We start from the raw sequence: 288,358 nt of genomic DNA, 5'->3' as shown, positions 1-288,358 counted from the left end.
ATAAACAAAATGAAAGTGACATTTATAGCTTCATTAAAGTTATTACGTAAAGAGCTTCATCTGCAGTCTGTAATGAGAATCATCTTTGTTAAGCAAACTCGTTTTGTTAAATTTCATAATTATGTACAGTCGTAACATGAAAAATAATTGGATTTTTTTGCTAATTAATCAAATATTTTGAGTGGAATTAAAAAATTTTATTATCAAATTAAGTTTTTAGGGGTGATACTTGATATCAATCAGACAATTTCAATATTTGACTATATATCATTCAAACTCATTCAATTTTAGTTTTATGGATGCAAAAAAATTATGTTCTCAATTTTCATTTCTACACAATTTTCACTACTTTATTAATAGTGCCAATAAAGTTCAATCCCAAACTTTTTAATTGACTTTTATCGATGAAAATTTTTTCAATTGAATTGACGAGTTTCCGTAAATTTATTCTATGTAAATTTCATGGTGAAAAAACCCCTACTTTATCAAGCTGTCTTGTGAAATGAAAAGCTGTTTAAACAAGACAAGCAAACCTCCGTTTGCATTCCAATAATGGATAGTGCATTTTAAATTAAGTAGAGGATAATTAATTTAAATTTATTCAGGGAAATAGATGAAGAAAATGCAAAAACTAGGAGAATAGTTTTAAGATCTTCAGCATAAAAACTGTTTCATTAATAGAAGAAGAGCATTAGGAAATTGGGAAAGTTGAAGCCTATATCAAATAATGACCAATGATCAAGTGTGTATCTCTTCGTTATATCCACTGATACTGCTAAATGCACTGGTGGCGATCATGTTCCCATGTGTCAGGATATGTCCGTTAAATGATAGATTATAAGTCTATCTAAAATACCTCATCTGTAGGTTGGCAGCCCAATAATCAGGTTGGGTAAGACAGATGTAGGTAAGACATAACAGATGGATAAGAAGACTTACAACCTATTACAACCGACCATTTCCGAAATCATCTTGAACAAAGAAAACCACAAAAGGTAAACAGAATTGGATCCCAAAAGACATAAGGCGTATAAAGGCAAAATATACGCGTTTAAGAACCTAACTCTTCATCGAATTCGATAAAATCTGGCTCTATACTAGATTCTCGACAGTCTAGAGACATCCTCGAGTGTACAATTTGTCATAATGTCCAGTCAATAATTAAGTAACCGTTCACTTATTACGTAACGCTCTCAGGCGGTGGTTTTTGTCTTACGGCAATGGGAAGAGGTAATTTTTTTGTGTTACGTAACAAGTAAATAGTCCCTAGATCTACGATCGAATACGAATAATCGCAAAATTTGTTCAATTACATTAAGTGCCTGAGCCTTGGAATGAATTGTTAAAATTATTATCATAAAGCACAACTCATATGACAAATTTTAATTTTTATGGTTTTATTCATCACAATGATTTCAATTTTTCATATTATTTTTCTCCTTTAAATTTCATGCTACAAAAATTAAGTAAAATGTTAATTTTTTCTCTAATAAAAATAGAAAAATAATTTTCTTCGAATACATTCAACGCTTAAGGATTTACACATGAAAAGTTTTGAATATTCAACAAGAAGAAGTTGAATCCAATGTATAGAGAATGCATATAAATACCATAATAATAATCAACAGCATGAAAAGATTTCAATTTCATATGAAAAGTTGTATTTAAATTAAACAGAACTGAATTGAGATGCATGAATATAAAAGATGCATTCGGAATATATTAAAAAATTTGGGTCATAAGAAGCATGAAAAAAACGTAAATATTTACATTTCAATAAAGTTTTCTGTCTACCTCCTTGAATATACTTCTGTAAAATATTCAAAGCATTCGTATTTGTTGTGTACAGAGGATTAATGACGTTCTGGGCTTTGATTTTTATAGTCTATTGAATGATCAATAACTTGTGAAAAATTGCCGTTTGTATTCTATATTTAAATATCTTAAAGTTTGTAATGTAAGCAAATTAAAAGTTTTTAATGCTTTACATCTAAACTATATCATTTAATAGCAATTTAAATGCAAATTAAGTTGATGCATAGCAACCAGAAGTGCATTGTAATAAACTCTACATATGATTTCACATTTGGTTGAACAAATTCATTCAAAATCAATGAAATCTGAAGTTTTTTAAATAAAATTATCCAATATGGTCTTATTTCTCGATCTACTCAACAAGCACAATTCGGTTTTTCGATCCAAAATCCGGCATCAGGCTAATATGACTCTCCCGAGCTGGCAATGAACATACTCGTCTAAATGAGCGCAATCATGATTATACTCAATCAATACTCAATAATTGATCATGTTCTGGTCTGACGCATGTGTTAGGAACAAATTTTCGTCTGTATTAGATCTTGATGGTCTTGACAAAATTTCTAATTGATTAGAAATTGCTAAAAATCTGACTCTTGACTTACTTGACTCTGGCCTGAAATTTGATTAAATTGTATCTGGTTTGGATTCAAAGTCGTGCTGGTCAGGAACAGATTTTCGGCATTTCGTTCGCTATGTGCATTCCGGGCTAGTTGCATCAGCGCTTTTACTTAAGACAGCATTTATTAATTTAGAGCTAGCAAGTCTAATTGCCATGCAAAAGCTTTTAGTATGCAACATTGCTTTCTTAGAATTATCAAGAAGCAATTAAAATATAGGAACTCCTTTTAAACTTTCATAGCAACGAATACATTGGTAAGCCAATATAACGTTAATAAAGCGATTGAACAGGCTTCTGTTCCTAGCTAAAACAGTTTTTTCTGCTAGTTTTTTTATTTTTTGTTGATCTGCCTCCTTCTTTAAGCTAGTGCGTCATGTGATTTTCCTTCAACCACAACTCTCCGTTTCCCTTTTATGTTCTATAACAATGCCTGTCTCGCTATAAGCTAAAATAATAAATCAAATTCCATCCAAATTGTTTTTAAAACCATTTGCACATTCTTCATGTAAATTAATATCTTTAGAGTATTGCCGAATTAATTCCAGTGAGTTTTCAACATATCGATAACATGTCAAACATAAATTAATCATAAGAATTGTATTACATGACAAAATATGTAATTAAAATTAATGAAACGTGCATGCTGCTCCATATGGTGTGAATGTATGTAAATTAATAGCATAATTTGATTAGAATTGATTTTTGCAGTTGTATTTATGTAGCTGTAATGTAGCTGTTTATTCAGATGACATGTGCAAAATATGAAATGTCTTTAATTAATTGTGAGAATCTGATGCTATTTGGCATAATTTTAGAATGCAGATTTTACAATGTAAATGTTCTTAGATTGTATGAACTTAGTAGATTACTCATTTTTTAATTAGATTATCTCATCTTTCATTCCATCTTCATCAACCCTTATCATCAGTTCAACACTACTTAAAAAAAAATTTTCTTTTTCTTTGTGACAAAAAAGTTTAAAAAAAAGTTTTCCATCATCACATTTCTCTTTCACAAAACTTTTTAATATTATCTCTTTTCAGTTCCTTGACATCTCGTCACCCCTTAAAAAACTTTCATGTCATCTCTACAGATGAAGACAAAAAAATTTAAAATTCAGGAAATGAACAACATTTTTTCTTAAAAAAATAAAGTCCATAAAAGTCCACAATTTTCTTCTAGACATGAAGAAATATTTAAGTTTACACAAAGAGCATCTGATGCCTTTTTTGCATATTTCAGCTCATTTTATTAAATTTGAGTATTTTTCTACAAACATTAAGGAAAACAAAAAGTTTGTTAAAATAATTTGGAACTGATTCAATACAAATGCTACTCTATGAAAAGAAAGAACGTGACGCTTGGGTTTATTGATCAATAAACCTTAAAATTCTGGGGAGGAAAATTTCAGAGTTAATTTGCTTATTGAAAAGTTTCCAAAAAGGAAATTTATTTATGGCTTTCTTCAAAATTTGACGCTTATGCTTCGACAAAATCAATATTTTAATTTTTGGATATAAAGTTGAGTGCTAGGATTAAATTTAAATCTGTATTGAAGTATAAGCATAAATGGATATAAAGTTTTTGGTTCAGTTGAAAGTGAAATTTGAATCCCAAAACTGCGGGGGTTATTGAAAGAAAATATTTTCTCATTGAGTATATAGAGCTTACTAATAATCCTAATATAAATATGTGCTCTCGATTTCTTGACTTTTTTTGTCATTTGTTTAATGTTTCAATTACACCGAGTGACATAAATGAGGAAGGCTTCACCACTGAGCTTTCAAAGCTCAGTCAAACTTCTTTATTGACATTAAAATGAAGGCGATCTAATTGAAAGACATACGGATGCTATGTATTTACTGGAACCATGCTCCGTTGAGGAACTAAGGCTACAATGAAATGTTCACTATCTGACTTTATTGCTGGGTCTATCACCTTATTCAATCGAATTCTCTGTCCGGTTATTCAGCTGATATTCTTTCATTGCTGTTTTACGCCATATAGCTTTTTAGGCTCCAGTACGTTAATTCCTTTGCGGATTCCAACAAAGTATTTCTGTCATTTGTTGCTTCCATTTGGTGTAAGTAAAAGAACTTTTGCGGAGCCCTAAAGTTCAAAACTACAAGCCTGCAAACAAAAACTGCAAGTCTACAGCCTTGAACGAACTTGCAGCATTGAACAGTTTCGACAAAACTCTAAATCGAGACGGGAAAGTCTTGTTTTGATCTCGATCGCCTGAACGCTTAAGGCAAGTGCATTTAAAGACGTAATGCAGATCTGTAGTTCTTGACCGAATTCTACTTAAAAAATCTATTGTGGATCGTTTTTCTATGCGCCCCTCGGGGAGCTCAATATAAAATTGAAAATTTCATTTCAATAAATTGCTTGAATAAAAAATCAATTTTGGTAAATCCTCAAAAAAGAGAGCATCATGACAATACAAATTTAATTAAATTCTTTTTTTGTTGCATATTTCATTCGACAACTTTGCCATGATGATGCTGACTCACCTGTCAATAAAAAATAAGTTTGTTGCAATACTTTTTTTACTGCTGAGCATACTGAAAACTTCAAAAATGGATAAAAAGCAAGTTTAAAAATTTAATCCGTTTTATATAACTTGATCTGCATATGTTCATGCAATTCCAACAACAAAAAAACTGTTTCCATGACATAAACTTTTTTGAATTGACTTATGTTAATACAATTTTATGTTGCTCATGATGATGCAGCATCATACTACTCAGTAACGAGAAAATTATCCTAGCATAAAAAAATATATTTGAATTATGTATGAGATATAAAAAGTTATTTCATATCTAAAATGCACATCACAAATATTTCCTTAAAAACCAAATGCTATTTGAGAAATAAACTTTTTTTTCCACGAAGAGATAAATATCAAAAAATATGAAAAAAATCCAATTTGATGCGCATTTTTATGAACTGACACAGAAAGAATTTTCGTTTTTCAACAACCTGTTGCTAACTTGCTACACTTTAAAACGCAAATGAAAATTCTGCGCTGTATCCATGAATTTTTTTTTGTAAGTATATTAAAGATGATGATACATCTGCTTAAGGATTCTTTGATTATTCTCATATTTTAAAACGCAAAAAAATTCATATTGTAAAATCGATTCATACCCGAGCGACAAAAATTGAGAAGGCTTCGTCAAGACACTTCAGTTAGCTCTACAACGGCAAAAGTCTTCATCAATGCTCTTGTACAAACTCCGAAGGGAAGCCACCTCAATGTGATCATCACTCGAGAAACGCAGATGAAACAGGATCCGCCATGAGTCTTTTAAGGCTTCGCCAAAGCTGCTTATTTCTTACTTACTTCGCTGGCAATACAGATCAATTGTAATCCATGGCCTCCCTCAGATGTCCTCTGAAACTGGTCCAATTGGTGGCTGCACTTATACGAAGCGCTGCTCTATCAACAGCTTCCTTCCATGAAAAATAAGCTTTTTTATTAGAAACGAATGGAAACCATCACAGTTTAGCTTCACAAAAAGCTTTAATGGATTCTTTGGAAGCTCCACAAGCTTTCTTCATTTGTGTCTCTCGGAAAAGAAATCTACCGAAGCTTCTGTGTTCAGTTACATACGACGCTTCTGTCTGCATCAAATAATCAAAGAAAATTTTAAATTTCACTCATACGCCTTATCAATTCAAATGACATAGGTACTCGTATTTCATACTTATTACATAAAAGTCATCTACAGATGTATCACAGCAAGACTACTGTTTTACGTTTTCATGTTATTGACATACTCTTATTCTATTATACAGTAATTTACGCAGAGACTTTTGCTGCGTCAATGGATATATGTAATTCATTTGAACCAACACAATATTGGAATAATTATATCAAGCGCATTAGTTAGATTTGGTATCGTTGGTTTTATGTCTGTCTGATTTTTATCCTTGATGAGGTGAAGATTAAGTAATTGAAAAATTTCTCCGAAGGTTCATCAAATTATCTTTTCGTGCTTAATTACTTAGGTATTTCTGTGCAGTTTCTCAAATTTTAAACTTAAGGAGCTTAATCTTTTGTGGATTTTTCATTAATTTCCAATTTGAATGACCAACAAATTAAGGAGATCCATCTATTAGTAGAATTCAAAAGGCACACGTGTCATCAAGTCAGCGTGACTCTGGCGTGAGCCAAATCTTGTCGAATTCTACTCAAAGCCAAAGTCATGCCGGGCTTGGCAAAAAGACACTATTTTTCGACTTTTTCTTGCCATGTGTATTTCAAAGAAGGAATCAAACTAAGAAATTCTTAGTTCATAGTGAATATGTCTTTAAATACCCGAGCAGCACAATACAAGATTATGAAATTACATTTTCAGCTTGAAAGTTAAATATATGTAAATTTGGAATTATTTTAGAGTTGTAACTAGTGATGTTCAATTAACCCGAGCGACACATGGCAGTAAACCAAATTTTTCGTCGTAAAAATGGTTCATAATCAGTCGTCATGGTGCTGTCAGGACAAATTTTTGTATTACTGTTTATACGGCGATATATTGGTGCCCGCGCGAACACATTGTACTGTTCGGTATAATGACCAAGTGATCACCATAAAATCTGATCACAACAGTCACCCAGATAGTTAGGATATGATTTAAAGATGTGATTTGAGATAATAAAAACAATCTACCCCATAAAATACTGATATTATCGGAGATTATGCTTCTCTATAGAAAAATGCACTTCAGCTTATCTTCAAGCATTTTATATCAGATTCACAAGGTGGGCGTTTGAAAATACAAAAAGCTCTTATATCCCCATTCTTTAAAGATAAGTTCATTCTTTTATTCTTTTTAAACCTTTCTCGTTGTCAAAAATATGAAAGGATTATGAAAAAAGGTTAAATATAAAATCTGTTGCGAAGGCGTCAATACTTTTTATCTGAAGACATTGAAGAAGGGAAAATATTCAGCTTTGATTCCTTTCGTTGAATTTTTTTTCTCCATGATATGATGAAGGTGGTGGATATGATCTAGGCTAAATTTACATGAGAAGTATTATATCTTCTTTAAAGATATTTGGTGCTGTCAAAAGAACTTCCATTTTTCTTCAGATATGATAATTGTATGTTTTGGGTCCGTTTTATGTATCTGACTTTACTTTTTATTCCATTTCATGCAAATGTGGCCAAAATTTTAATTGAATTTTTCGCTTCATTTTTCTCAATTCGCATGAAGGCTTTAAACAATACATTATTATTATTTTAGGAAGTGGAGGATATGACTCTTAAAAGCCATACAGTTGATGAATTTTTAATGAGATTCTCAGAAGGAAAATTTTCACGCAGATGGATACAATATTTTGTTTTTCTGACCAGTTAATGTGGTTTGAGGGATATCAAAACAGTTCTTTTTATTTGTGAAGCAGCACCTGATATTCAATGTTTTTCCAATTCTTGCAAGGAAAAATAATGATTACAAACTTTTCAGACCAATTTTTTTAGGAAATCCCGAGCAACACAAATGAGAAGGTTCTGCTGCAGAGTTATTAAGTCATCGCTAAAGAGCAATTTATTGCTTAATTACTTCGATGGCTCATCAGGTCAATTTTGATCCATGACCTTCCTCGCATGGAACCTAAAACTGACTACTACTTGCCTATTACCAATACTAAGTGAAATGATTTCTGGTGTTGCCCCTGGTCAGGTCCTGGAGTTTAAGGCCCTTCAAGTCTCCGCTGGCTACCTTTCTACCCCTGGTGGCCTCGAAATCGCTGCCATATAGCATTATGTGTCACTCAGGAATATGTGAGCGATTGCCATTAAATAAGCATTAAAATGTTTATTACTTTTTGAAAGGTAATCAAAAATATTCTTAAATAAATTAATTTGTAGCTTCACAGCTTGGGACAAATATGAAGCAAATTACACAATTCTTATTCAATGAACATCCTGTAACATCATCATTTATTTTACAACATAAATTTTTAATCATTTGATCAAATATATTTACACAATAATAAAAATTGTAAAAAATCAATAGAGACAGCAACTGTCACAATAATTCAGAAATAAATTTAAGTGCTTTCAAAAAATTGTTATTTATTCATATTTTAGATGTTGCTTGTTGTGTTTAATTTAAATCGTTTTCAAAATGATATGCATGGAGTCTTATTCGAAAGAAGAAGTTGTAAAATATGAGAATGAGAAGATAGATGACAGATGATGAAATTGCATGTACCAGTGGCTTTGTTCTCTCTGTAATCGACTCCATGATTTGGTATCGACAGAAACGAGATCTATTCTAAGATATCCTGCGATTATCGTGATGAGAATCCTTAACCAGGAAGGATTGACACATTCCGTTTTCATATCTTACTTCCTTCCTTCACTGTTCGTACAGTTTTACAGCAATTCAATTTAGACGTCTCTTAAAATTGGCTCTATCACTAGTTTATGTCTGTCAATTACCGATACCAAATTCAATACCATTCAATACTATCTCTATTGACAGACTCTTCCCATGAGTTCTTGCTTCCATTTTCTTATCACCATCTTCAAAACTCTTGCAACACCACTGGGACACACTCATCATAACAAATGCAAAGATAAATTTTTCTTGTCAGACACAAATAAATACTGGAATTGAAAATAATCAGAAATTTCATTTCATTTTCATCGATATGATGAGAAAATTTTTACTTTAAATCTTTAGGAAGCATGTGTTCTTATTTGTTCCAAATGAATGATTTTACAAGAAATTTAATGGAACAAAATGAAGTCAGTCTATGAAAATATATTCTGTTTACATACACTGCAGCGGTTACATTCATAATGATCCATTTTTAAATTATGACTGTTCGAGTATTTGTGGTAAATTTATCACATATGTTGTCTAGTCATAGAACTTTTTTATTGACACAGACAGATCTATAACTGTTTCTGCATGTGTACGCCATTAATGCTGGGTTTGTTCAAACCTACAGACCTGCAGCCTTGAACAAAATATAAGGTATCGCCGAAAATTGAAGGATTGGACATCTAAATCCAGGAAATGCAAGCCTGCGATAATTGGCCGAACTCTAGATTTTTCCAAAGATTTTTCTGAGTTAGAATCGGTTAATCGATCAAAAATCCCGGATTTGATGCTGGCACCAGAATCTGAACCCCACTGTTCTGGTGCCGGATCTGAGATAAGTTACTCGACTTTTACCATTCAGGAAGTTGATGCATTCTTTATAAGTACAAAGCGTCAACCATCTACATGTCCCCTATCCCTTTTAAAATTTAAACTTTAATAAATAACTGCTTCAAAATGAAACTTTTCTTTAATTTTATTACATCAATAAATCTTTGTTCATCTACCACAAGCAAGCACTGAATGTAGTTTAATGTAGCAATTTTAATGAGGAAATTGAAGTCGTATAGAAAATTAATGCCTTTCGGACATTTCCTGCTGATTTTTAAAAATTTCATTAAACAAAGTGCTCTGTAGAGTGATGAAAATTATTTTAACGTCAATAATGACATAAAAAACTTTTGAATATTTGTACTGAGTCATAAAGCACTTTGAATATTGAAAATGTTTGGAGTTATTATGTATTTAAAGACTCACTCATGTAGACTTTTAAGGATTGTTGATTACTGTTGAATTAATTTAGTTATTTTGAAACGTAAATCAAACAATTGACAATTCGAGTTGACAAACAGTCCCAAATTTATGTAACTTAATTATTTGGTTAATCCTTCCAGACTGACATAAATTGTACAAGTTTATCTACAGAACATTTAAGTGTCTGCTACAGAGCTTTTAAAGCTACGTTACAGAGCTTTTAAGATTCTGCCCTGAGCTTGCAAGGCTTCGCTTCAGGAATTTTAAGAATTCGCTTTAAAGTTTCAAGTCTCCAGAGATTGTAAGGCTTCACTTCAGAGCTTTTAAGGCTTCACTTTTGAACTTTTAAGGATCCGTTAAAGCACTTTTATCAACAACAAATGAAAATCTTGTGAAATCCCCCTTAATTGAACAGCTATTTAAATTCCACAAATGTGCCCTATGAGCTCAGTTTCAAAGCCTCTTTCATTTGTGTCCCTCGGGTTTGAAACCCAAAAAGACAACACCTTTTGCCTTCAAAATCTTTTAATATTTAAATCACTTAATTTACTCATTCACCGTTAAAATTCTTCATCTTTAGACCATTTGGGTAATGAGATATAACAATTAATTTTCAAAAGATTCAGGGCATTTCAACAACAGATGGTATTCACTTCTTCCTGATTAAATTGATTTTGAATGCCTAAATGGATTTTAAAAATTCAATGTTTCAGAAATAAAAAGCTTTTTTCATCGGCACAAATTAATTAATTGCAATTAATTTTCATCGAGAAAGACGTGAACCAAAAAAAATTTGCCTGTGGTCGATGCTTGCTTGCTTAACTTTTACTCTCCCTTTTCAAAGATGAAAAATTTCAACCTTCACAATACGAAGAAAAAAGGAATTAAAAATTCAATTCAGGTACTGTGTTAATTTTTGCCTTTCCTTTACATCTTATTATGTTTCATTTATTTTATTTGGTTATCAACACAATGTAATTGGAATCAGTTTGAGTGAAATTTACAATAAAAGGTTTATGAGCTGTTGGAATACATTAAGTTAAATAATTTAATACAGTGTTTTAAACACAATATTATGAAATTAAATTCTGTAAATTTTCAATTTGAAACTTTGTTTGGAATTAGTTTAGAGTGGTTATTACATGCAACTAGTGATATTTAATTAATCCGAGCGACACAATTCAACAGATTTTTTTCAGAGGTTGAGGTCGACTTGTGTACGTGCATGAGTGCGGGTTAAAATTAGATTGAATTTTTTTCTGTTGGCACTTGCTGGCATAAGTTAAAATCTGCTGGTTAATTTCAATAGGTTCTTCGGTTCTTTTCTAACTGTGGTGAACTCAAGATGGTTTCGATCTCCATTACGGTGCCGTCAGTTTAACTTCGCGTCTTACTGCTAATACGGCGATGTAGTGGTGTCCTAGCAAACATGTTGTGATGCTCGGGAAAAGCTTTTAGAATCATTAAAAACTAAATAACGATAATTAGTTCCTTTTGGTCTATTGTGAATCGTAAGGTAATTACAAAGCTGTTGAACAGTTTTTGTTCATGGTTACTTTTATCAGTTTTATTCTTCAAAATCAAAGAGTATAGTCATGAGTAAGTCACTATGCATTACGTTCTCATGATAGTATGCTTAGTTGAACACATCTTTAAGCATTCTCTCGAACGTGCTCAATTTTGTGAGCATTCTTTTTGTCTATTAGGGTGGTTCTTGCTAGGTGGCTTGTATCTGAATCTTACACAACTCGTTATGTTGAGCCATAGATAGTTTTAGTCTGCCATAAAATTTTCTCTGGTAAATGTTTTAAGAGATATAGACAGCAAAGTTTATTTAGTATGCAGGAATTTGCTTAATTTAACACAAGCAATGAACTGTATTACATTGCTAAGCTTAATCACAATCCTTAAATAATCGATGTATTCTTTTCTACATAATTTGCTTACTATTAGTTTTTTTCTAGCCAATTTCTGCCAATACAGACTAAAGCTTATTCAAGCATTAAAAATTGATTTCACACGCCTTAAAGATCTCTAGTAATTTTGGATGAAAAAATAAGTTCTGACACTTCCAACAGTATGCATAAAGCAACAATACACTTACTTCCGCTCGAAAGCTTCTCTGAATTGAAATAAGTGAGAAAAAGTTACAGTTCAAAAAATTCTCAATATTTATACATCCTTTCTCCTCGATTCTCTTTAAATGTAGCTTTCTGCAAAAGAAGGGCGTATAAAAACGTATAAACGTTTGTTTGACTGGCTGGCTAGGTGAAGGGTAAGATCTTGGTAACCAGATCACATAGAAAGGTCTAGTTTGATTCAATTGATTTGTGCCATCGAGTTATTCCGGTACTAATTGGTCATGCTTACTTACTTGCTTAGCTGACCATACACATCAAATGTGTTCCACGGCCTCCCTCAGATGATGCCTAAAGCTCTATTGCTCTATTGCTCTATTGCTTGCCTTTGTCTGCAAATTGGATCCATTGGTCTTAAAGTGCAAAATCAACTGTATGCCAATTACTGATCCCTGTTTTTGTGAGGCTGTCACCCTACAGGCGAGGAATTAGAATATTAATTCATCCTTCAAAGTTTTTATCCTGGCACAGCTTCGGTAACCAGCGGTGTTCTTAGTGAAAACAGGAAGTACCACAAGAAGATGAAAAAATTGACGTTTGGTCAGCCACGGATTCAGATCGACAGGCTCACCAACTCTCAATTACTGATGTCTGGAACAAAAATGCGCTTTAGTCACTCAATAAAGTGGTGTAATTTTGTATTTTCTTTGTTTATCTATTTTCGTGCACAAAAAAAAATCAACTCACAGTTAGTTTAATCCTGTTTTTATTCCTGTTCAAATAAACAAACAGAAAAATGAAGGAAGAAATTTTCATTGTGATGAAAAAGCTATGAGAATTTTTGCAGTCAGAAATGTAATAAAAAGAACTGCAATGTTACGACTGTAAGTATAGTCGTATATCCAATTTAAGGAATTAAAAATGTAGCAGCAGAATAGTTGGGAAAATTTTTGAAAGACGGACGTAATGAACCGAGCGCCTTTACAATTCTGACTATAGAAAAAAAATTCTTTTGTTTGGTTAATGAAATTAATGTTGAGAGATGCTTACTGCTGCATTGTTAAATGGAATTCAAGCTTATATAAATTAAATTCTAGTGCAATTTACGAAAATTAGATCATGATGGATTTGAGTGAACATCTTGTTTGCAATGTTTATTTAGCTATGAGAGTAATTCCTTAAGTTTACAAATATTTACTTGATGTGGTATTTGAGAAAATAGACAGACAGAATAGCTACCTACAGACTTTAAAGTTGCAATGAAATGGTAACAATTGAGATGATTTTTAATGAAATGAAGCAGGGGTGTAGCCAGGAGGGGGTGAGTAGAGCTAGGGGAAAATTTCAGATGGATCACAAAAAGATGTGGACGGGATACTTACTTACTTACTTAATGGATCCATGCTCCGACTTGGAACCTAGGTTATTACAAAAGGTTTTCTATATGACTCTATTGTTGGTCACATCAGAAAGCTTGTACAAATTTGCTATTTTGGCATCTAATTGACATTTTCACATTAATGTTCTACGCCATATTGCTTTAAGGGCGAGGATGACCCCCCTCATACATCCCTGCCTTAAACTTTCATTTCATAAATCGCCAACAAAAATTGCAATGAATGCATCGACGTCGACAATCGCGATAACAATAAACTGTATCCATAACTAACACTTTTATTGTTCAACAGCATCAGCATTGGAGACAAGGAAATCCGATGAGAGAATGATGTGGGAAAGTGAATGACTGCTTGAATTATTCAGCTGATTAAACTTTTATTGACACTCAAACTTGACTTTAACTTTCTTTCTTTTTCAGACATCAACTTATATATTTTCAATATTCTTCTTATTAGTTACGAGACAAATTCACATACAAGCTTTTCTAGTTGGCATTGTCATTTAGTTAGTAGAGCTGTGGAAAATTGCCGTCCATAATTGAAGCATTAAAAAGTTTTTTTATTGCATCATTTAATTATGTTTCATAGCGTGTTGTTGAACATTCCATTTTTTTTCGTTGCTGTTCGGTACACAATTGTGTTTGTAATATACATCCTGTCTATTCACCATATATCACTCTTTATTGCACAATTTAGTGAAAAGTAAAGTCTTTATTCTATTCATTATCCAAAAACTTTCTTGAATTGCTTGTACTGATTGTTTGTTGAGGAATATAAAGTATTTATTTTATTTGAATAGGAAATTTATGGTTGAAAATCAAAGGAATATTAAGCAGATGTTTGAGGTTATGTTACCTATTAGGAGTGAATTGATGATGATTGCAAAATTTTAGTGATGAGAATTCTAATAAGCAACTTGTAGGCAACATAACTTACATTTAGGAACGGTTATTTTGAGTAAATGTCAAATAAAGTCGAGCACGTTGTACAACAATTGTCACATGACAAATTCAGCAATTCCATTTTAGGCAGAATTCTAAAATACGAAGCTTTCCGCTGATTTTTAGAGAATTGTCTAGGAAAAATACAAATCCATTACCATTGTTGCATAAAATGACGAGTTGTTCATGAATCAAATCTAGAAATTTGTTGGCGCCTGAATACAATCACAACAGCATTCATATGCTTTGATTCTTTCACAGAATGTAGACATAACTGCAAAGCTTCATGATGATGAATGGCTCTATCATGGTTCAAAAGCACTCGAGGCAAATAGCATGCACATTATATCAGCATATGAATGTAGGTTTTTGTTCAACGACTTTTCATTGAAGCTGTTTCTATTCAATGTGAATTTATATACTAAATTCTCGCATTTCTCTTATGATGATGCTTAAAGCTGCACATCATATGAAGGACTGACTGAATTTTAGAGCTTAAAGATAATAAAGGAAACAAAAGTTTCAAGTCCTAAACTTTATAGAACCTTTGGGAAGCTAGAAAGTCTACCTTTGCCTTCGTCACACTTGAAGAAAAAGTTTCAGTTCCACATAGTATCATAAACAGTTTAAAATGACATAATCCACATGACAAAACAGCAAATATTTAAGGTTTAAAAATTCTATCCGTGGGAGCCATATTCATCCTGTAACTCAAATATAAATATTTTTAAAATCTACCCGTGTATACAAGAGGCCGCATGATAGTAAATAAAACTTTTTGGTACCCAAAAAGGCATTAATGTTTATGTTTTTGTATACTATGCAAACATAAGTAGCAAAACTCAAACTGTGCAATGTCAAATAAAATGAAACATCAAAGTTGTGTTGGGAATTTAATTTATTTGAAAGGAAAAATAGAAAATAGGTAGGAAGAATGTGTTCATCAATTTCTCAAAAGATGTTAAGCAAGATTTCATTAAAAAAGGAACATCAAACAAACTTTGTGGATCTTAAAATGAAATTTATGATTAAAATTCTTGGAATGTTTAATTTTGAGAATGTTCATTAGTTACAATTAAAATCTCAAAATGCTTTAAACGTTGAAATAAAAATTTTTAATTAAATTAAAATACTCTACATGTGGTCGGTTGTGTGACATCCATAACAAATCCTTAAAGATTTTTGCAATGAAATTTTTTATACTGGCAATAAAAAAGTTTTTCATTAAGCTCAAAAAATGACTTTAAGTGTCGATTCAGGGAACACATTAGGGAAGCAGTTTTATGTGTGCATGTACACTATGCTGACTTTTAATTTTTCTTTCGTACTTGCATCAAATGTCTGTTAGCTTTATTTGTAATATAATGGATTTGTTTTGCTGTGTCATGATAGTAAATTACGTTCGGTGATATTTTTTTTGGGGATATCTAAAAATAAACTTTTAGACTTCATTCTTTGGGATAGTTCCAGATATTGTGTGCTAATAAATGAAGGCATATTAGTTTTGGAACATTTATGTGTATTGAATTACTAATTGTTTGTGAATTATTTTTGTGCTCAGCATTTTTGCTAGGAAGTTTAGGTGTGCGACTGTACGGTTATAACATATTGATAAAAAATTGGATTTTGGGCGCGTTCGAAAATTGCGTATCGCACAAAAATAGGTTTTTAGACAACTTCCTCCAGAAAACCCAGCCTGAACTGGGTTTGCCAGTTAAGACACATCTAGACATGCCTACACAGTCCTCTACATTTGTTTCAGTCCCAAACCGGTTTACGGAGGTCACCACAAGAAAGTCGAAGATAGGCACTTAGGTTCGAGAGGCTATTACAGCTGGTTACATGTATTGCGCATCATTTCCTGTATCCTTATCCCATTTGTAATAAAGTCATGAACCAAAATTTAGATTCCGGTACGCAATTGTGAACACCACTCGAAACAATTGGGAACGAATTTTCGAAGAATATGTGGGGTGAAAATCCATCCGTTGTCGTGCAATTAAGAGCAATATCTCGCCTATTTTCCTCACAAATTCCTTCTAAAATTCTCTTCTTTACACTTCTTTACAATTTCCTTTAAAATCGAGACCCCCTCCATTTCCTTCGACGTTATGTAATTTCCGAATGTTCCATAAAATGGAGCCAAAATTTACTTCGGAACATGCAATCAAATTAAAAAGTCATGCTGCATATTTCAAATTGCTATTTCGATTCAAAAAATAAAACTATTGAAAATTTAATTTAAAAAAACATTCTAAATCTGTTTCCTACATGCCATACCATAGCACTTGTAACTTGTATTATTTTATATTCTTTTTGTGATTTTGTCACCACACGTTCAACAGAAATGTCAATAACATGTAATTCCAATCCTAAAATAACTCGTCGTAATTTAGTTTTCGGAAGAAAATTGGAAGTAATGAAGGAAAAGTTCAACAGTATACGTAAAGCCATGAGCTGTAAATAAAGTAAAATTAACCACATTCGATCAACATTTTCTTCTGTATCGTATATCCCAAAAAATTGTTTCTCTATCGGAAATCTCCCATCACATCCATAAGATATATTCAGCATTAGATGAAATAGAAATTAAGCAAGTTTGTGTGACAAACATTTTGATTAAATTTTCTTACAATGTAAAACGAAACAGATAAGTTTGTGAAGCACAAATAAAACTTGATAAATCCAGTTTAACTTACTACTGACAGACATTTCCCCATTTACTCTTAATCCGTTTAATGATGATTTACGGTGTAAATCCTTTTAGTTGAGATGGGTAAAGTTTTAAAAAAGTAAATTAAAATTTCATTAATGTTGTGATGATTATGCTGTATAAAAAAACGAAAAAAATGTTCAACTTTTGCACGAACAGTTAAAGAAAGGCAAATGTAAAGTTCTTCATGTTAAACTTTGCATGAGTTGTCAATGTTTCAAAAAGAGATTAAAATTCATTGAGCTGATTTTTTTTTAAAAGAACTACTGGAGTAGAAGTTCTTCAATTTTTTATGGATTTCTTTCGTGTCTTCAGTCGCATGTAGTCTAACTTTTAACCGTGTTGGGCATAGAGCATGGTCTAAAGAGTAGAGTAAGCTTTGAGTACATTTGGAATCATGCTTGACAAGTACATTTAAATAGAGCAAGCTCTTGAAAGCATGTTCTTTGCCTGTTATGGATATCTTTTCCATGCAAAATTCGAATCTAGATATTGAGAACGTTCGGAAATTAGGTTATACTTAGAAGATGGAGGGGTTGATATACAACTTTGTTAAGTCTTGCTTCTTACTCCCTTGACTATGGCGCACGTAAACCCATTGTTGTGTGGAGGGGGCGTCTAAGCCGACTCTATCCTTCTCAACTTTGTTACGGAATTTGGGCTTATGCTTTTGTTAGAAAGAGTCACAATCGGGGAAGTGATGTCTTACTTACTTTACTTCCTTGGCGAAGGGGCCCATTGCCGCATTTACAATTCGTCGAAAGCTGGATCTGTCTTTAGATAACTTCTGCCAGTTTCTAAATCCCAGCACTTTTGCATCGTTGCTCACACAGCAATCCCATGAGCTTTTTGACCGTCTAAAGGAAGTGATGTCTAAAAACCCTTTTTTTAGCGTTACTTAATTTTTAAACGCTCCCTTCATTGAAAGACACATCATGATGCATTATGATGTTATAAATGCATTTATCAAGATGTCATAATGCTTTTTCCATAACATGATGGTCATCTGACATCGTCAATGCGTCATGATGAATGCATTTACATCATCATCGTCATGATGTATCATTCTGGTTCATTTTCTACTATTAACCTCTAGTTCAATTAAACTTAACATCAACTATGCTGCTTTGAACCGCATCATTTTGCGCATCAGTCTCTTTTGGGGTTTTCTTCCACAAGTGACTTTCCTTTTTATTAAAATATCACTTTTTATCACCTTTTCTCCTCCACAATCTTAGTGAATGCATCTCCAATGTAGCAATGCTTTCTCCAAAAGCTCCAAATGCTTAAAGCATTTCAATATTCAAAAGCTGAAAATCTGCCAAAATTTTTTTAAAACTGAAAGGGATTCAATGTTATACGATTGAACTGAACTGATAAATATTTAAAATATTCATGAACTTTTTATCGAAAAAAGAATCAACAGCAAATCTACAGTTTAACCTTTTTAACAAAAATTCTTTGAAATGCACTGGAAATCATCTTATTAAGTTTAGGTTATGTAACACAACGGGGAGTCTGAGTTTGGTATGACATTTATTAAATTTACTTCATGCTAAATTTCCTGATTTTCTGAGCCGATTTGGTCACAGAGAAGTTTGTATGGAGATCGAGTGTGGTCTGTTATGTCCCATGACGATTATAGCGTTACATAACAACCGAATGACCCCTTATAAAAGCAAATGTATCCATAACCTTCACGGTGAATGAAAATTGTACCAAAAAGTGAGAATATAAAATATCAACTTCTTCTTGACGGCCATCGTCATGGGAACTCTTTTCAACTTAAACAAATGTCATAGAATTGAAAAGTTTTGTTTTTGTTCTTCTTCGTGTTTACATATCCGACATTTTATGGCTAATTTTATTCTTCTTTGTTTCTCTTCCTTTCTACGAACAACAAATAAATTCTAGCATCAAAACTTGACAAATTATTCAAAAAGCATTGAAGCTAAAGAATTATTTTAACTTTGAGGTAAGAAAAATATTTGCTTCAAAACGTTTATACTGAGTCAATTTTAAAGGTTTTTCTTTTCTTCATGGAAGTAAAATCAAAACAAAACTTGTTTATGGCATTTCCTTTTGTCATTTAACAGAGTCTACCCGAATAGCACAAGTTGGTATATCGAACCAAATTTCGGCAACAGGCTTTTGTGACTTAGGGTGGGCAGTTTTAAACCGAATTCGGCACTAAGTCATAGTCTTGCCAGGAGTCACGTCAGTCGAATTTTATGCTGAATTTCTTGACATTCCAACTTTCTGACACCATTCGGTATTAACCGATTTGATCGAAAACTTGGCACCAGGCTGATATGAATCCTGACATGACTATGACTTATTGCCGGATCCGGTTAAAATCTTAAGTTAAGTTTTAAGTCACGCCAATCTGAGATTGAATTTCAGATCAATTAACGGATTTGTGCTATTCAGACCAGTCTTCTTAAATTCAGAAACAGTTTTAATTTGCCTAATTTAAAAGTTTTGTTGAAAGTCAAGTCAAAGTTCCAACTCACGTAACCTAAAAGTTTACTTTCACAATTTACAAAATTGACACAAGTCATATTATAAATTGAACTACCTATTTATATCTAATTTTAATCAATTTAATTTAATGTGAGAAAGCATCAAGTCATGAAGTCTGCTGAAGTCATTCAATACATCTCAGATATCAATTTATATCGACAGTTGCTACGTGAAATGCAATGCTGATTTACTCTATACTAAGAATTTATTTCCTTCCTCACTTTTCTATGCTTTTAGTTCATCATCATCAAGCTTGTCTATTTTTATTTCATGTTTAGCAACAGCTCAATAATTGCAATTTATAAGACACGATAAATAAACTCCTTGATGCTGGAATAAGATGCAGCTGTAGAATAAATTAATGAGCATATAATTAATGCAAATAAATGTGTATTTTTCTCATTCAATTCCAATTGGATTGAATTAATTCAAGTGAAAATTATAATTGATCAAAAACTTAATTGAGGCACCTTTTGGATGAATGGAAATAGAGAAAATTAATATTTACGAAGTAAAACAAGCTTTTGCTATTCAGATCATTTACATAAGAACTACTGCACTAAGATAATATTCGTCTAGTAATCGGGTGAGCCAGATTTCTTTTCTCACAGTTTATAGCAGAGATTGAAGTCGACTTGAGAGCTTGTAGATTCGGCTCGACTCGACTTGACACCAGTCGAGTCTACTCAAATCATCTACAAGTGTGTCCACTTCGAGCTCTAATTTATGGTGAGATTTGAATCACTCCATTTTTGACATTACTGCATATAGTCTACATTGGAAGGTTGAGAGCCGTGGTTTCACTCAATATGATTCGAAAAAGGACCACTGTCCGCTCTAGAGCACATGCCCATAGGGTCGGCATTGCAATAATTATGTGTCGAAGTCCTATTTCTCCTCTACTTTGAATAAAAATAGAACTGAAGATAATTATTGCGATTTAAACTTAAGTAAGACTAGTTTTTGTTCAAAAGCTATCATACCTCAAAAGCCTTAAAACTTTTCACACAAATTACTTCTTGTAATTAAAAACTATATCATGTATTCCAGAAATAGAAGACAGCAATTAGACATGAAAGAGGCTTGCTATACACAAAAAACATGGAAATGAGTTGAGAATACATGAAGACACATAATCTTTTCAAGATAATTATTTTGCTATTGATATGTAGCACAATCAAGGTGGTTTTTGATGTTCTGAATATTTTCCTTCATCACAAATCCGCTTATGATTGAGTGAATGATGCTTACATTTATATTATTATTTTCAAAAAAAAAAAATCTTTACTTCCTCATTCATTTATTATGGCTCATGTGTGGAAATTCACGTCTTTGATAAGACGTACATAGAAAAAAGAGTGGATGAATAGAAACGGAAAAAATTTCTCATTTGTGCGAGAATTTTTTCATCAACTCATGCATTGTGCGTGTTGTGACTGATACATAAGATAACTGAAATTTGCGACGTGACTTGGGCAGTGAAATGAATGATTTCAATTCATTTATTTATGTGGGCAGCAAAATGATTCGCATATGAGTTCTCTTAGCCTTGGCTTTTTATTCTTGAGTGTGAGATGATGATGACTTGAAAATTTTCCATTTATTTTCGTGATTTGGTCCATTTATTACTTTAATCATAAGTAGGGTAAATATGAATTCTTCATTTCTGTCGCTCGGGATAGACAGTTTGTTTTAGAATCAAATGTCATTTATGCCGATTTGAAAAGTTAAGACTTTTTGGTTTAAAGATACGAATTTCCCGATCTGGATGTTTTCGCCAAGTGGCTGCCACTTGATTCTTAGTATACTGCCATTCATCGCTGTAGTGACAACATTTTAAGATGTGCCGATCGGATTTGATCTAATTATTCATTTTACTCTTCAATATATATATGCAGACAGACTTTGACTATTAAAGCTTATTTACGAGATTTATTCCAAGAAAGATTATCAGATTAAAATCTCATGTTCATGCTTCTTGTCTAGATTATCATGAATAATTAGTATACTTTTTACAATTTTGAACTTCAAAACTTAACAAAAATTCTTAAACAGCTCTTTGTTCTTTAAGTTAAATAAAAGAATCCGACTACATGAACAATTTCTCAAGAAAATAGCAACTTCGCCTTCCAACATTAATTAACACTTTTCGTACTTTCTTGAACATCCTTATTTATGTTTTTTATGTTTTTTCTGTTTTTCTTTGAATTAAAATAAAAATATTTTTCTCGCTTTTTAGCCTGAAACAGAATAAAGTTGAGACAATCATCTTTTTTGGTCTACTCATTTTAGTCTATCTTAAAGTAAAGAGCAAACATCCTCCTTTGAGTTTTAAAAATAACAAGAAAAAATTCTTTTGGCTTTGCATATGAAAATTTTCCCCACATACCATAATGAATTCCACGCGTTTTGTCTCTAAATCATCTTAAAAGGATTATTCATAGCCTAAGTGCTTTTGAAAATTTTCTATAAATATTTAAATGAAAAATATATATAAACCTCATAAAAAAGTCATCCAAATATTTTGGAAATTTTCTTTGAAGTGGTAAAGCTACTGTGGTAAGACATTAATAAGAAGGAAAATGACGCAAGGAGTATGATTAAGTTACAGAATTTTTTAATTAATTGTTGTTTATATTCAGTTAAGTCTCTGAGGCAGAGTTGGCAATTTACCGACAAAAGTTGCCGAATATCATCTACTATCGGCAGTCAACGGCGACCATTGACACCTTTCATCGGTCGCAAACAGTGGCTGATAACACTTTCCCGATAGCTGGTCGGAGACAGTTGACCCGGACAAGCGACCGTCATCGATGACAGTTGACCCGGACAACCGACCGTCATCGATGACAGTTGACCCGGACAACCGACCGTCACCGACGACAGTTGACTCGGACAACCGACATCGATGGCAGTTGATACGGACAACCAACAGTTATCGGTGGCAGTTTACGGACAGCTGGCCGTCACGAGTGGCCGTTGATAACTTCAATAAGTCTTACCGGTGACCGATGGCGGCTTGCCTTTGACTGCCGATTGCAGAAAACAAAAAATGGACGAAGATAGTCGATTGCCAAATCTGCTTTGAAGTCATTGGCCATAACATTTCTGACTACGCAAATATTCCTCTGCATTGGTATTAATTTCAAATCAAATTGTTTTATGGATGTGACGTCAGAAAATGATTGGACAACAAAATCAATCACCATTTACCATTTACAGTAGGTTTTCATGTTCCACACATTTTTATAATTATTTCTCAAGAAAAACAGGAATAGGAATATTGTGAAATGCTTTTTAAGCTGCCTACATGTCCATTTTAGTTATAAATGTCATTTACACTTAATGATTTTTCATCTCTTAGAAACCATCAACAGCGGTGATTTATTTATCTGATTCGCGTGAAAAAAAAGTCTTTCAAAAAGGTCAAAACAGAAAATGTAAAGATCAAAAAGCTAAAATACCAAAAGTATTTTTTATGTGCTGTCAATTTTGAAAACATTTTTATTTTGCTCATTTTCAGTGCTTTTGGATTGAATGAAATGCCATTAGATTGATCAGACTTTTAGAAATTTTTCAGCTGTAAAAAGGCTGGAAATGTCAAGAAATTTTCTTTTTATTAAGAAAATTCTTAATTTTTTCTTGCAAAAAGTCAAGCTGTTTGTTACTAATGTTTTGTGGTTCACCGCATTGTGCCGCTCTGTTAATCATTTTTAAGATTTGGTAGTTTTGGGAAGTTAGTTCTTATTAGATCTTTTTTGACCCGACAACCGGTTATACCGTTTTCAGAATACATCCCTGGACGTTGTTGTTTGCTGGGCGTACACATCATCTGTGATCCATTGTCATTCTGAGTTGGCGTATAAAGCTGGTTCAATCGCTGGCTACCCTTTACCAATTGACAATACCAAATGCTTCACTGTCTCTATCAACAACATCACTCCAAGAGATCTTTAGCCGTCCTGTTGATAAGGAGGATCTAACGCTCAAATATGCCAAACGCGTTCTCATCCTCCATAAGAAGAATCCTCCTCTAAGAGTGAGGAACGTTGAGAAATGTTGAATTTTTGAATAAAATGCCAAAAGTTATTGGATAGGGTGATGGAGTTGGAATTTTTGTCTTGAAAATCCCTAAAAAATTGAAGAGTTTTGTCCAAAAAGGGGACGTAAGGTATTAAATACGCCCCTGTCCGTCACATTAAGGATCGATATAAGAGTTTCAGTGGCATAGACTAAAAGGATCCACGACAGAATTGAACTTACTATAATTTGATTGTGCATCTTTTTCTCACAACATTAGCATTTTAAGATCTCAACATCCAAGCTCTCATAAAATGAGCATCAAGTCCATTTCCATTATGCATACTCAATTTTCTTAATTAACTTTCTTATATTGTGTATGACTTTGAGATGAAAATGCAAGAGAATTTATCTCATGGGCATGCAAATACTCTTAACAAGAAGTAAGCATAATAAGCGATAGTAGATAAGAATGGAAAGATCAAAAAGAAAACAACATCCACTTTGCATGTAATAACTTTTCTCTTAAGTAATGAAATCATAAATTAAGAATAAAATCATAAAGTATATCCGAAAGCGGAACGAAAGCTTCATTCAACCTCAGAGCTTCCTGAGAACTGACCTACGTTACAATTTAATTTTTATATTTTTTCCATTCTCATTCACATGGAAATGAAAATAAAAATCAGGGGAAGTAAAAATCACATTTTAGGGGAAAGTTCTTTCCGCATTGGAAGTCTTGGAAAATTTTCCAAATCGGGAAACATTTTTTTTTTGCATTTGTTTGTTCTTCACATGTGCTTTAACATTTTTTTCCGTTATGTAAATAAGTCAAAAGAGAAATTGTCAGTATATGAGCAACAGGTTATGAATAAATTTTATGGCAAGGACAATAAAAAGATAATGTATAAAAATTTTATCAAAAAGTAATGGAAATCATAAAAAAGTCCATGGATTTTTTTTGACAAAAATGTAAAGCAGGAACGATTGTTTGGATAAAATACAGAGTTTTCTTATGTGCTGTATGAGCTGAGAATCATTTGACATCCTTGGAATGCTAAGCTTCTTAAATTGATGCACTAAATTTTATAAAGATTGACGTAAACAACCCGATCTGCTTCTAGAAGAAGTTTCTACATGATAAATTATTGTCACAAAACCCAGATTCTGAAAAAGTATCTCTACATATCAAGTTTGTATTCTCTTCCTTTGCAAATCCAAAGAATATATAAATTGCAAAATAAATTTGAATAAATTTTTTAAAAATTCGCTTCCCGTGTCTTTTGAAGTTCTTCTTATGCAAACATATCTTCAAACCATTTCTTGAAATATCATCGTTTTCAGTAAAGACAGTGAGTTTTCAAGTTGTGGTATTTGAGCACTGTGGAATCAGGGATACACATATATGTACGAATCTGCCAGTGTGGAATCAGAGGAACACATATAAAGACGAATCTGTCGGTGCGAGAGTAAGGCTTCTGAGGAAGAGAGGTTAGGCAAGAGACAGGATATTTACATCAGTCTTTTGGGGTGTGTTGCATAGATTCGATTCCCATCAGAGATCAATCTATCAGTCATTGTATAGAGTATTGAAGATATTAGAAGGATTTGCAGAGTGCTCACAACATTCCAGAATCAAGGACATATCAAGGTAATAAATGAACAGACCCTCCCAACCTACATTCCCTCCATTTTTTGATTTTATTGACAGGATAGGGAAACAGAAATGACAGCATTTCAGTCACTGTCAGATTGATAATATTTCCTTAACCTTATAATAATACATCGCCTGAGGACTAAAGTACGAGAATGGAACAAGATTCTTATTGGCATGAAAAAGTTTGATTTTAAACAAGAACGATTACCATAAACTTCCCACAACTCCCATTAAATTCGACATATATTGAGAAGTAAGAGAATAAAAACAAACAAAAAATGCTTTTCTGTATGACTGCATTTTTCCTATCCATTCCAACCAATGTTGGTTTTTCACATACTTAAACTTTTTTCACTCTACCATGAATGCATTTTGTGGATGTTACAGGATAGCATATAGCAGATGCAGATTGATTCACTTTTTTATATAAATCAAATTAAATAAAAAATTGATCTACTTCTGTTCCTGCAAATGCATCAGGCCATCAATCACTATTGATTAATAGTCTCTCTTTTGGAACTATTCAGAACAAAATTTTGTTCTCATTTCTTTCAAATAAATTGCATCATAAAAATTCATCATCATAAATGCACAAGCATGAAGGTAGATGTTCTTCATAGTGTAAAAAAATGAATGCATTTCAAATTCTTTATGACTTGCTCAACAAGGAACATTTTCAATTCCACTCTACATTTTTTACATCACTCAATGTAATCATATGCATACTTTTTCTAGGACATCCAAGGATTCTGAAGCTTTAAATAAATTTTAGAAAGAGTCAATAAAATATTTGTGCTAGTTCTACTTTGTAGATTCATAAATAAACTCTCGTTTTAGGGATATTGGATTAACACAGTGGTGGGCAACCTTTTGTTTTTGCGGAACATCTTGGTGGTAGGTCCCGATCAAAGCTGGACACGGCATACGGTTCATTGCATTTCGGCAGCATACTCATGTTCCACTGCACATAGGTTGCACACCACTTGACTAAAAACTTAATTTTACTAAATATCTACATTCTCGAGTAGCACAAACAAGCAATCATCGTTTTTCGCTGTCGAAATCAGCCTCCGATGACAACTTCGTCTCTTTCTGTTAATACAGCAACGAACTGTTGCCCTAGTTAACACGATGTGCTGTACAGCAATCCTGATCATATTCTCTTAATTAAATTCTCTTGTCATAACTTTATCATCATAAAATCATAAGAACAACCTGATCAACACTCGACTTTCAAGTCAATTCAGCTTTACACCTCTTCAGCATCAGTTAGTAAAAGCTTGAGTTTCATTAATGAAGCTTTCTTCGCTTCTTTTTTTAAAAATACTTGAAATTTTTTTATCATCTCGTTCTTCATAAATTTATTCACTTTACATCTTTTTTTTTTTGCAACGAAAATGAAGCTTCAAGTTAAGAAGTGAAGGAAATTTTTTTTATGCTTAATGATGAAAAAAAGTGGCACGTATAAAGGGAGGAGATTAATGCTTGTTTATGGCAACATGTGCAAGTTACGAGAACAAACGATGAAAATGTCTTTCTCATTCACTACATATTCATGCTGTTTTAACTATGCATTTTTATTTACTCCATAATTTCACTCACTTTATTTTTCCTTCATTCAAAACATAAGGATATTGGGATATTGGGAATTAAAGAGGATAGAACGCATTTTTTAAAGGTTTCATTAGTGCTTCTGGTAATTTAGAATTGATTCTTTAAATTCAAGTTTCAGACTAAAAGTCAAGATTCATTTGGGCCATAAACGATGTCCATCAAATAATGAAGTTTGATACACAAGAAATCATTAATAATTAAGGTTTGACCAAAATTTCAGGTCTGCGGACAATGAACGAATTTCTGCAACATTGGACGAACTATGTCCAGGGACGTACAGGCTTGAACTGCAGATCTGCGCATCGAAAATATAGAAAATATAGGTCGAACTCTACTTAAAATTACCTGATCAGATCTGGAAAATACATAGCTGTCAATCCGTGCAAGGACTCTTCGTTACGACACTACTCTTTAATTTGGGCGATTTTACTGCCAAAGGTCAGGCACTACAAAAGTCGAGTACTATGCTTATTGTACTTGAGTACAGTTCTGTACATGTTCTGCTGTCTAGAAAGTGTAATTAGTACTTGAGTACAGCTCTGTACTCGTTCAACTGTCTAGAAAGTACAATAAGTATATCACCCACTGCTTTTGTATCAAAGGTACAGTAAGTACATTATAAAACTTTGAAGTATCAGATCCCTGGATTAATGTCGGACGCCTACATACAAAGTTTGTTATTACAATATATGATACTAAGTCCCGAGTAACAAAACCACTACGTCAACGACCCACGTCAACTCAGATATTACAAAGGATTGGCACAAAAAGTGCATAAAATGAGAAAATAGATTAATGTTTGTTTATGTTAATGTGCTCAACTTACAAGTTTTACAAACACAATGGTGTAAAAGTCTTTCCTTGACTTCATATTCATTTTTCAGCTCAAGACATGACATTGCTTCGAGGTAAAATTTACTGCATGTGACATAATCTTGATAAGGAGAAGAATATGATGCAATGATACCGAATGTTGTACAGGGAGTGAGACACCTGAGACGTCATGAATATTGGATGATTTTTTTCGCTTTCTCAGCAGTTTTGTGATGCATCGGAAAATTAAAGGGAAAGAAGTATTCGTAAATAATGAAGATATTTTCTCATTATTTCATCTTATCTGACTCAATTCCGTTTGAAAAGTATTGAAAGTTTTCCAATTGAAATTTTATAGAATTGAAAATTCTTTTAAGTTCTTTCCGATTAAAGCTTCAAACTATTTTTTATTGCTTATTTTTCAGAAATTCAATAAAAAAAATTTCCTTCTTTTTCTTTCACTAATCAGCAATTCCTTATTTCAATATTTCTATCAATCTTGACAATGCGAATATTTGCTATTCATCGCATGTCTTTGTCATATTGTATCTATCTTGTTTTGTGTATATAGTGCTACTTAATAATGCAATATCATCAGTTTAGCATAAATCAATCAATCAGTTTATGGATTTTTTATTAAAGCTGGTTGTGAGACATTTGGGAATGCAATAATGAATATTCTGGTATGATTATAGTTGGTATAAAAATTTTACGTCCAACATCCATCAAGCTGAATTTCTCTCTGGGAATGAATCTGAGTCGTAAAGGAGAGTTGGAACTAATTTAAGGTTATGTCTAATTCATTTTCACCGTTCTAGTTCCGAAACTCGGTTCGTGTGTTGCATGAAGTTTTGAGGTTATGTGTCTCCACTGATAGATATACAAGGATAGTATCTGGATGATCTTTTTTTTTGGAAACCTGAGCACATAAAATTGTAACTGGGTTCATTCCAAGGTACATCAGGATTTATGACGCACTCATTTCCTCGAAGCTTGCAAGTGATCCGAATATAAATTGTACAACAAAGATCACAACATGTACACTAGGGCACTGCTACGTCGTCTTATCAGCGGAAAGATGCAATGCTGCAGTAACGGCACCGTGACGACAGATTTAGATCCATTTTTACAGCATAAAATGCAGTTTTCCACATTATGTCGCTCGGGAACTTCAATGACCTGTAATAATTATCAGTCAGGTTCCAATAACAGCTGTTATGTCAAAATGAGTGGCGATCAACATGACAGTCAAGCAAATTCAGTTTAATTCCTCATAATAAATTCCTTTTAAAACCAAATCCTTAAAAACACGTAATCGCTAGCTTCAAATAATAATTCAGAGAAAAATTGATTAGTCAGTAAGCTACCTCCGAATACAAATAAACTCTGGATTACAAATTCAAACATTGAGTCAAATTAGAAATCAGGATGTCATCTAACAATCCGAAATTTATATTCATTTAGACATTTAGAGCTGTGCCAATCAGTCTCTTTGAATACATTTGTCAGGCCATGATATTTAATTTTTCATGAACACCCACAATAAGTAAAGATAAAAAATCAATGATTGAATGAACTTGACACGAAGTGTCAGCAATGACAATGAATATTCATACTGGCACGAATAGGAAAATTTTTTTTAGTCATTAGATTAACGAAAAGCTCAGCTAAGGAAAGCAGTCAATTCAGTATAAAATATATAAAATTCTAGATCTCAGGAAATTTCGAACGTGACTTGAATTTCCATTAAGTAAAAATTTTAGACGACGAAGAAGACAAAATTATGGAAATTCGAGATAGAGACGGATAGGAAGGAAGAAACTGACAAAATAAAGCAACAATAAATTGACTCAAATTGAAATAACTCAACCTCTTTTGGCCAGAGGCTTATAAAGGCACGCATCAATGCTAATACTTCCTTGTGAATGAAAATCCAATCAAGAATGACTCAGAAATTACCCAACGCATGAGTGATCGAGTGAAAAATCCTAAAAAGTGTTGTTGACTTCGAAGATTTTTGTCCCCGTAAGCCAGCTCAACTTCACATTGATCTCTATGTCCCTTATCTCACATGTCTGTCACTTTTCATTCTCGAATAAATTTTTCCACCTTACAAATTCAATTTTCAACTTCATTTGTTGTAAGTGCTGTAAGGAAATATCGCATGGATATCAACGAAAAGAGATGGGGAAGGTTGAATGAGGTTTGATGGTATGTTGAAAATTTCATGCAGATGTTACATTTCTCTTCTCCTCTTTTTTGGAAACAGAGGTTTTATGTATCACTTAAAATAGAATTTTATAAAACAAGAACTAGCAAGGAATTTTTATATTTTGTGGATGAAATATTTAAGCCGCATCCATGCCATAAAGTACACTGAATTCTTTCAAAACAAAATTTTTGACAGACCACTGAATTATTTGTAGCTTGAAATGCGGTAACAAGCATGACTATGACACATTTCTTACTGTCATTCTTTCCCGAGCGACACATGTTAATAAGGCTCTTTTAAATCTCTTTTATCAGCATACATTAGATGTTCAGCCGGAAGGTCGATTACTGCGCGTTTATGTTTTTCATGGCTATTGACAGTTAAACGAGTGAGAATTCGCCAGATCTCACACTCAAACCAAGACCTACAGTTTATTGTGGGATCCGAACCACTCCTTTGGTGACATTACTGTCTGGAGCCATTTGGATCAATTTTACAATAATTATGAGTGAAATATTTAGGGTTGGGCAGAATCGTATTCGAATATATTCGAATACAAATATTCGAATATTTTATGCGAATATATTCGAATGCATATTCGAATATGCATTATTCAAAATAATTCCGTTGCATTTGGTTTCTTCAAAGAGTAATTTCTAATCACATTTGTGAAGTATGTAATTTCATACAAAAGTTGATCAAAAATCCTTTTTTTGCATATTTCAGGCAAAAAATTAGAAATTCTCAATAAAATTGCATTAATGCATCATCATTCTTTCATTAGAACATTATTCCGAGTCATAGATACATGTTTTAACACAAATTAACTAAGATTTTATCATTTTTTGCCAAAAATAAGCAAAAAAAGGATTATTGATCAACTTTTGTATGAAATTACATACTTCACAAAAACGATAAGAAATGACTCTTTGAATAAATCAAATACAACGGAATTTTTTGAATAATGCATATTCGAATATGTATTCGGATATATTCGAATATTTTTTTGTTCATATGCGAATATATTCGAATATATTCGAATATTTGCCCAACCCTAGAATCTTAAAAGTATCCTGAAATTGAAATCTTTTAATCATCCTTGGCCGTGAAATCATCAATTGAAGGTCATCAATTAAATAAAAGAACTGTTCAATAGGCTTTAATTTATTTTCTTCTTCCTGATTTCCTTTCATGAATGTTTTTATAGAAGAACGATGAGTCTGTTGCAAATGACGTCTGTTAAAATATGGATTTCTTAAGAAATTGACTGTCATTCCAATGAAAATTAATATCTTCTATTAAATTGTAGAATCAGTCTTAGTTTATAGGTGAAATGACATCAGTGTGCTCAATATTATAGTGTCAACCTTAAGCACTTCTAGTTACGAAGCTCGTTTTGCGTGCTAATTGCAGTTTTGAGGTCTTAGGCTCATAATTTGTGTCCTTTGTTAGGTACATCCTCAAAAATGGACTAATATCCGGATAATTTTCTTAGCGGGTTCATTCACACACTTCCTGAAACTAGGCACACTGAGGTGAACAATAGGTCTGATGCATTCGTTTCCTTGCAATTTACAAAGCTTGTAAGTAGGGTTTCTGAAAAACCGCGTTTTTTGAAAACCGCGGTTTTGCGGTTTTCCAATATTGCAAAAACCGCGGTTTTGCGGTTTTTTTGCGGTTTTCAATTTTCATACAAATGTATGAAATTTTTTACAACAATTTATATTTGGAGTTTTATGCATAAAAGTATCAAATTATTCTATTTTGATTGTTCTTACCAGATTTTAGTCCATTTTTTAAGTTAATAGAAAATTTAAATTTATTTTTGAAAAATTTTCTTCAAAAATTATATTTTGTGGATTTATGAGAATTTTTCCATACAAAGTTCTGAAACTGCGGTTTTTCTTTCAAAACCGCGGTTTTTAAAACCGCATTTTAGGGTCAAAAAGTGCGGTTATGCGGTTTTCGGAAAACCGCTTGCAGAAACCCTACTTGTAAGGTTTGTAAGTGATTAGGATAACACTAAAAGCTGCAGGTTAGCTCTAGGTCTAAAATGTGTGATATAATATGTAGATAATAAATCATAGTTTATATCCTCACCTCATAAGGATGAATTCTTCAAAACTTATTTGAAAGAGTTAAGCTAAAAAAGTTCATGCCAAAGTCCTCAACTTTATAAATCATGTCGTTCATTTATTCGAAATCTTTGCTTTAAAATAGAATAATCTTCTAATATTCATTCTATGGCACATCAAAATACATCTTTTCGACTTTTAAAAATGTTAATTATTTCCGCTGTCATCGAATCTCAATGAAAAGAATATACAGTTATGTTAATTTAAGACATCAATTGTTCCTATCATTTCCATTATTTTTTTATCTTTAACATAAATTGGAATTAAAATTGAAATAAAACTGAAAACTGAATGGAAATTAAATTTAATGATGATTATGTTGTTCTTTGATATTTCAGTGAATAATTGCTATACATGGATTTTGTAGCTTGAAATAAATCACTGACTATTTCAAAGAATAGAAATTTTACTTCCTTTCCTTAGTCTGTAAAGTCATTCAGTATTTGTCAAGAATAGAGATAAATAGATTAAAATGGAACAGTCCATGACATAAGGTAAGCATGCTATAAAATGGTTAGGATCATATGCTGTCACACGTAAAGTGTTTGAGCATTTATTGAATTCCCAGTTGAAGTGTATCAGACTTCCTATTATAGAGCTATTTAGTTTGCAGACTCAGCATTAAACGACACATATGATCTGTATAGTGAGTGATAATGGAGAAAATATTTAATAACAAATCCCGGACATGTTATCCTGTCTTCATCAAGTACTCTCGATTCCCTGATGTACATTTTACCCCATTCTGTGAATTAGTTTGTGAAGTGTCAGCTATAAGCACAATAGTACCAGTCAGCACTTATTTCATTGTCTTTTTTCTCTCTCTGCCTTTTCATATATTAATTAATATCCAAGCTCAGACTACGATGTTGTCGCTATCAATACTGCTTAATTGAGAAATAAACTTTTTATTGTGTGACTTCTTCTCGATTTTCTGTCCTATTGTGTCTATCACATTTATCGTCAAGTCCGTTCAACTTGACTTTTTCTTATTACAAACTTGGATGGAGTCTCTTGAGCAACTTTCTATTTATATTCAATAAAAAAGCATTTACTTATTAGTTTATCGCCAATTTTTATGAAATTCTTGTTCAGTCAGATGAAGAAAATTTTTTTCTTTTTGATTACAGATTCCAATATTCTTCATACCGCTCATGACTTCTTTTCGTACATTTTTAAATAAATCAAAATTGATTTCATTGATTTTTCCATCAAAATGTCAATTAATGCTTTAATCTCACTTCAAATGACTTTTTCTCAGCCAAATACTTGAATTTTTTCTTTTTTATTGCCGCATGTTGAAGATAAATTTGTTTCTTCATCTTATTTGGTATCTAATTAACTTCTTTCAAGTATGAAATTATTCCAATATTAATGCTTCTTCTAGTCACTGAATAATGTAATAATAGAGATGAATTTTTGATTGGTTCAGGGGTGTTTTTATAGGATTATTTTGGGGCTGTTTCTTAACATTTGGCATTTGAAGGTGAATTATTTCGTCATATATCAAATTTGGATTTCAGATCTGCCAAATAACACTCCAAATCAGGTAATCGTTCAAAAATAAGGTTTGATCCAAGCTCAGACACCATGTCAGTGTTATATTAAACCAGGAACCTGATTTCTGAGTAAATAACTGACTTGTGCTATTCAGGCAGTTGCGTAACCAAAGAGGCCGTCCTATTTTGAATTAGAATTTTCGAGTTTCCTCCTGAATTCTTGCTATTTACCTGTATTCTCACTACTTGCCTAGGATGCCCTATAGCCTCACGTCTTGTAATTAATGTGATGATTTAGTGGCACTCTTGCAATTACAATCCTGAACCAATAATTAGCTACAAGGAGCATACTCAATTATATTGATTGAGTACACTCACGAGTACTATTATTTAGTTGAGTATGCTTATTGCCTGTTAGAGCTTGCATTGCTCAAGTGTGTCCTTCAATAACAAAAGCTAATACACCTGAGCTGTAGAATGAAGCAAAGTGCAAACAAATCTTTACGATGCCTTCAGGGCAACTTCGCGTCTTTCTGTTAATACTACGACGTAGTGGCGCCCTAGTGGTAAAAATTTTTTATATCAACTCTGTTCCAATTCAAATAAAATTAATTTTTATGAAAATTATCTTTATCATCACCACAAATTTTTCTTTCCTTTACCCCTAAATTTTCATTTCATCATGAAAAAGGGAAAAAGCATCATCAAATAGGCTGCAAATTTTTATCGATCTTTGAAAGATTTCCATAAATAAGGGAGCGTAGCGTAATATGTAATAAAATCAAAAAAACTCAGTGAAGTAATAAAAATAAATTTTAAACTTTGATCTTAAGTCGTTCACAGGCAGGCGGCGCAATAAATTGGAAACTGGAAACAAAATTGATTTTTCATCAAACAATAATAATAAAGGCACAAAAAAAATATTTCTGTTTTATGAGCATATGTGTGCGTTTGGCATATTACAGCTGAAGATACTCAATCAAATTCCAATTCTTTAAAAGGTGCTGTTTTGCTTCTTCCATTGATGTTAACTTTTCCCATCACACACATGTGTGCATGACATTTAGGAGCTTTTATTCTGAAATTTAATAAGCTTACATGCTGAAAGTCTTTGATACATGTTGTTGAATAAACAAAGGCAAGAAGAAAAGTTGTTTTCAGAATAATCAACTTTTTTTTTTCAGGAAATCCATTTGCTCTTTAAAAAATCCAGAAGCATTAAATTTATGTACCGATATTTTTTTCATTATTTTAACAGCCTAAAAGCTATTAGATATCAAAATTCTCTTGCTTATATGAATTACGTGTTATGAGTAATCCTGACACAGCACAAAATTAAATGAAGGATGTTGAATAAATTCAACACATACTGAGGATACATCTTACCCGTGATTAGGGATTTCAATACCGGACCAAAATCTCAATCCCGGGATTACGGTATTGGGAAATTCTCAATCCCGGGATCCCGGGATCCCGGGATCAATACTGATATCATAATTTACTCAAAACCCGGTATCAAATTATGCTCAAAACGGTTCAAAACAACTGAAACTAACTAAATTTGAATTAAATTGAGGTTGAATTGCCATTTAAAAATGAATCTAATTCAAAAACTGACTTCTTTAGCTCTACTTTAAATAAGTTTCAATTTTGTATTGATTCATATGTAAAGACAGATTCCAGGCTTCAATATTCGGGGTTAATCCCGACTAGGATTTTCAATACCGATATTAAAATCTTTCATCCGTATTGAATATCATTGAACATCCGTATTGAATATCATTATTTCATACAAATCAGTTCCACTATTCAAAACCCTAATCCCGACAAATATTAACGTTTCTAATGATATGAACTGAAAAATTGATGGTAATCAGTTGAGAAATAAAAAATCTAATGAAAACGACGATGATTTGTTTTTGGATCAATATCCGTCTTTTACCAGTCTTGAATAAGTGGAACAAGATATTGTAAAATAAAGATTTTTAATCGTTTTTCAGTCAAAATGTTCAATTTTTAATCAAAAGCTAGAGCTAATGAACAGTTTAAGTTCAGGATAAACTTTTTCTTTGCAAAAAATTCAATTTTAAATTTGAATATTGAATAAAAAACATTGAAAATCCTAAGAATTTCTCAATACCGTAATACCGGAATACCGAAATTTCAATCCCGGGATTTCGGTATTGGAAAATCGAGCCGAATCCCGGGATCCCGGTATTCGGGATCCCGGATTGAAAACCCTACCCGTGATAATTGAGTAGGCAGATGATTAGCAATACATAACACATGCCTAAGGATGGTATTGATCTTGAATAATTAGAAGTTGGAAATATTTATTCAAGTCATCGGTTGTTGGTTTGTTGTTGCTATCTTTAAATAATAATTCAAAGATTCTTGATAGCAGGTAGATTAATGATTATTGTACATGCCTATTATGGATTCAATAAACAAATAGAAGATTATTGGAATAAATTATCTTAATTCTATTAATGCTTCAGATTAGTTTGCGTTTTTCATCTTTGTGAAGCTTAGACACATATTAGACACGAGTAGCTTAAAATAGAGAAATTTTAATTTAAACTTGAGAGCCATGCTGTGACTAATTTCATATATTGCCATCAAAAAATGTCAAGATAATGCTAAGGCACCACTACGTCATTATGATGTTTGGACGTCAATACGGCGACATAGCGATGGCATCATGCCTTCTTTCCGTCTCATTGATATTGTTCCTTTCGAGGAAACTGCAGGGTTTCTAAAAGGATTCTTGATAAAGTTTCGGTTCCGCTTGAGTACACCACTGGTTTCTCATAACACAATTCAAAATTAAGCTTTGATTTCTTTCCAAGAAACATTGTTAAACAACTCACATATGGAAAGCTATGGCATATCCCAATAAATTAGTTCAATTATACATGAAAACACACACTTGACCTTTTCTTTAAATCTTGTAAATTTATTCGAACATTCATTTCAATTCAATTTTCCTATTAAGTTACAGAACGATGTGGAGATTATTCAATTGGAAAATATATGAATATATTGTGGCAGCATAGGAAAGAGTTGTTGGAATTTTTACATTATTCATTGTAGTTTCAATTGAATTTACTTTACGACACTGAGTGAAGACAGCTTCGTTACGGAGCTTTTAAGGCTCCGCTAAATCTCTTACTAACACCAAGTGAAGCCTCTTGTTTTGGCAGTCATATGGACATTCGGGGATTGATATTGGTTCGTTTGTAAAAGGCATATTAATGCAGATCTTATAAAATATTCAGATTTTCAAATACCGAACCAATTCTACTTACTTCAAACCCTAGTTTGAACAAAGATTAAGCTTAAACGCTTAAACAAAATTGTGGAAGTAAATGAAATGTTTCTCAAACTTCAACTGTCAAAATAAATTGGAAAAGATGATGAAGAAAAATATTTATGAAGAAATCCAAGAAAGTTATAAAAGATAATAAAATTCTCAGGTTAATAAATGAAATAAACAACGAACGCAATTTGAAGCTATGGAAATCAAAGTATTTTAAAGTTTCTCATCTTTCAAATGTTGATTAAACAATTTTCCTTGAACGTGCTTTTCTGAATTTTGGCTACAATGTTTATTGAAAGAAGATCCTTTTAAACATTCAAGGACTGAGTTTGAATTGAAGAAAAAAAAAGTTACAAAATGTTCTTGTTATTCGACTTAAGGTAAGAAAAAGGTATTTTCAGCTCACGAACGAAATTGCTACTCAAGCTACTGGACCATGAAATTGGAAGTGAGTTTTTAAGGTTCTATCTGCTAATATTAAATATTACTATTAATATAATAATCATGAGCATTAGTTGAATTCTGTCCATCATTCTGAAAATCTTTAGTTCCTTAACTTCTTATCTTTAGTTTGGAGCAACTTTGCGGGATGCATAGATTTCTAGTCATTCTTTATGGGATTGTAACCTAATAATTAAAAAAATCGCCATAGAAACCCCACGTTGTCATGATTAACGGATATTTAACCCTAGTTTAAAGCATAAACAATAAGCAATTATGTATCCGTAAAATCTTGATTTCAAATAATTCGACAAGTACCTAGCTATAAGGGTTATTGAAAAACAAATTATATTCAACCTTTCAAAACTTAATTTTGAAATGATCGGTTGTAACCCTTGCCATCATAAGCTTGATTGTGGGGCTGCCACCCTTCTGACGAGATGTTTTGGATAATCTTAGACAAGCAAAGAGCATGCTTCATGATACTACGGTACCTAAAACCGGTCTCTTTGCTGGACAAGAATCAGCTTTCCCAATTCCCCAAACATTAAAGATTTATGCTATTCGGCCATCATGAGTGCAATTCCAATACTCAGAAGTTTACTGTAGACAAAGCTTGAAATGTAAAAATTACGATTTAAATCAGCAAGAGCGATGACTTTGCCAGAAAAATTAATTCCACAAATTTTTATTACCATAATTTGATGGAAATTTTGCGTGTTTTTGCATTATACTTCTTATAGCTTGTGCCATTAATTCCATGTCAAATATTTCAACAGAACAGTTTTCACGGATGATTAATCTGTCTAATTAATAGAGATTCCTACCTGAGGTCACATCTGGTAGTATTTACCTAGTCATCAATTCTATTGTTTTTTGTGCATCACTTGCTAAATGTTTATATTTTTATTGTTGTAATTTCCTTCATTTGTAATGGTCTAAGTTTCATTATGATTGGCATTATTTTACCACAAAGATGTCATCATCGCAGCACATGCCAACCATAGTGCAATATTGTATTCCTTCTACGAAGGGATGCACGATTAAACATCTGCGATTTGAGGATATTACAATATCTACGCAATTTACAATTTGCGTGCTATCTGTAGACTTATTTCAATACTTATAGGCTTAAGATTCTAATCTATAATACAATAGGCCTGACATGAATTTTCTGTGGTTTTTGGGGTTTAATATGTGTGAATTGTCACAAAAATAACATTCTTCTATAACTACTAAATGCATGCGGTTACAATACAAAGTAAAACCTTTTGTAGGTCAACAATTTACATGCCAAATCTAAAAAAGATGTTAACACTTTGGTTTTAGTTGTCATGCATTGTAATAAGGAAAATTGCATTGCTTGTACATTTAGAGTTTTATCTGTTATAACTCTTGGTATGCTTGTGTAAAATAATTGCTTTTTTGTATGTACATTACTTAATTGATTTTGTGTAAAGGATCAAAACCTATTTTCATTTTATTAAAGGAAGTCTAAATAATTATGAAAAAGTTGTTGAGATCAGGATAAGGAAGTGGATTCCGTTCATTTATTTTGCCTTAAAATACAATGAGCACACTCATCTATATGCTCATGAGTATACTCTTACTTCGCTAGTTGTGCATATTAATTCATGACCTCCAATAGATGTCGCCTGAAGCAAGCTCTATCGATCGCCTCCACTAGCAATTTCGAATACCAAATGCAACACTATATCTATCAACAGGTCTTCTTATTACATGTCTATATAATTGAGCATTCAAATGAGCATATTCCTTACCTGTTCGGGATAAATAAACCGCATATGTTTGGCCACAACAGTGGTGTGGTTCATGCCAAACTAGTTAGCCGCAGTACACAAATTGCCCACCACTGCCTTAGCATATTAAAATTAATTTTCTTGCTAGTAAAGTAGTTAGCTTCTATATCCCTTACTTAAACAAGGCTGCTTAAAACAATTATGCACAGATTATATGCATTCAAATCTTCCAACTCTTATCTATTTCCTAGGATAACAATTTTCATTTAAGTATAACAAAATAAAAAAAAAATAATTAAATTCCTTTTGTCACATGAAGAAGTGTTCAGTATGTAAGCAGATTATGAGATGATAAGTTTACAAGAAGCTTATGGAGAAACTTTCTTCATGCCTGTACCAAAATAACGGATTTAAAACTTTGTCTGCCTTAGTTGTACTGTTGGGAGTTTCTTATTCCATTTTACAGCATTTTTTCAAGCACATGTCTTTTATTTCATTTTCAAGGGTAAATTGGTGACAATGGTTAGCATGCATACGAGTAGCTTTAAAGTTGTTTCAAATGCATTACCAACTTGGGTTTTAAGTTCATCTTTTGTGTCTGTAGATGAAGTGCAGATATATACGTCAATAAGTTTGCAGACTTGGCAAGCATTTTGAATCCTTTTTTAATAAAATTTGTATATTTTGAGACGAGAATATTCATATCTTTAAAGTCACAAATGGACTGAACAGTATGTTTGAACTCATTACTGATCTTGTTGGCAAGATAAAAGTTTCATCTGTTTCCGATTTAAATTAGATGGAATTATAGACAATTTTGCTTATAATAAAACTAAGTAAAATTTATATAAACAATGGAAGGAAGCATGTTGATATTCTGAGTTATTTTATAGCTTCCGGCTTCCTACCGAAATAGCTTATGGGGTATTTTTAATGATTCTTGCTTCTGTTTTTGTTTATTTTTTATTAAATCTAGTAAAAAGTCGTAAATTTATTACATTTTCCATAAAACACTACGTATTACTGATAGTACTTCCGAATTATGAGAATAATTGGTTTAGAAATTCCAAAAACAAGCTTACGAACTTGTCTATCCAAAGCCCTAATTATCATGCCATACATCAAAATAATGTCATAAATTATTCTCTTGTTTTTTCATTGTCATTGTTCTATGTGACAGTGTGTTTTGTGATTAATATGTACATGTTGATATCAATAATCACATTACTGTTTGTTTTACTTGTGGATATTTTCTGATAACAAACAAAGGCTTGATTTGGAAGGAAAACAATTTAGCGTAAACAATTTCATCATTTTTTGACATGTTTTGGCAGATTTTTGCACACTTTTTTGTTTGGTCATCAAATTTGAGATTGAATGGGTGGTCAACGGATCTTAAACGGTAGAATTGAGGGTCCCGAGCAGCACAAATGATAGAGGCTCTGGGACGGAACTTTGAAAGTTTCGCTGAAACTTTTTTGATCGACACCAAAAGGAAGCGGCCCATTTTTGACAGTCATATAGATGCAAAGACTCCTTCATTTGTTGCTCGGGAATGTGTGTGAATATATGTGCAACTGTAACCTTCTCATATTTGATATTTGAATTTAATTGTCTTTAAGCAATCAGAAAGCTTCATCTGTCTATAATTGTTCTTTTCTTAAGTCAACAGCTAACATTTTATATCCACAGAACAAACAAATTGAAATTTCATTGTCATCAAGAGGAATTCAATTAAAACAATTTCGTAAAGCTGACATGTGACAGTAGAGAAAGCTTAGCTTTTATGTAAAGACGTTATTTTTTTTGTGCAGGACAAATTAATTGCTTTATGTCTCATGCACACAGTTTCATTTCTAATTCAATTTTCTGCTAAGATAAATAAGTGTAAGAGAGAAAGCAAGAAAAATTGAGAACATTTTGTACACGTGGCTTTCTTCATTATTTGGCAGATTTATTTGTTGATCCTCAAATTTATCTTACTTGCATGACGTTGTTTTTGCGGATGTAAATTCCTAATTTAAGTGAATATAAAGTGAGGATTAAATTTAATGTGTAATAAAGTGATGCAAATGTGACTTTTCTAATGTAATTTAAACATTTGGTAATACATAGGGAGCCGAACAGGATACTGTGATTTCTAGGGCACCACTTCATCATCGTACAGCATACAGATAGAGTGCACTCAAGAGAGAAAACAGCGTAATAGAGCTTAATATTAACGTTAAGATGCGAAGTTGTCCTGAGGTATCGTGACAGCACAGGTCGATCCATTTTACAATCAAAATGCAGTCTACCGCATTGTGAAGCTCTAGGGACAGACCTAGACATTTTAAATCTTAGTTCCAAAAAAGCTGAACAATCATTTTCAATCCTATTCAATGAACTGAATAATTAAATCCCAATTGCATATATCCAATAGTAAGCTTCACAGAATTTCTAATAAGCCACAGCTCCAGATGATTCTCGAACTTTCATTCTTCTTACAAAATCCAATTCAATTTCTATTGTCTCTGTCAGGCATAAATGGCAACATGTTAGTTCAGCAGTAAACAGTAACTGACCTACAACTATAATAGCAACAACTATGTTGTACTGATTGGAAGCTTTTCCTCAAATACTGGAAATGGAAATGATAAAAACTATTCTATGGCGCATGGCAAAGTCTTCTTTTGATTTAAATATTCCAACAAATAATTTAGTCATTTTATGAGATTTTTTTACTGCATGTGTCGTGCTTAAAATTCTTTATAGAGGAAATTTGTTTCCATCCCTTCTGCTTATTCAACGTTCCTTCCTTCTTCTTTAAACAAACAGACTCGTTATTTGTGCTTTTGGCTATGACTGTAAACATTCTTGGTACTCTGGTTGATGATTGTTATGATACTGTGTACCAAAAATTTGTGGCTTCTTTCTTCCGATTATATTTTTCCTTCTTATGTGTTTTTAAAGCTATTTGATGCTTTATCGATTTTCTGTTCGCTGTTGTTATGATATGCGACATAAAGCCTTATATTTATGTGGAAATACACATTGTTACTGCATCTTATAAGGACATAAAAAAGAAGATCTAGAAGTGTCTGTTTTCAAATCACTTCCCATTGATTTTATTTCCATCACTTTTGAATTGGCTTTTTATTGATTTCATCTTAATTAAGGACGATGGATTGAATTTCCGTTGAAATTTTGACAATTTCTTCATTATTGCTGAATAAGAATCTTGTAAATTGAGCTCAATTGAGTTGGATATTATGTATCATTTGGGAGCAACAAAAAGATTATTATGGTAATTTTCTTATTGACTGGTACATCATTATACCTTCTTTAAGAATGGAAGTGACACATTAAAATTTTTAATTCCATTAGTTATTAGTCAAACTTGTGTCATAAACATTAGATCCATATATAATATTAAAATGTAAAGTTTTTATGAGATTTATTTATTATTTCAACAAATATTAAAAAAGTTTCTGTTTTATGAGCATCAGAGAGTGTGGGATGAGATGTTTAATATTCAGGTTTTGTGTCATGATTTGACATTTACAAGTTTCTGGAATGCATTAAAAGATTTAATAAATTTATGTTACAAGCTTTTTTAAAGTAAATTCCATTTTTAGAATGACATAAATTTCCTGGCTCAAACTAAGCTTCACGATGTTTCAGTCCGTAAAGTGTATGTGCATGTTATATGAAGGTTGAGAGGACAAGAATACGTTATTAACAGAGCTCGAAGTCGACTCGAATTTTAAATCGAAAAATCGACAAAATCCAAGCCGGAAAAGGTTTAAATCTCGTTAATGACTAGTTCTAACGATTTCATGTCACTAATTCATCAAGATGACCAAATAAATTCTGATTTGGATTAATAAATGCAAATATACTAAATTTATAAAAGATAGACAGGATACAACCTATTTTTAGAAATTTCATAATCATAAGTCCCGCGTGAGAATGAACGTTTCAACCCCAAAAAAAAATAAATTAGCAATAATCTAATCTAAAGCACAAAATTTCTGATAAAGTCGACTAAAATAGCAAGTAAAATTAAATTTTATCCATCATTTCATTTCCGTCCCCAATTCCTTTTTATCCTTCAATTTCCATTAACTCATCCATTCACTTCACCTGAATAAATTTGAATTAAATAAGCTATATTCCATTTGACATTGCATGACATACATACATTACGTAGATATTAACATTTTTTACACTTTGGAATTCCACTTTTTTGTGTGATAATATCAACAAGTTGAAGGTTGAAAAAAATGTTCTTGGAATGCAGCAGCTGTTCATTGTTGATAGCATATCTCGGGAGCTATGAAAATCATCATCAAAATATCATCAAGTTAAAGTTTAATAAAATAATCATAATGAGCATAGTTTATGGAAAATTAAAAAACAAGAGTAGAATGAAAATCACGTCAACACATGAAAATGACATAAAAGTATAAACGACCTCGGAACTGCATGATTAACACACTTTATTAAGCACAAAAAAGGTAAATTGAATACACGGTAATAACAAGAGGTTAATTTGACTGTTAATGAAGGTTAATGCATGCTTAAACATTTCTCTGGAAATAGAGTTTATGTTTAGGGATTACAATGTATTCTATAAATACATCAAGCTGAAATAATATTATCTAGATCATATTTTTGAAGGATTTAGGTTAAAATGTTGAGATAAGGTCGAGTTCTAAAGCAGCTCATCATTCAAAAATAATTTTGTTTTCTTCTTTGCGATGTACACGTGTCAGTAAAGCTTAGAATCGGATAGTTCGAATGATTGAATTCCAAGGAACTTCAAAGCACAATTTATCAAAGTTTATGTAAACAAATCTATCATAAATTTTCATTTAGAACAAATTTTCTGTTCTACATCGATTTTTGTACAATATCATGATGAATGGCATGACTGGCAAACGATTATGTTCACAATAATTACATAATAATGGGAAAAATGTGAAAATGTTATGAGTGATGCTTGAAAGCTTTGAATTGAGTGTTCAGCTTAGAAGTTTTTATAAATAAATTCTTAATTATCTCTTTATTAGTGAAAGTCAAAGGCAGGAACTCTCCTCCTCCTTCCTTTCTTCAAACAATTTCTGGGTTTGCCTTTTGCAAGACTGATCGGCACAAATTATTCATGGCAGTCAATTGGTTGCCATATAGCGTATTTTCATGTTAACTGCCATAAACATTGTCACTGGGATGTCATTTGGCAATTAATTGGCTCCCGTGTGGACAAAAATACGTTGAAACTAGACCTCAACTGGACATTCACTTGCCATCAACTAGTTATAACCTTTTTTTTTCATTCAGCGCTGTCAAGAAGGTGACAAGAGTTTTACGACGTCAATCATACATTTATGCGCTTCCATGAATGTTTGTAAACAGAATCGACGCCAAATATGGAAAACTACCAACTTGAGACAGAATCAGAAGGAATGGACTAAAATTTTTGTTCCTTATTAAACATTATTTGGAAATCAGCCATTAAGGTTTATCAAAAAAGACTTCATTGCTTATCGAAAATCATTAATTTACTTTCATTCTTCTCTATACCTCCTTGTACTGTCCTTCAGTACACAGGCCATTTTAGATAATATCGGTAGAGAAACTTATTGATTTAAATTGAATGATGATGTTTTGTGATGAGATAGAAAATTGATGGAATTAGATTGACTTACTTTGTCTCTAAAGATTTTTTTGTGGACATCATTATTTTATCCATTACTTTATGGATGTCTAAAGCTTCCCTCCCTGCAAATCCGTAAAAAAAGAGATTTATTAGTGATAAGACTTAAAGCCATGACTCTCTGTCAACACTATAATTCTGTTTAACGTGCTATGCTGATTTCCGTGGAATCTTGTCGAATGGCTGCCAATGTTTACCGTGCTTTTTGGGTCAGAAATTTTATAGGATTTTCAGATCATTAATCTTAATTTAATTTTGTTTAGTCTACAAGATTTTATCATGATTCAGCAGTTCTCTTTCTAGAATTTCAATAGAATCAACAGTCTGTCTATACACAAAACTAGATGAAAATGTGATAAGGAACTTCAGTGCTTCCATCCTTGAGCAAACTTGAGTGCAAGTTCAAAAGTAAACTTGGTATAATCGGGTATAATCTAAAAAGAATTGATGTAAATTTTCCTTCTTTTATTCGAAAGTGTTTTTACAGGATTTAAGGAGCACAAAAAAATTCAATTTTCTATAAATCTGTCTTTTAAATCCAATTAACTTTTACTTTATGATACAAATGCTACAATGGAGCGTTAAACAAACTTAAAAGTTGCAGTAAAAGAAAAACTGCAAGCAAGCTCGCCTTATTGCACCTTTGATCATGAAACGATATTTTTGTGTCAACAATGCATTATTTGGAAGTTTTAATGGAATGTTCCGTAATGAAAACAAAAAGCATTTTAAATTAATTGAAATTCTATGATAACAAAAGAATGGAATTGGAGACTGCATAATAAAATTTCATTTACTTTGGCATTAAACTTGAGACTCCAATATACGAGATTAAAATGTTTGAAATTTAAATACGTATAACAAAAAAGCTCAGAACAACAAGTCTATTGACAAGTATTTTTAGAAATGCTCAAAATGTAATTACATTAATTAAATGGCAGTTTTTGGGATTTAAGCATACATAATAATAATAGGTTTAAAATTGGTTTTTTGTACTAATAATGATTTGATATTGATTACGTGAAGGATATGGTTATTTAATTTGGTTTACATTTAACAGATATACATATATATACATATATGATGATTGTGGTGAAATTTGTTTATCTCAATGCCAAACCTATCCGTTGCAATTAATGTATGATTATCATTAATTTAACATCATGCATACTAGGAATTATCTAATAAAGTTTATCTTGATCTGCATAATCAATTTCCTATCGGCAAATAATGAGATATTGTCACCATGGCAACCAAGCGGCTGTATACTTAGAACCAAGTGGCGGTTACATGGCGAAAATAGCCAAATTTGCCAATTGGCCGCCATTTGGTTCTACATAATTTGCCGTCTCGTTGCCGTGGTGTCATAATTTGAATATTATACCCTAACAGGCAATGAGCATGATCAGATGCGATATTTGTGATGATGAAACGGAGTTGTGATCATGATGAATTTTCATCATCACTCCATACATTATTTGATGACGGTACGGTACCGACGCGATCGCGCTTTTGTGATTATGATCACTGATCATGATCATTATTGCGTCTGATTATGATCATAACTTGTATGCAAGTGCAAACTTGCATGCAATTTTTTCACTTTCGTGGTCACTGATCGTAATCAGACGCAATAATGATCATGATCAGTGATTGCGATCACTGAGCGTGATCAGTGATCATGATCACTTCGGGTTAGTGATCATGAAAAAACAAAAAAATTAATTAAGTTAACCAATTTTTTTTTTGGTGTTAGCTGAATTTTTTTAAGTATTTTTTTGTATGTGTGTTAGTAGAAATTATTAATTTTTTTTCTGAAAATTTTAAACTTAGAATTTTTTTTTTGGTCACCCATCTTATTGCTGCGTTGCTTAACTTTCGAGATCTCACGTTTTTCCTTGAAGCCACCATCTGTAAATATATAATAATAAAAATATGGCAAAAGACATATTTAAATTATTATATTTTTTGATGATGCAAATTCAAGAAGTAATAATTCTTTTTCACTTCGGATACCATTCGGGTTTTAATAGTTAACTTAATTAACTTTTTTGCTTTTCATACTCACTGATCATGATCAGTGAGCATAATCATGTGATTATGAAAAAAAAATGTTCGACCAATATGCACATATGCATGTGCATACATATGCATACAAATTAAAATTGGTGATTCGTTATAAATCATTATTCAATCTGATGAACATAAATTGAAGATGAAAATTAAATTTTCCCGAGTTTTTCATTATAATTTGAGAAAAATTATTCAAAACCTTACATTTTATAAGGTTTTCAATTTAACTTTTAAAAATTAAGGCGAAAAATCACTTTTTGAAGGGTTTTTATCCAAACAGTAAAATCGATATCAAAAATAAAATTTCCATCGTTTTTCATCCTAATGAAAATCTTTGCAAAAAATCACATTTTTTTAAGTTTTTTTTTTTATGATAATTCCTTGAAAATGACTTAAATCTTTCTGGATCTTGCTTTAATGTCTTTCTGGATCTTGCATGACCTTACTGGATCATGTTATTTGATTGAGAAAGTAACTTTGACCTTATTGGATCTTGTACTGTCTGGATTGTTTTTTAGTCACTTAAAAGAACTAAAAACAAGATCCAGTCACGTCAAAGTCATTTCTACAAACAAAACTCCAGATCCAGTAAGATCAAAGTCATTTCCACGAACTAAAATCAAGATCCTGTAAGGTCAAAATCACTTTAACGATTAATTACCAAGATCCAGTAAGGTCAAAGTCACTTCCACGAACTAAAACCAAGATTTAGTAAGATCAAAGTCACTACCACGAACTAAAATCAAGATCCAGTAAGGTAAAAGTTACTTTCCCGATTAAATAACAAGATCCAGTAAGGTCAAAATCACTTCCACGAACTAAAACCAAGATCCAGTAAGGTCAAAGTCACTTCCACGAACTAAATTCAAGATCCAGTAAGGTAAAAGTTACTTTCCCGATTAAATAGCAAGATCCAGTAAGGTCAAAATTACTTCCACGAACTAAAACCAAGATCCAGTAAGGTCAAAGTCACTTCCACGAATTAAAATCATCGTATACGTTTCACGCCAAGTAATCTTCTCCCTGATTGAAGTGATCATGCTCAGAACACATTTGATTATGTTTATTGATTACAATCAGCGAACATGGTCATATGACTTTGAAAAATTTCGAAAAGTTTTGGAAGTGATTATGCTCTGATTACGCTCACTAATTACAATCAGTGAACATGATCAAATATCACGCTCATTGATTACAATCAGTGATTATGATAATTTGAAAATAATAATTTCCAGTAGTGATTATGATAAGGTCACATCTGATTGCGCTCATTGATCACGATCAGTGAACATGCTCAGATATTTTTGGAGTGATCGTACTCAGATGACATCTGATTACGCTCAGTGACTATGTTCAGTGATTATGATACGGTGATGATAAAATTTTTTCAGAGCGATCACGATCAGATACGATAATGATTGCGATCACAAGCTGTGATCATGAAAAAACACTTTGTGATTGTAATGTGATTGCAATCACAAACCAGTGATCACGATCATTGTCTGTTAGGGTTAGCGATTGACCAATTGGTCAAAACTTTCAGGATCATCACAAATAGCACATAAAACTTACCAGAGCTCGAAGTCGACACGAATTTCGCATGAAATCAAGTCGATCCGATTCGACATTTTCATCCAACATTCATGATGACTTCGAGCTCAGGTATTCCTTAGTGCACTCGTTCTAATAAAAACGGCACTCAAGACTGCTGCTCCATTTTAACGACACAATTTGAAATTTGCAGCATCATCCCGTTCAAAAAGATTCCAAGTAATTCGATAACAGACGAATAATCTACAAAAACATTTCTTTGTCCTTAATCAACTTACCAAACAGATTTTAAAATATTTCGGGTATATCTTAAGTCTTTTATTTACAAAAAAATGAAAGGCATGAATGAAATCATTCAATAAATTCCTTGAAGGCTAAGCTATCATGGAAATTCAATACACTTGAATCACATTGATGTTCAAACAATATTAAATTACGCAAAGAGCTTTACTTCCCTATCCTGATCGTTTAATCATAAAAAAATAAACTTCTTCATTTTTCTCGAGAAATCAATGGAATTTTTACGAGGCGTAAGAAAAAAGTTTTTAAAATTATGTCAATCCAATGAAGCTCAAATAAATCTTTTTTCGTTTTCTTCCCGTTCAATGATATTAAATTTTACAGCAAGTCGGTCCTTTCTCGCTTACATGAATCTATTGATGATTCAGATTTCATTTTGGGGATGTCCGAAAATTACGTAGCGTTTATGGACCTAATTCCTACAACAGTAATGCTTTATAACTTACTAGCTTACATCGCTAGACCGGTAAGTCAGCTGTGACTCATGGGTTTACTCTATTGACGCCTAAAATTGACTCTGTCGCTGGCTGCCCTTTTCCAAATACCAATACCAAGTGCTACACTGTCGACTACGATGCTTTGCAACAAAATTGTGAAACCTCAACCTCCCATCTCCTAGATAAGCGTTCCTTAATTTCCGAATGTTCCCCAATCGACAAAAATATTTTTCCGAATCGAGGTATTAAATTATTTTACGACAGCATCAATGAAAAATACAATAAATTTTTATAATCCTTCTTTCGCATGCAAAATATTCGTCATCATTCTCATTATCAATACGAGAATATTAAAATTAAGGCGATTTGTAACTTTATCCATTTATATTAAAATTTTAATATTTTATCATGCACATCCAAACTTTTAATCTGTTTTATGAGATAACAATCCAATGATGATGTTGTAGATTTTTTATCGCTCCCGAATGTAAATAAATTTTTTACATGCAACATAAATTATGCAAGTTTTGGGGATTGTAATTTCAACATGATGAATTTAATTATGTTGATGTGCTGGATAGTTGCTTTATTATTAATTAAGTCGTAACTGATCTGTAATTTTCCCCGAGTGACACAAATCCAGTCAGGAGACAATTCCATATACATGCCAATCTTAGACGACTTCTGTGACGGACTTCATTTGTGTCGCTCGCGGATGAGAAGTTCAAATCGACTCCGAACCCCATTAGACACACAAATGGAGTCTTGTGTCGCAGGAAGATCAAAATTCTCAATTTTTCCTATAATTAAAGCTCATTTTCTGCTGCTCCTTTTGTTTTTCAAGACTTGAAACTGGAAAATTTCAGCAAAACATTCGAACTTAGCATGATTCCTTTTCAAGTCATACTCAATTCTAATAGAGGCATCGGAGCCTTTTAATTAATAATTACTAGAGCAGAAACATGAAAAAGAACAAAAATTCCATTAAAAGATTTCAGACATTTCTCATGAAACCTTTTTCATTTCAACTGTCCACTTGTCTTATAAGTTATAAGCTCTTTTACGCATTGTGATCTTAATCACTTGAAAAATTGAAATTTCACCATCGTAATGTTAATAGATTTATCTCACAAAATTCGTGAGAAAATTTTGTGTTGAGGGGGACGTTTGGAAATTACGTAACGGTTACAATCCGAACAGACATAGAAAACGCTCATGCTGAATATGCTCAATTATCATTAAGGTGTCTGGTAGGACAATAGCATCTATAGACTCACCCAATCGTACAGCTTTGCAATTGAATCATGAGCTGCAATTTGTGTTCAGTAAGAATATTATAAGCCCCTCCGTCCCTAAGAATCACGTAATTTCCTAACATTCCCATAATAAGAAGGTCAAGTCTAAGAAGAAACAGTTGAAAGAGAAGTTCAATGCTGTCAATTTTGAGAAGATTTTTATCTGTTACTATTCACTTCCAGTATTTTGCACCGAGTTAATAGCAATATGTCATGATCTGACTGAATTTTTCTCCAATACATCAGATATTTTTCCATACATACGAATTCCGTCACAGTTGATAGAATTCTTCTTTGCTTCCGTAAAAATATTTTTCTTTTCCAACTTTGTACAGCACAAATAAAAACATAATAAAAGAAGCTTCAGAATATCTTCGATTCGAATTGTGGATGTTCATTGATTTTGAAAAGAATTGAAAGCGTTGATACATAAAAATAGGCTATGAGAAATGAAAAGTTTTTAAGGTCAAATGATTGATTTTGAAATCTGATTAGAGTTGGAAGAACTGATGGGAAGAAAGCAATGAAATATTAGAACTTTGATTGAAATTCTAGGAATTTTTAGCAGATTCAAATGTTTTGTTCTTTTTTGGTTCCATATTTAATTTTTAGAAGAATTTCTGCCTAAATCAGTATGGGGCAACTTCTTGCTTTTCGCGGTGCACACGGCATATGGTTCATGTCATTTCCAAAAACTTTTGTCGGCACATGAGTCGCCCACCACTGGCCAAGATTATTAACATTAGTATGATACGTAATATTAGTTAATTGGAAACCTTTTAATATTAATCATAAATGGTCAATATACCTTCATATCCTCCAGAATGTAGGACGTCATTAATGAGCAACTCAAATAATTTTCCTAATAATTTCAGTATTTTAATCATCTGAAGATTGAAAAGTAACCCACAAGAAAATTAATGAATAAGTTTCCATCCCATTCAATTTCTTATTGCATCCAATTATTATTGGATATTGCAAAATAAATAATCGAATGCTTTTAGAGCTCATAATCCACTCGAGTTTTGTATGGAGTAAAGTATACTCGATTCAACAGAAATGGACTTTCCCATACAAAATTCGAGTTTACTTAAAATTCTGAATTATTCATTGAAATTTTTCTTTTAATCTTTGTATTGAAATTGAGATTTGTTCATGAATAATGTAGAGCAATGAATAAAATTTTTGGGTTTATCTGAGATCGTTCCTGACACAAATAAAGGAGGCTCCGCTAAAACTGTTTTATTAACACCAAATATAAGCCACAACCTGTTGGTATCTATATGGCTGCCAATTAAATGGGACATGGTTTCATTTAGTGTTAATATAGGAGACTAAAGCCTTAAAAGCTCTGCCTGAATCTCGTTCATGTGTGTCACTCTGGTCAGTACATTTTAATCCCGGGATTGAAAACCCCTAGTAAGGATGATGTAAAAGAAAACGAGCTTTTATTTAATGCTCTATAAACTTTTGTAAATATTCTTTGAAAAATTCGTAATCATCCTACAATTCCATAGCTTATTTTTATTTCCAACCCTCTCTAATTAATTTGAACTTTTCATTTTAAATAAAGATTCTCTTAATTGAATCTATTCCTTGAATCCATTGAACTGGTTTTACTTCAACTGTACCAATTAGGAACTTATTTCCGCAATTATTACTTATTATTCTGTATGTTTAATGAGTAACATAGGAGCATGCTGTTGTTCATCACCACTTCACGCTGCGTGTACATAAAATAATCTAGGAGAAACAAGAAAAAAACGTATAAAGCAACAAAAAATTATAGATAATTAAATTAAAAAGTTTATCATAAGCTTGCGAATAAGCAACGATATAAAAAAAGTCCTCAGCATTAAGTTGCGAAAAAGAATGTTTGTAACAACCACCGAACAACTTCTTGTGTTCGTCTTCTTGTAATTAAATTAATGATCAGATTCTCTAGCGCACACTTCCGCAACAAAAACATTTTTTCATAAAATCTGGTAGATGGAAATAAATTAATTACGATTTTTTTTTTTATTTTATTTGCAAGCTTTGTCTTCGGATGTTTTTCCTTCTTATTTATACTGTTTTCTCTTCAGATAAATCAAATCAATTATGTGTCATTCACTGAATACATTTCTAGTACATACATGTCATGTTGTTTTGTCTCTACATATCAATGAATTTCAAATTAGAATCAAGGGAGAACAATGTCTTCTGTTTCCAATAAAATCGAAAATTGTTGGAAAGTTTACATTTAATTAAAGTCTCTTGAGATTCTAATGTGTCCCTATCAATTTACTATTTTGTTGTGACTTCATTTTGGGTGGCAGCCCTACAAACAAGCTTGTTATAGAAGGATTACAAGTCTATCGCACCTAAAATGTACTAGACAGTACATAGAGCTTCATCCTTGATGCTTGGACACTTCAACATCCTCCATGATAATTTTAATGTAAGAATAAGTTCAAGTCTGAAATTATTTCTAAGAATTTTATAAGTCGAAAGAAGGAAAAAGAGTACATCTTCCGTTTTGGCAACATTGTTTGAATCTTGAAGATAACAAGCTTAAAAATTAAATTATGACGAATTGAAATCTCTTAAAAAATTCACACAAAACCAATAAACTTAATTCATTTCCATTAATCATATTTATGAGCTTCCTCTTGAATTTTAACTATGAAATTTAAATGAAGCTTGTACAGAAATAAAATTTATTGATTCTGAAATGCAAATCATGAAAAATTTAATTTTTAGGGGAACATTCGGAACATTACGTAACGCTTAGGGCAGTGGTGGGCAATCTGTTTGTCGCGCCGCAGTACACTAGTATGATGCCTAAAATTATTAAAAATGCCATGAATCGCATGCCGTGGTAGAGGCATACCATCAACATGTGCCGCAAAAAATAAAAGTTGCCAACCACTGGCTTAAGGGGAGGAGGGATTAACAATTTCGTTACAAAGTACAAATCTAGGTTCATGGTTATGTTACAAAGCATTACTTACTTACTTACTTCGTTGGTCGTACAGATAAACTGTGATCCATGGTCTCTCTTCCGCCTGCCAAAGCATTACGGCGGGGCAAAAGAGTTCTAAAACTTCATTTTAGGCTTACTTAACTTCCGAACTTTTCCTTATATTTAGTATAGATTGCTAAAATCTGAACAAAATATTTTATGCTTATTTAAAGTTCATCTGCATCTCCATAAATTAAATGAACTGCAATCATTGATTTTACTGCCCAAGTCACGTCGGAAATTTCAGTTATCTCATATATTAGTCACAACACGCACAATGTATGACTTGATGAAAAAAATTCTCGCACAAATGAGAAATTTCTTTCATTTCTATTCATCCACAGAATTTTATGTCTTATCAAAGAAATGAATTTCCACTCATGAGCCATAACAAATGATATAGGAAGTGGAAAAAAATGTTTCGTTAGCGATAATGGAAGTGTAAGCATCATTCACTCAATCATAAGCGGATTTGTGATGAAGGAAAATATTCAGAACATCAAAAACCACCTTTTAACATATTTTATATCAATAGCGCAATAATAATTATGAAAAGATTACATCCTTTAAAGTATGCTCAACTCATTTCCTCGTTTTCTGTATATAGTAAGCCTCTTTCATGTCTAATTGCCACCATTTATATCTAATTGCCACCTTATATATTCTGAAATACGTGAAATAAAGCTTCTTCATTTTCAAAAGGGATTGAAGCTGATTTTTAAGCCTAAACAGACAATGAGCACGCTCAAACTAATGAGCGTACTCATAATGAGACCGTAATGAGCGCACTAATGCGATATGAGCGTACTTACTGTAATGAGCGTACTCATCGTAATGAGCGTCCCGTCACCGTATACAATCAATTTAATTGACCATGCTCAATTTTGTAATCATACTCTTGAGCATGCTCATTGTCTTTTCGGGATTATAGTGACATAGAATTGAAGAGCTTGTCACTAGAAGAAACAAACTTTGAAATCAGAAATACACTTCATTCATACAGTAATGATGTTTTACTATCATTTTAATTCATCCACAAAGTTCTGTAAATAAGTTGCAATTAATTTATAAAAAAAAAGTTTTCTTTACTTCAATAAATTTCCCTTAATTGGAATTAAATGAAGAGAAAGAGCTTTTATTTGCGCTAATTATTTACTCATTAGTTTCTTCGACGTCGTCTTCTTGTTAAAACTAGTTCTTCATAGTGTCTTACAAATTGCAATTATCGACTTGCTCCTAGAAATAGAATGAGAAAAAATAGTTGAAACTTGATGTTGTTAAACTTAAGTGTAAAAGGAAGAAGAAAATTAATTATTTGTACAGAGTAAATCAGCATTGCTGCTCACGTAACTGTTGTCGATTTAAATTAATGTCCATGATGAATCAATAGCTTGACAGTTTCAAATAACTTCTGACTTGAAAAGTTCACATATTGAATTTACTTGATTAAATTGAGTATTAAATGCCACAATTATGGGATGACTTTTATCCATTTCATGAATTGATAAATTCTCAAATGGCTTGTTACTGCCTTCGTTTTCGCATTTGATGATGATAAAGAGGTTTCATAGATTTTCCATTTTGTGACTCAACCTTTTTTACCTTTTCATATTTTGATGTTAAAGTTTTACGGCTTTAATCTTGTTTTTTTTTTACCTTTTTCATGGTCGGTTCTATGCTTCTTTCTAGTTCAAAGATTATGAAATTTGTTTAATGCTAATTGAGATGTTTCATGAAGAAAACTTTAGCAATTTGGTTTTAATAAAGATTTTTAAATATCATGCGGTTTTCAGCGATTAGGGAGTTGGGGAAGGCTGTCGATCTGACTCGATGGCTGACCAAGTGTTTCTCCTTTCCGTGGCACTTTATGTTTTCACGTAGAACACTGTTGGACCGGAATAATTGCTTTAAAGTGTCAGTATGACTATGTACTTTAAAGAATGAATTAAAAACATATTCAAACTCCTTGACTGTAGGGTGACAGCCCTATAAAGCAGCCTTTATTCGAAACCAAACTTTACAAAGAAGATGATGCGGTATTCACAAGAATTATGAATTATCACAGATTTTCTGTCAAATCAATAGCAAAGCCATATATTATAAAGTCTCAAAAGCACTCAGAACGACCAGAAGGTATCAAATATTTCCAAAGAACAATATTTCATGATGTCAAAGAATTAAATTTATTTTATCCCCAATTCACAAGCATGCACAAATGGAAAGCATACACCTGGCATCAGCACCTTCACATCTGATTCCAATTCTTTTTCTGCATGATTTATAGCATGACTGATCTTAGTCAAAATGCAATCAACAAGTTAAGATAGAAGAATGTGGGTGTTATTGAGTCAAAAAATTCAAGCAATGTGATGGATGAAAGGAGAAGAATCAATCCATAAATAACATCCATCAACAACTCAATGTCATTGTTATATTTTTGTTATGCGAATATTGAAGCTCAACAAATTACCGAAATACATACATAACATTCTTGTATGAAAGGATTCTTATTGTACATTGAGAATTTCATTGTCTGTTTTGAGTTCAGACGCGTCAAAATAATTTCAATAGAAAGCATCAAATGCGCGTAGAATACTTAACGTCTTATGAAATTATGATCATTTGAATTGACTCGAGTACGTTGATGATAATGATAGCTTATGATATGTATAGGAACGTATGTTTTATTCAACTGAATAGAATAATTTACTCTACTGATTTTCATGAGTATGTAAAAGAAGAAGCAAAATTCGAAAGAGAACTGCGCCCTATCAGAAATGGATACATTGCTTTTAGATTGAATGTGAAGATGGATTTTTTTTTTACATTTCATGCTTATTACTTCTTCTTTTGATCTTAGGAATAAAAAGTTCGGTTAGAATTAGACTGTAGAATTTTTGTGCTGATTTTTGATCGGATTTTATAAGACATTGATCCAGGTTCCAAAAGTTTCTATCATTTGGGGAACGTTTGGAACATAATCGAGAAAATCTTTAAGGATTACATAATTTACAGGGTTAGGTCAAGATCGGTAAGCCTGAACTTTTTGCATTTTAGATTCTTAGGCTTGCAGTTTTTGACAGCCTTTTCGTAATCTGCAGACCTGTATTTTTATATGCATTCCTTAATGTAGTAGGGTACTTAAGACATGGTGTCTGAAATTTTAGGTCTAGCATTTGCTTCTGATATTCAAACAATTCCTAAACTAATATGAAATTCTTCCGAAATTGGCAGAAGTTATCGAAAGACAGTGCTGTCTCCAGACGTTCTTTAAACGGCAATGGGCCCTCGTGCGCCTTAGCCAAGGAAGTAAGTAAGGAATATAAAATTCTTCCAAGTTCAGCTATAGTGTCAACTCCTATCAAAAGCATTCCTTCGTTTTGATGAATAAAATAAATTCCTGATGTCAAATATTTTCTTCAATTTTTTTCGTCTCCTTTAATCCACGAATATTACTTTTTGGAATGAATTTTAAATCGAATAAATTCTTTTCCATTTACATTTTTTCGTGTAAATTTTTTATTCAAACATGTTTTACTTTTTCATTTCACGAAAGGATACGTACAGCATGAAAATGTTGTAAATGTAAAATAATTTCACAGCAATAAGATTGAGTCAGAAAGATTCTTGCGCGAAAATTGCATTTGACTTGAAACTTCAGCTTGTGTACGCTTGGATGATAAAAAATTTAATTAATTTTTACATCACTCATTAAAATTTAATTCTAGTTTAGTAAAATAATGAACTTTTAGCAAAACATGAAATTAAATTGCATGCAATAGAGTTTCCATGCCGAGCAGCATATCTTGTTCGTTGGAGCACCGCTGCGTCGCTGTTGTGGTTCACGACAGAAGTTCGGCCAATGAACCACGCTCCTGTCGCTGTATTAATAGTGAGACGCACATAATGGCTGATTTTGACCCATTTTTACGGCGAAAAATCCAGTTGTCAGCATTGTGCAGCTCGGGTATTATTGAAATTCGCGTGTTGAGAATAAGGAAGTAAACTTTTTCTGCATTTAATATTATAATTTTAATGTTTAATATTGGTTTAATATTAGCATAAATTAAACTGTAGTTGTTTGAGGAAGCAAGAGCTAAAGCGGATTTATAATGAAGCTGAATATTCAAAAGTATTTGGAAGTATCAACAATTCATGGACTAGTTTACACTTCTAAGCGTTATCATGCAGTTGAGAGGTTATATTCCAAATAGCTCGAATCGGTTAATCGATCAAAAATCTGGGTCACCAGACCGGCGTGATTTTGACTTGGTGCCGGAATTAGTTTAAATCCGACTTCATGCCAGATCCACATAAGTTTGATGCCAAATTTAGGGGGTTGATGCACACTTTAATGTTTTAAAGTTACTGAACTCAAAATCGAATCTAATTATACATTCAGTCAAGCTGAAATTCCTTTGTTAAATCCGAGTCATTTTGAGTCCTGCCAAAACTATTAAAATGTTCTTGGAAAGCTTCTGGCTCTAAGTCCTGTGACAAACTCCAACATCCTAAGAAAAGCCAAACTTTTTCGTTTATTTTCAGAGCTTTCTGGGCAGTAACTTTGATTACATCGATTACTTGCACTTTAGTGCTCATAGTTCAGCTTGCAATAAAAATGAAAAGTTTCCCGATTGTTACTTACTTGTCAGACACATCAGTTCCAGTATCAGAAGTTAGTAGCATTTAATTTCAAACTTTATCCACACTAGAATGAATTTATAAAATTTTATATAATTTAGATTTATTTCCCAGCTGTTACGATATGTCCTGACTTTTTACCATACCTGCCAAGAAAAAATAACGGCTATTTCATGCGAAGAGCTCAATATCATCGTTTTGAAAAGCATACTGGAAAGCCTTACTATTATGAACATGCTGAGTATTTAAATGAGACTGTTGACGAAAGAAGAACTCCAATGAATTACTTAGGTGTTTTGAATTGGATCAAAAAGGGGATAATTAAGCCTGAGAAATTGGGATTGAAGATGTAAGGATCTTACTTTAAATCAGTGTTGTCCAATTCTTTTGTGGCACAGAACACTTTGGTTGTCAAAAAGATTTTTCAAAAAGCGGCACACAGTTTGGACAGCACTCCTTTAACTTTTTACTCTTTAGCTTTTCAAAAACTACACAATTTCTTATTTCCAATTTCATTTCAAGCCTTAAACGTTTACAAGTCCTTGACATGATAACAAATCAAGATATATTCAGCAGCCTTAATTTTTCAATTCCAACTGATGACTTTTTAGACGTTCTCAATGAGTTTGATAAGGAATTCTTAATTTCATTTGAAACATTAAGATTTGCCTTTATTTCTGATAGTGCACAATACGTATCAGAGATAATGACACCTCATGGACTTTGCCTGTCATTCAATATGGCTTATTCTTATGACATGTTTGATTATAATTCTACATCAAGTGATTTTCATTATGAAATACTTCCAAGTGGTGGTTTTTATGGATTATTACCGAAATTTCCACAGTTACCACGTAAAGATTCGCCTTATCCTTGGGGATTGCAAGCAAGTTTTCTTTTGACTGACAATAAGAAAATAAATGGTATAAAAAGAGATTACGAAGGATATGACTTTATTTTGCATGATCCGTTTGAATTACCATCAAGTTCTTCAAATAAATATTTACTTAAATCAGATCGCGAATTTGAAATTCGGATTGTTGCACAAATAAACAAAATCGATGATTCTATAGCTCATTACCATCCACATGAGTAAGATTTTAAGTCATTAAATGAAATTTAAATTTCTCAGAATTTATTTTACAGCCGCAACTGCTATCTCGACTCTGAAAAAACACTGAAATTCTTCAAAATATACACAAAGTCGAATTGTATTCAAGAATGCTTAACTGTTTTCATGGCTAGTCGATGCGGATGCGTTGAATTTTTTATGGTCAGAAACTCAACAACCCGCATTTGTTCTGCGAGTGAAAAAAATTGTTTCGTTACTGCAAGAGAAGAATTTGAGGATCAAAAGCATTTCTGTGAATGCCTGCAACCATGCAATTATGTGAAATATGAGTTTGAGGTTGTGGAAAAAAGCTTTTATATGTGAGTGAGCTATATTTAGAATGACTTTACATTTTGGTGAAAAAATGGAACCTTTTTAATTTCGGATATTTTTAAGCAAATTGTATTTTATTGTGGAATTCCGCAATTTGTATTAAAAAGTAAGCTCGAGTTGACTTGGAGTTTAGCTCTCAAATTTCATATCAACTATCACAATTCATTTTATTTAGTCCAATTCCAGGAGTTACACTATTTAATGCGGTTATAGAATTTGGAGAAGTGAAGTACAATCCACTTGTCAAAAAGCAGCAGTTTAATGAAATAGATTTTTTCTCATATTTTGGAGGATTATTGGGTCTTTTTGCTGGAATATCTGTTCTATCTATTGTTGAAACAGTTTATTGGTTCACGATTCAACTGATTGAGAGTAAATTCATGCAATCATCCATAAAGGTTGTTCCGCTTACAAAATTAATAGTTGAAAAAGGCAACAGACTCATTAATATTAAGGGCTTCGTTATAAAGTTTTTCAATGAGTCTTCAATACATGGATTAAGCTACATCGTTGGGTCTAATTCCATTCAGAGGTAAGTGACTTCTTAAATTTAATAGTCAAGAATTGCCAGATAACTTAATTCCCTTATAGCTTTGGACATCATTTAACTGCCTTTGTTTCAGATTTGTATGGATGACCATAACTTTATTCTCAATGACTGCATGCTTTTATATGATTTCACAAACTGGAGAAATAATTCCTGACAGTCGTGTAGTTGCATATGATGATCATTATAAATACATTGAAAATGTACTTAAACACTCGAATGACACACATTAAAATTTTGCAACCAAGCAACTAAATTGAAGCCAATTGGTTGCAATACTGCCATCCTCGTGGTGGCAAGATTTCATTGTGTGCTGGGCATTTTATCTTAAAATTGGCAGTTTCAATTGCTTTATTTTAGATAAAATTTCCTGCTATTACAATAGTTCCTGGATTCTCATACAAAACAAGTCTTGGAAAGAAGCTGTCTATTTTTGCAAGAAACGCTACGTTGCAGGCAAGAAAAGGAAAAAAGCTTGTTCCCACACAGGAAATCATAAGGTTTGAAAAACTTGATAAAACTACTAAATAATCTTTAAATACTTCCCATTAATCAACAGAGATTCTGCAACGGTCAACTTTTGTTCAAACAATCTGGAAGTGACTTTTGGTAAAACAAGCTACAATTTACAAGGTCTAACAATTGGTTTAATCAAGAATAATTCAAAGATCAAGTGGTTTCAAGATCAAACATTTACATTAAATCGGAAAATATCATCCAGTTTTTGCAGAAATTCCTACAGAACGTGGAATGGGATTTACGTTTAATATGTTGGATGACAATGAATTGCTGAATTTTGATTCGTAAGATTTATGATGTTTAAGAGGTTGGTTGGGGTTACATTAGGAGCTTTACTTTTGGACTTTTGAATGTCCATGATCTCTCATGAATGCAGCCTAAAGCTAGTTCTATCGCTGGCTACAACTTGACAATTCTTGACTCCAAATGCAATTCTATCCCTTCTTTCCATGTGATTTCTTGCGTCTCCAGAGTCAGACATGATTACTTAAAGAAACTATACTTCAACTTAGTCATACTAAAAGAAGTACATTAAATAGCCTTTAATATTTTCTTTGCAGAAAAATGAATGAATATCGATACTTTAAAAATGTTACTACAAATATGGCTGAAAATTCATCAGATATAGTCCATAATGTCCTTTTAAACAAAAATAACAGAGGCGTCTTTAGCATGAGTATGAAAAAGGAGCAATTGAAAAACGAGTTTATGTGCTGGACTGTAGGTATTTTAATACACAGTAATGATGAATTGCCACGATTTGTAAAGCGCAAAAAATATTCACTATTTCAATATGGAATGGATATAAATATTGAGTTGACACCTGAAATTATTAAAACTGACAATGATTTAAGAAGTTTAAGTCCAAAGGATCGTGAGTGCTACTTTGAAGGTGAAAAGAATTTGAAATTCTTTAAGAAATACACAAAAACCAACTGTGTCATAGAATGTAAAGCAACGTATGCTATGAAATATTGTGGAGGCTGTTCAGACGATCTTTGGCTACCTGTTGAAGATGAAAATTATTGTTTCACTAGACGTGAAAGTTATCGTTGTCATGCTGAGTTTTTTATGGATTTTCTAAAGTTCGATGCACCATCATCAGAAAACTGTTCATGCTTGCCAACTTGTGATTCTCAAATTTTTCATATGAAATACTATTATAGCTATGCAAACAATAGTGATGAGATGACTATCAATATTCGAGTCAATCCTGAGGATGCAATCTTGTTCAGACGTTATCAGCAGTTTACATTCTCTGATGTTGTTTCGTACGTGGGAGGTCTTTTGGGACTTTTTGCTGGAATTTCAGTTCTTTCAATTATTGAAATTATTTATTTCTTTACAGTCCGGGTTTTTGTCAATATTTTTAGAATTCTAAGGAAGTGATTATTAATTTAAATTTTAATTAAATGTGGACATGTGCAAGAGGGCTGTTTAGGACTTGGTCCAGACCCCACTAGCAGAGCTGTATTCAAACTGGTACCAAAAAACAAACATAATTACTGAATTACCCTACCATAAGTCTAGTATGAAATAAATGCGATAAATAAATTAAGTACACTGCTAAATCATGGCTGGTAGAAACGTTTTACTACTTATTTATTTCTATTCAGCACGAAACATCAACAAGTCCTTTTCAGATAATGCCAGGTTGTATATTTTGACATAATTTAATTACAGAATCAGAAGCAGAATTTCTTTAAATGCAGCACGAATTTAAAGAATAAGTCTAGAAAAACTTAATTAAAATATCTAGTAGAAAACTTAATTACTGGGGTTCGGCCAAGAAACGAAGACCTGTATTTCCTGCATTTTAGATTTACAGGACTGTAGTTTTCGATAGTAACTTATAGTTCGGTGAAGATTACAGTACCGCAATTTTGAACGAGTACCAATGAATACCTAACATTTTAATTGAACTTAAATTTTTTAGTCTTCATTAAGTTTGTCACAATGAATGCAATTCATATTAATTCAAACCAAATCATTAATTGAATTTTTGTTAGCTTTTTTCCTTGCCATTATGCCTTTAAGTATTCCACAGTTAATCATTAGTGAAAAGATTAAACGAGAAGAAGACATTGTCTGCAAAGAAGAATTTCGATAGAATCACAAACTTTCCTTCTATATTCAAATAATATTTGTTTTCTACTTGCTATGGATATGTGAATGTTTGCCTCGCAAACTTTCTTAATTATTTCATAAGCGGTGATTATGAAAGTAACTTCTTCAATAAATGTAAGGCTAATAATTTTGGTGACAAGTAAATGATGAAAATATTAATTTAATGAGACATTTACCATTTTTTGCAGCAATTTGGAAAGAATTTTGAAGGAACTTTTGAGAAAAAGAGGCCATTATAGTGAAGTTAAGGATTAATTCCCGCTTTTTTTTCCTCACAAGTTTGTAACATTCATTCTAAATTACTAATGCTACTTCCCTAAAGTCAAAACAAAACAGCATAAAGCCGGGACATAATTATTTAATAGACCTTATGTTGGAGTTTAATGATTGGGAAAGTCGAAGTCTGATTCCGAAGTTGCTCCGAGACTGACCAAATGTCATTCAAAAAGGGAATTTGAGGTCAATTTCCCTCCTTTTTTAAAGAAATTTGCTAGTGTTTTAAAATAAACGGAAATATAATTTGAAATTCTTATTTTTTCTGACATTATCGTAACGTATTTTAATTTTTTGAAAAATTTCTGGGAGAAAAATTTTCATCATCGACGATGGATTGAAATATGTAGGATAAGTGCTCTTGTTCATATCATTATACGATATTTAAATTTCAAAAAGTTGACAGAGAAGTTGACACATTTTATTGCTTATAATTTTTACATTTATTGCTGTTTTAATTGTAGTTTTGGTCCATAAATCATGTTTTAAGAACTCTTTAATTTTTTAAATTAATAGTTAAGCCGTTGTGGGTATGTAAGAAATTTAAATTTAAATTTAAAAGTTCTTGAATTAAAGACAATTTCATATTGTTGATTATTGACGTAAAATCAAAACTTGTTAATTTTTAAATTGGCAATTCCTATTAAATTCTTTATAATTAAAACTTAAAATTTAATAAAAAGAAACTGTTGGTGAAAACAAAACAATAAATATTAAAATTCACTATCCGACTCGCAGCCAACTTCACTCAGTCCATAATTCAACAAGTTTGAAAGAATTGCATTCATTTTATATTTTCCATACTTCAAAGAAGTTAAAAACGCGTAAAATAAATTTGTTGTGAAATAAATTACAATTTTAAATCATAATGAACATAATTTAAGAATTTTAAAGTATATTCAACGTTTGTGGAGAGTGAAATCCATTAAGGTGCATAAAAATTCTATCCAAAAAGTCACGTGAAACTATGAAATTGAAAATTTTCTAAAACTTTTTCAGCCTTTTTGTTTTTATGCAAAAAAAAAAAATTTTGTTTGAAAATATTTATGAAAAAAAAAGAAAAAAAAAGTCATATAATTTCTTCTTCTTTGTATTTGTATTTTGTACCCCACCAGATTGATATATTTTTGTAACTGTCAACAACATGGATATCCTTCTCGATACGACTTGCACTCCAGCAAGATTATCGCACATATCTGAGAAACATCCGAAAATTACATTAGCAGAATTAAATGTTCTTCGTAGGCATCGGGAACTCTGCGATGTTGTTTTAAATGTTGGAAGTAGAAAAATTTTCGCTCATCGAGTGATTTTATCAGCATGTTCTGTCTACTTTAAAGCAATGTTTACTGGTGAACTGGAAGAAAGTCGACAAACAGAAGTGACAATCAGAGATATAGATGAAAATGCAATGGAATTGCTTATTGACTTTTGCTATACATCTCATATAGTTGTAGAGGAATCAAATGTTCAATCATTACTTCCAGCTGCGTGTTTATTGCAGTTATCGGAAATTCAGGATATTTGCTGCGAGTTCCTTAAGCGTCAGCTTGATCCAACAAATTGTCTTGGAATTCGAGCATTTGCTGATACTCATTCGTAAGTTCTGTTAAATTTATGTCTGTAGTGATAATGGTGAAGACCTTGAAATTTCCGGTTTTTATTTATCACTGCCAACACAACCATCTTAGTTCTCAACATAAAACAGTCTAATTTCCATTTTAATCTTCTTTTTAGATGTCGCGAACTTTTAAGAATAGCTGACAAATTTACCCAGCACAACTTCCAAGAAGTCATGGAATCTGAAGAATTTTTATTGCTTCCCGTTGGTCAATTAGTAGATATAATCTGTAGTGACGAACTTAATGTGAGAAATGAGGAGCAAGTTTACAATGCTGTCATGTTATGGCTTAAATATAATGTTGCTGAACGTCGTCAGCACTTGTCACAAATTTTACAACATGTTCGAATGCCTTTGTTGAGTCCTAAATTTTTGGTTGGTACTGTCGGTAGTGATCTCCTTGTTAGAAGCGATGAAGCTTGTCGTGATTTAGTTGATGAAGCTAAAAACTATTTGCTTTTACCACAAGAACGTCCATTAATGCAGGGTAAGCATTCATGCTTTGTATTGTCTTATGGATGTAATAATTTTGATGTCTTTAGGTCCACGAACACGGCCTCGAAGGCCAACGAGACGAGGAGAAGTTCTTTACAGTGTTGGAGGATGGTGCTCTGGTGATGCTATTGCATCTGTTGAAAGATTTGATCCAAATACATTAGAATGGAAAATGGTTGCGCCAATGAGTAAACGAAGGTGAATATTCAATTATTTTGTGCATCTTATTCATGCATATCAGCATAGATTGATGCTCTATAAATGTATCAGTCATACTATGTGCACTATGTAAATATTTCCAATAATCCAACCTTGAACTAATGACCCTTTTTGTTATTTAGATGCGGAGTTGGCGTAGCTGTTTGTAATGATCTCCTTTATGCCTGTGGAGGACATGATGGGTAAGAAGTTCAATTCACATCATTGTATAAAACTTATACAATTCCATTTTTTTCATTTTAGACAATCATATCTGAATTCAATTGAAAGATATGACCCACAAACGAATCAATGGAGTTGTGATGTAAGTCCTACAACAAGTTGCAGAACGTCTGTAGGCGTTGCAGTTTTAGGTAAACTTTTGTGTTTAAAAAAATTGTTTTACATGTTTACTCAAGTTTAATTTTTGTTTCAAATAATTACAGATGGTTATCTATATGCTATTGGTGGACAGGATGGTGTACAATGTTTGAATCATGTTGAAAGATATTGTCCCAAAGAAAATAAAGTAAGTAACAGCATTAGTTAATTAATGGACGAGAATGTTAATTATTGTTTTATATTTTAGTGGACAAAAGTGGCTCCTATGGTTAGTCGCAGATTGGGGGTTGCGGTTGCAGTTTTGGGAGGATTCTTGGTAATTTTTTGGCTATTTCTTGTGGCTTGATTTTTTACTGATTTATTCTGTGTTATGTCATATTGTAGTATGCTATTGGAGGAAGTGATGGACAAACTCCTCTGAACACTGTTGAGCGATATGATCCAAGACAGGTAAGCTTACTTAGCATAAAAGTAATTTGGACAGTTCCTGATAATATTTTGAATTTTAAAGAACAAATGGACGATGGTAGCTCCAATGTCAACAAGAAGAAAACATCTTGGCTGTGCAGTTTTTAACAATTTCATCTATGCCGGTTAGTTGCTACATGTGCATTAAAAATCAACAATTTATTAATACAAAATTTGATAATCTTTCAGTTGGAGGTAGAGATGACTGTATGGAATTAAGTTCTGCGGAACGTTACAACCCTCATAATAACACTTGGTCTCCAATTGTTGCAATGACTTCCAGAAGATCAGGGGTATGTTGAACTGTCTAAAGACTTATCATGATTAATAACTAAACATTTCATTTAAGGTTGGTCTTGCTGTGGTTAATGGTGCTCTCTATGCGGTTGGTGGTTTCGATGGAACAGCTTATTTAAAGACTATTGAAGTTTATGATCCAGATGCAAATCAATGGCGCTTATGTGGTTGCATGAACTACAGAAGACTTGGAGGTGGCGTTGGTGTGATGAAAGCAAATAGAAGTGAAACTGAAAATAGTTATATGTGGTAAGTTTGGCATTGACTAAGATGAGGAGGACAAATTGGTTTTTTGATCAAATATCCGGTATCTGGTTAGAGTGACATTGACTTGGTACAGGATTCGATTTAAATCCAATACCATGCCAGAGTCTTGCTCATCTGGTAACGAATTTTGGATCGATTAATCGACTTGTGCTGCTTCGGTCAATCCATTATAGACATTTGACTAATTCTTCTTTAATTTTCAGGATAAGAAAAGATTCTGTAGTTTAAGTCAAAAGTTTTGATCGGTTTGATTTGAGAGATTTTAACATAGACAAAAGAAGAATAGATGTTCAACTCATGTGACCTTCCTTTTAATCAACTAAAGGGTGTAAACAAATTAAGCCAATCTGATCTTTTTGTATTATTTTTTCATACAACAAAAAACTAATTCACATTAGGTGTAAAAAGGAATTTAATATTTATAGGCATTTTATTATCAAGGTTTAAAATGCTCTGACTCTACAATTTATTCTAGACATGATCATCTACCTAATCAAAAATTATCAATCAATAATGAACAAACTTCACTTTTAGATGATTATGTCTTAAATTTTGTAGAGTTCAGCATTTGAGTGACAAAAATTTTATTTGACAATTTTGGCTATGCGACGAATTTTCACTAATATTCTAAAGTGAAATTGAGAAATGGACAAATAAATGAGCTTAATGCCTGGGAGGTGCATAGTGTAGAAATAGTGGAAAATTCAGCATGACTCTGACTTTAGTCCAGATTTGATGAAATACAGTGCTCGGATTTATGGCCATTTCTACTCCGTGTACTCACCGGGCTAATGATTCACTTAACTTAAACTGCCCATACAAGACGAATTAAAAATAACCAAGATTATATAAGCTGAATTGATTTATGCTTATTCTAGATCTGCTAAACAAATTTGTGATATTTTTAACCACTTTGACAAATTGTCTAAATTGCAAAAAATTCAAATCTTTAGAGAATATTCTTAAAATCTACAAAAAAAATAATGCCAAATAAGTACGACTTAACAATCCCGCCTTTTAAAAAAATGGAAATTTTGTCACTCCAAAGTAAATCCTTGAACAGTTCATATTTTACAATGCACATACAAATTTTTTCTTGAATAATTGTGAATGCTTTTTTTTCTGTTTTATTATTATAATGATAATTATTATTACTATATTTACATTATTTCATTTTTTTAGAATACAATAAAATGTTTAGTGGAATAACTTTATTGTTTTTGATGAGAAATTTTTTTAGCAATACTGAACACACTAGCAGAGAGTTAAAAAACAGTATGACTGTAATTATCTACTGAATCAATAAATAGATTTTTTTTTAATTTGAATGAAAATATTGAAAATTTTAAAATTTTGTTTGATTTTTTGAATCACCTTTTTTCAGAATCCTATCCTTGTTAGGTAATTCTGAAGACCATCAATGTATGGTAATTCTGTAGAAATTGAAAATTGGATTTAAAAGACATTGGAAATTTTAAAAAATTCTCAAATGCTAAATTGAATTTTTTGACCCTCATTCACCCCTTACCTAAGCGTTACGTAATTTCTGAACGTTACCCTATACCAGTGGTGCTCAACCTTTTAGTTTTAATGGCACAACTTGGTGGTTTTCTTAGACAAAATCAAATATAGCATAAGATTTATTGCATTTCCAACAAATTTTGGAAATATATAAAAAAAAATCCACTAGTATGCCGCGGCACATTGGTTACCCACCACTGCCCTATAGGCGCAATCAGCCTATTCTGCCATCTCTTGGTCCAACTTTGTCATATCATTCTTGAGTGAGATTAAGGATTAAAAATCTCATCATAATTGTCTTATTCTAAGGATCATAAATCGTCCATTCAATCTAGTTCCAAAATTTAAGAATCAATTCAATCTCAAATCACCACCGAGATCGTCAGAATTAATAAATTTTTTCAATATTTCGCGACTTTAAATTCAAATAATCCAATATCAAAATATATATTTCAGTTGCATTAATTGCACCAAGCATTATTTACATTTACAAATAGCATTTCCATTTCCATTTCCTCACTGCAGTTCACATGGTTTTACACAAATTTCCGTATATTTCAACCCCATTCTACTCACACACTCCATGTGCATTTCCGAAAACTTTTGTTTACAAAATTTTCCACGTGATTTTTCATTCAAGAGAGTCGTGAGAGTAAGTCGCTGAGCTTTTGAGAGACCAAAAGCCCCACCAAACCAAAAAAAAAAAGCTCGCATCACTGGGATGCTGTAGAAAAATTTTCCTTCATTCTCAAGTCGGATTTTCTCGTAAACGGACACCAAAAAAGTTTTTTCACGTTCGGTGGATGGATTGTGAATGAAAAAAAAAAGAGGTTGAGATAAAAACTTTTTATCTGTGCTGCTTAAAAAAACTATTACAACTCATTACTTGAATAAATTGTAGTAAAAAAAGGAAAGGAAAGAAAACTTGTTTACAGCATTTTTTTGAGAGAAAAGTTTGTCATAAAATTGCTGTGTTTTTTGTTATGCTGTACGAGCGTTAGTTAAGACAAATTTATACTGTGTTGTGCAGAATGAAAGGAATTTGGTGTGTGTTGGATATAAAAAATTATTATTAAAAAAAATTGAATACTCATTAAAAAAGAAGTGAATATAAACTTAGTGTAAAGGAATTTAGCGCTTATTTAAGGATAAAAAGTAAGAAAAAAAGGAGCAAAAAAAATTAAATTACATAACAGTGCCTGCTTTTATTGTTATTACATCCAACAAAGAAATAAAAAGGATAAGAATGATTGAAACATTTTATATGTGCTTTGTGTGGTGCCTGAGAATAAAATAAAAAAAAGAAGCGAATTTATTGAGTGTAGAGGATAAAGAAAAATAGCACTAAGGGAGCAAAGATGAAACGGAATAATTTTTTTGGCGTTGCGAAAGTCTCTTGTGGAAATTATTTGAATGTAAATATATAGAAGAAGAAAAAAAAGGGTGGGTTACGGCTCAACACTAGCTTCATACGAATTGAGAATCAAAATGGAAATAAGAGATGGAAAAATGTTTTTTGGGATATACTTGTAGTGAATTCAAATTTTCTCTTTTTCCATCCAATGATTTTCATAGAAGGAAAATTAATAAAAACAGAAGAAGAAGCAAGCTTTATTAAATTTAAAGCATTTCGTTATCTATACTTGGATATAATACTGGTATACTGATGAATTTCACATTTTGGATACATGATGATGGTGAAATTCTGTTTTGGATTTTTGTGTTTTCTAACTGGATATACAACAAAATTTTATCTCAACTTCATTATCAGCATCAAAATATTTTAAACATGGCTTTATACTTTTTAGAAGATTAATCATTTTTCCACATCTACAGCATATTTTATATCGGTGTAAATGATTAATGTTCTATTTATCTTGATGGCTTCATTATGGGTAGTCCTTTGAGAAATTAAGGTATTCAAGGGTAAAAATAAATACGCAATTTTTTTTTAGAGGAAAATTTTATGAACAACACATAAACGCCTTAAGATGAGATCCTTCATATGCAGGAAGTATAAGCTCAGTGTTAAAAATTCTTTGAAATGCTTTACAACAAAATGGATTTTATGCTCATTCAGAAGCTATAACACAGTTGAAAGAAGCTTGATAGCTTAGTTTATAAGGTGCGGATCATGAAAGTTGGTGTGGATTTGGACTTCTGGGTTCAACTTCCACAATTTGTTTAGTGATTTTTCTCAAAATTAGCTTCTAAGGTACTCTAACAGACAATAAGCATAATCAGCTACATACATGATTCTCTATTTTGAAAGCATAATCATTAAAATCATTCATGTCTGTTCGGGGGTTAAGATGTAAAAAAAATAATAATTCTGCAACGTGACATGTTGAAATGAGTCATGAATGATGTAATTAACAAACGAGAAAGATACAAGAGCCTTAAAGTTCACAACGTAAGGATTCCTTCTGGATACGTTTTAACTGACTGAATAATTAAAACGAGAACTAATGTGGACTCATGTGCAAGTATCTGGAGTTTTTGAGTTGCTGCTAGATGTATGATAATTGCTGCTGAGCATTGTGCTCTACATACCTGAGCTTACACATTATAATATGGTATTAAGTTAAAATTGTAGCACTAGCAGGTTCCAGAACATTGTCGCACAATTAAAACTGTGTAATAAAATAAAGAAAATTCAGGAATCTTAACAAGGAACTCCATTGAGATCAAATTTTTATTATTTTTGGAATGGTCGATGAACTTATTTGATGATATTTTGAAGTTCTGTTCTTGAATTCTTAGGACATTGAAGAATTGACGAGAATTTCTCTTTAATAGTGCTCTAAATCGACTATTGGTCTAGTCCTTCCATCAATTCTATCTATTTGAATTCCTGCATTCATTCGTATCTACAGAACGATAAAGAACCATCCAAAAACCTTAAAAAGCAGCTTGAAATTATAATTTTCAAAGAACAAAATCGTATAATTTATTTTAATTGAAAAAAATTTGCTATCTTACAAGACGCAGCATTATGTTACGGAATTTTATCATAAAATTTAATTTTCCGGACAATGTAGTAGGCGATATCGTCAAGCAGTATCTGTTTCCATTAGAATACATTTTCATGGAAAATCCCTTTAAGATGACTTTCATAATATTACTTGCAATTTGTCGTTGGGTCAAATTTATTCTAGGCTTTATGCCAAGCGATGACAATTGAATATTCATGAAATGCAAAAACATTTCAACTTCCTTCCTTTTTCATCATTCTCATTGCTTAGAAATAAATTTGATTTTCTAAGCCTGCTAATTAGGGGAGAGGGGGTATAAATGGAAACAACAAGAATCCTCATGATCGATTACTTTGTGCGTGCTGAAAGAAAGCTTATTCTTCTCATAGCCCAATAGAATTTTCATAAAACTTTTCCTCTCGTACCGAAAAATCTTTTTTTTAATCCATTACGCGTAAACTTTTCTCTTTTCATTCTTTCTTTCCTTCCTTTTTATTCATGCATGTACGAGCTTTAAATTCATTTTTATTCCCTTAAGCATGAGACGATTATCATGAGCGATAGGCAGCTTTGATCCTTTTGAAAATTTTGGATCAAAATGTTTATGAAATTCAGAAGCTTGTATGGAATATTTTGAAAATGCTATTCGAGTGAGTGAATAGCTTACGGGAAGTTTTTTGAATGGATTGAGAATTTATTAAACGGTTTTTGGGACAAAACCTGAAATTCAAGTTCAAAATAAAGGACAACCTTCCGAGAAATCAAGCAGATTTTCAGTATAATTGAATGAGATATAACAAATAATTGATAAAGTTCGAACTATACCAGGAGCATAGCCTGAAGGTTTTCAAGGAAATGATGGAAAATTCTAACATTTTTGTGGATTTGTGTTAAATTTGAACAGGGAAGAAGCACCTCACAGAAAAAATTACCGCTTTGAGATACCAAAGTGTTCTGTACCATGAAAGCATGCTCTTTGCCTGTTATGGAGCATGCTCAGGATCAGAGCTCGAAGTTAACTCGAATTCTGTATGAAAAGTCAACTGGACTCTATATAAAATACGATCGACTTCGAGTTCTGTTATTGATTGAGTGTACTCATGAGTATGCTCATTTCCAATTGATTGTTACTTGCCTGTTAGGGACAAGCTATTATTTCCTTAAGGAAGCACATCAATTTTACACTCAACCCTTTCTTAAACTGAGCAGATCAATTGTTAATTTGAAAATGAAACTCTCCAAATGTCATTAAAATCCCTTAAAGGTCTGTCAATTCTGAATCAGTGCCAAAAAATTTAACCAAAAATTTTATAAAGGAATCGAATAAAAAGAATTGAAAGAAGAAGCAAAGGAAGAGAAAAATTTTCTGAGGCAGTGAATAATTTGATAAATCATATTTTATATATCTATTTATACATTCTTCCTCTGTGCTTCTCATAGAAAAATATAAATGAAAACGGAAGAGGAAAGAACAAGAAAAAAAAAAGTATAAATGATAACAATAACATGGACCGAAAATGAGTGAACGGAAGGCAGAGGAGAAAGAAAAATCGATAATGCCTGTCTTTTTTTTGTGTGTGGTATAAGACTCCATGCTTACATCTTTTTATCCTTACTCGTTGTGTGTTATGTGTTTATGTTTTGAGCCATGAACCAAATCTGCTAACGGAAAAAGAGAGAAAAGGAAGGAAAGGGCATACATTGAAAAAGTCTCAAAGATAATAATTTACTAGCTTGAGCTCTCGTTAAGCACAGCAATGGAAATATCGTTGAATATTATGATAATTTAATTAATTGAAAGAAAATTGTGCTTATTAAAGTGAAATCAAGTGGACTTAATTAAAATAAAGTTTAAAGTTGAAGCTACAATCCAATTAATTGAAGAATCCCAAAAATACGTATCGAAAATAAATTACTTTAACAATTGAAATCACTCCAATTATTTGTTTCTCTTTTAATTGGTTTAAAACTTGTAAAGCAGATCATGAACTGAAATGTATATTCTCCCTCCAGCGTTGTTTTATCTTATTCAACTTCAAAATATATCTACACTCTAATTGAAAATCGTTGTAATTTGTTGATTTCATAACACCTGAGGGTACACATTAATCTCTCAATTATCTCACAATAAATCTGTAAAGATTGAAAGCAATTAATATATTTAGACAACAAACAATCGAAGAAAAAACTTTCAGAACGTTTAAAGTTCATCAATTCTGTCCGATCGGTACATATTGATGTGCTACCACGAAGGCGACGAAGCGGAATCAATTAGAACCAACTTGAGTAACACAATCCAGATAATTGAAATTTTCGCTGTAAAACTGAGTCGAAATAAGCCTTCATGGGTTCATTAGGGCAATTTTGAGTCTTATCGTAAATACGGCAACGTGGCGGTGTCCTAGCGAACGAATTTGACGGTTCGAGCAAATGACAGCTGCTTGGCGAAAACTACTTAACTGTCATTTGACTATCACTTGCCTATCAGGCAAAGAGCTTGATTTCATGATGCAGAACCTTCACTATGGTACCTAAAAGCTGTGTATTTGCCTATTAGAATCAAATCTAAGTGAACATCCTCCTTGTCGTAGTATCAATTTCATTATGTACCGTTCGGGCTGCTTCAGTTTCCAAAATAGTATCCAAAAAATCAATAACTTCCCAATGTGTTGTCGCAGCACAAAAGAAACATCGTACTTGATATAAAATAACAAAAATTCATTCCAAGAATAAAGATATACAAACTATACTTAAGAGATTGCTTCATTCTACTTATATCACACTATAATCACACTTTGAATGAGATTTTTTGTCCATCATAGCTTTTTTTTGAAGCCAAAAAACTTCTCGTTAGTTTTTTCTTTCATTTATTCTGTGCATCTTAGAGATTGAAAGATAAAGGAAAGTTTTTATGATAACACAAGACAGAACTCTGCTTAAATCCTTTGGCATGAAAATGAATACTAGAACTTGACTTTGAAAATGTCAGACGGAATATTTAGATTTCAAAATAAGTCAAGAATGTGCTTCATAAATTCATGCTTTTGTTTCTGTCGAGTATAGGAAGAACGTGATACTTTTAAGTCCATTCTATCAATCAACCGATAATTACGAAATCTATTAGCACTTGTCTCTGTGTCCCTCGCTAACTTTCAATTTTCTGGAATGTTCTTCAATCCAATATTGCCCGGAAATCGACTTTAGGCCTGAATGTGGAGTATTGAAGGAACATGTAAAATCCAAATTGATTGATTTGCGGTATCTAAACCAATATGGGTCATCTAATTTCGTTGACAACTATCCATTAAAGTCTGCATTACATAAATATCTTATATCCACATATTACCCACGTACCTTTAAATATGACACTTTGTTCAAGGCACAATCCAAGTGTGATTTGTTTTTGTCTTCTTATGGCATTTTTTTATTTGTCACATAGGAGCAATATTTTGGTTTATTGTTGATAAACATTCATGTTTTTTTGGTATAAAGGAATTATTGAATGCGGATGTTTGTCCACAAATATTGTTTTTGAGATGGGAAAATTCTGATTTTATTAAAGTTTCTTAAAGTGATGATAACATGTGTTAGTGGGACATTTGCTTAGTTAGCAAATTAATACTTATGAATAATGAATGCTGGTAAAGCACAAATTAATTTATCGATCAAAAATCCAGTCCTATGTTAACGTGACTCTGATGTGGTGCTTACTTATGTACTTGCTGTTAACTGACATTATTCATCACTATTCAGCTTCAAGTAGAAGCTCATGGGAGCCGTTTTTTTTTTCGGATTTCAACCAAGGCTAGTGTTGCGAACTTGTAACTCTTTCCAACCAATGACATTCGGTTTAAATTTGAAGCCATGCCAGATTGACGTCAGTCTGATGCCGAATTTCATCTCGATTAGCTGATTTGCACTATTTGCGATTTAGTACCAATATATAGTAATCCCACAAAAGTTTTCATTTTGTATTTATTAATAATTTAATAAATATATTTTACAAAGGGTCGCCAAGAAAATTTCTAATAATCCTAGATAATCCCTTCCATCAAACATTGTAAAAACTCAAAAGCCAGTCGTAAAAATGCAAAAACTTAGAAATTGTTTGACCTCATTTTAAACGGCATATATTCATATGTGATGTAAGATTCCAGAATTTACAAGATATCATGTATATGTTTAAAGCATATAAGCATGAACGGATGCGCTAACATCACATATATTTTCAATCTACTTTTACAGTTTTATTGCCTCATCAATATTGTTTTCCATCCGTTATAGGATTTCATTTTTTGTCTACGTAGAATGTTTTTTAGTTCAAGGCTAGACAGCAAAATGATATTAGAAAAGATTAAATAAAACCCATAAGATAAGGAAAGCTTTATTTATTTTTTTTTTTTTGGTTCCCAGCAGTCATCGAAATAAAATAAATGGTTAATGAGTGGCTGTTATGGGAAGATTTTTCAAGACGAAATAAAAAGGAAGAAAATACAATAAAAATAGAAATCATGATTTGGGGCTTTTAGAAGATTATGTTACATCCCTTTTCAAGTAGGGCTATATATCTTTCTCTTTTACTTTGTCTTCCGAAAAAAGTACTTTATTCATTTTCTCATTTATGTGAAATAGCATGAAAATCCAAAAAAGAAAATGTAAGGAAGAAGGAAAATTTATCTTCTATAGAAGCTTACACTTTCTCTTGGGTGTAAACTGTTTTTCATATTATTAATGTGCTTATTATTTACACGTTTAATGTTATTTATATCAGTTATTTTAAAGTTTGTTGAGGAAAATATTGAGATTAATTTAGAAAATCAGGAAGAATTGAATTAAGCTGTTTGTGCACTGTCATGCCAGTATGCCGTCCATATGTATGCCAAACGTAGGCGGCTTCCATTTGGTATTAATAAAAGAGTTTAAAGTCTCTGTCACTCGGGTACATTAGATCACTGATGAGTAACCTGTGAGCTGTGATACATCATTGTGCTTTACTTGTCTAGCAAAATTATCCAAAAATGCTAGAAAAAGTTTGAGACAGAACTTAAAGTCGATTTTGTATTAAAAAATCGACTTGAATCGACTTGACTTCAAATTAAAATCTAGTCGACTTTGAGCTCTGGTTTGAGATGTGTCGTTACACAAAATGTTGCCCATCACTGCATTTGACTTAAATCGATTAGAAGATAATAGGCTATTAGACCTGGAATTTAAATTTTCGTAAATTACGAGGCTCAAATCTGAAGTTGTTCATTTGACCCCGAACAGCACATCGTGTTCGTTAGGACATAGCTACGTCGATGTATTAATGGTCAACTGTGTTCGCTAGGGCATCGCTATTTCCATTTTGATGTTAAAAAACTCAGCTTGCCGTATTATGCCGCCCAAACATCATTGAATGCAAATGGAAACCAAAGCCTTTACTAAGATTTTAATCTCTACATCCTATTAAACTCAAATAGTAATTAACTCAGACATCCTCTAAATCAAGTGATTTTCTTCCAATTAAAGTTATTTAACTTGCAAAAATTAATTTCCATAATTTTTACATAAACATCATTTGTTTGTGTAATTTAATGCCCATTACGGCCCACACTCGCTCATTATATTATAACATTTAAGGCAATAATAATAATTAGAAGGAAGTTTTGATGGCATAGCAAGAATCAAAAATGGCGCCATTTAATTATTATGTAAACTGATACTTTGAAAGCTTTTTATCTTCTTTTTCACACACATTAATGACCTTCCGGTGATTTTTCCACATTTAGGGCTTGTAATTTTATTTTATGTGAATACAAAACAGCAGAATTGAATTTAAAAATGAAGAAAATAGGATGTTCGTAGGATGAAAAATAAATTAAAGAAGAACGACATGCTTAATCACAATTTAATTTCATTCAATGACAGCAAAAGCTCTTACTGTAAAAAGAATCAAGTGCGCATTATTGCTTTAGTTACTTACAAAAAAAGAAAAGAAAAAGTTGCGAATGAAATGAAGAATCATTTTCGGATATGAAGCGGAAGGAATTGACTTTTAAAGAGAAAAGTTTCGCTTTTTATTCTCATTTCTTTGGAACACACTGAGATTAAAGCTTTTTGTAGCTAATGATGGCATAAAGGAACAATAAGCTTACATTTTGTTAGAAATTCAATGGATTTTTTTTATTGTGCCTAAATGCGTATTTTTCTTGAGCTTCACATGAAATGGATTCAAAATAATGCTTTATATTATAGTATGACATTAGTATGATTCAAACCAGATAGATAGTTCTGTTTTAATATTCATAGTTATCAACACCATTACTCAATAAACAGATCAATTTTTCAATAGAATATCCTCAAAACTGACCGTAAAATCATTCGTTCAATTTATTTTCTCATTTAAATTAATGAATTTTCTTTCAATCTGTTTTCCTTTTAATCATTTTGAGGCTATCCCAAAGAAATATTTGAGGCATAAACACCAATTTATTTGACTAGATGAATGAAGAGTTAGAATAATAAATCTGAGATAAATAGAAGAAAAGTGAAAACTTTACTGATTCACAGAGAACTTTGAATGGCAGATTTAAAGAGTTTTCTTAGACGCTAAGTGGGAGGAATTAGCAGCGAGAATATAACAATTTCTATTGTATTTTAAGGTTTCTTCTTGTTAATTGAGCAAAAAGTTTACTGATAGGAAAGTTAGAAACGGAACAGATTATTTTTCATGAAATGAATCATTTTAAAACCTCAAGACTAGGCATGTTGAGACTAAAGTTAACTTACTTACTTCGTTGGTTGTACCCCGAAGTGGGTAAAACACGTAAAACTAGTTGATGACAGGTTAATGTCCAGTTAAGTTTTGTCGCTCTGTCGCTGGCTACTACTAGCCCATTCTCGATTCCAAATGAGTTTACTCATTAAAGTTTTCCTGAACATTCTTCAGTCAAACTTAAAGCTGTAATATGTAAAATAATCAGAACTTCAAAGTTTGAAGAACAATACTCACTTTTAATGGTAGTAAAATGACATTGCATTTTCATCAAATTTTCATTTTAAGTGAGGTATAAGTGTCGTAAATGATGTCAAGAACTGTAAACAGGAAAACATTATTCAAAGTTATTTCTAGACCAGAGAAAATCATGACTTGAATTCTTGATTTTTGAACGTTTGGAAATTCCGTAACGCTAAAAAAGCAATTTTAGATGCCACTCCTCCTTCCTCATCGTAAAGGATTGTAACATAATCATGAATTCTAATTGCAAGCTTATCTCCCTTTCTAAGTGCTACGTAATTTCCAAATGCTCATTTGGTAAGGAAGGAAACATTCATCATCATTGTTCATCATCCAATTTGTGAATAGCCTTTGATTTAATATGGAGTTACTTTCTCATTGCATAAACTTTCATAATTGAATTTTTTGCATCAATCGAGATTATCATTCAAAAAATGGAAGCTTTGATCCTTCTGTCAAAAATTTAAATGCAAATAATTTTGGGAAGGATTGCCAGACATTTCAATCAACTCAATTGACATATGGAATCAACCAATGATTGATATCTATGTAAAACTTAAATACATATGAATTGCTGGTATATAGAATCAAATCCATCCATAAAACAGAATGACATATTACATAACCATTTTAGTTCAAAATCCTGTAATCAATTTCCAACTTAAAAGTTCTGGAAAATAGAAAATAGTTGAGCATTTTCTCGTAAGTAGTAGGTAACATTCAGAAAGTGATGAATTAAATGGGAAATGGAATGGATTTGAATGGATGAAATACCTTTAAAACTAAAAGAAAAGGTTCCCATTTCTTCTATCAATCTTCGTTTGGTTGCATTCAATTTAGACGAAAAAAGGTAGTAAAATTGTTTTATTGCTGACATTTTTCTGTTCCTTTTATGGATTGACATTTGAAGTCTTTCCAAAAGTTCATTGCTTTATTCATATTTATAAATGTAAAGCAATTTAAAATTGACTTGTTAAATTAACGTCAATAAAAAGTTGAAACCCGTATCAAAAACTTCAGGCAGTTGCATTCCCAAAAGCAAGCCAGCAACTTTAATCAATCTTCTCGTAATTAAATCTCCTTCAAAGAATTGGTATGCTTCAATTAACAGGATTGAAAAGGGTTTCTTCAAGGCCATAAAAAAGTTTTTGAATCTTTTATGTCTTTTTAATTATTTATGTAGGAAAACAAGAATCATTTTAAAGAAGTTGTTAACTTTTTACAAGGACTTAAGATTGAATATTTGAAAGTTTAAGATTCAATTGAGTAAAGGGAGTTGCGGAGAGAGTTCTTGGGATATGATTAAAAAGGGCTTTATTGGTATATTCTCTAGTGACACAAAATGGGGGAATGCCTTGTCATAGTTCTTCTATCTAGACGAAATGGAAGCTGCTTCTTTTTGACAGTCCATGTGGTTGTTACACGACATTAGTCAGTAATCATTGAGTAATCCAATCCTTAGTAACAAAAACATTAGTTTTTGTCTGTTTAATATAAACAGAAATCGCATATAGGCGGAAATAATCGGATAAAGCTTGTCGAATCATGGCTTCCACTTCCGCAGGTTGACACCTTCCGATGGCCCGTTCCGGGAACCATCAGCAGGAACCTACAACATGTCGAAGCGGCCATCGGTGGAAGGTGGTAACCTGTAGAAGAGCCCTTTCGCAGGTTTCAGGTTTTCGGAGATTACTGCCGGAAAGGGCCATCAGTGGAAGGTTGCAATCTGTGAAAGATAGACTGATAGACAGCAATACCCGACTTTTGAAAACACCTAATATAAATCATCAGCGTAAACAAAATAAGTAAAAGCTTATTTTACAGAATCAGTCAAAACATCCAAGACGCCATCAGCATAAAAATTCTTAGAAATCTATTTAAAAATGAGCACATTATGCTATTTACTGTCAAACAAAAACTTTCTTTTTAAAGTTTCATTTTTCTGTATTTTCTTGTGGATTATTTTGTCAATAATATAGTATTGGCCTCCTTCCTGTCGCCTGCAAGCTGTTTTATTTTCGAACTTTGGATATACAAAGAAAAACTTTCCGACATCGTGCTGTGTATTTTCAGCATAAATTTATCGCAATTGTCCTAATACGAAAATTAATATCCAGAATTGTGTTTCTATTTTACTGATGGAAATAAATTGATATTAAAGATAATAAATTGATAATTAATAAATTGTCATGTGGCAGGTCATGTGGTTTACTTACTGTAGATTGTTTGCTTTAGTTTGGCACAATGAAATTGTTAAATAAATTTAGGGATTAGTGAAAATATATTTTGGTAATAAACATTCATTGTGCAAATAATATTAAAATGTTTGAGGATTTTAAGGTAGTCTTGTTTACTCTAGAGCTAGAAGTTTATCGATTTTCTATGTCCTGTGATGAATATTTGCTTAGAGAGAAATAAGACAGTATCTTAAGGTCATACAACATCAAACTTTGTATCATAATTTTCCGAATGATTAAGAAAGGAATATCCTGAATATTAATTTTGTAGGAAGGAGAATGGTTGTCAATTTTGTTAGGAAGTACAAGTCTTGGTTCAAAATTTTGATTACAAACCTTTTGAATAGGGGGAGATGGATCTGAAAATCATAGCTCGATGTCGACTGAATTTAAGTCGACTTGAATCAACTTAAATTGAGTCATCTTGATTCTTTTAAAGATGGCGGCTTTCCAAACAGGTCGGCTCAAGTCGACTTCACTCTTCTTCGAGCTCTTAACGTTCTCTTGCCTAACTACACCCCTGCTTGTTATTATTATAAACATTTTCAATGAATTATTAAAGGCTTTTGCTTTCTAACATTTCTTTCTTCATGTTCAATGCTAAATAATACTTGAATAGGAAGAAATATTTTCCAGTTGATTAAATTTTCAAGTAAGTAAGACATCAATGATTTTTCATGTCTATTGATCGCTTCAAAAACTCACTCAAATAGAAAATAAGTATAAAAATTCATTCCAATCAATCGATATGTATTAGTTATTAAAGAATTGTAGTAGGATGGAGTACTGATTTGACCGTTACGTGAGAGGAAATCTTTATCGACAGGTCATTTATAATGGTGTCATTTCCTGTATTTTTAAAGAGACACTGCTATCTCTGCTTTTTCTCGATCTGTTGTATCTCTGGAAATCTTAAAAAATTTTCGAATCTTTGAGAATATTTTGACAATCAACTCAAGCATCCACACCATTTCAAGTCAAAAAAAGAAACAGGAAATCCAATTAATAAATAGCTATATCACCGAATTTCGAGCAATTATCAATCATAGATCTGTTTGGACCAGGCTTCTCAAATTGTCAAATTGAATATACATTCCTTTTCTTTCGTAAAACTCATTCATCTTGACCTAAATGTGCTACTCTTGATATTCCTTTTATAACAAAAGAAAATGGAACAGAGGAGACAGGAAGACATTGCCAATCAGATTGTCGCCTTTTCTGAATAGCATAGCATCCAATATCATTCCACTGTTTACGTTGGCAAAAGCAATTACGTAAATTTTGTGTAATTTTATTTTTCCATTTGAAAGAATAAGAAAGAATTGGGAAAGAATGAAATAAGGAAATAAAATAAAATGATAACCTTTTTTTTCCCCAGAAGTAGAAAAAAGGATTAAATTATCATTCACCAAAGAGGTCGCTATTGGGTATAGTTTACAAATGATGTCTAGCCAACGAAATTATGGCAATTTATGAAGAATAAGTCATTGTAGTTTCATGCAATTCCATTTCAAAATTATACACCAAATGGGTCGAAAGTTTCATATCTTATAGACGTCACATTAAGACTATCCCTTATGTACACATTTGAAAAAGAGAAAGTTTAGTAAATATTCACAGTCCCGTCTAGAAAAAAAAGTTTAAAACAATCAAAGGTATAGGGCAAGAAGGGGTAAATGAGATTGTACTTCTTGTCAGAAATGAATTTTTTACTAATCTCATATTATAACCCTCATCTATATACAGCAAACTTTGCTGAATCCAATAAATACAACATTCATCAAAATGTCACACGGAGGATAATTTTTATGCTTTTTGGACTCAATCGGTCGACTTGTTCTTGTATGTAAATAATATTGAAAAAAAAGGGATACAGTAAGATAGGAAAAAATCAATAAAGGAACAAAAGGAAAAGCTCTATTATTAACTTCATTTGAAGATGTGCTGTCATCATTATAAATGAAACTTAAGGCTACATCTGTCATTTAGGAAATTTTGTGATAAATTGCTCGGCATTGTGATGAATTGTGAGGTTCTCTGGAATAATGAAATTTATGCCTTTTGGTTCCTTTCAGATTTAAGTGTTGAATTAATTACTAGAGATAAATGCAAGGTATCACCTTAGTTAAGACATTAATGTTAAAAAGAGGACAATAATCTTAACCAATTGCCATTTACTACCGCACAGTATTGTGAACAAGTCATTAAACTTTATGCTTATTAGCTTCACATGCAGATAATAAAAAATAATGAACAATGATACCGAAATCCTTTACGATCAAGAAGTTCTTAAAGCTACCGATTCAACTGACGTAAAGCTCAATATCCATCTTATTCTTTCAAACGTGCATACGCAATAAAAAATTTCCAATAAGTTTGTTTCCTTTTTATACGCAAGACTTACTTGATATTTTGTTCATTACCCCAGCCAACCCTTTTCATAACCTGAAACATTTGGCGTACAACATCAGGAACTGATATCTAACAAACCAAAAAAAGGTACAGCATTCTTACTCTCCATGGGATCAGCTTTCTTTCCATTTATTTTTAAATTTTTTATTATTTTCGCCAATCTGTTAAGAAATGGAGTAAAGTATTGATTTTATTAGATTTTTAAAGTCTGTGTTTCGATGGCAATTTTAGTGCTTTAAAATTTTGTTACACCTGTAAGCTTAAAAATTCTCTCTTATATGAGACATTCCTGAAAGAATTCACAAGAACCACATACATATATAATTTAAGTTGTCCCCAAACTGCCAATCAAATTCATTTCAGCTTAATGTAATCCCTCTGCTCATCCCAAATAATCTTTGAAAAATAATGATAACTTGGAATGTTGTGTACCTTTTCTGTTAAATAAGAAGTAAACTGTTCAGCGGAAGCAAATTTTATTTCGTATAAAATTGTTTGCTGATTTTTATGATTTCCCCCATTCCCATTGAAAATAATCTCAGAACATGACAGCTACGACAAATATGAATATAATTTTGAAAATGTACCAAATGAGAAATCACCTCCACGCTGCTAACATTTGGCCATTGAGCTTTTAACGGAGTTTTCAAAGCTCCACAATGAAGCATTCTTTAATTGTGTCGCTCGGGATAATATTGAGAAAGGCGGCAAAATGTATGCTGTGGTATAAGAAATCTTCTTAGAATCAAAAAAATCTTGTTTCCTACTGTAGATAATTTATGAAATTCGAAGGCAAATCAGCTAATGTAATCAAAAATATTTACATTATTATAATAACATAATATAACAGTTTCCATTATGTATCTAGAATGATGTTGAAAAATTGCTAACCCGAATAGTACAAGTCGGTTAAGCGTGACTCTGGTGTGGTGGCATATAGTGCTTAAATTGAACTGAATTGGGCGCCAAGTCAGTGTCAAGCTACCCTGTTGTCGGATTTAATGATCGATTCATTGAATATGTTGCCTTCTTGAAGACGATGGTTTTTGTCGTGATGACGGTTGTGTCCCATGGACGTTTTGCTTTTCTTAACTCTGCACTCTGCATGACAGAGAATATATTAATGCAGCATACCTAGCCACAATTTATTCAACCAATCACACAAAAAAAGTTGAAGTAACATCAAAAAAGCACTCGAATTCAGCCAGACTTTCCATGAGATTGAATCCGGAACCTTTGAGTCGACTGCGTGACTTTCTAATGAAACAGGCCAGAATTAGATTGTGCTGTGTATTTCAAAAATATTCGTGCATTGATCTAAAGCAGCTAAACCTTTAAAATTTATATAAAATTTAGAAAAAGAAGACTTGTGTAACTTGAAAAGTTTTCCACGAGGAATTAAATTGTAGCAAAACAATTTTCTACTTCACCAATATGGCACGTTAACAAACATTCAGTTACAAAAACATGCCAGAAGAGACGAAAAACCGAATATATTATGAAAATATGATTATGCCATGAGCATACACATAAATAAATCATTTAACGTTAAGCAACTGAAAAAAAATAACAAAACAATTTTCGAAAAAAGGATGAGACAGGCAAAGTTGAAAAGCTTTTGAAATTTAAGTATAATGGCATTTGAGTGAGACATGAAGTTTATATGTGAATAAAGGATTTATTTTTGTTTAATATGACATTTAAATTTGATTCTGAATAAATGAGAAGAAAGTTATGTGAGATTCGACTTTTGAATAATACATATGTGACATACTGTCGAGATGATTTAAACAAAATTGATGGCTTTAAAAAGAAAGAGATTTTTCTAAATCGGAAAATTGAGGCAATTTTAAATTTAACCCGTTAATTACGGAGTTTTTTAGGACTTTGGAGTGTATTTAATTGATAAATTATAGTTAATAAATAAGGTTTACGAAGAAATTGGAGCGATTAAGTGTACCAATTTCGTATAATTAACAAAAATTTAGTGTAACATATATGTTACGCTAGTATTTGACCGACACTTTTTTTTCCTCCATAGAAAATTTTAATTCACCAATTTTGTCCTTTCCCTAGCATTTAAAGTCAAAAATGCATATATACTGTTATCTTTATGTCATTTACTGCTGTATTAGTTAAACTTTAATGTTTCATTACGCATAGAAATATAAAATCCTGAAAAAAATTCACTGTCACATTGCACGTCATATTTCTTGAACTATGCATTGACGTGCTTTCAAACTTTAATTAATAAGTGTTTTTTACTTTAGTTCATCACATGAAACATTATGAGAAGTCAACAATTATTTTAAAATAGCTTAAATCAACTTCCAAATTTTCTCCTCATATTTTTACACCAAAAATTTTCATTTATTAAAAATTCCACAAAAAACTGATAATACACTGTGATTATATTTTTAAAACTTCTATTTCATAATAGTTAGCTATCCACAAAAAAACTACAGCTCAAATCATAGCTGAATCGCTTTAAATTATTAATTAAATATTTTCAAAATTTTTCACTCAAGAGTCTTCAAAATACTAGCGTAACATATATGTAACAGGCAAATTGTCGTCAAAATCCTGGCGTAACATTTATGTTACATTTTTTATCAGACAAAAATTAATGTATTTAATTAAAGTTTCTATATGTTAATTTGTTAAATTTGATAACATTTAATGATGAACTTTATATATCTTTCGGTTTCATGTTTAAAATATGACTTGAAACCCAAAAATTTTGAGTTTAAAAATCACTCATTTTACGACTCAAAACTAAAATTTAATTAACTTCACTAATTTACATAATTGCAAATTGTAAGTTAGTAAATAAGCAAGTTTAGTCATTAATGGATGATAACATTTGATAAAATAGCCAATTAAATTGATATTTAAAGAGAATTCAGAGAAAATATTAGCGTTACATATAAGTTACGCTAGTAAAGAACGGGTTAATGATCCGATTCTGATTTTAATTCAATATAGATACTTAAACTGCGTAAGGCAAACTGTATTTACACAGTTTTGTAATTTGAAATTTTATGAAGCATTCATGTGAAATTGTTGACTGATAAAAAACACGGATTCTGGCCTCGTAATTATGTACATCTGGCCTGAATACTAACTCGTTGATATACGGTTTCATTCCGGCTTCCTGAACATACAAGAAGCATGCTCATGATCATGGTCACAAAATTGAGCATGTTTGATTATATTGCTTATTTTCTGTTATGGTTTGAGGCTGGATTCATTGATGTGCCTTCCGAATTAGCTGACAGTCAAAAATTACATGGATAATTTGTGTGCAATTAGAATTGTTTTCGTAATTATTGAATTTTGATAGTCAAACAGAATTAATGGATGTTTGTTTATTTTAACAATCCATCAATGCTATGTAATGACATTTGTATGAATATTTAATTAAAATCTGATTTAATTATTGGATGCCAATATCAAACAAAATAATTTATAGGCATTACAAATGAAATATGATACTACATATTTCATGCTTAATAACTAAGAACACAGCAACATCAGCATGAAAACCAAAACCAGACCTTGACTTTTAATTAAATTTTTTTCAAAGCCAATTATTGTCGCAATCATAAAGCTTATGAATGTAAAGTTCAGGTTATGGAAGAAAAATTCGCAACATTTCCACACTATTAATTTCCATCATGAATTACTGCAGAGAAATGTATGTTGTCTGCTAATAAAATATTAATAATACTGTCATAAAATTATCAAATATTTTGGTATAGTATAAATGAGGAAGTATTATAAATATGAAGAAGCAACGCATTTGTATGAAGAATTTAATCAAGAATATAGCGCAGATGTTAAAACTTGTAAATTGGTATGAATTTAAATACAACAATTAAATCCTCGGAATACCTTAAGAACTTCGATATGAATATGTATATGCCCGAGCGACACAAATGAAGAAGGCTTCGTACCAGAGTTTTCAAGGCTCCACTGAAGCTTTTTTATTAACTTAATAGAAATAGCCTCTTTGTGACAGTCAAATGAGATCGGCTTCCATTTAGTGTTAATGTTTAAGTTTGAAAGAGTATGAAACAGCTTTGGCAGAGCCATCAAGAGCCCCAAGACTAAGCTTTCTTCACATGTGTCGCACGGGATATAATACATAACAAATTAAATCTTTTTTATAATCCTTAAGCCTCTTAAGACAAATTGCGTACATTCAATTTTGAAGAAAATGCTCAAATCTTCATAGCGAAAAAATCTGCGATTATCGTCGACACAATTTCCGTTTATAGAATGACTTTCTGCTTTAGTATATGTGTGCAACGATAAAATTGTACAAATTTATGAGCTATGAGGAATTGCGAGAGTGAAATTGTTGTAAGGCAATGTATTAAAGCTATCGGCTTATATATTTTGACAGGGTTGATTTTATAGCCAATTTATTAGTATATTCAATGTTAGCTTGTCCTTAACAGGCAAAAAGCATGCTTACAAAAGCTTCATCTACTTGATACTAGTTCATTCTTGAATGCTCACGAGCGTTCACGAGCATGCTTTTGCTTGCTTGAAGGTATTTTTAATTTAATTCAAACATAATCTCATGCCCGAGAAGCACATCATATTCACTAGGGAACTCGGAAGTTGTCATGTTAACGGAAACACAAAATGTGCTTTTTTGAATGATTAATAATCCTAGTTAAGTAGGATACATATAGTCTGGATAAAACTCCAAACTACATCCCGTTCCACAGTTAAGTTTAATACAATCGGCGCCAAAAAAATCATCGCTGATTTATACAGGAAACCTTTTCATGACCCAAAAAAAAATAAATTCCTATTTATATCCAACATCAGAATACTATTGTATATACCATAGAAATTTTCCACAAAATAAACACTTTTCCAAACAGTAATCAGACATAATCCATGATGTCAACAGAAAGCCAAGAAATCAAATTCCGTAACTCACCAACTCTGTAATCTAGTATGTCGAAAAGTATTATAGGCAATAACACATTTTCACATACTCATAAAAAAAATATTCTCTTCTTTTTGTTCAGTCGTATTTCTCGTTCGTTTCATTAATTCTCAGCGCACAATCGACACAAAGCAATCGACAAATGGAAAAGAATGTGATTCTTTTATATTATTCTGTCAGATTTTTTTTTTATTCCTTTCTCTTTTCAAGTGAATGAAAATAATTTTTTTTTCTCTTCTTCTTTTCATTTTAGTCAATAATTTTGGACGTGATCATCAAATGGGAATCATATTCAATTTGAATGTATATGGGAAGATTGAAAACGAGCGAAAGAAGGAGAAAGAAAAATAATCCTTTTTATGATTGTAAATGAAATACGAGAATCTTGTTATGCTTTATTTTTCTTCTTCCTCTTTTGTCATCATTAAAAATTAATTTCCATCTGTAATCAATATTGAAAGCACGGCATTAAGGGATTCACAGAAACAAATTAAATTGATATAAATTAAATCGTATTCAGCCGTTACGTCCATTAATGTGCAACATAATACAATCGTTGATTCATTGTTAATGAAGGATCATCCACAAATATTCATGAGGGAAAGCTTTCTTCTTTTATCACTCAAAAAAGCATTTTTATTCACATTTATGGAACAATGATTTTATATAAATTGAATCATTACGGCAACAAATGAATCTGTGCTAACAACAAGAGCGCATCAATCTGAGGACGATAATGTTGAATGTAGAATGAGGCACGGCATAGACAGTGGTTACGGTAATGAGTCATTGTCGGCATAATTGTTGGAATAATTGTAAATTGATATAGCCCAGAAAAAAAAGCATAAATTCATTAATTAAATCAACATCCATTAACAGTCATTTAGCGCATTTCCAAAAATATATTTGGTGTATATAAATATAAATTTAAAAAAACGATGGATATCGATTGACTGTAAATAGACAGGAAGTGGAAGAAAATATTGAAAATTAATATTTTATGTCACTTCTTTACGACATTCAGCGTCAGTAGGAAGTCATAGACGATAAAATGACTCAAAATAATCCGTTGTTGCCGTTCCTACTAATCTCTTTAATATCAACATCATCAATAATCTATGCCAATGGAGAATCAAAGAATAATAATAATGAGCCAAAAATTGAAGCCCTGACACATGCTAAAATTCCAATTACATCATCCTCATCATCCTCATTGACAAATGATAACTATCCAATATTTCCCGAACGCACAGATGCTGTCTATTTTGTTGTAGCTGTAAGTGGTGGCATTAAAAATTGGGGACGTGTCCTTGCCAGAACACTTTTGGATATGGGAGATGTTTTTAGCAGTCCAACAGGACCTCCACTAAGACCAATTTATGTTGATCTCCCGGCAAATGGAAGGTAAGTTCATGATTTTGGATTTTATAGTGCGATATAAATCAGCACAGATCGATAAAAATTTAAATTACTTTCCAAACTTCAGGCACAAAATGATGTATCCAAAATATACATAACATTGAGCTTTAGGGATGAATTTAAAGCTATATACATCCCAAACGTTACCTTTACTTTACATATAAAATGACTTAATATAGAAATAGCCACGCCCTTACCCCATGATTTAGGAATACAAAAGAACCTTGAAAACTTAAAACGTCTGCTGTATTTCAATTCCTTTTTCCTATATCAACATTTGGTGTTAAAGTAAATATTTACGTCCATAAATTTTCCATCCCTTTTTTATTTTTGCCATACATGTTACAATATACTTTGAGTATCCTTGGGAGGATTTTGTTAGATTTCTGTTACATCCCGAGTATACATAGGTAGTTGATGTATTGTATTAGGCATTATATAATTAGCCATTTAACATGTCAATGGAACTTGAGGTTACCTACTTATTACTTATACTTCCAATGGAACTGGGGCGCACGAGGGCCCAATGCCTGTTCGGAATATTAAGGACTCTAGCGTCCTTTTCAACACATCCAATCCAGAAGTTCTTTGGTCTTCCTCGCTCTTTAGTTACCTTAAGGACCTGAGAAAAAGTTAATTAGACTTTAACTAGTTATATGGAATGTTCCAAGAATGTCATTAGGTTAAGTTTCAAAAGCTAGTTCATTGGCATGGTAATTAGTAACTATCGGACAAGTAAATAGCTAGTCTTTAATTAGTTACATGTCCTCTCGGGTACAATGGAATTAGATAGAAAGATAAACAAATTATTTAACAAATTCTTATCTACTTATAAATCTAACATTGTACGATGCTGCACGACTTCCTTATATTCTTAATGGAAGTAATTTCTTTTTTATGGAAGTAAGATAGATGCTCCCTTTGGCTTAATGTCATGACTCATAACCTAACTTTCATCAATTCAATATGATCTTCTGAGAAGCTTCTAAATGAATCATTCTAAGGACATTTCTATTTACAATAAAAATATCAAGTAGAAAAAATTCGAAGAATGAAGCCTTAACAGAAATAAAAAGAAATTCTATAAGAATTGTTTTTTGGATGAAAAGTAACTTCCCAAAGTCATCCACTCAGTGATTTATGAATTAATTCTCATAAATAATTCAGTAGCCTAGAACAGCATTCATTTATTGTTCTACGACTAGAAACATATAAGAACTTTTTCTCATATATATGTAGATGTATGATACAAAAAAAAAATTATTATTGAGTTTCTGGATATGTATCCTTACTCTCATGAGTTGAGAAAGAAAATGGGTGGGGAATCGAAATGAGAAATTAAATTGTGAAATATTAGAAAAGTTGGATGAGTTGAGGCTGCTTGCTGAGAGGGAGGACCTCACATATAATGAGAAAAGGAAGAAAAAAATTAGATAAAAAATGGAAATGTTAAGGCATAGGAAGTGAAAGTGATAAATGACTAGTGGCTTGTGTCTGAAATTAAATTGTTTTTGTCCGACTTTAATCGAATTTAATTTAATTTGAATGTTGCATGTCCGACTTTAATGTTTTCATCTATTCATTTAATTGGATTCCAACATACTGAAACCTAAATTAACAAATCACTTCGCTCCCAATTGACTAGGGGTGTCACGAATTTAATTTGAAAACTCAAATTGGACCCAAGTACTTGTACAAATCTTTATTCAATAGCATTTCTCCTTATTATTATATTTTTTCATATTATTATTTTTTAGTTCTTCCTCGTACTCATCATTTTTTGCCGGCCCGTAAATGTTTTTCATTATATCTATTCAAATTTTATTTTTCCAATTTACTTAACATCTATGCTTGCTGACTTCCAACAATTACTGAAACCTAAATAAACAAGATTTGCAATAGAGCAGTACATGTATTGGCCTATACGCCTATTTACATTGTAACAAAATCACTTCGCTCCCAATTGACACAGATTGGTAAGCTAACAACATTAAAGTTATACAGAAAATAATAAGAAGGCGACAATGGTTGTGGAGAGGAAATTTAGTTACAACAATGTACTTTAATTCAGCTTTCTCCTACTTCTATCAATTTCGTGCATGTACTGAATTTACATTTACCACAGGGGATCAAAAGAAGTAGAAGAAGTAAAAATGAAAATAAAGCAGATGAGGAGTAGATTGTTTGCTTATGTGGAATAAAAGGCAAATATGAAAACCTTCTTTGTTGTGGTTGGAGTTTTTGACTAATACTTTTTTATTTAGGATAGGGACAGACTGACCAAAAGTTTTGTTTGAATTTTATACAATGGAGTCATTGGTAAACTCACTCTAAATTCATTTGTTATAATTTGTTTCGACTTCATCCTTTCCAAAGCACTTCTGATGTTATCAAAAAAGCTCCCTGGAGCATTCTGATCTTACACAATGGGAAGGATGAAAAGTTTATTCTCAATAGATTTGAAATCGAAATAGAGTAGAAAATTGAGTAAAAAAGGGATGATATTGGCACTTATACAATCAGCGATGAGAACAGTTTGAAAGTCCAAGCAGATGCTCGTGAACTGGTGTGATTATCAATTCTCACCCAACACTTAACGGGTATCTATTAATCTGGAATAGTTAAATAACATTGTTTTGTCCTTAAGAGAAATTCGTTTGATAGCAAATTGGTTTCGGACTTTAATGCATAAAGTACATTTACTGATTGAACAGCTCCTCTTATTTTTCTATTTGAAAGCTTTTGAACAATTCCAATAAAGGAGAAATAAGTTTTAAAATTTTTGTGGAGCAAAGCTCAGCTTGAACATTAAAGTACCCTAAAGTACAAATAAGATTATGAACAAACTATGAATTTCATTTAATTTCCCATGACATTCAAGCATATCCCGAAATCTTAAAATTCAATCAGAATGTTCAACTTGTTTTTGCTTTCCCGAGCGACACAAATGAAAAAGACTTCGCCTTGAAGTTTAAAAGGTTTTGTTAAAGCTCTTTTAATAATATCAAGCAACTTCCATGCAGCATCTGTATGAATGCCTACAAATTTTAGGCAATTTCATACTTAGTTACTTACTCCCTTGGCTGGGACGTTTATTCACCTATTGCCTTGTTCTATCTTTAGAGAACGTCTGAAACCGGAATTACTATACTTACTTCCTTGGAGAACTTCTGCCGCATTTAGTTCGGAATGTTCGGAATGATAGGCAACTTCTATTTGCTGTTAATAACCGAAACAAACGAAGCCGTCTTCATTTGTGTCCTATGAAATGGGGAAGTCAATTGACCTGACGGCTTCAATTTGGTGTCAATAAATATATCCATGCTCTTGGAGACCTTTCTTTTTTTGTTCCTCCGTGTATCTTATGTAAACTCATCTATTGACATTATTATATTCTCATCATCAAATCAGCAATCCTTAGATAATTAGGATATAAAATCGGTCAGTTTATTTCGAACTTTTAATCCCAAAACGAATGATATTCATTACACGATCCAAGGTAAAATGACAGAGTTAATGATGCCATTAAAATAGAAGAGGTTAATTATTCTGTAGTCTTATAAGTAAAGTTTCCACTCAGAAAAAAAAATAAGGTTTCATATTAATTTTCATTAGAAAAGGTGTGCATACAAAAGTTAAGAGCAAATAAATTTGTTCTATCTTAACATAATCTCTAGAGAAACTTTGAAATTAAGTTTTATTTTACTAGGATTAATTACTGAAATAATGCATAATTTAAATCTCAACAAGGAAGATTCATTTAATTCAAGCATCCGAAGATGGAATCTGTTTTAGCATTGAAAGTTTATAAGGATTATTATCTATTAATGATGTCCAATATTGTATTGCACTTAGAATAGCTTTCACGAGCGGCAATAATGTAGAAGGCTTGACCCAGAGGCTTTATAGGCTCCGCTAAAGCTCCTTATCAACACTAATGAAGCCTGCTTTAAGTCCAAATGAGTCCTTTGTGATGAAATCCGGTTCCAAGACGACGTGACTAAGGCATGGTTCAGAATTTCAATCAAATCTGGCATCAAGTCAGAGTCACGCCGCCGTTGGACCGGATTTTTCAACGGTCAACCGATTTGTGCTACTCGAGTAAGTCTAACTTAGACATCATTTATGAACAATCCCATAAAGAATTTGCGAACAAAACGAGAAGTTCATGGAAAATACTCAATTTCATTCTTGAATTGTTTTTAAAAAATCTACAGCATAAGCTGTTCCTGATTCCATTCTTATCCTCTCCCTCGATTTCGAAATTTTCATTCAAACCCCAATACAAAATCCTTAAGACTGAAATTTATGATTAATAAAAGTTTTGTAAGTTTGAAACGATCGTGTAGCTGAAAATGACTCAAACAAAAAAAAAAACTTATTTCCGTAAACCGCAATTTCCTTCCATAAAATATTCAACATTATCACGTCAATAGTTGAAAATCTTGTAAAATGGAATCGTTATCGTTACTGTATAATCCCTTGTAATGTTTGTTGGATATGTCTTCTGTTTTCAATGGAAATAGTGGTGTTGGTTTTATGGAAACTTTTGTGGCTTTTAAAAAAGAACATCCAAAAGGTTTTGAAGGTTGAATACAGTTTCACATTTATTATTAAATGGATCTAATCCCGAGTCACACAAATGTAATTAACACCAAATAGAAGCCGCATAAATTTGGCAGCCTAATGGATGCCAAATGGATAAAATAATTTCAAAGCCAATTATAGGCTCAGTTAGAGTCTTAAAAGCTCCATGGAGGAGCCTTCCTCATTTATGGCACTCGGGAATGATTACTATTCCACGTGCAATGTTTCCATAACAATCCTATAATTATAAATTAATCTCATTTTGAAACTTTATCCATAAAATTCATAAAACCACTCAAAATTTTCCACAAGGATAATCCTCTTATCTTTCATATAACTTCCGCTTTTGCTTTAACCGCTCAAAACTTTTTTTCTCTCCCTTTTGTACATCAAGGATTCTCTGGGATACTCAAACAAAAATTTATTTCAAACACTTTAAAAATAGGTGCAAAAGCTTCAATTTACATACTTTTTTTTTCCTCACTCGACCTTGGTCTTATAGCATCGATGTAATAATTTTTATTGCCATTTCACATGTTTTAGTGTTTGTCGTATTCATCAGATGTGAATAAAAAAGGTTTTATCTCTCTTCTCCCTTTTAATAGCTCTATTTTGTGTAAAATTCATTCCCCTTTTCATTTTACGATAGAGGAAAAAAAAAAAGCTTTAGGAACTCAAAATGTCGTTATTTGCAGAGGGATTTTGTTCAAAGCTCTTTTCAATCGCATGAAAAGAAGAAAATTTCTTTGAAGGGAGATGATGATGGCGATAATGATGATGAAGAGGAAGAAAAACTGCTGTATTATGAAACAAAAGGATTTGTTTGACATTAAATGCATTTTAGGTATTTAAATCAGCTGCCATTAATTTTATTAAAGTCATATTTTGCAAAGTTAATGCTTGATGTCAGTCGAAGTGGCCTGGTGGCCTGATGGTTTCGTAATTCGGTACCTAATTAATGTGTTATCGACCAATCGACCTGTCTTTTTTTTCGAATCATATGCAGGGGAAACACGACTCACTGCATCATCTAGTCTCGCGCAGCTTCACTAGTTAAACAATCATCAGCCTCGAAACGCATTAGCGCAGCTCTCGATCTCAATGATCTGAATAACTAAAGGTTTCATTTAATGCTCAATTACCCCAAGATATCCTTAACAGGGAATAGTCACTTACTTACTTACTTCGCTGGTCGTACAAATCAGTTGTGATCCTTGACCTCCTACCAAAATCCACCACGAATAGTCACACTCACCAAAAATGAGCGTGCTCATGAGTATTCTAAATCAGCATAACTAAGAATGCTCAATTTTGTAAGAATACTCATGAGCATGCTCCTTGTCTGTTCGGGTAAAGTGTGGATATCTAAGAAGCTTTTGGCAATTTTTTTGTAAATGCTACAATAATGCCGATTTGATAGAGCGATGTTAACAAGGTGGACTGTAAGGCCAAATGACATTGACCATTAGAAAATGTAAACATAGTTAACCTTGTTAACAGCACTGCTCGAACAAATCTGACTCGCTTCGAACTGTCGAACTGAGACTAATTGGACAAACTTGTAAATTCCCAAAAATGCTCTCTGCATCGATAAGAATACAATTCTGTTTATGTCTGTCTAATGAGTCAAAAAGTTTTAGTCAATTTTTGATGTAAGAAATAATTATTTCCACAAGCATAGACATAATGGCATACTGCACTTCATTATAGCCTCAAATAAGAAGTTTGATTAAATTAGCACACAAAGTTGCAAATGGAAAAGGGAAATAAATTTAATTAGTCTAATGCTTCGTGCTTTGCTATATCGCACTATATTAACCCATATTAGTCTTAAAATAAAAATAGATATTACCTAAAATATGCATATCCTTTCCTTTTTTCAATTTAGATTCTCTGCAAAAGTCCTAACAGCATTATGTGATCAAATAGATGGAATACCAATCAGTGGAATTGTTGTTGTTGGTGATGGACAGGCGGCGAGGTCAATTGCATTGTCTGGAAATGCTATGAAAGTGCCTGTATTATGGGCAAAAGGAGGAACAGCACAGTTGCAGGAAAACAGTGAGGTAAATTTTGATAATTTCTTGTCAATCATAATCATGTCATGTATGGATTGTGAATTTTGATTGAGAGACATATGTAGGAAATTGATTTGCTGTATAGGATGACAAATGACTTTTTATGAGGTTATGTAGTTGGCATTCGAATGCTGTGTACGAAGTATGAATCTTTATTAGTCAATTCAGTGATTCAAGCAACTTTAAGTGTTATGAAACAGCCACAGAAGGAAATTTTCCACATTCAATAAGCTTCTTAAAGCACGAAAACAAGAAGAATATTTTCTCGCATTTTCTTATTCCTACTCGTCTTAAGGTTATCCACAACTTGATCTATATTGAAAATTGCGTAGAATGAGGTGGAATTTGATGAATGTTTAAAGACGATGGGATGGATTAAGTTCTATACTAGTGTTGCACAACCTTTATTCTTCGCAAAACCATAAACTGCATACGGTTTAGAGCATTTACAAGAATTTTTGGCGACACATTAGTGTTGCGGCACACAGGTTGCCCACCACTGTTCCAAACAATGTTGTGTGGAACAACAAATATTCTCGTGCAACTACATCACCCAATAAGAGCTAAGACCTTATATAAAGCATTTTTCATGTACATTACATATAATTTCTTGTATAATCGTGCTTCTTGATGCCTTACGACATCTAACATTTATCATCCTACCTACAAAGAGGAAATAAGCAAAAGAGAGAAATGAGAAAAAAAGGAATGATGAAGGTTGCAAAATGAAATTTATTCCACTTGAAAGTGATTATGAAATGTTCAACATGACAATGTACAAATTTTAATTCTTTTTTGAGTGCCATCTCTTTTGGAAAATTACTTATTATGCTATATGCTTACCTTTAAACTATATAAGAAATTATAATGGTGAAATTGCTTGTATTTTATATAAAAGCTTATTAAAGCTACAGGTATATACTTTGGTTTGTTAAGGGAATCACTTAGTTCTGTTTTGAATTCAGGTTGTGTGCTTTGTGGTTTCAATGCTTCGTATTTAATTAAAGTTGTCAGTTGAAATTCAAAATTGTCTAACTCCTTCTGTGACTGAAAAATCTCGGTAAACCAAGATATTATTTTAATCTAAGAAAGATATGAGAAGTTAACGACTCAAATCTGTTTAACATCTATAAACTTTGACTGTATGACAAATCCGACCATCGCATTCATATCGAAATGTTACAATCATGGCGATGAGAAGAGCCAACTGTCAGTCACTTGGCGTAATCTTGAGCTCAAAATCGACATGAATTTTACTAAAGTCGACTTTTTCATATAAAACCTGAGTCAACTTCGAACTCTGCTTTATTCAAAATTGACATAATACTGAATTTAAGTAAATAAAGTTTCCAAATTGTTAACATAACTGAGCAATGAATAAGATGACCTTAAATGTTGACCTCAGCTTAAATTACTGATAGTAGAATTCGTCATTAGTCATAAAATTCTAAATACTTTATAATACTTTACTTCTGACGAAATCATACACAAGAAAATTTTAAATAATTCGAATCTGCTGACTTAATGAATTTTGATTTTGATTGAATTCTAAACATAGCATTTCTATATTACTTTTAAGTTCACATGAGACATAAATCAAATTGATTTACATAATCGATCGAAGAAAATATGTACAAAAATGGCAACAACATCAAATGTATCAAATATTGTTTGTCATTTGCTTTCATTGTTTGTTGGTTTTACTTTTGAATTTTCAGCATTTTTCAAACCCCAAGAAGATTTACTTTTGGTGAATCAATGAACCCGACTTGAAAAAATGAATTTTTTAGTTACTGGTGTTGAAAAAATTTCTTTTTTTCGATACCACTGCGTAGAAAAAAATACCACTTAAAGTGAAAAATTATGTCGATTTCGATACCACTGCGTAACCCGACTTAGGTAATTTGAACTCTTAAAGCTATAGTTGATTAGTTGATATTAAAGAGGCACAACAAATTGATACGACTTTGAAGGTAGCATAGATATCCAAGATATAGATAAGCCGTCAATGCCAGTAGCTAATTTAGTTGCGGCTTTAGTCACTTAAAGCCATCTTTAGTCGACTTAAAGCCATCTTCAATCGACTAATGTCGGCTTCCACCTCTGCCCTCCTCTGTTCCAAAGTTTAACCAGTTTTCCAAATAACTGACATTTCAGCATTCATTTCCTGATAAAATGTCACAATAAATGGTTTGCTTTCCTTCTTTGTTCATCTATGAATCTTTCCAAATGACATGATTTTCTTAGCTTCTTTGTACATCCTCATTCTGCTATAAAATGAATGTGTTTTTCAAGGAAGTCCCATGAGCTTAAAAAGGTTACTAAAATAAACTTGACAACGTTCATAAGAAAATGAAAAAGGCTGAATACAAGATGCAAATGTATTTCTTTGGAATTTTTGAAAGGATTTTAAATTACAGCAAAAGATTTGATCCCGTGCGACACAAATGACGATTACTCTGCCATGGAGCTTAAAAAGCTTCGCTAAAGTTCTTTTGATGAACACCCAATTAAAAGCTTCGCTAAGTCGTACTCGTGTGGCATCCACATGACTGCCACATTCAGGTGGTTGTCATTTAGTGTAAAGTAAAAGAGCTTTGTCGGAATCATAAAAAGCTCAGTTGAGGAGCTTTCATCGCTCGGGGATATACAATTTAGTATCATTTATATCTTGAAGCTTACATTCATTAACTTCAGTCTATCTTATTCAACATAGTCTACAATGAGCGTCAAGCTAGAAAAACATTTAGAACTTTATAGTCTGTTCCAATCATTTCCTTTAATGACATCCTTTTTCCATTCATTTATTTCTTGTTTCATTTCTCAATGAAATCTTTCAGTGACTGTTTGTATGTATGTTGTGCTTGCTTTCATTTACTGAATCTACTCAATAGCTTAATGCATCATTCATTTCCTTCATTCGTTTTCATTCTCAAGTCTATGTTATCTTTTCTCTGTATGGCATATGATGCGACATTAAGTTGTTTAATCTCATTGAAAAGACAGCAAAAATCGATAAAAAGTAAATTAATCATGATGGCCATTTTTGGAGGGCAAATGACTTTGCTTTTATTGCTTCACATTTAGGATCAATCTTTTTTGCTTGATTCTTTTATGTTCGTTCATAGCAATGAATAGAGTCGTAAGAAAATAGAAGAAAAGTAATGAAAATATTTTGTATTTTGAAGGTCAGTTGCTAAGGACAGGAAGTTGAGCATCTGAGCTTTTAGAAAATGGTTGAATATTCAGTAGTCAAGCTCAAGTTTGTTTTGATATCAATCGTTATTCCTTCTCTTGACTTTTTGCATTTGAATCTATTTTCAATTGAGTATTGCTTTAATATCCTGAGCAGCACAATCCGGCGAACGGTAACCTGAGTGTGAAATAGGTTAAAATCAGCTATTAAGGGAGTTTCACATCTTACTGTTTGTAATGTGACGTAACGGTACTTTAGTGAATGCATTGTGCAGTCAATATATCTTCAAAATTAAGTCACATAAATCCAATCAACCCTTTGTCAACCTTACTACACCTATTATGTTCAATCATCAGTTATTTTGAATGAATTCTTTGATTTTTAATTTACTTAAAAATATTCCATCAAGTGAATATTGAGACTGATTGAAGCAAAGGCATAGTATTCCCTATCTCCTGTCAGCAGTGCTCATAATAATGATTAAAAATTCTTGCAAAAATAACTCATTTATTTTCGTCATATACGGCATGAATCAAGTGCACGTAAAATTATATTATTCATCACAATATGAGAAGAAAATATTGATTGAATGAGATTGAATTTCCAATATGCATTGAACAGTCAATGGCATAATGTATGTCAGCACATTCATAATACATAATTCAGGAACTTGATGATTATAAAAAAGTTTAAGCATTGAAAAATTGGAGCAATTTGTTTTCTTTCCTCGGGGTTGAGTTTTTTATTTCTTTACAGTTAAGTTGTGTTACAAATAAACCACTTCAAGGACTCCACCTACATACAAGAAAGCATGAATGCTTATAATAAGCTCCTTTTTATCATTCTCGTAAACAGGAATATAATTTTTCTACCACAAAAAAACTTTAGTCATTCATTCACTTGAATATTTGTTCTCTGTGTACATGAATGTGAGAAGTGATTCAGTGTATGTACTTCCTTTAAAATTCACAGTGAATAGCTTATTTTTGATGTATAGCCAACGTCATGGCACACACGTGTGTGTTGTATTTTCATAATTTGAAGTTATGCAACGAATGCTTTTTCCAAGCTTTTTCCTCTTTGCATCACTTGAAATTTTTAATTTAAAGAACATATTTTAGTTCTAGTTTCGGTGCCTCATATTTAGTTCATAATCACGCTGTATAGTTTTTGAAAATACGGCATTGAAATGGCATGTACTTGTTGGTTGACGAAAAATGTATGATCGCAGAACGTTTGAAATCTACGCAACGATAAGGTCAGTAGGAGGCAACCATTTGGTTTTCATGGCACACCTCGGTGGTAAGCCTCGAACGGAACAGCACATGATACCACACAGGTTGCCCACTTATGGCTTAAATGCAAGGGATTTGCAATTTAATACAGATTTCAAATTTTGATTCATTTGGTTTTGTTACCTAACATTACAATAAGAGGAAAGGGTCTTAAACATCTATTTTTAGCGTTACGTAACTTCCAAACAATCCCTAACATGAACATATCCAAACCAGGTCAAAATTATTCTAACCTACATTTTCAGTTGAATAAATTTTCAACTAAAAAATTAAAATCTTTTCATGACTTTTTATCAAGTTCAAAGTCACGTCTTTGCCGTGAGCAGAACAAATAAGTTTTTCTTTTTTGTGTGGATGCAAAGCCAACTTTTTTGTACACATCTTTTTTTTATATAAATTATTCATAACTAAAAGCTTTTCATTCATCTCCTTCTCTCCCTTTCTGTTTGAATATTTTAACATAAAATAGACACAAAATTACCTACAAGCGACTTTACAGCCATCAGCAAAGGAAATTTTGGAAGCAATTAGAGCGATTTTTCTACAGGTATGTATTTCATTTGTGATAACATCTGTAATGATAATGAGGATGTGTTGCTCATGTTTTACGAACGATTTTACTTTCTTTTAATTGCCTTTATTATCATCCTTAGAAGTTAAGGTTTAAATGAAATTATAATGAGTGGTTGGAAATGCAAAATTAAATCCACGAGATGTAAGACTCATTTTAAATGTTTGCGGATAATTTTAATTTGGTTTAAGTGGGAACAGCTATTTGATTACTATGAAGTCAACTGCGATGAATATTAATAAGTTTTCTATTTATATGGGGTTTACTGGTCGACAAGTCAGCAACATCGAGTAGCACAAATTGGTTAATCGATCAGAAATTCGGAACCAGGCCGGATCATCTCTGACTTGGTGTCGGGTTCGGTTTAATTTCCATACGAAATCAAGTCTTGGCATTAACTTGGCATCAAGTCTTGCCACTTATACTTCGTCATAGTCACCCCGATATGGTAAGGATTTCGGACTGATTAACCAACCTGTGCTATTCGCAAACATGTTCAGAAAAATCAATCTCATTTGATGCCTTTTAATTTGTATTATTTCCCATTCCAGACACATTGGCACTCGTTTTTCGTGTTATCAGATATTGGATCAACAATGGTGCTAGGCGGTAATCTGGGACAAATTTTAAAAAAATCACCCTTAGCTCCAACAATCCTACCATTATCTAACAACAAGGATAATAAAGATGAAGTTTTTAGGTCAGTATAATTATAATAATGAGTTTCCTCAGATGTTGTTAATCCTTCAGAGGATCAAAAAGTTTTATCAAGGATATCAAAAAAGTTAATCCCAAACCGTCAATGTACTGTAATTATCATTAGGTATTTTTATAATTTCATCCATAGGCAACTTGCCAAAATATCCCGTTCAACACGTGGTATTGTTCTACTGTTATGTGATCTGAATGTAGCACGACGTATAATGTCGGAAGCGACACGATTAAAAATGACAGGAGGGCATTTCATATGGATATGGGCGGATACAAGTTCAACAGCAGAATTTTTTCAAGCTTTTGAGATGACGAATGATGATAGGGAGCAGCAAACGAGCAGTAAAGGAAATTATGATGATTTTATGAATCGTAAGCAAAAACAAAATTCGAATTCACGCCAATATCACCAACAGCAGTCGTCAAATAATAATAATCGTCGTAATAATCAGACAAAATATAAATCAATTAATTCCAACCGTTTTCATCACATCATCGGTCTACGGAAGCCTAGTGATGAATCTTTTATAGATGAGCGTGAGGCACTAAAATTTGTTAACGATGATCCACGAAGTAATAGAAATAACTTACATGAGAGTACAGTAGCAGACATTATACCATTAAAAGATAAACGAAAGGATCAAAAGAAAGTTACGACGACTGATAAAAATAATAATACTAATAAGAAAGTGTCTCAGGATGGTTTGCAAAGCAGCAAGACATTTGCTGATGATCTCGTCAGTAGCATCGAAAATGAGAAAACTGCCAACAATTTGAACATAAAAAATATCAATAGTAATGAATTTAATGCTTTTTATTACGATCCATATGAGCAACAACGACCAAATCAAAACCGTATGGATGTTGATGATGATAACTTTCCTGAAAATATTTTCGGTGGTGGTGATTTTGATGAGTCGACGGATGAAGAGGCAGTTTATTATGATTACGATAAAATCAATCCCTTTCAACCTAATTCAAATCCTGCAACATCAGCAACATCTACAGTACCATCAACTTCGACCCGTCGTTTGGACACCACGACATCAAAATCTACTGACAAATTGAAAGTTAGTAGCAGTAAGGCACCAAATCGTCAAGTTGACAACACCAGATCTACAAGTACTAGTACAAGTACACAAAAACCGGGAACTGTAACACAGCAGTCACCAAAACTTAATGGTGATGATTTAGATTTAGAAAATTATTCTGATACCTCAAATGACTCAAAAGCTAAACGTGCTGATAATTTTCATCCTCAATTTAACATCTCATCGCACGTCTTTTTTCATCATTTTAAAGACTTTCCAGTGGGTTTATTAGCATTGAGGCACATTAAAATGAACGTTGATCGTGTTTTTGTACGTTCAGCTATAAGACTCTTTGCGTCCACGTGGGCGCGTGTAGAGAGAAATGAAGAGATAAAATTTGGAAACAGTAATAATGAATATAATGGAAAGAGTCATGGGAGTGGAAGAAGTTATTATAATGATTATGGTGAAAATATTAGTAATAGAAACAATAACAATAAAATGAAAAGTAAAGCTCATGTTAACAATCGTAATAATCCAATTAGAAAAAAGTTCAAGCGTGATGCACAAATGAATGAGAATTTGGAATCGACAACAGAAGATACAGCAACAACAGAAATTCACCTAAATGATAGTTCAATTTCAACTTTGGTTAACAGTAGTCTTAATAATACTAATCTAATTAAAAATATTAATGGTAAAACTACAGAACACGTAAGTGGCCTAAAAACACAACAATTGCACTCCAGCGACGTTGAAATGAAAAGCAATATCGATAATTTTAGTCATAAAAATAATTCATATAATATAACAATTTCAAGAAACGTCCAACAACTTGAGAAGACATCGTACGTGCCATCAAATGGCGACGATGAAAAAGAAATTAAATTAAAAAAGCGACCAGACACTTGGTGGTCGCCAAACATATTACGTGGCGGAAGTATAACAAGTAGCCCTAGTAGCGGTAATATCCGTAATAATCAGGATAAGATTAAAGTTACTGGCATTCCTCAATATAAAGGCGGATGCTTTGGTTCACCAAATCGAAACGACTTGAAGCGCTCGGAGGTTTTCGCGAGGTTAGTAAAACTTTCCAATTTTTCTTAATTTTTGGCAAGCTCTATAGGGGCCATGAGAAGAAGACATTGCAATTTAAACTTTATCTTTTTACCAGAAAATTAGAGAAAATTTATTATTTTGGAAGTAGAGTGGATGATTTCTTAATTTACTACACTTAAATCCAGTCAATCATATAAAGCAGTTCCTTTAATTTAATGTAATTCTTAATTTTCCCATCAGGTATTTACGTGAAGCTGTAACTTTAGCTTTATCGGGTAAAACCCTCCCCAGCGGTAACATGGAGAAAGCTTTAATATCAAATTTTGAAATTTTAAATCTTGTTCCGACCAACAATAAAGTCGAAGGACACAGTGGTAGAGATAACACAATGAAATCATCGACAATAACACAAACAAATCCCGAGAGCACAAAATGGAGGCGAGTTGGTCTTGTGCTTGGCAGGAAAGTTCATTTAGATACGATTGTATGGTAAGTGCGATAACCCATAAATGTGGCTGTAGTGATTTTTATTATGTGACTGCTTTTTTATCACAATTTTATCTAGGCCTGGCGGTGACATTGTCGTTTCCGGTTTGTCAGCTCGTGCTCGAAGTGTATTTCGCGTTGTTACGTCCTTATCGCCACCATTTGTTATGGAATCGAATCTCGATGAGGATGGATTATGCTTGCGTGGTCTTCCATGTCATCGTTTACCGACATCTGGTTCGTTTAAATTTTTGGCATATTAAATTATTTTAATTAGTTTTCAAACTTATTGTATCCTAACTTATAATTCTGAATATCATATTTATGTCCTTACAGACAAACATAATCTAACCATCATGTTTAATTCCATTGAGACGAATGAACGTTTTGTTGAAGATGCTGTAGAACATGGCAATCAAATCCCTATGAACGAGGATCATAAATCAAACGACAAACTTTCCTACAAGTAAGAATAAGAATAATATGAATAGGAAAAGTCATGAAGACATGAAATTCGTGACGCAATGGAAATATAAAACTTTTTTGCTCCATTATTTCGACTTGTTTTTTGGTTAGCGATGAAAAGTTTTGCTAAGTTTTGTACGAAGATGGTTACGTTCTTGTTCTTGATCTTGTCTTTTGTGGGATTTGAAATAGGGGTTAATGTTATTTTTAGTTTACTGTTGAATTCACATACTCCGTATTAAAATGGGAAAATTCATATTTTGTCTCCTTCAGAAACAGAATAACAAGGGGAAGGAACTAACCTAGAGATAAAATAAGATTAAATAATCGAATGCCTTCCAATTTTCAATTTTTTGATAACAAATTTTTGATATAAAACGAAAAAGCATAACAAGATTCCATTAAAATCGTTCTATTTCTGAGCCCCGAAGCTTAAACAATCATTTCTCATTTCCACATCCGAAATTCGATCAATTTAAATTTTATTGAATGATTACACTCATTAATAGAGTCAAGGACGAATCGAAAATTCTAAATCAATTTTGTGTTTTGTTTCATCAAATAAGCCTAGAAGCGAAAATTTCTTATTTATCGCTCTTCCGTCCCAAATCATTCGCCTCAAAATTGATTATATTTCCCGAGAGATTCAAAGTAGGCAAACGCTTGACAAAGGCAGTCATAGGAATCTCATTCGAAAAATGAATTGTATCTTTCAAATGACTGCTTCATCTCTTGTCTTTTGTGATTTTCATGCCATTCTTTCAAATACTAAGAATTCTAAATAATCAAAGCGTAATCTATATTATAAACACCCAATTCCTTTGCTGATACAAGAACGGAAGCCAAGTGAAGCCCTTTTGTGAAGCCATGTGAAACCAAAAATTGAAGGGTAAAAGGGGGAATGGGGGTCTAATGTGAAGCCGTGTGAAGCTATGTGAAGCCAAATATTGAGGGTTATCAGGAGGAACGTGTGTGTAATATGATGCCACATGAAGCTATGTGAAGCTGAAAATTCTGAAGATGGGGCGCCTCGGGCGCTCCCGATACTCTAGTAGTCAATAATATATTGAGTCCATAATAGTCAATGAGTATAACAGAGCTAGAAATTGAGTCGAATCGACTAGACTTGAGTTAATTTGGATCGACTCAAGTCTGCTCAATTCGGCTAGATTTGAGTCTCGTATAGTTGACTCAAGTCGATTAGGTTTGAAATGGGACTTCAAATGTGTCGGCTTCGAGCTCTAGAGTATACTCACCTAGATGAACCTGATAATGATGCTCAATCATGTTAAATTTTGGAAGTATACTCATGTAAATCCTCCTTATCTGTTCGGGTATCAACAGTAATTTGAATATATTCTTGCTGTTTTATTCTGCTTCCTTGAGTTACCAAAGATATTATTTCAAAAACATTGAAAGAGACTTCACAATATTCATCATTTTGTGTGAAAACATCCACTCATTAGAGATTACTTGCCTTAAATAAAATTGACATTAAAGATAAATGAATAGAAAAGCAAACGAAAACAAAATTTAAGCCCATTGAAGGTTTTCATTCATTCATAGCGATTGAATAACTTTTTATTGTCTGCATAAAGAAACACAGAATATAAGTTTTACGATGTTCGATACGCTTGCTTGTTCCTTGAAAGAATTTTTGTTCACATGGGCAATTTATTTTGATACTTGATTTGGCTGACTGTTAACTTAAGATTTATGGATGTTGAATACGGAAAAAAGGAGTTGGAATAGAAATATCGAGACCTTGAATATGACATAATACATTTAATCTTTACAGATGTCATAACAAAGACTCTAGGTCAAAATATGTCTGGCGTCACGAGAAATGTTTGTGTTTAGGCAGGTCTAAACATTCTACAGACTTTGAAAAAGTTTCTGAATTTATGTGAACAATATTTTTAATGCTTTATGATAGCTTCGAGTGTTTTTACTGTCTGCTTCATGATTTTTCAAGATTTAAGGATGTCAGACAATGCATAGGACACTTACGTCATTAAATTTTGCATAGGGAAAGAGAATCTCGTATCTGAATCTTTATTGTCGCAGTGTCAGCAAAAAAATCATTCATTTTACAGACCCTTAAAAGTTTATGCTCATTATTTATACATTTTCCATCTCCTTCTATTCATCCTCACAGAACTCGTTGTTGTTATGGCTTATCAATGGATTTATTGGATAATATTGCGTCTGAACTTGGATTCGGTTATATCCTTTATATCGTTGGCGATGAACTTTTTGGATCAAAACAAATCATCAGCAGAAAGTCAGGCATTCAAACATCATCACACGAATTCAATCGCACTCATGGTTCCATTCAAGAGCAATTGAGAGAAAGAGATAAAGTTGATCGTGAAAGAAGTAATAGAAGATTCAATAAAAAGCAACACGAGCAATCTCAATGGAATGGAATAATCGGTGATTTGGTAGCTGGCTCGGCTGATATGTCATTTGCACCATTGAGTGTTTCAAAGTAAATTTGACTTTTATGTTATTAATAGAAATTGAATCATTTACCTTTGTAAAGTATTTGAAGTGGTTCGTTTTGTGGGAAATGAGGCATTTAAGAAGGTGATTTTTGTGGCTTTATAGAAGAGATTGTGTAAATTTATAAAAGAATAAGGGCAACAGAAGTGACCCAAAATTTGCATGCTTAAATACCTCATTTCCAACTCATATATAATTCATAATATTTTAATAAATTTTCTCCTTACTTTCTCACAAAAAAAATCACCATGTCACGTCATCTACACGTAATCAATAACGTTAACGCCATCAATCGTCATCCTACAAAACTTCTTGATCACAACAATACACGCAATATATTGAATTAAAACAATTCTCACGCAATACATTAGAACACGTGCGGAAGTGATTGACTTTAGTGCGCCATATTTTCATAGCGGTGTATCTTTGCTTGCAGCTCCAAAGGTTAAGACGGATATTCCGTTGTTGGCCTTCCTCATGCCATTTTCACCCGAATTGTGGATAGCTGTTTTTATTTGGCTAAATCTGACTGCTATTGCAGTTGCGATTTATGAATGGCTTTCCCCATTTGGGCTTAATCCTTGGGGCAGACAGCGAAGTAAAAACTTTAGTCTCTCATCGGGTGAGTTTATATCAAATTTTGGGTAAATGTTATGAAGATTTCTGCAATATCTGTGAATGTTAAGATGATGTTTCCTTCTTCATTTCAGTAACTATCTATCTTTCTATCTCTATGACTTTAACTGTCTCTTTTATTTCGGTGTTTTGGTTCTTGTGAACATTTTTGTCAGAATCACTTCATCTTATTCCAAATTTGAGCCAAATATTGCCTCCCGAGCAGCACAATGTGTCGTCATGATGCAATCCGAGTAACTTTGCATCTTACCGTTGGTACGGCGATGCAATGGTGCCCTAGCAAACACATTGTGCTGTTCGGGATAATAAGTTCATAAAACATTACTAGATGAACGGAATCTGACAAAAATTTTCTAAGGAACACCCTCGATGTCACGTCAAATCTTAAACTAAATAATTTTTTAAATTTTTCATCCCTTACAGCGCTTTGGGTGATGTGGGGTTTGCTGTTTGGTCACTTAGTGGCATTTAAAGCACCAAAATCGTGGCCGAATAAATTTCTCATTAATGTGTGGGGTGGCTTCTCTGTAATATTTATTGCCAGTTATACAGCCAATATTGGTAAGTTAAAAAAATTTATTAATTTACATAAATATTGGCATGAAGTGGAAGTGGAATAATTAATGGATTTACAATTGATAAATCTGTTACGAGATGTAAATGAATTTGGGGTAAAATCAATGGTTATATAATTTATAATATATATCGACAGAATTTGTGTGGATGATTAATTATTCTGCTCTGTTTGATGATTGATTCCTAAAGTACTAATTGAAATGATACAACTTGAGCAGCCAATTAAATTTCCTGACTTAATTGTACATCCAATTAAAAATTAAAATTTTACATTACAACATTCTTCAATTAAGTAATTGATGTCATGAAAAGTTAACAACTTTTACATATTTTAAACTTTTTAAGCTGACTTGCTTGCTTCCAAAAGCAACTGCAGCAAAAGTGCCAACATTTAAATGAAAATGAAAAGTTTTTCACACCACACACACGTGCAACCATAAATAATTCAAGTAACATTTTTCATAATACATTCACAGCCGCCCTTATTGCTGGACTATTTTTCCACAATGCTGCCAGTATCCAAGACACATCGGTGAGACATTTTTCTATATCATATGATGAATATTTTCATTTTTTTTATTTGTCATAACTGGATAACATAAATAAAAAATGAATATTATTTATAGCTCATGACACAACGTGTTGGCATTCCACGAGCCTCAGCTGCTGAATCGTATGTTCAGCGTAATGATAAGCATCTTTGGGAGCGCATGAAAAAGTACACCTTTAATAGCATTGATGAAGGAATTCAGGGATTAAAGTAATAATCTTTATATCCTTAAAAATCTGATTAATTGTGATCCTTACTGTGCATTATGACAGCTATTACTACTTTTATGACAAAAAAATACATTTCTTTTATATAGGAATGGAACTATCGATTTACTGATGGCTGACACACCAATACTAGATTATTATCGTGGTTGCGATCATGGATGTAATTTACGTCGTATCGGAGAGAATTTCATTGAAGATACATATGCTATTGGCATGAGCAAAGGCTTTCCACTCAAAGAATCAATTTCTGCATTGATTGCAAAATATTCAAGTAATGGCTACTTGGATATACTTGTTGAGAAATGGTATGGTGGTTTACCATGTTATCGAGATGAGAATGAAATTGAAATAGTTCAACCACGACCTCTTGGCGTCGCAGCTGTTGCTGGTGTTTTCCTTCTTCTTGGTTTAGGAATGATATTGGGTGTATTTATATTGATTTTTGAACATTTGTTCTTCAAATATTATCTGCCAATTTTAAGACATACACCGAAGGGATCTGTATGGAGGAGTCGAAATTTGATGTTCTTCAGTCAGGTGAGGATGTATTAATTCTATTGATTTTATGCATCAGACATAACTGTTAATAAATTCATGAAAATCATGATTTATTAATAAAACTCAGGAATAGAATCTTCAGCTCTATTAAAAGAACTACTTGAAAATATTTTGCAACCAAAGCACATTTTTCCGATGCTATAAAATATGCACAGACTATGCCACACTCAATATCTCTTTAAAAAAATTCTATTACGCTTTTCATCTACAGAAACTCTATCGCTTTATAAACTGTGTGGAATTGGTGTCGCCACATCATGCTGCAAGAGAATTAGTGCACACTCTAAGAAAAGGACATATCACAAGTCTACTCCCTAAATGTCATGATTATAATCATTCAATATTGTAGAGAATGTACATTTTTGTTATCTTCCAGAAGAGTGTCAAGAGGGTGAGTTCATGCTGTTAAATTATCTCATTATATCGAACATAATTATTGAGAATTATTTCTTTTAAAATTTGCTCCAGAAGGAAGATGAACAGCGGCGACGTCGAAAGAGTAAAGCACAGTTCTTTGAAATGATACAGGAGATACGAAGGTAAATTTTCAGGAGATTTAATTATTTTTTCATTATCTTCTACATTTTCTAATAGAGTTCAACAAGAAGAGAAGGAACAGCCACAAATTCCAAAATTAGAAGTAGTTGAAGAAGTTGATTCACCAGCAACACCAAATATGCCGTCAAGTCCAAACCCAGATATTCAATCAATAGCTTCATCTGCACCATCCGTAAAACCAAAAGCGAGTCCAAAATTAAGACTCTTTAGTATAAAGCGAGATGGTCACTCAAGATCCAATTCATCATCACTTAATGTTAGACGATTTAGTACAGATAGCATCTTGGGTGAACGTCTTGATACGATTGGCAGACGATTAAGTCGTGATATCGCCAGCGACCTTGCCAATTCACCTCCAGACTTAGGTCATCGATTTGAAACATTTGGCAAAACAACCGGATCAAATAAATTTGACACGTTCTCAGGTAAAACTGGCATAACGAAATCAGCTGATGGTCTAGACAAAGAAGTAGCACGTGAAAAGAGTAAATTTGATACATTTAGTGGATCAATTGATTCAACAAGTGAAGAGAAACCTGAACTGCCAGTAAAAAGAAATCAAAAAGCCAAACAGAAACGAAGACCATTAAGTGTTGATACATACAGTACAGTATCTGAGAACAAAAGTCAAGTAACATTTGAAAATCAATCAACACTTCCACTGAGAGATCCCCTCAGAGAGCCCGTTAAGAGGGAATCCTTCAGAGAATCACTACATCCGGCAATATTTCAAATTGATCGAAGCAAGGCCGTTTTACGCGATAAATTGCACGAGGAATTAAAGGAAAAGTATGGTGTAGATAAGACTCTTTTAAAAGCTAAACCACCGAAAGTACCGAGCATTAGTAATCGACTACCATTGAGGAGTCAAAATCCCAATGATAGCTTTTTGAAAGTACAAAGCAATGACTCGTTAAATATTCGACCTGTTCCATCGCCACGATCATCAAAACCTCGTAAACATTCACATGATGACGAAGATGATGATGAAGGACTAGATCCAACATATGCAACAATACAACCTCGCAACAAGAGCCCTCGTTTATCATCATCATCATCGCAGCAGCAGCAAAATAGTCATAGCATTAATAGTAATACTATTGGTGGTAATGGAAGTAACATTCCACTAGGTCGATTATCCAAAGAAGATTTACTTCATTTGAGTCATAGAACAGAATCTGAAATTCATGAGTTCCTTAATGGTGGAAGAAAAACAGCAAGTAAAGCTGATCCACCTTGATATTAAATTAACATTCATTTTTTCGACTATAAAGAAAATTCTTTTTATATCTGCTTAATGAATGTCATGAAAGGAAACGAAGAATTAAAGATTAAGAAGCAGTGAATAAAGATTATGTAAAGATTTCTAATTTTATTATACACAAAAGGAATGATTATGCAAGCAAAAATGTAAGCAAAAAATTATCAATGATGAGACAACGATAATGGATTTTTTTTGTAGTAAGCATGAAAATATGTATTTTTGATAAGGACGAGTTGTAAATGCTAGTGGCTTTTTGTTGTCTATGAGATGATTGTTTAGATGAATTGGCAATTGAAGACATTTTAAATCGTACCAAAGATTTTAATGACCAAATTTTTTTGAATTATCTCTTTAGGCAGTGGTGAGCAAGCTATGTGCCCCGGAATATTAACATGTGTACCGTCAATTTTTTATGAAATGTCCACCACTGCCTTGAAGGAGCCTTCGGGAATTACGTTGCGGTTGGAATAATACTTGTAGGCACTGTTCCTACAGCAATGGTTTTTAATGAACCAAATTCTGCAAAAGCGTTACGTAATTTCCGAACATTCCCTATGGAGCCGTTCACTTATTACGCAATGATCTTGGGGATATAGGGAAGGAGAAAAGTGAGTTTTATCATAAATATATTGTTATGAATGCGGATAGGAGGTAAAATAGTTGATTTTTGATTGATTGAGTTTCGTAATAAGTGAACAACCTCTAAGAACACTAGCATTTACAACTCTAGCAAGTCAAACAGACAAACAATTGAAAAGAAATGAAGAAAGTGATAGTGAATGAAATGAAAATTCGTTATTGATTAACATATTGGCACTTAGCATGCCAAACTATTAACTTGAGATTAAGATGTTAATCTTTCATGAAACAGAAAGACAAACTGTACGAATAATAAAATTGTGTTCATATAAAAAAATTTCTAAAAAAATCTAAAAAGAAGAAACAAAAATGTCAACCTTATTCTTTAATTTCTTTCTGCCTCCACAAAGACACATCTCAGAAAAATAAGGAAATTCAATTCCGCTATGTTGCTTCTCATCGCTACGGTAATAAATTTTATGTTGTCCGTTGATTGTACAATTATTTTTCTTCTGTTCTTGAAATTATTTCCATGCCACAGGCAATGGTAGTGAATTAATGGAATGAGATACAATGTGAATTTTACTGCTATGCTTTTCTTTTGAAATGACTTCTTTTAAGCCAAATTGTGAGATTTTCTCTAAAACCCAAAATTCAGATTATTTTAATAAATTTTTTGAAAATCTTTTATGCAGACTAAAACCTTGTTAATCGCAGGAGAAGAAAAAAAAGCATTAAAAAATGATTGCTGCTGGCAGTACTGACGAGAATTAAAATAAATTGGATTTATTAAGCTGAAGGGAATTCTCGATATTGAATCTGTTAAGTATAAGCTTTGAATTTGTGAATTAAGTTCAAAATGAACATCCTTGACATCGGTTTTGGAAATTAGAATTTTTAATCAGATTTGTGTAGGAAGCTTCCGCGTAGGAAACTCTTAAAATTAAAAGTTTTTTGAGGAATGTTGATTCTCATTGTAATGTCTTAATGAGTCCGTAATTTAAAATTAATCTATTGGTCCTTCTCTTTTACTAGCACTAAATGGAAGCCGGCTCTATTTGACAGCCATATGGGTGCTAAACCGTGACTCCGTTTCGGAGTTTTCTACATTTGTGCCGCTCGGGTTTGCTTCATACAGTTTGGAGTCAACTCAAATTCTATTAAAAGTCGAGTCGACTTTTTCATACAAAACCCGAGTCGACTTCATCCTCTGGCATCATGTGATGATTCCAACCATAAAGATTCCAGTGAACTTAAAATGATACAACAATGATGTTATTTTATAGCAAAAAAATTACATTATATATTTTGTCAGTACATGAAACTTCCATTACATTAGTTTTCCTTTAAGTTGTTGCTAGTTTACTACACACATGTGCTGCTCTTCTTCTTGTTATGCTTTTATAAGTCTTTTCAATGGATTATCTTCTTGTGGTGTTATCGAAATATTTGAGCTTTATTTCACGACGCCCTTGAACTTTCTCCTTTTATCAATGATTTAAAATTCAAAGCACATCATCACGTATTTGTTCTTTGGAATGAAATTTGTTATCATGCGGTTGTGTTGAGGATGAAAAATTTTTGAATGAAAAGTTATTGCATACTTTTTTGATCGATATTCTTGGAAAAATCGTAAATTCTAAATTTTCAAGATAGAATTTTCTAAGATTGAAAAATTGAAAGTGTGAATGAATTTGGTAGGTGTACAAATCAACCTAGATGAAGCATAAAAGCAGAAAATTTCTAAGCCTTGATTAGATTTTTTTCGATATCTCTAATTCAATTGGCTCATTTACAATTTCCACACGAGCAATCAAAAACAGGAAAGCAAATTATGTTTGCCTAATAAAATTTCCTGAATAATAAGAGTGTTTATGACTGTACAAAAAATTTCAAGCGACGTATCTGTATTGTAATACTTGACTAGTTGATGTCATTGCTCTGACAAAGCTATGAATTTACGGAAAATAATGAAATTACAATTTTTTGATAAGTATGAACTTTGACAATTTATTACATTCAATAGCTCATGAACGAACTCATGCAAATTTTAATCAAGTACAAATGTATGTGCTGATTGATAATCAAATTTACAATAGTTTGCTTTTTTAATAATTCAAATTTACATAACTTATTGAAATTACCAAATTGAGTAAATTAAACTTAAATTGCATTATAATTTGTCATTGTCATTCATTTGATTAATGTAATGACTTTATGTATCATTTTGTCAATAAGTCATTAGTATGTATTTCTAAAGACTCTAGTGTTTATTTTGTATATTCAATATAAATTATCAGAATGATTTTAATATACATCAATCTCCTTCAATAATAAAATTCCCGAGCAGCACAATAAAGTTGCCAAGACGCAGTTATGTCGACACGTTGATGGCAAGAAGTGAGGATGCCATGTCGGCTATTTGACGGCTAATTTCGGCCCATTTTTAAGAAATTAGACTCTTCCTCTTCGTGCTGTTTGAGAATATTTAAAGAATATTATCATAATTTACATGATTTGCGTTCCAAAACGTTCCAAAATTCACTACCAATTAAGAATAATAATGTTCGACAAATCTTACTCATAATTTACAGTAATTTATACATGTACACTTTTTACCGTTTGAAGACAGTAAAAATCCAATTAACATTATCTAAATTATTTATAGCATCAAAAATCAAATTCTTGGAATAAAATTCAAAAGATGAAATATGTGAACATGAAAGAAATTCTTATGGATCAAAATACAGTAGCCTAAAAAAAACTTGTAGAAATATATGAAATGAAATTATGTTAGAAGAAAAACATTAGCAAAAATATGAAGGATATGCATTTTGGGTGTAATTTACGGAATATCTTCCAATTTGAGGATTAATTTTTTTTTTAAGAAAATCAAACAAATTTCTGCCAAAATAATTTTAGGTACTTGAAATGCATATTCATTCACAAACATCTAGTAAAGAATTTTTAAACGAATTAACAAAATGAAACTAGCGAAGTTATGGAAAAAAATAAAGTAAATGAATATAATGTCATATTTTTCGGAAGGGATGGTAACTATTTTGATGAAAACTAATAAAAGGTTTTTTCCAGATATTTTGGATTGGAGATAAACGCAGAGAGAAGTTGATTGGACTTTTAGCTCTTACCCTGAATAGCACAAATCGGTTAATCGATCTAAAATCCGATCTCAGCTTCAAAGAACTTTGAAATGAATTTTGAAAGAATTTTTGAATAAAAACAAGCCGGAAATTGCCCTTAACTGCACAACAATAGCCTGATTTTGTAAATTATCCCGCTAATTGAACGAAAATGGAAGATATGGACAATTTTTCGGGATTTTTACTCAGTTAAAGACCTTTTTCTCACAAAAGATGCCTATATCTGACTAGATGGCGGATATAGCCTAATTTGGAGTCATGCCGTTCTCATGCCGGATTTTGGATTGATTAATCGATTTATTCTGTTCAGGGATTGAAACGAAAATTTGACGAAAAAAATTAGAATCTTGTAGATATTCAAAATTTATTAGAATATGTAAAAGCTTTAAAAAAATACATTTTTGAACAAGAAGACCCCAAAAGTTACCATCCCTTCTACAATTAATTTTAATTTTTTAAAAGAAAAACAAAATAAAAAGAAGAAAATTAAATTGGACAAAAATTTTAATTGAGATGTCATCACACTGGCTCCTTCCTTTCACAGCGAACGAGTGAATAAACTTAATCGAATAATCAAAGCTATAAAATTTTATTCACCATGCAAAATTTTCTCTGGTTCATATTATTTCTTATTAAATATCCTTTCTCAAATACAAGTGAAAAATATGTGAGCAGTGCTGCAAATGCTTTCACAAAAAAAGGGAAGGAAAAGAAGAAAAGTTTTTTGTGCGAAAAAAGGAAGAAATGGAAGCGAAAAATGTTCAATAAATGTATACGATATCAAATTCAATTCGATATAAAATAAAAATCTCTTCTATTTATATAGCATGAAGGTTGAGAAAGGACACAGAAGGTATTTTCCGTTACCTTAATTTATAGATGAGAAAATTTCAGAGGAAGGATGTTTCGTAAAGATATTTAAATGTTGCTCTGAGATATGAGATGAAAAGTTATACACATGTGTAGGATGAAATTATGAATAACTTTTTTATGAGAAGGATGTAGCATTTTGAAGTATTGTGAAACGATTAAAGCTCTTCTTAAAATTTATTCAACATTTAAAGCATCACCCAAAAAAGAAACATAAACATTGAAACTCAAGCTACAGGCTGTAGCAGTTTGTTAATTATATGGTGAAATCAGTCAGTATTAGAGAATGATGAAGTCAAGAAAACGTTCAAAGGTCAAGCAATTCTGAACTCTTTCTTCATGGCACATCCATCCCTTTTAGCAATTTGGAACGAATTCTGAAGGAATTTATGCGATTTTATACGAATTCTGAGGAAAACAGATCACAAATTGACCTTAACTGCAAGACAATAAAGAGATTTTAAAGATCTTGTTTCAAGTTTCCCAAAATTTTTCTAAACAAAATTTGTAGGACTATCTTCAAAATCCCGCGTTGTAATGCAGTTTATGGTAATTTCGAGCTGATTTTCAAAAATTCTTTTATAATTCGTTCTAAATTGCTGCAAAGGTTCGAGTTGGATTCTTGTCTTCGGTTCTACTTTGGATAAAAGGAACATAAAGTAACTCTTAAAATATCTTTAATCAATGCTCAAAATAGCACCCAGATGACTGTCACACGGCATCCAATTGGCAATGTTTTGTGATACTAAGCAAAAAAATTGTCACTTAGATGCCATATTGTCGTGAATTTTTCAGCAGATCAGGCTTAATATTTTATATTCAATAACTTCTAATCCCACGAATACTGACATACTAAGTCCTCATAAAGAAATGAAATAAAATCCGTAAACAAATTTTCTACATATGCTGTTTACACGTGAGCTTAAATTACTTTTCAAAATGTGTGCCTCACATAAATTCCATATGAACTTTGCTTAGTACAATTCTCAGAAATCTCAAAAATAAACAACCTAAAAGAGTCCTTAAACACGCATACCCTGAATTTCTTTCCTGCAAAATGAGAAGCAAGCAAAATTACTTTTCCCATTTAAATTGCCATTTCAATGCAAATCAATACCCATTTGCTATTCATAGGAAGCAGGAAAAAAGGTACACAGAAAATTTCATTTTTTTTTGTCAATAGATAAAAGAACATTATTGCGATAATAATTTTTCCTACTTCCGTATTGAGTATATTGAGTATATTATGGAAGGAAGCTGAGGGAGTGTGTATACATTTTCAAAAAATAAGAAGTAAAAAAGATTAAATTAAAATATTTGAATCGGAAAAATCGATAAAAAAAATTGTTAAAAACTTTAATCTGTGATTTTTCACGTTTAAATGAAAAGGAAACTATGGATGGAAAATGGATATGGAAAATATTTGAACATGTAACATTTGGTAATTTAGTTAATGGAAAGATGTTGCTGGAAATAATTGAAAAATTTTAATTGATTCATATTTACTGAATCAAATTATTCAAATTTTGATGAAAAATTTAAATTAATCTTCATAATCAGTGTGAAAATTTGCGTACCAAAAAACAATATCAATATTTTTCCAAATCCGTTTTCTGCCTACATTTTCCCTAAGGTTTGAATATATCTTTGTGATTCTTGGTAATAATTTAAATTGAATACTTACAGTGAGCATAATTTGTGACATCAACACATGCTACATGCATTTTAGTGCTACCTGCTAGGGATGTTACTTTGATAGTGCTCATTAAACCATGTCACACGACACTTTAGTCGATTTTAATGGAGTTACTTATTACGTAATGCAAAAAATGGACCTTTTTGATCCTTCCTGTAACAAGATTTGTTCATAAAATAAAGAAAATTTAATATAAAGCGTAAAAATGTTTAGATCCTATTTGCGTTTCGTAATAACCCTAATAGGCAAAGAGCTTGCTTTTATAATATTGAAATACCATTCCGGTACCTAAAAGCGGTCTCTTTGGTTGTTAGGTTAAGCGAGCAGTTCCTCTGTTATTTGGCAAATAATCTTCAAAAACACCAAAAATTGCAAATTTTTTGACTTTTCTTCCAAAAACCTTGGGAAACAAAAATTGTCAGCATTTATCAATTTCTAAGATCACAATATACGACACCATTGATTATGACTCTGAATCACAAAAGATACATCCAAAACCTTATTGTATTCACTTTTAAAAAGTATTAAGATGAACAAAATTATTTGCAAATGAAGCTTTAGGTTTTTAATAAAAACAACAAAACTAGTAAATATTACTTAATTCTAACTCATTTTTCTAGTCGAAACAATTTCTGAAGTTGAAAACTTTTATGTTAAGGAAGGAAAGAAAAATTTTATAAACAAATAAAAGATTTGTAAATTATTCATTGTAAATATTAGAAATGAAAATTAAAGAAAAAAAACTTTAAAAAAATTGAAATTAAAGGCCACTCGAGAAAAAAATAAAAATTATATTTTACCGTTGACCATGACATAAAAATTAAAAGGAACGAGTCTTATTTCTATTTTGTGAATTTTCAGGAATAATCATTTTTGGTGTATGCTCAAACTCTCAAGGGTCTTGACATTAAAAAAGAATCGAAATCGAGACATTTCCTAAACAACTTGATACTGTCTCGAGAGTCTGAGTTGCTAAGTGTTCTCAATGTATCGTCATCGACTAATTTTAGCCTGATTTTCGTGATCTCATTCTAACCTCGACAATTCTTACTCCCGATGTATTAACTTAAAAAAAGCTACATGACGCAGAACAGTGATGAATGAATGTCAACTAAACGTGTGGACAGAGAATTTATACAAGTTCTATATATGTGACATGTTTACAGTAAGTAAAAATGTATTAACTTTCACCCATTTGGGGTTTAGGTCAGAAATGACGTTTTTGGTACGGTATATAGCACTCATTTTCATAAATTTCAAATGATGTCAAATTATTAATAATGTTGATTTTTGTGGATATTGAGTTTTTGCATTATGCATCATTTTTGGGACCATTATCTCAAAAACTTGACTTAAAGGTTTGAAAACGGCAAAAAAGGTTTTTAGCTATGTGCACCTGGTTTTCAACTTGAAGTCCATTCGGGTTTTACATGATGTCGAGTCGACTTGATTCTGAATAAATTACAGTTGCAAGTCTAACTTGTTCCTTTAAAATTATTATATGTATTTTTTTACAGTGTAGGCGTCTAAGTTCATGCCATTCAATGTAAATCGCGTTTTATATTTCAATACTTAAATCGTTAAAATGTTCAAAGAACAAAAAAGCTTTGAGTTTTTTATGTCTTAACTCAAACGTGACATTTTTCATGTTCTAAACACTCATCAAGCTACACAATAAAACTTTCCATATTGCATAATCTGAAAAGGATTTAAATTTTAAAGGTATATGGTATAAATGTGAGAAAGCAACAAAATAAAAAGCACAGTCATAAGGATCATAACTTTATGATGAAAAGAACATGCATTTTCTTCATAATTGAATTTCCTTTCGGGTGAAAGCAGTACTGAAATATATACAAAATGTTGGAAGTAAGGCAACGAAAAGTTTATTAATAAAAAAGGGCAAGAAAACTTTGAACAGCAGTTCGTTATAAGAAATTATTTTTTTCTCTCCTGATTTCTGTGACGTTGAGATGTTCAATGTGAATTCATAGTTTGGTCTGTACAAATCCGTGTTCAGTCGCATTTGTTTTCTTCTTATGTCACTCGATTATATACGGATGTATTACAGTTAGGCTATGTATAGTTGATTTATATGTAGATCATCAAGTGTAATACAATAAATGTATTATTTCAATAAGCACATTTCATGCTTTATAGTCAATGCGTTCTTAATACAGGCAATGATGTAATAATTCTTACTTTTTCTTGATTAAAAGTTGACAGAGAAAACTGAAAACTTTAAATTGAATTTGATGAAAAACTTAATAATGAAATATGAATTCCTGGATCGATGTCATCTTCCAAGATTTGTATGAAAGTAATTGTTGTTAGGCTGGCCAGTTTCTGGGATTTTCAAAGTCTTATAATTTGGTTTGTGGTAATAGAGTTCCCGGTTCACTTTGAGACTCCCGTCCGTAGCGAATTCTCTATGGAAAACTCATTGTTAGACATGCTCCTCCCTTCCTTCCCCTCTAAATTTCCATTTCCTAAATCCTAAAATTCTTAATTTAAAAATTTTCTCTGAAAAGTAAAACTTCCTACATCCAAAGTTTCAGCCATCCTTCAAGTTCATAACCCTTCATGCAGAACTTTGCTGAAGTATTCTTGAATCTTACAATTGAAACTGAATTGTGACAGTTTGCGCTTGTCTTGTGAACTGGAAATATTATATTCAATAGTTGATATTCAACATAATGAAAAATCACTTAAAAATTTCTTTTCATAAAAAAAGACTTCATCGTGTCAGTAAAATTAATTGCTGATTCATGAATTTCATGCAAGATGAATGAATGTATTTTTAAAGTAATACAAAATAGAGAATGAAATCATTTAAATTTGAACACTTATCTGTTTTTGCACAAAAATAATGATGAATACAGTTCTGAAATAATATATAAAATTCTTTATTGGAGAATTCCGGAAGGCACACAATGTATAATAGAAAAGATGAAAAATGCGATTTCAGGCCGACGTGACTGAGGGAACTTGACAGAAACTTTTTGAGGGTGCAAAATCTTAGGTAGGATATATGGGTTTTTGGGGAAAAAGGAGATGAGGAGAATCCTGATCATTTGGCTGAACAAATGGATAAATACATGGAAATTATGAAATTAATGGAATCCATATATTCTATGGAATCCATAGTTTGTATGAAGGTGACCCCCAAAATCCCTTCCTGAATACATCTCTGAGTTGACTCTGGAATAAATCAGATGCAGTAAAATTTGGCAACATGCCATAGTCATGCCGATTCGGCTACCAAATATATTATTATTGCATCAAAAAATATTAATCTACAGCAAGACTGATAATGTCAATTGCATGAAAATATTATTTAAAAGAATAACAACATATTGCATATGCTGTCATTATCATCAATGAAATATTCTGTAATTCGTAGATTCTGGTTTTAAAACATGTAAAATATTTTATATTTTTCAATATGTAGAGATCAAGGCTATTTAATATATATTTAGAACGCGTGTTAAGCTTCCACGTGAAATCATAACCATGCCGATTTTGAAATTTAAATCATAAATAAGTTCTAAAAATAAGCATATACAAGCATATTTCTCATGTTATCAATTTATTCACAAGACAATTTGTTGAATAAATTTAATCATGTGATGAGCAAGTTCCTTTTATTTAAGTGTATGTATTCTCACAATCAATAATACTCTGAAAAAAAAAACAGGTTAAAAGTTCAAAAAATAAGCACAATAAATGAAACAAAAATAAATCTTTATTTTCCTAACCGATTTTAATTCAAAATTCAACAAATAAAAAAATACGAGAAAAAGAAGAAATTTTTTATACCCGATAAGCATTTTGTACGATTCTCGTGCGATGTGAATTGATGATGTTATTACTTACTATCATTATTCATTTAATGTAATATAAATTTGTTGTTCTCAATTTTCTCTCATTCGACATTTCTCTCTCAATAATGCTTTCACAGACGATCTTTTTTATAACCATCGTCATCTCCATCATTATCATCATCTTATTGTATATATACAAATTGACTTTAAATTCTCTTTTATGTAAATTATTCTATATATACACAAAAATACACTTCTCTTATGAGAAGGTCAAAAAAATTATCAAATCACTTTTTTTTCTTCACTCAATGCAAAGTGAGATGTAGTAAATTTAATATATAAACTAAACTTAGAAGAGTAGATTCTTAGTTGCTAGATGTTTGTCCTTATTATAGATCTCCTTAATTCAACTCCTTACTTTCTAATTCCGATAATTGTTTATCATGCTCTAGTACATCAATTGATGTCTGTCAGAATTTTTGTTGTACCATTGTATACTTAATGTCTGTATTATTCTAAAATTTTCCATTCATCGGTTTTACTCTCACTTGTTGAGGTGATGAAAGAAGTCGAGGAAGTGATGTTGAAGCTTCAGATAGATTCTCACTTGCCATGTGTTGATGATATTTGAAAAATTCTTCAGAATATAATAAACCTAAAGTAATTGTTTAATGAGTATTGATTCATAAAGGATTGAAATTAATTTTAAATGGAAGTAAATAGCAAATAGTATCCGAAATGTGATAATGGTGTAGATTTATATAGATCTTTAGATATGCTTTGAGGAATTTTACCTTAGAATCTCAAAGGGATCGTTTACTTATTGCTAGATCCCTAACAAAATCTTGACATCACCATCCGTGGCGCACAGCTTGTCCACCACTGACCTAGCCTATTGACTCTACTTTACTCTACTCGACTCTACATATTTGAAATGGAAATATATATCAGCGAATAGAGTAGAAGCTATAAATTTCAATGTAAGATCCAAGCAGGTAAATAGCAAGCTCTCAAGAACAGAGTAAGCTGAGAGCAACGAACACGAAAATGTTCATCAAGTACAATAAGTTAAACAAGCTCTTGAGAGGATGTTCTTTGCCTGTTACGGGGGGTTCCCATTTTTTTAGCCGGATTTCCGAATTTTCTTCCCCAAAATTCCTAACCTAATACATCAACTTGACCCCAAAACACCATTCCCTGACTACGCATCTAATACCAATTATCAAATTTGCTATTTCAAGCGTACTTTCCTTCCATTTACTTACTAGTTTTTTGTGTTACATGATTCTGTTTAATAAAAATTTAATAAAATTACTGATATAAAAAAGTAAAAAAGAAGTAAAAATCACAAACGTAAAAGATTTACATGGCTTTAGGTAAAAACAGCAGAATTACAATTTTGTAGAATTTAGCATAAAGCTTTTGGAATAAAAGTATTAAGTTAGGCTTATTTGCTTAAAATGTTCATTTTCAGGCTTAACATGTGAATCTTTTACATTTATTGTAATTGTCCCGAGCGACATAAATTGGAAAGACTATGTAAAAGAGCCATTCCAGTGTGTCGCTCAGGTGTTAAGCATGCCATATAAAGAATTGCATGCTAATTGTGTTACACATTAAGAATTACAATTAAAATAGCTTTTCATATACAAGACTTAAGTTTCGTTGACATAATCTATCAAAAACTCATTGTCTCAAATCTCATAGCAATTTTTTAAAACCTATTAGCTGATATTTTTAGAACACTTAAGTCATGATTACATTTTAATTCAGTCTCGATGATAACAGTTTTATTAAAATTATTATTCATGTTTTCCTTGAGTAAATATTTTGACTAAGTTCAAAATGCCAAATGTTGCTACGCAAAAAATGAATTAAAATCATATTTAGACAAGGAAATCAGGAATGCACATAAATTTGCAATTTATAATAACATTTACGAATAAAACGGAACTCAAATGATGTAGTCAAAACTCATCAAAATTGACTAGCTTCACTTACATCAACAGTAAGCTTGCAGTTAGCTTGCAGTAAGCTTTAAATCATCAATTATTGAATTCCATATTTATTCGCTAAATTTTTACAATTTAAATATTTCTTATCGCTATTATTTATTACATTTATTAAACCATATTAGTATGTAATGTGATAATGATTTAGTTTATAGGAACTAATAGCAAAAAATTATTGCAATAAAATTGTATTACGATTTAAAATTGGGTTTATTTAGGAATAAAGACGTATGGAAAATTCCGGATTTAAAAATTTATGACAAGCTCTATGCTGCCATGGGGTAGTCACTTATTACGTAACGCTCTTAGGATGAGGGGGTTGAGATTTTGTTAAGCCTCAAGTAATGAGGTGATTTTAGAGATTTGGTTACGGAGAAGGGAAGCGTTACGTAATAAATGAACATCCCATATCCAACAAATGTATTATATCAAGACTCGATGTATTAGGTTTATAAAATTTGTAAGACAAAATTTCTTCTAAATAATATTAAATTAAGTTCCAATGACCTTATTAATCATGGTGAAATTGTATTCATTTTTTGATAAGCAGCATGTGATGATGATGAATTTTATGGTGAAATTTAATATTACGTTAGTAACTAAACATATCCTTAAAATATAGATTCAGGTCTAGATTTCTCATAGAACTGTTTCATTTACGGTAATACTTACTGAAAATCTGTTCTGGCAAATTCCATACTTATCAATGTCAAAAGTATCATGGATGAATTCATTTGTATGTGTGATTATTGCAAGATTTTTTTTCGTTTGTCGATTCTTATTTTTTGTGTCTTTCTACTTCACCCTAGTAGACAAAATACCGTTATAAATAGACATTTGCAAGTAGATTGATTAGCAAATGTCTGGATATATCGGGTTCCTGTTCTCTAAGGATATCGAATTGTAGCTTGAAATTTGGAACCCGAGAAAAACACACAACCGAAATTAATCGGTTGATTCATAAAGGATCAATAAATGCTTAAACCTAAATCTCCCAAATATTCCAGAAACTCTAAAGTTTACAATAAATAGCTTAAAAATGAATTGGGTAGGTCAATAATTACTAAAGAGTTTCATGAATTTTCTATAGAGTCATTCATGTATTGGACGTCATAAATTCTGGGAAATCTTCTTATTCTGGTCTCTAATGAAACTGCAAGGTGCTTTTAAGAAGCATCTCTCGATGAAAGCATGCTCTATGCCTGTCAGAGCATTATGTATGTATATCCATTTCAAGACAGACGTGGACGTCATTGATGGAGGACCCTATTCCTACACTAAAAGCCCTGACTTAAAGTTTCTTGCAAGAACCCGGAGAATTTGTCCAGAAAATCAGATTAATTTTCATGCAAATTCCCATATTACGTCGATGAAATTAGTTCATATACTGTTAATTTTGTCTAGACGCACATAAGAGAAGATCACTTTAAACTTCTCTACAGCACTTATAAATCATTTCTAACAATTTTGTTCCACTTCACTAAGAATTTGTTCAAAGGTTTTTGTAACACATTAGGAAGCTTGGCTTCACAACATTCGAGAATGATAAGTAATACAATACATACCTTTTGTCAATGCACCTTCAACAAATGACCAGTTTTGATGAGCTAGCAGCACAAATGCATAAACGAATTGAATTTTATTTTGACAGTCATTAAGACAGTATTTTTCGTATAGGCTTTGAACCATATAGAAAGTATTAAGCATCTCTGGTGGAATTCGTGAGAAGATTGGTTCGATATCTGGAATGTCTGGCTTTTCTGTTAGATCAATTGTTAATTCACCATCGTCCTTATCTGATGAGTTTGAACATTCTTCTATTATTGTTGGGAATGAAATCATTTCCACATCAGCCTCTGGACTGGTATTTGGACTTGTAGAGTATCCGGAATCATTTTCTTCTGAATACTTTGCAGCATAATCTGATAGTGCCAAACTTTCCATTCTTTCTAGATTCTTTGGATTCATTCGATAATCCTTAATCTGCTTTGCCATGATCTTCCTTCTTTCCTTTGTAATTTGGCACTTTTCGCAGCTGCAGTTGTTATATTTACATGAATTCTTATGTCCTCTGATGAGCTGATTTTCACCATGATTTCTGCATCGTGCGCACATTTGATTTCTTCTCACTTCACACAAATATTTATTTGATGATATATCTATGTCATTTGTTAATTTTGGTGCTGCTGCCTCTGTTGAGTTACTTCTCTCATCAAAAAACCTACTTTTTGAATTTTTCCTGTGAAATGCAATTTCACGGGCGATAAACTTTTGCCGTATCTTTGTTTCCCTACACTTTACACAATCACAATCTAAGAAGGCGCAAAACTTTTTGTGTCCTTTTAATGCTGAAGCCATGCCATGGTTTCTGCATCGTGCACAAACTTGTTCACGTCGAATTCTTGCACTTGCCATCATTTCCGTATTTTTTTAAAATTTTTACTTTTTATTCTACACACTTGTTGACAATTTGATTGTCGAGAGCAAAATGACACACAAGATTTGATGAATGAAATAATAAGTAATATAATTTTTTTATTTTTCTCAGTCACTTATTCTGTTATCATCATTCTAACAGACTTTTTTTGTATTCATTCCAGTGAGTTTTGTATTAGTAATTCTCTCATGTACGGATTGGTTGGCTGACTGGCTCTTTCTCTTTAGACATTTCAGGTTCTTCTAGATTATGTGAAATATTAATTATAGTTTTATATGAAAAAATTGTATTAATGTAAGATTTATGAATATACTGTATACATCAAGTGCTCTCAATAAGGGCATAAAGTGGGGAATGTAGGAGAAATTAGGCAAAAAAAAATTCCCCAAATTTAAATTTACCCCTGCTCAACTCAAAGTCGTATTATTCTTTCTGGTGCTACAAAAATATAAAATGTCACACATACTTTCTTCGCTCATATTTTTTCTTCTTCTTAAATATATGAATTGTTCTGGACTTAAGAACAAGGTTGACATTTGATGGTATTTGAAAAAAATGCCATTTAAGGAATTTTAGGTATTTATTCCTAATGTATTCTTACCCTGATTCTCACACAGTTTAACTTTATTTAAATTTAAATTTAAAAGTGTTTTGAACACAAAGCAGACTTCGTGTGATTCCCAAATGGCTATCAAGTAGATTCCATCCATTGTTAACAAATGCTTTAGCACTAAACCTTAACTGGGCCTCAATCGAGTATGTATAATGCTTTTTCCACTTGTGTCACACGGGATTGCTACCTCAAATAACTCCAAAAAGCTCAAATCAGTTGATTGTTCAAAAATCCATCCAGCCACATGTCGGCGTAACTCTAATTTGATGCCGAATTTTGGATCATTCAGCCGATTTTTGCAATTCGGAAACAATTTAATATAAAATCGTATGAATCATTGACTTTCATCTGAATTGATCAATTTTTATTTTCTGATAAATGTGTCGAATTGCTTCTACATTGTAGAATGTAAAGTGAAATAGCCATAGGTCAGAAAACTTTAAATAAGTATAAAATCTCTTTGTTAACTTTTATAATACAATTGCAGAATAAATAAATCGCATGTGATCTCATTTATTTAATAAGTCTTCCTGCAAAATTCAAGAAAATTTCAGAATTGGGTGAGTTTTAAGAGAATATAAGGAAAATACAGAGAATGCTGAATTCAGTTGAAATACTGAGTAATAAGTTCAGTGTTGCAATCTGCCAGTTTTTCTGCAGAAGACAATTTCTTTATAAAGATTTTATCTGCGGAAGAAAGTTGTCTTCTTGCAGATAAATAAAATTGTCTTTCGGAAGATTGTGTCTTCCGGTAGATTTAATCTTCCGCAGAAAACTGTCTACCAGTAGACAAAAAAATGTCTACAGGAAGACAGAATCTGCATGTAGATTTATTCTGCCGCAGAAAAATCTACCAAAAATTTTATTTTTTGCAAAATCCCTAATTTAACAATATATTACCTATTAATTATGTGCTATTTATGTTCGAAAACATCAATATTAATGTTTCAAAGCTTTTAATATCAACTTACATGGAATTTTCATGCAAAATTGTGCGAAAACAAATGTAAACAAAGAATAACGGCATTTTGAAAATCAAAAGTTGTTTTTCTCGATTTACATGTGTTTTAAATGATCTACAATATTTTAAAAGCATTGAAACATTAATATTTATGTTTTCGAACATAAATATTACATAATTAATAGGTAATATATTGCTAAATAAGGGATTTTGCAAAAAAATGAAATTTTTGGTAGATTTTTTCTGCGGCAGAATAAATCTACATGCAGATTCTGTCTTCTGTAGACACTTTTTTGTCTACTGGAAGACAGTTGTCTGCGGAAGATTAAATCTACCGGAAGACACAATCTTCAAAAAGACAATTTTATTTATCTGCAAGAAGACAACTTTCTTCCGCAGATAAAATCTTTTGAAAGACAAATTCTGTGGAAGAATCTGCTGTCTTTGTCTTCGGCAGACATCTTCCATTGCAACACTGATAATTTATCAGTTTTTAAATTTCAAGTGTCCAATTTTCGCTCAATTTAATTGGCTTGTATGAGATAATCAGAAACCCTAACAGGCTTTGTGACCGCTTTTAGGTACCGTAGTGGTATTTTTTAACCATGAAAGTATGCTCGTTGTCTGTTAGGAAAAGCCTCATGACGTTAAATAATGGAAAATCTGGCTTCAAGCCAGCGTATCTCTGAACTTAGTCCAGATAATATGAGTTCAAGACGCCGAGCAGAATCAAGTCAACCTCCTGGATTTTTGACCATATTTAAGCCGTGTGATTTCCGGGTAAGGATGAATAATCAAACATTTTTGATGAAAGCCTGTATAAAATTTTAATTAGATTATGAATCGACGAATTTTAATGAGATTTTTATTAGGTACTTTAAATTAATCAGAACTTATAAAAAAGTAAACTGACATCATTCCATATAAAGCCAGATCATTTCATATAAGTTGAACTCTTTAATATCCTCAAAATAATATTACATTTACATTTCCGATGTAAATAACTTAATTAAACCACAACTAAGTTGAACGTATAAAAGTAATATGTATTGATATATTTATTGTGTGGGAAGAATAATATGTAGTTAATATATGCGACTAAAGTACATATAAATGAGAGCATTTATATTTCTGTTCAATGAGAAAAAGTAACAAGAAGAAATTCAAATAAATTGTACTACATTTAGTTCATTAAATCTAGTAGCTCAGCATTCTATATCCACATAAATAAAATAAACAAACGATGAGAACAATAATATAAATGCAAAGCATTTGAATTGAGCAACTTTATACTCTCTCTCGTATTATTAAGGGCAAAAAATTGAGAGGTCTGAGGAATTTAAGTTTAAATTGATAATTGAGACTTGTTTATTAAATATAATACTTTCAAAGTTCTTTCGTATTTATTGCGCGCTGAACATGTTTTCTCTTCTCTTTTGATGATATTTGCGATGCCTTGTTATTTCATATGAATGGAATCTTCTGGGAATAGCTCAGAAATTGAAACATTTTCCTGATTCTGCAAATCAAATTAGAATTAAAAATAATTTTCGACTTTTTTGGACTTTAAGACTACCTAGTTGACTTTATTGCGATTTATTTATTTAATCACTATTAATTTGTATTCCATAATTTATTTAACTTTATATAAATAACCGTGACATATGAACGTCTTCCATTTGGTGCCTATAAAATAGCTAGCGCGGAGTCTTTAGAAGCTCCGTTGCAGCCTTCTGCACCTGTCTCGCTCGGGTATTTTAAGTGTTTTTTTATTTCTAGAAATATTCTAGTGAATGACTAAGACATTTGTTCAAAATTGACAGTAACAACTTGCAAATTTAACTTTTTTGGAATCTACAGTGCTGATTATCACGTACAAATTCTTTTAACTGATAATGTTGTTATTGTACATTCAACATAATATGTGTGATGCATTCATTTGGAAGTTAATGAACTTGCAATTGTTCCTTTTATAAATAAAATGTTTTTATACTTTCATTTCGTCAGTGACAATGATCCTTTGAGGATTCTTCTCAGAGTTTCATGAGAAGTTGCTTGATTTTAAATTCAATTTTTTTTAAAAATATCTAATACGTAAAAAAATAATCTAATTTTTGATTACGCAAATGGAAATGACAACTCAAAAATTGTGATTACAGCTATTTTTGGTTTTTCTAAAAATAGTCGACATAAGCCTTCGGAATTACTTAAAAAAGCTTACAACATGTCTAATACAATAAAGGAAATCATATTGAAATTAAATATTTAGACGACCCTCAAAGGTGTCTTATTTACATGATCCTTAACGTCTGTCAATAAAATTTATTTCCACTCGTGCTCAGAGCTGTTTGTTTTTCAAAACTAATTGTATGTACTGTTGCCAGAAGTATATTTATACTTACCCTTGAAAACATAAAATTTTGGACACAATATCAGAAGCATATATTATTTAATTAAATACATTAACATGATAACGTTTCGTAAAAAACAAGCACTTTTGTATAATGATAATGAAAATAACTTTATTTACTATAAACAAAGTACCTGAAACTGAAAACATTCCTGAATAAATATTATGATAACACCTTGACTTGCCACATTAAATCTTTATTGTCTCTTTCATGATATCAATATTAAATAAACAGTTTTCGAGGACTACATTTGGAAATTGCGTAATGCTTAGGGAAAGGAGGGTAGAGCAACGATGGAAGGGAGGGTGGTGGGTTCATGAAAGGTACGGTGCTGAATTCATGGGTACTAATTGTTGCGTTTCGTAATTTTCCAACGTTGCCCTTAACACTTTATTGGTATTAATTTTAAAAGACTTAAAGATATAAACTTTCATCATCATCAAGGTTAATAAACAAAAATTTCATTTAGAAAAAGGAAATCAATTCACACTTCCATTGAGATATTCCCTCTGAGAATCTGTTAAGTGGAAAACCTTCAGAGAAAAACTCAAGAAGTTAGAAGTCAGCACACTTATGAGATGTATGAACTTTTCCAGGAAGGTAATAAAGTTAAGACACTATATAAATTGGCTGTTATGAGGTAAACTTGGAAATCTAGACATCTAGAAAATTCTTGACTATTAAAGTTAATAGCGGTAGGAAAAGTCGAGGTAGACCGAAGAAGAACTGAGTCAACAACGATGTATAGGCGATGGATGTTTAATGTTGCAGAAATTTTGTTGAACTCTGAATATGCTTATGAGATTTCTTTTTCCTTCATTAAGGAAGTAGCCTGGAAGGAACAACATATAGAAATTAACTCAGTCTGACTAGATTCTGGTCTGAGGCTAGATTTCATCGAATTTGTCTTTGAGTCAGAGTCAGGATGACCTGCCCTAACAGGCAAAGAGATCTCTTTTAGGTAGCGTAGTGGTCCTTCTACACTATTAAAGCATGCTCTTTGTCTGTTAGAGCTGATTTTGGACTTTCTGAAATTTTTATGCCGTGTGCTTTCCGATAAGAAAAATCAAGTTATTGAGAGAAAACCTGTAAAAATAATCTGCTTACCTAAGTGCTGCAAAAAAAGGAACTAAAAAACAGTTAAATTTGAGTTTTATATTTTTATTTCGCAAATAAAAAGAGCAGAGAATGAAAAGATATTAAATGATAAGTAAAATGTACATCTGAATATGATTATTGTCCTTTAATTACATTGATAATCAATAATTAATCGACACCGTCCACCAATAAATTCGTATAGTTCTTCATTGTTTCTCTTACTTTCTTTCACTCTCATTGTCTCTTTTCTTAGTTTTTCAATTTTATTTCCATTTTTTTTTAAATTAAAAATCAAACAATATTTAACAATTTTTTGTATATAATTATTATTTTTATATAACTTTCATCTTCTTCATCATTTTCTCGTTCTTTGTTAATTTAACTTAGTTTTGATGATTTTGATAAAAAATATTCAAAAATCAAATTTGTTAAAAAATAATTTTTTAAGAAGAGAAGAAAGATATATTCTTAAATTTATATGACTTTGCGTCATCTATATGAAATCTGTAAGGAGATGACATTCGTGGTTTTCATAGGAATTGCCAGAAAATTAGCTGGAAATACTCAAAAAATCATTAAATTCTTATAGGTTTATAGAGTTCGACCAAGAATTGCAGGAATGTATTTTGTGTCTGCAAACCTGAAGTTTTCGGTCGATACCTTAAAGATCGTTCAATTCTGCAAACCTGCGTTTTTGTCAGCATGCCTACAATTTCAAACGAACCTCAAAATTCCATCTCTTTACAAATTTCATTAAATTATTCAATGTGAATTTGAGCAAAATTATTGAGTCTCAGTTTTTGGTTAATTTTTTGAACAAGCCGAAATTTCTCATAAGGATTTAAATTTTTGACCTGATCTAACATAATCTGAAGAAGTTTGAGACCACAAAATTCAATTCTCGAGAGGCACAAATGAGGAAGGATCTGCTGAACTTATTTAATTAACACTTGTTTGATTCCGAACCAGTTTAGCGTCCAAATGGCTGCCAAATGGGAACGGTATCCAATTTGTGTTGACAAATGAGGTTCAACGAATCCTTCTTCATTTATGCCGCTCAAGATCTCAAACTCACACCGACATTAAGTAACAGTTTTGAATTGAGAAATTGTTGAATAAAATAAATCTTTTTTTTTCTTAAACATACGACTAAAAGTGTTTCATGTAGCGCATAATTCCTTTTCTTGAATAAAAATTGTGACTAAATTGTTAATCATTTTTTTATGATGATTTCATTTTCCTTAAAGTTTAACTAAAATTATTATTTTAATTAAGTGAAGAAAAAAGAGAAATTTTAATAATAAAATCTTTGCAAAAACGAAAAAAAATTAAATTTTTTTTAAATGTTTATGGTTTTGATAAAATAAAAATAGCATTTTTTTCTTTCATTCAGCTAATTAATATGAAATTGCGGATGCAAGTTGCACAATTTAAAGGCATTGATGTCAATCGAATCTCGAATTTTTCTTTTTTACACGTGCGAATTTATGATTTTTTTTCTTTGATGTGCCTTTAATGTGATTTATATGTTGCAGTATTGGACTTCTTAACGAGCATGGTTTTTACAGAATGGTCGGCCACCCTTTGCGAAGAAGCTCTGTCCCTCAAGGTTCTTTTTGCAGTACTAAATTTGAATACAGAGAAAATACAAATGTCAGCAATCAATTTAACTTTGTGTTGTTTTGGGTCAAGAGTTTGAAGAGAAGCAATCAAAAATTTCCATTAGGTAGAGCAAACAGCTATAATGTAACGGTAAATGTTCAATACTTCTTTGGGGCAGTTCACTTATTATGTAACGCTTAATACGTAAAATCGACATTTTGACTCATCCCCCCCGCTCATCCCTCAGTAAAAATGTCCTATACCTATCATTGGTAGCGTAATGACTCCCCTCCCCTACCCGCGTTACGTAACAAGCAATCAACCCCTTAACAAACCCAAAAAATAAGTTTTTCACTTGACTCGACCCTTTCAAATCCGATATAAAAGGAAGTCTTCCTTCCGAGAAACTTACAGTGCAATTGAAACATTGTGAATGGTAATTATTATTCAAAGCTTCAACCCATCTATCGCCAGCTTCAACAGGGAAGCCGCAGGCAAAGCATTTTGTTGTAAACAACTCATTCCAATCAGCTTCACAGTATGGTTCACCCTCTTCCAAGAAGAATGGATTATTTCCAAACAATTTTGCGCAATATGTGCACTTGAAGCACTCTGGATGGAACTTCCTGCCAATGGCATTTAAGCAATCTCCCTGAAAGTATTAAAAAAGTTGTCATGAAGTTTCTGGCACACGAATTGTCAAACTGATTAAACTTTGTCAAACTTTGAAGCTTAATTGTCCTTACCTTGATTTTTCCATTGCATTTACTGCATGGTGGTGCCAAGAATTGTTCAAAACAGTATTCGCAATATAAATCTCCTTTCTCTTCAACAAATCCAATGTCCATCAATTCGCGTCTGCAATTTTGGTTCACACACAAAAAGTGAGCTGGACACCAAGTTCTTCCAAGTGCTGTCACAAATGGTCCTCTGTTCCATAAACATAAATTTTTATGTAGGCAAAGAAATGAAAGTAAAATGAAAAAAAGAGTGTTAATTCATATCCATTAAAGGCACAAACGTGTTACGCAAGTTACACACGTTTCATGCATCACAAGCAAACAGGCATAGACAAGCGGTTGCGAAAAAAAAATTTAATTTCTTGTTTAGAGGGGATGAAAGAAATTGTAGATCGTGTTTATTGGACTATCCGTACTCACCTTGTTATCTTACATTTACATTTATCACAAACCGGATGTTGACCATTGGCAATGCCATTAGCTATTGTGTCTAATGTGTCTTTATCTACTGAATTATTAAAGGATATTTCGTTGACATTATGATGATGTCCATTTATATTGTTATTATTCTTTTCAATATATGAACGACGATCTCGTGCATGTGTGGATAATTCAGGCTTACTAATTCCATGAAAAGATGATGTCGAGGACGATGGTGATGAGTCTGGTGATTGATTATTTGAGTGATGATGCTTTTTATGACGATAAGTGACTTTTTCCGTATTATTGTTGTTGTTATTTCCACAGCTCTTTTTTTGTGGAAAGTCATTCTCATCACTCGATAATGGAGGCGTCAATATTGAAGATGGAATTTTGCATGGCGACGGTGGTGGTGGAAGTGGCAAATCGTGATCATGAATATTAGGATTTGGTGGTTTTGTCGATGGAAGTGGTGGAGGTGGCGGTAGAAATTCAGGATCCTCAAATTTACTTCCTTGGTTATTTTGTTGCTTCTTAATCATCCTAGCTTCTAGCATTGCAGCTAGAACGCTTGATGCATTTTTACGGAAATCAGAGTTCTGTGAGTTTATATTTAAACGATCTACGGATTCCTTTAGCAAGTCTGTGGCTATCATGCTGTCCTTATTGTTAGTAATTGGAATGGCTGGCACGCAAACAAACAAAAAACAACAAAAATAGTTAAGTATTAAAATTGCTAAGGATTAGTTATTGCTAGAAATCGTAGCTGGATTTTAAAGTCATTGAAGTAAGCATTAATCGTTAATTATTATAGAACACTCGGCAGATAATACAAACTTTTAAGTATATAGCAGTTGAATTTACAACATTTGTGATGTTCGGTATTTAAGCGCCTTAATATCAGCACGTATAACTTTATACGAAATATGAATCCCCACAAATCTTGCAAACTAACCAACTTTTCATCTTTAATTCCTTAATTCGCATTCAACAGCAAGAAGAAATCTCACAGTAGAAAAACTTTTTCAGTAAATAACAAAAGTTAGTTCCTTACTATACATGTTATGTTTAACCTTAATATCATAAATCATGCAACGACACACAAAAGGAACAAAAAATCCAAAAATTCACACAAACACGCACAACAACAACAAAAGAACGTTTGTCGAACCTGATTTGGCTAGCACATGAGCCACAAATTGGGATGCGACCGGATGCTGGTTGAGTCAAAATACCCTGACCGCGATTTGGTCCGCTTGTTGTGAATGTACGACCGTGTTTAGCTAAAGCGCCTGGTGTACCTACAGAACCTGTTTGGTTAACACGAACATTGTCAACATTTGAATAATTTGGATATGTTGTGGACGTAATATTTTTTTTATCATTATTATTATTATTATTATTATTATCGACGATGATGGGATAGTCATGATTATTAAAATTATTAAGATTATTATTATTAATATTATTCTGAAAGCTGGCTGAAGCGATAGCATTAGAATTGAGATTATGATGGTGCATATGATTGTTATTTACATTGAAATGATCATTATGATGAATATTTTTACTATAATGAGATGATGATGATGATGATGATGATTGTACAGTCACGGTGATATTATGTCCTATCTCGTCTTGTCTTACTTTCATTCCATTATTATACTCGCTTAATGGGAATGATGAACGTTTTGGAAACATTAAGTTTGAGGCATCACCAGATAAACGACGAATTTGGCTTGCTACAATGCCTTTCGGCGGTAACTCACTTTGTGTTTTGATTTCTGGTGCTTCATTTTTCACTCCTGGTAATGTTGCTTTATAGCTTGTTTTTGGCATTGGAGGTGGTGTGGGTGGTGGCTTCATGTCACTGTCATGTGTTGCTTGCCTCTTATGCTTAATACTTTCTTTTATGGCTTCAAGGTCAGGTTTTGGTGGTGGGTGTGCTGCTGATGGGGGATTTGAATGAATTCGTCTCTGAACAGGTGGTGGCATTTTCTTATTTCCTTTTTCATACCAAACTGGTGACAAAAGACGTTCACCACAAAGGTAAATTCCAGAGTCATCAACAACTGGATCTCTTTCTTTGTTGATAAAGGCTCTCATTGGATTTGGTGGTGGTCCAAATGCTGGTGACCTTGAACGATTTTGAACTGGAGCTGGTGAAATTGAACGTGGATCAAAGATTCCACAATGATCAGGGGCAGTTTCATAGAAAGCTAAGTGTTGTTGATAGTATGGAATTGATGGATATGGCTTCTCTTCTGTTGGTGGTGAATAGCATGTGCTTGGAGGACGAATAGCCGCCATGAATCTCTTTTGTTCCTCATCTAATGGCTCGAAATGAAATTTGGGAGCATTAAGTTCGGTGTCGCTGTCTGTTTTAATAATTGGAATTGGCATTGGAGTTTGACTTTGAGTTTGAGTCGGTGCTGGGGTGGATGAAACTGATGGTGGCCATACCATTTGTTGCTGATAAGTTGTAGATTGATATGCTTTTGCTTTTTTTGCAATTTCTTCATTTCTCTTCCTTTCTTCCTCAATGTTGAACAATTCCATTTCCTCTCGTTGCTTGCGATCAGCTTCCTGTTTTTGTCTGAGTTTCAATTCAGTTTGCAATTGTTTCTTTTGCTCTGCTTGTAAGCGGATAGCTTCTTGCTCTAAACGCTTGGCCTCCTTTTCTGCATCCTCGCGTTCCTTTCTTTCTTTTTGTAGCTTTATTTCTGCTTCCTTTTCCTCACGTTGTCTTTGTTCACGCTTTTCGCGAATTTCACGCTCTAACTGTTTCAACTCCTGTTCTCGTTTTTCACGCAATTCAGCTTCAAGTCTTGCCAATTCACGGTCTCTTTCCTCCTTTCGTCGGATTTCAAAAAGTCTACGTGCTTCACGCCTTTCAGCATCTCGTCTTTCTTGTTCTTGCTGTTTCAAAATTTCTTTTTCAATTTCTTCTTGTTGTCGCTTCATTTCACGATCCCGTTCCTCTTGTTGAATCCTTAAAGCTTCTTCTTGCTCTTCTCGATGCTTTTGATATTCAGCCTCTCGTTGTGCCTGTATTTGAATGTCACGTTCACGCTTCTCTTGGAATCGAATTTCTTGCAATCTTTTCTCTTCAATTTGACGTTGATATTCAAGCTCTCGTGCTTGTTGTTCCTTTAGTTCCTTTTCCTTTTGTCTTTGTTGCTTTTCAAGCTCCAGTTGACGTTTATATTCTTGTTCTTGCTCATATGCGGAAAGCGTATGGTTTTGTTGAATTTCTTCAACAATAGTATTTTGTACTTGCTTCTCGTAATTCTTTTGCATGTTTTGAAGCTCAACTTGTTGACGAACTCGATGCTTTTGTTGCATCCTTTGTTGCTGCATTTCGAGTTCCTGCTTTAAAGTTTTTTGTTTTGCAAACTGTTTGTCTTGACGTTCTTGAATATCAAAAATAGAATTTCTACGGATGCCTTTCAATGGGAAAGCATTTTCAGCACTTGGTGCCGGTGATGTTGGGAATCTGATTTGTCCAAAATGATCTTTATCTTCATTTTTCTCTTCCTCAATAGAAATACTTCTAGTGGGGAAAGCATTCTCATTTCTTAGACTTGATTTCGTTGGGAATTTAACTTCTTCCTGTTCAGCTGCTTTTGTCTGTTCCATCCATTGGATTTTTTCGCTGACTGATCCGCGTCTTGAATTTGTTGGTGTATCATGAGGAATTGGTGGCTTTTCAGCAAATGTCACTCTTATTTCCTTTCGCTGTACAGATTCAGATTGACTTGCAATGACTTGTTTAGTCTCGTACCATTCTTTAAACGCGACTGGCACATTCTCACGCAATTCTTCAGGCTCTGGTGTTCGTGGAGGATTTTGTGTAGGTAAATTGAACCACTTTCTTTGATATTGTGGGATTTCATCGGGCTTATGAAGTGCTGATGTCATCTTATTAGTAACTTTCACTTGCATGCCTTCAAATGGTGATGGTCCCTCATGTCTACGTGGATATGGAGCATTTGGACATGGTTTGTCGGGGTCAAATTCTTCTTCTGGTTCATCGAATTTCAAGAGATCTCGGATATTTTTTTTGACACAGCATGGCTCATTAACTGCTTCACTGCAGCGACGGCTGTCACTTACTCCATATTCGTTTGCAGCTCTGCTGGTTCTGCGACTTTCACTTTCATTTACAGCTCTACTGGTGCGTCGACTTTCATTGACTGCGCCTTCATTTGCTGCTTTGCTGCAACGACGGCTGTCACTAACATTGCATTCAGTTGATGCTTTGCTGCTTGAAAAAGAATCTCTGTAAGAACCTTCAGCGATTTGTTCACTTGGTGTTGACCATGGTTGAATTTTGTGAATGTATGCTTGCTGATAGGGATCTTGATTCGTAACAGGGAACGATTCGACATGCTGATAAGATGACACAGACTTCTCTTCGTTACCGGTAGCCTCAACTGTAATACGTTCATAAACTTTTGCTGTATATTCAATTGGATTATTTTCAATATATTCATATTCTAATGATGATGGATCAAATGACTCCTCAGGAGCTGTATGTAATGCGTCTGAAAATGTTGATTTTGGTGCATTGCATTGTGGTGGTTCCAATGATAATTGTGACTTGATCTCACGACCAAATGGCGTAAATGGACGATCAGATACAATTGTTAGAGCACTTACAAATGGTGATTTTGTGCGATATGGTTTAAGTGATGGATATGGCTCATTTGGCACCATTGAGATTGGCGGTGGAAAATATGCATCCAACTCATCTGGTAATGAAACTTCCTCAATGATATTTGACTTGATGAATTCCATTTGTCTTGGCGATGCTGTTCGCATCATGGATGATAATAATGTGTTACCTTGTCTGACTTCTTGTTCATTATGTGGAAAGTCGCGATGATCTTTTGTTGTTTTGACTTCAAATTTAGGAATTTCCTTTTTTTTTGGAGGTTCTTCTTTTGGCTCCGTAGCTGCTTCGCGAACAGCTCTTTCATAAAGATCAAGACATGGAAATTTAGGTTCTGGTGTTGGTGGCATGTTACGGATAGAATATGGCTTGTCGGATGAATAGACAAGTGCCTTTTGTAAATTACTTTGATATCCTTTTGGCACAGGTTGTGGAATATTTGATGGAGCAAGTTGGTAATAAGTTCCATCGTATGGACCAGTTTGTCGACCATCTGGAATTGGTTCTTGATTTTCAGTAACTTCTTGTTTCTTTTCATTTATTTCCTCTACTTCTGTATCCAATTGTTGGGTACATTCTTGCTGGGTGCATTCTTGCTGGGCGCATTCTTGTTGGGTACATTCTTGTTGGGTACATTCTTGCTGGGTATATTTATGGAACTCTTGTGTGTCTACTTGCTGAACATCCTCAAACTCAGCTTCTGAGTTGTCTGGATTATCATCCGTTTGTTCAACAGCTAAGTATTGTTCAGAATATTCCTCAACTCTTGAAGTAACCACATTTTGAGTCAATTTCTGCCATGTCTCTTTTTTCTTTGAGAAAACATTCAGGAAGGTCTCGGGTTGATATCCAGGCTCAGGCTCTACAAATTCAACAGTTTTAATATCTTTTGGCAATTCAATTTGTGGAGGTGTTTTACGTAAATCTATCTCAATTTGTTTTTTATTAATTTCTTCAACCTCATCATCGTGTTGCTGTTCTTGTTGTTGCTGTTGTTCATGTTGTTCAAACATGTTTACATAATGATTATTTTGTGTTTGATACATTTTATATTCAGATTCTGATGATGCATTTGACGTTGTTGATGTTGTGGCTGTTATGTTAGATTCGACATGTAAACACTCAATATCGGATGTGGTCTCAACGGTACGTAAACTTTGAGTCGTTAATCGCGGTGCTGGACGACCAAGTGGTCGAACAGTTGTACATGGCTTGGCTGTTACGTGAAGTGTTTCCGGCACAGGAACATAAATTGGTGCTGCAATTGGAACTTTTTTTTCTTCAATGGGTGGCGGCCATATAAAATTTGAGGGCGGTGGTTTTGCTATTTTAACTAATTCTTGGGGATCAAATTCGTCCTCAGAATCACATGGAACATAAACATCTTCCTCCTTTTTCTTCTTTGTCTTTTCTTCTTCACGTGGCTTTCCATTACATTTTTCAATATCAATAAATTCTTTAAAGTTATCGTCATATTTTTTCAATGACAAGTTCAAGTCAATGTCAGAAAAATGCAAAAAAATGTGGAATGTATGATATCGATTGTTAGCAAAGTCAAACACACAAAATACAGACATAAAAACATTCAGTACAGATTACAAACATTTAAAGCAAAAAAAAAAAATAAGAAATAAAGAAAGAATAAAAAGCGTTAGTTGAATCTCGTGCAGTTTTCAAGCGCTTATCAATTTCAAAATTGCATCACATCCAAATGAGAAAAAAAAAATGGAAATGCAAATGTGTTCTCGTGCATCTCGATTTCGAGTGTAATTTTATTCAGTTTTGTTCTGTTGTTCATGCGATCATGATTGTGTGTGGATGGTACAAAGAGAGTGAAAAATATTTTTGGTAACACAAAAATTCTGGAACTTGACTCTGGAACTTTCATTCGTTTGATTATGTTTTGTCATTTGAACATATGTAAAATTGTAGCTTGAAATGTAAAAATTGTGAATGTGGGGAGAGTTTTAAACTTTATTTAAAGCTCTTTTATAAGCTTCGCTGGAGTTCTGCAATTATTTGCTCAAACAGCACAACTTATTCGCTAGAGCACAGTTAAGTTTCAGTGCTAACGACAAGATACGAAGTTTTCCTTACAGGACCGTACAAGACTGACTTCGAACCATTTGTATGAATCATGATGCCGTTCAGATGAGTAAAGTTACAATTAATTAAATTAGGTCACATGAATACAGTGTGACAATAAAAGATTGAATGCCAAGTTGCCCTGATGGCTCCGTGACTTCAGTCCATTTTTAAGGCGAAAAATGAATTTTATCCTATCATGCTATTTGGAATTTGAAGACTCTTAACTCGATTATCATGAAACTTTTATCTTATCAACAGCAAAATGGACTAATGGATCGCATATAGTAGCATGCTATATGAATAAGCTCCCTAAATGCTGAATTATTAATAAGAAACTACAACTTTGGACAGATCTTATCTAATCCGGTTGCAAAAAAAGCATTAATTCAATTCGAGACTCAATGACTGTAACTATTATAGAACCCCTCTCAAACCCAGAAGACTATCACAAAACAACAATACCCTAAATAAAATACATTCTATCCCGATGTAACTAAGCATGTCAAATTTTTCATTCATTACAAAAAGCAGCATCAATGGAAGCAGTTTTATTGTTAGAAAACAAGCTCGAATCCAAAAATGAGGAAATCACAAAATTGAAAAGAGAAAATTTTTACTCACTTTTGAAAGCTCTTCCGCATTTCATAATCTTTTTCTCTCTCCTTAACGTCAATATGAAGTAAAAGGGGCACTGTCTTTATTATTCGTGAAATCGAATTAGAATTGGAGAATAAAGAGAATGAAAAAAAGTTCAAAGGAAAACGGAAGCTTTCCAATTTTTCCTTGTTTTCTTTTTTTAATTTCTTCGACGATCTCAACGAGAGAAAAAGAGATGGATTATGGAAATGGAATAAATCTCCAAAGTGCCATTAAATTGAAAAATAGTCAAAATTGATTACGGAAATGGAATAAGAATAAGAAGATTTGGTTGAAGAAGAAATGGAATAACTTACAACGTGCTGAAATTTTAACCGAGCTGAACATGATTAGGAGTTCGTTAGTGAACCAGAAATAATCATGAAAAATGATCTGGATTGTTTGAAATTAAGAGATTTACAGTGATTTATTGATTCTGGGATAGTTAAGTTGTCTATCAGATCTCAATTGACAAGGGAAAGTTGCATTTTGTTCTAAAATTCTTAACGGTTTACAATGCCATTCATGTCATCACCCGAATAGCTCAAGTCGAGTAATTGCTCTAAAATTCGGCACATTCGTCTAACGTGGCTGTGGCATAGAATGGAATTTAAACCAAATATGGCTTCAAGTCAGAGTCACATCGTCCTGGGACAGGAATTTAATTTGATTAACCGAATTGTGCTATTTAGGCTAAAGATCTAGGACGACACGAGGGAGGACTGCATTTAAAAATGCTCCATAAGATGAACATCCCTATTAAACTCCTCAATGAACAAATATAACAAGCATGTTCTACAAAAACTTTAAAAACTTAATTTCAACTCAAACTCTTAAAAGCACAGTATGTAGTTCTACTAAATATAGTCTAATCATGAGCAGCTCGGTTCCAAAATTTCAAAAGCAAATCAATTTGAATAAAAACTTTTTTATTTGGCATTTCTTATTTTATTATTTTTCCTTTTAGGTAAATTGTGGCTATAAATCAGTGAATTTGAATTTTAAAGAAAATAACATGTATTAAGTCTAGAAACAAGAAGGAATATTTAAGCTGAACAACATTAACTAATGCAATCATAATCGTAATGAGCATTAAGAGCTTTCATTTCATGAGAAAATTTTCATCTTTAATTCATTCCGCATAATATTAAACAATAAAAGAGCAAACAGAATCAGGAAAAGTGTAAACAACAAGTTGATGTAATTATTCATTCCAATTAAATGCTGCACAAAAAAAACTTTTTCATATTGCAACAGAATTTTAATTTTCTAGCTCAATCATAAAGCACACATGAATGCTTTGTGTGGATCTTTGTATGCATATTAATGCAATTAAATGTATTTTCCTTTTTCCATGTGCCATTTTCATTCGTTTGTGTGGATATAGAGTGGAAAATTGAAATTTATTAACACATGTGTGCAATCCTGGATTAAAATGTGGGAAAATATGGTAGATTCATTAGCAAATGTGGAACCTAATTGGATGATGTAACACATTTCATGGTGAAACATCAAAAAGGAACTGAATTTTGATGTTATGCAGCAGTTCTAATGAGGTCTTGTACAGAACTAGTTTTCGTTGGAATTAACATTAATTAAAAGTAAATTTTGGTCATTCAATATTCCAATCTACATGCGACTTTCGTGCATTCATATCAAAAAAGGGTTCTATCTAATCCAGAACTTAATCAACCTCAGTGTTAATAGCTCCACTAGAACAAAATCATCCTCTTACAAAATACTAACAAATTATATGGATGTGTGTAAGTGTGTATATGATTTTATTATGTAAATGTATGTGTGAAAGCACTCAATTTTGTTGGATTTGCATTGCAAGCTTTTGTGTTTTTCATTTATTTGCAACCCAGAACATAGACATAAAAGAGTGTATGAAGTCATATTTAATTCACGGACTGGGGGTTTTACGAAACAGAATAAATTTGTATTTTTGTATGTACCTTTTGGCTTAAATCCAAGCTTCTTGTTTAAACCTCCTTTTGAGCGTTTGTGTGTATATGTAAAATTAACAGACATGTTATGGAGTCATTTAGCAATTGCATCACCCAAAGTACAATTTGCAGTTGTGTAAATGTGTGTGTGTGTGTTTGTGTATATTTGTGAATGGCATTTTGTACAATGATATGAATACATAATTATTTAATTAAAACAATAAAATTTATCCATTTTTTTAACAACATAATTTCATTATAATTTCCACTAAAAAGTTTTGAAACAGACAACAAAAAATGCAAATTGCGTACGAATTCTATTCTAATTAACAACATCAATTATCTAACTAATTCAACTGTTAAACATTAAAAATAAACTTTTAATTGATATCAAGTGTAAATGAACATCAAACTATTGAAAATTTTTGTGAAAATGATAGAGGAAGAGAGATAGAAACTGAACTGAAAATTTGCTACATCAAAATGAGAAACTTTAACTATATTTAGTTTGCGATGCACGTAATGAAGGCTAAATGGATGGGAAACTTTTATACAATTTAAAAAATTTCTAATTTACGACTATAACGAGAGTTATAAGTGATGCAATAAGAAGGATAGAGCTGTGTATTAAAGCATTTGAAATTGGGGAAGCTGCAATGTTTAAAGTGAACTCAAAGTTTATGTTTGGCTCATACGATTACTGTAGTCTCTGAACAGAGTGGAATCTAAGATGCCGAGCTATATATAAGCAAATCTGTCATTACGACATAAAAGCCTCTGTGGCCGAGTGATTAGACAAACAGGTAGGAAATCTGTATCACTCTTATTTAAGTACGTGGGCTCGATTGCCACCAGAGACCGATATATCAATCCTCATATAGAGTACTGTCTATCGATATGATAAGGATTTGCAAAATGCTCAAGATATTACAGTCAAAGTTATTAGAGACAGTACAGTGAAATTGACGTCTTTTATAGAAGACTCAAGCTGCATAAATGATGAAGGCACCGCAATGTAGCTTTTAAAGTTCGGCAAAAGCTATTTTGTTAGTTCCAAATGAAACCCGCTTTAACTTGCCAGCCATATGAATGTCACACAAATTTGCCTAATTTTAGCAATCATATGGATGACATTCGAAGTCACCATCAATTTAGTCTTAACAACAGAGCTTCAGTGGAGCTTTAAAAGCTCTGTTGGAGAGTCTTCTTCATTTGTGTCGTTCAAAAGAGCATAATATATCATAAATGGAGCATCTGACTCTTAAAAACCTTTAATATAATTAATTTTTTGATTTTATTCGAAACCTTAAAAGCTCCTTTTATATCTATTGCTGTACATTTTTCTCCTAAATGAAATAAAATTCAGCAAATAAAATTCAATGAACTTTCTCATACAAATTTAACTATCCATAAAAGGAGAAAACTGAGATTAAATTAACTGAATGAACTGTTTAACCGCAGTTTGACATCAAATTTCTTTTAACAGTCTCCAAAGGTCTTCAAACTTATTATGAGCACAAACGTTTATTGGAAGTTATGACTGAGAAACTTTACTTTACCCTACAAATTGCCTATACTTAAAATAAATGAGCCTTATTTTATGGATTATTGAAAAATTCCCAATTTCAAATATTTTTATTGCCTTTTATTCTCTTTCCTCGTGGAAGTGAAGCTTCCCATCCATTTGTAAAAAATTATTTTATTTTATCCATCAGCGTATTCTATTTACATTCAATATTGAATGCTGAAGACTGCTGCTTCATATTATCAATCGTACATATTACAGTACACATATGTAGACATAAATGTAGCATGTATAATCTTAAACTTTTCATCAAATATTTATCTTTATATTTATGTGTATTATCTGCATATATGTTATGTGTATGATCGGAGGGATGAAGAATATTTTCTGTTGTAAAAATATATCAATTTATGCTTAATTCTGAGGTGTTCGTCCAAAATAAATATTTACAAAATTTAAAGTGGATATTTTTTTGGTTTCAAATGAGGCAAAAAAAGTGAAAATAATAAAATTAATAAACACCTTGTACTGGTCCGGCTGGTTTTGGTGCAACTGGAGCAGCGGCTTGTGGAGTCCATGCTTGTTGAGATGATGGTGGTGGATATGATGATGGGCTCTTTGGTGCAGCCATTGATTGATTAACAGCAACATTAGTTACTTGAATTGGTGCCTGTGTATATGAGAATGGCTTTGGTCCTGAAATGTTTGATGGAACCTAAATGTGACGTAGAAAAAAAAAATATGAATAAAAATCAATATTGCCATTACCCTTTTAGCTTATGCAACTCGAAATACAACAAAAAACGTAAAAAGCTATCATGACAGACGTAAATACAACCCACATAGAAATTACTTACCTTATAATTGACTTTTATGCCCTTGCCTGGTGGAATTACACTTTTGATAACTCTTCCATTTATTGTACGATAATGAAAACCATCTGTTTCATTTCCATTAGTTATGTCTGACTTGTTTATGTTATTACCATGAGATGATGATGGTCGTGAGTCGTTTTCCTTATCGGAGCCTGATATGCTACCAAAATCCGTCTCCGATATGTAACGATTATCACAAACTATGTTGTTATTGTTATCATCATTAACTTTAGTTCCTTTACTCACTAAAGTTGCTGTTGGGCTTATTTGACTCTCGTTAATGTTATGCTAAATTTATTTTTTTTTTTTTTGGGTTTAATCACAAACATGGCAGATTTTTGAGGAAGGGAAAAAAATGTTACACAAAATAATAAATAATAATTAAAGAATAGGATCATGGATAGAAGTGATGATAAAATGGATTAAAAGCAGTTATAACCACAAGGATGAAAAATGGAAAAAAACTTAAAAGCTCATAAAACATTTGCGTCTCTCTATTTTGATCAGCAACACAAAAGCTGTGGAATTTTTCAGCTTTATCTGTATAATAGGTCAAGCAATCCTATTTATTACACGCTTTTAGTAGGGATGAACAGGTTTTTAAATATTCATGAAAAGCTTTTATAAAAGTTTTAAAAATTTTCATTGTTTAAAAATCACAACCCGCTGCCCGAACAGCAAAATGTCTACGCTAGGGCACCTCAACCTCCCCTTATTAACGGTATGACGCGAAGTTGTCTCAACTGCCCCGAGATTTTGCAGAATTGTGCTGTTCGGGATGAATTATAACTTTCCTGGAAGGTACACGGGGTAGAATTGGCTACAAATCTAGCCCCAGACCGACTTGACTCTGGCTTGAGGCCGGATATCATTGAATCTGTTCAAGGGCTCTCAAGTCACACTGGCCTGAGCCATGTTCGCTGCATTGTGCCGTTCGGGATGATTTAATTTTAACCCTTTTTGTGTATCATCAACACAGTAAAAGACAAACTTCCGAGATAATTAAACGTAATTAAAAATCAACGAAAGCAACTTTCCATAGCAACTTTATGCTTCTCTCTCAATGGAGATTAACAGCTTGAGGTAGCATTAAGCTAAATGAAATTTGAAACTTCTTCTGTGGTATGATAGATGTATTTATGAAGTTGAGCGATACCATTTGGATTGCTTATTTTGTGATAAAGTAAGTGCATCACTTAGTATTTATTGATATATATGGAACGGACTGTAATTAAAATTTTGGTTTGTCATATGTTGAGGTCAGTTGGATGTGGGATATGACAACCATTTTTATTGCATTAGAAAAGTATGGAAACATGTCATGAAAACCGTAAAATAATTCAGAACATGAGAATTTGCACATGATTGCCTGCAAATTGATTTTTCATGATGGAGACACATGACACAGTTGTAATGTGATGAAAATATGAATACCAGATGTATTTTTCATTTATTGAAACTTTTTTTGGAAAATTATCACAAAATTTTTATGAAACAATTCAAACTTCCTATTTTAAAAACATTTGATTACTTTTAAGCATATTTTCACCAGAATAGTCATAAAACTTTTCATGAATCACAAAAGGGAAATTATATTTTTTTAGGATTATTCCATTTTTTATGATTTTATGAATGAATAAAAAATATAATGTTTCATTTTTAAGTTGTCTCTAAAGTTATTTTATAGGATAATATTGTAGAATGCGGAATATTTTAAATTCTGTTTGAGAAAAGTTCCATCAAATGATGTCCATTTGTGGATAACCAAATGAAAAAAAAAAAAAGTTGAACACTTTATCAACTATGAGTGTTAAAATATTCTTTTGTTAAAGTCAGAGCTGACAATTGTTTTTTTTGAAGCTTGACTAATATCTAGCATGAAATCCAAATCATCATGCTTTGTTCCCAAGCAATATAAATAAAGAGACACCGCAACGAAGCTTTTAAGGCTCAATTAAAGCTATTTTATGAAAGCACGTCTATCAGGCTATCTTTGGAATTAAAAGCGTCCAATTAAAGCCTTAAAAATGTCGGAACCTTTACCAATTGACAATTGCTCTAATTTCGAACCGAGACATTCTACCCAGTGGTTAAGAGTCAAAAGAGCTAACTTTTGAAATGACTGACTTCTGGAAACCTCTTAATTTGCCGCAATACTTTAATAAAATGTCAATTCTTTTCATGAATGCAAATATGCGAAGACTAAATGTGGCAAATACTTGAAATTATATACCATTAGTCGAAAGTCGACTAAAGTTTGTTTAGTCGACTAAAGCCGACTTTTCAAATCGACTTAGTCGAAAAACCGGCTAAAGCTTTAACAGACCCTTGAAATTATTTTTTGAATATTTTTTCAACATAACTCTTAATCTCAGAAAAGTCTATCTTGAAAAATTGTTTTCTTATTAAAACGTGAAGCCAAGACATCGATATCCTTCAAATTTAATAACTACCCTTTTCTGTTACCCCAAATGGTTAAGAGTCAAACAAAGCTGCTAAAAGCTAACTTTTGAAATTTACTGACAATCTAAAAATCTTTTTCATTCATTTGTCTTTATTTTCAACAATACTTCCATAAAATGTCAATAAAAATTAAAAGCTTTTCATGAATAGCAAATATGTGAAGACAAAATGAATGCAAATACTTGAAATTATATACACATATTTATATTTCTAAAAGGACATTAAATTGTATAAATGAATGGGATGAGATATGGATTTTAGAATCAACTCTACATAGAGAGACACACAGAGCAATAAAAGCAATCTAAACACATTTAGTCATCTAGATAATAAAAAATAACAGATTTAGCTTAAATATACTCACATTTCCATTCAAATTACCAGCATGGGCATTCAATGCAGATGAAATTGTGCTGACACCCAAATTTTTTCTGCAATTCCATTGTCATTGTTATAGGTAGATGAGCAATTTTTTGTATTTGAGGACAGGACAAAAAGAGAAAAAAAAATAAAAATTTTAATTAAAATTGGAACGGCAGAAAAATGTTTTCCATGTCAAGAATGAGAAATTTTGCGAACAAATTTGAAATGATGAGAAAAAGTTTACCTTTTGTTGTGTGGTACATTGAATAAGGAGAGTTGTAAACCACAAGAGCATCTCAATAGTAAGGAAATTTTGTCAGATTTTACATTAATTTTGAGGCATTTCCTAGCAAATCCTAATATTTCTACATACAAATCTAACATTTATCCTTAAAAATCTGACAAAATTCCCTTAAATTTCGTACATAAAGACTATGATAAATTCAATGCAATAAAACAAACCGTAAAGCTCCTTTCATTATGTTTTGTGAGCACGAAATTTTCATCAAATAAATTAGCTCCAAAAAAAGTAGAATAAGGACATGAAAATACTTACGGTGGTACGGCTACGGGCACTAAACCGTTGCTATTTGGTGGTGGGCTATTCATTGCAGCCAAACGTGCATGAACATCGCAATACAATTTATTGTGCAAATTGTAATAGCCTTGATTCTTCAATGATGTACCGCATGTAGCGCACTTGAAACATTCAACATGAAGATTCTTATCCTTTATACGTACAAATACACCACTATATGTGTGTGTTTTTGAATGAGTTATGAACATCACATCATCATCATCATCATTGTTATATATGAATGAGGAAGTGAAGTAAATGAAAAAAATTCACCGCAAATACACAAAAATTGGATTTTTTTTTCATTTAAATAGATGAAATAAAGGAAGAAAAAAAAGAGAATATTTGAAGTTAACAAGACAAAAAAAAATCAATGAGGATGAGCTTTTGTTATTTTTCGAACAATTGAAGAACATACATTCACTGAACCAAGTGATGTATTCTTTCATCATTTCATATAAGTGTCCTTTTCTAATGTAGTTGATAAATGCATCCAGTTTTTCCATTAACGTAGAAGGATATAATGAAAAAGCATTGTAAGCGGTAGATTGGAGTGATTAAGTACCAAATAGATTTATGAATATATTTATATACTAATGGATGAATATATCGTTATTTTCAAAATTTACTGACTTTTTAATTAATTGATAAATTGGTTGCATAATGATAGTAAGTCGACTGTAGGGAAATGTGAAGACATAACAGAAGACAGTGCAACATAAAGTTGGGGCGTCTGGTTTTCAACCAGATACATCCAAAACATCTTCATAGAATTAAAGAATCCTATTTTACTAACATGACAGACTCGAATAGCTCAGCAATGTTGCTAGAGTACTTCTACCTTGAACAAACAAAAAACATGTTCATGAGTATGCTCTCAAAATTGAACTTGATCATAAGTTTACTCGCAAAAGTGTCATGAGAAATCTCATAAAATTGGGCATGGTCTACACATTGAGTACACGCATGAACTTGCCCATTTAAGTGAGTAAGCTCAGTGTCTGTCATGGTACGTCACCGTTTTGACGTCTGAATATTTAAGCTCTCTGAAAGCATCGTGACGGCTGTTCTTGCCCCATTTCGATACCAAATAACGAAAATCGCAACAGCTTGCAAATCTGTGATTTGCTTGATTTATTCAAAAAAATTCCTATCCAACCAAAAAAACATGAATCATTCTAATTTCTAGATAAATAAATTAAAGCTTGTTCCTACCTAACCTATCGCAATAAAAACCAATCATGTCATTTTCTATTCAATCTTATCTATAATTTCTATTATCTACAATCCTTCCACTATGATTATTATTAAACAATTCAATATCTACCTCAGAATTGTCCCTCAATAAACTTTCTGATGTAACCAAATTGTAGCTTTTTAGAATTTCCTTAAAACTCGGGCGAATATAGATTTTTAACGCACTCATGAATAAATGGAACACTCACATACATATCCACAAATATACACACATGAACTATAACATGCATAGAATCATTATGCTATATATGTATAGCTTTTCGGAGCATAAACATATTCTTTTTTTCTGCGAATTGCGAAAAGAATGAACAGAGAAAAAAGGATGGAAAAATTATAGGAAAAAAAGTTTTCTAATTTGTGATATGAAAATATACCGCATGATGATATGAAGCTTTTTTCCTCTCCATTTTCACTCTTCTATTTTTCATACACGCTTTTATGTGTGTAAAAAATTGAGAACATACTGGGGTGGAAACCCGTTGGGAAGAATCGTGGCGCATGTTGCTAATGGATTAAAAGTGAAGTGCAAATGATTTGTTGATGTTATTTTTCATACTGCAAGTACATTCCATGACAGTACAAAAGGAAATTTATGAAGCACTTAAAGACTTTTGTTGAGCATTGCTTGAAAACTTAATAACGTAAATTTGTTGATTTTTCACTTGCATCCCGAACAGCACTAGTCGGTTAGTTAAATCAAAATCCAGTGCCTGATTAGCATGACTCTGGTATTATGCTGGACATTAGCTGAATCGTTAACCGATCTGAGCTGTTCGGGGGCATTCCTTACTGGGTTCTTGAACCCCCAAAATATGTTCCAACATTCTATTCTATAATAGATTTATCACTGTTTATGACTTCCTATTTATGTATATTTGTTCCCCATAACTTTATCCATATGTAGCTTCAAGTCTTCTAAATTAAATTGTAATGTTAATTTCTTTTTCCCTCACACATTTTCTCAATTTCCACCCTTCCTATGTCACATACCATTATCATCATAAATACGTATATCCTTATGAAAGAAGAGGAAAAAAAGTGTCTCAATATCATAAAAAGCAGCTTGTATGTTTATGTATAAATGTGTGACTTGATGTCAATTTTAGCTATACTTTTATGTGTCAAAGTGTATTGTAGTTTTAACAACATTCAAAACAAAGTATCATTCTGAAACTCCTGCTTGAGTTTTTAGTGACATTTTGGCAATAAAAAAGTTTTTCACAAAAAAAAAAGTCAAAAAAGCCAACACGAAAAAAATTGAAATACCAAAAAAGTTTCGAAATGATGAGCATAAAATATGTTTTTTTTTTTTCATTCAACGACAGCTTACTCGATAGAGATTTGAGGAGGTGCAGCGACTGGTAAAGATGCCAATATATTGTGAGTTTCAGGCTGCTTTGGTTGTGGTGCAGCTGGCTTTGGAACAGGTTGTACAGCATGAACCGGTAATGATGGTCGATGTGTTGCTGGTGGTGCCAACGCATTTTGTTGTAAAGATGTTCCCATTCTTGAGTCGGGAAGAGTTTGGTAGCTTGGTGTAAGGGGTCTTGGCGATTCATATGTAAGTGCACTACCACCAATTGCGTGCGATTGGCGTGAATAGAATGTATTTCCAGCTAAACAAGTCAATATTCAAGGAATTTAAACATTTACTGATAAAAATGGCTTTGTTTTTAGGACGGAGCAAAAAGAAGCCGACGATTGACGGAACAAATTTTTCAGATAAAAAAGTATACGCAAAATATTTTCGTCGATGACTATTTTTTTTTGAAATAAATCGATTCTTTCGTAGCATACAGGCATTTTTTGCAATTTAGTCATCAAGACAAACGTTTAGTATGTAACATTATTTATCATCTTGAATGCTCAAGTGTATTTTTGTGTCTATGTGTGTATATACGAATGTGCGATTTTGATGAATGACGGCATTATGTATACAATGTGTGTGTGTGTGTGTGTCTGAATGTTGTTAAAGATTTGGAAATCAGCAGTGATAATGGTAATGACAGAATAAATGGAATGTTTTTTTTTCTCGTCTACGTCATGCATTTCATTTAACAATCATACAACATAATTTCACATTCATCATTCTTTGGTTTTGGTTCCGAATTGTTTGATCTGTATATTTTTCATTCAAACTTAATTCTGTATTGATTGATTCATGTTTTCGATTGGGTGGAAGTGTTTTGGAAGTGATAGATGTATTTTTCATGGAAAATTTTCTGGATTCATTTTTTATTTTGGAAATTGATTTATTCAAAAAAGTAGACAGCTTAAATCATAAATTGCTAATTCTATGTCCCTTCAAACTGTCCTTAGCAGTAGCATTTACATGACATCATCGACATTTTCAATTAATTAGATTAATTTAGTGAATAAATTTCTGTTTTGGTAATGTCAGCACACGCCATATGGCAACCTTTCTAATATAAGTCATTCTGATAAGATATACGATAGGCCTTGCCCTTTTCTGATCATTTAATCCATAAAAAGTGACAATGTAATTTTTCCCCGAATGAAAATTATTCTTGTTAGGTCACTTGAAACTTTATCATCATTCCTACTATTAAGTTACCGAAAATTTAATGAAAATGAAAGTAATTAAATCTTTTTCAAATAAAGTTTAATTTCCCTTATAAATTTAATTTTATTTAAAACATTGTTCCACAAATTTAATTTCAAGTGGGAAAGGGAATTGAATAATTGCATTACATGAAGGATACTTTATGAGCATCTTTATGGATTTGTAGACATTTTATGATTATTAGTCTGAAACCGGAAAGCACACAGCGTAAAAATGTACGAATATCCAGCTTCAGACCGACTTGACTCTGGCTTGGGGCTGGATTTCATCAAATCTGGCCTGAATCTAGATTCACGCTTGTGTGGGTTCAGAAGAATAGCATGAATCGATTATTCGACCAAGAATCCGACCTTAGGCATGAGTAACGCAGCTCTGTAGCCGGATATTGGATTAAACAGTCAACTTGTGCTTTTGGCTGGACATCAAATGTCATAGACAGTGACTAAGGTAGTATTTGAATCCCCTTATATTATTTACTCTAAGCCATCAATCCAAATCATACTACTAAGGACATAGATTGCCATAAAACAATGTTATATAAATCAATTTCCAATTTACTCATTTCACTCGAATGAACAATAAAATAAAATCTCACTCATAAAATAGTATAACAGATTCAGACATAACTGTTGACATCTTGACACTATGTTGTTCGAAAAATATCAAAGTGAGCTCATTGGCAGATACGTAAGAGATAGAATAAATAATAAAGTATCGTAATTCAATCACTTACACAATGAGACGCTCACAATCGGCGCAAATGTTTTGTCCTGGTGGCAAAGGATTACTGCTTGGTGGTTTATCAATTGGTGCTGTAACATGTTTTGTAACTATCTGTTGTGGTGGTTGTGGAGGCTGATGATATGGTGCAACTGATGACAATTCAGCTAAATTAGTTTCTTTTGTGGATTTTTTGTGTAAATTTTTTTTTTTATTGGAATCAAATTTGGTTCATGTCGAAAAAATTGTTGTTAATCGAATTTTGTGAAAAGCATGGAATTTTTTTTGTGTTAATTGGAATTATTTTTTTGTACGTGTTCAAGTGGAGGAATGAAAGAATGTTAGTGAATGAATGAGAAAGAAAATTAGTCATGAAATTAAATTAATGATGATTCTAGAGATATTATAGAAATAAATGAGCCACATTCTCGTTCTCTTTATGTTATTATTGTGATAAATTGAATAATATCTCAATATATGTGTTATTCATTGTGTAGATCAGGCTGTATAATCTCTGTGACAATAAATAAATTTATCGATCTTTTTGCATGATTTTCATTGTTTAAAAAAAATCTCTCATTTTTTAGGTCTTTGTATGAATTTTTTTGTACATATCTTCGTCTTCTTATTTCTTCTTCTTGTTCTTCATATTTTTACCAACCCGAGTGACACAGGCGTATATATAATTAATATAGAAGTAAGCTATACGCTAATAATAAGCTTCATTTTGAGACTTAGAAATTAAAATGGTTTCTAGGCTCAGGCTTGTTGTGAGGACGTAAAGTCCATGATAGTTTAATTTATCAACGACTAGAATACAGTCTCGTCCAAGTCTCGTCAAGTTTGACGCATTGAAATTCAAATGCCCCATAAAGTAGGATGAGTGGTCCATTCGGATTAAAAGGTACGGTGCTCAAGAAGCTTCAACTTTACTTAAATTAGGAGGAATGACAATTGCTATTGACAAATGTTCAAGTCTTGCTTAAAGTTTGCTTAAGACTAATCATCATAATCTTGCAGTATTCGCTAGATACCCTTAAAAAACTAGTGCTCCTCGGACACTTGTATCTAAACGCAAAAACTAACAATGTTAAAGATTTTCGATATAAAAATCTTATTGTTTAAAGCCAATAAACATAAAAAAAATCATTTCTGAGATTTTTCATTCTTTTATATCTTCAATAGACGAATGAACGTCTATTATTGTGGATCTAAGACAATGTGAAAAATAAAGAAATAATCCAGAAACATTATAAGCATGATAAATGATTGCATGTGAAGCTTTTCATTTCTTTAACATTTAATCTAAAACTTATTTAATTCAGTTGCGAAATGAGATAAAAATACTTTTAAAAATACGATGTTGATGCTTGCAAGATGTGGAAATCGTTGTAATTAATTGGATTTTTCTAGATAATAAATTACTAAAAATCACATGTAAGATTCACAGAGATTCCGAAATTCAATTAAAATTTGATTCTTAAAGAGCACTTAAATTGCAATAAATCTGGGAAATGAAGTCTCTAGTCTAAGCTATAATGAAATTTCTACTTGACACCAGAAAATATTTTTCTCAATTTCCTGCATAAATAAGATTTCATCCTGCTTTAATTGCCTTAATTCTCATAAGACAAAAGACATTTATGCTCAATAGAACCTTTAAATTTCCTATGACATCAAGCATATTGTGCCAAAATTCATGTATATTTGAGAGACGTACGAAAATTGAATTGAAAATACAAAAAAAAGTTTTTAATTAAAAAATTAAAGGAACAAAGGCACGAGGAAAAAATGAGTTGTGATAATGCTTGTTACAACATATTGTAAAATTTGTGCTGTTCTCATCAAGTTCATTCCACCTTAACAATTCATTTTACAATGAACAAGCGAATAAGTGAGCAGAAAGCTGATGGGGATGGTTGAAATCCCGAGGAGCATAAGACTTAACTGTGATAAGTTGATGATGTATTAAAATTTTGAAGCTTAAGAGATTGACCTTGGATTGACTCCTGAACAATATTTTAACTGAATTTCATAATTATAATGGGTCAAATTGGCTAAAACCGGACTGATTTCATCGCTTGATCTTAAAAACATTTTGACTCGGGTTTTGTATGAAGCTTCATTTTGTGCAATCGTACAAACATTTCTCCAGGCAGCATTCCTTTTTTTAAATGATTTACGATTCTCTTTGCATGTCCTTGGAATTTTCATGTATTTTCCATTATGTGCTATCATTTAATGAAGATATATTAAATGTATAAAATATTATCAGCATTAGTTATTATTGAGTGTCTATCTTACTATGCATACTTATTCTCTTTTATGAATTCGGCAATATTAATATGCCCAGAAAGCACATGGTGCAGAAATGACCGAACATCCAGTCTCAGGCCCACTTGACTCTGGCCTAAGACTGGATCTCATAGAATCTGTTCTGACGTTTGATTTACCATTTCTTTCCAGAGGCTAGAGTTACATTTCCCTGAGACCAGAGTTACCCTGTCCTGAGACCAGAGTTATCACGTCTTGAGGCTGGATTGTTAACCTTTCGATGTAACCATATTCCTTCCAGGATATTTCTAGAATTTACCATGTACTATTAAGAAAACAACTTACTCAGCAAACATTTTAATAGTGTATACATTGGAACTTATAAATCATCGCATAAAGGCGCCAAATATTAAGAAAATTTCCTTTTTTATTGTGACATAATTTTTAATTTTCCATTCTTTTTATTCAAATATTAAAATTTATGAGAGCCTTTATAGACATCACAAGCATTTTGATACGAAATTATTGTTAAGGGTTGCGACTGAAAACATTCTTGTATGTGTCGTAAAGAGTGTGAAAAGAAAAGCTATTGTATTAAAATTTATTTTCTATCTCAAAGTTTTCTTAAACCCTTTTGAACTTTGTTGTATGGAGGATGGGATCATATTGTGGGAAAATATAATGCGAAAACAATCATGAAATCATTTGCATATCAAGACAAAATTTCTTTATGTTTTTGGGGTATTGCAGAAAAAGTTGAAAGAATTTTAAGCAAACAAAATCATTTTTTTGGGGATTATTCACAAATTATGTCAATAAATTGCAGAAAGAATGGACAAAAACTGACTTTAACTAGTTAAAAGCAGGTTAATGTCTAGTTATTGACTGGTTTTTTGGGATAAATTTACAGAGAAAGTATTGTACTTGGTTTTGGAAATTGACAGACGGAAGTCAGCGATAGAGCCAGCTTTTCCAGCTTTAGGCATTATCAAAGGGAGTTCATGGATCTCAGTTGATCCAGCGATGTAAGTAAGTGAATTTCGCAGGAGAGGGGCATAACAATCTGACAAACTTAATTTTATTGAAGTTATTGAGTACCAAGTAACCCTCCTCCTTCCATGAACAATCTGAATAATCAGAGTTCTATAAATATTTCACACTTAATCATCATCCTTATCAAAATGTCCCATAAAAACTTTTTCTGTATCAAATTTAAGAAAAAAGAAATTTCCTATGAAATTCTCATTAAATCTCTTCCTAGTTCCGCCTCAATAACATCCTATTCCTAAACAAAAGACATACAAACCCACAGAAGCAAAAAGATTGTAAGTCAAATATTTTGCCAACAGTGTGTAAAGCTTTCTAAACAACAAGAAAATAAGAAAAAAAAATTCTATTAAAAAGCTATAGCACAAGAAGATTCCTCATTTTTCTCTTTTTCACACCGTTGAAGCTCTTCTTCATTTAAGAGAGTGCGAGATGATGTACGATGAAAAAAAAGGAGCAAAAGGATGAAAAGATCCAAAAAAAGTACTTGAAAGTTTTCTGCTTATACAATTGTTTTGAGATTAACTTTTTCCATTTATCTTAAAGACAGAAAATTTTTCTCGCTTTTCTTGTTTGAATTTTCAAGTTACAGAGTCTTCTTGCTGCTACATTTTCACAAAATTTGTCTTCCCTGAAGACTCACATGAGCGTAAAATTTTCATTCTTTTTAGATAAAATAAAAATGAGCAAAAAAAAGTGAATGACACAGAATGAGATAGAAAATTTGTCAATGTTATTTAAACGTGAAGAACTCTGAAGTTTAAATTAAATAAAAATGATTATTATAGTCTTTATAAAGGTTCCTTCTTTCTACTAAGAAAAGTTGCTCATTGTAATTTTAAGGTTTTCAACATTTTAACCTCTTTTTTTACAATTCTAACGAGATTTTCATTCAAATTGAATGGATTGCAACTGTTGCATTACTCAACGTCAACAACCGTACACTGTATTTTGTAAATTGAATTTTCAGAAAAATATAGTTCAATCCAGAACTTAAAATCATAACAAAACTTAAGTTTGAAAGAAAAAATTCTTAAGATTTCAAACTTTACTGAAAGGTACATGCAATTGTAAGCACAAAGAAGTAACTTTTGTGTTATTACTCGGAATTCCTTTGAGCATGAAAATGTAAACTGCAGTTTACAGAAGTTGCTGAATAGCTAACTACCGAGAAATAATAATAGTTTCAATATTTCTCATTTTTTATCCGGAAAATTGATTCAAGTAAGCGGTCAACTTTTGTTCATGATTTGGTCTTTGAATTTTAGTTCCGAAAGAACAAGTCGGTTAATCGATTTAAAAGTCCAGAAACCCGTCAACATGACTCTAGCATGGTATCGGATTTACACCTAATCCGGCAGAGTTATGTCAACCTGGGGTCGGATTTCTGATCAATTGACCGATTTGTGTTTTTCAGGATGGAAAATTTAGAAGTTCACTAGGATTATGTATGGAAAAGACGATTGTATGTAAGCTTGAAATGAGATATTAGCGAAGTCTGATTTTATGCTAGAATATCTGGAATTCATAGTGTTTTAAGTGACATCGTCGTAAGTATATGAAAAAAGCAAATAGAAGGAGCAGGTAGCTCTGCATCTCATTCAATGCCTGACTATCATATTATCAAGTCAGTACTTTGATATGAATTATCTATTCCACATCATTGAACAAAACTTATAAACTCTTTCGACGCTTAACTGATTTTCCAATAATTTCAGTACCTTAATCACCAGATACGTCGTCTACATCCATCTTTATTACAATATCTATCATGAAACTCAATTACTTTACAACCGCACTTCCCAGCAAGCTTTACCATAAAAAATTCTACAAATATTAATATTGAATAATCATTCATAAATTGAACATCAAATAAAAATATGAAGGAAGAAGAAGAGTCTGGAGTCTTTACGAGTAAGTCAATTTTTATGAAAATTATATCAGCATCAAACTGACTTTCATTTTCACTTCCGTCTTCTTTCATCAACATTTTTTACCGTCTTTTTCGACATTATAAATGATGTAAGCGTGATGATGAGCTTTTATGTGTCACAGAGTAGATAGAAATAATAAAGTATACATATATAATCAGCAAGAGAGAGAGAGAGAAGAAGAAATATAGGAGGATTTTGATGAAGAACAAGTCAACATGACTGTAACGTACGTTGAAATGCGTAATATTGGAGGAAAGTATAAAAAATTATTGTTATTAATAAATGAGAGTCACAATGAGCAGCAATAAAAAAATTTCTTTAAAATTAATTTATCATTCAGGTTTTTTTTTAAAGAAAAGAATATGTTCCATCACCATAGCTGTTAAGAAGATTTACATACACTGTGAGAAAATAAATACTTTACAGCAAGACTTTGTGTACTTCAAATTCAGAATGGCATTTAAGGCCTGCCAAGAAAAATATTCATCTTCTCAGTGTATTTAGCTTCTTTTAAATCGCATGACATGCCAATGCCACAAATAATGATAATGTGACTACATAATTCTCACATTGTCATTTCCATCATTTCGTCAAATTATCATTTTCAAATCATTATTTATGGCATTTTCGATTCCGTTTGCCTTAATCCCTAAAAAATCATTATTTTTCATTATCATAATCATTACCTGGCTCTGGTTCCGAGTCATTTTCCTGCAATGCTTTGAGCACTTCCGACTTTTCAGGATTGTAAACTTTTTCATTTTTCTTAAAGTTGACACTAAATATGGATGTAAGGATGTGATGTATATGGGATGAAAAATGCAGAAAGAAAAATTTTTCTCATGTTAATCACAAAACTATTTAACAAAAGTGATAAAATTATTTTAATGAAAGGAGTTTACAGCACATTTCTGTGATGCTTTCTAAAAATATATATCCAGAAATGCACTATAACAAGTTATGAACAATGCAAAATCATAAATGAGAGTCGATTATAAATTTAATTACCCCAAACATCCGCCGGCAAGAACCTCAGCTTGGCTTGTTAATGTTTCAGCAATTGTCTCTTCACTGTACATTGCGACAGGTGAATTGTATTGCTTATTAACAATGCTACGAACAGGAGATGGTGGAACCTAAATGTGGAATAAAAGGTTGAAAATTAGATAATTTTACACAACTAAAATGTTCTGTTGCCATTTACAAATGGCCTTGCAGCAGTGTTGTGTCCGGTACCAATCGCGCTTACTGGTTGTTTGTTGGCAGCCAATGATGTTTTTGTGACGGGTGTGAAATTGCCGGGAATTGGTGAAGCTGCTGCGGAGCTAATTGGTGTTACTGTTGGCTTCCATGTTGCACCACCACTATTAGAAAAATTCAATTAAAATCTGATTGAGCATTTACATCTTATGTCTGTTCTCACCGTTGTACAACTAATTCGAATGATGGACCTGCTTGAACAATGGCATCTTGTGCATCTTTATGTCTTAAGTTGAATAAATCTGATTGATTTATACGGACGACTGCATCGCCGGCTTGAAGTCCAGCTTTATCGGCAATACTTCCTGTATGAACCTGTCAAATGAATTTAATAAGAAATAAATTTTAATTATATTGACTCAACATCTTGTACACATATATACGTGAGTATATGTCACACGATACAAAAATGGAATTTTTGCTTCATCATGCCGTGCCCAATTGTGCGCGCAATACTTAAAAGCGGAAAATATAATAAGAGACATTCCAATATCAAAAAATTCTCTTTCTAAACTGCATTTTGACTGCAAAATCGACGTAATTTATTGCTAGAATTAACATTTTTTTCTTCAAGTTTCTGTTTTGACTTTGACACCTTCATTGATTTGATTCCTGGCAATTTAATATTGTAATTATTTGTCTTTTTTCTCGCTTAACTTTATTGCAGCATAAAGTAACTAACAAATGAGTAATGTGTCATGTTGAGCACATGCTTCAGTAAAACCGAAAGGAAAAAATCTCGTAGGAAATTGATAGAAGGATTATGACTTGTAGCGCATTGAACAAAAAGCTGTGATAATTAGTTATTGTTTTTAATTTGTTAGTTTAAGTGAAACTGATACTGCATGTGACATTGCATCAATACTACAATGTATGGATGTAATTCATTCATAAATGACGCTCACTATCAAATGACTTTTTTAGACACTCAACCCATAGGCAATGCAATTTGAACGCTCCCAAGCATCTGGAGTCTTAAATCCGTCCTTAAAAATAGGACGTCACTTGCTAATAAAGTCCAATAATCAGTAAATTTCCATTTAAAATCCACAATGAATCAAACTGACAAGCATATGTGCATTTACTTAAAGACATAGCGACAAATGACGTGAGATTATTGGGAAGTCAAAAGAGGAGAGAGAAGGAGAATAATCGATAGAAAGACATTACATGAGCGGAGAGATGTAGAGACAAAGATGGAAAGATAAAGTATTATAAATTGTACTATAATAAATAATAATGTATTCATTCATTCTACTGAATTCATTTACGGTGACTATTAAGTGATGAAATAAATTAATGATACGTGTAATGGTCTGTGACTTTAAAGTCTTGCTACAGTAGTTAACATCGGATATAAAATGGACACATTTATAAATTTACTGACTTGTAATTGACCTTAAAAATTATGAAAAGATAATTATATTGAAGAATAATAAAGTTTTGACATTATTAAAGTTGATTTTATCTTACTTTGATCTAAATTGAGTTTCCGAGATTTTCTAAGCATGACTTTCAGTCATTAAAATTGCTCCATAAATTAATAAAAACTAATTGGTATTTTCATCCAAGACCGAGAATCTGTCGGTCTTAAAAAATTCTGCCAAGGTGACTAAAATGATTTAAATGGCTGCATTTATAAGCATTACAAACTGCATTATGCAGTCAACTGACCAGCAAATAAATCATATTGAATCAACCCCAAATCAATCATTTAATAATAATTTTTATTGCATGCATAAATTTGTAGGCTTTGAATTTTTTATGCATGAGCATGCAGCAAAACAACGAAAATTGGATAGAACGAGAGATTAAAATCTGTATGCATATCATTATCAGCAGCAGCCACAAAAGCTCACTGACTTAAGGCATGTTTTTATTCTTAAATGTCTGTGAGACTCAATATTATTGATTTGACATCATAATGATTTCTCATGGTCATACAGTATTATTATGAAGCAGTGCTAGACATTTAAGATGATTCTTTGATTTCAAATTGATCAGAATTGACAAAATGCTTTCTACTTCTGAACATTCACAGCTGTCATTCATTAACTACTGATTCGCTTAAAACTGCCATAATTGTCCACAAGGGAACAAAATAATTGAAAACTGAACAAAGTTGCAAGCAATATCACGTTGCACATGCATTATAATACACTTAATGCCGCTTACTGTTGTCATAGTAATTTCATTTACTTACTTCAAGAACATTATTAAAACTCATGAAAAAATATCTGAGAATGAGGAAGAATGAAGCGAATGGAAGAAGAAGAAGAGATGAAGAATGCTGCTTATGGGAACTTCATGATGAAAATGGCAAAAAATAGAAATTTTTTTGATGTGAAAATGGCAAACGTGATTAATTAGAATTGCAATAGCATCATCAGCAATACTTTTGAAGTATTAAGTTGATATTTGTAGGAATCATGGAGAATTGAGAGCGAATTCTGCGTCTGTCTTGATTTTAGGTTGGACTAGTTTTGAGTTTCAGTAAAGATTGGAAACTCTACGTTTTAAAGACCAGTCTGGACCTAATTTTTGGGCAATGAATCCATTTTTGGGGATCCAGAAAACCAAAGTTCAAGAAGTGTGCTGATTCCAATTTCAAGGATCAAATTGGGATAGTCACAGCTTTACATCATCAAATTCCCAAAATCTTCAACTTTCTCCACAAAAATCCCCAAAAGCACTCTTAACTTGTATTGTAATCCCATTTATTAAGATTATCAAGGAAGCAAAACTTGTGTGCATCACGTCACAAGATGGAATTGCGACTCATTAATTTTGTAATCGATACCCCATTACCATTCATTCCGACTGAAACCACAATAGCGGAATGAATTGAAGACACGAGAGAATGAATTGAGTATGAAACTGAAAGGAAACCAAAGTACATGAACTTGTTAAAATCGTATCAATTTTCCTTTTTATTAATGAATCAATATGGTCTCTATTGCGGTAACTCAGTCCGATTTAATAGCTACCGCATATAGAACCTTTTTCTTTTCCAATTGTTCCAAGTGCGCGTGAGAAAATTAATTTATTAATGTCAATTAGGCAATAAATCACTTTTAAATTGTCCATTCGTACATGTATGTTGATATGCACACTTGTACACACCTACTTTTTTTGCTGTATGCTGCATATTTATGCATGTTGAAATGAATTGCCTTGCTTTATCATAACATTTCAATCAGTTATTTTGCTGAATTGTTAACGAGTGTGAGGAGAGAGAAACAAAATCTGTCACTGTTCTGTATTGCTCTATATGAGCTTTATTCGGTTGCTGATCCACGTTTTTGATTTTTAAAAGCGTTTAGCTCAATTAGCAAGAAGTTTTACTATACCCGATACTTCTATACATTTGAATTTATCTTCCAATTCATTAGATTCTCAATCCTTCTGACATGCCAAATTTATTTAAAACAAGAAAAAATGTCAAACATGTGATAATTTGCTAAATTGGATGTTTGTTTTCTTCTTTTATTTTCATATCGATTTAAATTAATTTTAAAGACGTCAAGTGACGTCGCTTATTTATGGACATGTCCAATCCATAACTCATACTGCATTTATTGTTATTTAATTTATTGGACTCAACAATGTGCATTGAAAAGTTCATTTAATTTTTTCTTTCTTTTTCGCTGAGTAATTGTTTTTGAAATGTTGAGAGATATTGACCTTGTGGAAGTTATTGGATGATGTGCTTGTAATTGGATACAATGTATGTGAAGCTGATGGATTGTTTTGGTGGTTTTAGAGTTTTATTGGATGTTACATGAATCTAGTGATTTTGAAGCATTATTCAAGAATATTTTGGACTAGGTCAGATAAAGTCTTGATAGAGTTTCGATAGATTTGGGCTAGAATAAAGTCTCGATTCATGGATTGCAGTTCAACACTCCAGCAAAGTCGTTATTCAGTAGAATCGGAAAATTGCTCAATTTTCCTCTTCTAATTCGAGTTAATCATCAAATGACGAAAAGGTCACAAATCACTTATTCCACCCTTCAATAAATTAAGAAAGCAGCATGTCTGGTCATGAGAGTACTCAGAATTTTTCATCAAATTAGTTTACATTGTGTTAACAATCCAAACTCCTTTGACACTTTAATTTATTGAATGGCTGTACATTTTCTGTTACTATTATAAATTTTGTGGAAGGCATGGAAGGCATTGTCAAGAGCAACAAAAAATGGCGATCCTTCTTGGAATTTATTTCATTCAGTGGAACTTTTTGATGATTTTTAGGGGAGTCGTTAGCTTTTGACGTTCATCAAAAATGAATGCCTGACTTCCTTTCTTCCTTCTCATCTTTTACTAACTTTTTTAACTGAATAGCTTCAATTCTTAATGCAAGACATCATTTACGAATTGTCCCCTTAATAAAGGCATTTTTGATATTTTACTTAATTTCTGACATAAAAAGGTATCTTATTTTTGAATGGAATGCCTTTTGTCTGTAGCTTTAATGAGAATTCAGCATTCTTTCAGCATATTCATAAAGATTCTTAGACATATGGAATAGCCGTTTAAATAATGAATCAGCATGAACTCCTTCATATATTGAAATCGCACAGCAATCTTCCGATGACATACCATCGAGTAAATCCGCGTCATTCCCGTATTTCGTTGGAATCAAGCGATTATTTCTTTTGAAAATTTTCACATTTTATTACACAAAATGACGCACGCCTGAATATGTAAAATGTAAATTCAATAAGCAAGCAGTTAAAGTCCACATTTATATAATAATGATTCATCGATCTTGTGTATGAAAGAGTTTATCATAATTTACAGTCTGCAAGGTCTCCAAAATAATATTTTTCATTCGTAATTTCAGCCAACGAACTTAAATAATCTTGTTTATAGCAAGAATGAATGAAAAGAGTAGAATAGAAAATATTTGGTATGTGTGTAGGTGAATTCCGCATACGCTAAAATTGATTCTTGTTCTGCAAAGAATAAACAGCGTGTCAGCACTTTACAATCGTGTGCTAATTAAATTCAAATATTTTAAAGATTTTTTTTTTGTTATTGCTGTTCTGCTTTGGAATAGAATTACTGAAGATTAGCATAAATTTTAAAGCGGTGCTTCTGATGACATATTTTCTATCTATAGAAAAAGGAAGTGAAAATTGAGCAATTTCTGATGTCGTAAAAATGAGAATTTTTTTCTAAGCTATTAACATCAATTGACTACTTGATAATCTGTAGACGATTATCGATGATTTTGTATGTAAATTTTTGTCATTTACTTTATGCCGTCTATTCTTCCAGTCAAGAATTTATTTCCTAGATTATGTTTGTTCAATGTTTTACGTCATGTGTCTGGAAATCTGAGGATTTCGGAAGCGCTGTAATTTTTGTATGGAAATTTAAATTTTAATGAGATTTTTCGGATAGACTGCTTATCAGAATTTATTAAATCAATAAATTTTGATGTGATTTTGTTAAGGCTTAAATAAGATTTTAGGTGAATTTATTTAGGCATGAGGTTATTTAAGGAATTAGCTACATCTCGTGAGACATAAATGAAGAAGGCTTCGTCATTGAACCTTTAAAACTCCGTGATGGAGCCTTATTTTTTTGTATCACTCGGATATGTCGCTTACAAATGACTTAAAATGTAAATGACTTTGTAGAGCTCAAAATTGGCTCGGATTTTGCATGGAAAGCGACTAGACTCGATGATTCTCTAGAAACTAAAAATTAAATGATTAATGACAAATTAAAATTCCAATTTCAGCAATTTCCCACGCTGAAGTCTTAAAATTTAATGAACAAACTCAACATAACTAATTACATGCTTCTATAAAATATCCAGCACAGACAATTTAAAGGTAGAATATCCAACTAAGTTGCTGAAATGACAACTTAATGCTCTGAATTTTTTCAAAACTATTAATAACATAAAGGAAAACATACAGCAACATTGTAAGAGTATCACAATTCATAATCATATCATGAGATTTGCACGCAAAGCTTTTTTTCATTTTTCAACTCAAATAATGTCAATTGATATGAGCAGTGCATGCAGCCAGGATAGAAAGAAAAGAAAAAATTTCACGTAGATTTATGTCTTTTTATTATTATTGTAATTTATTTTAACAAACAAATACCCAATAGGAAGAGAAAAATAAAACGGCGAGAATGAATTAACGAGCACATAAAATGTGTTATTAATTGCAATTCTCAATTAATGGTTTCAGTTTTGAACAGAAATAAAAATCTATTTAATAGTATAAATGTTAGAGAAAGGAGACATAAAAGAATTGAGAACTTGATTTCATTTCCCCATAAGACACCCAAGCAAGACTGCGCTTGAATGCTGAATGAGGCTGATTGTATAATTTTCTAAGATTGTTTGCATTTCATGAAGTATAGCTTGAGACAAGCTTGAGATTTTTCATTTTGATGAATTGAATCTCTCATATTCTTGGAATGGGGATGTTGACGGAGGCTGGATAGAGACAGGATTGCACTTGGCATTTGAAATTGGTAGACTGAAATCAATAATAGAGTAAGCTTCATGCGTCATCTGAGAGAGACCATGGATCTCAAACCCCTTGTAGGATACAGCAAATTATGTAAATTAGTATCTTTCATGGAGACCATCATAGACCATCCCTCTTCATTCCCTTCGTCCCTAAACGAACTTAATAAGAGATCGACCCATTAATGACCAAATATCTATCAACTGAATCCAGTATCATAAACTAAAAAAAGAGCTCCAGCTCTAGAAATTATCAACAAAGTTTCTAATATCCAATAAATAACGAGATCAATATCTAGTGCCACACGAGTAAAAAAATGTCATAAATGGAATAACAATAAAAATTCCACACACAAAATAATTAGATTAGAGAATCGTTTTGCGAGCGTAAACTGAAAATTTAATTGAGCTGGAATTAATGCAATAAAAAGAAAGAGCAAAAAAATGAAATTAAAACAATAACAATTGCCAAAGTATTATGAGGAAACTTGGAAGTGAAGGGATGGAAAACTTTGTTACAATTTTAATATCGCTATTTAAATCACATGAAATGTTTCGCAAGGATTGTGTAAACGGGAGGGAATTAACACAACCAATATGACACGAAAGTCACGATTTGCTAATAGAATTCATTCTAGAAACTGAATTTGTAAATAATTTTACGAGCATTTTTGCTGGATTTTTTTATCGCAACAATCGACTTTCGTGTGTTCTCATATTAAGCTTCTGATCTACATCAAGCAATAAATTCTATAATCAATTTTTATTGAGATTTTCGCTCCCTTCTGTCCATGGCAGTCGTAAAATGTTACAAGAAAGCTTTGCCTCGCATTTATATCTAATTTACAATATTTTTATCCTCTCTTGTTCATCGTTCTCTTCTTTATCTATGAATCGCCTTTAAATCTCTTCTCTCATCATACATACAATTTTACACTTTATGATGTCATTCATTCAACTTAACTCGTTTAAAATCAATAAAGTTGATTTTGAAAAATGTTCTTTTCATCCATTTGCAGATGATGCCGGTTATAATAAAGAAGATTACTTCAATAATTTGGTGGGAACTCTTGAATCCACTTTTATGACACTTTTCAAGATTTTTCCATCACTCATCTAATATTGATGGCCGTAATTTTGCTACAACCCTGTACATTGACCGAGGAAATTAGATTCAATCTACGATAAGATGAATGAGACATGCTTTTTCTTCTTGACTGACTTATCATTATCGATGATGATAGATTTTTTATAGCAAAAACAAATGCACATTGAAGATAAATTGCTTTATGTCAATCGCAAATAGAGTGGCTATTTTGCAATATTAAAGAGATTTTTTGATAATTTTCCAAACAGGCATTAAAGCTTAGTTTTAAGGAGAATTTAAAATTGGCACACTTGAAGACGAATTAACTCTATTCGACTTCAAGCTCGATTATATTCGACTTTAAGCTCGATTCTGTTCAACGTCGAGCTCTGGTTATAAGCATTTTAGAAATGCCTGATTCTTATCATGTAAGATACACATGCTACATAAAATTAGCATTTATTTATTGCTAATTATATTCCTGAACATAAAACCCATTCAAGTCCATCAAGATTAAAGACATTTGCACACATAAAAACAATATGACCCAACATTTCATCACATCAGCACATCATATAGTTCTAACATCAAGCTCGTTCATTAAATGATTTTAAAATGCTCTTAAAATTAAACTAGTGACTATAAAAAAATAAACAAAAAGGCACTAAATTGTATTCATTTACAATAAAAACGGCTCTTAATGGTGTCATTTGCCTTAGGGATGAACATCGTTGAAATGACTTTATAGATAGACAAACTCGTACGATAAAAATATCCCATGAAACAGTTAAGTCTCTTATATTGTGTGCCATACTCAAGTCAATAAGTGCATAAGCAGTTAAACAACTTCGATGATTTCAATTCGATTTCCTCTCGTTTCTTGTCTTCCTCCCGGCCATTTCTTGCTGTACATTTCGTATCTATTTTGTAGTTTTTCGCACTAAACAGCACATGAAATGTGATTTATGTAAACTTAAACGAAGCAAAATTCTAAGCTGCTCTAAATTCGACGGCTAAAATATGGAGACTCGAAAGAGCAAAAAGGCTGAATTGAAGGTTAAAAGAAGAAACTCTGAAGGTGAAGTTTATGCACAAAATTGCTAGCAGACACTAACAATGGATGGCAAAAAATAAGGATTGTACCATAACATTCAGTGCTCTATTTTTTCGGTAAATAAATTATCCATGTTAAGTGAGCAATAAACTGTGTGCATGCAAAAAAGCTATTCAGATGCATAAGTTTGTGTACATAAAATGTAAGATCAGAATTTTTCCATCTAAATTGCGGTTGAGTTTGAAAAATGAACACGACATGAGCATTTCTGAATTTTAAAATAGGGATATTTTGCTGAATTTTTTCAATCAGGACTTGAATCTGATTTGTAGTTAGAAACAGCAGACATCTGATTGAAGGAGCTTATTAGCATCAACATTTTGTGACTTCAGATGTAAATCATTGTAAATCCATTGACAATTCCAAGAACTTCTTCATTCATTCATGGCAACAAAATCTTCAATCTTTTTGTTCCACAAAATTTATTGACTTCAAATCTTCTTCATAACTTTATCGATCGTTATTTACTTTTTACTACTTTCATAAAATATATGCTCAAAATCCTTTGAGAATGAGATTTATTCTCGTTTCTTGTATCATCATTTTAAAGTGTTCAAGTATGGAAACATTTCGTATATTTCCAATAAATGTGCTTATTCATCTCAACATCCTCAATATTCAATATTATATATCAATGACTTTTGGGAGAGTCTTCAAATTGTGCTGAAGGGAATTTAGTTATTAAATGGGTGACGAAGGCATTTTTGAGCCCTAAGGACAGATTGGAATTAGATTTGATTTTGTTCTGGCTACCTTATATTCTGGCCACTATAGAGTTAGTTGGGATTGCTGGAAGATATAGTAAGCCCATGGCTCTGGTAAAAGTAAGTCCATTTTGAGTACAAAATCGACCATAATAAGATGAAACAAGCCACATAGTCGTGTTAAGCTATCTTAACTAGACTACTGATTTCTAGTAGCACATCTTGAAGTTCAAAGCAACAAAATTATTCAGCAACATCGAAATACAATGTCGTCTCTAGAATCACCCAATAAATCACTTCCTTAAAGATGATAGCATCGTTTTCAGCACAAAAAGTGCTTATACTAAAAGCTTTCCGTTATTCACTTGAATGATATAAGAAATTTCAAAGGAAAACGAGAACCGAGAACGAGAAGCACGAGGAAAAAAAAGAAGACATGACATAAATGCAAATTTCTAAATTTTAATTTTAAGCATTCTGGCAATTTTTCAATCCATTCACATCCCATTTTAGCAACATAATGTAACATGAGACAAGCTATTGATTGTCTGGATGTCGTGACAATTTCAATTTGCAACTTAATGGAAAATTCTTGTCCACGTCTGAGTATGAAAATTGTAAAAGCCATTTCAGTTCTTTTTCTTTAAATTGACTCTAATATTTCAACCCATATGAGAATGGTAATTAATTGTCATTGGTGACTTCAATTTACCACCTCAAGAATGTAAAATGAAATAAAAACGCTGGTGGCATTGATACTATGTACATTTTTTTGTGTCTCTGTCTTTCAACATTCTCCACATCTTACTCATCATTTATCCATTTTACGAATGAAGCTGCAATAAAAGTCTTGTGTAAATTGACTTTGCTGATAGCATGAAATGAGCAGCATAAAAAGGATGTAAATTGCAAAAGGAAATTGTTTGCCTTTTTGTGTTTTTAGCGATGCGAGGATGCATGAAATTGCTGGGAATTAAATGGTGTCGCTTATTTAGAGGTTGACTGATTTTACTTCTCTTTTTATGACATTAGTGTGGAATGTCGCACAGCTTAAGACTTCTTTTTCTGTAAGTTTTACAAGTTAACGACATTGATGCTGAATGTAACAAACTATGGAGATTAAAAGAAGCAATTAATATGATGTCTATGACCACAGCAATTATCAAGACAGTTGCAAAAATTTGATAATCCTCAGTTAAGTAACTCTCGATAATCTCATCTTTGCAAAATTATATAAACATGTATAAACATCCGCAATTCTCAAATATTTACCAATCTCCATTTAATAGCAATATCAATTAACTGAATAAACTTAAAATCTGATGAAAAATGAAGCTTATTGCTCAATAAAAAATAATTTTACTATATATTTAATTGCCAGCCTGTACAGAAGAAAGAAAATACTATTAATTCATTAAACTTTTACCTCTATGGATAAACACATTCTTTAAACTTCACAACATCTCACACTCGGTCATTGTGTAAATATAAACTTTTAACAGTTCCAAACAGGGTTGTTCTCTTTGAGATTAGTTTAAAATCTAGCGTTTGGCTAAGAACAACAAGTCTGAATTTCCCGTATTTGAGGTGCACTGACCTGTAGGTTTCGGGTGTACCTTATAGTTCGTCCTAGACTGCAGGAATGCAGTTCTGGACGACACATTTCTATGATTCAATCTATGACCTGTCATCTGCAGTAAGTTCACAATCCACCGACACAATAGTTCACAACTGCCCAATTTGCAACTCTGACTCCAGCAATATGCAATAATACTAATAACAACAGCAGTAACAGAAAAGGAGAAAACAAATAAAAGCAAAACATTCACGGAGAAATAATGGAAAAGCGAAAGCAAAATACGACAATAAATGCCATTTCATTGCGCATTAATAAATTAATTGTTATCCGATACAATTTCAAGGATCGCTTACTTCCTTGTTCTTCAACTCTTTCAATAATTTTTGTGACTCTCACATGATTGTCACTTACAAAATATTACGGTCAATGATTGCTAAAAGTGCGAGGAATTACGTAAATTTCTTGTATCACAGTCATTGTGCTGATTGGGAAAAAATTGGGTTTTTCTGCTGTTTCAACTTCAAAAAAACATTGAGACGTTCAACCGAAATCCTCTACGTAAATCCTGATTCTTATTCTTTTGGCATATTTCCTAACTTTTTTTCTATCATGAGAATTTATTTGTCTGCTTTGTTGGAATTTTGGGGCTAAGAATGTAAAACATTTCTTGACTTTTTTTTGTTGTTACCAATTGTTACATAATTCTTTTCGATAACAAGATAGTTGTAGCTGAATATTGTTCAATGAAGAGGAGAATTGAATCAGTTATGCATAATAAAACTTTGAGATACTGACTGTGTCTTGGGGTCTAATTTTTGAGGCTTTCTAAAGGGATTTCTTTTGTATGAATGTGTTCATGGAGCGTAGATGGAATTCTTAAGATGGCAAACACTTCTACAGGATTTATGTATAATTAGGGGGGATGCTAATTCTTTTGATCCTCAGCATGCTGTTTGGGCATAGGAATGTTGCACCAATTGAATCCTTCTTTGAAGTATGGATTCAATATGATTCAAATTGCAAATATCTAAGATACCCGGACGACACAGCCATTATCGGAGCCTGTAAAACTCCGTTACAGAACTCTCTTCATTTATGTCGCTCGGTATTCACACCAAAATCTACTTAAAATCATCAGAATTTCCGGAATATCTTAAAAAGATGAATAATATCATTCATTTCAGATCTACAAAAGAAGTCGACTTATTGTTCTTTTCTCTTTCTCGACATGGAAATGAATTAGCATGAAAAAATTCCACGAGAATAAATTCATAACGTGAGGAATGCGCTGACAATTACAACTTTTGTCGTTGCTAACAAAAATTAGTTTACACACGTTCCACAAGTGCCATGACAGAACTGAGAATAATTTTTTTCATTTGGTAAATCTTGTTTTAAAAGAAGAAGAAGAAGAAGTTGCATAAAATTAAAATAACAAATTCAACATTGTCTGTGGACAGAAAGACGTTAACATTCGTTTATGACAAAATAAAAAGTACAACTAAATTATATTCTGGAACTACTTTTCTGTAAATTAATTATTTTACTGTATCTCGTAAAGATTTTTGAAGTGGTAAAGTTTAAAATTTTTTTGGAACCGTAAAATAACAGAAGATTGATATGAAATTATGGTGAAAATATATGTAAGGTCATCGAGAAATTCAAGCATTGTCAACAAATCTTGACTCCAATTCGGTCAAAGATTCGAAAACATTTCCATTTTAATACTGGTCTGCCATAATATTATGCATCTTCTGAGCGTGGGCGATGCTTAAAAAACCATTTATTTTCTCCGCTCAAAAACAAAAAAAGATTTTTACGTAAACAGAAATTTTTTTATGTAGACAAACATAATCAAAAGTCCATTGATTGCTTTTTATTTCCTTCGGCGATGAAAATGAATTTTTTAACGTGAGATAATAAAAGCTGCATAAATCCGACAGATATTTCGGCGAAGAGAGTGAGAGTCTCCGTCTGGTTGAGGAACAAAAGAACCAGCATCAATAAAAAGAAGTCAGTCAATCAAAATGAGGATACTTTTTTTTGTGCATTTTCGCTTATTTGTGTGAAGATTATGATGGTCTTATTTCGTGCTTAATGTCCCTTGAGTAATGACTTGGATGGTAAATTTGTGGATATTTTGTTAAAAACTAATGATGAACAAAATTAAGTCTAATTCATTTAGAGTCTCAGACGCTTGAGTTTACTGAACATGAAAATGTAATTAACGATTATTAAGAGCGAGAGTTTTGCGTTGGATATACATTATAATAGGGTTGTTTGGGTGTAATATCATTAAATAGCTTTGAATCTTATTAGTTGTGGTTTCTAAGGTTCATTAGCACTCAATTTTGGTTCTTTTTCCTATCAAATTGAAATTCAATTTAAAATTTGATACATGTTCAAGCACTCATCGCTAACAGGCTTACAATTAAGCTAGTAAATATCTAACAAAGTTCACAAAAAATTCAGCTCATAAATCATTCTTCCTGACACAAACTTTCCCAACAACCTACATACATATTTTGTAACAACAAAAAAAAAATCAAATCAAGTGCACAAATTGTTATAAGCTTACATGACAAAACTGTTAGAACCGAATGAAAAACTCGTGTATCTAGTAGCCTCAATAGAGGCAAAGCATCCGAGAAAAGAACCATTAACATCAAGTGTTTGCATGACTTTTAGTTAAATTACCGTATGACAGTAATTCCTACACACTCGTGAGAGAGAGCACTTGCGGGGATGTCACACAAAAAAAAAAGAAATTCTTTCATTTCTCCTTCGATCATCGTTAAAGTCAGAAAAGTTGTGTACACTGTGGATAACGAGCGTTCATTGAACTTCATTTGGTGTACTTTTTGCATGCAATAAGAACATAATTTTGTGGAATGAATGCGAGTGCGTATTGTGTCTGGTAAATTGACTACTATGAAGCAATTTGTAAAAGTCTATATGCAGGCGAAAACTTTTAAAGTCGACTGATGAGCATCCATCAAAAATTTCATTAAATACATCAAAACTGACTCTTCAAGCCTTCTTAAAGTATCAAATAAGTCTTCTTGAGTGCCATGAAGAAGATTGCACTTTTCTCGATGCCTTTGTTCGAATTTTTTTTTATTACAGAAGGAAGAATACTTTTGATGGGAGCAATAAAAATGAGTTTTCGCATAAAAGCTTTGATACTTTTCACACAAAAACAAGAATTATGAGCATCCATGAGAATAATAAGTTCTATGTCTTGCGGTAAAAGAAACTGATTCTCTTGAATTTATAGATGGAATAATTGGGTTAAATAAGAGGAAAATTTTTACTATCGTAAGGATTATAAATTTTAACACTTCCTACAGATCTTCATATAAAATGAATCATTTGTGCCAAGAGATCTTGGTGTGGGGTAGCCGAAAGGCATATGGCGTATAAATGGCCTAAAATTCGACACAGACCAACTTGACTCTGGCCTGAGATTTCTGCGCCGTGTGTTTTGAAGAATATCCAGGCAGATGGGTACAAACCCGAAATATCTGGAACCAGCTCAGCGTGACTCTGTTCTCAGGCCAGATTCGTTCAAATTCGGCTTCTAGTCAGAATCAGTTTGAAGCTAAATAATCGAACTATTCTATACAAATGTGGCTTCCAGGTGAATGGCAGCAAGAGGAAGCTCTGTGTCACTTAGGATAATGTCATATAATCCTCAAAATGCATAGTAATCCCCTATTGAATCTTGAAATGTCCAAAAAATCAAAAATCCTTCAAATCATTGATGACATTCCTATACTACAATGCACAACAGAGAATGAGAGTAAGATACGATAACAATCTCAATGACGACAAACTTCAACATAGATGTGAAAAGAATCTGCAAACTTCTCATTCTCTGCCTTCAACCAAGACCCCATCAAACTGTTCAAAAACTCATTAAGTCATATCATGTCAGCTTTTTTTTTCTTTCCAATTCTCAGATATCCCTTTAAATGTAAAAGAAAATGTTGGGTGGTTAAAAGAGGCGATAGGAAGTGAGATAGAGATATAATTAAATGTTTATTGTGGCGAAAGCGGAAGAGCAAATAAAATTGTTGCAGCAATTTTTCATGTCCAACAGAAGAATGAAAGCGAAGAATACAAAGCGTTTTGTACAGAAGAAAATTTAGCACATTTTTCATATTTTTAGCATGTTTTCTGTGTCGGATGGGATGTAATATGATAATATTGTCTTGGGTTGAATCAAAACACTTAAAGTGATTAGATTTACACAGAAATTGAAGAATGTTTGAATAATGTGGACTATAATAAGAATTTTTAATGTCTAGAGCAGCGGTGGGTAACTTTTTATTTTTCGTGGCACACATTGATAGTAAACATCAATCGAAAATGCACACGGCACAGGGTTCCAAATATTCTTGACACTAGTGTGCCACGTCAAAGAGATTGACCATCATTGGCCCAGTGAATGATCAGAAATCAGTCACCAAGGAGCCGTCAAGGAAACTTCACATCTAACCGATAAAAGGTAACGTAGCAATGCCCTAGTGACCACGCTATGCTGTTCGAATATCCAATTCAACATAGCCAACATCAATCAAAGTATAACAAAGCATTCCTTACTTATTACATTCGTATCGAAGCCCAAAGATGCAATGACTATGGACACTACGTGGAATGAATTGAAAGAATTTATCGCCTTCTTCCGGAATGAACATTTAAAGGTGCAAAAAGTAAATGGTGGGTGGAATTGATTGAAGTTTTTTGTTCATGATTTATAGCACAACATAAAAGAAGGAGAATTGTGTAATTTTTATAGGACATGAAATTTGATACAATTTGCTGTAAAAATCTCATTTACAGTAGCTTTAGCAGTTGCTGCTTTCCAAATTTATTAGAAATGTTTTGTGAATACTTGCAAAATTGCTTATTCATTAAGTAAACCATTAAAATAATGACTTTGTTAAAATAGAACTTCTTACTAATTGCTGACAATTCAATTATTGTTCTCCATTTCGACAGATTGTATGTGTCCACATTAAGAGAAACATGAAAAGAAGCTTAGCAATTGTTCTATATCCATTAAAAGTTTCTTTGATCTTTGTTTATTCAAAAACCCGACAATTATGGATTAAACATTTTGACCGCATGATGTAATCATAATCCTTGCAAGAGTTTCAGTCGATTCCATGGAAATATTCAGAAACATTTGGATCCAAAATATCCGCAAGGGTCAAAAACAATTTTACTTTTGGAAACAAAACCTCTGTAAGTAACTTTAACTCCAGTCTTATCACAATCCATTCCATTTAGAGATTTTACGTATTTTGTCTATCATTTTGTCATTGTTTCTCTTTCTCTTCTGGTTATGCAGTAATGATGGAAACTTATGGACATTAAAACGACGTGATTATAGCCTTTACGGTTTAATGTTTGTTAGTTCAATTTCTTGCATGCCTTTTTTAAATGAGATTGCTTCTTTCCCATACCCGTTCTTCTTTTTCTCGATGTTTTGTGTAAATTGTGATGGAAAAATGACCCAGAGAGATCAATGTGCTGAAATGGAATTGATTGGTCTGAGGGATTAATGTCCATGACGTGGTTTATTAATCATGAGACCCTAACGGACAATGAGCATACGCACCGTAATGAGCTTGTTTTTGAGTAAGCTTTATGAGTATGCTCAATTCTGTGAGGATACTCTTGAGCATGCTTCTTGCCTGTTCAGGAAATTAAGAAGAATTTTTGGAAAAATTCGAATTATCCAACTTTGACCGAATTGTGTCACAAATGACATTTCCCGGTCATATTTAATCCTTTGCACATCCACCAGCATCATTCTAACATCTAATCTCATTTCTCACAACATCATTTGCATCATTTAGCATTAATTTCCAATTAGCTGGGTTAATAAGCAGTAATTGAATGTGTAAAAATATTGCTTAAACTGCATGTTAATTATATATTTATTATGAAAGCATTTAACTTTATAACACAAGACGAGAGGAGCAGCCACAGCAGCAGCAACCTCTTAAGGCTAAATGAACAAGCCACAAAGTCAATCTTAAACACAACTATCGCTTTCAATTTTCTTCGAGATAATCGCATTATGAGCACTAAACAGTCTCGACGCGTCTCGGAAATTCCACTTTATATGACTTTTTTTTCTCTTTTCTTCTTTCTCGACTATTTCAACTTTAAATAAAAAATTAAGAAGAAGAAAACATGAGGAGAATCATCACTTAAGAGATATACTCGATTTTGCATATGATTGCGACTTAGGCTAGACAACGAACAGCATTGTTGTTTTTACGTTCACATCTGACTATGATTCATGTTGTTTTCTGCTGATCACATCACATTCTATGTGTGACATGATTTTTCACATAGTTATTTAATATTGTATAATTTTCATCGTGTGTCATGTTGTCTGGATTCCTAACCTTCTTAATGTATGAATAGCCGTTCCTAGAATTTATCTTCCATGATGGAATCTTGAAGAATTCATTAAAAATCACCACACCTAACGTGCACCCATCACTAGTATCGTGTACAAACTCAATCGTGTGTGGCACAGTGGATATGCAATGAAAAATCATCGTCATCAATTAAAAGGTGTTGCTTTGTTAATGAATCAGCATATAATTGCTAATGATGTGCGATATAACGAAAGTCAATGGCACAGATATATGTTTAATTAATGTTCCACGCATATGTGTCAATTTTTAAAATCAAATTAATTAAATTTCACTTTTTTATCTTAAATATTTCAACAATAGCTGCATAATTATGTCTCATAAGTTTCTTATTAACGGTAATGGCGAAAAGTAGGGATTTCTACTTACAGGCTCTAATGAAGTAAAAGTAATTAAAATGAGATTTATATCTTCATCGTAATTTTTCTTGATTTATTGGTGAGATTCATTAAGGAAGTTTCCTCGTAATGAAAAAATAAAAATCTTTTAGTAAATCTCTCTCTTAATATGTATAGGGAATGTCGGCTTTTATGGTGAAAATTGTTGTTTTGGTAAATGCTAATTTATTATCAGAAGATTACAACATTTTTAACGGAATTTAAATGATTTAAGTCCGTATTCCAACAACAAACGGAATTAAATCCTGAAGATTGAATAATTGTGTCTATTATGGACATTTTTATTGTTTTTGAGGATTTTCAAGTGGAATTTCTAGTCAAATCCTGATCCATCCATCCTAAGTATGCCTTAGGATTATCTGGACGAAACATAGCAACCAGCAACACTACACGAGCTTATTAAATTTTTATTTCAATCCTTAAATAAGTTAATGAGCTTAAGGCTGCACGAGCACACAAAAAACGATATGCACATAGAGTGTCTGACCTCACATACCAAAAGAATTTTAAGCCACAACTCACAAGCAGACCGAGAAAAGGTTGAACAAGAAGCAGGTTGCAAATAAAATTCAAAATTTTTTGAAATCAACTGTTATGGAACTGATAATCCCACAGTGAAATATGGCACTATGATAATCCAGTTTGAGGCTACATGAATATATTCTCGATAGTTCTGCCATTGAACGAACATTGTGGGAAAAGTGAAATAATTTTACATTTGTTTGCAAAAGTTTTTAAGCTCTTTTATTGTTGTTTATTGTCACATTCAGTTATATTTGTGGGATAACAATCATTAAAAATTGGAGATATGGTGAAGTGGATACAGTTGGCAATCAAGCGGAATCATTGGGAAATAATTGATACAGCTGGATTGATATCAGAGATTGAAGTTCTGAATTTGATAAAACTTTAATGAAATTCTCTTATTTTGTTTATTTTAGAGTTTATTGTTTGATTGGAAATAGTGCCAATAATTCTAAAATCAGCATACTGGTTAGGGGGTCCATTCACATATTACGTAACACTATTAGAATGAGGGAAAGGATTGAGCTCCAAACTCCCAAAGAATTCGTTACAGAAGGGCCGAGTGAGGAAGTGATAAAAAAAATCGATTTCTCACGTTACGGAACAAGAGAACGGCCCCCCAAATATTTCAGCACATTTATTGTCAAACCAATAAACTCGACAGTAGATATTATTTCATGGCATGTCATTTGCTCTACTAAATTATTGATCAAATACAGAGTTATAAAATATATAGAATGCAAGAACAAAAGAATATCAGCATATCGACAAAACCAGAACCAAATTGAATTTATTGACCATAATAATAAAAAATTAAATTCTGAAAATCATTCAAATGTCAACCAATGGAAAATATTTGCATAAAATTGTGTGTAAATAAATCAAAAATGATTTCAGAAGTAATTTAATCGAATTATAACATGTCAACCTGCATTACATACATGCTGAGCTTTGATTATACATCTGACCCTAATTGACACATATTTAAACGCAACATTGGTTTGGTGCAGCAAATGGATCGAGATGTATAATATCCATATTTCCATATTTGCACAGATTTAATAATTTAGACTGGAAAAATTAAATATCAAATGTTAGAATGGTGAGATTTATTAATGGAAACAAAGATTGCAATTCTACGGCTTATTTGAATCAAGAAGCACTGGGTCGGTTTCCGTTAGAAGAGATTCTTAAGCTGGATTTTAACAGATTCCAACATCAATTCAGGGCCAGAGTGACTGGACTGGTTTTTTAATCAATTAACTAAGTTATGCTCTTCAGAAAGAAGGAACGTATGAGTACAAAGCACCAGAAAACCAGCAGTATTCATATAAAATGTCTGTAATTGCAGCATTAATCGCCATTCCTTTGATATTCAATTAATTCAGAGTAATATGGCATTTCAAAGACATTATTATTCACATCAAATATCAAAGTGCATTGGCAGTGACTCAAAATTATAATCGATAACAAATGTTCACATGATACAATCATGTAATCACTTTTATGGTATTCAAATTACTCCTATAAAATTCTATTCTAAGGTACATTCAAATTTCATTTGCAAAATGAGAAATGTTGAACCAAAAAAAAGCGAGGAACACGAAAGAAAATCTACAAATTGCAATTTATGGGCATTAAATTGCATTTAAATGTTCACATTTTTTGCTCATTTCGATGCACATTCAGTGTCAAATGAATGGAAAAAAGAAAACAGAGACATAAAAACAATTTGTGTGTATATTTTGTGATAACATAATGCACCGCAAATGAATTATTCATGTTCTGTTCATGTGATTTAATTTCACTTGAAAATTATTCTACAAAAAAAAGCAAGAATAAAGCAGAGACAAAAAATTGTTTCTTGCATGTTGAGGATGACCATTGACATCAGGTCAGAAATTTAATTTTATTTGCAATTTAAACAAACTGAAATAATTTCATTTTCTTTAGCTAAATCTCATTGGAATTCCAAATGAAGGCATGAATGTAGAGTAATGCAAGATCTGTCTTCCTGATTTGATGAATAATGTTAAGTTGCTTGTTATCATTTTTAGATTTCAGTAAGAATTTGGATGGTGATGGCAAGTTTATCTTAGTTTTTGTAGTCATAGTCATTTATGAATGCAGCAGAAATAGCAGGAATAGCCGCGAATAGCACAAATCGGTTAGTCGATCAGAAATTCAACCTTAGGCCAGCGTGACTCTGACTTTGTGCCAAATTTGCTTTAAATCCAGCACTATGCCAGAATTATTTCCACTTTGTACCGGATTTCGGATGGTTTAAGCCACTCCGAGCTGCACGATGCGATGAACTGCATTACTCACTATAAAAATGAATCGAAATCAATTGTCATGATGCTGTCAGGGCAAATTCTCGCCTTAACATCAATACAGAAACGTCTTAACTGCTATTCACAGTTAGGGGACTTGTGCCATACAGAAGCGTCTTAGCTTTTTAGCTTCCAAAACTTACAGAGATCCTTACAATCTTGATCAAGAAATTTAAATTTAATTCCATCATTTCAACAAAAATATTTGATTAAATAAAGCTATATTTGATTATAAAATTTACACAAAATGTGCATAAATACTGAATCTGCATCTAAAGTTTTTCGGAATTGAATGGATGAAACGAGAACAAGTTATCTCTATTGTCTTAGCGGCAAATTCTTTCGAGTACAAAATGCAATAAGATTTGCAGATTTAAATTTAATCAACATGACATTTTGGGAGAAGAAATTTGAATTTTGAAAATGGATTTAAGTGTCTGGATGTGACTTACTAGAGAAGCTTAAGATTTACTGAAATTCAATTTTAATTAAATTGCTGTTAAGGTCATTGTGTCTACCTGAACATTCATTCCTTAATAAACTCTTTAAACTTCACGGATCTCCAGTGGTAAATAAATCGACATCATTACCGGCAATTAATGTCAATTTCAATCCCGTCATTAGTGTCTTAATTGACGTTCATTAACATGTAAATAAACGAAAGCAGCAATTTAAGGTGATCTCACTTATTAGATTATAATTTTAATTCTTTGCACGGATTATAAAGTCATTAATTAAATCTAATAATGGATGTAGAAAGGCATTAGAATTATATTGATTGAGTACGCTCATTTAAGTGACTTTACTCATTGTCTGTCAGGGAATCGCTGCCAAAAACTGCATTTTATTTGAATTAATTGAAAAACTGATGGACTCAATAAAAAATCATTAAACTAATATCAGCACTTCTCATGTTTACACTTGTTAAAAAAATTCATACATCAGAAATTAAATTTACTCATTTTTTCATGCACGAATCACCTCGCTGCAAAAAAATTCTTCTTTGCTCTTGCTGATGCATGTTAAACATTTCATTTACTCAAATAAATAAAAAATGAAATTACTAGTGCTGAGTTGCGCCAAGTTTTATTCGAGTTTTTTATAATTTCGATGTCAGATTAGTTAAAAATTAATTTGTCAACTTTTAAGAGGAAGAAAAGTGAGGAGGTTGAATCAAAAATTGAGGTACAGCCAAAAATTCAAGGTTTGCATTTCATTCATTTTACATATGATTCACAGTTTTAAAGTCTTTGGTTAAATCTTAAAGTTCTCCGAGTGGACAATGCAAGAACTAGTCAATAACTGAATATAAACTTGCCATTAAGTAACTAATAAAATCAGTATCAATTCCAAACCATGCTATGCATCACAATATCAATCTTGTGAGAGACTAAGAGAACAATTCAATATTTTATTTCATAAAAAACGTTTTGAGATGAAGTTCCTTCGAGCAGCATCCGGTGTCTCGACTTCAAAAAGTTCTCCAAATCAAGACAATTCTGTAATATTTCAATTTGACCAGAATAGCACAAATCAGCTAATTGATCTACAATTCGGGCCAAGAGCGGTGTGACTCTTATTTGTTGCCAGATTCTGATTAAATTCGGAACCATGCCAAAGTCACGCTGAGTTTTACAAGAATTATCAGAATTGTCTTGATTTGGAGAACTCGTCGAAGTCAAGGAAAATTTACTAAGAATTTTAGAACGAGATTGAAATTACTCCAAATTGTCTCAATCTTGACAAAGAATAGAGTCAGACACCTCTTTTGTGAACACCTCCCAGAAAAATACAAAAGCATAAATTTTTAAAGAAACAAGCCAAGAAAATTCTATGTACGTATAAATAAAAATAATATACACATGAAATAAAAGTAAATTTAATTTCCCATTCTTTACCGTCACACAACAGTTGAGATAGATAACAACAAGCAGTGCAAAATGAATTAAAGAATTGTAGAAACATCACGTACAAATTGGAGCGAATAAGCAAAAAAAAAAAGAACAAAAAAGGAAGCATGAAAAAGTGAGATTTTTTATGCATGTCCAAAATCCCTGTGATTTAATTTTCGTGCTTGAAATGTAAACAGAACGAATAGAGAATGAATGAGAGTAGCAAAAGCTGAAGAAAAAATAAAATGTTTGTTTTAAAGAGTGAGAAATGTGAGGCCTGCCAAGGTAAACAAGTGAGGCAGTTCATTCATAAATTTAATGATCTATATCTTTCACATTGCATGCATCGGTAAACTTTCGGCTCTCTTATTTCATATTCAAATGTGCAATTTTAGTTAAGGGCACATGCAATGTCTGTGTGGATGTATACTATTTTTAAAATGAAAACCTCTTTGACATGCTGTGACTAACTGTGAGGAAATTCCAAGGTTCATTATATTGACGACTATCTAAATGGACATCTGAGAGTGTCCATTAATACTTATTCATACATTAATATTTGTCTCATTTGTTATGGTCATATAGGAAATGAATATTGCAAAGAGAGATTCTGTGGAACAGGAAGACAGATAGCGTGACACTTCTTCCATCTATAAATACATTTAATGGAATTTTCAATGACCGAAATAAAATTTTTATACGAAAGACTCACAAGCAGAATTGTTCATTCTTATTTTTATGTCTTCTTATCTGCCTGTTCTGTCTCACATCCAACGGAAAAGCAGTCAAAATCAAGAAGAAATTTGTGAATGAATTTGGCAAGTAAGAGAATAATTTTAGACAGGTCTATTCTAATGCTGATGTAGAAAACATCAAGGGAGTTTAAAATGTCTGAATTCATCATGCCTGAAATCCTATAAAGTCTGGTCACTAGAAGAAATGATGGATGATAAGTCATAGACTTCCTACTGAACTTGTTCGGCTTACATTTTATATTCTACCTGCTAGAATAAATCTCTTCAATTATTTCTGTGGGAACTGACAGGTAGACAAATCATCTCATGCATTAATTAACTAGAAAATGTTCTAATTTTTCAAGAAATTAACAAAAGAAGACATAAAACAATGGAAATGAAATTTTTGCACGCAAACTACATCAGACATCAGTCAATGAATGGAAAGAGCACTCACAGCTGGACGGAACGTGTAAGAAGAATACGAAAAAAAATATCCGAAGAATAAAGAAGGAAGTGCGATGATTGATGAATTTGTCAATTCTTTTAGATTCATTTTTATTTACTGCATGCGCTGCTGTTGTTATTATTCAAGGTCTTTTGTCTTTTTTTTCTCTCAACAGAAATACTTTTTTAATCGAAAAGTCTTATTTCTTGTTCTTGAGACAGCAAAAAATAAGTTAAAGTTATTTATGCGGATCGCAATTTATCATCATTTGCAGTCTTAATGAAATAAAACAGTTTATTTTTTTTTGCTGTGTCTCATTCTTGTTCCTTTTAAATCAGTTCTCATTCTTCTTTGATTTTCTCTCTGTGTTTTTTTATGTGAAAAATTAATGTTGATGTACCACACACAAATCGAATGTCGAATGTGTCTAGCCATAAAAAAAGCTACAACAAAAAATGTGCATTAAAATGCTCCAAATTCTTTTTTTCGGTCTGTTTATCTCCCCGAAATGAATTCACAGATTTTATACTTTATTTATTTATTTTTAAGATCTTTATGTTGTGCATAGACAGAATTTCTTGTTGTTGCTGAGGATACCCGAAAGAGATTTTGGCGCCATACGTTGTTTGAGCTAAAATTTGTGCCACTGTCCTTATTTTTTAAATTGAAAAATGATTGAACTTTTTTTTCTTATTGCTTCAATCTTTTTAATGTTCTGATTTGATGAATTACTTTTCGTTGTACTAAGATTAATTTTGTCTTCAGAAATTGAGGGAGATTACAAAGAGGAAATGATTGAGTAAAGGAGCTTACATGATGAGGAGATAACAAGAGGAATTGATAAAAGAGAAACATTTGCTGAATAACTAAATTATTTCTTTTTCTTTAATTAATTGAATTTTTGGTTCAAATAAAATCAGCTGTGAAGTATGTATGCAGAATATATTGTAGTCATTAAAAAATAACGTCCATTGAAATATGCCATGCAACATGCCTAATATTATTCATAATTTTGAAGGGCATTGATATTTAGTCTAGTTCAGGGTCTAGACTTTTCCAAAGTTTCAGTATTAAGATCGAACTCTAAAAGGTCTCGGTCTTGATAAATCTGGAAACTGACTGTGAAGTCTTGGTCTTAGCCTCGGGAATCCTTATGACAATCATATGAAATTAAATACTGTACTTAATTTGGGAATTGCTATTAAAGATCGTTGAACTCAAATTTAGCTTGATGAGTTTTCTTAGGAAAATTATTCATGAAATGAGTAATCAGTCTCTCTTAGTTTAGGTTTATGATTTTGATTTGTAATGTTTCTATAGAAACATATTTAAAGTTTTGTAACTTTTAATTAAAATTTTCAAAAATTCCTTAATTACTCTAAAATTATCATTACTTTGCAAGAGTCAAAAGATCACGAGAACGACCAATGAACTCATCAAAAGGAAGTTGTGGGTGGAGACAGTATGGAATTTGATACTGAAAGTTGGTAAACGGTAGCAAGAGATTCTGGTAAAATCTATGGGAGGCCATAAATCGCAATTCATCTGCATGGCCTGGGAAGTGTGTAAGTCAGCACGAATAGACAGGTTTTTAATTGACTAACTAGTTGTATGTCTAGTTCAACAAAGAAGAACAACAAACTACATACAGATAATATTAGCTACCATTAGAACTAAATATGCTTGCAACCAGTCAAGTTAAACGCTGTCCACCCAGGAGTTCCGTCAAAAATATCAATAACACCCAAATCTGTCATCAAAATTAATTACCCATCATCATAATCTTTCAGTAAAATCAATTCACAATCAATATAAATGATTTAAATTAATTCTCAAAAAAAAAAAAAAAATCATCAGAATATCCAACAAGTCAACTTTAATCTTCTTTAATGTTCAATTAATTCTCATATTTCATTCAATGACAAAAGAGGGACTGTCGCAGTCATCGATAATTGCAATCTGAGAATGCATATAAAAAATATTTATTGCAGTATGTTCAATGAACTTTTGATCGTTCACAAGATGCAATAACTTTATGAGGAACAAAATAAGAAGCGACAAAAAAAAAACTTTTCCTTTCTTTTTTATATTCTTGATTGCTGATGGTAGTCATTGGTGACCAGACGAATCAATATTCAGTTCTCAATGGATTCATAAATGTTTATTCACGCGGAAAAAGGAAAAAGAATAAGAAAAATATCTGTCGGTTCTTTATGCATATTACAAATTTGCGGATGAGAGAATGGCAATTACAGCAACAACAACATTGTGTACTTTTATAAATTTATTGATTGTAAATAGTTTAAGTAAGAATAAAGAAAAACTTTCTGCCATTTATCAGGCAAAGTATGTATGTTGGAAGAGATTTTGCCGGTTGGAAATGTTAAGCTGCAAAGCGCATTTCTTGTAAATTTAAGACTCAGGTAAGAGTTTTGTGAGATTTGGAATTGCCTGAATAGGATAAGGCATAAATATATGTCAAGTGAGCAGCTTGACTAGAGCGCTGTGATTAAAGATTCTGAAATTTTTGGGTGGCCTCATGAGGTTCTTCCTTTTAAAGGTTCTTATGTGTCGATTCATACCCATGTCAAGGAATTTTAAGAATAATCTAAAAAACAGGATTTTAAAGTTCCTCTATGTAGATTGTAGAGGCAAATTTATCGATCTACCCATAAGTTAGCTTTCTTTATGCTTATCATTAAACTTTTTTACGATATGTCACATAGATTGCATATCTAATCAAATTAATAAATTTGCTCACTGAATTACTTTCGGTTCTTTCAAGAATGCTTTTCATATGTAAATATCTAGTAAATTTAGAATTGTAGTAAAAATCTATTGATGCTTTTAAATTTTCTGATTTTACGGCATTTTTATTGCAAATTCAAATATTCATGGACGGTCAAAAATAAAGTGCCAAGCTCTTTTACCTATAAAATCTGTCACAAAAAAGGAAAGAAAGTCTATGACAATAATTTAAACAATAAATTATTTGTAAACAAACCGTAATTATTGCTTTGTTACCTCCATTCTATCTGTTTCCCTTTTTTGTAGCGAGTGATATTTTTGCAGGCAACAAAAACCATAAAGTCTTTTTTTATTATTGTAACCTTTTTTTCTTTTTCTTTTTCTTCCTCTTGTCGTCTCACCAAAATGAGAAAAAATATTTTAACATGTGTCATAGTCATATAAGGGCATACAGTATCAATAACCCGAAAATGAATACAATATTATGATATACCTTAGAATGAACGAATTATGGAATGAAATAAGACGGTATTAAGTGCATTTTTCAGCATTTGATCATTCCTTACATTCCATAACATATGAGTCATCATAATCATCATCATATTACATTGCATTTAGAAGAAGATGAAGTAAAAGAGCAACAACAAAAAAAAAGGTAAAAATATGGAGTGATGTAGGGATTAAAGAGATTCTTTATTGCTATGTTCCTTTGTTGTGGTTTCTTCACTTCAACAAAGACTAAAAAAGAGCATAACAAAGTGTTAATATGAAATCATCAGTGTTAAAATTGTTGTTGTTAATGCCGTCGTCTGGTCTTCCAACCTTTTTTTATGACATACATCTCTTTCTGTCTCAAACCACACCACCGTTGAGGTTATGCTTGTGGATAGTAGAGGGGTAAAAAATTCCTTTATTAGATAAGAAAATTAATGGCTCTAATAAAGGAACTTAGCTTTAAATGGGGCATAAAGTATATGGATTAATTAATAATTCTTAGTGATATCCAAGGCTCTGAGACTCTGTAGAGACTGTACATTTTTTCAATTTTTAGATGAATGCCTGTGCCTTGATGCTTTCCTTTTGCCTTGAGATACAAATAATTTCTTAAAAGAAAAAGTAAATTGGACGAGCTGCAACAATGTATTCAGTTGTGTACAAAGCAATTATTAAGGCTTAATCGGCTTGTGGTTTAAAAAATTGCTCATATATTAAGATTGTTATATCGCATTCGGTATTGGAAATTGGTAAGCGGTTGCCAGTCTAGGGCAACATATAAGGGAGACTAGATATATCTACGGCCAGCGAACAATGGGCAGCTCCATATTTAACTATAGCAGCTCCATGCTTCGATTTTGAATTAAGGATTCAATATCACTGCCAAAAATAATTTAAAATGACTCAAATACAAGTTCACATCTGTCATATTAACAGATTCACTATAATGATCAAGGCAATTCCCAAAGAACCTTCACTATCATCTACAATGTGCAAGGAATCTCAATGCTGATGACACAATAGCTTACTAAAATATTCAAATTGACATTCACGCTATCAACAACTTTTTCTATCTCAAAACTTTTTGAGTTGCATATTAAAATAATTCATTTTTAAAGTCAAGCTCCATTCCAATAAAATGAGTCACAAGCTCACAAATTTTTTCAACCCATTTTTATGATAACGGAACCATTAGCAGTGAAGTAGAATCTATTTTAAAAACATTATTAAAACTTTCTCAACGGCAGTGCATTTTAAAAAAAAAAAGAAGTTCTGAAGAACTTAAAACTTTGTTTATACATCATTATAGTCATTATAGCAACAACTATGCACATTTGCAGTCCAGACAGTAAAAAATGATGCAAAAATAGAAAGACTTTAAATGTTCGGGGTTGTAAAATGAATTTCATGTTGTAAATGTAAATTTAATCACAGAATGAAGACTAAGGAATGCAATATTAGATTACAGTACTCAAGATTATCAACTCTGTATGAAAACTAGAGGATGAATTTTTCCTTTCATTGTTTCACAAATATTTATACAAGAAAGAGAAAATTCCTTCATCGTCTCAACAATAAAACTATGAATGTTATCTCACAAACAGAAGAATTCTGGTTGAGGTCATTCACACATGACGTCTATTGAGTAATAAAGGGTTCGGACATAAAGTGCTGATTTGCATTTTCTGCATTTAATGGTTGTTTCGAGTGGACAAAACTATGTGAATGGCGCAGTAATGGCCGAAATCTCGGTCAAGCTGAGTTTAGCCTGAAGCAGCATGTCGTCATTCTGGCCTGGGGACTGAGTTACATTGGCCTGAGAATCGAGTCACGTTGGCCTAAAAATCTAGTCACATTTACATGGAGATCGAGTCAAATTGGCCTGTATATCGAGTTGCATTGGCTTGAGGATCAAGTCACACATTGGCCTGGGAACCGAGTCACAATGATCTAGGAACTGATTTTCAGCATTTTCTTCATCTCCCAGAATAATTGCTAGTTGATGGCATGCTGATATCCAGAAGATATCTTGTTATAACAAAATTTCCCATTCAGGTATAGCAAGTATTGCATGAGGTGCACATAACCTCATACATCCTTAAACCTTAGACGTCATTCGACAATGACCCCATCCTCTCGTTAATTCACTTTAATTTTCTGCAACTTTCTTTCATTACTTCATTACATTACGAAATCTCTTTCATATTCACACAAAATTGTGTGAATATATTGTTTTTTGTTTTACAGAAATCTACTTTTTTCGATTTACTGCCTCAGCCTTGCCGAATTATAAAAAAAGTTCGGTCATTCAAAGTTTGTGCTTCGTATTACCTATCAAATGGTAAAAACTCCTTCATGATTGGTGCTTCCAGTGCCGAGAAATCGCAAAAAATCACGTTCTGTCCTTTAGCAAGTTAGTTAGTTTCCGCGAAAACTCAATTTTAACACAAAGTTAAGACTTCCGGTTTTTTCTATCGATAGATATTGGTTATCACACGAGCTGTATAGTTTTTGGGGTCATGAGATGCATCCACTGAGGCACAAAATGCAAAAAACTGAAATTTTTTCCCTAAATATTAGCCGCTTATTCCAAAACACGTGTTTCAATAAACGATTATTTCAAAACATATTTTAATTTGGTGAAAAAAAAATTTAGTGAACTGGATCTCACTGGATCTCATTTTGAAGGTCTGGAAGTAGACTGGATCCTACTGGATCTTGTTTTTATGTATCTAGAAGTAAAATGGATCCTACTGGATCTTGTTTTAAAGGTCTGGAAGTGAACTGGATCCGACTGGATCTTGTTCCTCCCCTTGGTGCATATAAAAATTTTTTTTTCTGCATAGGGAATCTTCTATATCCTATGAAAAACCATCCAAAAAGTTTAAAGTCATAATCACAATTAATAAAGTCATAATCACAAATAAAAATTTAGTCCACTGGATCTTACTGGATCTCATTTTGAAGGTCTGGAAGTAGACTGGATCCTACTGGATCTTGTTTTTATGTATCTAGAAGTAAAATGAATCCTACTGGATCTTGTTTTAAAGGTCTGGAAGTGAACTGGATCCGACTGGATCTTGTTCCTCCCCTTGGTGCACATAAAATTTTTTTTTTTCTGCATAGGGAATCTCCTATATCCTATGAAAAACCATCCAAAAAGTTTAAAGTCATAATCACAATTAATAAAGTCATAATCACAAATAAAAATTTAGTCCACTGGATCTTACTGGATCTCATTTTGAAGGTCTGGAAGTAGACTGGATCCTACTGGATCTTGTTTTTATGTATCTAGAAGTAAAATGAATCCTACTGGATCTTGTTTTAAAGGTCTGGAAGTGAACTGGATCCGACTGGATCTTGTTCCTCCCCTTGGTGCACATAAAAATTTTTTTTCTGCATAGGGAATCTCCTATATCCTATGAAAAACCATCCCCAAAAGTTTAAAATCATAATCTCTTCATCTCTCTTTAATCATATTCACACAAAATTGTGTGAATATATTGTTTTTTGTTTTACAGAAATCTACTTTTTTCGATTTACTGCCTCAGCCTTGCCGAATTATAAAAAAAGTTCGGTCATTCAAAGTTTGTGCTTCGTATTACCTATCAAATGGTAAAAACTCCTTCATGATTGGTGCTTCCAGTGCCGAGAAATCGCAAAAAATCACGTTCTGTCCTTTAGCAAGTTAGTTAGTTTCCGCGAAAACTCAATTTTAACACAAAGTTAAGACTTCCGGTTTTTTCTATCGATAGATATTGGTTATCACACGAGCTGTATAGTTTTTGGGGTCATGAGATGCATCCACTGAGGCACAAAATGCAAAAAACTGAAATTTTTTCCCTAAATATTAGCCGCTTATTCCAAAACACGTGTTTTAAAAAAATTGCGGCCTTTCGCTCGGCCGCAGACAATTAAATGTATTTCTTCTATATTTTTCATGATCTAAAATTCATTAATTTATATACATGTTTTATCCAAATTATTAATAATAATTTTTATTGAGATTTGGCTGATTGCATTTGGTTACAAGTAATTGAAATCTTCAGGTCGTTAGATCGAATCCTATGAAATTCTGAAATTTTTTTTTCCATTTTTTTTTTGAGTTTTTTTTTTGAATACTTGAAGTATACAAAAAAAAAATGTAAATATTAAATGTAGATATTAGAAATATCTATCCATTAATGTGCTTAATTTTTAGAAAACAAAAGCGAAGTTAACAAGGTTAAATCAAAATACTTCTTAAGAATCAATACATTTAGCCTAGTTCGTATATACACAATACGAATATAAGTACTCAGCCGAGCTCGTATAGTGATCTATATAAGCACTGTAATCTACCCAAGTCGGGCGAGCGAAGCTCAGCCCGGCTCGTATAGTGATCTATATAAGTACTGTAATCTACCCAAGTCGGGCGAGCGAAGCTCAGCCCGGCTCGTATAGTGATCTATATAAGTACTGTAATCTACCCAAGTCGGGCGAGCGAAGCTCAGCCCGGCTCGTATAGTGATCTATATAAGTACTGTAATCTACCCAAGTCGGGCGAGCGAAGCTCAGCCCGGCTCATATAGTGATCTATATAAGTACTGTAATCTACCCAAGTCGGGCGAGCGAAGCTCAGCCCGGCTCGTATAGTGATCTATATAAGTACTGTAATCTACCCAAGTCGGGCGAGCGAAGCTCAGCCCGGCTCGTATAGTGATCTATATAAGTACTGTAATCTACCCAGTCGGGCGAGCGAAGCTCAGCCCGGCTCGTATAGTGATCTATATAAATACTGTATTTTCTCAAACATTAGAAACTGCATATCTATGAAAATATGTTGCCGTTAGTAGAGAAATAGTTCGAGCGAAGCTCGAACATTAATAGTTCGAACGCAGTTCGGACTTGGTTGAGCGAAGCTCACAAATTTTTGCGACCTGAACGGAGCGAAGCGAGTGAAGGCGTGAAAATTTTCTCAAACATTAAAAACTGCATATCTATGAAAATAAGTCGCCGTGAGAAAAAAAACAGTTCGAGCGAAGCTCGAACATTAATAGTTCGAACGCAGTTCGGACTTGGTTGAGCGAAGCTCACAAATTTTTGCGACCTGAACGGAGCGAAGCGAGTGAAGGCGTGAAAATTTTCTCAAACATTAGAAACTGCATATCTATGAAAATATGTTGCCGTGAGAAGAAAAACAGTTCGAGCGAAGCTCGAACATTAATAGTTCGAACGCAGTTCGGACTTGGTTGAGCGAAGCTCACAAATTTTTGCGACCTGAACGGAGCGAAGCGAGTGAAGGCGTGAAAATTTTCTCAAACATTAGAAACTGCATATCTATGAAAATATGTTGCCGTGAGAGGAAAAACAGTTCGAGCGAAGCTCGAACATTAATAGTTCGAACGCAGTTCGGACTTGGTTGAGCGAAGCTCACAAATTTTGCGACCTGACGGAGCGAAGCGAGTGAAGGCGTGAAAATTTTCTCAAACATTAAAAACTGCATATCTATGAAAATAAGTCGCCGTGAGAAGAAAAACAGTTCGAGCGAAGCTCGAACATTAATAGTTCGAACGCAGTTCGGACTTGGTTGAGCGAAGCTCACAAATTTTTGCGACCTGAACGGAGCGAAGCGAGTGAAGGCGTGAAAATTTTCTCAAATATTAAAAACTGCATATCTATGAAAATAAGTCGCCGTGAGAAGAAAAACAGTTCGAGCGAAGCTCGAACATTAATAGTTCGAACGCAGTTCGGACTTGGTTGAGCGAAGCTCACAAATTTTTGCGACCTGAACGGAGCGAAGCGAGTGAAGGCGTGAAAATTTTCTCAAACATTAGAAACTGCATATCTATGAAAATATGTTGCCGTGAGAAGAAAAAACAGTTCGAGCGAAGCTCGAACTTTAAAAGTTCGAAAGTAGTAACTGTACATGTTATTCTCCATGTAAATAATTTTAGTTAATTACTTGCACATTATCATTTTTTATTTCATAAATCTCTTATTTTGTTCAAGTTGTTTTATTTTTATTTTTTACTTTTCTGTACAGTTTCTGATCTTCGTATTGTGTGAATATTCTCATGAAGCGTGATCCGCTTCATTACTAGTTTCTTGGCAAAATTTCAAACGATAAACACAGAAAGTAGATATTCATATTCAGAGATGAAAATTAATTTTGTTGCCAGAAAACATCTCAAAGTATAAAATTTATTATTCAATTGCTGTGTTCATACAAAAATAGACTATTAAGATTCGCAATTATATAAAAAAAAAACTGGCATTTAATAAATATTGACCCTGAATTTGTTAACCAGAATGTTAATGATGATATGCGGCTTGCTAACCATAAATCTTAAAACTTGAGTGGCTTTAATTTGTTTGATCAATTCTCTCACATATACGCATGAGTGACACGGATTTATTGACCACAAAAGAAGTAACTGAGCTCAATGTTGTGTGTACACAAAACAAACCGCATTTACATCTCATAAGTGGTTTAATTCTATTTATCTAACTGGTCATTATGGAGATTATGGATGGAGATCATGTTGGGTATATGACAGAGGTAGACAACATCTGTGCCTCCAAATGTTTTTCGGAAGATGACGTAGTCGGTTTGATGGTAGACAACATCTGTGCCTCCAAATGTTTTTCGGAAGATGAGTCTCATGACGTATGCGGTTTAGGTCGTGGCTTACCAACAAGATGTGCAGTTCCATAAAAAAGGTTGCCCACCACTGATTCATGCTGTTTTTGAAAAGTACAACGTAAATTGATTCCTTAATCATTACTTTTACATATCCCAAAGATCATTCAATTAATTTTTTCATGTCCATGTCCAATGAACTTCAAAAATGTGCATAAAAATTTAAGCAATAAAACTTGAAAGATCGCAAATGATCTCCGATGAACTTCCCATTTTCACATAAAAATTAATAATACTTAAAATTAACTACAGTCTTCAAGAAATCATAAAAAATTAATTTTTATCATTTTAAGCATCAAAAATTCATTATGACCCCAATTTATGCATCGCCAAAGCAAACTGCCATGCACTTTAACATGCTTTCTATCTCATCCGTTCACTGCCATATTTTTTGTGCATATATTTTCTTTAGTCGAATAAATTTTAATATTCATTGAAACTTCAGCTGTCATGAAGAAGAAATAAAAAGTTGCACCAAATTTATTGCATTGTGTACCCCGAAAAAAAAAATTATTGCAGTTCAAAATTGAAAATAAAAATGTTCAAGGCGTAATTTATTGATAAAAGAAACTTTCACAAAATGCGCATGAAAAGGAAATATTTTCAATTAAGCTGAAAGTTTTTCATCCTCATCTATCACTCATGTGAGTTTTGTGCATATATATATCCAGACTCAGGTCAACGATAATCATAAAGAAATCTCAGTGATTTTTAATGACAACATAAAATGTGAAGCATAAAGAATAAAAAGTTCTTCGTCCACATAAATATGGACTAACTTAATCCATGCATGAATCACTTTTTCGTTGTTTCACACTTCATTGTGTGCTTATGTATCCAAGTGGCAACTAAAGTCTTAATATGCTATATAAAATAATTAGTAGTTGACACTTTATTCACGAATTATGTACATATTATGCTGCAATGGTCTCTTTGTGCATTATTTGCATTAAAATTTGAATTCTATTAAGCTGTAAGCTCCATATGAGGCAATAAAGAGAATTCAAACAGATTATTTAATAGGCTAGACAGACTTTAAGAGCCAGATGTTAAAACATGATATCAGTTAAATTTAGAGTTGTTCAGTTTTTGGGCATCAATTAAAATCCCTAATGGACCTTTGTCCCTCGTGATGGACAATGCTTTTCTAGGAAACATACCCGATCAGTACAAATTGCTCGTGACAATCAAGTGGTTGTTAAATGGCATCCAAGTGACAATTTTCATTTTAATTGCCATAAAAATTGTCACTTGTATGTCATGTGGCTGTCATCTAGATACCATGAGGCTGCCTTCTGGATGCTATGTGGCCGCCAATTGAATTACATGTAGCCAACATCGATGATGCTATTTGGCCACAATCTAGATGTGATGTTGCCACAATCTGAATGCCATGTGGACGACTTCTGGATTCTAAAAACTTGTACCGATCGGTCAAAACTGACGAAAATCTCTTAAACAAATTGGAATAGCTTTATGACTTTGTCATTTGAATTTATTATGTAATAAATTTTGTCACTTGACTTATTCTCCGCTCATAAGCTTCACAATGTTAAGTTCATTGAATTTTCATCAGCAACGTAAACAACAATTTTCGCTTCCATTATTATCTTTAAATTGAACTAATTTATCACACAAATATCCACCATCCACACTCAATATACGTTTATAATTTTTTATGATCAAAAGAAATAAAGCAGAAAAATAACAAATTCAAACTGTGCTGTTTGTTGTAAAGAAAAATGCAGACACATAAATTTTTTAATGGATATAAAAGAAAAAAAGGTTTTTTTTTTTCTTTCTTTCTTCACCCACGAATCAACACTAAAGATAAAGATTTGCTACTGACTATGGATGTCGAGAAAGAAAGAGCGTCAACGATAAAACATAAATATTTTTTTTTTGTACTTAAATGCTTTCATTTTTCATCTCAAAAAGTCATAATATCTCACATATCAATACCAGTCGAGTTTCCTTTATGTGCAAGTCTCTTTTTTTGCTTAAAATGACTGAAAATGGTCAGTATAATATATGCAGGCACAACAGGCGGGCTATAGTCTGATAAAAGTATTGTAATAAACTTATCTAATTTATTGACGTTACCCTTTGGTGGATTTTGTGCGGAATTTTTTGGACTGGATTTCTTTAATTGATTCTTTTAAGTTTTAGACTTGGTTTTGAGCAGCGCAAATGTAGGTGGATGAAGCACGGAGCTGTAAAGACTCTGTTATTAGCATTAAATGGAAACCGTCTCCATGTGGCATTCATAAGGCTGTCAAATTTTGGTGGCTTCCATTTGGTGGTAATACAAGAGTCTTTAATGTCCATGACAAAACCTTCTTCATTTATGTTTCTCAGGAGTCGATATACCGATCGACACAAATTATTCGTGGCAACTAGTGGTCGACCTCATGGGATCCAAGTGTTAAAACGAAAACTGCCACTTGGATGCCATAAACAGCCTCTTGGCTGTCATGAATAATTTGTGGTGATCGTCAAATCCACAAAAGATTCCAGCATAATTTCATACCAAGGGTTTGTCATTTTGTGATAGTCTCTTACCTTTTGGATTACAAGCGGTGTTCCAAAGTCCTTTCCACCTTGTAAACGGAAGCCCCAAGGCTGGGAGTCAATTCTTGCTAGACGAGCTGTTATGATTTGCGCCATTTCTTATCTAAAAGTAGAAAAAATATAAAGATAGACATGAGATAAATAAAGAAATCATAATTTAAGTCATTTGATTTTCATGCATCATTTAAAGTTATTTATGGACGTGCTTATCGTTGCATTTTAGTATTATTTTCAATTTATATCTGTTTTTGCATTCATGTCTTGCGTTACATGAATAAGTAAACAAAGCCCGTACTATGTATTATTTTGCCTCTAACAATTGAAAATGTTTATTTCTGTTTAAAAACCGCAATTTAAAGGAAAAATAAACTTGAATTTCAGAGAGACTTTAGTTAATCATTAGAAATGCATTTTACAGTATAAGCTCATTTGAATAATTGAGTATTTTGCATAAAATTAGCAATTTAATTGGATGTATGTGTAAAATTTCAATTCCCAGTCTGGTGATTTTCAGCTGTTGAAATATTTTTAGGGATTTATTACAATTTGTTTTGTATTTTCCTTGAGAAATTGGAGTCAATTGAGTCAAATAGGCTTACCCGAGCGACACAAATGAAGAATGCTGCCTATTTTTAACAGTCAAATGGAGGCAGTTTCCATTTGATGTTAAAAAGGAGGTTCAAGCTCCATGATGAATCCTTCTTCATTTGTGTCGCTCGGGTAGACTTAGTTACTGCTGACAGTATTTGTTTAAGGTGTAAATTCTCAACTTCCTTGAATTTACATCGCATCTATAAAAAAAATTAAAATACTCGTATTGCACAAGCTTTAGGAATATAGCTATTAATGCATTCAGAGAATCGGGCTACGTTTTGTCTATGATCAATTTTATATGATTTTAGCATAAATTGCAAACAATGCAATTAATTGCATAAATTGACATAAATTAGCAACTTCAAAATCACTGATTCGGTCTATCTAAATCGTTTGTCAAATGAGGTTTTCAGCTTATTTTCTAATTGTATAATAAATGAAATATAATTAAGTTGCACACTCAGCTATGACAGTAAATAAACAGTTTGTTCATTCAATTTAATATCCAAGCATTTATATTCCTCATACGATAATGAGAGCTGCTTCAAGTTTTATTGCTTTTAAAATTATCAGTTGCACTTTCTCACAAGATATGGAATTTTTACAACTCATGAAATTTCATTACTAAGTTTCACCCTTAAAATTGGATTTTTACAAGCTACAAAAATAGTTGCAAGTTAAGTAAATATTTTCGAGAAACATGAGTGGATTTCAATTTCAATTAAGTCAGCAAATGCACAATAATGAGCGCCCTGCTTCTTCATAAAGTATCGATCTCAATTAGCAGCACCAATGTGCAACGTGAATACTTCATGTACATTTAATGATCAAGTAAAGAAAGAAATTATTTTACTCTTCCATTTAATGACACGTTCTTTCTCCTACAGTGGCAGATTTATAACGTGATTATCAAATAACTGACACAACATGAGTTCATCAACAACACTCGTCTTGATTTTTATTCCTTATTGTGGATTAAATTTAAGTTTTTGTGTTGAAACAAAAGCGAGTTTATTGACTTGTTCTGTCTGGATAGGAATTAAAATGGATTACAAGCTGACATGTAAAGTTTTTATCAGTCACTGTCTAAGTAAATAGTTTTATGATATGAAGGAATTCAAGAAACTTTAAATTTCAAATAAAACATAGAGTCACGTATCATAAAAGTGCACAAGACCTTTCCAACAATTTATACAGAATGTAGGATGAAGACACACATTTGTGCTAGTCTGCTCCAAGATGAGACTTGATTCCAAGATCCAAGAACTCTAGCTACACAGAATCTAACCCGAATAGCACAATATGCATGCTAGAATACCGCTACATCGATGACTGAATTTTATTCATTTTTTACAGCTCGGGTGAGTCCTCGTTAGCACATAAAGCGCTTCAAAAACCCTGAAAAATAATTCAAGAGCTCAATTTTCACTGCCTTTAACTTCCTTCCACATTTTTTTCCATCATAATACTAAAATTTATTTTCTCACTCTCCTTTTTACTGCTTATATCCATCAACAACAGCATGCGTTTGTCGATGATATCATAATTCATGAAAATATGTGTATAAGTGAGCATGTATGTCTGCAAATGAGATGTTGTGAGTTAAATTGACGTTTTTACAGCTAATACAGCATAGAAATTTTCTTTAATCTTTCTGAACACTTTTTCTTTATATTCCAACATGTGCAGATTTATGAGCAATCTCATCTCTTATTTGCGCTATGAATGATCTCACTTAAATGATAATAAAGCAAATGTTGTTGCTACATAGGACCGGAATAAAATGGTTTAAACGACCATTCATTAGTATCATGGATCGAAATTATTCTACACGCATCTCACGAGTTACAAAAAAAATAGGCAGAAAGTGAAAATGTTTGCTGAATGAAAAGATTGGCGAGATAAAAAAAATGGCAGTAGCGGCCTGAATTGAGTATGGAAGATATTGATGTGGTTGGATGTGGCGCATCTTTTCACGACTGCAGACCCATCCCTAATAGACAGAGAACATGCTTTTATGGCATAGAAATGCTCTTTTTGTCTGCCAGGTTTCTGCAACTCTGGTACGTCTACTCAAAAGACAGAGATCACAATGTACATTGCCAAAACTCACGAGATTTCATTACCATGATTGCTAACAATTCGTGTATGTCTTTTTGTACACGATATCATATCACAATCAAGTGTATGATTTATACATTGTACGAGCTTTTCTGTTTCATCGAAAAATGTGCTTAAATTTTTAATTTTTTATTACTCCCCTTTAAACATCGCTTATGGATGAAAGAGATTTAAAGTTAAGAAATTCGAATGTCATGAACACTTAAGTTCAAGTGTGTGAGTGTCTTGTTCTCTCCGGCATAAAAGATAAAGTCAGAGAGAATGAGACAAGAAAACTTATATATATTTTTTTTGCATTACTTAAATCGCAATAAAGATGAAGATAATAATATCAGCAATAATAATAATATTAATAATATTCATCTTTTATGATGAGGAACAATTGCTGTATTTAAAAAAAGAAAGAAACAAAAAAAAACGAAGAGAAAAGAATTCATAAATGGACTTTTATTGTTATATGACTGTTGTGCTTAGTGTATGTGCTAAGATAGAATTGAATAAAATATTATTATGAATAAAACATTGCTGGAATGTTTAGCAGAACTTAGAAATTCTAAATAATGTTGAAGCAAATTCTAAGGAATTTGATTGGAGAATTGACTGAGTTTAATGAGACGGTGTGTCCGGAAATGCCAATCTAGAAGGCACACGGTGTAGAATTTGTTGTAAATCTGTGTCCAGGCCAGACTCGGAGAAATCCGGTCAAAGGCTAGCGTGACTGGTTCTAGACAAGATTCGATGTAATCCGGTATTAGGACAGAATCAAGTGGGTTTGGTTGTGGATTTTTGATCCGTGTGCCTTCGAGACAATATGATCAAAACTGTGACTGATTAGTTCTGTAACATTGGACATCAGATTAAGATATGATTTTGGATTGTTTCCAGGAAAGTACAGCAACATCCCGGGATTGAAAACCATAATTGAGATAAAACCAAATCTTATGATGAAAATTCATTGATTTCAATCCAAAATTCTTAGAAAATCAGACAAATATTCGTTAACTAAAACATTCCAACAGACTTCACATTTGTATCCAAACTTCCTGTATCTCTTACTTGAAGTTGTAAAAACATTATCTTCCTCTTTCTCTCAAAAAAAATTCGTTTAAATTCTATAAAGAGCACAAAATAAAACTTTTATGATCTCTTTTGCCATTTCCTTCTCTACTTGCAAGACGAAAAAAAAAATTCAAATGCTAATTTTTCTTTTCTCGCTTTTAAGAGGAAATAAAATATGAAAAATATTATTTCTTATTCACTTCTTTTAAAAATGTATTTAAATGCAAAAGACACTAAAATTGAATTTTGTTTAACTACCTAAGTTTTGCAAAAAGTCTGAAAAATTGTTTATTATGCGTTATAAGTTGAATTCCTAGAGAAGAGCAGCATTATAGCCAGAACTTGTTTAAAGTTCGAAGATAATTTGAGAGGACACAAACTTATAGATAAACCAAATAATGTAGACACATTATGTAGATTGAAAAGTGAACTATTTGCATGTAAGGCTCCCTAACAGGCATGGCAAATGTTCACGAGAGCTTGCTTACTTTAAATATGCTAGATGAGCGTGCTCCTGAGCATTGCTCTAAACTAACTCAAATTTTGAGGGCAAACTCTTTCTCTATTAGGTGTCAACGCTCTACCATTTAAAACAGTGATGCAATTTCACCGGACATTGATAGTATAAACAAGCATACAAAATAATGATAGGATATTTGAATATTCAAAGCCTCTATTAGGCATATACAATGTGTTTTTCTACAATATTCTCTCTTGAAACTCTCTTGAGAAGCATATCAACATTACTCAATATATACATCAACTTCCCGAGAAAATTCACACAAGTTAATAATAAATTAACAAATATTTAACGTTTCATCTTGTTTGCTCATCAAAAGTGAGCATTTGTGTATCATCTTTATTGAAATGAGATCATTTTATGGAACACTTGTTGTTTCGATCATTCTTTATTGCAGCAATTCCAGACTTGTATTGATCATCATGTCTGTGATGAGTTTATAGAGGTGATGTGGATGACATCAGCATATAATATGTTGCTAAATCAAGTTGTTTGGTTTTATTGATGCATTAATAAATAAATTTAATAAATTTTTTTTGCTTGCTTTTTTAATGACTTTTTCTGTTCGCTTGAATTAATTCTGTTGAGTCTTGCTAAATTCTTCGTCAATCTTCGACAAAAGATGAAGATGTATAATCTTTAAAAATTCCTATCAGTCAATAAACTTGACATAAAACTAAATCTTTCAAAAAATATCGACTTGCTAAATTAGTTTTTGCAACTTTATATAGATGCTTTGTTATAGCTGTAGTATAAAACTTTAGAAACGTTAATGACAGAGTCTGTTCCTGAAGTATTCATTGTAAAATAATTTATTCGAGATTAAATGACTCATTTTGTGCTGATGAAATTGTAACTTTGTAGTACATAGAATGTTGATAATTTACATCATCACAAGATTCGCAAGAAATTGTTTCCTGAGTATGCAATTTCAAAGGATAATATAGCATTGGATATTTTGAGTTCAAGCATAATTGATAGCAGTCAAGCTTCCCATATTGAATAAAATTTTAAAATTACTTGATGAATTATTCATGAAAATTTATTGTTGAAGCCGTATTTTGGCACTGTAAAATCATTAAAAATATGGAAAAAATGCTCAACAAACCTGAATTTAAAGTAATCCTTTAAAACTTTCAAAATACTATCAAAAATATCACAGCATAAATCATTTTTGACAACTTTCTTTTCACGTTATGTCATGAGATCAATTTCATAATTTTCACTTTATTCAGTCACTTTTTATGCTTTCGCTTGATTCAGGGCTTAATTGCATTTATTTGATCTGCGCCTATACGCCCCATCTCTTCCTTCAGATAGGACAACACATGAATTTCAGATTGAAATCATCTCTTTTTTGTCAAAGTAAAGTAAGCAACCTTAATGTGCCAATTTATTCCTCATTCATGTAATATAATGCAGGATTATCTTCAATCCATTTAAAAATATCAATTTTTATAACTTTAATATTGGATTTAAAATAAAATGCTTTTATTTTATCAAAATTTTATCAATTCAATTGCTTTTTTTGTTGTTAATAAAAATTATACATTCAATTATTTTACACCAAATAACGGTCCATAAAAAATATTTCATTTTATTTTAGCATTAAGAACACAACAGCTTAAATAATGTAGAATACAAAAATTTGATAAAACTGAGTGTTCTCGAGTGGACCGTGACTTTAAAGAATTCCCTTGAAGTCTCGGTATCAGACTCGACTCCAGACTCGGTCTCTGTCTCGGTCTCTGTCTCTGTCTCGATTCCGATCCTGAATTCATTTTTGGTCCTGATCTCAGTCCCGATCTCGGTCCTAGTCTCGAAAATTCATCGAAACCCAAAAATCAGGAAATCCCCATTTCATTTGATCACATTTCATTATTTCCTATATTAAAGCTGAACTCATTAAATAGTTTTTATTGGATATTAAGCGGAATTGAAACATTCATGAATTTTACACTGTACATCGTAATTATCTGCTTTTGAACACAATTTCTGGGACGTTATTTTATATAAATTGATTAATAAAGTGCTCGAATGTATTTATTATTTCATTCAATTATTTAAATTGTTTATAATTTTCATATGAAAAATAATAAATTTTAATTAAATTTGAATAACAAGAATGGATGGCTGTGAATTGTATACCATTTCCTTGGATAGATTTTATCTGATTTGTTGGTTAAATTTTGAACTTTTGCACAATTTTGATTAGGTCCCGGAAATAACATGGCGTATAAATTATCAAAAATCGGGCACAGGTCAACTTGATGCTGCCTTGAGGCTGATTCTCAGCAATTTTACGCTGTGTGTCTTATACACAATATTTCACCTAGAATCGAGAATTAGCGAGAGGTATCAAGCAAAAGAGCTAGTTTTTGGAGATATTTAAGTGAGGTTATGGATTATAATTGATCTGTTTCGATGTATATGTAAGTAAGTAAGAAAGTAAGTACAGATTCTAACAAAACCTTCCTAATTTCCTATAAAATTCTACAAACATGCAATTCTGAAACCTTAAAAAAACATTTACAAATGGATATAACAATATAAAACGACTCATATAAGGAAAAGATGAGAATTAATGACGCAAATCTCCGGATTACTACTAAGACTCGTTTCATGTCTAGTGTCTAGTCCTTTTGTTGCAAAACAAGATATTTGTGTTATTTCCTTATATGTAATAGACATTTTATGGATGGGACATTGACTTTATTTATTCAATTAATGTCTATATAATTTAATGATTTCTAGTCCTTGGGCATAACTATACTTTATTGCACTTCTGAATGTAAAGTATCAACTCAATCCTTACTATCGAAATTAAATTTCTCTCAATTAAATTCAATCATGCACGTGCTCATCCCATTTCACGTTTTCAATCATCACGAAATTCATCCAGATTTTTTATGTCATTACATCTGCAGTTCCGTTAATAAAAAAATAAAAATCTCATCATTAAAGAAACATAAATGATACTTATGTCCAATTATTTTTTTATAATTTAGACAACAAAGGAACTCAATAAATCACTTGAACAGAAATCTGGAGAAAAAATATTAATTGAATGCAAACTTTTTTTTTTCATTCATATCCATTCCATTTAATTCATTTTCTGTGTACAAACAGCGGAATGAGCAAAAAAAAAATCACGATTTTTCACTGGAAATTTGTTCATTTTGAGACGACGAGTGAAAGAGCTCTCATGAGAATCATCAAAGTTTAATTGACCAAGGAATTATAAAAAAAAATATTAAGCAAGCCTCCGTTGCCATTATTGTTATGATGAAGAAGCTCATGGAATCTTCTGCTCAACAGAATTAAATTGCAACACTCATTTAAAATGAATTTTTATTTCTTCATCTTTATGTTCATTATGAAGTAGCAGAGAAAATTAAAGAATTTTTTTTAAGAGCAGACATTTGAATTGAAAGAAATGAAGCCATTGCGGAAATTTTCGTTCGAATTTTGTCTGAAGGAAGTGACTGAAAGCAAATTTTTGTAGGGTTTCTTGATTTTAATGAGGGAGATGCAAAAGTACTTGATGCATTGATGAATTTCTGAAGTATTAAATGTAGAGATGCTGAATGTCATCGTAGCTCTTTCATCGAGTGACATTGTCGACTCGTCACATTTCATACAAACACTATCACAAGGAACTAGAATAATAAAGCACATTACAATGTTGTTTTAATGAAGAATTGCAAAAAAATCATTTTCATCTGAAGATGAAGAGACAAAAATTGCTATTTTCAGCAATGCATGACAACGCAAATTGATTTTGTTAGTATGTGTGTCCCTTGCTCAACCTGTGCTTCTCGTAAATTCTCATGTTTTTATCTTTAAAATCACCGTTCAGTAATTGTTTTTGTGCTGAGATGATAAACAAGAATAAGAAGAAGATGTTGGGTATTAACGTTGAAAAGAATGCCGATCGGCACAAATTGTAGTGTTGGCATGACGGCGACAAAGCGAAAATATTCAAATTCTCCATTTGGCTGTCAATTGGATCTAAGGATGCTCTCGTTCTGTTCCATGGTGGAATCATTTCAATATGTGGCGATAGTAAATTCCCAAAAAGCAGTTAATAGATGCAAAAGCCGACTTCAGGCTAGACTTGGTGCCGGAATCGGTTTGAATCTTGTACAGAATGATTGATTGTTTAAATGATTTGTGCTGTTTGGGAACTAAAAAATCAACTTTGTTCTCGAAATGGTAGGCTTTCATTTGACTTGTTGTAGGTCTAAACAACCAGCATTGCTATCTACATGTATCCCGCACAAGAAATGACTATTAAATCATAACATTTTACTCACTGCCAAATAAACTTCACATTATTAAATTCTAATAAAAATCTGTTAAGAATCACCAGAAACATTTACGGTACTTAATCCAAAAATTGTGAGAAAATGTTTGCAGGCAAGACAAAGAATAACAAATTATTAAATGTTTACCTCACTGAACATCCGAATTCTCCTCAACTTTTGAATATTATTTAATAACGTGATGGTAGACGAGAAAATACCTGAAGCCATCATCTATTCTTATACCAAAAAAAATAAGCACAAAAAAGATGCAAAAATACTTTGCGCTCCATTTCTTTAACCTTATTGGTTCGAGCATTATAAGAAGAAAATTGTGAACATTTTTCCAAAGATAGGAAAAATAAAGCCACATGAATAAGACATTGAATTGACAGTGAACATCAAAAAGACATCAGACTTGCAAAAATTAAGAATTGTTTTTGTTTGATGTTCTCGCTTTTATTTTTGTCAGCATGTTGTACACAAAAGGCGTCTGTTGTGTATTTATAATTATAAGAGGACTTTTTCATAAATTATGTTAGACATTGAAGGACGATATAGTCTGAAGCTGATTTATAGAGCCTCCTGAAGGATATTTCGAATAGACATCATGAGCAAGCTCACAAAATTGAGCTTATTCATGTATATTGACTGAATATACTCATGAACGCGCTCTTTAAGTAAGTATGCTTATTGGCTGTTATGGTTAGGACAACAATGCCTTGATTAATCCAGAAATAAACAATTGAAAGAAGCTAGGACATCACTTATGAAACGTATTCTACATGCAGAAGAACTGTGCTTTTTAAGAACTTTAAAAGCTTCTTATCTCTCACCAACACATCAAACTTCTCTTTCATAAAATTTTCATGGATGTAGACTTTTTGGGACGTAATTAATTGCTTTTAGCAGTGGGTTGATGTCTTATTTGATGTCAACACAAGGAGTACATAAAGGTTAAGGTTGTATGCTTTTGACTTGATATTTTGTTCTAAGTGGTCTGAATGATTTATGTATCATAAAGCATTAGATCCTAATCCAAAATATTGACATTGGTTAATGTTCCGAGAGGCAGAATGCGGTCAATTACAGTTTTTATCAGCTGTTACCCTAACGAAGACCATGAGCTGTTCGGGTATTATTAAAAAATCTCTAATGATCTTGATGATATCCACAATTTTAACCCTTGGAAATGTTCCAAAATTTCCCAAATTAAAGGGTCTTTTTTCTGATATTAAAAATACATGAATATCAAATTTCTTGTAATGAGCCTCATTATCCTGAATCTAATGTCTTTAAACATTAAAGTTTGAAAGATCAAAAAAACATTTTTAGAAGCCCATTTTCAGCCATCATTAAAAGTTTCCTTTATGCTCTTAATTAAATTCTTTTCACCTTCACATCCATTTTTGGTACAAAAGAAAGCTTTTAGCTTCAGCAGGAAGTGAAAAAAGAAGAAAATATTTCTTACATTTCAAGATCGGACAGAATTAAAACAGAATAATAATTTATAGTTACACAGTAGAAAAAAAGGCAACCTTAAGAATTCTTTTTACAGTAAACAGAAAAGACACAAAAACATCCATTATGGCAGTGAAAGTTGAAATTTGTTTTCATTTTCAGTCATGTTACATCCGCGTACCTTTATGTACAATTAGCAAAATGAAGCATATTTCGAATGAATGTAATTACAGGACAATGACTAATTTATTATAGTTAAGCAGCATATTGCGAGGTCAAATTAAGAAAAAGTGTGACTTTCTTGTTTAACTCGTCTTACTCTTCCATTATGTTCCTTAATAATAATAATAATATTTTTTTTGTGCCTTATACATAAAGTAGGTAGACGGTAAACGGAAAGCGAGAGTATATTGGTTAAATATTGATTTTCTCTGAAGGTAGAAACTCATAAAATAATTTTTTTTTTCATCTTCTTTTCGTTCTTCAAGACAATTTGGCATTCAATGAACGATGATAAGAATAATAAGAAGTAAAGCTGACATTCGGCTGTGCTGATGCTATTTTTTTTTAAAGCAACAGAAAAAAATTATATAAACATGTTTACGAAAAAGAAGTACATTATATATTATACATAAAATTTCCGCATTTTAAGACGCTGTACGCACGCAATCTCAATTTTATCTTCCTCGACAGTGAACAGTGGATGATGGTGATTCTAAACTATTTTTGAACGCATTTTCCGTTGGTCTTGACACTGGTGATTGGGTAAGAATCATTTGATATATGAGGGTAACATCGTTAATTAGTAACCCGAAAAATAGAGTTATCAGAAATGACCAAGAATCCGGTCCAAGAACGACATACCTCTTGCCCAAGGTTGAATCTTATTAAATCTGACCTAAGTTTACACTAACGCTAGCTAAGGACAGAATTTTCGACCACGGCTACGTCATGTGCCATCCAAGTAATCCACAAATCAATTATTTGATCAAAAATCCATCTCGAGGTCGGTGTGACTCTGACTTAAGTTTACCCCGTAAAGCATATGACGTAGAAATTGTCAAAAAGCCGACCTCAGGCAAGCGCAAACCTCTGCTCAGACCAAATTCGATTAAATTCTGCCTCAGACCAGAGACAAGTCGTTCTCGGGTCGGATTTTCAACCATTTTTAAGTCACGTGCTCCTCGGGCCAGAGTGACGTAAATCCAATACCATTCCAGAGTCACGTCGGCCAGGCTTCGTATTTTGGATTGATTAACCGACTTATGCAACTTGGGTAACAATATTAACAAATCATAAAGTCTGCACATTGCAAAAGAAATCGAATTTAAGAAACAAAATTAATAAGCAACTCCTATCAATATGCTTACGCAATCCTCACATTACAGTATGTTGACCCCTTAAAGACCTCATAAAAGAAAAAGACAAAGTGATACACTTAATCCAATTTAATTTCGACATTAAAAAAATCCACTATAAAGTTAAAAAGAGGATCTCGAAATTCCTGAATTTTTTTTTTCGTTCGTTCATACAAAATGTATATCTGTATGGTCGTTGATTTTCGTCGCAACTCAACTTTTTTTTTGCGAAAAGTAAAAGATTTTTTTTTAATGTTTGTTCCAAAAATAAAGCTCCAAAGTGTATCGTGAAGGGCTTTGACCTTTTTCTCTTTTACTCTTGCAAAATATTCAATGCTGTATTTTTTTATTCGATTTTATTTTCAACAGCATGAAATCGGAAGTATTTATGGATTTCGTGAATTTATGATGGAAAATTTTTCGAGAGTTAACGGATCTTGATTTTTTGAGATCATAAAATTGGTTAGGTGTTGAATTTTTTGTGAATTGTATCTTGCTGGGGTAGGATTCATGAGTGTCCTTAACACTGGTCTGGCCAAGAAGCGAAAATCATAGATTCTAGTGCTTAAATCACTGAACTTTTGGGCATTGAGTAAAAATTACATTTTTTTACAAAAGGGATCGAGACTAAGAATGTCATCGGGACCAGAATCGTGAAAGTGAAAGATATTGGGACATAAACCGAAACCAAGATCGAGACTAGGACCAACACCGAGACTACAACAAAATTCTTTAGTCTCGGCTTCAAGTTTCGGTCTCAACAAAGAATTTGCTAAACAAATCCCAAGGCAAAGATTGTCAACTCTTGGTCTCGACTTCAAGAACCCTTAATCTCCACAGATGCATAACCATTAACGAGCAAGAACCAGAGATGAATTTTAAATGAGGATGACAAAAAATTTAAATAATTCAGATCAGCGGCAATCGAAATACAATGTTGTGCACAGAAAAAAGTACTTGAAGACAGAAAAATTCAAGTGGATGTGGAGATTCTCTTTCAATGTCAATGCTCTCATTTGAGATAATGATTATATTATTCGTATTTGTCTTAGAGGAAGAGAGTAAGAGGCTTTTAATGGTGTAAATAAATGTATATTATGAAATTGCATTTTAAGGTGAAATAATTAATAATGTATATGAGTATAATTAACGTAAGTGGGCAGCTCTTGTAGGCTTAAGATGATACTCAGATTGTGGATGCTAAGAAGAGTATGTTTTTTGCAAAAATACTTGGTCACGCATCGTGTTACGGTGAATTTATTTTACGGTAATACATTAATCAGTTATCATTTTTATTATTTAAGTAAGCAATATTTTATATTCTGCCATAAAATTCTGTTCCTGCAGATGTATATTTTGCTGATTTAAAACTTAATTTTTATGTCTCATTTGCAAAAATATATAACTCTAAATTCTTATCTTCCGGATCATCAAAATCTTAAATCTTGATATTCCACATTTCATAGCATTTATCTAGGCAGTGGTGGGCAACCTGTGTGCTGCGACACACTGGTGTGCTTTCAACAATTCTTATAAATTCTATGAATCCTGTGCCTTGTGTTGTATCAGTCCAGGCTTGTCACCAAGCTGTGCAACAAGGTTGCACACCACTGATTTAAAGTTTATTAATTTCAAGATTAGCGCTTGTAATTTGATACTATTTGAATATCGATTTAAAAACTACACTTGTCTATCCACATTCCATTTGAGTGATATTTAATTAAAAGACATTATAGCTTAATGTTAACTCATCAATTTTATGACATTTATAATTAAAAACATGTAAACGACTTCATTAGGAGATAGCCAAAAATAATCTTAATCCACTTATAGAAACTTGAAATCTTTAAAAAAATTGACACAATAAGTTCATCGTTCCAGATCTAATATAATAGATATACAGCACAAAAACAGCTCTGATTCCCTTTTAAAATCCAAGATTAAAAACTTCTCTAAAGAACAAATAAGACAAGAAAAATAATTTAGAAACAAGAAGCAATCAAGAAGAGTTTGCTAAAGAAATAGAGAAAGAAATTAGGTCAGCAATTTAAAAATCTGCAAAAAAAATCTCTTTTGTTTTTCAATTCATTTCGCATTATATTTTTTATGTGGGGATTCATGCTTCGTAAATTCCGTAATCGTGATTTAAATCCAATACTGCTCTATTTAGATGATCCATTTTTATGAATAATGGGTAGTTAGGTTGTGGTGCAGCCTTAATATTTGTGACACTTCTAGGAATGGAATCATATTTATTTTGAATTATTTTGGGTAAATCCTATTTTTTTAGTCATCCTTTGTATATAGATCTAGAAGATTGGCTTGGAGAATAAGAATGAATTGTCGATGAACCCTGGAATGGATCTCTATTGAGGTTTGTTATAAACATTTTGCTCTAAACATGTCAATTTTGTAGAACATTTCCTTGATTCAAAATGAGTTGAAATTGCCAAATAGACACAAGTCGATTAATTGATCCCAATTCCGGCATCAGGTCGATTTGACACTGGCATGGCGGCACCAGGAAAGCGTAACTCTGGCATGGCGTTGCATATTAGTCCAATTCAAATCCAAGACAGAATCAAGTCTACCTAAAGTCGGATTTTAGATCAATTGACTGTATTGTGCTATTCGGGATTAAATTATGCAAGCATAATTTCCATTGCGTTGATGATTCAAAATTTAATGCTCCATATAAAATTATGCTCGAATTTAATAAAATTCTGAATTATTCAGTTCAGTTTTAACTCTCTTTTGATGCCCCAAACCAAATAAAATTCATTCATTTTTTTGAATCCATATCATTAAATTAATTTGCAAAAATTATTCAGCATCAACTCAGACATCAACTCCAAAAAACTAAAGCAAACTAAGTGAAAAAGAGTAATTGTGAGTTTTAAAGCACTCAAGATAAAAAGTAATTTGGCAAATGCTGGTCATTAAAGAGTCTCTCCATGTTTTCACAAAATTGTCTTGAACTTTAAGTAAATTCCTTGTTTTCAGCACATTAATCAACATTAATCTTTGCTCTTGCTACTGCATGTCCAGTGCTATTTTATATCTCATGATATAAAAATATAAAACTCATGCTGCTGAGAAGAAAAGCTGCGATGAAAAATTTTATCTTATATTTGAATTGATGGCCATGATGGATGTTATTATTCCTTCGGGAATGTATTTCTGCTAGTTTTTATGGAAATTTTTCTTTAAACTTCACAATGATAAAGAAGTGCTGTTCTGAGTAATTCTAATAAATTTACGAAAACGACGTCGATTAGTGTATTTTTTGAGATTATAAAGAAGTTCTGGGAAGTCTTCCCGAAAATTAGAGATGTTAAATTGGACGACGCCTTTGTTAACAGCATCTGAAATTTCTCCTATCTATTTTCTACGCTATTTATACTTCCATTAGAGTTTATTTTTAATTTCTCAAGATTTATTTGTCTCCCACTTTCCAATTTACGCGTAAAAACCATAGCTAATCTTACCATCAATCATCAAATTATCGCAATGTAAATTTAATTTTGACAAAAAAATTTGCATATTTCTTGTCAGTTCCCAAATTAACTTTCATTCAGAAACAGTGATTTCTATCGGATTAACTGAAGATTTGGGGCAAGATGACACTGTTCGGAGCCTTACTACAGATCATGTTCAAGAGAAAAGTGGACGTACTCATAGCATAGCTCGAAGTGAAACTCGAACCTACGCTCTCTTGGTTGCATGTCAAGTGCTCTTACATAATGAGCTTCCGGGAATCGCTGGAGATGTCTTACTTAAACCCTTTTTTACTATACCAGGCTCATTATCCAGCTCTTATCCACTAGTAGGTCAAGAGCTTGCTTTCCCTAAATATACCAGTTAAGAATTCTCACGAGTTTAGACCACACTCTGCTCTTTGCCTGCTAGAAAACGTTGATTTAGACCAACTTACTAAAATTCAATTCAACGCTTCATTGAAAATATTCATCAAAAATAAAGAAATATTTTCCCAACTAGACATAAAATTATCCCAAACAGTCATCTAGTGAACATTTTTCTACACAACCCACAGACAGTTGAGTGATTTCATAATGTAATTTTTCGCAAGAGAAAAAAAAAGATTTTCTGAATGGGGAAAAAAAAGGCTGAAGAATTAACGAGTGGCGAGAGGAAAAAAAAAAGAATTTTCTATTTTTAACAATTTTCGCGCGGTTACAGCAAGTGTTTGTGTTCGTAAAATTCTTTACTTTTTTTCTCATCGCATTTCTACGATTTTTTATACAAACAAAACATTGTGAGTAAAGACATCACGAGATTACTTTGATGAGGCTAACGCGGTTTATATGATTGTGAAATTTATCTCATCCTACATTCGTCTGACAGGAAGTAACACCTGTTTGATTAGATTTTAATCATCATTGATACAAAGTTTATGTATAGCCTAGGTCGTGAAATTTGACACCTTGACTAGAAAAATACCACAGTTCCTTGTCATGCTTCTATTTTGAGGAAAAATGCGCTCAGAAAAACTAAGAATTTTCGCAAAATTTTCTTCTTTTTCTTCAACTTCACAATCCGAATCTTGCTAATAGCCGTTTGAAATTTTCTGTTATGAAACGTCGTCGAATTGTTACAAAATAGCTGTATGTGTGTCGTACAAGCAGGGAGTAAGATCTACTCACAAAATTCTCATTTCATTTAGTTGTTGTTGCTGAATGAAAATAAAAACAACAACAACAGTATTCAGTTGTTCATGGGAATGTTGTCATCTATTAATACATTACTGTTATTATTATTCTTATTATTTTCTATTCCATTGTTCAATGTCAATGTGAATGCGCATCATTTTACGTTGTTTGTCGTTATAAAATGAGAAAGGTGTTAAAGTTCACATAAACACATGTATAGTTGAATAAAAAAAACTTTTCCGTCTTCTTCTCTCGTGTATGCATGTCAATCGATCATTTTCCTTAACCTTTCTCAAACTTTCTATAATTGTGCAACAATAAATTGATGTCACATGGACTTTTATATTAGTTCTCAGAATGTTTAATTTATGTCACATTAATTGCAATCAATGGGTCTCCAATAATGTTTGATGTATGTTTTATGTCTCATTTAAGCTAGATAGGAAAATTTATTAGCCACTTTTTGCCTCAGCCTGCTTTTGAGAATGCTTTGTGACTGACCTGGGTAGCCATTATGATAATATTGCCGAGGTACCCTCTTAAGTCTTAGTTACCCCAAGAATAGACTTAACTTTTGAAAAGAAACCACTGTTCCTGATCCAATAACTCAATGTGATCTATCCAACTGAGTTAAATGCGCTCTAATCACACATTAATATCTAACATCAGCAGCTTTTAGCCATTTTTCTCTCATTTTGCCTTCTTCTAATGAGTAAATTGCGCACTAATGATTAAGCTTATATTTACAATATTGACTATAGCTTTAATCGAGGCGTCTATACGACTTGATATACATCCAACCGTGTAGCTTTCTATCTCCCTCCCTAGTTTACTCCATAGAGCAATTAATCAACTTGATATCTCCTTCATCCATTCCCACAATAATTTTTACTCTCCTTTATGGTCTCTCATTGCCATTTTTTTTCCCTATCGGCAAATGAGGTTTCGATTTCATGGAGAAAAAAAAGTGCAATGTCGGCAGATATACATTAAAAAAAAGTTTTATGCTTGAAGAATTTGTTTTCCATAAAGACGCTATTTTATCTCATCAATTAGTGGCTAAACTGTACAATTAAAAACAGCACAAAGACAATTTTTCTAACTTTACAGTACAATTTTGTGAATTTGCAACAATGTGAAAATGAGTGAGTTTGTCAATTCAAAATGTCGATCAATTTGAAATTTGTTCTGCTTTTTTTCTGCGTTGCGTTTAATTAAGTTTTTGGTAATTAAGATCACGTATTAGTGATTGATTAAAAATACTTTTTAATTTACAGCTCATTAAATCGCAGTTTAATTAAAATTTTAATTAACCAACTGGATGTGCTCCTGAAAGTGACTTATTTCATTATCAATAATAAGTCATTCTTTTGTTTATTTATTTAATAACAGCGTACACATCAAAAAAATAAAGTAAATCCAAAGCAATGCGAAAAAAATTGTCGTTATCAGTACATCCACATTCACAGTCATAATTTATCATAATAAGTAGCATGTCATAAAAAATAAATAAAACCCGATCCAAATAAAACAGCTATATGATATCATATCGTAAACAACATCAGCAAGATATGAACTGAATCATCGTCTAATGAACAAAAAAACATCCGTAACGATATGTGTGACAATTTTTCTTTTAAAAATGTTGCAGTCGTCAGATGATTTGAGCTGAATCATGCATTAAATCGTGAATGTTCGAGACAAGTCAATCTATTTTAATTAGATACGATGAGTATCTTGTGATTTAATTTAATGTCCTAAATTTTTTTCTATTTTTGAACTCATTTTTTGTCACATTGGCATATATTAAAGATTGTTTAATGTTTGTCATCGCCTTTCAATATGTAAGTCATTAATTTTTTCATATTAATAATAATTTCTTGTCAAACATTTCTGTTGATGCAGCAGCAGCTGAGGTGCATCCATAATAAATAATCTACGATGATGATAATGATGATTACCTAACATATTGCCACTGACTATGATGTTGCCACTACATAATTTAATATCATAGCGCCAGAGAGGGCATGCATTATTCATGAGGTGAAACTCAAGTCAACGTTTTTTCCCTGCTTTAAAAAAACAGAGAAGTGCATTATGTGATGAAGAAAAAAAAAACGTACGGAGCCATGAGAGTGATTTTGAAGATTTCATAATATTTTGTTCGTGCCTCATAAAAAAGAAATGCAAAACCGGTGAAAGAGAAGTTATTGATTAAATCTAGATGATGATTAAATTAAACGCATTTAAGCTTCTTTACCTTGCTTATCGTAAATCCCTAAATCAAGAGAAATATTCAGACTTTAACATATTTTAGTTGATTGCATCATATTCCCTTCTAAATTACATTTCTGTCGGACGTGATTATTTTTTTGTGTGTATGTGGCGTCGGCAGATTTATTTTGAATAAGAAGAAGACGACGAAAGAAAAACAGTTTAAATACAATCGACGACTACTGTAGGTAGTAAAAGTGAAGACAGCAAAAAGGAAAATAAATGAATGTGCAATACACAGTGTGGACTTTATGGCTGACTAGTGACTACATTGTTGCACATTTTACTAGGTCATTGACGACGTTAAAAATGCATTTGAAATTCTTATCGCAAATAATTCTACTTTAAAGTTGAAAATTACGTTTTCTTTTGCAATTCCGTATGTTAATAATGCAAATTGCAAGTTATTGTAAATCATAAAATTTAATTTTATGTTTGTAATGACAATAAATGCGCTTCACTGATAAAGAAAATTGACTTTTTTAATACCAACAGTTTTTTTGCGCAATATTTTAAGTGCTGATTTTTTATGGACTTGAATATTACGTCATTATAGCCTTGGATGGCTAGACTGTTTAATTCATTATTTATGGATGCATTTATTCTTGTTTATTTAAGCAATACCAAAATTAGATATTCTTCTGGATGTCACACGACGTAGAAATGGGAAAATATTTAGTCCTGGGACAGTGGGACTCTAGTCCCATGTCAAATACAGTCTTGGACCAAAGTCAAATCAACCTGATCAAAAGTATATTCCCATCCAAGGCCTTTATGGTAAGAGCTCGTGGATGACCAAAAAACTCTTGGAAATAAGCTGTCGATAGAGATAGTGTTGAACTTGGTATTTGAAATTTGCAAGTTGAAACCAGCTTCAGGGTTTTTTGTGAGAGTATGGAACAAAGTATGTCAGTAAAACCCAAGTCTCAGGTTAAATCCGAGCCAGAGTCAATATGACCTAATGCTAAATCCATGTGCTTTCCGGTTAAATCAACAATAATCCAATTTCCAAAGAAATCCGACCTATTTTTTAACTCAAAATAAATCTTTAATTCCAAAAACAAAATCCATACTCTAGAAACCGTTAAAGTCGTAAGACCAAAAAGACACCTCAAAGATACTTAACATAGGAAATGAAATCAGCAATTTAAAGACTAAAGGTAAATAACACAAAAGACTTTTCCATCCTCTTGTTAATCCTCTTCATTTTAAAATATTCTCAATAATACTATTGATTCTATTCATTGGCTTGTTTACTCGTTGACAATTGAAAAAAATAGTATAGCATTTAAAAGTGAGGAGCAGCAAAGTGATTTGCTTTTTTGTTAGTCAGGCAAAAATTTTATTCATTTTATGTTCTATTGTTTGCTTTTGATTTCTTTTGAGACCGCATTTCCATTGACTTTTTCAATTTTCCTTCTCCTATTTTGGATTTTCCATTTGTTTTCCTATTCAAATGAGCTGAATATTTTATTCTGTTTGTGATTTCGCTTGGGGACATAATAGGAGAATTGAAGGGAAAATTGTTTAATTTAACATGTGGGAGGAACAAAAAATTGATTTTATAGTTTTTGGAATGTTTGTGGAGATTTTTTGAGAATTGAGGGAAGAAACATGAGCATTTAAAAAATAGAGTTGCAACTGAGACAGAAGGCTGTTGCCTTAGAATTTATTAGGTCAGAAATTGGACTCTACTACCCGACCAGGTCAAGAACCAGGACTGAGTGCCATTGATTTGGTAATCGAATTCGAATTTAAACAATGACTGAGCCATACCAGAATTAAACCAGCTTTAGGCCAGATTTTGGATCGATTAAGTTATGCTATGGGACATCAGTAAGCTAAGCTAAGTGGTAAATTCATTCTTTTTAATCTATTGTCTACTACTTGACAGTTTGGCCAATTGGCTCGGAGTCTCATTTGAATGTGTATCGATCGGGCTATGGAAAAGTTGAATACTTTATTAAAGTCAGAAAAGAAATTCTTGTCATTTAAGGGAATAAAATATTTGCAAACACCCAACCCACATACCAATTATCACAACTCAATTCTCACCCATGATAAAACTTAATTACACACAATTTAATATTTATGTATTTTTAATAAACTTCACACTATAAATGAAGAACAGCAAAGTTATTGAATATTTGCTGCTTTTTTGTAATAATAAAACTTTTTAGAATCAAATTCAAACTTTCTCATATTAAACATTATTGAACAAAAGGAGTAAGAAGAACTTTTTCATTGTGAAAACCAGCATGAATGGAAATTAGTTCAAAGTTTTTATTTCAGGGGACATTCATGCTTGTGCACTGAGTTGGGGACGTATGGCAGAAATTTGTTATGGTTGAGTCATTTGTTGACAAATTTATTTTCTAAATTCTGAATAGAATGCTCTATTTAATGATATAAAAAGAAGCTATGAATCCCTGGAGTCATGGTCGTTACCAGAAAATTTGTCAAGGAAATTCTTGCAAATTGCTTGAAAGTTTACGTCAGGCTACATAAAAATCTAGAGTAAAATTAGAATTTTAACTAAAGGTAAATTCAATTTAAAGCAACCAATCAGCATAGCCCTTAGAGACTCTGCTGTATTAAAGTTAAGGGGCAATATCGCCCTGACGGCCCAATGACGGTTGAATTTTACTTTTTTACGTCATAAAAGACTCGTCAACTATGCCGTTCAAAAAATGACTAATCTATACCGTCTAAGCATTGACATCTTAATATTTATTATTCCAATCTGTCTAATGAGTCATAAAAATGAGTGCTTAATCAACTGAATCCTGTTCAGTGCCTTTTAATTAAATTAAAAGCTTTGTTGAGAAAGTTTTTAGAATTTTTAATAATTGTTGTTTTAAACTTTTTTTCCAGCTTTGTTTGAAATTTTTGTTATCGAGTTTAGGGAAATGCAGAAAAAAAGTTTAATCATAAAAATACTAATGCATAAAATTTTATAGAGTAAAAGCATTGTCAAATACTAAACAATTAAAACTTTCATAAACTTTGCAATGAGATTAAATTGTTTTTCGATATATTTTTTTAAATGTCAATATCCCGAGCAGCAGAATGTGTTTGCTAGAGCACGACTAAGTCTCCGTTCAAATAGTGCGACACAAAGTTGCCTGGATAGCATCGTGATGAGCAATTCCTATCCATTTATTGCAAAAAAGTGGAAGGAAACGATCGATCATGACAGTATTGAACTTAAAATCGGATATTGGCTAGCGGTAATCAGCAATATAGCAAGTTTTAGGCGATATCTATTTGAAGTCATGGATTACACCCTAACAGCCAAATAACATGCTTTCATGATCCAGAAATACCCCTACGGTACCTATAAAAGGTCTTTTGCTTGTTAAGACAATTGATATGTACGACCAGCGAGGTGAAGTAAGTATATAGCGCAAAAATGCAGTTCACTACATTGTGCCGCTCGGGATATGATCAAAAATTACAAAACAATAGACAATACCTTTTATGATTTCCTTTTATGAGCTCAGAATTTTATCAAATACACTCAAGTAAACCTGTAAGTACATAAAAATACAGAAATCTCATTAATATTAGTTTAATATTGCAAAACAGATTCATTTATGCATTAAAATCTTTTATTTATATTTATGCAAAATAAATTTCATGCAAAATAACAATTTTGCTTAATGTTCCTGAAAATTCTCTTCTCAAAAAAAGTTAGCACCTCATAAAACAACAAACAAGACGCGTGTTGGATATGATATCTTGTTAATGCTAGATCTTGATATCTACTTTAACTTAAAATGCAGATTTTTTTGTTAAATGACTATCTAATACCCCATCTGATATTAAAGAAATTTGAATACGAGACAATGATTTGGATATTTTTTGGAAGAGGTCATCAATTCCATTAAAATGTGAATCTAAGATGTGTGGTCGTGATAATTTTAATGAGATCCGTTAGGATGAAATAAATTTAATATTCATTTTAAATTGTTGTACCTTTTAACCTTCTTAACTTTAAGGCAATTCAAAATTATTGTCCGTAACACTGTCCGATGTATTTCAAGGAAATGTAGCTATACAAGTATGCAAAATAATTTTTAAAATTCCCAACTGAAAACAAAAAATCTCTTAAATTTATGAAAATTTTATTCTTAAAGCTCAAAGACGTTGTCCCAATGGAAGTTAATCTGATTAATTAAAATAATTTCTTTACTTAACAACCTTTCATAATTGAAGGTTGTTAGTCCCTTTTTTTATCCCTCAAATATTCAGAACAAAGTTTTTAGCGTTTATAATTACTTATCTTATGGTGGAACATTTTAGAAGATTGATTAGATTTTGAGCTCGTTTTTATCTTATTCGCTGTTAAGAGATTAGTTTGTGTCATAAAAAATTCAAAGGCACTAAAATGAACAGCGCTGGCGTTACATCAATATAAAGTCGAATTCGGTTTTTATTTGAATTGTCAATCAAGGATTTTAGGAGATCTGTTAAAGCTCCATTAAATAAGGTCTTTAAGTCAAATTTTGTGGATGGCAAAAAAGTACAAGGACGACCCAAGAACTCATAAAGTGAAGCTGTTGATAGATAAATCATGGCAATTGGTATCAATTGGCAGACGGAAGCTAGTCATAAAACCAGTTTTAGGAGACGTCTAAGGGAGTTCATGAAACCCAATTGATCTGTATGACCATCAAAGTAAGTAAATAGGATCAAGTATAGGGGAAAGGTGTACTGAAATTTAGGGGGTTTTGGGATTTTTGCCTCGAGAAACTCTAGCAAAATGAAGTATCTAAGATAGGTACCCCATGAATACGCCTCAGACCAACAACTAATCTTTTGTCATTTTGATGTCATGCGCCATCCGAGATAAACAAGATTAAATTGAATTGTCAACAAGAAATGTGAATCACACCTCGAAAAATGCGCTTTAATTTTCTCCTTTTACAAAATTTATGTCTAAACTTCCATAATTACTCATAATTAAAATTGAAATTGACTCACGAGTCTACGCAATTCTAGCATAGAAAATAAACTGGGTGGGATGAAAATTTCCACGACAAAAAAGAAGTTACATCAATAGAACCGACACTTTTTGATGTTCATTCAACTAAAATCTTGACTCTTCCTATTAATAAATTTCCATATTTTTAATAAATTTCCATTTCTTATTTCTTATTTTTTTCTATGATAGCTCTATGACTACTTTCCTAGACATGAATGAATTAAATTGAATTAAATGCGGAACAGATTATAGAAACGAGTTTCATTCCTTAGAAAAAAGTGTGTGTATATGAATAAAAATAAAATGAAAAGGGAAACGAGGCAGATAATTCTCGATAATAAATAGCTTTTTAACGATAAGAAGTTTACAACTTTCGCGTAATTTTTTCTCTCCCTTTTCATGCCTACTAATAGCATTAGTGAGCTCCTTTGTGGCAAAATTGTACATAATTTGTTTTAATGATTTTTATAATTTATTTAGGGAATTCCTGAAAACTTCATAAAACTCTACGATAATTAAATTAGAATATCAAGCCGACTATAAGTCAACCCGAGCAGCACAATGCGGGGAATTACACTTTTCGCCGTAAAATTAGTCTAAATCCTCGTCACAATACCGTCAGGGCTACTTCGTGTCTTTCTTGTAATATGGCAAGACAGCGGTGCCTTAGTAAATAAGGCATGCAGTTCGGGCAAATGCCTACACAAATTCCCGCAAGGATTCTCTTTTGTAAAAGCAGCGCTTATATATAAAAACCATGCAAATTATTTATTGTTAAGAGATTGAGCCATGTAATTTATTAATTCGACTTTAAACTGGAAGTTAATGGTAGTCTTGAGAGAATAGATTGCTGTTGCTGCTGCTTTTGTTCATTGTGTATTTGTTGAGATAGAAATAGAAAAAATTATAAATAGAAATGGAGCAATTAAAGTTTTTTCTTCCTTGCCTTTTTGCTCTCGCTTAAAATTATTTTTTGTTTAAAAGTTTGAGAGAAATTTTTCAACATTAAGAATCTCTTACTGGTTTGGGATTCATTATAAACTTGAAGTGAGTCCATTAAAATTTATTTTTGCGAAAATAAATTTTTAAATATGTTTCTTGTTGGAGTACTTTTGGAAGGCAATAACTCATGTCACTTGCTTATTCACTTCGTGAATGTTGGCTTCCTTGACAGACAATGAGCATATTCAGCAAATGAGCGTACTCATGAGTATACTCAATCACTATAAGTGAACAAGCTTAGTTTTGTGACCATGATCCTTGTCTATTTGGGTTTATCTTCAAAAAATATGAATAATCCCCAAAACTAGCCGTCAAGTAAGCAGGTGACCTAACTGATGGGTTTTTCAGGATGTCTATGGGTCTTATCGTCAATACGATGATTTACCGATGCCTGGCCAAATAATTGTGCTTCAAATATTAAGTTCTATATTCCAACAAGATAAATATATGCAAAAATCCTAACCATACACCTGCCAATTTCCTATAAATATTAAATTTACTGATTCATCCATGCAGTTTCTAGCCATTAAATTCCCCCATTAAATATTGCCAATTGTGTGAACATAAATTGCAATATTATCAGCTATAGAAAATAACCAGCACAGCACATCGATATTCATCAAAATTCAATGATTCATTTCCACAATATAATTGAAAATAATGATAAGAACAGCCGTGACATATTCTAAATTAGTGCGACATTCTTAGCATGTATGTAGCTGTTATATACATCAAATATTTACACATCAGTTCCGCTTGTTATCAATCAATATTAATTGAATCATAAAAATTGTTGCGATCGTGTTATTGAACATCACAAGTAAATGAGTATCGAGCCTTAATATTGATGAGCACATGAACATGTTAGCGATTTTAATGATGACTCATTTTACGGTGTACAAAAATTTTCTGGATATACATCATCGTCATTATTTGTTATTATGTTCCTCCTTTTGTTAGTTGATTGTTTGTGCTTGTTGCTAATTTATTTTTATTTGTTAGCAAGAATGTTGTGTACATGACGTTCCTAGCTGAATTCTTGGATTTGATGTTTGAATGAATTCTTGGATTTGAGGATGACTGCAGACCAAGTCAATATTATGACCCCACCCCCTCTTAGAATTAGATGTTCAATTTCAAATTAGATTACCCAAAAGTCTTCAAATTTTGTAAAGCTAGGAAGCAAATTTGAGAATCAATATCAATCTCTAACATTGACAGCCTTCCCATTTAATGCTCAATCTTCTTTGAAACTAGATTTTCTATAGCACAGCATCATAAATATTCTCAACACAGTATTGCATGACCAAAATATCAAACTACATGTGTGTATCAGCATGTGATACAATCCATTGTTGTTCATCCCTATTTTCAATTCATGTCTTCTCTTCTTTCCCTAATAGCATACACGAATATCAAATATCAATAAAAAAAATTAAAGATATACCACATATACAAGGTCAATAACATTTATGAAATGGCTTTTTTCACACCTTATTGAATTCATCATGAGGATGACTATAGAGCTCGTGGAAGGAAACTGTTGATAGAGACTAGGTATTGGAAATTGGCAAGCGGTAGTCAGCGATAGAATTAGATTCCGGCGACATTTGAAAGAGGCCATGAATCAGAATTGATCTGTAATAGTCAACGAACTAAAGCCACTTTGAATTCCTTTCTATGATTAGATTAATGTCTGTGTGTAAGAGACTGTCTTGCTTAATCTCTTAGATATTTGATTATTTATGACAGAGAAAGTGTAAGCTTAAAGATCTCAGCACAAATTCCAATTTGTAGTGTGATCTCAACCACTTGTTAGGTGACGTTATTATCATCAATCAACAAATGATAGCTTTAGACTACTCGATAATGTCAAAAATACCACGAAACATTCCAAAATGCGCCTTGCAACAATGAATTTCTCCTGACGATTGCAAAATGTCACCTTGCCTCGTGTTGGAATGAAAATTTTTTTCATAAAAATGCTTTTTCTATCAACGCTTATGCTATTTGCGTACACACATATTTTTTGCTTGTATATAAGATTCAACCTACATGCTTTATAGCACATGAAGAAAATTTTTAAGATAAAAAAGATTTTTTTTTTATTTTTCTTCTTTCGTGGGAAAAAAATTCGGAAAATTTTCTTCGTTTTTCTTTTAGTGTAGGATTTTTTATAGCCGAGAAGGCACACAACACAGTCAAGACAAGATAATTACAGAATAAAAAATTTACACAGAAAAAAGATTGCGAAGATAAATTACAACACAAGTAGAGTATTTCATACTACTTCACATGTGTCTTGTCCCTTTTGAGGTCGCAACTATTTGAAACATGCCAAGTTTCATCAAATCTGAGTGGGATATGGCAGATCAGTCGTCTTATGATTTTTTTTAGGTCAAGATTGAGCATAAAAAAAGTGTAAACAAAAATTGTTGTAACATAGGAGCTATGGAGTAGCGTAAGCAACGTGATGATCCATTTTCTACACTTATGTAGCGTGATGAATTACTTAGCAACACATAGCTACACATACATCAAAGGGGCGTCAAGATTATGCTTGATGCAATAATTATATTAATTTTGCTTTTGATTTTAATCAGGAATGTATTCGTGAGGGTTTTGTGTCTTCCTCTTCGCTATTATGAGAAAAATTCTTTGAGTTTTAGGTTTTTAGGGGGGTAGCCCAGCCTACCAAGCCCAAGCTTGAAGTCTGGGCACATCAAAAGTGACAATTAATTGTTTATCGACTGTTACTCTGGATCAAACTCTGAGGAATATTCCGGTGAAGTTTGACATTATTTACACTATTACATGATGTTCCAAACCACTTCAAAAGACCTTCCATTAAGTTCAAAAGAACGACTGTCTTTATCGTTCCCTAGCAGACTTTAGATGAGCGTATTCCCTAAATTAGCGTCTTTATGAATATGCTTAATAAATATAGTTGAATACGCCCAATTTTGAGATTATGCTCATGAGCATGCTCATTGGCTGTTCGGGATTACAAGCTATATAGAGATTAACTCATCACTGTATATTCATACATAAAAGTTATATCACACATAAAAGTTATTCATAATGAAATTTGAGTCTATTGAAATTCTATCAATAAAGTTTAATGAGTTAAAATTTTCAGCTGTTTTGATAAAAAAATAAGATGGCTTTACGACCTTGAGCGTCTCTCAATGTCTGAAATATCTTTTCTTATTCTTCCATTTAAAATTCATTATTTCAGCTTAATATAAGAAAGAAAACATGTATAATGAATTAAAATTTATTTGTTCATGTAAGACTCCGTCTACATAATATTTGCTGTTTACGATGAAGAGGAACTTTTGATGAGCAAAATCAAATAATGGAAATAATATCTGCTCATCACGCGAGCGCGCCTTTATGTATGAATTATAAGAAGTATTCTTCTTGATTTTTACTTTCCGAATTCTTAAAGCTCATGCAATGAAATGTACACGAATGAGGAAATTTTTATGTTCAGGTCTTGAAATTCATAAGTCAAAAAGTTGTTCCTTGTCATTCCCGAGTAACTGCAATTGACTTTGGTCAACAACCTTCATTTTCATGCCTTGTTTTTTTTTTTTTGAAATCTAATAAATTTCCAATAATAAATTCGTCTTTTCATCGACGTAGGTAAGGAACTGCTATTTCACATTGGCAACATCAAATTATTACAATACATAAAACTGAATGTATAGATCCATGTAGCTAATAAAAATCCACAATGTAAAGTACCAATCGTGTAGGATAATAAAAATAAATTTATCTCATCCATTTTTTCGATTTTTTTGTTTCGTTTTGTCGAAATTTATTATAGGGCACGGTTGTGTATTTTAATGTGTTCATCACACATGGTGAGACATCGCAATTCTCATCAATTTTTGTGCATAAAAATAGAGAACTGGATCATTCGAATGATGTTCGAATAATGGGAATTAAGGAAGTCTGGCTCCGAAACTGACCGAATGTCATGTGCAGACCTTGTCGTGATATTCGCTGTTACCATTAAATGCACTGTTAACGATCGAGAACTGTGCTGGGATATGAGCTTAAAAGATTGGATAAAAAGCCTATTCAAACCCTGCCTTGAGAGTGGCAGCCTAACAATTAGGATAGGAATGGTAATGCTTACCATTTCCAAATCCAGTATGTCTGGACATGTAGCAAGATACATGAGTTCATGTACTAAGAAGCAAATGAAAGAGTGGACAAGTGTACCAGTGGACTAATGTACCAGTGGACACATGCCCAAAACCTCAACAGAATGCATCTCCAAATAAGAGGAAATGATAAAGTTTGGTTCCTCAAAATCATCAACTTTTTCGCAAAATTCCCATTTACAAACAGCTGAGACATTAAAGTGCTTAGGAATCCAGACAAACTAAAAACGGCAGCACTACAATAACTGTCATTAAAAACGTGTATGGATATAAATATTCATGAGTGTATTCTAAAAACTAATGAGATGCACAGTCGTGAGAGCAAAAAAAAGAGAAGATTCTCTGCATGTACACATAATTTTTTTCTTTCCTATTGCACATCACATCCGACCTTCAAATTCCCTAATTATGAATAACAATTATAAGATGCACTTCATAATGTGTAGTCACTCGCAGTCACTCAATTACTCGCTGTGTATGTATGTGACTAACCTTGCTCTGAATTCTTCTTATTTTCTTCGTACATCTCTCATACATACTTTAGTGTGACCACTTGCGATGAAGAAGCAAAAATAAAGTTTTTTTTTTTGCTTTCACGTCGCTTGCTGTTCCTCTCGGTCGTCGATTGCCGTTTTTTTATATTTCTTTCATTTCTTCTTGCAGATATATTTTGTGCACAACCAAATGAAAAACTGGTTTTTTAGAATCAATTTTTAGAATATTCGCCTCGCATTGTAGATACTCACGAAGGCGATTAAGACGAAAAAATTCCCGTTTTTGATGTCATCGTGCCATGGGGCTCTTCTCAGCAGAACACAAATAAATAATAACAAAGAGTGATCGAATTCACAAGTGATATAAAATTTAAAGAATTCTCAATATTTTTGTTTTTTTACTTCTGTTGTCTACTCTAGATTTTGCAACGGTGTCGCCGTAAGAGCCAACGATCGTATTTTCTAGTTGATTGAATGAGAATTGATTCTTATATGTTTGTGGGATTCTCGGAAAATTTCTTAGTGAGAATTTTTGAAACTTGTTGGATATTTTTATACAATCATGTAGAAGTTTTCGGTCATTGAGCTTAGAATTTGTGATCGATGAGTTTGCTTCTTTTGGATATGCTTATTTCTATTTCTGAACAATTCGACAGTTTTTATCATTCTGAGTTGATTAATCTTGAATTTGCACAGCTTCCGTAATTAAATTAAATTTCTTTACTTGACTTTTTTTGTGCTCCTGTATTTGGCAATCAAATTTCAATGAAACCAAATTTATTAATAATCACACATGTCAATAACAAACAGTTATGAATACTAAAGTCATTCATTACTTAATATACCGTGTATCCGTATTGAGTTTAATTTGATTTACTGACTGTCTGTGAGACTCACAAATTTGATTGCAAATTAATCAAAAGTTACGAATGCATTGAAACTTAATTTGAGTCATCATTAGTAATTGTTTGTTGTCTGACTAGATGCAACTGACAATTTTTTATCGGAACCTTAGCTGACTGTCAACATGACAAGTTACAATTTTGACAAATTTAAGGACAAATTTGCTTAATTTTAGAAAACCTAAAAATCCAATTAAAGCGAACACAAAAATCAAATTTGATAAAATGATCTGAAGGTAATTCCGATATGCATGAATGAATTATGATACACCAAAAGTGATTTAGATGCGAATGAATTGTGCAATTGAGCACACACAGGGACGTAAAATATGAAACCGTGGATAATTATTTTGCGGAATCAATAATCGAAATTTATGTAGCTGCGGATGTTTAGTGTCAATCATTTTTGTGGGTAGTGATTTTATGATGCAATCGTTCGGAAGTTTAAGGTCATTGTTGATTACTTTTGTTTCTGATTGAATTTGAAGGTGAAAGAAAACATTTATGGCGTGTGGCACAGATGAAAATCAATAACCTTAAAATTTGCAAATTAAAATTCCCGACGAGTCTAAAATTCAAGCAGTGTTAATCATATGCTACATTTTTCAGCACGACAGCCCTCGCACAACATAAACAATGTTTATCTATGAAATTCCAAAGACAATTTCGTATAGTTTCAGAATATTTTGCATCGTTTAAAGCTCACTGTTGATCTATAAATTTGATGTGACATTTAAATTGTCAATATTTTCAGTTAAGATTATTGTTTGAATTTAAATGACATTCATTGAATACCATTCAGCATTTATGATTCTTGAATAAATTTGAATTTTTCACAATATTATTTTTGGAATAATTTATTTGATATATCTGTGAATTTTAAGATCTGTCAGGTATTCGAAAGAGGTGGCGCAGTGAATCATGAGTGCCCGGGAGACATAAAGGATGAGAACTATGATAGGGAACCTCAAAGGCTCTGTTAAACCTCTTTTATTAACACCAAATGAAAGTCGCCCAATTTTGACGTCCAAATGGCTAGCCAATTTAGGTTTTAAGCAGATTACATTTAGGGGTAATAAAATAGGTTCTGTGGAGCCTTTACAGTACCATAACAGAGCCATTTTCATCTGTGTCACTCGGATTGAGAATTAATTATTCTTTAAAATATTGCCAAAAAAGTCAATTTGTCATCTGACTTGTCACAAACGTTGTCACCATCACAACCTTTCATCTAATGCATCGAAATGTTCAGCACTTCTCTCTCATTGATGATAAATTGACGATGTCAAAGAAACAAATATCAGCAGTCGATAGAAAAATATTTTAATAATTCATAGCGTGAAATTAAACATCCATAAAAGATATGACAAAAAATGCAAGCTTCTAAAATAAATTTAGTAGATCTTACACAGCATCTGAGCAGATAAATCTTTCTAATATTGGAATTTTTGGTACAAAAAAACTTTAAAATACTCAAAAACGAGTTAATGAAAATGAAGAAATGAATCTTTTTTTTTGGCAAAATTTGTTTTTCTCGCCGCCCAGACACAGCTCAGTGAGAGAGAAAATGAAAGAGAATATATGAACTTCATGAATGAGATAACGTAAATTTATGGAATCAAAACAAGCGGAAGAAAAAAAAAATAAGTTTTACGATGTTGAATCGCGCATTTATAGAGAAAATTGAGGGTCAGTTTTTAGAAAAAAATAGACTTTCTTTTAAGAGATTGCTCTTTTGAAGTAATTTACTGGCATTTTTATGAATGATCTAATAAATTATGAATATTTTTTAATAATTCAGCATCTCTTTGGAGGCGTTTATGAATGTGCTCCGTTTTTTGATAAAGAATGAAGATGCTGATTCAATGTAACAAACATTTTAAGGGATCAGGACAAAGACAACTCGAAAATAGTGATCTTTAGCTGATATGACTCTGGCGTGGAGCTAAATTTGTGTTTGAGTGTACCTTACGAATCAATAAGCGGAACAGACAGGAACAGACAGGGAGCATATTCAGAATGTTCACAAAATTGAGTATACTCAATTATATTGGTTGAGTATACTCACGACACAGAGCTCGAAATCGACCCAAAAGGTATATGCGGTCAAGTCGATTTGAGTCGACTTTTCAATACAAAATTCGAGTCGACTTCGAGCACTGCTCATAAGTATAGGGTATAAAATTGAAGTTTCCACAATTCTGAATACAGAAGAAAACTCAGCCTTGTGACAAGTCAAAGAATCGAATTTTCAGATGAACCTATACAATTGAACTCTAAAGCATTTCCTTTACAAATTCGTAAAAACTCAAGCTTCATGTCAAATACACAAAAAAAGAATCAAACAGTTTCCCACACACACATTTTGCGGGTATTTTTCGTGCATGTGCGTCATTTAACATCATCCGAGCTACCGAATATATTCCCTAACCACACAAGCTAACTGATGAAAAATTATATCATGCAATTTAATCGCCTGAAGCAATCGATCATCAAGCTAAGAACATTACATGCACAAGTCAGTCGTCGTTGTGTCCCAATTAACTTCCAGGAAATTAAATTACACGATTGATTCTAAAAATAAAATCGCAGTGTCTTTTTTTTTCTTCTCTCTCTCACACACTTTTGTGTTTTGTTCTTCTTTCTCTTCATTCTTTGCCTCGTTTTTCATGCGCAAATTCTCGCCAACATAAGAAAGAACCACTGAACTTCCTGATCAACTTGTGATTGCGGGATGAAACGAGTCTTCTTCAATATATACTTTTTTTTTTGCGCGCAACACAAACATCGGCATACAAAAAAAAAAAAGTCTCAAGTCACTATCGCACATTAAAAGTTCGAGTGTGAGGCACAACAAGAAAGAAGTCAATGGGATTTTGTATATGTGTTGTATATATATAATATATATAATTCAGTTCAAGAAAAATAAAGATAAATTTAGTACCGATTACGCCATTTCAAAATGTGAAAAAATGAGAGTTTCACATAAAAAAAAAAGTTTTTTTTACACACAAAATTCAATTAAGTAAGAAAAATTTTTCAAAGCCAGGCAGATGTGAATATTGCCATGGATAATCAGCATGTCGATGATGTCAAGAGAGAGAAAGGAAAGAGAGAAAAATATCAAATTCCAGCCACATGAAAACAAGAACTTTGATTACGCTTAAAGCTGAATTTCAATTCGATATTGCGAAAGAATTTTTGTGCTGTTTGTTATTTACCAAAGTCTAAGAAGTCTTTCCTTTATTCTTTATTTTTGTTCTGTTTGGAATGAAGCGAGAGAATATAAGTGGAAAGGTCATCAGACTTGAATTTAATTAGCGCACTTTTCCCATGACATTGAAACTATTTTTAGGAGATGAACTTCCCAGATAATACAGAAGGGTTTTATGAATCATGTAGATCAGCTTTTTGAAAAGGATCCAGTCCAAATTTCATCAAATCACTTAATTTGCCAAAAATCCAAATTTAGCTCAAAATTGACCAAATTGACAATTTAAATCTAATTAAATTTCCGAACCACTGTCGATAGTAAAATTAGGTTCAATAACAATCAGCTATAAATTTTTCACTGGTTTTATTGCGATTATTGTGTCACAAAGTGTCCACATTCTGATAATGAAAAATGATTCATTTAATGACTTTGTTATAAAAAGTTTTTTATTTATGAGTTGTTCATTTTGTAGAAACTATGTGAGTATGTGGATGCATTTCTCCTTGAAATATTCGGATGATGGTTGTTTATAGGCGGAGGAGTAAGAAGGTCAAACTTTTCTCCAATGATGAAATTCTAATTTTGTATTTGAAGGGAATAGTTCACTGATATTCAGGTGGGAAAGGGGAATAGATGCCAAAAATCAAGTACTGCTATATTCAAATGATGTCCTTACTTTATATCAGTGGTATTTGAACTATTTGGGACAGCAAAAATCGGCTATTCGATGAAAATTCAGCATCCGAGTGGACGAACTAGAAATTAACTTGACATCAACTAGTTATAACGTATTTTTGTCTATTTGGAGGACCCACACAGAGGTGACTTGATGCCGGAATAAAATCACATACTGTGAGATATATGTTCTGTGAGATATAAGTATTCCTCCAGAATGTATCGAATATTCCGCAAAAAATTCTCAAATCACCCAAAAAATTATCTGTTATTGTAGAAAAATTGAAAATGTTGCCCTAAATTTGTCACAATGTTTGTTTTTTTGTTGAAATTCTTTAAAATGTGATGTTAAACGATAGAATTTTGGCAAGAATTTGGTTGAAAAGTGTGTCGCGAGACAACAAAGTTTAACCGCCAATGCTCTTTATTGTGATCAGCGATGTGTAATTTAAATTAATTTCAAATAATTTCCTCAGAAATCTAAACATTTGTTTGATTTTTTGAAATAATTACAATCAGTTTTGTATGTAGGACCTTAGAGAACTTCAACATAGTTTGAGAAAATACCTAACAAATCTTGAATAAGTCAACCCCGATCACTACAAGTTGAAATGATAGTAATATAGCGACGGTATGGCAATAAACTTAGGACCAAATGACAGTGAATTGGCAAATTTGCTCGATTTCGTCAAGATTTCATCGATAGGCAAATTAATTGTTTTTGCTGGGTTTTTGCCAAATAGCTGCCATTTGGTTCCAAGCATATTGCCGCTTCGACGGAGTAGTGACAACATTTCAATATATTCCGTTCGGGTAATAAAGCTTCACATTCATATCATCGATCATAAAAGTATATTTTATAGCATTTGGTCACATTTGAAATCCACAGAACATTGATAACCGTCAATCTAGTGATAACGTTCCAACACTCTCTTTCCAAAATCACCCACCGAAATGATTTCAATCAAATTAATCAGACCGACTAAATCCCAAATTGAATCAGACAATTTTCTTTGGAAATCACGCTACAGAAAATAAGAAAAACTTTCTCGAATGTGTGAGCAGAAGTGAAGTATTGAAAAAATATCGATCGTATGGCGATATAATACGAGAGTAAAAAGATTTATTTTAAAAAATTTTGTGTGCTGTGATGTAATCCACATTATCCTAACATATTGGCTGCTACTGCCTGCTTATAGACAGATGATGATGAAAAGTTTTTTATTTTTCACAAGTTTCATAATTTATTTATCATTTTTTCTGAGAGGATATGGCACATGTACATTATCATAATTGAAACTTTGTCACAAATTTTTCATTCAAACTTGAAATATTTTTTTTTGTTGCTTTATCTTTAAACTCACCTTGAATTTATTCTATTTTTAATTTTTCGATTTACAGCGAAAATTTTCTTTCAAAATTTTTCTTTTTTCTTTTTTGCTGCCTTTTTTTTTTGATATCCAAAAAAAATTTTCTTCACTTTAAATTTTCTTTTAAATTTTTTTTCTTTTTATTTTCACCAAAAAATTTTGTAGCTTTTCACTTTTTTCTCAAGAAAAAATGCACAAATAAAACCTGGAAAAATAGAAAAAAAAGTTTTGTTTATTTTCAAATTCCGAACTATTTTTTTTTATTTTATTTTCACACAAAATTCGCACCGAAAAAATCCTTTCGCTCTTCTTTTACCGCAAAATTTAAAATTTTTTTTTTGTTTCCTTTTCGCACTTGATATTCCTTCGAGACTCGACGATCGACTGAAATAACGATCACAACACCACATAAAAAAATTTCATACTTGAGGGAAAAAAATAAAAAAATTTTTGTACGATCACTGGTGTAGTCTCGTAGAAGTAAGCGAAAATCTTTCCTTCGTTACGTTCCGTCCACCCAACAATTATATAGCGAAAAGAATTAAAATAAAAAGAAATTTTTTTTTTCGAAGATGAATAAGAGAAAAGAAAAAGAAAGAAAGACGTTTGGGGAGGAAAAAGAAGCAAAAACTTATTTTTAATTTTCTTACAAATTTAAACTCGTGAATGCGACAAGATTGAATATATACACACAAAAAAATTGAAATAAACAAGTGGATTTTTGACAATTTTTCAGTTATTTAGGCGCATTTCTTTCTGTATATTTAGCATAAATTCTAAGAAATGTGTCTAAGTCACATCAACCAAGTTTTAAACTGCAAAATGGGGTTCAACGAATGTTTAAGATCAAGAACGAGACATGGGCCGAGATCAAGATCGAGAGTCCGTGATCTGGATCGAAATAGTGACTGATATCTAGATTGACGCAGGGACCGAGATCGAGACATGGGACGAGATCGAGACATGGGACGAGATCGAGACATGGACCGAGATCGAGACATGGTTCGACATGGGCCGAGATCGAAACATGACATGGGGACGAGATCGAGATCGAGATCGACATGGGACGAGATCGAGACATGGACCGAGATCGAGACATGGACCGAGATCGAGACATGGGACGAGATCGAGACATGGGACGAGATCGAGACATGGGACGAGATCGAGACATGGACCGAGATCGAGACATGGACCGAGATCGAGACATGGACCGAGATCGAGACATGGACCGAGATCGAGACATGGAACGAGATCGAGACATGGACCGAGATCGAGACATGGACCGAGATCGAGACATGGACCGAGATCGAGACATGGACCGAGATCGAGACATGGACCGAGATCGAGACATGGACCGAGATCGAGACATGGGCCGAGATCGAGACAACCACCGAGATCGAGACATGGGCCGAGATCGATTAAGGGACCAAGCTTGAGACCAAAATAAAGGTCGAGACAGGCACCGAGGTCGAGATCAAGAGACATGGGACGAGATCGAGACATGGGACGAGATCGAGACATCGAGACAGAGGTCCAAAATTGAGATCGAGACTAGATCAATAACCGAGATAAGATAGCAACCAAGATCGAGTGAGACCGAAAGGCCCAAGATCGAGACTGGGAAGCCGAAATTAGTCTCCATATCGAAAGCCTTAGTCTCCATTTCGAAAACCTTTCCTTAATAGACAAGAACATAATCGGACAATCTCAAATATATCACGAACAAACATTAAGCAGACCAACCTAGTCGTTAAGTACATCCAAACTTTTTTAAATTTCTATTAAAATTCGAATTAACATCTACAAATTTATTAGCTTTGTAGCAATAGTTTAAGCAGTAAAAATAAAACTGTTCAGCATTCTCTATTATTTACATACAAACTGCACCCATCAGTTCCTCACATCTGACAAAAATCACCTCAGATTGAGCTAAAATAAGAAGTTAATTGTATATTTATTTTTAATTTCTTTTTTTTCGTTAAAGTTTTGAGCCAATTTTACTATGAACTCAATTGATTCTCATCTCTCGAGTGTGTTTATTGTTTTTTTTTTTCTTTTTCTATTTTATTCTTCGAGTGAGAATTGACACTACATTTTATGGCTGAGTGATATTTAAAGGAAAAAAAAGAGTCACGATGAACAAGAAAATGATGAAACTTAATTGAGCGTTTAAAGAATTTCTTTAATGAGTTTTCAAATATTTACTGTGCATTTCGTGGAATAATGCGGTAATATTTGCGAATGATCGAATTGTCATTGAGATTGTTTATTGAGCTTTTGTTTGGCTTCGGATGTATGCTTATGATTTTTTAAATAAGTATACCGTGGTTGGCATTTCAGAAGAGTAGAGTCGATGCAAAAATATTTGAAGTAGTTTAGAACATTACATTAGTAAATTAGTTCCCAATAACCATGAAAATATTTAAACTACTGATTAAGACATGCTCCATTTAAATTCTTAGTATGTAGTTAAGGATGGCGGCATGATAGGCCAACACCCTATATTAACCAGAACTTTGTTCGACTCCGCTTCACTAAAGTGATACGCATTCGTTTAGCCGAGACAAGTTTTTTTAGAATATCTTCTTTTCTATTAATTTTAACGAAACAACTTTTTTACTATATTAAATCTTATTAAAAATGTCAAATAACAAGCATAAATTAAAGACTGTTAAGTTAGGATTTTCACGGAAAACTGAAAAAAATTGAAAATTACAACAACAACAATACGCATTCGTTTAGCCGAGCTTCTAATTTTGTTAAATTTTGATGAAATAGCATAATCTAACTAACGTTTTATATTCTTAAACACTAACTATGAATACAACAATGCTTAATCATACTTAATACTATAGCAAAACTACATAGTTATGCTTAAAATTTAAATTTAAAAATGGCGGCGAGAAACTTATGATTTTTCAAGATTTTGGCACGATAATTACACATTTTTTTGAGTTTCTTCAATAAATCTTACTGCTTTTTCATTAATCTTTCAGATAATATATAACTTGTTAATATTTATGTAGATTAAAGGGAAAAATTTGACAACAACTTTTAGTTACTTGAAGTTTTACTCCAAATTTTTTTCTTTATCTTAAATTTTTTGTTATATATCAGCATTATGCAATTAAAACTAGCTTTTTCATATAGTATTTTAACTAATAAATCAACTCCAATAAGTTAATCAATGATGTAATGAGGGATTTTTCAAAAAAAAGTAAAATTCTATTGTCATGGAAGAAAAAAAAATTTTTTCATAGGAAACTCACTAAATTTCATAAGTATAGACTCATGACATTAGAATTTTACTTTTTTTTGAAAAATCCCTCATTACATCATTGATTAACTTATTGGAGTTGATTTATTAGTTAAAATACTATATGAAAAAGCTAGTTTTAATTGCATAATGCTGATATATAACAAAAAATTTAAGATAAAGAAAAAAAATTTGGAGTAAAACTTCAAGTAACTAAAAGTTTTTGTCAAATTTTTCCCTTTTATCTACATAAATAGTAACAAGTTATATATTATCTGAAAGATTAATGAAAAAGCAGTAAGATTTATTGAAGAAACTCAAAAAAATGTGTAATTATCGTGCCAAAATCTTGAAAAATCATAAGTTTCTCGCCGCCATTTTTAAATTTAAATTTTAAGCATAACTATGTAGTTTTGCTATAGTATTAAGTATGATTAAGCATTGTTGTATTCATAGTTAGTGTTTAAGAATATAAAACGTTAGTTAGATTATGCTATTTCATCAAAATTTAACAAAATTAGAAGCTCGGCTAAACGAATGCGTATTGTTGTTGTTGTAATTTTCAATTTTTTCAGTTTTCCGTGAAAATCCTAACTTAACAGTCTTTAATTTATGCTTGTTATTTGACATTTTTAATAAGATTTAATATAGTAAAAAAGTTGTTTCGTTAAAATTAATAGAAAAGAAGATATTCTAAAAAACTTGTCTCGGCTAAACGAATGCGTAACACTTTATGTGGCTTGGATTAAACTCTTGGAAGGAAGCAGTTACGACAGAGATAATGTTGCACTTGGATTTTGAATTTGGCTAGTCGAAGTCAGCGAATAAACAAAATTTCAGGTGTTATCTATGGGAGGTCATTGATCAAAATTGACCTGCACCGACCAGCGAAGTAAGTAAGTAACTAGTGTTGATCTGGCAGAATATTATAATTCTTAATAACGAATCCCGAGTGGGACTCAAACCCACACCCGACGATTTTCTATCGTATTCTCCTAACACTGAGCTATCAGGGGCTATTCGACTATATTGGAAGGTGGCATATATAAATTATACATTTTCGTAATCCTCTTGCTACTGGCCATTACTGGAGTTCAATTCCAACAGTAGGATTTAATTCAAAAGGCTTACGAGAATTCCCATAAATTATAGAGAATTATTTGATCGTTAAGTTCGATCAACTTTATTTAATAATTTTATTTGACGTTAACTATCTCATAAAATCAGCAAGACTTACATGACATCCACCAAATGATATCTCATAATACAGCACTTAAAAATCACAAAATTCAATGGACATAAAAAGTTTTTTTCCATGAGCCCAAAAATCTTCTTTTTTAGTCATAATAATCAGAGATTAATCAAATTATTGAGATGAGTTCTGTTTGATAATCATTGAGGATGATACGGTACACGAATATGTGTCGCATTTTATGTTTATGTTTACTATGAAGAGAAATTTTTTAGGTCCATAAATTTGAAATGTTCATGTCTGCATCTTTCGCAAAAGAAAAGCTCTTTATGGCTAATAAACGTGTGCTTTATGTCTAATTATAAAATGTTTGAGGATTTTTTTTTATTATGCTGCATATATCCGATATTACGTTCTTCTGCCTCTTTTTTTATTTTCTAGGAAATACCGGACTATAGCCGCTAATTTTGCTGATTTTTAACGACGTTCAAACTTTCTCATCTGAAGCATAAAAACACATTGGGTCTGTATCTTCAGGTTTATAGACATAGAATTTATGGATTTGCCATATTTTCAGTCTAATTTGCTGATTCTTTTGATTTTTACATTCATAAAATAGAATAAAAGATTTTTATATCCTTATACGAATCATAAGACTTATAAAAATTTAGAAATTTGAGCTTTCGTATTTCCGATGAAACTGATATCCAATGCTGTAATCTCCTTGAAATTGGGAGTCAATAAAATGTGATTTACTAGACCTCTTCATGCTTTATTTTATGTTTTTGACACATTTTTCAGCCACAAAACAGCACGAGCTCATAGAGGTTAAATTTTTAAACCTGACATGAATTAGTAAATGGCAACAGGTTTATTAGTGCATTTTAATGTCTATTTCTGTACGATGTTAGGTATTTTATAGTGAAACATAAACAATTTAATGATTTTTGTTTTGAAATCTTGGTGGTCTTTATATCCAATAAATCCTCAAATATGAGTCAATAAGTCAGAATTCATCTTCAGGTATCTAAACTCTACATTCCAGCATTAAATTCCAATCACAATATTCACACATCTGTATCAATATTTTTGCAATAAACGACAATATATTATGATCGCCAATTCAGCATCTAAATCAATCCTGATATTTCCTTGAAAAATATCTACAATGAATCATGCAATATTATACAATTTAGAACATAATAAACCTGCATGCCTATATTATTTTAGAAAACTAATAACATACAATTTAAATAATATTCCATTAACAGCATAATTTAAGTATTTAGCAGCCGTCTATAGTCTGGCTCTAATACTTTACAATTCTAACATAAGTTATCATTAAAGTATCGTTAATATTATTTCTCTACATGATTGAGAAAATATTTTACAGACGTAATTTAATAAACCGCATTATTCTATGCATATAACTGTTTCACGAAATAATTGAGAATGAAATTAATTTTTCGCATATTACGTATTTTGGAGAGAATAAAACAGATTTTATTGGAGTCGCACTCATAGAAAAAAGTTAATAACTTTTACTAAAAATGTATGAAAATTTTTAATAAAAGTTAATAAATATACATCTTACTAACTTTTATTAAAATTTAATAAAAATTATTAAAAAAATTTTGTTGTCATAAAATTTTAATAACTTTTTTACTAAATTTTAATAATAAGTTAGTAAGATGTATTTTTATTAATTTTTATTAAATTTGTTCGAAAGTTTTAGTAAAAAATTAGTAAAATTTTGTAAGAAAGTTTTCCAAAAAAAAAATGCTGTTTACTGTGGTTTGCAAACATTAGTGAGCTTTTGGGGTCATAACTGAGATCAGTTCTCATGGTTCATGAAAGAAGGGAACATTTGACACCATATGTGTCGCATAAGGGAATTAACATTTTATATGACTTTATATGGGAATTATCATCATACTTGTAACAGTCATTTCTGCATAGGTTTATGAAGTATATAAAAGTATTGAAACCTTACGAATTTTGTATTTTCTGATAAGAAACCTATAACAGCACAAAATGCTGAAAAACTTTAGTAACTTTTATTAAATTTTAATAAAAGGTTTTTAAAATTTAATAAATTTTTTTAAAATTTAATAATTTTTTTTAAAATTTTAATAAAAAATTTTAAAATTTAGTAATTTTTTACTAAAACCTTTATCAATAACGTTTTAATAACAAATTATTAAATTTTTTTCTAAGAGTGCGTTGATCTAAGAATATGGGTGGAATATGAATGAGTCTGAAGCTGAATGAACAGCAACATTTTTGAATGCGTACTAGTTTCTCATTAATTTACCAATAAATAATCACATTTTTGGTGCATTGTTAGAATATTAACAGAACTCCTGGGGCTGCTTCCTTGGTCTACATCTCCCTAAACACGTATACTGGGACCATGCTTCGACTTGGAGCCTTGTTTATTACAAAAAGCCATCTGACTCTGTTACTGGCCACTTCACAAATCTTGTACAAATTCTCCGTTTAGACATATCATTGACATTCCCGTATCAAAGTACAGATGGATGATAAGGTTTCCTAAAGCATTGTTTTCGGCCAATTTTCGAGACGGAGACCTAAATCGTGATCGAGACTCTAAAGGGATTCTTCGAAGTCTTGGTCTAAGCATATCTCGAGAACCCTTATTGGACCATTAAGAACCCTTGGAAGCAGCTGTTGATTAAAACGGTTTTGTACTTGTTTTTGAAAATTTCGATAAAGCCAGTGATGGATTCAGCTGTAGAGTCTGCGCTTGAACCAACGATAGAGTCAGCTTTATGCCGCATCTGAGGTTGCCCATGAATCACAGTTTATCTCTATGGTGAGCGTAAGTAAGTAAGTAACTAAGAAAATTTGGCAACGACAGCTTTAGAGAGTTACGTAGTAAGCAAACTACTCCATACCGTATAAAAGAATTATAATCATACTGTCATATTCGCCATGCTTTAACAGATCTATAGCTACATTTCATTCAATGCTTCAGTCATGCTGCTTTTTTTTTGTGTTTAATCTTTTCAACATTCAACAAACTTTTCCTACTTCTTATTTGTTGCACCTTTTCAAGTTTAAGTTCATATGAAACGTAATTATTGTGATCTATTCAGTCAGGCTAAATATAAACATAAATGCAAAAAAGATCTTCATGGTGTGAAGATTGAAATTCTGATTTCCTTAAAAATTATTTAATTAAAGTATAATAACAAAAAAATAAACCGATTATTCATATAGATGCCAAGATTTTGAATGAATGAAGCTAAATTACTTGTAATCTGCTGATCTTCTCATAATTCATATTAATTGTGTTTTCCGGAGCTTTGATCTTGTACATTATCCTATTGATTGAAATCAAGAGGTTCTTTTTTGTGTACTTATTGGATTGTTTTGAAGTGCTGTTAATTGAGTTTTGTTTAAATTGAGGAAATTATGGAACCGAAATTAATGACTCGATATTTTCTATGTCATGACTCAATTTTAGACCATATTGTGATCGAATAGCTTTAGAAACCTTTTTTTTTCTTTCTTAATTAACTTATTACTTATTCTCAAAGTAAAAGAGAATAGAAATCTAGTAATTTCTATAAACATATGATTCAGACATAAAATTTAGTAAAGTCATCACGAACGAAGTAAAACAAATTGTTTGCAAAAAAAAAGAAGTATTGCTGAGGAATGAAAATATACGAATGAGTCATAAATATTGAAAACTTTTGAGTACTTTATATTCTTTGTAATTGCTTTTTAAGCAAACCCGAACTGTACAATGTACAAAGTCTTCAGGACAACTTTGCGTCATCTTGTTATAAAGCGACGTAGCGGTGCCCATAGAACTCTTAAAGGAAGTTGTGGATAGAGATAGCATTGCATTTGGTATTGAAAATTGGCAGACGGAAACCGTCAAATGAGCCAGCTTTAGGTGCCAACTGAGAGAGACTACGAGCACAATTGATCTGTACGGCCAGCAAAGTGAAGTAAGAAACCATAGAACAACTCACTAACTGGACATTATCTTGCCTTTAACAAGTTATAACGTATTTTTGTCCACTTTGGTAAGTACCAATGGTGCCAAGAAAACTTCGCGTCTTTCCGTTAGTAAGACTACTGAGCGGTGTCCTAGCAAACACGTTGTGCTGTTCGGGAAAAATGATTTAACGGTTCATTTAGAGCTAGTCCAACTACAAATTTCATCCTTTGTGACCCAAAATACATATCAAACAAAGATTCAGAATATGTAAATTGAGTTCAATTTAAGTCAGTGGTGTACAATCTGTGTGTCGTGCGCTAAAAAATATTTGAAAGTGCCTTGTAATGTGCGACTTCGATCGAAAGTTACCACAAAAGTGTCCATCGAAAAATAAAAGGTTGCGCACCACTGCTTTAAGTATTAAAATCCAATCTTGCCAAGTAAAAAAAAACTGAAAAACTGAAAAACTTTCAATTTTAATAACATTTGTCACCATATAATTGACCTTAATCTATCCTTAACCTCTTTGAATTCTTTTTTTTTTTCTCTGTCATTACAGATCTCAAAGATATTCGAATTTTTCCACAAGCCAAGCTATCGTAAAGATCATCGATCATAAAATGTACGATATTAATTATGAAAAAATAAAGCAACAATGTCAAGTGTAGACACGAAAATCATTCAAAATTTTTTGCCTGCTTGAATGAAAAATCATTTTGTAAAAAAGAAAAATTTCTTTCGAGTCAGCAAGTAGCACAAGAAAGTCTTTCACGAGCCTCACAAAATTAATCACACGATACAGAAAGAAACATTTATTTTTATCATTTCGTCACTTCTTATTCTATCTTTAACTCTCTTGGATGTAGAAGAATTTGATCGTTTATAGTTACTTAATACGAAAATACATCAGCACGTATACATAGACACAGCTTATTGGGAGGATGAAAGAGGTTTTTCTTGGCAATCGAGAAAATCTCAAAAGAAAATTGCTAAGCTATAAACATTTTGGAGAGAAATAAACAATCACAAGTCAAGCTCTTGGATGAATTCCATCAGATTTTTGTCATTAAGTCTTGAGTAAATCAACGAATTTTAAATCTGTGATAAATCAAAAAATTAAGAATCTTGTATAAACTTCCATTTCATCTAACGTCTTTTTTTTGCATAGCAGACCACTCTCGATTGCGCTTGTATAACCCGGTTTCTTGCTTGCTTCATCAAGGTCGTTCAACTTCTCTCCGAAAAAATATACAAGAATACGCGAAAATGATCATGCAGAATTTTGTCAAAATATTGAAACTGAATAGAAATGCTGAACATCTCAGATAATTGCAAAAAAATGGAAATTGAAGGAGATGATTAAGCTGTTTGGTCGTCTCGTGACTAAATGACTTTCTCTAGTTAAAACTGTAATTTATAACACCTTTAAATGCTCTCCCGATTGGTGCAAATTATTCATGGCAGCTAAGTGTGTGATATGAGGCGTGCAGGTGGCAATTTTGATGTTGATCCCTAACAGACAATTAGGTTCCTCACCTATGTCTATGAGTATGCTCAATCAATATAATTGAGCATGTTCAATATTGTGAGCATTCTCATTATCATACCTAATATTGTGAGCATGCCCAAGAACATGCTCCTTGTCTGTTCGAGAATTGCCATTAAAATTGTCACTTGAATGCCCTGTAACCGGCAACTTGCTGTTATTATAACTTGTGCAGATCGGGTCTTCACTTGTTAAAATATTCAGACTAAACTGCTGGTTCATTAAAAAAAATTGCAGATAATTTGCAAAAAATACACAAAACTAAAATTTTGAGTTCCTACAATTCCTCCTCTGTTGACTATACAGTATTAAATTATGAAAACTAGGTATTTTTGCCAATAAAATTCTGACAATTATTCCTCATAAAAATACACAAAACCGCAACGTCAGGAACGTATTCTAACAATTTTTTTCACAATAAACCACCACTTGAATATACACAAACACGCTAGATCTCTCATCATCATCATCACCATCCTCGTCATTGTGTAAATAATTCAATTCGCAGAACGAAAACAAAAATTTCCAATAGCAAAAAAAAAAATAATTAACAGGTTTTGGTCGGTGCAAATTTATTATGAATTTTTGTATGATAACAGGAACTGCTATCAATAAATTAAGCTTCGATAAGATAAAAAGTCATCGCAAATGTGCAACACTTACACTTTTTTTCATACACAAAATTCCTTTATTGTCAATTTATGCGCGCGACTCTTGAATAAATTAAATTATCGATATATCCACTTTGTTTCTTATTTTCAACATAAACTGATTGACGAATAGGTAAAAAAAACAACACGAAATATTATTTATGGCTTGATCACTCGTGGAGAGAATAAAAAAGAGACGTCAAGAAATAAACATGCGCGTTTGAAGTATCGATGTCGACTGGATACTTGTTAGTTACTTACTTAGCTGCATGTTTTGTTTCTTCTTTCTCTTTCTTTTTGTTTCTCTTTCGTTGCTTTAAACATCACTTGTTGAAGCAACGATCGTGTTGAGAATGTTTTGTTGGGTGAATTTAGTGTAACGGTTTTTTAAAATTTGAACATTCGAAAATTCGGATTAGGTTTGAAATTATTTTTACCGTTAATTTTATGTGGTTGATTTATATCCTTTTAAAGTGAATTATAGTTGTTAATTAAATTATTTTAATAATTATTCAGTTAGTAATCATGTCATTTATTGATGATTATTTGGAAATCTGCTATATGATTCATTAGTGCTTAATTGTAGATTTGTGATAGCTTAAGTAGTTTTCAATAATTATTTTAAAATATCCTGCTGCTGTTTGTAATTGATTGACTATAAAAAATACATAAAAATAGTAAATTCATTACTTTTATTCCCATATGGTCATCAATAGAACCAACAGGATGCATACAAAATTACTTCAAAATTCATTGACCAAAAAAAATTAAAAAATTAATTCCAAACATTTTTTAAAAGCTTTATTCCTTAAATTTCCAACAAACAAAAACTTGACCTCTCAATCATCAAAATAATCATTAATGATTTAAACACAAAAAAAAGCAGCTCCTCTCCACCAACACTAATAAAACTGAGGGAAAACTTGAATGGTCAACTTTTCATGCTGTTCCACTTTAGTTCGCTCTCAACGCTCGCGCGAGAAAGGTTAACGATACGCAAACGGCCCCGAAAAAACACAAAAATTTCAGAAGGAAAATAATTTTTAAAAGAAGAAAGAAAAAAGTTAATTAATTTAATTTTATGTGAAAGTTAATAAAAGCTATAAAAAAACAATTTAAAACAATTATTTAGTGGACATTATTGGATAAAATCTATTGACAGTATTTTTGTTTGTGCCTTAAAAAGTTAAATTTACATGAACAAAATACAGAAAAAACTTTAAAAAAATTTGAACAATTTTCAGTGCTTTTTTGTTCCTGTTTTGCTCGCTTAAAAAGGAATCAAAATTAAAATCCACAAAAAGGGGGACATTTTCCTATCCGAAATTCATCAGTTGTTGGTATCAAGTCTAGGATTTTCTCCATAGATGTCATGGAAAACGTAATTCTTTTGTGAAAGGAAAAGAATACAACAGGAAGAAGAACTTCACCTTAATTTCCCCGACTTTGCAAAAAAGGAAAAAAAAAAAAATTCTCTCGCAAAATTTTTCCTCTCGCCAAAAATTCACATTTGTGTCAGTGACAGTAGAAGATTACCATGAGTCGGCTTTGTCTCGGATGAAAGAAAGAAAGAAAAAAATTTATGGGAAAGTAGCAAACTCGTTACAGAAACTGTCTGCTGACTGAAGCCGAAGAGCTTTCTAGTCTGGAAGTTTTCATATATTATCGCCTGCGTCAAAATATCGATTCATATAAAGGGGGTGCGCATCACATAGAGACTAGAAAGTCGAGCAAAATACAGTTCTTGTGCTCGACTTTCCAATTTTTTTCGCTTTTTTCGTTTTATCGTCTTGGAAGTAGCGTGAACAATTTTCCATAAACTTTATTCCCGTAAAAGCTGATTTTTTGTGTGTTAAGAAGGACACTTTTTCGAATATAGTCGCGGGTCTCCTGAGTGTGTGTATATGTGTATTGTACATATTATATGAAAAAAAAATTATTTTAAAATAAAATCCCCAATTTAAGAGGACATATTAAGTTTTGGACCTCCAAAAAAAATAATAATTTTTAAAAAGAAAAAAAAAGCAATCAGAAAAAAGAAAAACGGGAACTAAATTTGTGTTTGTCAGTTCAGTGAAATCTTAAACTCACCAAAAAAAAAAAAAAGAAAATTTCATTCAGTGTGTTTTTGTGTTCGTTAAATTCGGTTAGGAAAGGAAATATTGGAAAGGCACACACAAGAAACAAAAAAAAAGGAAAGAAAGGAGAATAAAAAAAATTTTCAGTATAGTTTGGTCAGCCTAGCAGCTAGCAGCCGCGCGCACAACTCGCACGGGGGATTGTCTCTCTCAAATTCTGAATGAATGATAAATTTGACGGATTAGCCCGGTGGTCCTTATCGATATTGCCATCAAATTCGCGTTGGTCTTACGTTACATCATCATTAAATTCGCGTTCGTTGTGTCAAAGTATTGATTTTGGTGGTTGTGCAGGACCTAGATTACAACACGTGTGCATAAACGAAAATTACGGCAGTGCTCAAGATGGCCGACAGCGGAGCAGTAAAGGAATTACGAAAAAGTATCGAAAAAATTCATTGTTGTCGCGTTATTGTTGTGGAAAAAATTGTGAAACAAAGTGTAAAGCCAATCATCTCATTGCAAGTGCAAAATTGTGGATTGGTGTATTAAATCACCATCGAAATCGGTGTGTGGTCAGGTGCCATCAAAAATGGGGCGGCGATGATCCCCATTTTCAATTCACAGTTGTCTGCTCAAGGGCCTGGCCTGAAAAAGCAAAAATGCTAGCGCTTACGAATCGGTCAATATGCGGCCAGGACCCAGGTTGGTCGTGATGGTTGCGCTTGCGTTTATTTCGGGGGCTCAAAGTAGCACCAACCAGCAACAAAGAGAGAGCAGTAATAGGGGCAAGTTGTTGAGCAAACGGGACGAAAGTGCAAAATATGAAACATCACAACAAACATCCACATCGTTTTTGTCCAATATAAATCCGTGGTTATCAGCGTGCGATCTGGCGCAACCAAACACAGCACCGGATCTCCAGGTAATCAATCAATCAATCTGTTTCAATATATTTTTTCTGTTCCTTCATTTGATTCATCGTGAATATAACTAGTGCCATTACATAAACAAATTTTTTAATGTGCAGGAACAAATTCCAGTTTTAAAAAAAATCTAGTGAAAAAAAAAGTGACAAAGAGATTTTTGAACTCATCGTCAATCAAATAAAGGCGATTGATGGAACGAAAAAAGCTCATCAATACATGCCTTGCCTGTGATTCAATTCCATATATTCTCTCCCTCTCTCTCTCTCTCCTTCTCTCGTTATTTCACTTACTCAGAAATTTTCAATTTTTCTCTCGCTCCTTCTCACTCTCTCAAGTGTTACTCAACAACTCCTCCGCATTAAATGAAAAAAAAAAATGGAATTTGAAGGAAAAAAAAAACTGTAGTTCATGACAATAATGATGGAAGTATAAGTTTGAAAGAAAAACCACAAATGTACACACTCATACATATTTATTGTGAAAAAGCGGGAGCATTTTTTTTTAAAGGATGAAACATTTTTAGTGCATTTTTATTGTGAGAACGTGCTTTTATGATCAATTTGGGTGGCTGGTGTGTGGAATTGCTTCGAACATTTTGAACTTCCTGTGCTACATTCATTAAATTATTGAGGATATTCCTAAACAAGCAAACATCATTCTTTCATGGTACAGAAAGATATTTTTGGTTCCTAAAAGCGAGGTCTAAGCCTTTTAAGGATGCAGACTCGATATAAACAGATACACATCTAAAGTACCCAACCAGTGCACGTGTATTACACAAATGTGTTAATCTCAATTATTCGTTCTGATTTTATTTTCATAAAATTTTTTTTAAATGGAACTTCAGCTATTGACTTAATTGGAACAAAGCTGCACCTTATTCTTTCATAAAAACGTGATTTTCTACAATTTTCCTTTTGCATTTCATTTCACTATTGAAGTTACCCCCAACTCTCGACAACAATTCATGTCCTTTTACCATTTACGGTTAGTGGCTACTCACACCATATTAAATTCAACATATATGATGATGATGATGCTAAGGGTTGGAGAGGGTGGCTAGTTGATGTAAGCCGTTACAACAAATAAAAAGAGTGTAGAAAAAAAATGACAATTCAAATAAGTAAGAAAAAGAGGAATGAAACCACCTTTACCATAATTCTCTCTCTATCTCTCTCTTTCTCACTCTCCCATTTTTATTTCCATCCTTCTTGTTGTTGTGTAATTTTTTTTCTACATATTTATTTCTTTTTTCCGAGAGCATAAAAAAATCGTCACTCGTCCTTGTGTGTGATTAATCAATAATGAAATCAGTGTGGTTCATGGAAATGATGAAGAAGAATGAAAATTAGAGAATTTAAACGTTGTTGCTGGATGTTGTGACCTCGGTATGGCAAAGCTATCATTTGTGAACAGTCCTAATTGTAGCATCAAGATACGATTGTAAAAAATCACGATTTTGAGATATGAGCGGGCAATTGTGTGACAATTTTGCGTTATTATGACAATTTGAGTCGTAAAATTTTTTTATTTGTTCCTTACAAGACTCTGTTCTGCTCCGCCACAACAAAAAAATGAACATTTTCGTTATATTTTTCTCGCATTCAATTCAATTTCTTTTCTTTTATATATTTTTTCCTTTTTCCGATATATTCTTCTTGTGTGTGCTACACAACAAGATATCATCTCTACCTACTTTTTCTGCCATCCCTTAAAAAAAATTAATTTGCGAACTCATTTTGTCTTGTTTGTCAAACATATGTGAACAAAACGAAAAAATTGATTTGAAATCTCCCCCCGATATCCATTCAAAAAGGATATAGGATATATTTTATGTTGAAAGTTAATTTACTCTGTTGCGTGACTAACTCTGTTGCCTGATCTGATGATGGGAAACCTGATTGACTTGACAATTGAGTGATAAACTGTCACTCTGTTATAAAGCTACATTGCTGGCATGTTGACTGATTAAATGATAATTAACACTTAAACTTTTTGGCCTTTTACATGACTTCATCAAATTTTCATGATTTATCCTTTTTTAAAGGCACGGGGAACATTTATAAATCCTGTAAATTGGTAAACAATTAATTATTAAGATGCTGTCTATTCTACAGACAAATCATCTCTAAAATCTTCCCTACTCGTTTTCCCTTTTCATTCCATTCCATTCCTATTCTCTTTCCCATGACTGCTTGCTATTTTTTTTCCTTCAATCTTGCAAGCGAACAATTTTTTATACTCAATCAATTATGTACTCATCATATTGTTGTTGTTATTATCATTTTATGATATCTTCAACGGTATGATGGAAGGAAATGTATGTGTATATACATATAATATTTATACATCGATACTATTATATATTTTATTACGAAGAAATCTTGTTGAGTCATCAAGTAATGAAAAAAGGAAAAAAGAAGAACAAAATTTTTTGCTTCTCTTCTTAATATAAAAAAACGGAAAAATGATTGAATCAAAGAGATAGAGACGAAAAGAAAGGAAAATCAAGAGAGACAGGGAGAAGGAAAAATTATATCAAGAAATGAGGGCAAATCGAATAGAAATTTTACATCAATATTGGCTATATTTGTCAGATTTAAAGGAATCCCAATTGTGTTATCAATATGTCCATTATTAGTTGTATATGTCCACTATCCTGGACTCTATTAACTCTAAATCACTAGATACGTACATAATCTACTAAGTCACTACATACACTCAAATAAAGCTGCACCGACTCAAGCAAAAAAAAAAATGTAAAAAAGGCACGTAAACAATTAAAATTGACAGCTTTCAGCCCCTATAAAGTTCAGGGTTGCACAATCTCTTTTGCCTTATCTTGTCACATTTACACATTAATGCGGAGTAAGCTTTAAAAGAGAAATTAAGTTTTTAGATCTTTCAATCTAGATATAAATGTAAGAATGACTTTATTATAAATTATCTATGTTACTTTATGCTGTGATCTGCCTTATCTACTATCATATAATGTAAGAGCACTTAAAAAAATTGTAACGTTCTAGTCACAAGAGACTTAATGTGGTTGTAATTTCTGCATTCTTTGTAATTAAGTTGTTAAGATTATTTACATAGTGAATAACATAGTATTGACAGTTTAATGAGTGTGAGTATCCTTAATAGACCTTTTAATGAGTCAAGATCATAAAAACTGATTTTAAGGAAATGAGGAAGTCTTAGAAATCTACAAACCTAACCTTTCTGGTCTGTACATGATATTTTAATTGAACTATTACAAATAATCGAAAATCAATCCTTTATAACCACATTTACATTGACTCCAAAGGTACAGTAAACAGTAAGCATGCATATTAAGGACAACATACCTTGACTATAGCCTTAATGTCATTCAATAAGCATCCAAACTATCCATTAAGATCTCATTCAATTTTCTACTCTCAACTTTTTATAAAATTTACTTCAAAACATGCTTAGCATCCACAAAAAAAGACCCCAAATTCTTCAGCAGTTATTAAACCCATCAACATTTACTACCGAAAACATCAGTAACATTTGCCAAATGCACGAGAAAAAAAGGCAACACAACTCAACCATTTCATCATCGCTAACCGACAATCACCAAAGTTAATAGTATCATGAAAAGTTTTCCCTTAATTCTAAATGGCATTCTTTTTCACAAACTTCTCATCCATTAAGCATCCGTCAATTCTCGAGGAACTAATTGAGAACATCTGACAATGCAACATTAAATAATTGAAATAATTTCATTTTAAATTCTCATTACCACATTTTTCTGTGTGCTATATTTCTTCTCTCATTGTTTCTCTTTCATTCTCGCATGTCTCATTGAATGAATCTTCAAATGAAAATGAACAAGAACTGAAATCGTGCAAGGAAAGAAATTTTACTTTTGGGAGATTTTTTTTTTAAAAAAAAAGGCAACAACAGAAAAGAAAAGAAAGGAAAGAAATTTTCATCTCCTTTGATTTTTCTTATTTTTATCGTCTTTTTTTTCTTTCTTTCGTTCATGACGCGTGCGGATCACTGTAAAAGACATGCGATGAAAACATCCTTTGCTATTTTCCCCATTCTCTTCATTCAATTCTTTATTCCTTTCGAACGGGATGAAGATGGAGATGATGTGGGAGAGAAGCACAAAAAAAATTGACTGAGAGTGTTGTAATCAACTTGCCGAGTCTTGTGAAGATAGGAAAAAAGTAATTCACGCAATTCTTATACTCATCCATTCTCTCTCCTTTCTATACTTGATACATTCAGTTGATGCTTTTTTTGTACTTTTTTTAAAAGCTTTGAGATGAAATTGTGAATGGAGGGCTGTTGGTTGAAGCGCATTTCTCCTGGTATGTTAGAAAGGTGCCCAACAATTCCTACCATAAAAGGAGCTTACAGAGGGTCTATTCATCCATAACGTCACAATACAGTTGGGATGCTACAAAGCAACGTCATGCTGTCGGTAAATCGGTAAAATGGCATTTAAGACCCTTGAAGCTACGGTAGGGCTCTAAGGAAGAGGCGCCTTTTGTGGAATCCGGAATCACTTAGTCGTGCATACTCTATTTCACGATGACAGCTGCTTCTGGTCAATTTTACCTGCAAAAAAGTGAAATTTGCCAATACATGCCGTTCAGACCTCTATTTTTGCATCTATAGTCCCTCTTATCTACAGAACAAATTGAAAGTAACTTAAATGCTCCATCCAGTAAATAGTGAATGTATATCCTCTTCGTTAGTGTAATGAGCGATGTGTCTCAATTACAAATTTTACTTTCGTTGTTTTTATTTCTATTACAATCGAGACTGTTCTTCTTTATTTCTTTTTTTACACATGCAATATACACAAATGTGATGATGAGAGAAAAGAAGGAATGTATAAAAAAAGTAACGACGACTGGCATTTAATGGTGTAAAAAAAATACATCAGTATAGGCAGCATTAAATCGAATCGAATTGACTTGACGAAATAAATCAATAGTAAAGTTTTTCACTTACAATCTCTTTGATGATGAGTGCATGACGCGGTGTGAGTTTGATATTTAAAGCGCCGAATATCAAATCATTTCAATCTGGTTTACTTCAATGTTGTTCTTCTCCCCTCCGGATTTCATTTTGCCTGCTCCCTTTAGATTGAATATTTTTCTTTCATTTTCTTATCGTTTTCCTTTTTTTAACTCTGCGTAGTTTCTAAGCGAAAATAGCGTTGTAAATGCGGATATACATGTGTATATATGAGTATTCAATGTGTTTCTGTAGCGTTCAGGCCAATTAATCTCGATTTCCATTTATAAAGGAGAAAAGTACACACACACAAAAAAAAAGGGGAGAAAAGAAAATTCTAATTGATCACTGCAAGAGTTTTGTATTAGGAAGGGAGCTGTGAAAGTCGTTAAAATATTTATTGAAGGCAATAGAGAGAAACTAATCGATGACAATTGTAATAAAGGAATTATCGGATCATTTCTTTGTACCTAAATGTAATCTCGAATGTATGGAATCGATTTAATATTTTTTGGTATGCTTGAAATTTAATTTCAATCTACAAAATGTACAGCAATGTTTTGATGTCTTGTGCTATAGGTTTAGATCTTGTACTCTCTATGATAACATTTGTTTATCCTATATATAGTACATTGCACCAATTTCGGATTTAAAGCTGGATTTCCGACATCCAACACAATCCAAAATATTGAAAACATACACAACCTGAATCGTAGCTTAAACAATTTTTATGTGGCATTTAAAAGGATTTTTTTCATAAATTCATACTTTGCCTAGGGACATGCACCTGTAGAGTACTAAAACAATTGGATTAAATAATTTGTTTTTGCGTCAACTGGTTTTTATGATGGAATATTAATCGTTTTGAATTTTAACTATTTGTATATTTACGATCGGAGAGGCAAATTCCATTAAAAAAGCATTTTATTAGCAGCGATGACGATTGCACGATCGATAAAATGCTATTTTTGGAAAGTAAATGAAAATATTATTAATGACATGGTGAGTTTAAGTATGCGACATATACATAAGCGCATTTGTCATCTGTAGAATACCATGATGTTCATTTATATCTTAGGAAGTAGATTCTTGTTCCTCGAAATCCAATATGGCGTCGATTTTATGTTCAGCCAGAGTCAATGAACCTGTTTGATAAATTTTGGGCTATTTCTCATTAATCAGATTAATCAAAATTTAAATGGAACTTATTAGAAAGCAGTCAATTTCAGCAGCCGTAGCTCCAAAGTTATCAATTTCAAAAATCGAACTGCAACGTTTTAAGTAAACTTGTAAGGCGGTAGACACAAAATGGCTTTAAGAGATCTACAAACCCCAAAAGCACAAATTGGTTAACAGGTCAAAAATCCGACACCAGGACTGCATGACTCTGACATGAAGGCAAATTCAAAACAAATAGTCGACATAGCTAACACACTCAGTTTAAATCAAAAATCCAGAAATGTCCTTAAAATGCTATAAAAATTAATAAGCTAAGAATCCGTTGACTTATTACATAACGCGAAAAAATAAGGATTTATGTCCATATTTTTGAATATTCACAAAATTGTCCTTGGAATTGGTATTTCCTTTTTTAAATTCCAATAAGTGAACGACCCCTAAATGCCTACCTCAAAAATTGTGTCGTAATGTTTCCAATTTAATTTACCAGTAATACCAAATGAATATACTCAATTCATTAGCTTTATATGAGCTAGTCTAATATCAAATGCAGTAATATCCTGCTATATAAAATCGCATTGACTTAATGGAAATTACTGGAAAAATTTTATCCATGCTCATTTTTTTTCTCACATTCTTCTCATATTCTCAGCTGAAGAAGGGGGATTTTTTCATGTGCGGATGTCTCACATACTCCAACTCATGCTCAATTGTATGAATGTGCATACATATATGCTGGAAAGATTCAACGCTATACATTAAAGTTATTGATTTTATAGCTCTATCAATGAAAATAGGATAAGTTACAATAAGTGGAACTATTCTGTTTCCCGTATCTTCCTTGTTATGTCTTTTGGCTAGAAATTCAAGCCATTTACATTCACATCCTCTTTTGTATGTGCAAATGAATCCATTGAGCATAATAAAATAATTTTCTTTCTATTTTCTTCTTTCTCGTTTTTCTCATAAAGAGAATTTTAATAATTTATATTAAACTATTATCTTCTCTCATTCTCGGTGTCTTACACCCACATCAATGTATATCTATATACACAATACATAATCTCTCTCGAATGTATAGGCACAAATATGTGGTGAAGGTTAACAACAATGAAATGGCAATTCGTATTCAGGGCAACATAATTAAATTAAGACTCACCATAGAATACTTTCTTCATTTAGGGATATACGATAGCTGATGATTACCCGGGGAGGATTAGGCCAACTTAATGTGTATCATATTACTGTATCAGTATTGAGGCAGGGTCCAAATGCTCATGATATTACCATCGATATTGAACTGTCGAGGGCTACAGATCCTCCATCTGGATACGCCCATCTACCAAACGTAGTTAAGATTTAATTAAACGATGCCAAATAATCAAAGCTCTTCAATAATTTACTCAATCCTCCATCTCATCATTTAAATAAAATCTCGATATCGGAAAGCATAAAAATCAACAGACCTCCTAATCCCCACATCCTCTACTTTATATGTTGTGTCTTCTATCGCTCTAACATCCAATGTATCTTATATTCAATTGCCTTTCGCTTAATGCTTACTCTTTTCCAAACATCGTTCATTAAAAATTTAAGCAGTAAGTAAAAGCTTAAGGTTGAAAGTTGGGCATCGATATCGGATGGAATGTAATTTTCGTAACAACAGTTTTTTAGGATGTTTTCGAGAAAATGAGTCATGGAACTCAACATGCTTTGTCTGTTTGAATTATACGGTTAACAAGAATCATTTTATGTACAGACAAAATTCCAAAAATCCGTCGTGCGTAAATAAATCATATAAATCATACTAATTTCGTACCAAATTAACATTAAGGCATACAAATGCGTTATAATCTTTCACCTACGCCAAAAATCTGTACGAATATCCATTTACTCCCAACACATATATTATGTGTAACGTTCATACGTATATCTTTGTAGGACAAATATTGGTTAAGCGAATGACGTAATGGAAAGAAATGAAAAGGAACAAAAAAAAATCCACGTATTATCGAGTTATCGATGACAAAATTTACATTCAGATCAGTTAACGATGATGATAACCAGTTAGTGAGATTAAATTTCTAAATTTTTTTTGCTGCTAGCATTCCATTATGCCTCGTCTATCCGTCATCACCCACATCCCACCACATACGCATATGATGGGCAAGATAAAAATATCAGTCACAAATTGTGTGATTGCTATCACATCTATATGTATTAATAGATGTACACACAAATCACTAATTGTGTGTATATCATATGAAATCGTAATAAAAGCATTCATTTATCATTTTTAGCGCCATTTGCGAAACTTAATGGATTATTGAATGTGATTTGGCTTTGCAGTCTTAACCTTGGTATGGATGTATGGGAATTCTTTGGGATAAAATATTAGCAAAGTTTGAACTTTCAAAATAGAAAGAGAATTCCGAACATTACAGCATGTTCATAGAGGAACCGATACATCGACGTATTAACGATAAGACGCAGATTGCTCTGATTGCAACATGAAGGTTGATTTCGACGGTTCTCAGCATTGTGTTGTTCTGGAACGTTTCTATAGTCTCATCTACAGTATGCAGTTTAAAGCCAGAAATCTTTCCAAGAATGATATTTCATAAAGCTCACAGCTTTTCACCCTTAACTAACCAATATCCTTTTTCCTACAAAAATGCGCTGTCATTGTACACAATTTTTGTTCACAACTTATTTGATTCTCATTTATTCCTCTCCTATTACACATGTTTCAACAGAAGAATGGAACAGAAAAATCATCAAAAAGGAGGTGAATAAGAAAAATTGAAAAACGATGATGATGAAAAAGCTCTTTTTTGAAAAGGACAAATTTTGACATCTTTTTCCTCATTCTTAAAAATGATATTGTTACTCATTTAACAGTAATTTATGTACATTTTTGTACACGTCACTTGAAGGATTCCTGTACAAATTTTTTACAAAAATTACTTCAGTTCATTCTACTTAAAGTTATCATCATCATCCGATTATGTCTGTTCTCATTCATATTCGCATTTCAACACACATCGTCAGTACTGCATATATGAGTAAATGAATGAGGCGAACTAACTCACATCTCATTGTGGATGAAATAAGGGATGTTGTCATTGTGATAATTTTGAGATTCCTTGAGGAGTGATGAAGAGCAACCAAGGTTGTAGGCCAACGTTTCTCTACAAAATGAGTCTGAACTGCCAATCTTTGATTCCATATTCGTAGCTTAACACTTTAAGATTCGTTCAAAATTGCAGGCCTGTAGCCTTAGACAATCTAGAAAGTACATCCTAAAACTTCAGGTTTGTGGATGTATAATACAGGAACAGCAGGTATGCGGTTCTTAGACGAACTCTAAAAAACTCTAAATTAAGTTCATTCATACTAAATATTAAGTCCTACTTAGTTCTCTACTTAAAACTGAATGACAATAAATTAATGGAAATCAACACGAAATTCCTTCAAGGGAATTGGATGTACATTAAAAAATATGTACATATATAATAACACATAAGAGTAAGTGAAGAAATAACACTTGAATTCGCCATAATGGATTGTCAAAGGAATGACAAAGTGAGTGCGAAAAAGGTAGAAAGGGATATAAGAAAAAGAGAGAATGAAAAAAAAAATGAAAGCTCATATGCATAAACATATACACAATTACAGTGTACATACATAAATGTATGTATATATACATAAATTTTCTCTCTATCTCACACATTTCTCCTTCTTCCAATTCCTTACTTACTTCGTTACATCGTGTGATATAAGAAGAAATGGAAGAAATATTTATATAAGAAACTTCAAGCTTAGTAACAACGTGAATGATAACGAGAAGAGAAAATATACACTTTTTTACTCTTGCCTTGGTGTATGAACCATAAAGAAAGTGCGCGATGCGATGAGTGGAAAGAAATGTGAAAAAAAGAAGAATGAAGAGCAAAAATAAGAATGAAAAATTTTCATATGAATTCAAAAATTCAATACTTTTATGTTCGGTGCTGATAGTCGGGGAAGCAAAATCGAATTCTTTAAGGATATTTTAAATCTCTTAAGAATCTATTGGGTATTGAAAGAAGCATTTAAGATCAATTTTTTAAGAGATTATATACAGCAGTGCATTCATCAGGAGAGGGGAAGTTGTGGTTCGGTTTGTACCCCTTGCAAACTGCATTTTCGTATTTTAAGGAAAGAACCTATGAATAAGTGAACTACCCCTAATGAGGAAATACTCTAAAAACTGGATATCCTCTCCTTCTAAAATCCTAAAGTTTCTATCACCTATCTATGGGAAAATTCAGAAATTATGTAACGCTTAAAATAGCAGTCTTCGACCCTCCCACTTCCTCTAACCCAGTAATGACCAATCTGTGAGCCTTCCAAAGGTCGCGGCTTACTACCAAACTGTGCCGCAAATATAAAAGTTACCCACCTCTGCCGTAGTGCTTTGTAACAAAATCATTAAGAAAAATGTATATGCCATATCAAAATTGTACCCCAACACCCCCTCTCCACCTAAGCGTTACGTAACCCTGAATCATCCCTGAGATTCCATTGTAGATTATCTTTTCCGACCATCGAGATATTTTTCAGATAATTTCTTTTGTTTTCAAAAAATGGAAAGTTTTAATATTTTATAATCCCAAAATTTAATTCTGCCATCACATCAGCATGAAGACATACATAAATTCTGTTCCATTTTTTTCTGTTAAAAATTTGTCATAAAAAGTGATGAAAAATCACTTAGAAATTTTTTTTTCATAAAAAAGTAAGGAAGAAGAAGTAAAAAAATTTCATTCATTCGAGGCGTGATTTTGAAAGAATTTTTTTTCTTATTCACACATAAGCGGGTAGTATTAGCAACAACAAGAGCTTTACATATGATATTTCTATGCGGAAGACTGCCATAATGAGAATGAATAATGGATTTAATTTAAATATGTCATAAGATGTCATTAACGATAGACAATTTATGTGATTATTATGTTTCCTTCAGACACGTTAAATTGAAATATTGAAAATAATAAATTCTATTGTTCTTGAGCTATTTTATCTAGGTATTGCGTTTATTAAATATCACTTATTATGATTAATTTTGTTGATGCGAATAGCATGTTCGATATCTTTGTCTAATCCGAAACACTCAAAACTCTGGATTTATCAAAATGGATCTTACTAGCTAACTTAATGTAATTTTGTCCCTAAGTGAAGCTAAGGACACGTTATTAGGGTTGCCATCTCAACTTATTGCCTGGTTTCTACAAATTCTATGTCTTCACATTGACCTTTAAATCATATGTAGTAAAAATGACCGAAAATCCGATGCAAGGTTTACTAGAATCTAGCCTGAGACCTGGTTTCTTCGAATCAGGCTAGAAGCTAAAGTAATGCTAGCTCAGGGCCTGATTTTTTGCCATTTATACGCCTTGTGCCTTACAAGAAACCTGACATTCTTCAATCAATTTTCTCCTTCAAGTATGTAGCTTATGACTTACAACAGGCTTAAATCTTAACAGTTACTATCAAAAAATCGTTTCATTTTGAATTCCACTCATCTGTTCAGCACAATAAATCTCCCAAAAAAATTTTCAAAAAGAAAATCAAAGCCTACAATCAAATTTATAGCAGTCATGAATGGCGTATCTGTAATAAATAAAATTTGAAAAGCTACAAAATTGACATAAATTCATTCTTCATTCCATTACCATAAACATCAGAATAATAAAATTTTGAACTGTAAAAAAAATTCTGTAAAATTTTTTTTTAAAGTGAAAGAATCACAAAATTGAAGTGAAGATGGAAAAGTTAAACAAAGCAGGAAGAAAGAGAAGAGAAAATCTCATATATCACATATAGTTTATTTTTCAATATACAAATTCTGTCTTTCGCTCTTTATGTAACACTGAAACAAAAAAGAAATGTGTTTAGCGCAGTTTGAGCAGGAGATTAGAAAATTATGTCTGGGAGATTAGGTGTCAAACTTGAAATTTTAGGCTTTAAAAACTAAGAGTCTGGATGATTAGCTGTCTTATTTTAATATCATCTTTGACGTTGATCTTAGCAGCAAAATACGGCATAATTAGTTGTCAGGGCATCATCACGTCATGTCGTCAACATGGCGACGTAGTTGTACCTTGACGACTACATAATGATTCTTGGATCTACTCGGAATCACACGGCGGAGAAATGGTCGAAAATTTGAGTTCAGGTCAGCGTCTTTCAGATCTGATTTGATGAAATTCAGTTAAGTCATGTCAAAGTCACACCAGGCTTGTGCTGGATTCTGAATATATTAACCGACTTGTGTTATTCCAGCTTATTCATCAGATTTTCATCTAGATTTTACATCTTAAAATATTGACTAAATTCCTTTAAAACTCTCCCAGAATGTCTTTCAACTCCCATCACGTACATATTTTCAGTCACTCCATAAAAACGCACTAAAATTCAACAACTCTAATACACCACATTTGCAATATTTCCACTATTTTTTTCATCTTCGTTCTCACTCCTTCAAAACAAACTTTGTATCTTTTCTCAACTGCAAATAGACGTGAACTAAATGTATGTATATGTACAGTGAAAAAAAGCAGGAATGTGAAAGAAATGACATGAAACATCAAAGCACAATAATTCACATTTTGATGTGGAGGATGAATGACGAAGAATTGAAAAAAAAAGAAAATATAAAGTGTAACACATGCAACCTTTTGCAAATGTGATTCCTTCAACATTTATCATTCTTCTGCTTTACTTATATCCAGAAAAGACATTGTATAAAAAATATTTCAACTATCGTCTATCATACAAATGGATTTTCATCATCATTGATGTGTATTGTCATTATGGAGGGGAAATTGAATAAGAAGTAACTGCCAATTGATGACTCAAGTACAATTATTCATTTTCTTGGTGTCATTTTCCTAAAATGACCATACGAGAATATTAAAATGCTTCATCATGAGTTTTTCACATGTTTATTGAGGGGAGTTGTTAGGGGCGTAAGTCCATTTTCTCGGAATTGAATGTATTAAGTATTTGTTGATAGTTTAACATGCATAGCGTATTTTAAGATTTATCAAGATATTTCCGAATATCCCGATGTGCACGAGTGGCACAATGCAGCCTCAGGACAACATCATGTCGTATTAACTCGTCGGAATGACTTCGTAACGGTATCCTAGTGTGGCAACGGAGTCCTAGCGTCGTAGCAGTGTCTTAGTATCGTAACGGTGTCCTAGCGAACACGGTATACAGCTCGGAGTACGGTATATCCTTAAGTTTATATAAAAAATGGTTAAAATAATGAAACTGACAGAGCAAATAAGGCTAAGGTATATAATAAGTCTTAAACAAATATTTTACAAAGTTCATTTTAAAACTAAACAGAAGAGATTCTTTTTATGAGCACAAAAAAAATTTATTTCTTTATTTTTACATTTAACTAACAAGCTTAGTCACATAACATGACAAAATAGACGAAAAAGCACTTTACGACATATGTGTATACAATGACAATGTTTACATGATCGTAGCCTATTTAATGTTGTGCTTATATAATTAAAAATTTATCTTTTCACTTTATAATACAATTTATAATGGAACGGTAATAATAACAATAATAATGACGATGATATAGTATGCGGAATATGGGGAAAGAATGGAAAGATGGATGAAGAAGAAGATTGAAAAACTGATTTCATTTCACCATTTATTATGCTTTCATCATTTTTAGACTCGCGGCAATGACAGTGCACATTTTCCCTTGGAAAATATACAGAATAAATTTCTGTTGTGTAAGGGACTTTGTAGGGATTTTTGGAAAGCTAATGGGAGGATTATGAGGTTCATATTGTGATTTTAGTGTATTTATTTGAGGATTCTTGGACATTTTATCTAACAGACAGTGGAAATTTTTAGAGCATAGGAAACTCTCATCCAGAGCCACATCATGTTCTCAAAGAACAACATACAGGACCTACTGAGCATGCTTGAATTATGGGGGAAATAATTATGGGCGAGTTGGTTTTTCTCAAATTCTGGAAAATCTAAACATTTTCATGAAACTTGTTATATCAGAAATTTATGCAGTATTGTATGACAAATAAATCAGTGAAAAAATTTTTTAATTATATTAACCAGGAAAAAAAAAAACGGTCATTTTTTGAAAAATATACCTTCTGCAAGAGGCGAATTGAAAAAAATATTAAAATTAGTAGTTTAATCTCTATATGAACTTTGAGCATCTGGAAGTGCTTCCTTTCATCATTTTTCTATGCCAAAATAACAAATCGTATGAAAAATTTCAAAGAAGAAAAATTTCGCTCTCAGGAGCCTGAGGAAAATTCATCAATTTCGCTTAAGACTGAAATAAAAAATTTTAAACACTACATCAAAAATCAAAAGATTTAAGATTATTAAGGTAAATATAGTCTGTATTGATAAAATAGTAATATTAATAAATCATATAAACAGATGCCAGGAGGAAAAAAGTTGTCAGAAGCTGAAATTGCTGTAATTAATGTTTTGCAAAAAAGAGGGAAGAATAATTCAGCGATTGCTCGTGAAATCAATCGTTCTGAACACGTAGTACGTTTCTATGATTCAATGAATTATGGCAAGAAAAAGCGATCAGGAAGAAAATCATCCATTAGTAAGCGAGTCGAGAACCCGATTTTTCAAAAAGCTACTGTTGAAATGAAGTTTGCTTCTCAAATTAAGGCTGAATTAGCCTTGACATTGTCCACGAGAAGAATTAGACAAATTATTAGCAAAATGTCCAAAAAACCACAATTAAGTTAATGTCAATATTCGTAATGAAATTTTACGCAAACTGATTGATTCAATGCCTAATCGTGTCTTTGAACTTATTAGAAATGAAGGAAAACAAACATCATATTGAAATGTAATTTATGAGTAAATTTTTCGATTCGATCATAATTATTTCCCCACTGATATCGATATGTAACATGAAATGTTGAGGTTTTATATAAACTGTCATGTAAAGCTCATTTTGTTCTCACACAAGAGGAATTGTTGACAGAACAGTAGATCACGTAGATTATACCCTCGGTTTGGAACTCTAAATTCTCCATTCTTATTTAAAATTTTCTCCAATTTCAAAGTCATCAATCACTTTTTGAACAAATCAGAGCAGTCCTACGTTTTTGCTAAGGGATCGCAATGTCACCGTATGAACGTCAAGTTGTGACATTGCCTTGAATGCACCATGACAACTGACTATGACACATTTTCAAGGTAAAAATGCAATTTGTCAAGATTTCGTATTCGACTTGGACTATTAATGGAGAAATCTTCACAAATCGACTCGATTCCATATAAAATTCAAGATTCATCGCATCATGCAGCATCGTGAGAAAGAATCAGCCATCCGTGAATCCAGCATATTAAAGAAAAATTACCACAAAACACTATCAAGGGAGAAATAATAATAAAATTAAAAAGACAAAAGATGAAAATTGAATTCCACATCTACGTGTATGTGTATTTGTTCATGTTTTTTGCCATAATTTTTTTCATTCTGCTTACCATCCCGTAAGCATTTTGATTGACATATTGAGGCTCATTTTATGATGCAATAAATCTTTACCAAGTTCTTTATTGACTTCAAAATGTTCTTCATTGAAACATAATGAAAATATTTGTGTGTGTGTGTGTGTGTGTGTGTGTGTGTGTGTGTGTGTGTGTGTGTGTGTGATGTATGACTCAACAGTACATTAGTGTGACCGTCAAGTGTATATTTGTACATGTCTATGTACTTAAAATGGCGGGATTGTGTCAGCTAGTCAACTCTGTTTGCAATGTGAACCAGTACAAACTTTCTCTCTTTTTTTTCAGTCTCTGGCATTTACATTATCAAAACGATAAATTATGTACAGTAAATGTCGGAAGAAAAGCAATGAAAATGTAGAAAAAAGAAATGAAAAGTGGGAGACAAAGTAGATACAGCCATTGGGTGATAAGAGACAGTAGAAAGACAGAGGAGTGATTATTTTATTTAAATAATAATTATGTCAAAGGCACAATTTGCATGAACAAATGCATGCTAATATTAAGTAGGGCATTGAAGTACATGCAAAGTAATAAGAACAAGTCACGAAGTTCAAGAGGGGGTTAAAGGGTTAAATGGTTTGATGCTGCATACACATTCATAGTTTAGGACAGGTGTGGGCAACCATTCATTTTCGTGGCACACCTTGGTGGTAAGCCTTGACCGAAACCGCAGATGACAAATGACTCACGGCATTTTCATAATTTTATAGCAGCACACTAGTGTGCCACGGCATACAGTTTGTTCACCACTTATTTAGGACGTAACAAAATCGCTCCCGTTCTAAGAACGTTACGTAATAAATGAACATCCTTTAACTGTAAATTCAATATTACGTAAGGAATTTTTACCATAAACCATATTCATATGAAATCACAGAGATAAAGAGGTTGTTCTTCTATTCTCAAGGTTCTTTCACAAGTACACATTCTCTTTAGGAAGACAGTCCAATATTGCATTACGTAATCAGTAAACAGTCCCAAATGATTATTGCATAATGTTTAAAATATGCCATAAAAAAGTCTGCTTATCCTCAAAAAATGCATCAATTGTCAATTATTAAAGACTGTTAATTCACATGATTAGTCAGTAATGCTAATATTGCAAATGTTAGCTCTTGACCTTCCTTCTGCAATTGTTTGACTATTTCATTTCATTTTTTTAAGCAAACAGTTTTAGTTTTGTTCCACAAAGTTCAATGTTGACGATCATGCGCACGTAATTTGGGAGCATTAAAAAACTTGAAAAGGAAATAGCATCAAGTGAAGACAGCTTTACTTATTATTGAATGTGCAAATAGGTCATAAATGCTGTCTCTTTGTTTCATGTGTTTCTTGCATAAAATGTAGCTAAATTAAATTAATTTAAAGATTGTTGGAGGATGTATAGCTGAAAAAGGGAGATTTGAGCCTTTAAACATTCTTGTTTGTCTGCTGCTTTAAGCTTTAAACGTGATCATTTAACAAATAGAAAATCATTTTAAAGAATTCAAAAATTATATCATTTTTTTTAACAAAAATGTCATTTAAGCATCTCTGCTTATGTCTTATTTCCCTCTATTTTATTCAAACCTTCCTATTTTCATGCATTAATCCAATTAGCAGCTTTCAAGTTTCTCCTTTCATTTTTAAAATTTAAAACTATGGAGAATAAATGAATGAGTGCAGATTCGAGAAGGACAAAAAAAAAATGAAAACAAAGACAGACAACGAATGAATAAAGTGCAAGGAATGAGAGCAAAAAAATAATTGCCAAAGAATGCTTGAAATGTTCAATTATACAATTATTTTTCCCTTGCATCAAGTTCCATTTTTATTTTCTTATACATGTTCTCTCTTGCCATTTCTTCTTTGCAATAAAATGATTGAAATACAAAGTGAAGATGCGCTAAACATACAGAATAAAAAAAGAATGAAAGTCATTTCCTCTTTTCTTGCAAATAATGAGTCATTTGAGCATCTTAAAATGTTTATTGTAATGATTATGAATGAAAATCCGCTTTATAAACTAAAAGTCAAAGTTATTTTGGTTGTGGAGGGTTGTGGATGGATAAATACAATGTGAATGTAATTAGAGGTATCAGACTTTGTATAACTTTTAATGGATGGTACTACAATTTGTAGATTTTAGTGTCTTTTGGCGAGGGTGTAGTCACAAATATATAAAGAGATATAGGAGGTTGATTATGATTAGTTCTTTGACCGTTTAGATCAATTGTGATCCCTGGCATCCCACATTGTCACCTGAAACTGGACCTATTGCTGGCTACAACTTGCGAATTTTCAATACTCAAGTCGACATCTGAGCAACAGCTTCTATATATGAATTCTTTGGCCGTCATTGTGATGTTTTGCCATCTATAACGTCAGACTTGAAGACCTTGTTTAAAGAAGCTTCTTCAGATCTTCTTATAACATGTTAGTTCAAGTTCAGCTCAAGTCCTACCCATCGAATCTTGTTCACTTTAATTCATTTTACGATGTCAGCCTCACTGTTTTGGAAGGGACTTAATAAATGAATACGCCGATGTCTTGCTTACTTACATGTTCTGACCTGTTCTGACATGGAGCCTAGGTTATTACAAAAGGCTGTCCATTCGACTCTATTGCTAGCCACATCAAAAACCATGTACAAACTCTCTTATTTTCACATTTAATTGACATTCTCGCAATTCACACCCCTTGTCTGATGACTTCTAGAATATTTCAACACTTTCTTAAACAACTTTAAAATCACAACACATGAAAAATGCCACTAAGATTCTCATCATTAAAATTTTGTGGAAATTCAATCTTCATGTTAAAATAAAAGAAAGAAATTAAAACTTTTTCAATGACACAGAAAATGTGCAAAAAAAAGTCTTTTAATATTTTTTCTTCCTTCATTTCATATATTTCAAAAAAGAATTTAATTTCTAAGACATAAAAAGATACGAAGAAAATGAAATAATAAAATAAAAGAAGAAAAATTCCTCGCTGCGAGCCGTTTTTCTTAATTTTTCGTGTGAGTTTTTTCCTCTCCTGTTACGAAGATTCAAGTGCATATGCACGATTGAATTGTTAAGTAGGTCGATGCATATTGTTGTAAAAGTAGTGGCTGGTTTATTGAATTTTCAGCTGAACGATGTGTAATTTTATGAGATTTTTCAATTTGCCAAAATACTGAAAATAATGGAGGAGGAAATGTTCAGTCAACACTCGCAAATAATCAAATTAAATTGAAATCTTTTGTTGCCAGAGAATATAGAATCTGTAATGCATTCCCGATTGGCACACGTAGATGTTGTCATCATTCCACAGTGTACTAAATGGCAGCCAATCTAGAACCAAAACTGGGAAATTTGGTTGTTTTCGTCAGGTGGCTGTCTCAGTCTAGGGATCAGACATCTTGATCTAATGACCGATTCGTTGCTTTAGTAGCAACATTACAGCATGTACGGATCGGAATCAAATCGGGATTGTAATGTAGAGATTAAATAAAGTTTATTACAATATTACATGATTTACAGCTTAAATGCTGAAATTAGTTTGTTAATTACTTACCCAATGAACTAGAAATGACATTTCAACTCACAACAGTTATTAAATAAAGTTCCCCAAAAAAAAAAATACAGAAATACTTAAACAACACCGAAAAAAAAGCAGGAAAATGAACAATGTTGAAAAGTTCACAAGAAAGAGGATTTTCTGGTTGTAATACGACCATAAGCTTCTCAACTAAATTGACCATCACAATATCATAAATTGTCCATGCAGTATACTTTTAAAATTCGAGGACAGCATTTAATGATATTCGGCAATTAAAAGTAAACATGTGTTGAGGTTTTTTACTGCCAAAAGTAGAAAAATGAATTATGAAACTGAATAGATGAAGGTTTGATGAATTTAAGAGTTATTTAGACGAGCGTCGCAATTTAGGAATGCTGTGTCTTAACTGCAGTCAAAACTTCCTTGAGTGACGCAGTTAAGAAGACTCTGCTACGGCCCTTTTAAGGCTCCATCAACGCTCTTTTATTAACCCCAAATGGTAGTTGCCTTCATGTGGTATCCATAAAGGCCCCAACTTTATTTGGAACCTCTCAGCCATCGTTGCGAAGAATTCTACGTTTGTGTCACTCGGGTTTGTCATGGTAACACTTTTATAAGGATCATTTTTCATGTGTTACAGCCGAATTATTAGTTCCGTTCCCATTTGAGATAGAAAAGTCCATTTGGTTAGAAGATAACCAAGTCTGCGGCTCCAAATTTTCAAAAAATATAAGAAATCCTAAATGTATGGTCAAAAAATCCCATACAACATGTCACATGGACATCCAAAATTTTGAGAATAATGTCCCAAAGCTATTTACATGCCCATAAATGATGCATAAATAAATTACAATAGAATCATATGATATTATTAAAGTTGTGACAATTTTCCGACTATCCAAAAATAAAAACTCTTGAAACTGTGATGTAGAAGATTCATCTAATAGACTTTATGTCATATGAATACGAATTATATGTTTATCGTATAGTATTGTCTCTATCAATTGCATTTGTCATGAATAAAAATAAGGGGGAGAGGAAGTGAGACTGTGAAAGAGACAAACACACAAAAAAAGCATCTCTGCTTGGGTTATTATTGTGATAGGTTATGTATGTATGAAGTAGACTTTTGTTTTCCATTGTCATTGCTATTTCTATGAGAAAATTTTCTTTCTACTTCTTCGAGAAGCAAACAAATGAAATTTTCCCCTCAATTTTCAAACACTTTTTGTTTTTCCCGAAAATTTTTCACATTTTTTTTCCATTAATTTTTATTCATTTACATTTAAACAGCTTTAATTCTACCAAAAGCATCTCATGTTGCAAGGCTCCATAATGAAATGATGCTAATTGAAATGTCATTAATGACGCCTCATTGCCTTTAAGTAGTGAGAAGTGAATGGAAATTAATGAACATCAACTCGAGGGCATAAAATATTTAGTATATGGATGTAGAGAAAGTTAATGGGCGTCTACGATAAAGCAATATTTTTCTTATACGTTAATGAAATTGTGTGTTACAAGTCCATTGAGTTCCTTCACGAATCTCAGATACTGTTGGGATAAAAAATTGTATTATCTAAGTAATTGTAAGTTAATTGAATGGCTATTGTAATACCAGGAATTCTATAGAATTCAAAATGACTCTCAAAAAAAGTATTGGATGTAAATTGGAAATGCTTTCTTTTGCACAGCACAGCTATTCAGATTTTCATGGAAATATAAAGTCTAATTGCAATATTTTTTTCATTTAAGTACCAGAAAGTTCTCTTGACCTTGAAATGAATTTTTTATTGAAATTTATAATAATTACCAGAAGTTGAAGATACATTGAGGTCGTTACAGTTTACAGGAACCGATTGAAATTAATATGAAATGTTATATTTTACAATTGCTAATTTAAATCGCTTTTTAGTGAATCGGAGCAAACTCAAGTCGACTTCAACTTCTGTTCCTATGCGATAAAGTAGAAGGAAGGCACACGCCGTAGATCTTCCAAAAAATATATCCACAACCCGACTTGATTCTCTGTCTGAATCCGGATTTCCTCAAATATTACCTATAGTCATAATCACGCTGGCCTGGTGATAGATTTACAGCCATTTCTACATTTTGTGCTTTCCGGGTAAAGGTCGTTCAAAAATGACGTCCAGCCTTAACAGCTTAAACTGTACAACATTTCATATTCAGATTTTAAAACATTCTAGACTCAATCGACATCAGTTTTGATTGACCTCTAGGTCAAATTGATCTGAAATCTAACCTCCGGCCTTAGGTAAATTGGCTGTTACTTGACTGTAAATTGAGTCAAATTCGATTAAAATCCGTCAAATACCTTTTGACCTTTAAAAAACCCCAAACTGTTTTAACTTATTAAAATTTATATTCGAGTTTTAAGGAAAACATCATCCAGTTCAGCCAAAAAAATTCCAAAATATTTTTCCGCAATTTCCATCAATCAAGTGAAAAGAAAATTTTCTCGGAAAATAAAATAATCCATAACCGAGCAGCAGCAGAGTAGCCAGTAGCAAAACAAGTGTATACGAAACAAATTTATTTTTTGTGATTGAAAAATTAGTTTTTCCGAGCAATTAAAATTGTGTTTTCATTCATCGATGATTTCATTTTTCATCAGTCGATATTTTTTCTCCTTTTTTTATTTCCATTTGCTGTCCGCTGCTACATGCTATATTACAATACAAACGTGAATATATGAGATTTATATTGCGAATGGTTTGTTTATTTATACTGATCACATCAAATGAATCGATGGAAAAAAAGGAATGAAAAATTTTAAGTGTAATGCTCCCCTTTCCTATCCAGCTGCTTACAAAAATAATAAATATTGCATAGCATTTAAAGTACTCCAAATTAATAATTTATTAATACAATTTTTTATCCCGCAGCATTTTTCAATTTATTTTCATCGATTCTTTTAATAATTTTCGCAATTTGATGGGAAATACGCAGAATTAAAGAGTATACTCTACTGCCTTTATCGTCTGACTTTTGACAAAATATACATCTCCACCTTTTTGACCCAAAATTGCGTTTTGTCATCTTTAAAAAATTGTAACGTCATTTACGAATGACCCATAAGCAGATTATTGCTTCTATTCAATGAAAAGTCTAATTCTTAGTGAAATTTCTTGATTTTGATTGATGAATTTTTCTATGTGGGACACCCAACTGCGCAGTTTTGATTGAGATAGATTTATAGCTTTTTAGAGTTGTTGAAAAATAAAGACAAGTTCTTATTGAATTTTTTTTTTTTGTGGTTGTTGATGTAAAAAATACATTGCAGTTGGATATTTTCGAGTAAGACTGTTCACACTTCCATGCTGTTTGATGATTTATGTCTTTTTTTTCATCATTATAACATGTTGCATGATTCGTAATTGATTCTGGTAAATATTATTCGAAACTTCAAATGCACCGAAAATGAAAAATTATCGTCATGCCCGATCGACACAAATGCTACCGACATGATGACGAGGCGAGGCGGAATACTTAGAACCAAGTGGTAGCAACTTGACGAATGCAACAAAATTGGCCGAAAAGTTTCTTTTTACATAGTTCGTAGTGCCTAGTCGTAGTGATTTTAATACAGACTGGTCGACATACTTACTTACTTCGCTGGTCATGTCGATCAATTTTGATCCATAAATTGAATCTCTTAGCTTGTATTTAAAGATTGCGGCTTGCTAGGTTAAAACACTCTGGATTAACCAAAGCCTTAATTGACTCTGCCTAACTGAAAATTGAAGTCTCTCCCAAAAATCTTTTTAAGGGTTCTAGATATCAATCGGATCCATTTTATCTCAGTTTCGAGGTTTGTTGAGTAAGACTGTAATTTAAGGAAGTTCGCTTAAAGTTTCGATCCCGGTCTTGATTTGGGCTCAGTCTCAATCTCAAAAATTTTCTCACTCTCGATCTCGTGAATTCGTCAAAACCTCGACTTCGGGTAACCCCTAAATCTTTTATGTCATAAGTGGTCATTAGTTGTTTATATAACAAATGCAAGCAACTTCTTTAAATCATTAAAAAACTTTGAAAAGTTGAAAATTTATTTTTTTTATATCCACAATTTTTTATGAAGATATAAAATTCAAATTGCTTAAAACATTGAGACAAAATATCTCAATATAAGCATACTTTTGATTACATTAAATGAAAAAATAAAAAATGTCGAGCGAGAAACTGAAAAATGTGGAAAATTTCATCTTTTGCTTTGTTTTTTCAGCCTCAGAGCAGATTTTTTTTTATTGCGGAAAAATCCTCATCAAGAACTTAAAAATTGTTTTTCCAGACGAATATGCAAACGATACAATATCTAAACAATGAAATTGATTTTATCGATATGGAAGAAAATGATAAAAAAAATCAATTTTTCTGTGAAATGTGCCAACTAAGTGTAAAAGATAGCTATCCCCATGACCCTTATTTTTAAGGTTTTCGGAATTAATGTTCCTTTATATTAATTAAATTTGAAAATTCTGTACCAAAATTTTTAAAGGTACAAATATGCTAAATCTTATAGAACCCAAAATTCATCACAATTTAGCAATCCAATCGACCGACTCTCATTTTGTATATTTTCAGCACAAACTATCTATTTTTTTCAATGAACACAAATCAGACCACTAGCCACAATATTTCTTCATTCCGTAAAAAAAATGAATCGATTAGATAATCGAATCAAGTCAAATGATTGCGTGTAAAGCAGCAGTCATAGACATACGTTTCACATGATAACACTAAATGACTACGCTTAGCATTTAATCCACATTTGTGGCAATTTTAGTCACTCTGTGTCATTTATCACACTCATAAAGCCAGTCTCATACTTTTGTGCTCATGCTTTATATCAATTTAACGACTATCAAGGTTACAATGTTGGTAATAATGTATTTTGGAGTAGTTGGATTTTTTTTAACTTTAGTAAATTAAAGGGACGCAAATAAGTATTAAAAGGATAGGCAAATTAAAGTACATAAGAAGTTATTAAGGTTTAATTAAAAAGAACGCCTGCATTTTCTGCATTTTAGATGCAAATTAGTGAATCCTATAGCTTCAAATATTTAAATTCGTTTTATATCCGGAACCGTACCTAAGTCACGCTGACCTGGGTTCAGACTTTTGATCGATAAAACGATTTTCACTATTCGTGTATATTTGGAGAGTAAGGAATAGTATCAAATATTCATAAAATTTTGCATTTATAGCTGTACCTATATCAGGGGTCATTGATTGAGTTGCAATTTTCACAAAATTTTCATTTTTCCATGTTGAGGAAAATTAGTTTCCGTTTTTATATTTTCCATTCATATGTAGAGGAAAAGACAGAAATGTCATCAAATATGTACATAATGTAGATATGTATCTATAACAAATCAATAAACTTTTTACAACAACACTTAATGTGTATATGTCTGTATACATTGAATGTGCTAAAATAATTTGTCCCTTATATTTTCCGGTTACATGAGATCATGTAAACAATTTTTTTTTCTTTTACACTCCACCTATTAAATTTCCACACATACATGTGTGTGCACACATAGGCATAGGCTCGCAAATTATTATGTACACGCAAGAAAAGTTTGTATATGTAACTACATCTCAGTTCCTATTTTATGTGTCTCCTCAATCATTCTATCTCCTCTTACATCCACCAGTGACTATCTCAATGAGACTCGACAAAGATTCTCGATGCTGATGAAAATTGTTTTCAATGCCTTTGCTTTTGTGCTTCTTATTCGTCTGTTTCAATCATATTTGCTTCTTGTCTAGAGCGGCCATCTGCTGTATTATTGCTGAGACGCTGCTGTACTATTCTCCTTTGCTGCTTTGTCCCGACAAAGCCTCAAAATGTCCCGATTACAATAAATCGAAAATGCAATTTAGGAATTTCCCAATATTTTGTGACAATCCTCTGGTCACCCAATTCTTGTCAGACGTCCTTGAGTGAAATTTATGAGATTTTTTGAGGAATTTAAAGATGTACAAAAACATGAATTCTTTGACATGGTTTAGTTTAAAAATGATAAAGTTTCAGGATGTCAAAAGATTCAGCCATATTATTAATATCTCCTAAAATGCCTACACGGGATGAAATAAAGATAAATTGAGTTTATCATAACGAACAGAAAGAAATATAAAGGAAGAAAATGTGTGAGTGAACATACAAGAATGTTTACTACTATTGCATGTCGAAAGGTTATTTTCATCACATCGTACTGTAGAGAAAAAAAACACTGTTTTTTGGATGCTCGCAATTTAATCAATATAAGGGCTTTTTATGAGGTGCCATTAAATCGAAATGAATATTTTTATGGGAAAGTTTATTTGTAGATAATAAATAAAAGAGGGGGGAAAAAAATTGATGTGTAGGGAAAAATTTCGTGGAAAATTTGTCATCATTTTTTTTCACTTGACTTTGATGTTGTTCTGATGTCATCGAATTTATGGGATAGTTTTGATCGTAATAAAGTGATAATTTTATGTTGATTGGATAATTGATTAATCATCAATATAGAACAAGTCACCTTAGATGTTAAATCTCATCTTGATTGAATAATAAGTTTCAAGACTACAAGGGTTATCGTTGCTTTGATATAATTAACTATCTGTTTTATCGAGATCAATGCTATAAAGTCATGTTAAAGTTCTATGTAAGGCAAATTACACTTGTGAGATAAAAGTAATGTTTCAAAAGCTAGCCTTATGCGCTAAAGCTATACGGTTAATAATCAATTGTGCTTCACACTTCTTACCTACAGTTTATGGTAGGATCCAAATCACATGCAAGCTTTGACTCACAAGAACTCTAGTACATCATTAAACCTGATGTATCCTACTATGTCCCTAGTAACAATTCGTGTGCACAAAATTACTTACTTACTTACTTATTTCGCTTGCCGAACAGATCAAGTGTGATCCATGGCCTCCTCAGTCAACTCATGGAGCTGGCTCTATAGCTGGCTACCGCTTGCCAATTACTAATTCTAAGTGTGACACTATCTCTATCGAAATCTTCTTTCCATGAGTTCTTTGGCCTACCGCACGATCTCTTGCCATCTTAAGGTGCGCAAGATTATGCCATGAAAATCATCAATATACCAGTATACGCTTAAAGTTATTCCTAGCAATGGATATACCAAACATACAAACATACAAGCATGTACACCTTGGAAAGCATACGGTATATAAATGGCTGAAAATCCGACCACCAGCCGACTTGACTCCAGATTGAGACTGATTTTCATTTAATCTGGCCTGAACCTAGAGCGTGAAGCTAGAACTGATAGTTGAAGTCAGATTTGGTGAAGCCGACTTCAGTCTAGACTTTTGAATCAAGAGAGCCAGGAACTGAATTTTCAATCACTTCTATGTCATGTGGTTTTGAACAATACTGTACCAATGCTGCACCTCTATTAAGATTTCAAAGATATTCTTAATTCAGTGATTTTACAATCAAATCATCCTATGGACAATGTTTAATAGAGAATTTCAAGACATTGTATTCAAAAAGTAACTTAAAATCATGAACTTTACCCTCTTGTACCATCTACCCACATCTCCAAACATAATTTAACAATTTGTCATCAAACAGTAAATTTTAGACATATTTCTTGTGCATTATATAATGTTTTGTAAGTGTATACACAATAAAAAAAAATATTTCTCGAAATGTATCTAAACATAAAGTGATACATATCATTGCAGAGTATAAAAAAATATGGAAGAAAAGGAGAAGTAAAATGACATATAGTTTATATTACAATCAATTACAAATGAATAAAGAGAGTGGAGAGGAAAATGAAATTGACTGCTTTTTCCTTCTTTCTATTCTGCTATCGCGTGTTCCTCATAAAATGTATAATGTCACTATTGAGATAAATTTATCATGTAATTGTTTAATTTGTATGTAATGGCAACATCTATCCATAAATTTTGCTAAATTTTGATCTGGACTGACTGAATATCTAATAAAATTTTGTTTATTTTCTACTTTCAGGGTTCATGTTCAGCCGGAACACTGCCAGTGGCATGGATTAATGAAGGCCCAGGGCCACCGATGCAGTGCCCGCAATCATGTCAACATAATCATGTAAATGATCGTTATAATCAAAATACATTAAAAACTTCTAATGATAATAAAAATACTAATAATTATAATAATAATAATAATAATAATAATAAAATAAACAAGAATAATAACAATAATTTTAGTAATAATAATAATAATAATAATAACATGAAATATAATGATATAAATATGGAGAACCGGTTAAAAGAAAATCGACAGTGCCTTGACTATTTGGGGGGCGATAATAATGATGAATATAGTCCATCTAAAATATGTAATGTAAAATCATCAAGTGATATTGAGACCAAATTGAAATCGATACGTTTAAGACATTGCTGTGAACGTAATGTTGCGAGTGCATTACATAATGATGCATATATTGATGTATTGAATGGTGGTGCTGCCTGCAAAATGCGTCTCAACGAACTTATTGAAGCAGATAGATTGGCGGAGCGTTTAACTTGTGAATTTATGGAAATTTTAGTTAGATACGATTGCGTTTCTCGGTATTCGTTAATTCATCGCTGTGGAGATTGTAAAGTGAGTACTTTTTGGATATTTTATTCTATTCTTATTTTTAGCGTCCAATTGAGCATTCTTTGTTAAGAGAGTAAGTGGGGTTCAATTGGTCAAGGGATGAAATATGATTCAATTACACATGTTAAGCTTTTATAATTCCTGATTGAGTATCACTCTTACATGTCCTTCAAAATTACAAAAAATATAAAAAGTCTAACTGTAGCTTTATAGCCTTGTAGCAACAATGCGATAAAAGTCTGAGGAGGAGATTGATTGTGAAAAAAAAAAAAAACATTTTGTGCAGCACAACCGCCTTCTTCATCATTTTTATTTTTTTCATGATATGTTTATTGAGAATCGAAAGTGGCACTGTTGCTAAAGCACTTGTGGTCAGCTAAAGGCTATTGAATTTGCGGAATCGATAGTGGATGTTTAATATGTGGTGTGAGAAAGAATAAATAACATAAAAGATTGGAATTACAAGCTCTAATTGTTCCACTGAGAAATGCTATGCTTTCAATCTGTCAATAATTGAATTTTTTTTTCTTCATCGTAAATTACTTCCTGTGTATTTTTTAATTTAATGATATACACACAATAAGTAGACAGGATGAAAAACATTCAGTGGCCTAGTAAAAATTTTGAGCATTTTTTAATATTGAAGGTTTACTTTAAAGCTATCCAAATAGTTTATCAGACATGATTCTTAGACATTACAAGTTGCTGTTTATTGATGGAATGTTTGTGCTGTTTTTCAATTGGATGGTCTACATAAATGTTGGTCAGGATGTTTAAGTATCATTTCCCTTACAGACAATGAGTTTCCTTACCAAAATCAGCAGGCACATAAGTATATTCAATCAGCATGCTCAATTTTGAGTGCGTACTAATGTGCATGCTCGTTGTCCGTTCAAGTTTCAGTTGAAAAGTTCTTAAATTTAAGTAAATTTATAAGAATCGACCATAAAATATTAAAAATTCCAAAAAAGTTCAGCAATAAATTATTAACATTTTTTGGGTTAATGGAAATCTAGCGTAGGCAAAAAGAACATTGTTCAACCTTATTGAAAGAAATACATTAAAAACCATATTTTTTTAATATTCGGATAAATTTACAAAAACTAGTTCCATACGTAAGCGAAAAAGGAATGGAAAAGAAAATAGAAAAATGTTCTGCCTTCACCTTTTTTGACGTTTTTCTACTTAATTCTCTCTCTCCCTCTCTTGTTTGAGATTTAATTTTCCTCACAATGAAATCTAGGTCGCAAAGAGACGCAAAAAAAGAAGAGAAGTTTCAGAGCGGACAATAGAAGGGAAAGGAAGATTGATTTAACATCATTCATTAAAATGATGAATTTATTTTATGGAAAAATTTGCAGGATTTTTTAGGTTGAATATGAATCTTAAAGTGTCTGTTCCAATTTGGAATTGAAGCGATTACCAGCTTTTGGTGTGTGATATCATTCATGTCACCCGAAAAGAGCGAATTTGTTAATCGATCAAAAATCCGGTCCTAGATTTGTGTGACTCTGGCATGTTACCAGATTTCAATTAAATATTCTGATTTGGTGCCTAGTAACGGGTTTTAGATCGAATAATCGACTTGTGATATTCGAGTCAGTTTTAAATTAAATTGATTCCAAAATTAGTGGCCGATTATCAGTCTACACTTAAAGTCTTATGCAATAAATGTCAGCCGACGAAAATCGGATGATACAGTATGCCCCTAACTGGCAAAGAGCATACTTTCATGGTACAAAAAGACCAATTCTGTACCTGAAAATGATAAGAGACCACATGTTGGGAGTAAGAAGTTTAACTGATGATTATCGCTCTGAAAACTTTAGCAGAAATATCATCGCATGCTTGTAAATTTAAGGACTAAGTCCCATTTATTGAATATTGCATAAGAAGTCAAAGAATCATTATCCAAAAAGGTTCAATTCCAATCAAAACTCTCTTGATCAATAATTTTTTAAATCAAATTGAATCCGACTTAGTTAGATCTTAAGATTAAACTGAATTAACTATTAATAGAAATATTCTAAAAATACGACGTCAATTTTTCAAAGTGTTGACATCCAATCCTGCTTCATTCATCCCAAAAATGGCACAAAAAAACAATTTATGGTCACAAACACTATTTTATCAAAACTTCATTCATCATTTTTCATCCATTTTTCTTTACTTCATTGAAGAAAGCATAGAAATTCACGCACAGAAAGTTCCAAAAAAAGGAACACAAAAAATATACGGAAAGTAAGTGACGAAAATGGAAATGAAAGAATGAAATATTTTTCTAAAGCATAATGTTGAGCGATAATCATCATCGTGATCCCAAGTTTACTCCTTTTTTTTCTTGGTTATATAAAAAAAGGATAAAGTTTCCCTTTTTTTTTTATTTGGCATTTCCTCTGATTCTCTTATGCATCAGCAACCCTTACAAAGTTAAAGAAAATTTTCTTAGTGTTGTGACTTTTTTTACAAGAAAAAGAAAAGGAAAAATAATTTTTTTCAATGTAATATTCAAATGAAATGAAAGTGGACTTAAAGAAGCTAAAAACAAATTATTGTTTCAATTATGAATTTTCACTCAATTTGTAATTTTCCACTATGTTGTGCGCGTAGCACAAAATGTAATGTAAGGACATAAAAATATAAAGGAATTGGAACATCATTTGCTTGATACCACAAAAGTACTTGATATATGAAAATGTAGCTTCAGAATTTTATGCAAATTTACTAAATTAGGGAGGCAATTTGTTTATTTTTACACATCATCTGCATATTTTTTAAAGCTTTTTGTACTTTACACGTGTCTCTGATTCACAGAGAAGTATATCCTGTCTTCTTGCTAAACAACTGTCGACTTGGCTAGTATATGTATCTAACCCACAGCAGTGATGGGCAATTTGTGGCAGCGGCACACTAGAGTAGAGTCAAAACTTTTTGGAAATGCCATGATCCGTATGCCATGTGCCAAGACTTACCATCATCATTTTCCATGAAAATTAAAAGGTTGCCAACCACTGATTCCAACCATATTTACTATATAATTTTAAAATAACTGGAATTCGGAGTCATAGATATATTTTACCCATATCCTTTTCACTTACGCCATGTAAAGATGTAATTTTATATTATTACTTTTTAAATGTCTAAATTGTAACTGATTGGGATGTTATTTTTAGTGGGATGTTTAGTAACCATGGAGATGGAAAATTGATTAAATGTTTCATTTGAATATAGGATAGAATTTTTGGTAAATGGTGAGCAGCATTCATCTTTTCAAACTTTTATGGGATGAATTTAATGAAGGGATGAACGATTTGGGAGGTTCAAGGTTTTCATTGTGGGTAATTTTCTGCAGCAGGGAGAGGGGGGATTATTTTGGGTATGGACCGCAAAAAATGGTGGGATGGATGGTTAAGTTGGGATTGTGGTCTCGGAAAACTCTAGCAAAATGAATGCACAAAAAAATTTAGGGTATACCCCAAGTCCCCTCCCTCCCCTTGAGTACGTCCCTGTCATCCAACAAGAAAAGACTCAATTAAATCAAATTTATTTCCAATTAAAAATTGATTTATGTCTCTTCTTTCATCGCAAGAAATCTCAGCTCAGTTTGAGTTCCTCTCCTTATAAACGACATAAGATACTTCTTCTCTCTTGGAGGTTTTCAAAAATGTCTTCATAAAATAAAATTCAATTATTATGTTTTAGTATAAAGATATCCCTCGAAAATACTTCCTTTATCTCCCCCCTTTTTTTTCCTTTCTCTCTCATCCTTATGAATGCATTTTGTATCTTTCTTGTGAAATTCCCATGGCATCCAGCAACAACAATAAACCACAACTGTGAAAAAAATACTGAATGATATTTATTATAACAAAATGTATATATACATGTATATTTACAGATATTAAAGCTAGAGGTCTTCTTCCTCTTCTCATTCATATGCCTTTCTTTTCGTTTTTACTGTCATCAATTTTACTCTTTCCTTCCTCATTGCTGTATTTGTATCTCTTCATCCACTAGCGTATTTAGATAATATATTTCTACCATTTTAGAGTCGTTGAGTGTTCCTTAAGGATTTATTTCACAAAATTACATTTAAAGCTTGGGTTTGGTGAGAAGATAAAAGAAATTATATGATGAAAAATAAATGAAAATGCGAAAAGTGAGAGGGAGAAAAAAAACTAACGCCATAAAGAAATTGACAATGTCTGAGAATGGAAAATCTGTTGCGTAGGCTTACGTTGATGACAGCATAAGCTTGTAATGAGTTTTAAGGTATTTCTTTTCTTCGATTTTCTATATAATTGTTCTTGTTCAAATAAATTATGTTGGATAATCTTAACTTCTTAAATAATACAAACTTACGATTGCCTGCACGTTTTCAAACACGAGGAATGGAAACTGCTTGGAGATACCACAATTTTTGTTTGTCTAGAAATTTTAAAGTAATTAAAGATATAAATTTAAGTGGCTAATTTTGTAATTAAGGGGATGATTAGGGAAGTACTGACTTACTTGCTTTGTATGCGGTACAGATCAATTGTCCATAGTCTCCTTCAGATGGCGTCTAAAGCTGGTTACACATCCCCATTTAAAATGCCAAGTTCAGTCCTATCTTTATCGAAGAGTTCTTTAGTCGTCCACGAGCACTGATTTGATTAATGGAACAATTTTCCTATTTGGGGCTTATTTATGTTACACATGACTGCTACTGGCTCTTTCAACAACTGATTCTACTTAATTATACTAGTTGAATATGCTCGTGAGCGTTACTTTCAGCTTGTTCTTCACTTGAGACTACAATTTCTGCATGATAAGACTAGTTCATATGAATTGCCAGTTCCTCATTCCATGCTGACATTCTTTCATCACTGTTCACTCTAAATTAGCTTACTTAGCAATAATACACCTTGCAGGTACCAATCCTCATCCATTCTAAATGAATGAATACCTTATAGAGCCTCATAAATATAAAATTTAATCAAAAAATAATCCAAGCTAACCTCAAAAACTATTTAGGAGTCAGTACATATTTTCCAATAAAATATCTTGCTCAATATTTACTCAAGATATCGATAAAAAGTGAAACAAAGGGGGGAGATTGGAATGAAAAAAAAAAAATATTTGAGTGCTCTTCTTATCGCAAACATACAAACAATTCCAATGTCCTTCACTTTCATCGACAAACAGTTGAAAATGAAATTGGGTGTCAAATTTTGTAGTTTATTATGTAACAAATATGCTGAAAAAATCTAAAATAATTGAGTGAATCAACAAAACTAAAATATTTTTATCAATTTATTGAACATTTTTCGGAACTATAGTGTTATATGACTATGTTTAGGTGTATGAGAGTCTCTTACATATTTTTTTTTTCCTTTATACACTCATCTCTCGATTTTATGATAGTCGAGCGCATGCACAAAGAGAAGAAAAGAGATTTTCTGCAGTCAAGGAAAATGTCAAGGAATAACAACTTAAACAAAATTGTATTGAAAAATTGTAGACACATTGTGGAAAAATTGGAACTGAATTTTATTTAAGTAACTCAACTACATTCCTGTTTATTACATAATTAAAGCTCATGATGTCCAGCCCTAGGAGTAAACTTATTCCTATACATGAAACTTTTCTTTATATCGTCCTTAACGATAACAGCATATTAATTTATAATGAACAAATGAGTGCCATTTTGTTAAGTAAATTTCTATTACTTAACTAGCAAATTCTACATCTTCTATACCTTTTTCAATAGGGAAATAACAGAAGAGACAATTATTGACCTTTTTTTAGTGATTAGCAGGTCATAAACTTGCACTTGACACTTTTAATTACTTTCGTAAAGTGTTTATAGTGTAAGCATTAAATATAATAATTTGAATTAATTAAAAGTTTTTTTCAACTCCCCCGACTACCCTCATTCATTACTAATTCATGTATTTCAATAAGTTTCGCTTGCTTCATTCAAAACATAATTAAATTTTAATATGAAAAATATGAAAAAAATCTATTTAATTATTGATTAATGAAAAAACTTATTTTGGAACCTAAACAAAAAATTAAAAAAAAGACTTATTTTTCATCAGCAACATGAAGTGTGTATAATGTTTTGTTTGATCAGTAAACAGCTCGTTTGTAATGAACACACTTAAAGAATTTATTGATTGCTATTTACGCGATTACACCTGTGAATACTAAATGGGTTTAATTTGCTGAATTAAGAAAAATCTCAAAAAAAATTTATTTGAAATAAATTTTTCGATGAATAATGATGTACATGCTGTATCATGTAAACAAATTTAATGAATATTCTCATTAGTTTGATTAAAAGTTGTTAGAATATGACGTCAAATATGAATACGTTCATCAACCTCAAATGCTGTAGGTCTAAAATTCTAATTTTCCCGATATCTAGTCCACTTTAAATAGTAAAAGAACACATGTAAGGAAGCTATTAATAGAGGCAGTATAGCTGGCATTGGCAACATAGTTGACTGTTGGTTGACGACTATTAGCAAGAGCCCGAAGATATTATCTACCATCGTCAGTCACCAACAAGCATAAAAGGAAAGCCAGCGATAGACCCATCTTCAGTCACTAACTAAGATAAACAACGGATTACAGTATACCTCTATGCCCAGCTAAGTAAATCTTTTGCTCCAAATTCTCAAAAATTAATTCACAATTGTGGAATTTTAGTCAAATTTAAGTTTGAGAATTTTCTACTTTGCATTCATTTTTCATTGTTGGATTTTCCTTTTATAAAGTTTTTCACCTCAAACAAAAAGTATAAAAGTGTTTTCTTTAAGTGCTCCTTTTGTGGTTTCCATTATTTTATAACAAGTCACGTGTGATTTTGTTTTTTGTATTTCATTGATGATTGCACGTTGTTATAACGTTTATTTGAGATTTGAATAATATTTTTATTGTGCATAGTTGAAAACCCTTTTTGATGCAAAAGTTTAGTCTGTTTTTGAACTCCGATGAATAAACATTATTGTGAATTTTGTAATTATAAAGCTAATTCAGCTTTTAAAGTGTTATTCAGATGTGTCGCTTGTTTATACACCACTGCCAATAACTCTTGATGCCAATAAATCCTGTGTATTTTGCTAATAATCTTTCAATTTCCATAAAACTACACTTATTTGAACTTTTTAGAGTCATAAAAAACAAAAATTTCAAATAAAAATCTCATTTTTGTGATATATTTTGTCACTTCTGCTTCTCTCTTCTATGATTACAGATGTTTATACTGTAACGATTTTAGCATTTTATCCTTCATTTTTCTTTCTCCTATTTTTTCTCATTCTCCCAATTTGATTATTTTCATGGAATTTGCAATGAGGCTTTAACCATCTATCTATTCATCTTTCCATATTTTTTCTCTTCTGTATGTATGTGCCATGCATTTAAAGATAAAAGAAAAGAGCTTCGAATGATTTTATTTTATTTGTTAGAGATGTGAAATCTATTATTGACTGTATGTGCTGCATTTTATTATTATTGTGATCATCTACATTTCTTTCCGTCGCTTTCTTCTTTCCCCCTTTTTTATATCACTTGATTTGTTTGTTTTTTCTAGACAACTAAACAATATACATACATATATGAAAATAATATTAAAACTTTTATGCATAAAATAAGCATTTACAGCGCTTTTTTTTGAAGATAAAAATTTCGTCTTATACCCTAGCTCCTCAACATGTTGATGACGTAGGATGTACCAACGCAATTGCATACGACGTTGCATTCGTCATGAAGATTTGTCGACGTCATTAAGATTCTACGTCATATGACGTCATGACAATCTCCAGTCTTATGACAGTCAATTGATGGCGTTAAGAATTCATATTAAATACATTAACATAGCCTTCGTCATGATGTTTCGCTCGGGATATTATGCCAAACATAAAATACCCTTTGCTTTATCTATAATATATGCTAACAATATCTAGTTATGCATAGATAGATTCCAAACTATTTTTATTGTTGTTTTCTAAGAAAATTTTATCTGTTCCAATGGTTATAACCATAAGTAAGTCTATTATGTGATGAAATGTTTGTATTAAATGACATAAAACTTGTGTTGAGAGTAATTTGTAAGAAGTTTTTAACAAAATTTGACACATTACTTCCACAATTCTGTTTTATTAAAAACTTTGGAAAATTTTAGGGACTATTTACTTATTACGTAACGAGGAAAATCTACTTACTCACTTCACTGGGTAAACAGATGTTATCTATGGCGTCTAAAACTGGCTCTATCGCTGGCTGCTCTTTGCCAATTACCAATACCAAAAGCTTCACTACCCTATCAACAGCCTCCATCATCTCCATTCGAGATGTACCTTACAAAATATCAAACCCATCTAAACGCGTTACGTAATAAATGAATCGCGTCTTTGACATATTCTAAAGTTTTAAGCAAGTTTTAAGAGAGTCTTGTTTATAGAAATGTCAAGTAAATATCCCTTAAAACAATAAAAGTTGCTTAGTTCTCTGAATCAAGACGTATATGCTAAGTTAGTTCAATATCTTCAAATTGAGGAAAGTTCTGTATAAACTGTTCATTGAACAATCAAGTGCTTAGTTGAAATGAATAGTTTTAAGCTACTTTGGAATCATAATAAGTTGTTTCTTCTTCATAATGCTAAAAACTTCAGCCAAAACAATCCTGAATCAATATTTTACAATGGTTATCATATGTTGGAAAGAATAAATGGGAACACTGAAAAGGCTGAACACAGAGGACTATAAAATTACAGTGTAATTAAACCTTTTGTTGTCGATTTATGACTGTGTCATATAGAAGACAATTAAAATCATTAACCAATTTTTTTTGGTTTTAACGAGATTCATTAAATTTTTGTCGATCCATCTCATCCTCTTCCTTTTTTTTCGACTCTCAAATTTTATCAACATTATTATAATGCATACACATATTTCATAATGAATAAAAATGGGTTAAATGATATGAACGTAGATAAATGAGCACATAAACATGATTACGAATATAAATATATGAAAGGCAAATATCCATCAGCTTACTGACATTTATTGTCTGTTAAGTAATTAAATATTGTCATGTTTAACAAATTATTAGCGGTTCTGACTCATGCCCTTGTTGATGATGTTGAAAATTACAGAAGAATTATAAAGGTCACTGGAAATTAGTGATTTAATCCTTTATTGATTTTTTTAAGTATTTAATGAGTATTCATTTCACGAGCATGAATTTTAAGGCATTAGGAACTTACTGTTCGCATTTTTCGAATTTTCCAACCTTCCGGAATCAGTTGACTTATATGAAAATTGATCGCTATACAGACTCAATTCTAGGAATTCAAACCAAATGGAAGATTTACTTCCACCCTTAAAAATAACTTTACCAACAAAATTTTGTTTACCAACTTGACACAATTAGTCTCACATTTACATGAATCTACATGAATATGATGCCTCTTAAGCCTCTTCTAAAAGACATAATAACAAAAATTTACAAGGCGTGTCTGCTCTTTATTTAGTAGGTGGTTGATTAAATTCAAGGGACGAAACTCATACAATGTAAATTGGTTTGGTTGCATGCTCTCTATTTTTGGTCAGTTCCTTGCTTGTATATATTACAGAATTCGTTCATAACTATAAAAACTGTAGCATAATATCTGTGCTTTAATAGAGTCAAAATGCTTCTCAACATTTTCTGAATTGTCATTTGTCTTGGAAGTGCTCAACAATTTGTTTTGGAATTTACTGGCATGACATGCATAAACTGTTGGAAAAATAAGGATCAAGATTGTGTGGATGGCTAATAAAATGAGTTTGTAGACACAGTTTTAATTTAAATGTCATTTTTAAGAATATATGGGATGTTTTTAGGGGGCTGTTCATAAATGATATCCTAAAAATAGTTATGCTTAGTAAATATATCCGAATTAAGTTTTTAACGGTCGGTTGTAAATCATACCACACTTAGTCTGAATGTGCGTCCGTCATTCTACAAATGAGGTAGTTATGATAGTATTTTACACCATCATTTAATATACTTATTCCGGCACATAGGCTGGACGCAAACCAGAGGTATCAGGGGACACACCTGAGATTTGACCACCCTAGGAGTCAACCTTCAGTTTGCCCATTTTCTACGCAATATACTAGTTTTAAACTATCAAGTCATATCACATCCTCACCACAAACCTTCATAAAGCAAACTACAAACTATAAAGAGACATAGCTGATGAAAAGCAAATGATCAAAATTGAGACGTTTGAATAAAAATGTAAATTAATAAAAAGGGGTTAATTTCTTTGGATAAAATGTGTAAACACCCTTGACCATTATCAAGTCTCCCTCAAATTTTCATTCAAAAAATGTATAATCTCTGTTAGGGTTTCAACAAGGATGCTCTTCAAACAATATTTAAAATTCAAATGTCTCTAGTTTAATTTCAATTTATTAACTGACTTTTTTCTTATTCTCTATATTTTTTCAGGAAATGTATCGACGATGGGTTTGCAGTACATTTATTCCATATTTTGCAACGCAAAATGATATTAAATCAGATCCATTGCCCGAGACAACAACAACTGTACAATCAACGAATAACAATGTTATGAATAATATCGACAGTAAAGCACAAAAAATGTTTATGCAAGATCGCATTCTAGAGGACTCCAATGAAATAAAGAGGTAATTTGATTATTCATTTACTGTCGCTGATTTATTTTTTATTGTAAAATTGCATTTCTACAAAAAAAAATGGAGTAAATTCATTTCATCCTCATCCATTTTATCATGTCGCTATTTTCCATTCTTTTCATACTTATTCTTCATATTTATTTATTATAGGTCAAGAAGAAAAGCTCGCTTAGAACAGAAACGAATTCGAATACGACCGTGTATAAGTGTTTGTCAAAAGGTTGAACAAATATGCCCATATATGTTGCCTGCTGATCGCGCTCCTGCCTATCCCACTCAGTACGCTGGTGAACCAACGTTCTTTTGCCTCGGTAAGTATATTTTAATTAGGGTTCGTCCAAAATTGCGGGTTTGCAGACAAAAAAATGCAAGTCTGCAGCTTTAGACAAACTATAAAATAAAGTCCAGAACTGCAGGCATGTTAATCTAAATTGTAGAAAATACAGTCCTGCAGTTCTTAGCAGAACTCTTATCTCTATTCTCTAAACTTACTCTTCATCTCTTCAGTCATGAATTAATGAGTTCAAAGTAAATTGGATTGTTAAGCAGTCAATTCTGATAATAGAGTATTACTTGTTCGGGTTACACCAAAATTAAAGGTTACACCAGTTAGGGGCTATCTAAAGTTAGAAGTTTATTATTTATAAGAATTGATACATACTTTTTGAGGTTGCACCAGAGTTGACAGGAATTTCAGAGTCTAGACTCCAAAAGTCCATTAAGACGCTTCTATTAAAGTCTGGGCTGTTAAAAATACGTGGATTTTGACTTCACGCACTCTACTTGAGTTTGGTCTTGAATCAATAATGGAGTCCTGCCAACTCTAAGTTACACAATTCTATTATTGTCAAGCATAAAACATAAAAAACCTCTATAAATTGGAATAAAATTTGTCGTGATAAAGTTGACCCCCAAAACCCTTTTTCCTGTATGATAATCTCTTATAACCAAGAGTAACAACGGCTTAACTTCCTAATAGCATGAAAATGCACGTACACAGTAATAAATTAAAATTCCTTAAATGCTTGAAATAATTGAGTAGCATTTCATATAAAAAATAACGAACGAGTGTATAGGTATGAAAATATATGAATCTCTAAGCATAAGAATCCTTGACCCATTACAAATCATTGAGGTCGATCATCATCATCATCATGAACTCATGAATGAGAGAGAATTGAAGAGAAAAAATGAGAGAATCGAGTTGAAAAAAAAGAAAAATTTTATTCATTGACTCTTCCTTTTTCCATTGTTCTCATTTTAGATCCCAACATCGATGAGACTGGAAATCAGTTATATAAATCGAATCATGGTCCATCAGAATGCTGCTACAATTATTGCAAAGATAATGATGGATTGTGTTCGAGTAATTGCGATCCTATATTCAATTTTAACAATGAAACTGCCATCATAGTCGATCGCAATCGTTCAAATACATCGAAGCATCATACAAACGAGACGAAATCGGATCCTTTTATGAATCAAACGCCAAATCTATTTGTCAAACTAGACAATGGAACGTATGTACTAAATGATTATAGTAGTATGCCTGATCTGAAGGACATGCAATGTAACATACTCTATAATACTACACAATCAACGCAACAATGTTCAATATCACAAGCGCAAGTTGCTGCTGTCACATCTAGCGCAAATTCTTTTAACTACTATCCCTCGTCATCATCATCATCCGTTATGTCAGTATCAATATCAATTTTAATTCAACATCTAACAACTTATAATAATCTTATTGATAATTATAATGATAAATATGATAATAATAATTATAACAAAGGAAATAATCATCATAATGATAATGGTAATGACAACAACAACATCAATAGTAACAACAACAGTTTTACCTATCAGCACCTAAATCTAGTCGAAAAATTTTCAATCAGATGCATTGTCGCACTGCTAATAAGCCATTGGACGAATCTTGTGTGGATTTTAATGAAAGTTTTAGCACTACAACTAATATTGCTCCAACTTGCCACCGGATCATAGTTTTTGAATGAAACATACGACATATTTTGTACGAAATAAATAATAACGCATTCGGAGCGAATTCGAAAAAAAAAATAAATAAAATATATAACACAAAAAAATATAAAAAAAAAACTTGAATCGCGCGCGCGCAGACTGCAATCATTCGAGCAAACAGCACCAAAAAAGCACCACATATACATGACTATACGACGACAAGTGGTGAAAATATGTTGAACAAAAAAAAAAAAGAAAAAAAATATATGAAATGAAATTAAAAAAATAATATAAAAAAATGAGTGTATTTGTGTGTGAACATCATTATTCTCATCATCGTCATCATCATCATTATGTTGAATGGTTGCGATGAGGATGCACATTAAAATTGAACAATTTTTATTTGTCTCTTTAACACACATACAAGCATATATTGAGAATTGCACACATCTACCATGAGACATAATATACTTGAAAATGAAAAAAAATTAAAGAAAAATGTTGAAAAATTTTAATGAATGAAGCAAAAAGAAAAACGTGGAAATTTATTTTCTCACGGAAATTTTTAAGGACCACGATAAAAAAAAATGTTAAATGTGAACTCAAAACCCCGAAAAAAGATGCAAAACAAAAAATTTTAAAAATATATATGAAAGTGAATGCAGGCACAAGAGTTTTATCTTTTATCCCTGATGCGGAATGGACATATAGTGAAAAAATAACGGACATTTTTGTTCTTTTGTTTCAAAAAAATATTTAAAAAATAAAAATCCGTTAAAAAGTGAAATGAAATTTTTAACAAAAATGAAAAAAAAAAAACAAAATAAAAAATTTAGGTGAATTAATTATTAAAAAATAACAGTTCTTAGTTAAGGATAATAAATAAAAATGTTTTTATTAAGTGAAGCACAAAAAAAAACTAAAATTTAGAGCATGGAAAAGTGGTGTGAAAGTGAAGGAAAATAATTATTAGTCCGTCAATTTATACATAAAGAAAGCTGTTAATTAGAAAACAAAAAAAAAATATTGTAATAAAAAAACACTTCATGAAGGCACAAAATTAAAGAAAATGAGGACGCGTAGAAGGATATTCAGTAGATCTCGAGTGAGTAAAGTGTGACAAAGAGAAAATACCAAAAGGCAGATCAGGATTTTCCATCATCATCGACAGAGCAAACACACAAAAAAAATATCATCATCGATCATTAAAGTCAGTCAGTCTTTGACATGTAATGGAAAATGGAACACACACAAATACATACAAAAGCAAAAGCCGAGAATGAAAAAAAAAGTAAATTTTTTTTTGTGTTTCTCTTCCCCCTAACTAAGAGAGAATCGAGAAAAAAAGGAATGAATTATATAACCTTTTCAATGAGAACGAAAAACGGAAGCTGAAAAAATTTTCCTATATTTCCATTATATCAGCAGAAAGTTTTTTTTTTTGCCTGCTTGATATATTTTTTTTTTTCATATTTGAAACACATTATACAGTTGGATAGATAATTGAGCCATTGAATAAGTACAACATATACTTTTAATGAAAATTTTTGTGTATCCCGAGCGATACTATGCAGTGAACTACTTTTTTTGCCGTAAAAATGGGTCAAAATTTGGAATCTGAACTTTTACAGTGCCGTCAGGACAATGTCAGGTCTTTCATACATGAACGTAATACCAGATCTTGAAGTCGACTTGGATTTTGTGTTGAAAAATCGATTTAAGTCGATTCGAGTCTATGAAAAAATTGAGTCGACTTCGAACTCTGCGTAATACGGCGATGTAGCTCTGAGCGGACAGAAATTTGTTAGAACCAGTCATTAAATTGACATTAACTGGCATTTGATTAGTTATAACATTTTTTCGGTCCTCATGGTAGCGTTGCCCTAGCGAACACGTTGTATTTGTCGGGTATGTTGATCTCACTATTGGAATTTAAAGCTCGAATTTGACTCAGATTCCATGTTGAAAAGTCAACTCGACAAAATTCAAGTTGACTTCGGGCTCCAACAAAAGATTGGGGTGTTCATTGATGGTTCTTTGAAAGCCACCCTAACATGCAAAGAGAATGCTCACATTAAATATACTAGTTGGTATTCTCGTGAGCTTTGCTCTCATCTCTTGAGAGCACGAGCACAGCTTTTAGGGACAGAGACAAATTTCACGTGAAAATTAAATTAGAATCAAATCTTAATCTCTAAACTTAATCAGATAAAGAATTTCTTAAGAAAATCTGATTCTGTCATGAATAATTTAGTCACTTTCATGCAATAATCTAGTTAAAGCTCTAGACAAAAGCTTTAAAAAGTCGGCTTAGTAATTATTTACTTAAAGAGTCGTTCTTTTTCCAAAACAGACAATGTATTGGCTCTCAAGTGGCAGAATGTGCTGAGTACGTCACTAACAAGCAT

The 288,358-nt window shown here is 32.1% G+C and overlaps 6 protein-coding genes across 7 annotated transcripts; 4 read left to right on the top strand and 2 right to left on the bottom strand.

Moving 5' to 3' along the window:
• Positions 1-63,867: 63,867 nt before the first annotated feature.
• Positions 63,868-67,439, top strand: LOC139091690 (kelch-like protein diablo). Its single transcript, XM_070641842.1, has 13 exons — positions 63,868-63,993; positions 64,179-64,662; positions 64,801-65,171; positions 65,227-65,377; positions 65,521-65,580; positions 65,642-65,751; positions 65,824-65,906; positions 65,967-66,035; positions 66,104-66,169; positions 66,231-66,312; positions 66,377-66,480; positions 66,537-66,733; positions 66,955-67,439. The coding sequence occupies exons 2-13, from the start codon at positions 64,208-64,210 to the stop codon at positions 66,977-66,979; spliced, it is 1,773 nt and encodes a 590-aa protein (XP_070497943.1). The 5' UTR covers positions 63,868-63,993; positions 64,179-64,207; the 3' UTR covers positions 66,980-67,439.
• A 1,609-nt stretch (positions 67,440-69,048) lies between these two features.
• Positions 69,049-112,373, top strand: LOC139091747 (uncharacterized). 2 transcript variants are annotated; one of them, XM_070641916.1, is made up of 19 exons: positions 69,049-69,427; positions 88,116-89,266; positions 95,757-95,934; positions 100,907-100,984; positions 101,560-101,708; positions 101,856-103,829; positions 104,050-104,298; positions 104,375-104,532; positions 104,632-104,761; positions 106,919-107,251; positions 107,637-107,887; positions 108,325-108,462; positions 108,954-109,009; positions 109,104-109,237; positions 109,344-109,791; positions 110,024-110,121; positions 110,182-110,203; positions 110,284-110,351; positions 110,407-112,373. In XM_070641916.1, the coding sequence occupies exons 2-19, from the start codon at positions 88,914-88,916 to the stop codon at positions 111,608-111,610; spliced, it is 6,021 nt and encodes a 2,006-aa protein (XP_070498017.1). In that variant the 5' UTR covers positions 69,049-69,427; positions 88,116-88,913; the 3' UTR covers positions 111,611-112,373. The 2 variants fall into 2 exon arrangements, with proteins under 2 accessions (XP_070498017.1, XP_070498016.1); XM_070641915.1 differs by having other exon boundaries at positions 110,281-110,351.
• A 9,773-nt stretch (positions 112,374-122,146) lies between these two features.
• LOC139091691 (doublesex- and mab-3-related transcription factor dmd-3-like) lies at positions 122,147-126,294 on the bottom strand. Its single transcript, XM_070641843.1, has 2 exons — positions 125,342-126,294; positions 122,147-122,419 (listed from the first exon to the last, which is right to left on the bottom strand). The coding sequence occupies exons 1-2, from the start codon at positions 126,192-126,194 to the stop codon at positions 122,280-122,282; spliced, it is 993 nt and encodes a 330-aa protein (XP_070497944.1). The 5' UTR covers positions 126,195-126,294; the 3' UTR covers positions 122,147-122,279.
• Positions 126,295-132,735: 6,441 nt separating this feature from the next.
• On the bottom strand, positions 132,736-232,174 carry LOC139091720 (PDZ and LIM domain protein Zasp-like). The gene is made up of 18 exons (XM_070641880.1): positions 232,018-232,174; positions 231,724-231,934; positions 218,386-218,440; positions 196,541-196,652; positions 160,446-160,597; positions 160,227-160,386; positions 160,031-160,158; positions 159,709-159,800; positions 153,781-153,946; positions 149,186-149,380; positions 148,631-148,697; positions 145,786-146,091; positions 145,451-145,643; positions 143,413-143,448; positions 135,230-140,327; positions 133,645-133,828; positions 133,311-133,550; positions 132,736-132,920 (listed from the first exon to the last, which is right to left on the bottom strand). The coding sequence occupies exons 4-18, from the start codon at positions 196,643-196,645 to the stop codon at positions 132,843-132,845; spliced, it is 7,200 nt and encodes a 2,399-aa protein (XP_070497981.1). The 5' UTR covers positions 196,646-196,652; positions 218,386-218,440; positions 231,724-231,934; positions 232,018-232,174; the 3' UTR covers positions 132,736-132,842.
• A 500-nt stretch (positions 232,175-232,674) lies between these two features.
• Positions 232,675-233,151, top strand: LOC139091719 (uncharacterized). The gene has a single exon (XM_070641879.1). The coding sequence runs from the start codon at positions 232,675-232,677 to the stop codon at positions 233,149-233,151; it is 477 nt and encodes a 158-aa protein (XP_070497980.1).
• A 10,416-nt stretch (positions 233,152-243,567) lies between these two features.
• Positions 243,568-287,533, top strand: Mid1. The gene is made up of 5 exons (XM_070641928.1): positions 243,568-245,352; positions 272,664-273,275; positions 283,762-283,958; positions 284,118-284,278; positions 285,232-287,533. Exons 1-5 carry the CDS (start codon positions 245,116-245,118, stop codon positions 285,972-285,974), a joined length of 1,950 nt encoding a protein of 649 aa, XP_070498029.1. The 5' UTR covers positions 243,568-245,115; the 3' UTR covers positions 285,975-287,533.
• The last annotated feature ends 825 nt before the right edge of the window (positions 287,534-288,358 follow it).

The sequence above is a fragment of the Chironomus tepperi genome, unplaced genomic scaffold (assembly GCF_022539635.2).
Source record: "Chironomus tepperi strain 1889 unplaced genomic scaffold, CSIRO-AGI_Ctep_v1 contig_260, whole genome shotgun sequence".
NCBI lineage: Eukaryota > Metazoa > Arthropoda > Insecta > Diptera > Chironomidae > Chironomus > Chironomus tepperi.
Note: the sequence above shows the minus strand (reverse complement) of the source record. Positions and strands in the feature narration are given on the sequence as shown.

Excerpts from the sequence above, each read along its gene's own strand:
- LOC139091690 (XM_070641842.1), top strand. The coding sequence starts at position 64,208 with ATGGATATCCTTCTCGATACGACTTGCACTCCAGCAAGATTATCGCAC. Across the intron at positions 65,172-65,226 it reads AGAACGTCCATTAATGCAGG|GTCCACGAACACGGCCTCGA; the intron begins GTAAGCATTCAT and ends TGATGTCTTTAG. Across the intron at positions 66,481-66,536 it reads TGACTTCCAGAAGATCAGGG|GTTGGTCTTGCTGTGGTTAA; the intron begins GTATGTTGAACT and ends ATTTCATTTAAG.
- LOC139091747 (XM_070641915.1), top strand. The coding sequence starts at position 88,914 with ATGACTCAAAATAATCCGTTGTTGCCGTTCCTACTAATCTCTTTAATA. Across the intron at positions 108,463-108,953 it reads CAGTTATACAGCCAATATTG|CCGCCCTTATTGCTGGACTA; the intron begins GTAAGTTAAAAA and ends ATACATTCACAG. Across the intron at positions 110,352-110,406 it reads ATGATACAGGAGATACGAAG|AGTTCAACAAGAAGAGAAGG; the intron begins GTAAATTTTCAG and ends ATTTTCTAATAG.
- LOC139091691 (XM_070641843.1), bottom strand. The coding sequence starts at position 126,194 with ATGATGGCAAGTGCAAGAATTCGACGTGAACAAGTTTGTGCACGATGC. Across the intron at positions 122,420-125,341 it reads TGAAGGTGCATTGACAAAAG|GTTTATTATATTCTGAAGAA; the intron begins GTATGTATTGTA and ends CAATTACTTTAG.
- LOC139091720 (XM_070641880.1), bottom strand. The coding sequence starts at position 196,645 with ATGGCGCAAATCATAACAGCTCGTCTAGCAAGAATTGACTCCCAGCCT. Across the intron at positions 160,387-160,445 it reads TTCGAATTAGTTGTACAACG|TGGTGGTGCAACATGGAAGC; the intron begins GTGAGAACAGAC and ends TTTTTCTAATAG. Across the intron at positions 160,159-160,226 it reads ACACTGCTGCAAGGCCATTT|GTTCCACCATCTCCTGTTCG; the intron begins GTAAATGGCAAC and ends TTCCACATTTAG.
- LOC139091719 (XM_070641879.1), top strand. The coding sequence starts at position 232,675 with ATGGGACGAGATCGAGACATGGGACGAGATCGAGACATGGACCGAGAT.
- Mid1 (XM_070641928.1), top strand. The coding sequence starts at position 245,116 with ATGCGGCCAGGACCCAGGTTGGTCGTGATGGTTGCGCTTGCGTTTATT. Across the intron at positions 245,353-272,663 it reads ACACAGCACCGGATCTCCAG|GGTTCATGTTCAGCCGGAAC; the intron begins GTAATCAATCAA and ends TTCTACTTTCAG. Across the intron at positions 284,279-285,231 it reads ACCAACGTTCTTTTGCCTCG|ATCCCAACATCGATGAGACT; the intron begins GTAAGTATATTT and ends TTCTCATTTTAG.